This window comes from Lutjanus erythropterus, chromosome 2 (genome assembly GCF_056507025.1).
Source record: "Lutjanus erythropterus isolate fLutEry1 chromosome 2, fLutEry1.hap2, whole genome shotgun sequence".
Taxonomy (NCBI): Eukaryota; Metazoa; Chordata; class Actinopteri; order Lutjaniformes; family Lutjanidae; genus Lutjanus; species Lutjanus erythropterus.
Window position 1 is genome coordinate 37,181,820 of NC_139318.1, and position 266,974 is coordinate 37,448,793.

Sequence of the window (266,974 nt, forward strand, 5' to 3'; positions counted from 1 at the left end):
TAAATAAAAAGAGAAAAAAAGAAAATTCCTTTACTTTTATGGCCAACAGTTGTTTGGAGTTTCGGTATAGTTTAGTACACAAAACATACAAAAAAGTAATTTACCAACTTCCTGCAAAATGTAGTTAATCTGCCACTTTAATAACATGTGGTTCACTTCTCTTCAACACTATAATACCAGTGTAATACTGACAGATGCCATTCTGCTTCACAGCTTTGATACGTTAGGTACATTTAGCTGATAATATTGTACTTGTGCCTAATTAAATGAGGGTTGGAGAGCAGGACTGTGTCCGGCTCAGCTTGGCAGCTTTAACCCTGCCTCCCCCTGTGAGTCAGATGCAAAAGCGTCGCTGCTCTGTGATTGGCTGGTTGGGAGGATGGGCCTCCATCGCGGACACGTCCCACTACACGTTGCGTCAGCTATATTAGCGTAGGCTCGTGTCCTGAAAGGACTGTTTCCATAAAGCTGGACAGCAGCGGAACAACTGCAGCAGACAAACATCCGGGAAGACTTGTTTTCTTTTTTTTTAGCGCATCAAGTTGTGAAATTTAAAGCTGCTGCCGGAGCTCTGAACTGCACGCAGGAGAGAAATAACAGCGCCAAAGCTGTCGGCTTTTTACGCAGAAAGACGTCAAAAATAAGAAGAGAGACTTGGTGAAGCCTTTATCTTTATCTTTAACACCCTCGACTTAAGTTTGAAGCCATTTCAGCGGAGCAAAACACTCCCAAGATGAGTGACTTCTGAGAAAGACCACCGGGAGACCCCGAGGGAAGTTCTTCCATCGCCGTCAACTTTGACAAAAGAAGAAGAAGAAGAAGAAGACAAAGAGTGCAAGAAAGAAGAAGAAGAAGGAGAAGAAGAACATCGCAGACATGGAGTCGGGAAAGGTATTTAAATATCTGTGACTCATTTCGTTACAACCGGTCTTATTAAAGTCCTGTCAGACCGGTTCAGTTACTCGTGGATTTTTTAGCTCCGTGCTGCTGTCAGTGAGCAGGTTCAGTGAGTTCACCATTTTTTTTTTTTTTTTTATCCATGAGGAGGTTCTTCCTTCTACATGTGCTGAGATGAGAGTCACATAGCAGCGATGATGCAGATCATTTTTATTTTATCTATCGTTTATTTATTTATTTATTATTTTATTATGTATAGTTTTTCTGTAAATATACGTATAAATTATATATTTTTACCGGTAAATTATTGCTCTTTTATAATTTATTTCCGCGTTTTATTCTACGTCATAGTGAGTGGGGGGTCTAGACTGCTTTGTCACGTCTCGCGCGCGTTGTTTGCGTGTCTGCTGTGTGTTTGGCGGTATGATGATGCAGTGTTATGTCAGTGTTTGGCTGTAGTTGTGGTGGGTTTGCTCCTGTTAGAAGGCAACATGAATAAAGTTTGACAGGAGTTATTACCAATAATCTTGCACAAGAGGAGCCTTAGTTAGACCAGTGGTCAAAAACTTACTTAAATGCGTAAAAAAGTAGAAAAACAACATTCTCCATTATATGCAAAGGCTCTGTATAGGGCTTCAGTGGCCAAGTGCAATATCCAAATTGCAGAATCAAATCACAATGTTTTGAAAAAGGAAAATGTATGAGAAAGCAGCATTATAATTAAGTGTTGTTGTGCTGCATAGATGACCTGATCTGAAAATGTTGTTCTCCACACACGTTTGTTTGGTACAGACCATCAGAAATATCACATCATCACAATTTTAATAGCTTTTTTTCTCCAGTGAATGTGAAAAGTGTAATGCAAAGATTGGTGATTTCCATTATTCGAATCGCACAACAAAATTGTAATTTCAGTTAAAATAATCATAATATCATTTTACCAAATCGTGCAGCCCTAATACTCAAGAGTCTTGTACAAGACGAGCTTCTTTTAACAGTTTATTAGTTAGACCAATGGCCAAAAGCTTTACTTCTGAAAATTATAGAAATAAAACAACATACTCCATTGTAAGTAAAGGTTACGCAGTAAAATTTTATTTAAGAAAAATATACAGAATTATTAGCAAAGTCTGCTGGAAGTATCAAAAGTAAATAAATACTCTGTTACAAGTAAACATCTACTTGAGTATAAGTACAAAGGTATTGGTCCATTTCAGAATAATAATGTGATATTACTGTATCAGTGATGACAGATGCGTTAATGTGTTAATCTCTTTCATGCTGCTGCTGCTGGTTAAGGTGGAGCCAATTTCAGTTCTTTATAGACTGCTGGGTAGATTAATCTATAATAATACATAATGTTTAATTAGTTGAGTTATATTTTTTGTATTGATAATCTGAATTCCCAAAGTAAGTAGTAAAGGAAGTCATCAAATAATTTGTAGCAGATAAAAAGTGCAATATTGGCTTTGAAAATGTTGTGGAGTACAAGTATAAAGCAGCAAACAATGGAATACTTAAATAAAATAAAGTACCTCAAAGTTTTAGTAAATGTACATAGTCTTTTCCACATCTGTTTATTATCATGTTATTATTATAACTAATATAGCTAATTTTACCTACCTAATATACTATTAGCAGATTAATCAATAGCAATGCATCATATTTTTATTACTCATCATATGTTTTGTATAGAACATTGTAATCTACAAAGTACCTATAACTGTCAGGGATAGTATATATTGTAGAAAAAAGTACAATACTACCCCCCTGATGAAATTTAGTGGAGGGAACCGCACAGCTAAACTGTTCTTTCATCTCAGCACTGACTCAGACTCAGGTAAATTATTTAATTAATTATAATAACAAGTGTTAGTTTAAGCTCTATACCCAGAAACACTTAATAATTTGTCTCGAGCATCATTTTGCTCAAACTAGACATACTTGGTCAAAAGTTCCACAAACTTTATTTATATGTTTGTGATGGTTTACTGGCATCAGGGTCAGTCTTTAAGTGTGAGGTGCTCCTTCTTCACAAAGTAAACATGACTTATCTGGTGTGTGATATTGCCGTCTCCGTCCTGGTGCGGCTTGTGGTCACTGCTACATACGCAGACATTCAGCACAGTGAAGCACGTATGCCAAAAAGCCCCCTCCTCTTCCCCCTCCTACTTTCTCACTGCCGTACAACCAGTTAAACCCAGTGGAGCAGCCCAGTCTGACATGGTGGTCAGAAAATGTTTCCCTAGCTGTTCTGCCTCTCCGCACTGGTCTATCGAGGACCTTCAGCTGGACGGGTTTGCTGTGGACGTGATGGGAACGGTTCTCCCTGTTCCCAGTTTCCACTGTGACACCGACACTGCAGATTTCTACAGAAAGTGAGAGCCCACCGAGGGAATAAGCACAGTTGCCAACCCTGCAGCGTTAAAGCCTTGACCCTTTCCTTCCCAGGCTGCAGGCTTCACTCCCTCTTTTGTGTTTCATTGCTTCCGGCAGCGCTGAGCTGTTTTTGTCCGTTGTTAAACGGTAGTTTTGTCACAGGATAATAAACATCTCGTGATCAGGATTTTCAAACCTGGCTTGTACTCAGTGTTATGTGCAGATGAAGTCAGTGAGTGACTCTAGTTTACAGTAAAAGCAGCAGGAAATGGCAGGACTGCAGTTTGATTTCCAGAGAAGTACCACGTACCAGTGTGAATGCGTCAGTGTGTGTCTTAAAACCTGCCGTGGCACTTTTTGTTTCATCAAGGTGTTGTCCAGTTGATCTCATGCACTAGGCTTAGTCCATGTTAATGAACACTGCATTTTTTTTTTCGGTCAGTGTTTGGGTTGTAAATGTTAAGTTTCATCAAGATGCTATATTGATTCTTTTGACAACAATACAATATTTGCTGAGATCACAAAGTCTGCCACAATAAAATTTAAATGAAATTCAATTCTGGGGCCAGCAATTGAGAAAACTGCTGTTCAAAACCATAGTTACAAGGTGCTGTACAATGCAAACGCTGCAAAAACGATAATTGTAACTGGTTAAGTGCCTAACAGACTTTTCATATTATTTCTTTCTTCCATTGCTTAAAGTCTGTGTAAAATAAACTTGTTTCTAAACATGTTAGAAAATCATTGCTGAAAATCTGAAAAGATTAAACTGTAGCACTGAGCTGAGTAGACAGTTAAACTGTTTTTCACCATGTCTGTGTTCAGGATTTTATCAGCGGGCTTGAAATTGTGGCTTGATGTGTTGCTTCACACTATAAACCAGCGCACATTAGCATGTAGCACTAGCAATGATGCTAGTTCTTTTTCCCTGGTTTGTTTCCTTTGAGTTTACTTTTTCACTATTTTGGAATGTAGCTGGTTTTATGTACTTGGCGACAGCATAAACACTCGCAGCTGACGTTAGCGGCCAGCCAGCCACACAGTGTGGCTAACATTAGCAGTGCTAGCGGCAGCTCTGCTTGCAGGCTAATGTCCAAATTTCTGTGCTGAATGTGGTTACATGTTGCTCAAGTCGAGTGGTTATATGCCAGTTTAATCTGCCTGGCCTATATTCGTCCTTATTTTCATTTTCTTCATCAAAACACTGACAAATCCCACTGGTTTTACGAGCTGTCATCTGTCCCACTTTGCTTTGATAACAACATCCGCCCGGCCATGTGGGTGTTTGCACTGAGCGAGAGGAGCTGCTGTTTGCCGGGGCCACAGCCCTGACTAGTGGACGGTGGCTGCATGACATCTTAGAGGGCAACAGTTAACTGGTATTGTACATGACTAAAATATTGATAAATAGTTTAACCGACTAGTATTCCTGGTGCTGACAGGTGAGCCTGACAACATTTGATTGTATAGTTAACTTATCACGCACATCCCTACAAACAAATCGATTAATCAAGAAAATCATTACCAGATCAATAAAAAATAATAATTAGTTGAAGCTGTAGTTTGAATGTTTTGGAAGAATCAATACTATAAGGATCAATACTATTACTTTTCATCTATAACACTGCATCATTAATCATTGAACCGATACATCAATCCAGACTGGTGTCTCGTCACACCCCAAGCAGATGTAGAAATTGATTAATTTAGGTTTTCCTTCTTACTTTCAAGAATTTTCACAGACCCTTTAAATGTCTTTCTTTTAGTGCAGCTGTATTCTAATTATGATGCAGTTATTTACCCAGATCACCCAGCTTCCCCATCCAAACCTGCCACGTTAATAACTTCTTACTTTACATTGTTGTCTATTCAACTCTCAACAACAGGAATGCTTTGTTTGGCTCTGAAAACTCACCTCAGTCCTCTTACGTTCTCCAACAAAGAATAAAAATGGTAATTGGGGTCAAGCCTACAGTTGACCTGCTCTGTTTTGAACCAAACAGCCCCTAAACATTTTTATTCCCGACAGACTTGACAGCACAGGTATGTTGATTGGGCCTCTGGAGCCGGTAACCAGCCTCACATTGTACAGAATTAATTGCACAGGCTTAATTCCTCTCCATCCACTTCCTTTCAGTTGCCTGCCAACTCCTGCCTTCCTTAAGACAGTCCAGTAGATTTACTTTCATCTGCATGACTAGCTCCCTTCACTGCGTCTTACAGTCTAACTGTCAGCCATCTTATAATGAGCCCTAATGAGGCTTTGCTGCAGAAGTTGGGATTAGGAGATCTGGGAGGGTTTTAATTGAGGTGAACAAGCAAGCAAAGAGTGCATGTTTAATTCACTTTCTGGAGGAGCTTGGCTTTATGCACGTACTGTACTGATCCCCATGTCTGATCACTGTGGGCAGGGAGGAGGTGGCTGGATGAAATGGTTCACGCAGGACCGAGCTGTGTCTCTCTGGACCTCACGATGTAAATGAAATTAGCTCAGTTTAATAAATCACAACTGAAAAAGGGTGTGTTTGACCTCTAAACATTAGGTCTCACCTCTGACTATCAAATATTGATTTCTTGTAATTATATTTTATAGCCACTAAAAGAACACATACTATAAAAGCATGTCTCTATGAAAATAAGTATATTATGTAATAGTCCTCTTGTTTGCTTTATCCACACTAACGTTCCCAAACATGGAGCCTAACTGTAAATAAGATTTAACACGATCACACTGTTACAGGCTGGAATTTCAATGGCCCTGACAGATAAGGTGTTAAAACACTCCCAGTTGTGTTTACTAATAGTATTTTATGCAGCGCTTACAGATGAATAAGCACCTTTTAACTCCCCTCTAAGGCACTCAAAAGAAACTCCTCTGAATGTTTCTCATTGTTCTGTGATGCTTAAATAAAGTTAATAATAACCAGGAACTCACACAGTCACACGACACTTACTCAAGTCTGCGTCATACTCTGAAACATGTTTGATGTTGAAGCTTTTAGAGTCAAATATGCACATCTCTTTTTATGATATTACATTATCCGAGTTTCTGCCTACAGTTACGGTTGAGATCTGGTTTCACTTGCTTCCTCTGAGAAGAAGGCCTTAGCTGCACGTACGCACCCGGGTGAATTATACCACAAGTTAGATTTAGTTCAGCTTTAGTTTATTTACATGCAAAGGCTTTATAGACCTCTCGTGTCTCCTGTCAATAGACACACAAGAGCAACAACAATAACAGACTTAATGATACCAAAAACTCAGGGTGTGATAATACCACGATTCCACAGTAGGGTTTTAATCACAAATTATTATTGAAAAAACAAAAGTTGGAAAAAATGTCCTTTAGTAAATAACATATCTGATGTGTGCAGCATGTTTTGTTCATATAAAAGTAGTTTTTCCTTTTAACTTAAAGTGTTTCTGCTTTTCTTCTTAAATCAAGTAAAATATAAAGTTTAAAAGTCACCAGCCTTCAGTAATTAATGCTTTAAGTATGTATGTACAACTGCAAAACTAAAACAACAGAGCAGTCATTAACAGTCCTAAAATAAAATAAAAAATAATTAAATAAATAATTAACAATGCAATAGACAGAATTATCACAGTCTGGTATGGTATTGAGACATTTTTTTTATTGTGATATTTGATTTTATTGTTACATCCCTAGATGTAGACATGTTTTTATGAATCATCTGGCAACCACGGGGGAAAAATAATGAAGACTCTGGTAAAATATAAAGAATATTTATAAAGATAAAGTGTGCAAAATACAGCATGCATAAGGTATTTTATTTCTATAAGAAATGAGTCATTCTATCTGGGCTTTAATTTTAATAATAGCAGTGTTCTTCAGTCTAAACTGTGCTGGTGTAGAAAGTTACATCCATCTTTGGTTCACCAGAAACATAAAAACAAACCCTAAAACTGATCTGGAAACTGTCCCCGCAGCACAGATCGGGCGAGGCTGTAAAGCTGAACAGAGCTCCGAGTGGAGCTGAGGTGACAACGGGGCTCGTATTGGATTCCCCACAGCTGTGTAAGCTGAGACTGTGGAGGTGGTGACGTCAGGGGGGACGTGATGCGAGCAGCGTAGGCCTTCACCATTTAAACTGGTGCAGACTGGCAAAGAGGAACTGAACTGAGCCAAACTGCAGCCTGTTCTGCTTATTTTTTTTTTTTAAATAGTTAAACACACTGACCTGATTCAGAGGAAACCCTGTGTGGGTCTGTCACTGATGACTCACATACTATGCAGTGTTACAGTAAAACACTGCGAGATAACATCTGTTGCTCATAGGAAAAGAATTAAAAATAGATCAAGTTAAACAGAATTTGCTTAACCAAAAAAGGAGGAGAGGTGGATTATTTATTACTAATGAGACCACTATTATTTTAAGTAAAACAGCCTTTCTGGTCATCTGCTGACTTAAAAACTGACTTTTTGGTTTGTGAAATAAGAGAAGCAACCCAAGAGTAGTGGTCAGATATCAGAGGTGGGATGTAACTAAATACATGTACTCTAAGTGCTGTACTTAAGTACAAATTTAAGTAGTCGTACTGAAGTCAAGCATTTTCATCTTATGCAATTTAATATTTTTACTCCACTAAATTTCTTGGGAAACATTATTACTCATCTACATTTATCTGACAGCTGTTGCTTTTCAGATGAGTATTTTACCTAATGAAAAAAAAAAATACAGTTCATTGCTGTTGCAGATGCATGGTTCTGGTGAGCATTAGGAGGGGCCCGACCTGCATAACACTTGATTAAACTAGCTAAATGTATATAAAGTAGGTATGTTTCTATTGACTAATTTAGACTACGCTAAAAGTAAAAAAAATGCTCAAAGTATGACATATTAGTTTGCAGACTGTGGTTAATGTTAGCAGCGCTAGCAGCAGCAGCAGCCTGCTCTCCTTGCAGGTTAACGATGTGGTTATGCATTGCTCCAGCTGAGAGGTCACATACCTCAAGCCTCAGTATGACCTTATTTCGATTTTCTAGATAAGTTATATTATTTGTGTCCCACTTTTCACCTCGCTGACTGAAAGTAATTAAATAAAAGAAAGAAAAAAAAAAAGAGAAAAACACACCAAGACAAATCCCTGCCCTAGATGAAAGATAAAAGCTTATTTGAATGCGTTAGTAATGTCATGGTTGGACTCCCTCTTGTAATAAATGTGGGTTTTTGGAGCCTCAGTGAGTGTCTTATTTGTTCCACTCTATGCCCCATGATTTTTGTATCCATAAACTGAAGGTGGAGGGCGTTTGGCTTTAACCAGTTCAGTGTAATACATCTCATACTGCTGCTGTGGACAGAATTTGGAGTAAATACTTTTGGGACTCCTGCCCTCTATCCTGCTCATAATACTTACTGTACTTCTACTTTATTAACATTATGAATGCAGGAGAGAGTACTTGAACTTTTTTGTACTAGTTGTTTTAACCAAGTAAATTAAAATCAACAGCTCTTCCACCACTTACACTTATCTCACCCCCATTTTAGAGAAGTATTTGTGGTATCTTGTTGACGTTGTATATGTGGGTCATCTGCTTCACAAACACACTTGGGTGTGTTTGCAGCTCGTTGGATTTGCTGCTCTCTGCACTCTTTGTTGTGGCTCATTTTCTTGAAAGGTTTACCGCAACAGCTAAAGAATTTACGTCAGCCTGATTATCAAAGAGCTGAGATCAGCCTGAGATCAAGAAGCTGCTTCCTGTGTTGTACAAGCTGAAGTATTTCACTAATGAAAGAGTCACATTTAATAAATAAATGCATATTTTTAGAGTTAGCAAGAGAGATTAAGGGTGTTTTTTGACTCTCATAGATCGACTTTTTGTTTAGAGAGGTTTTAGATGAGGTTGTAGTGTAATGATAGTTTATATCAGAGGTTTTATTTGCTCACATCCTAATTTGGAGAAAACTGCTCCTCTGCTTCATTTCCTCATTACACTTCACAGTCATTACTCCAATAAAAGCATCTATTGTTTGTTTACATGACTGAGAAGTACTAAAGTAATACCATGGCAGAGTGTGAGCTGGTGAAGTCTGCACCGATCTCCATTTTCCATTGTGCTGTTTTACTTGTATCATGAGGTGCTTCGTCAATGTGCTCTCTGTCACTTCCACTGGCTGCTGTTAGTGTTCGACCCGTAAGAGCAGAGAGTCTGTGGTGCCAAGCAACCAAAGCTAAAATCAACAGTGTTGATTGTGAACTGCAGCAATGACTAGACAGAAATTTCCTCTCGGCCTGGCCACATTATGCAAAGAGGACACATTTGAATGAATGTTTATCGGCACCAGCATGCAAATAAAGCAGAGACACGGGAGGAGAGAACACAGGGATTATTACCCCTCATAGGTCCCTGGATGTCAACATACCAGGTGCAGGTGCAACAAAAACGCTGATGTTTTCCAGACCTTTTTAGTTGAGAAAATGCACCAGCAGCAACAAAACTGTGCATTGATTCGGTCGCGGAAGAAGAAAAGTTCGTTTTGAGGAGGAGGGTGGCAAATTGGCGCCAACCACAAACCAACTGCCGGTGTTGGTTTGGCAGCTGAGTTTGTCTGTATTGAAACAGCCTTTTGTCAGTTCAGTTCAGAGTCCAACTGGAAGGTAAAAAAGTGAAAATGTGAACAAAATTCAGGCTGAATTCCCTGACTTTCTCTTGCTTTATAAACCCCAAACCTTCTAAATTGTGCTCGAAAAATTACTTTACATGTTGTTCAGAAATACCCCTCTTGTTGGAAAATTTGTAACAGTTATTTTGCCTTTTTATGGTTTACATCATCCTTCAAAATATGATCCTTCTAATCAGATTCAAAGGGACATTCTGCTAGTTTTAAATGGGATTATATAAAGTATATATCGATAGTCAGTGTCTGGCAAAACATACTTTAACCACTTGAAAAAACACTATGGCAAAATCAGTCATTTCTGTTAGTTAGTTTGTGCTATTGTGTGACTTAAGCGTTTTTAAAGGTTAGTTTATATTCAGTGAAGTCACACAATAAAACAAAGATAACTAACAGATCAAGGTAGCTGTAGACCAGCAACTCCTGTGTGCTGTATAGCTTAGCTTGTATAATGGTGGTTTTCTGTCAGAGCAGGCAGTCTGATATGGCAAAGTAAAGCGGTGAAAATCCAGTGTACAGTTAAAGTGATATAGATTTTTTTTAAGTGGCTAAAATATGTTTTGCTGCCGATCCTGTCCGCAGCAGGTCATTGTTCAGCTTCTGTGTTCGTGGCCTTATACAACCCCACTCCACTGATTTACACTGTGTTGCCATGTCCTTGTGAATGGCTGGCTTAGCCATCATGTGCAAGTAAACAAGTACAAAACTTCCATTTAGAAATATAAACAAACCTGAAGGCTCCAGCTGAGTGAAACATGCGTGAGAGATAAATAGAGGTAGAGCGTGCATGAAAAGGGCCGGTAAGGGCTATGATCAAAAAATATTTGTAATGGGTGTGACACTATTGTCTCCCCTGTGAGGAAGTCGTGTATTATACTGCTGCTTCTGGTCTCAGTGTACGAGGAACAGAATCAAACTGATATCAGTGTGTGTTCAGTAAAACGTAACCAATCATGAAACAATAGAGCAGTAACACATCTGGATTTCCTTTAGATGAAAGGTTTACATCGTTATCTCATTTATAAAGATACATGGTTTCATAGAAAGTCTCAAAACATTGTGTTTACTACATCGTTGGCTTGTATGAACAGTATAAAAAAGGGTTCTCCCTGAACAGCTGAGGTTCTATCCAGAACCATGCTTCTGAAGAACCTGTTTTTGAAGAAGAGGTTTGTCAAGGGTTTTTGTAAGATGAAGGGTTTAATAAAAAAAAAACATTTTGGAAGAAAGAGTTCTTCAAAGATTTTTGAGAGCCTTGATGACTTTTTTGGTTCTATGTACCATAATATAAATAGGTTCTCATTTGGACCCCTGTGTTGGTTCTAGATAAAACCAATGGAATATAAAATGGTTCCTGGTAGAGTTCACGGGGTGGTTGTAGATAGAACTATTGGAATATAAAAGGGTTCTTGGTAGAACCCTTGAATGGGTTCTAGATAACTCTCTTGTAATATAAAAAGGTTTTCAGTAGAACCCTCTGATTAAGTTCTAGATAAACCCTTTGAATATAAAAGGGTTCCCGGTAGAACCCTTGATTGGGTTCTAGATAAAACCCTTGGGCTTTGAAAAGGTTCTCAGTAGAACCCCCTGCTTGGGTTTTAGATAAAACCCTGTGAAAATAAAAAGGTTCTCAGTAGAACCCCTGCTTGGGTTTTAGATAAAACCCTGTGAAAATAAAAAGGTTCTCAGTAGAACCCCTGCTTGGGTTTTAGATAAAACCCTTTGAAAATAAAAGGGTTCTTGGTAGAACCCCTGAATGGCTTCTAGATAAAACCCTTTAAAAGGTATAAAAAGATTCTCGGCAGAACCCCCTGCTCGAGTTCTGGTTAGCACCCTTAAATGATGGAAAAGTTCTGGGTGGAACCATTACACCATCAAAGGGTTCTGTGGAGAACCTCTCATAGGAGAATCTGGGTGAAACCTTTCACAGGTGGTTCTAGGTGTCGCCCTTTATGTTGTATTCTAGGTAGAACTTCCACGTGGAACCTTTATAAAAGTTTCTACCAGGAGCCATAAAGGGTTCTCCTACGGGGACAAACTGAAGAACCCTTATGGTTCTAGTTATCCTGTTTATTTTCTCTGTATTCAGTGAGGCAGGCTGAGGGAGGTCTGTTCGTATGTAGGTTAAAGGTAAAGATGTCGCAGAGGAGGGTTTGATTTCGCTGCCGTCTCCACGTTTGCAGCTGGATTCAAACATCCACATTTAAGGGAGTTAATAATCCCAGATATTCCCTGGAGGGGGGGATGAGATTTAAAGAACCCCCACCAGAGACGAGTTCTCCCAGAGGAGACAGACAGGATTCCTCTGTTTATATTAAACAGCAGCTGCTTGTTCACTAAGACCTCTTGCTGTTTCTTGTCCATTGCTTTGCAGCACTAGAGTTGTCGTCTTTACAGTGACATCAGTTGTGGTTGGTTGACGTGGCTCCTTTAAGAGCCCAGCCCACGAAGCTGAAAAGCGTGTGTGTTTGAATTCCGGTCTAAACAGTCCTGTCATGGACTTGATGACCCTCATAACTAAGAGTTCCTATTGGCTCGGAGACGTAGGCGGGTCTTCGACTGTCTTGCTTTAGTCATGCTGGAGTGCCTGCCTCCAAAAGACTCACAGAAGTTTCTTTTCTTGCAGCTCTCCTCCCTCTTCATCATGCAGGAGAGGAATTCTGTCGGGAAAAGTCGTCTCGTGTTGCCCAGACTACCTCTGTCACCAGGAATACTGCAATTTAAGAGTAGCCTGCAGCACTTTGGTGATATTACAGAGGAGCATGTGCAATCCTTTAAAATTGTTTCTAAGAACTGTCCTTTTAATGAAACCTGGTGGGGCCAGTGTTCATCATCTAAAAGATTAAATGAAAATTCCAGAGATTTAACCTCAAGGTTTCAATCAGTTCTGCTCTTAAGGAAGTTTGTGAAGACTCAAAGACATGAGCCACTTTTACTTTTGTAAAAATCAGTGAATACTTAAAGCTATAATATGTAACATTTCCAAATGTCAAATGTCTAAAAAATTCAAGACATGTTTTGCATGCATCTATTTTTAGGGCTGCACTTACCAATTAATCTAACAATTATTATTTTTTTTTTATTAAATTCATATAACATATAATTTACCCTAAAATATATATCAAAAGCTTGTCTCATAAAGTACATAGAATAATGATAATAGTGTCATACCTAAAAATGTGTCTAATTTTAACCCTATTGAATAATAATTCCATCATGCGCCTGATCAGCAAAATACTGGACCTCAAAAGGAGCTGTGATGCATATTAATTTAATAAAGCTGTATTTTGACTTTGACTGGTTATGACATGGAGTTATTTAGCCTTTGGAGTTATCTGCAGCCAAGATGATCACTTTCTGTGTATTTTTGCATCAGTGTCGGGCAAAAGAAATGAATTGAAATGAATTACAGACAGTCTATAATGTTAGTTTTAGCCATTTCCTACTCTTACATGGCTGATAAAGTAAACAGAACTTGGCTGAATGTGGTTGTTTAAACATGAAGATAACAAATCCCATGATCCCACGTTACCTCGCAATATAATCAAAGTATATCTAATGTTAGAGAGACGCTGAATGGGTCGCCTTGTACTCATGAAAAATACAGAAAAATAATCACACAACTCTGCAGTTCCCCTCTTCTCTGTGGAGCGCCTTGTTTTATGGCCTGGAACTTTACTGTTTTGGCTCAGGCTCCCTGCTCACAGCATTTTTTCCCAGATGCATCGGGCAGATAAATCCATGGCCCACTACCTGCCTGACACCGAACGGGAGACACACACAGCTGGGCTGTATTCAGACCAGATCAGGTGTTGTGGCAAAAAAAACTCCAACCTTCAAATCATTTGACTGCGGGTAGTGTGTTAAGGCAGTGGCAGTGGAGACGGGATGCCAGAAATAAATTTAGGAAGTGGAAACAAAAAGTTGAGACAGAGTTAAATTTCGGAGAAAGGCGTCCCAATGTCACGCTGCAGTGGCCAATTATGTAAGTGATTGAGCTATAGATTGAGACTGAGTGAAGCGAGGGAGAGTTTCTAATGAGATAATAACTAATAGGTATATTAATCATTATTGCTCATATGTCAAGATATGAGCGATAATGCTTAATATCTGTTGTGTTACTGTGCTTAATTTGGTCTTTAATACAAGTTATTGAGATCTTCCCCTTCTTTAATCAAAATAAAGGCTTAGCAGGTTGGTTCATTATTAAGTTTCAAGTTGCCAGATCTGTCAAACATCCCCCACTCTGACCTCAACAACTGTAGCTGATGTCCACAGACGAGAGTAAAGTAAAGTAACGCTAACGTAAAGTACACGCCTTTTGAAACGGTAGCTCTTTGTCAAGGTTAGCTTGGCAGCAGACATTCTCGGTTTATAACTGTAGCATCCAGTGTTCGACTAAATATTGATAACACACTTGGGTGCGGTGGGGGCAGTGAGCAAGTAGTGTAATTGATGTGTGCTTGAACACCGATAACACCTACCTACCAAGTTCACTCTGGACTCCAGTGCAACTGACAGCAAGCAGAGATCAATAAGTGTCCATCAGGATCAGTATTAGCTGTTGCAGGGCTTTTGTTTGTTTATGCAGTGATTTTATGTCTTGGAGCGTCAGAGGACTTAAACCACTCACAGCGTCCTTAGTTTGTGTCCACTGTCACTCTAGTCTGCAGGTTAAAACAACTAAAAATATGCAGAAGTCTAAATTATTTTTGTCCTGTAGATGTTTAATTTCTGCTCTTTTTGTCAACTTATGATAAAAGAGAGAGAGAGAGAGGTTTTCTTGTGAAGGTCAAGTCTTTTGTTGCCATAATATAAGGAACTTATCTGGTGTGAATCACTGTGGCAAAGGGCTGGTGTGAATCACAGGACCAAAGTCAAAACATTAATCATCCAGACACCACGACTGATGGTGAGATAAAAGATGGAAATATTAGGTAGCTCCTCTGCTGTTTGTGTTGCTCTAAATTTAATCTTGGGTACGTGTGGAAACTTGCATCGTCTCCAGTTTTTCCAGGTTGCTTTTGAAAAGTTAAAGCTACATTTGGAAGAAGAAGCAGTGGTGGCTGATTTAGCTGAACAACAATAAGTAGATTGTAGCTTGAGGTTGTTTTTTTACCTGTCTGAGACGAGGAAATAGACAGCGACATGCTCCCCTCTGGTTTATTAACTTTTTGGTATGAGGAAAATCTCCACTGATCTGCGGGGATCTACTGAGATCAATCAACATGTTGGCTCTGTAATAACAAGAACAGGGGCACAGACAATGACATGGATCTAACCTGGACATGCTCCAAGGAGCAGGTTTACTCTGGATAATTCTGCTGAGTAAAATCCCAAACATATGACCCCAGAGGTTGTCCACATTAACGTGCTTCTGGGAACAGGTTGTCTGAGTTCTGGCTGTCGTGTCCAGGAAGTACAGAATTAAAAATATATTCTTCCATCCCTTCCCTGTTCATGTTGAACTCTTCCCTGAAATGTCATAAAGCATCTTTTATGGGGCTGTTTGATTACGCTGTGTTGCAGTGTGACCAGCTACCAAGCATCTCAAAGATATTTCAGGATATTTTTAACAGTGCGTTCTTTATACTTGCCATGAATGCGCGGTGGGGGTAAAATTAGGTGCTGGCCAACATGAACATTTTGTTAAGTCAGATATATCCAGAGTGACTGAGGCACAACCGCATTTAAAAAAAAAATCTCTGATACAGCAGGATAATGAAAGCTTTGTCGCAAAAACTGGCATTGATACAATCTTCATTTTGTCAGCTGATACGTGTGGGAGTTTCAACCAAAACTTATTGTCCGAACAGGAAGATGATACACCTGTTAATTGTATTATCTGCCCTCATTCCAGCTCTTGGACAAATGAATCCATTTTTTTTCCCACTGAGTGAAATGGTGAATAACTGGTCATACTGGTCTCTTCCCTGACAGTACTTCTTCTGCTCTCTTTTGTCTTGCAGCAAATTACGTTCCCGCTGATGATGAGCGTTGGAGCAGCTGTGATTGGCTCCCTGCAGTTCGGCTACAACACCGGTGTGATCAATGCCCCCCAGACGGTGAGTTATGTGTCTGCAAACATGTCGTTCGAACAAGGGGGTGTGCCATATCATAGCATTCATGGTAATAACAGTATAATTTTTAACATGATACAAAAAATGCATACTGTGATGATGGTTAAATTCATGCCGTCAGCTCGGGAGCAACTTTAGTAGCAGGTCTAAAACTTTTTGGCTCAACATCATTTTCATGGGCCTCAACACCAGAAATGTGTTGCCTCATCAGGAAGACAGGCATTGTGTAGAAATTGACAAATAATAGTTAGCTTCTTTGATGTGAAAAATGTACCTGTACTTGGCACTTGAAGTTCCAGTGTTGTGTGCAGGGTCTTAATAAACAAGTTTTAAACATCCTTCTGTCTGATAAAAATAAATGCAAAATATGCAGAAGCTTTACTACAGGAATGCTTCCACTGACATGATGGGTATCGAATGAAGAAGAAGAAAAAAAGATATCAAATGAAGTAGTAAGTAAGTTGTAGTAGTATATAGTTCTCTACAGTGCTGGTTGTTGACTCACTTGGCTCACAGAACGAGACAGAAAGTGGAAGAGGGCGACAGGGGTCAGATAATAATAGCTGCATTCAGGCCTATCAGGTCCAAGGACATCTGTATTAACAGACTCCAAGTGATTCCTGTTTAAAGGAGTGTGTCCATGACCAAAAATGGACCTCTGCTGCCCAGCGGCAGGGCTGGGAGAAAGCTAGACAATGAAATTAAAACATTGAGGTAGACAGTCATCTATCCCCACAACAATCCAGACTAATAAAGGCTGTTTCATCATGGCCCCCCCTGGACTAAATCCACGCTAGGCTTCATTAACAGACAGGTACACCAAAGAAACAAATTTCCTGGGGAATGTCACGTGTAAAAAAGAAAAACTCCTGTCTGTCCGGTTTGCGTTGGTCCGCACACGCCCTGTGGGCACACAGCTGTCTGTCCACAGGTCGCAGGTGTGTCACCAGACAGGCCCGAGCTCCGCCTGCTCTCTTTATTTACCTTTGACATGTGCGGAGGACTGTCACGGTGATCTACAGTCACAGCTGTTTGTGGTGCTCCCTCTGTGTGCGAGGACAGACTCATTTCCATCTGAACTGCTCGTCCACTGTCATCACGCTGTCAAACCTCAGCTGGACTTTGATGTGGAGGACGCTTTGTAAACGAGAGCTGCTTTCATCAGCTGTCTCCGAAAAGTGAGGGAAGACGGGAGACATTCCTTTATTGTGTTTACTAAGAGTGAAAAAAGTTGAAATAGACATGAGGAGGGAGTCTGGGCAGTCAGGCCAAGTCAAATTTTATTTATATACAGTTGTAGCCCAGAGTCACCAATCACAATTCTTTTTATCTTTTATTAATTTTTAAATTTTATTTAATTTTGTTTATTTGCATAACATGAACTTCAATAAATATTTGATCATAAACATCAAGAATCACAGTTTGCCTCAAGGAGATTTATAAACTGTATATACAGTTTCATAAGACATTATGTCCTTAGACCCTTGATTTGCATAAAGAAAAACTTTCCAAAAAACAGACAAAAAATGCAGTAGATTATAAAACATAAATGTGAAGAAAGCGGATCCAGCAGGATGCTGGGAGCAGATATGATCTCTTTCATTTCTTCTTAAGTCATAAACAGAAGATGAAGTGGAGCCACATGTGATAAAAAAAAAGGGAATTTTATGCTTTGAGACATTTGTGCAAAAACTTGTGCAATCGTCGTGGATTGTGCAATGAAACTTGATATTAGAGAAACTTTGTGTTGTTTTGTAAACTGGGTATAGATGTAAAAGAGTGCTGTCTGTCTCGGCCTGCAACCAGCAATTATTGTAATAAATAAATGCATTTTCAAATATTTTCCTGGCTAAACACTTAATTGTCTGTAAGGCGTCTATCACAGTTGCAAAAACATTTTCTAGGATGCTCATGATAAATCAGAATCGATTAATCGCTGTTACAAATTGTATTTTCTGGATAGGGCTGCAAATAACAACTATTTTCATTATTGATTAATCTATTGACCAGTTTCTTGGTTAATTGATTAGTTGTTTGGCACATAAAGTGTCAGAAAATGGTAAAAAAATGAACGACGTAAAGTAGAGAAAAAGCAGAAAATTCTCACATTTGAGAAGCTGGGATCAGGGATTGTTTGGCTTTTTCATTTAAAAACATTTCTTACTCGATTATCAGAATGTTTTCCCCCGAAACGTAATCAAGATTTACTGGTATTTCGTAATATTTAATCCAGTGTTGTGCCTCTTTCCCTCCGCGGTGTTTAGAGCAACACAAGATTTGCAGCACCGTCGGCACGTGTTCAAGCTTCAGCTCAGGAGCCGCCGAGGGCCTTGTGAGTGGCTGTTTGAGGGGCTGCAGATTGAAGGGGGAGGCAGTGAATATGTGGTCTGTTACACACTGGGCTAGTGTGAACCTGCCCTCTTGGCTCTTTATCCCTTTCCCAATACCCTGCTGGCTAGTTCTCACACACACACACAGGTCTGAGGAACCTCACGTGCAAACAGTCCAGGAACGGGCGTGCAGAAAAACAGTTACCCAACACTTAATCCTTGATTAGCTAATGACCATTTAAGAGGCTATAATTTTAATTTATATATAGCAACAAGAGTGCAGATTATCACCAGCACCCCTTCAGGGATGCTGGTGCTGCCGGTGACGTAGGACATGCACTTGTGTTGGAGCGTCTCTGATTAGATACGCTCTTTCAAGGGCCTCGCTGCAGCTCCCGTCCTCCTCCTGCTGCACGTCTGCCTGCTCCACAAGGCAAACAGTCTCCTTATTTGGACATTTAATCAGGAGGAGTCATCTAGGTTTTGTTTATGTTAGTTTAAGTGTGGGAACTTCTCTGCTGCTAAAGGTTGGAGCTTTTGAACTTGTCTGAGAGCAAGTTAAGTTTGTTTATGACGGTTTGTCTTTCTTTGACTTATCTAAAATACTGCACATCTTTTCCGGTGTGCTAGATTATTTTTTAGGATCTTTCACTTGTTGCAATCGTTTTATTTTCACCCTGTGTGTGCACAGTGAATGCAGCGCTCACCTTGAAGACTTGGCTGTCATCCAGCTCCAGCACCATATGCTGACAGGCTGACAGCATGAATAAACAGCTTGTTTCATTGTATGGTTGCCAGCTGGTGGTTTGGACTGCATCACGGTCTATTCAGAGTAAGACTGCGGAGAGAATAATTATGTAACGTCTCGAGATCAGCCAGTTAAAGTTGGCGAAAGTGGCATTTTGGCACTGTACTCGTGGCCTGATCATAACACTGAATGACATGTAATTTCACTTCATTCATTCTCTTAATGTAGGAAGTGAAACAGATGTATTTTCATAAAAATGATGTGACAGTTATGTATGTGACAATGTGAAATATTCTTAGTGATAATCCTGGCTTTTGCGGAGCTTCGTAGCAACTTTCAGCCCGTCGTTTTGCCGTCCGTGTCGTTTTTGGCTGTAGCAGGCAGCTGTTTTCAACAATCAAGCTCCAGAAACTGACTGTGCACTGCCTGTTCACCATCAAACTGAAGACAGACAAAGTTAGTGACTAGCTAATGAACAAAGGGAGCATTGATCAGCTAAAGAGACAGATACTTCCCTTTGGAGTCGGTGGAGACCAAAAACAGAGCTAAAACAGAGCAATATTAGCAATATTTGCTAGATGGCCAGAGACACGACTCGAAATGAATGATAATGTTGCTCTTGTCGTGTAAATAAGCAGCTGTTTGTGAACAAGTTAACCATATCTACTAAAAGGTGATGACACATTATTCTATTGTTTGCAAATTGTTTCTGAGGCCCCAAAACAATCAGTAATTGCAAGTTTAAGTAAAAGTATGGAAGATTTATTTATGAATTAATATGTCAAAAGTAAAAGCACTCCAGCCCAAGTGTTCCCAAACCTTTCCATGACAAAGTCCCACAAATAGCATTAACTGATGTCCAGATCCTTCTTTTGTTTTGTGTCTTTAAAAGCCCATTGACAAAAGTATGACAAAAGTAAAAAGTTTCCTCGGAGGGAAAGTCAGGTGTCGTAGCAGCAGCAATGAGAATGAAAACACAGGTAAGAAAGAATTAAGGACTAGAAGTACAGGCAATAACCAAACCAGTAAGAATAATACAATAAAGCAGAACAGATAAGTAAGAATAAGAATATAAATAAAGATAAAATAATAAGTAATGTAATGGATCATTACTGATGTATTAACCTCTAAGCAACATTTTAATGTTGCTGCTGTTGCAGGTGGTAGTTTCAAAACTCTTTATGGTGTTGTTTAGTTTAACCCAGAAATACTCAACTTGTTTTTCCTGGCGGTCACTTTTGCAGACTAACAGGAGGCCAGTTAATAAACAAACCTGAATAAAGACATTATTTATCAGATCGAATGAATAAACATTAAAAGGCTTGTTATGCTTATCTTTCCTTGAAAGTGAAGTGACTTACTAACTTATTAACTAAATGAAGCTGGTGCATGGATTGACAGATTAATCAGATATTTTACTACATTTAATAACTGCAAGTAAATGCTTTGGTAACATTTGTTTATGCAAAATTAAACACATCTGGAACCTCTTTCATCATCCAATCACTGAAAAGTTGTAATGATTCATGAACAGGGACAGAATGAACAGGATATTAAAAATCTTTTAATGTGAAATACACAATTACGGGATCAGAATTATCTTAATTTCTGTGTAAACTTTGCACCCTTTCAGCTAATAGTCACCCTCTGATCCTGCTGCACTCTGCACAGCCTGAAAGGTCATCACAGAAAGGTCAGCCGTCTGTTACTGACGGCCTCATGTATCCCATCATGCAGCACTGACATACCTGCTTTGCAGTGTGAATCAGTTTGTTTTATTGTGAATTAGAAAGTGGTTGGAGGGATCCTATTGGAGCCCAGACTTGTCCTCCAAGAACATCACTGGCTATTATTGAGAATCATATTTTATAAGATATTTTAATCTGAAAAGTAACTAGTTAAGTATGAATATTAAGCAGCATAAAATTGAGCACTCCTCTGATTACAAATGTGAGATTTCACCACTGTTTACAAATGTTCAAACCCAGACCCAGTCGGGACAGTATACAATGACACACTTACGATATCACTGAAGAAGGTCATGTGAACGAAAGCTGATAGTGGATATGACCCAAGCCTTGTCAAGATGTCATCTTATATTTATCCCTCCACCATGGGACAGCCTTTATCACATGAGAACCTCGCCGAGTATTTTACGTGCCATCAGCTGGTACCTGAAGAGCTCTGGTACTGGGTGAACTGCCAAGTGTTTTAAATTAAATATAGAATATAGGTGATGTTACACTGTCGCAGAGGCACATGACAGAGCTGGAGGTAACATACGGTAACGACAGCGAGTGGCGGTGATGGGCGAAGTCCCAGTCCATGAGAGGTTGCAGACGGGGTGGTGACCTTTCTGAATCATATGAGAGGTGTCAGCGTGACGCACACACGCCGTCGCTTGCTCACCTGGGCGTGTTTGTCAACATAGTCGTCTGTGACCAGGGTGCAGGGATGGAGCAGGGGAGGGGAACAGAAATTTGACACTTAAACAGGGCTGGTAAACTTCCTGGTCGCCAGGAAATGGTGGCGATGATGATACAGTGCTGCCACCCGCTGGTTGCTTAGTAACAGCTCAACCATCACTGTGCATTGATCTGAGGAAAAGGAAAACATAAAGCAGAATCAGGATCAGACAGGTTTGCATTGCAGTTGCTCCCATTCGAGAATAGAAGTATATATTAGCATGTAGTGAATGGAAGCTGTCAGCGGTTCTGTCAGCTCAGAATCAGGATTTTTCCAGGTGTTTTGGTGCTTAACAATAAACACAAAAAGTAGGAAAAGAAAAAGAAAGATACAACAGGCACAGTACTGCAAGTCTAGAAGCATTAACGAAAAAAGAGACGGACAAATCTAATATGGAAATGTACGGGGGGGATTCCTGTTTGTAAAGCCTGCTCAGAATCAGAATGTCCTTTCCCCCCCCCCTGTTGTAGATCATTGAGAGCTTCATCAATGAGACGTGGTTTTCGCGCTACCAGGAGCCAATCAACGCGAGCTCGCTCACAGCCATCTGGTCCATCGCCGTCTCCATCTTCTCTGTCGGTGGCATGTTTGGCTCCTTCTCCGTCGGACTCTTTGTCAACCGCTTGGGAAGGTAAAAAAGAAAATGATAGCCACGTGTTTTCTACAAGAAGTAAACTGTGCTGGATTCATTTTCCCCGTAAAAGGAGTAAAATTGTTAGACTGACGCATTTTAGTCCAACGTGAAAGCTGTACTTAAAGCTACATTAAACATACTGATGTTTTTTTTTTTAAAGAGTAGATTTAAGAACGCATTTTTGTCACTGAATTACTTGATTTTCTGTTTCAAAATGTATGTTGTAAATCAAAATTGTAGACTAGGACTAGGATAAATTGTCAATAAAATGACTGCACATATGATTTATCAACTCAGAAAAGTTAATTTGTTGTGACTTATGCAAGTGGGACAAGTTAGCCTTCAGGGCTTTCTGCCAGAAAGGCAGGTGTTAATGTTGTGGAAGGGTCTATTTTAATTATTATTATTAATTATTATTAATGCGTTATTAATCCAAATCACATACAGTTATATCATAGACAATAATCAATTATACATGGTTTTACAGACGACAAATTTAGTTATTTAAAAATGTTGCTGCGCTTATCTTTGCTTAAAACAAGAATGTAGGTGCGCAGACACAAAATAAATATTTTCACAGTTAAGAAAAGCAATTACAAGAGATTGCTATTGGGTATAAAAACACGTGAACTGAATGTTAGCATGCAGTCTGGAAATGTCATTCTTAGAAAGCATGAATTTAATGCGTGGAATTTGCCTTCATCTTGTCCTCTCACGTCTACAGGAGGAACTCCATGCTCATCGCCAACGTGCTGGCCTTCATCGCCGCCGCTCTGATGGGCTTTTCGAAGATGGCGCGCTCCTGGGAAATGCTGATCGCTGGTCGATTCGTGGTGGGCCTTTACTCCGGCCTCTCCACAGGCTTTGTGCCCATGTATGTGGGTGAGGTTTCCCCGACAGCCCTGCGAGGAGCCCTGGGCACCCTCCACCAGCTGGGCATCGTCGTCGGCATCCTCATCGCACAGGTGGGTGGATGGTTATTAATACCAGTAGTTTTATTTTATTTAACTGTCTACTTGGTAATTACATGTTTGAAACTGGCTCATATTGGTGGCGTGTGCGTGGGTTGATTTCAGGTATTTGGATTGGAGTCCGTCATGGGCAGCGAGGACCTGTGGCCGCTCCTCTTGGGCTTCATCTTTATCCCTGCAATAATCCAGTGCATCCTGTTGCCTCTCTGCCCCAAAAGCCCCCGATTCCTGCTCATCAACAAAAATGAAGAGAACAAAGCCAAGGCTGGTGAGTTCACACACACACACACATACTCAAGAGAGCAAAGCATTTAAAGTTGCTATATGTAAGAACTGGCCACCTGTTGAATTCATACTCCTGACAAATAGGAGGTTTGCTATCTCTGCAACACAATAAGTCTTTAACATAACGGTGCAACTGTTAGAACCCCCCAACTGGTTGGTGTTGTTGTCCAAAGATAAATGAAGATGAATAAATGTAGCTGAAGTGGGGAAAAGAAAAAAACGCAGCCCTTCAAGTTAACAATCTCCTTTTTTCTTTGCTCATTTCAGTGTTGAAGAAGCTCAGAGGCACCACAGACGTGAGCGCTGACATGCAGGAGATGAAGGAGGAGAGCCGACAGATGATGAGGGAGAAGAAGGTGACCATCCCCGAGCTGTTCCGCTCGCCCATCTACCGCCAGCCCCTCCTGGTCGCCGTCGTCCTGCAGCTCTCCCAGCAGCTGTCTGGCATTAACGCTGTGAGTGTCCAGATCCAGACATTTACCCCGTCACTCCGAAGAAAATAACAAAGAAACCAAAGAGAACCTTTTCTCTGACATGATTGGTTCACATTCACACCTCCATCAGAAATAGGAGAAGATATCCAGAACATACCCAGATGTCATGTTTATAAAGAAGGGAAACTCATGTTCAATCTTTGTGGTTGTCAAATTTTTCAGGTGTTCTACTACTCCACTAAAATCTTTAAGAAAGCCGGAGTTGAGCAGCCTGTCTACGCCACCATTGGAGCCGGTGTAGTGAACACAGCTTTCACTGTGGTGTCGGTGAGTACAGTTTCAATTTTTTTTAATTCTGAAGTGAAATCACCATGCGCTACAGATTATTACAAAGCTTTCAAACGCATTGTTATAGAGATACTTTCACCCCAAAATGATCATTAATTTAAGCTGTTCTCAGGATCTTTCGTTTCGTTTGAATCCTTGAATCCTTGAATCCTTGTTTAGGAACATGTCTGCGGTGCAAAATGGTCATTTCAGAAATCACTTTACAGTCAAACTGTGAGGTTCTGTGTTGTCAGAATTTCTGTTTGTTATCCCAAAACTGTAAATGTGCCTGTGCACTGGAGTATTTTTCACTCCATTGAGTGACAAGATGTTTAGAGCAGCAAATATAAAGGCTTTGTTGAACTACGTACAGGTTGTAAATGTTGATTCCAGGGTGGTATTTGATGCTGCCTAAAATTCTGATGTCTTGACAAGTATACAAGTCTATGCACTGCAAATTTTAGCAAGTATTAGGAAGAAAAAAATGGTATCAGGCCATCTCTAGTTTATTACTTTGTAGTACTGCTTTGATGTAATTCTTGATCCTTTTTGTTTTTTTGGTGCAGCTGTTTGTGGTAGAGCGTGCAGGACGTCGGTCTCTGCACCTGCTGGGGCTGCTGGGTATGGCCGGATCTGCCATCTTGATGACTATCGCCTTGGCTCTGCTGGTAGGTTTCTCTTAAAAGTCTTGAGTCGGTGTACACATGTAGTGGTTACACTCGCAAATAGTGACTCACTGGAAGTGGTTGTCCAGATATCAGTAACTAAACTGCTCCTCGTCCTCCTTGTTCCTGCAGGACCAGCTCAAATGGATGTCATATTTGAGCATTGTGGCCATTTTTGCCTTCGTCGCGTTCTTCGAGATCGGACCGGGTCCCATCCCCTGGTTCATCGTGGCAGAGCTGTTCTCACAGGGCCCCAGGCCTTCAGCTATCGCTATTGCTGGTTTCACTAACTGGACCGCCAACTTCATTGTGGGAATGGGCTTCCCGTACGTACAGGTAAGTCAAATCCAGTATTTGTGGTTTTCTTGGGAATTTTCCTGGAAGTAAATAACTATGTAATTTAATGGTAATCGTCATTGATTTTCAGAAGAATAAAAAGAAAGAATAGCTCCATTAAAACCCAAGTAAATACTACTACTCACATTGTTCATTAACACTTGCAAACCTCCTAGATCATGCAGGAAGGAGTAGATTAAATCTTTATTTTTACTTGAGAGATCATTGAGGAGTGTCTCTTATTTAGTCAATTACAAAAGCAAATAAGATCAAAATAGACATAGTTGATATCTCCAGTATCAATCTTAAATAATAAATAATAAAAATAAAGTTAAATGATTGAATGAGAAGATGTGTCCAGACTTTTTACTGGTAATCTATATCTGTCGACTATTCTCTTGCATTTATTTAAAACATCAGAATTGCATTTGTGAACACTTACATCCCCGTCTTATATTTCCCCGTCAGATTCTTGAACCCTGTCAGGACTCCGCTAAATAATTCTCTCTCCTCTCGCCTCTCTTCACAGGAGCAGTGCGGCCCTTACGTGTTCATCATCTTCATCGTGCTGCTGCTCGTGTTCTTCATCTTCACCTACTTCAGAGTGCCGGAGACCAAGGGCCGGACGTTTGACGAAATCGCGGCCGGCTTCCGCCAGACCGCTGCCACCGGCGGAGAAAAGCACTCGCCGGAGGAGCTGAACAGCCTGGGAGCTGACTCACAGCTCTGAGTGACTGTTTGTGTTTTTGTTTTTGTTTTTGTTTTGTTTTTTAAACTTCTAACAAACTCTTTCTCAGACCGAGGAGAACGGTCTACTAACTAGAAGTAGACAGATCCATTGGTAGAATAATTTCTTCACACTGTCTGTCACCACATTTCGGGCGTCATTACCAAACACAGAAGAGCAGCCCTGTGCGATTTCTCCAACATGATGTCCTCCGCTGCCCCTCTCATGTCACAAACAGAAACAAACACTTCATGGGCACTGAGTTGCCTGGTGCGTGTGGAGAGAGAGAGGGGAGTTGAGGATAGATGGGGAAGGTTTTTAATATTTTAAGGTTATTTTAAAAGAAGGAAAAGGAGTGTCTGCATCAATCAACCAGATTTTTTAAAACTTTTTCACTGAATATTTTACTGATATGTGCTTCTCATGCTCTGTTCTTTATAGCCCGTAACAGTCAGTTTGTTTTTATGATCGGATTTGAGAGCGCTGTAGTCGTAGAGATCAGTTCACTGTGCAGAATACTTGTTTTTATCAATCATACTGTAAAGCTGTATCACTGTAGACTTTAGCACTGTAGATGCTGCGCAGCTCGACTTTGTCTCTCGCCACCAGATGGTGCACTGCCCTCAAAAAAGGCCCCAATGCTCCACTGATAAGGAATAAGTTATTTGTAGCTTTTTAAGTTACTGAGGATACAAATATGTCGGTGTATTGCTGTGAGGATTTTAAATTTTATAATGAAATTTATTAGATTAATGGTAACACATATTAACATGTTATTCATTGTTACCTGCTGGACAATATGTTACTGTTGTTATTGTTACAAAAAAAAACATTTTTTTTATAAGATTTATGGTCATGAAGACAAAACAAAATTAAATTTATTTACCATTCATGTATTTTACACAATTACTTTTTATGCAGAGTCAGGTCAGAGTCAACATGAGTGCACACAGAAGGATTCACAAATGTCTTTCAGGATTTTTTTTTTTATTTCTTCAGTGCACACAAAAATATTGATTGTTGTAAGTTTGGATGCACTTCTCGTTCAGTGTCTTTCTTAATTTCTTATAAGAAATAGTTCAGATTAGGCCGACAGTGTGCAAAACTGTCATGAAAGCAAAAGGTGGCTACTTTAAGAATCTGAAATACACTTGTAGGTCGACAGGTGTGCAGGAGAAGACCACGGGTCGACAATAAAAAGCACAAAGACTCTCGTACACTGTCTTCTGCATGTGCAATCAAAGATTTAATAACTACGATGTTATTAAATCTTTTATTAAGTCAGAACACAGTGTGCCTTTTTGTGTTTTCACATTCTTTTCTTCCTACATAATTCCATATAATTATATGTTTCATTGCTTGATGTCTCCAGTATTAGAATGTTGTAAAAAATAAAAATAAAATAAAGAAATAAAACACTGAATGAGAAGATATTTGCATCGGCGTGTGCAGCAGAAATACATTTATATATGGTAACTGTTGTTGTGTGCATTGAGGTATATGTATATAGAAAGTAGAAAGTCTCCAACTACATTTGTGACTCTGTCTGTGTGCATTCATTAATACTGAGACTGATCTGACTCCATATTTTTAGATTAAATTGATACTGACATTGATCTGTGCGAGAGGAGCGGTATCTGCACAGATCAGTACCAGAGCGCTGAACTTGGCAGTGAAGCTGAATGAATAAATCATCCTCCCATTTCTGTCTTGACATGCACTCACAATCAGCAGCTCCAAAACCAAAAAAAATCTGTCTCACAAAACCAGAACATTTGTGAGTTTTTAAGTGCCCGTCTCAAAAAATCAAGCCTCCTCTGCCTTCAGCCTCTCAGCCTTATCACATCGGAGCAGTTTCAGGCCGGATTGGCAAGAAAGCTTCTGTCAAGTGGATGATCCTGAAGTATTTTTGAGTTGAGATCACCTGTGGAGCTCCAGAACTCTGGATGTCTTCACACAGACTGGGAGCTGCGACGCTGCACGCTGTTCCTCTGAGACAACAGCGAAGCGTCTTCGGAAAAATGAAAGAAGAATAACGGGGACCAAAATGAATGTCAGCCTTTTGGAGGGTTTTCATTATAATGGAAGTGCTTGGGTCAGACTCCCAGGGTTCCTTGCCCTCCGTAACGTGTCCCAGGAGGCGGACACGTGTTGTTACGGTGTTTTGTGCCTTGTGTGTGTGCGTGCTGACTCCAGTATTGCTTGTTCTGTCTCTGTTTCGGTTGTGTACTATACAGAAGCTGGTGAAAGAAAACTCTCGCTGTCTATGACTGCTGTATCACTCGTTGAACTCTTTCTTCTCTTTACATGCCTTGTTTGAGGACAGTTTTATCTTTTTAGCAGCACTTTATTACTCACAGTGATATTTCTTTGTTACTGAAACGAACACTTTGAGGCTTTTTTTTTTTTTTTAAATTCACAGTGTGGAATCTTTGTTACTGAAGAGAGACTGAAGTACTGCTGATGGATTACTTGATGTTTCTGAAATGGAAAAGTGTGGAATTCTATCATTTATATCAAACTCAGAAAAAATATAAATGCGACGTGTGTTTTTGCTCACTTTTTTTCACAAGTTGAAGTAAAAGATCTCAGACTTCTTCTCTGCACACAAAAAGGGTTTGTTTCTCTCAAATTTGGTTCACAAATTTGTTTAACTGTGTGTTCGTGAGCACTTCTCCTTTGCCAAGATGTTCCACCTGACGCCATGTGTGCCTTGGACTAGTCACAACAAAAGGATACGCTGAGATCTGCAGTTTTTGTTTGAAAAAAGCAAAGTTGGTTTTGTTTAGGCGTGGGGAATGGTTGGTTGGGGTTAAGGTAAGAATACCAGGGCAAGCCAAACAAGGTGGGTCATGACTTTGCCCTCCTGGGAGAAAAGAAAAGTTATCTGTAGCCCAGCGTGAAATAGCCATAGTTCAGTGCCTAAAGAAGTCTGTTTTTTTTCAAGATAAAACTGCACATTTATTTGGCACTGAACTTTATCTATTTCACACGGCTACAGATAGAATTCTTTTCCCCAGGAGGGCAAAGTCATGGCCTCTGATTGGCTCGTACTTGTTGCCTTTGTTGGTTAGATTGGTTAGTGTTCAGCATTAGGAGGGACTGGTGAGTGTAAGAATATCAGGGTAAGCCAATCAGAGACAGATTAGCACATATCATCGCTAAAAAAATCCCAGAAAATAGTGAAAAGTGTCCATCAGTCCAAGGTGAGGTCTTTAAATGTTTTGTTTTGTCAGTTCAAAACCCAAAGATATTCAGTTGCCCTGTGCAAACGGTGCACAGAAGACATCTTAGACTTTTTTTTTTATTTATTTCAACTCATTAAAAAAAGAAGCAAAAACAAAACTATTTATGTTTTTGTTGAGTGTATTAACAGTCTGGTATGGAGCACATTTAGGCGTGTGCACGTACAGGCTGATTTCGAGTAAATATGGTAATATTTTGATCCAAATCCAACCCAGAAGTCAAATTCCATGTTAATCATTCCATAATTTGGTTGTTAATTATTGTAAATAGTATATCTTTATGTGTCTGTTGTCCTGGAAAGCACTGTAACTTCCACGCTCTGTGCCTTTGTGTGTCTTTCACATATCCTCACCAGCAAAATCATGTAACGGCACCAGAAGATGCACTTCCCCACACAGACCTGACGTCTACTGCAAATATCAAAACTGTACTTTATGTATATAGATGCACAATTCTTCTTGGGCATTTAATTTCTGATGCAGCCTGTAGTCTTTGAAATCTCCGTCTGGCTCAGGCTGGTGGTCTAAACAAACAACATACGATGTAAATAGAAACACACTACAGCCTCACCCACTCCAAAAAATATTTAACTTTAATAAACCTTTTTTTAAAAAAAAAATAGATAAATTAATGATTAGTACTGTAGTGATATTCATCTCTATACATTTAGTTTCCATACTTTTGTTCCCTTTTTGATTTTATATCTGAAGGTATGTTGTGGCCTAATATTACCATAATAATTCTAATTCAGATTTTACATGTAAGGATTGTGTTAATGAGACGCAGTAGTGTTTTCATGTTAGTGCACAGAGCATATTCTAATGTTTGTAATAATAAAACGTCTGTGTGTATGGTGCTGGAATGTGAACGGCTGTTGGGGAAATAATGAATTGTGATGGATGATGTCCTGAGTGGCTCTACAGTCATGTATCGTGGCTTAATGGCTGAATAAAAGAAGTCATGCATACAGAGATAAAGTCTTTTTCCAGTCCGTTTGTCAGTTTTGTCGGAATTAAACCTGCAATAACACATTGTTGGCCACTTGGAGGCAGTGCCAACTTAAACGTATAAAGTTGCTATGATTAGCATGTTAGCAATGCTGCTTCCATACTGAGACACACTTCTGAGTGCAACAGTTTTTATTTGAACATTGAAAAGTGGGCGTGTCATAACCTGACTTACCATGCAGTTGTCAGCTAAACAAAACCGAAGATTATTTGATGGGTGGATGTCTTGATAATACAGGTAGAAACTTGCAGAGATAAGAGACGACAGAGTCTGGTGATAACCATCCTTTTCAAACCTGGCTCCCCATTCACACAAAATCACTGGTTCCCAACCTGGGGGTCCTGACTCCCACTAGTGGCCGCCAAAACTTCACTGAAGGGGTGTGACAAAACTATTACAAGATACATAGTGTCGGCCTATATCTAGACTAGATTAAATTGTTATTTTTAAAGTTTAGATTATTATTTAAGCCACAATCTTAAGAAAATCTCACAGTGTAAGAGCAGAGTGAAGTCCTGAACACAAGCTGTATTCACAGACTTCAGACTCTCTGCTCTACAGCCTCGTGCTGCAGTTAGAAAGTACACAGGTCAAACAACCAAAGAACTAATAGAACAATGCCTGAGCATTGTTAAAAATTACAAAAAACAACAACAACAAAAACAAAACAATAAAGACAGAGAACTGCATGAAAAGGTCTTAAAAATATCAGAAAAACTCATCTGTGATGAAACAGAAAATTATCTGCTTCATAGCTCATTTTTCACAAACTTCCTGCAGTTTTTGCATCCACTGTGTGGTTTAACTGCACAGTTTATCAACTGTTCTGTACTGCCACTGTTATGCATTGAATATAATATGAAATATCCATAAATATGTCACTTAGTCAGGAGGTTGTCAGTTTATTCAACGATAAAAAATGCGTCGTTTAAGTAAAAAGGTTGGAAATAACACTGGGTTAAAACTGACCCAGTGTGAGTCAATGTAGCACCCAATAAAACACCCCACAGGTAAAAGAGTAGAGTTAACAAAGTATTACATCGATGCAATATTGATATCACATTGGGTTGGTTTTAACACAGTGTTATTTAGTGTGCAGTCATTTGATCTGATTCTGATTGAGAGCACACCAGTGTTAATGACACTGCATGAGATTTGAGATTGGAAGTTCATTTATTATCTTTAGAAACAGTAGGTGTAACAAAATAACCTGCACTGAAAAGTCCATTTACAAGCTTCAAAAAAAAAAAAAAAAAAAAAAACCACATCTCACAGTCTTCATTGCAGTGACAGAGATGATTCAGCAGGGGGCATCATGTGTGAAATTATAGCCGCTTATTAAGTTATCACATATGACCTGAGCCATCTTCATTAGTGGAGGAAGGCTGTGAGATGTGGATGAAAGCTTCAGAAACACAGTAAGTGGACCACTAGGGAAGAAAAATATGGATGCATGTTTTAAATTAAAAAACAAGACAAGAAAAAGTGAATATTAACTAAACTGACCTCTGAAAAAGAAGAACAGAGCAGAAAATACAGCAGAACTGTGACAAAGCTGAACAGCCAACTAAACAGAACGGACAGCAGTTTTGACGTGTGTGAACACAAGTGTTACCAGTGATACTAATTAAGATTCTGTCAGACAGAGTCGGGCTGCTGTTACTGTGCATGTTGGCTCACTGGAGAGGCTCTGCAGCATTAATGCCGGTTCTAAATCAGCTGTTGTAAGACACTTTTTAGCTGTCAGTCATTTTATTTCAGATTTGGCGATTTGGCATCATCGTGGTGGAAATGTGGATCAAATTTCACTCCAGTGTGAATACAGGTATACAGTATCTTTTACCTTAAACCACTTAAAGGAAGAACTGGATACGACCTGTTTTCTGTGACTTTTCCCAAACCGAATGTTGTCAGCACTATAATTCTGCTGTTCTGATGTGTCTGTGGTGTTTTGTCGTCAGCTTCATGTGTGTTTAATCAAGCCCTCGATCCTTGACTAGGTGCACCTGTAGAGCCACCCTTAAATGGGGCAGCTCATCATGCATATGTCATTCTGCACCAAGGAAAGTCCAACACCGACTAAAACATTTGCACGTTTGCACATTTTTCACAGTTTATTGAATCTAATATGAAATATCTAAAATCAAGATTTAAGTCTGAACTTCCTTTGTTCTCCGTGTGCACGTCCTCCTTCCCTGCATTTCTAACACCAGTGTTTACCCGACTATTTCTTATCAGTATAGTCGTGAAAAAGGTCTGTTGATCGACCTAAATGACACAGAAGCAACATACAGGCCTGCGTCTGGCCAACCTCGTTTAACAAATTACAGATATCTCTGTAAATGTCTTGTTTTGATTGAACGTGAACCTGAATGAGAGAAAAGTTAAAATGATTCCACCAAATGTTTTATCAAGAAAACAAACCAGTAATTTATTTTATTTTTTATCGATTTCTCAGCGCCTACAGGCATTTGCCAGCAAGACAAAAAAAATGTGATTTTCTTTCAGTCGCAGAGAGACCAGATGTGATTCTCTGGCTTCAAAGACGTCTTTGAAGACGGCCTCTCTCTAGAAATACAATTTCATCCCAGAATGATTGAATCTACAATTTCTATCTTATTATTATTTATGTTAGTGGTTCCCAACCTTTTTTTTCCCTTAAGGGACCCCTTTTCTATCATTGTGTAAACTGACAACCACTGACTAAGTGGCACATTTTACGGATATTTCATATTATATTCAATTAACCACAATAACAGCACAATGTTGGGCAGATTATTTCCTGTGAATGTTGCGTCAGAGATTTCTGACATTTTTAGATACTTCATCATCATGAAAGGCTTCTTTTTTGAGAAATTCAGTGTTTTATTCTCCTGTACGTTTGACTATTGTTTTATCAGCCCTTTGGTTGTTTTAACTTCATATTTTTGTAAAGCAGGACGAGGATGTTTAGCAGACTGAAGGTTTTGTGAATTCAGCATGTGTCCAGGTCTTCATCGTGTCCTTATCCTACACCTTTTAATAATAATCTAAACTTTAAAAATTACAGTTTCATTTAGTTTTCTTGCTCCCCTTAAAATCAAGAAAGCCTCACGACCCCCCCGTGAAGCTTTGGTGACCCCTAGTGGGGATCAGGACCTCCAGGTTTGGAACCAATGGCCTCAAATTTTCCTTCAACCTATTACACAACATTAATGACGCTGCATGACTGGTTTGATGTGTCAGCGAGTCTCTGAAAGGGCAAAATGTTATGTATTCAGTTTTCTTTTTACCCAGAATACTGTAGGTGCATGACTATTCCTGGATTGAAGTCAGCAAAAAATAAAATGAGTTCACATTAACCTCGATGTATGACCTCCAGATGAGGGTTATCACCGCTGGAGAGACATGCTTCACTTCACTCATGTCCTCCAGCTGTCTTTAAAGGGCGGCGGTATCACCTCACCGCGTGTCTTTTCATGGACGTGTGTTAAATCTCAGCGGCAGAATCTCTTATTTTACATTGATCCGATGCTCTCCGTCTCTCCGAGGAGCAGCAGCCGCACACCTGCACACATTAGAGTAATAATTATCCATCATCTGTGACCTTTTAAGGTTTAAATTGTCTGCGGGAAAAAGCACTTTTACAGCAGAGAGCAAACAATCAAAACACATTCTGAAGTCCTGGTCTGTTCCTGTGAATTTTAAACAATTCTCAAGGTCGCCGAGAGCAATATTCTGACTAATGAGATACAGGAGAGGCCCAGGAAAATGCAGGAATTTGAATATGTTTGATCATGCTCCGGCACATGAGTGTTTGTTGCCCAGACAGATATGAGACAGCCAGAACCTCCAGGGTGGAACAAAGCAGCGGGACCGTAGACGCAGGTTCCATATCTACCTCCTCTCTGTTATTATACATATAAAACCCGCCTCCCCTCCCTCCCTGATGGATGGGATCAACCGGTTCAAAGGCATGTTTGCTGTTAAATATAACTGTGACGTTGCTCCACGTCCTGCCGTTATTGATTTCAGCGAAGGGGAGGGCGGGAAGAGAGGGGATGAAAACCCTCAGAGGGGAAGAGATATGCTGTACACAAGGTTAGCCGACCCCTATTAAAAAGCAAATTTCCGCAATTTCCACGGATTACCTCGGATTCATGCATGTGTAATTGTTGTGACCAGTGGGGCCTCTGTGTTTGATTGTCTTCTTTGCTCCCTGATCCTACGCTTATATGCTATAAAACATATCGTCAGTTCACTGATAGAGACGGGTGTCTGGGAATCTGTCCGGACTCTTATCTCTCTTCAGAATATTCTTGTTGGGTAACATTTTCTAAAAACAGACTGCTCACAGCACTGAATAATTCTACTCATAAGCACTCACAAATATCGATACTGCTTTATAACAGTAATCAAAGCACAATATAGAACATTTTATTATGACTAAATGAAAAGAAAATATTAATGGAAGAAATCATGTTAATTTATTTTTTATATATCATTTCTAAATGTAAAGCCTATTTGACTGAACAATACCTTACCTTTTCTTTAGGAAAAAGTGTAAATGACCATAGGTAACATTTTCTATGATGCTCATGTCTTTAATGCCTTATAAACATACTTAAAATGAGTTATAATCCCCCTTTTAGCGCTGCATAACAGTTATAAGCACATACTTATTCATAGTGCTTTATAACAATAATCATTGTAAAGCATTTTATCATGACTTAAATGATCAATGAAAATGTCAGTCTGACCAGCAATTGTGAAGTTGAAGTAACTTCTTAATTACTGGTAACTGATTTTTGCTTTTTTGTTTTTCTTGCAAGGGTTATAGTTTATTAAATTATTTAATATTTTATTATAATGTGATTATAACTTAGTCTAAGTTGTCACTGGATCCCAACTGAAATAAACCTAACCCTTATAGAATGGTTAAATTAAAAAAAAGAAGAATTAAAAGGAGTATGTTTATGAAAATAATATTATTTGATTAAACAATGTTTTTTTTAGGTTTAGGGCTTTTTCATTAAGAAATTTCAGTACTTCACTAAAAGCAACTAATGACCACTTAGAGTAGGCTCTGCCCCAGCTGGTTGGGGCGGAGTTTGCATGTTCTCCCCGTGTTCACGTGGGTTCTCTCCAGGTTCTCCGGCTTCAGTCTAAAGACATGCATGCCAGGTTAACTGGCCGTAGGTATGACTGTGAGTGTGAGTGGTTGTCTGTCTATGTGTCAGCCCTGCGATGAACTGGCGACTTGTCCAGGGTGAACCCCGCCTCTCGCCCAATGTCAGCTGGGATAGGCTCCAGCAGCCAGCGACCCTTCCGGAATAGGCGGTTACAGAAAATGAATGAATGAATATTACATGCGATGTACTTTTTTTCATGTACATTTCAAATCTGTGGTTTGTTGCGTTCTTTATCTGTACTTTTATATATTCAGATGTTGATTCATGATGAATTTTTGCAAGTTTGGATCCTGCAGAGACTGAAAGTATCTGGGAAACCTTTACATAAAACATTACAAATATTGATGAGTGTTTATAAATATAATTACACAGTGCCATAAGCAGAATTCAACACTATAAGTATGTTTATAATAAACTATAGACATGGGTTTCATGGAAAGTGTTACTTGTCGCTGACACTGATGAGGTTAATCCAGGTAAAAACTATTGTAAGGTCTTAAAAACAGCTGAGATGTGGATTATGTAACGAGGCTACAAATCAATATGAAGCAGCTGCAGCTGATGTTTTATACATTAGTTTTCTGCTGTGTTGTGTGGATAAACCCACAGTATCCACACAGCCCCTCAGCTGCGAGATGAACTCAGAGATCTGGATGAGGAAGATTTAACTGATGATGAAAATGAGGCAGAGATGAGATCAATACATGAATATTGATGAGGCGAGATGTATGCGAGGAAGTATGGGTGCTGACTAAAAGTCGATGTAGCGGGAGCGTTACAGTTCAGTCTGATAAAAGATGGAGCGAAGGCTGGGGGTGTGGGTGACGTCTCTGTAGAGCAGCATGTCTAACCTCTCTGTGATCCCGCTGAGTATGAGAAGAGACAGCAGCTTCATGGGTGGGTGGTGTTGTTTTAAAGTGTGCAGAAACTCGGGCTGTGACTGAATGGGATCATTGGCAAAGCTAAAAGGCGAACAAGAACGTCTCTCTGTCTGTTTGGCTTCAGGCAGGACTTGTGACCCCTGTTTGCTCTGGGGAAGCTGCTCAGCAGCCAATACTAATAGACTGGTGGCTTCACAGGAGAGTGAACATCAAACAGGTTGATTCTGACAAGTGAATGTGTACCCAGCAAAGCTTTCCCCCGGAGAAATAAATGTCAGCGCGAGAGAGACAGAGGGACAAAGAAAGGTAAAGGAAGGAGGTGGAACAAGTGAGATAAACAGCAGCTCCGTCACAGTATCAGTAACAGCGGTACGGCTGATCAGCAGGCAGGCAGGAAGTGATGCATCAAGATGTTTCTTGACTTATCTGAAGCAGCAGAGTTAGGTCCTGCACTTAGGACAAATATTAATCTTTCATTGTTTTCTTCACCGATGTTTTTGTGCATCAACGTTTCTCTCATCTCTCACATCTACGAGGTGAGATGCCCACAGTTCTCATTTTCATGCAGACATCTTAAACCAGATATTTTCCTTTCCAGGCTTTCTGTGTTACAATGCTTGATACAAAATGCTTTATCTCATCTCTTACTCCAGGAGGTAAACTTCAGATAACAACAACAATAACAACAACAAAAGATTATTGGAATCTTTAGAACCAGATTTTTGCAGTCAGGCAGCAAAGGGGTTTCTAAATAACTGTTTTGTCTTGTCTAAAGGTTAACTTTAATCTTTAAAGACATAGTTCACCCCAGAATCGCCTAAATTTCCTCCCACCTGCAGTGCTGTTCATCCGTCTAGATTGTTTCGGTGTGAGCTGCAGAGTTTTGGAGAAACTGTGTGTCTGCCTTCTCTCCAGTATAATGGAACTAAATGGCACTCAGCTTGTGGTGCACCACAAAATAAATAAATAAATAAAAAAATACATTTGAAAAACCCAACAGCAGTGTCTCTTTCCAAAAATCATGACTCCAGCAACATCATCACCGACAGAGCGAATCTACTCACCGCTGAGAGGCTCCTGCTTGTGACAGCGTGGAGTGTAAACATCAGTGGTGGAAAGAATGGTGAAAATCTTCGCACAAGTACTGTTACATTACTAAAATATCACTCGGTTACAAGTAAAAATACTTCAGTAAAAGTACAAAGTATTATTCTAAAAAGTAGTTTAGTATTAGATACTTTTTAAGTGTCGATGTTTGATGCAAAGGGGTTTCTGTTTCTCCAAATCTGAAGTCCAAAACACTCCGGCTCCTGCCCTGTGCTGCTCAGGCTCCACAAACCCACCGCAAACCGTTTTACAGCAGTTATCATGTGTTAACAGGCCGTGTCACAGTGTTAATCTCGTGTTAAAAAGGGCTTCCTGGCCGCATCAGATACAGTAAAGGGAACTTTGTGCTTCAGTATCAGACACCAAGGGGCTGACAAATCCCTCACATGTGACAGGTTGGGATGAGAACGTGTTGCGAAACATCTGTCTGCTGCAGCATTTTGGGGTGTTTTTCATTTTATGTCCTAGTTTTCATCGTCCTGTTTGCAATCAGATAACCTACGAAAGCTACAAAATGGCAGATGAAAGGTTTGGATTGAAATTGTACTCAGTACTCAAGTAACTATTAGATTACATAGCGTAGTGAAAACTTTTTGTAAGTATTTGTATAAGTTCTTCCGCCCCTGGTAAACATGAGCTGAGCTGGCTGGTGCTGTGATGCGTTTGACAGGTGTAGTTCAGAAGAAATGAAATAGTTCCTACATGAAACTGCTCGCAGCAACATCTGTGGAATATGTTGAATAACCGGGTCATGATTTCTGGAAGCGGACAATGCTGCTGTGTTTCCTGTTGTTTGTACTGTGATATTAGGTACGTTCGAGATGAACTGCGGCCTGATCAGGCGGCCACAGCAGGAGGTGGTGACGAGAGTCTGCAGTCAAGTCGGACAGTTTTCCACAGACTTACGAGAGAATAGAGGAAGAGACACGGACATCCTGTTAGATCACCTGTAGGTTTCCTGTAGTCTGCAGATCATGTTCATAGCTGAAGAAATGAATTTAACAACATCAGTTTCAGGATGTAATTATAATTTATTTGCCATTTCCCCCCTTTTAATACACTTCACCTTTTGGACTTGGGTCCATGTCAGTGTCTGTCTTTCTGTGGGTGTTTCTGGTCCTCTTGTGGACGTTTGCAGAAGGATTGGTCTTGATCATATCAACACTAAATGAAATAATAAAATTAGTATTTTGAGTCATTTGACAGAGTGTGTAGACAAACTTGAAAGCTTGTCAAATGGAAGAATGGAAAGGAACATCTTCAATAAGAATTCTAACGATGATGATGATGCTGGTGATGATGGAGGACTCCTGGAATCCAATTAAAAAGACAATAGGGCTCAGAGTAAAAGATATAAAGAAAAAAGCTAAAACAGAAACAAAAGAAGACAAGTAGTGTCACATAGCCAGGGCCGCGTTCAGCTTTTCGGAGCTCAGATGTTCTGGCTTGTCACAAGAGTTGTGTCGTGTCTTTGCGGATCGACTATCAGGACAACATACCACCATGCTCAGTTCACACACATTCATTATGATTAAGAAATGTTTCACTGGGTGGAAAGTTCACGTTTGTTTGTCTTTAAATCAATCAATCAGTCAGTAAATTGTAAATGAAGGAACAGCTGGACAAACTAATACACTTAGAGCTGCAATGATTAACCTATAATTAGTAGACTGTCAAATTAATCTGCATCTATTTTGATAATCGATCAATTGTTTTGAGTCATTTTTTTAAGAAGATGCTCCAAATTCTCTGATTTCAGCTTCTTAAATGTGAATATTTTCTGTACGTCTCTCTGACAGTAAACTGAATGTCTCTGAGTTGTGGACAAAACAAGACATTCAGTGTTGATCGACATTTTTCACCATTTTCTGACATTTCTTGGACCAAACAACTAATTGGTCAATTTAGAAAATAATTGTTAGCTATGTCCAGCCCTCCTCTTTTATCCGGGCTTGGGACTGGCAAAGTGACCCAAAAGAGACACTTTGGCAGAGTTACTGTTTATTTAGTTTTATTCAGTTTCTAACCTTATGCTCTACAACAAATCACAGTAAAACATGAAGATGTCAGACATGTTTATGACAACGAATGTATGTTTCTGATGGTGTGGGGGAACCAGAGCACCTGGCTGACAATTCAGCTCACCTGCTCCCTGCTGCACACCTGAGACCCGTCCACCAATCGACCCTGCAGCATAAAATACCAGCGCTTCTCTCCAGTTCTTGTCAGACTGTTGTTTCAGCAGAGTGATGCTTCAGGCACTTGAATTCTGGATTAAGGTTTACCTTGTGCTCTCGTGTTTTTTTCCCTTGTAAACTTATCCTGTTCCTCCCTGTGCCTCAGGTTCACAGCCTGCCAACCCGCCCGCCCGCCTGCTCACTTCCCAGTCACACTTCTCTTCCAGCCTCACCTCGTCTCCCTGCCACCGGCTCACTCACCTCTGCCTTCGCCAGCAGGAACCTCCACATCCCTGTCTGAGTCCTGCATTTGGAATATCATTGTAAATTTTCACAGCAGCTTCCTCCATTTCCTTTGTGCAGTCGAATGTGGGAGAATAATTTCCATCATCAGCCCATTTAAATTTAATTTAATATGTATGTGCTTTGACACTTTTGCGGCGTGAACACACTTCATACTAAAAACCTGCTTAGAATTAGTTTGTAGAATGAATTTGGGAAATGCAATATTTCTGTTGATTGTTTTGTAATGTGTGTTTTTATTAAGTATGTTAAATTTTATGCCCACACTGCAAACCAGCATAACTAATCAAATAGTCAAGCAATCAATAAAATGACAGAAGAAAAATTAAAAAGGAGTATTTGTGTTGAAAAATATTGAGCAAACTAAAACAATTCCTGCCAAGTAATTAGCTTTTTCTGTCTAAGCACTCCACCTTTCTGAACTAATTTCTTTGTTTAATGTTTCAGTGCTCTTTCTCTCCAACTAGAGCATTTTTGACTCAACTCCACAAGTCCAAATCTATAATACTTTGCAGATTAATGATAATTCTCTTTTTGTATATGCAGGTTTGGAGCTGCTTCACACATCATGAAGAGGATTTACAAACTACATTAATGGTGCACCTCTAAGCTGGGCTGCTTTGCTGGCTCTTGGTTCTGCCTCGTCTCTGACTGCATGTGTGCACATTTATCCTCCTCTGGAGCCTTTTATAAAGTCACTGCAGTCATATGTTGTTTTCCCAACCTGTAATGACATCAATAATTCTCCCAGCAGTCCATGAAAAGTGTACAAGAGGGACTCACATGATGAATTAACACACTGGAGGGAACAGTGACTTTTATTTTACACTAAGAACAAACACCAAGTTTAAATTAATGTGTGTTTGAAGTCTATACAGAACTCCCTCATGTAATAGTGACTGAATATACTGGATTTACACAATATTTTCAGACTAATAAGCTAATACATAGATAGACAGACGTATTTATCTTTACTGTCCACTTGTGTATTTGGCTTCACTGACATACAAGAAGAAAATGCTAAAATAACAAATACAAATCTTAAATACAACAGCAGCAGTCACTAATATCTAATAAAAACTCATAAATGAAAAAAATCAATCATTACACTTTGTTTGTTTGTTTGTTTATATTGCTTTGGACCCCCTTGTGAGTCCAAAATAAAGTTTTAATTAAACTGACTCACATAAATAATTACATACAAATATATTAATTTAAGGTCCTTGTTTTTAATATGTTAATGACATTAAAGGTCATGGAAATAATTTACATAGATTAGTGTGTGTGTGTGTGTGTGTGTGTGTGTGTGTGTGTGTGTGTGTGTGTGTGTGTGTGTGTGTAGATACTGATTAATTGCATGGTGAAAGAAGATTTTTGTCAAATATTCAACTTAGTAATGTTGGCAATAGATGAAACTACAAGTGTGTTGAGCGACTGACTGATATGAAGCTAGTTTGCTGCCATCTGTTGGACTGAACAAACTGCAACAACACAACTCGAAGTACAGTTAAACCTGTAACACTAAAACATCCACTTAAATGACTTATGTTTATAATTTAACATGAAGGCCTATGTTATTTTCATTGTCAAAGATAAATCCTGCATGTTGTATATATTGTTTTATAGACATTTATACACGCATAAGGTATTTATGTAGCATCCTTACACTTTTGTTTTTATTTTGCAGCACTTTTTATTGAAAATTAGCTTCCAAGCAAACTCCAACACATTTGCATTAAAGTGTAAACTAAAATGTTGATTAATATTCACTTTCCCTGGTAAATAAATAAATAAATAAATAAATAAATAAATAAATAAATAAATAAATAAATATGCATGAAGATTTGCAAAAAGATAATAATATAAAATAAAGACTGTCTTGAGCACACAGCAAAAGAAGATGATTTATGAGAAATGAGAAAATATGGAGACAGCTTATCACAACAACCAAACACCAGTTTGATTTTATAGTCCCTGGAATTCACTTAAAAAACATGATTTAAGAAAAAATAAATACAATTGTTTTTTGTAGATGAACACTGCATTTGTTGTACATAGCCACCTACTTCATGTAGCCCTAAAAGAATTCATTACATTAATCACTCAGTATTTATTCTGCTGCACTATTTACATTTGTTTAAAATGTACAGAAACGCTCGATCACGTGTGTGTGTGTGTGTGTGTGTGTGTGTGTGTGTGTGTGTGTGTGTGTGTGTGACCTGCAACTTGTCTGCAGCTAATCTTGAATCCTACTGGACCGATCAGCCAATTTTTTTTGTGCCTATTCATGACAGTATGCTGAAGGACCTCTGTGATTCAAAATTAAAAAAAAAAAAAAAACCTTGAAAACCCGCCTTTACACCTCCACGGCGGCGACAGCTGTGGCCACAGGCATTACGTTTTTGGGTCATCTCATTTTTCTGAACACAATATCTCAAGAACACTTTGAGGTACTTTCTTCAAACTTCACACAAATGACCACCTGGACTCAAGACTGACTCAAGAACGGATTAGATTTTGGTTTGTGAAATCACAAAACATGTTTTTAGCCATAACTCAAGAATTCACATGTTAAATATGACAAAATTAATCCAAATATTCTTTCAGGATTGCCTGGCAGAGACCTGCGCTCTGTTGACTGCGCTCTTGTTGCTCTGTCTGTAAGTCAGACAGAGTCAGTTTCCTTGTATGCGAACACATACTCAGCCAATAAGGCTGATTCTGAATTTGGTAAATTTGCTCATTAATGTTAATGTCATTGATGCTTGATGCTTTACAGATATAAAAAAAAAAAAGAGGGTCAATTAAGTGACTAAATTGGTCGGGGATAACAATTGTACGAAAAAGGAGGAATAAGTAAAACATCATCAGCATACAGAGAGATAAAAGGCTGTGTAGTTCTGTATGTTCAAATAATTGGTGTTACGGTGGATAATTCTATGGTTGAGCGAGCGGCTCTGTGGACGTAAGTAAATGAGAGAATAGAGGGCAGCTCTTCCTCCGTTTGCCTCGTGTTATTCTAATGGGACTTTATAGTCGACTGCTTATTAACGCAACAATAGAGGAACTGAAGCAGAGAGCGTTAACGCACATAATGTTTGATCACAAATGTAAAACAAAAGAGAAGTCCAGCAACACTGCGCTGTTGTGCAGGAAATACAAGAGAAAATAAACAGGCCTACAGTATAGAAACCTGATACTGCATGAAGGACAAAAAGACAGATGTACAGTAGGTCTCCTCTTCCCTACTGCTCAGAGTTGTGGAGCTGAGCTCTCCTGTTGTTATTGTTATTGTTGCTCCTGTGGAGTGTTCATTACCCCGCTGCCCCTGGTGATTACGCCGTCTCTGAGTGTTCTCTCGCCCGTCTCCCTGTTCTCCCCGGCCTCAGGCGCTGTCTTCTCTCTGGCGCTCTGCCACCGTCACCGTAACCTGGGGAATTTTTAAACCGATACCCTGTGACTGCAAGATAAGTTTAGATGGATGGGACGATGTGGGTCAAGGTGGTAAAGACACAGAATTTACTGGTAAAACGCTGAGATACTGCAGATAAAAGAGGCGATATCAAGGTAAAGTACAAACACCGTGAGATGACAGAAATGTTGGTGTTAAATGAAGTAATGATCAGAGACGGCGATTTGTATTCAGTCCAGCAGCGAGGAACAGCGGGTCAAAATGAGGATGTCTTTAAAAATCAAGGCTGTGTGTTCTCAACGTGGTGCATAATTTTAATTTAATTTATCAAATACCTCTTTTTTTTCTGCCTGCACCTAATTTGCAGCAAATGTCATTGTAAGTCAAAACTTCATTTATTATGCATAACAGTGTGTGTCTTTGAAATTCCTTTTTTTAATCTTCAAGATTACTCTGCTGAAATCAGAACTTTATACCCTCATGAGGACCTTTTCATAAAGTAAATTGTGATGGAGCAGATTGCTCTCTGTTTGGGAAACGTGGCAAGAAACAATTATGGATTAAAAAGATTTAAAATTATTTAAAATAAAAACAGTAGGGCTGCTCCCTGGACGTTGAAGATTTGAATAATCAGTTGAAGTCCCTCCAGGTCGTCCACTTGATGAAGATGTCTGTAAAGTGTACAGACAGCTGCGTACATAGACCCAATTTTAGTCTGAAGGGCTGAAAATACTCGTTTTAAGTTTAAAGTTAACCATTTGTGTCCGAACCAAACGTGGTGCAGCCAATCAGCATCCTAGGTCGGACTACAGATGGCAATGGGCATGGTTTTTGGGTTAAAATAAGTATGTTAATCCAGGAAGTTATTCTAGGTTGTGTTGTGTGTTGTGTAGTCTGTCAGGCTGCAGACAAACCCCTCATAATATGTCTGTAATAGTCCTTCAATACAAAGGAAAACTGAGTCCACATAACCACGGTACAATATTGTTATAGTGGATAAGAATGGTGGGCAAAACAATGAAAATAAGACCCAAGAATTATAATAAGCTTTAAAATTATATAAATGCTATAAACCCAGAATCATATTTTAATAAAATGACAAATTTAGCAAAAACAAGTGAATAAATACCTAAATAAAGACTGGAGCATGACTTTACATCAACAGACAGCTCTCGGTGCAAATGTCAGCTGTAGTTACTGTCCTGCTGTTTTATAATTGAAAAATCTGCAAGTTCATTTTTGAGTCATCACTTTTTTCAAGCTGTGCACAGTCGGTCCACACAGTGTCGAACTTCATAACAGTGTGTACAGGAGGCAGTGTTTGTTTTAGCAGCAGTCGGAGAAGGGTGGAGGGCAGGACTGAGGGCACTGCTGCACGATTTCAGTTTGTCCCTTCATACATACAGCAAAATCCCCCTTCCCTGATAGCAACTGCAATCACTGTGCGCGATGAAGACTTTGTTATGCAAATTGAGTTGAGGTCCTTGATCCCTCAGGGTCATTACAGCCCCATGCTCCAGTGGCTTCAGTCAAGACGAAGCCGCGCGTTGGATGTCATCCTCTCTGCTGTAACCACAAGCCAACAAACAGAAATGACTGAAAATGAAAGGTAGACTACTGAGTTGGAAAAAAAAAAAGAAAAAGAGCATGAAATCCCAGTGGGTTTGTATGTGAAATTACCCGAGAGAGAGAAGGGACAAATTTATCAAACAGCAATATTTATAAAGAAATAGAAAAAACTGAAACACTGATACTGTATATTATGAAAGAACAGATGGTTTTCTACCAGACACCTGATTTGAGGTGTTAATCAAATACAAAAATTAAGATAAAATACTGAAACGAATACTTTTGGGAAATGCACAGTCTCATGTCCATCTATTAGATGAATCTATGTCAAGGAGACAGATAGATTAGCTTAGCATAAACACTGATAACAGGCGAAACTCCACGTCTGACTATATATTTTTAAAGATTTAAGATATAGCCAGAATGTTAATTTAAATCATTCAGAAATGAACATTATCAACATAATGTGAAGATGTAACAGTGATGACATTATTTAAGAGAAATCTATTGTCATTTATTATGTTGCAGAAATATCTACTGAAGTTAGCATGCTAATCAGCTAGCCTGTCCTACAATAATACCACAGTGGTAGTCCTCTCAGATGAGAACAATGCATCCAGGTACTTTGCTCCTGCGTCATGAAAACATTTTTTGGGTGAAAACGTCCACTCTAGTTTTGTTAGGCGGTCAATACAAATTCCAAAGTCTTTCCCAGTTTAAATGCATAAAATAAGAAATGAGCTGTTGAGCTATAAGGAATCCAAATACTCTGACTGGTCAGGTGAACAATCATGCTACATCTTTGCCAATCAACGATTGGTGTCCATCACATAGAAAAAAATGACAGGAATAGGTCTTGATGAACGTCTGCCTCCATCAAAGAGGAAGAATGACTCCACCTAGTGGCTGGAGGTGGTATATCCTGACATAAACAAGTGCATTATTGAATCTCCAGGTGAATTACTGTTTTAGTAGTCTATCCAATGTGACATTACAGTAAACTAACTGCATATTAATTACACTAGTCTTTCTATTTGGCGCTAGCACTTTAACAGCGCTTGTTTTCACCCAAAATGTGACGTGGTCGAGGGAAGTGACATGTAGCTGCTCTGACACATGCATGTGCTACATTCACAAGCTCTCTTAGCTTTTTTAGTCTTAGAAATAAAACAAAATAATATCACAAAATGCCAAGAAAGGACACATTCTTACACCTATCCTCAATAAACCGTACACCTTCTGACTTCAGGTTTCTCTGGCACACTTGAAACTCATCAGGTACGAAATAAAATCACCAGTCGTCTCTCTTTGGCTTTACACTCTTCAACAATCACCGACTCTGTTTTGGTAGGAAATAAATCCTTAATCCAGTGAAAATATTCTGGCTCCCTGCTGCCCCTCTGGTGACTGACCTCCCTGTTGTTCCCGAGCTTCGCGCCTCTCCTGAACCTGCCTGCTGCACTCATCATCTCTGGCTCCTGGTTGGAGCCACTGGAAATTCACAACAGTCCTCCATCTGTCTTGGAGAGAAGGATCCAGCTGCAGTCTTGCAGAACCACTACACTACTTGCAGAAACTTAACTGTACTACAAGACACACCCACCTAATATCTTTCCTAACCAGTGAGTCTGCAGGTAGACCTACTTGGTCTTGGAGGCTGTAAGTCCTGGTCACTAGCTACAGAGCTAACTGAGATAACGATTGCTGCTAGCCAAGCAACAGCTAAAGATACAGTATAGTGAGTTACCTTCAACAGGTAGCCATCTTTTACACCCCCGCCCCCCCCCTTTTTTAAATCCCCCTATTAGCACCTCTAATACTCATTAATTATCACTTTGTATAACTTTGTTTTCACCTGTTTGTCCAGAGCCAGGCTGGCTGTTTGCCTCTGTTTCCAGTCTTTGTGCTACGGCCTGGTTCAAAATGTTTAGCTTCCTGCTAAGTTTTATCAATCTCATCTAACTCTTGTCTAGACGGCAAATTCCCAAAATGTCAACTCTGTCATATTTCTATACAAAAGCCAGACAAGTTCTGGTTTTATGGGGCTTTATGTGCCCGACTAGTAATTCTCTGGGCTCAATGACTAAAATCACAATTTACTGTTTTTTTTACGATTCTGTTTTGGTATAAACTAAACAAAGGAAATGCATTATATTTATCAGTGAACTTTAAAGTTGCTGGTAGGCAGATTTACCTTTGAATCAGAGTCAGACTTCTTCTTAAAATGTAGAAATACTGCTGTAAGCATCAGTAAAAACAACAAACCGTAAATCCCCAAATCCTAATAAAACATTAAAACAAAAACTAAAACAACAAAACTCTTTTTACTGTCTTCTGCACAACTCAGTGTACCTTATTGACCCCCCGCTCTGGAAGACGAGGACAGAGACAGAGGGAGTACGACATGGCCCCAGAACATGCTGCTACTCATTTTGTGTCTTGAGTAATTATTTCTGACACTGCACATCAACCGTGACAAACTGTGACAGCTTGAGACATTCAGGACTGACACAATGTGAGCAACAAGATGGAGAAATGAACCTTGAGATAAAGACACAGGCAGAGACGGAGAGAGTAAAGGGCGGCAAAGCCGTCAGAAGCAAACGGCCAAACAGCAGCAGGGCATTAGTCGGTGAACTAGAGGAGGTGAAGTGGACATAAAAGGAGGAGGAGGAGGCTGCTGTTGTTTGAGGGAGGGAACCAGCTGTATGGACATGATGTGTTCATGTACAGGGTGCAGGGAGGAAATTATGATGCACTGAAATCACAGCAGGAGGTGCAGCCCACCTGCATTGCTTTGTACTTTTCATTTCACATCTTGGGCTGGACAGAGAAACATGAAAGAAGCCTGTGGTGATTGTGTCAGACTACAAACTGAAAGCTTGCAAGTGGAATTCCTCATTTTACCTGTGTGACATTACTGTTACGCAGATTATGTTTCTCCATTTGCTTGTTTATTGTTGTTGTAATTTAAGGCTCATTTATGCAAAACGGTGGGTCGTGGGTGCAGAATAGCAGTGTAACCAATAGCTCAAGCGAGACACAACCACAGGCCACTTTGTAAGGTGCACCCTTTCAACTGTTTGTTAACACAAATATGTAATCAGCCAATCACATGGCAGCAACCACATGGCGGCCTGTAGACATGGTCAAGACGGCCTGGTGAAGTTCAAACCGAGCGTCAGAATGGAGAAGAAAGGTGACTTTGAATGTGGCATGGTTGTTGGTGCCAGACAGGCTTGAGTATTTCAGAAACTGCTGATCTGCTGAGATTTTCACGCACAACCATCTCTAGGGTTTACAGAGAACGGTGCGAAAAAGAGACAATATCCGGTGAGCGGCAGCTCTCTGGGCAAAAAGCCTTGTCAATGCTAGATGTCAGAGGAGAATGGCCAGACTGGTTGGAGATGATGGAAAGGCAACAGTAACTCAAATAACCACTCGTTACAACCAAGGTATGCAGAAGACCATCTCTGAACGCACAACAAGTCAAACCTTGAAGCAGGTACAGCAGCAGAAGACCACACCGGGACGCTGTCTACAACACTACCTCTGCTTTTGACTCTTTCTCAAGAGGTACCTCCTCCTGTGTCACCATGTTTGTTATTGTTGACTCTTCATCTTCCTTCCATCTTCTCTTTCCTACTTTAATCTGCCCGCCTCACTTCTGTTCTCTTCTCCCAACACCTGCACACACACAGGGCTCACCACGCCTTTGTTGCTCTCTCCCTGTACAGACTGTGTCTAATCTGTTGACTTTATTCATCAGCAGAATGTTTTATTAAGTTGCCCCCAAAAAATACAGCTTGGGTTTTGGATTTTTTTCACCTGCAATTCTGTTTTCACACCAGCAGCTGAGCCTCATGTGGTGGAAGCTCGATCTCAATAAGGTCGCTAATTAAAATGATTGAAACCACTGTGCAACCTAATCACATCAGCACCAACCAGGTGTCCTTACAAAACAACCGCAAAAGTAAACATATACATTAAATAGGAGACCTTTTCTCTGCGTTTCTCTGCAGAGTGTAAACGTCAGACTCCTGAACAGGTGAGGGAGGAGATTGTCCTCTAAGGTTTCACTCTTTTGGGCGCATAAAAAAAACCACTGCAACCTCATGCTGCTAAAAGACAGGTCCTCTGCCGTGAGTTTGTTTGAGGGAGACAAAGAGAGAGTTGTGGGGAGAAGGGAACCCCAGACCTGTGAAAGACTGCAAGAGTGATCATTTTAAAAGAAACAATGAGTACAAATCATGCATGCAAAATATGCATTGATGGATACACCATGGAAAAATCTTTTCTATGTGTTACTGTCCAATCCATTTAGGCTGAAATCGGTCTTAAAGTTGTAAAGATAGCATATGATGCAAAAAGGATGCATTAAAAATGCATTTAAACCAAAGTAACAAGCTTGGTTTGAAAAAGTAAGTAGTATAAAGTACAGAAATAAAAGATAAAATAAAAAGTGAGACTCTCCCACCATTATGATCACAGGAGATAAAGATATTTCCAGCAATAAGACTTTTCCAGCCATGACTGTCTGGTCCACGCCATACGAACGCACGTTCCAGTCTCCAGTTTACAGTGGGGGCAGAGAGGGGATGAATCAGATTTAAAGCAGCTCAGTCTCTCAGGCGGAGGATATGCTGCATGTATAAATTTGTAATTGCAGAGCTTACACCTGGTATTAATGCAAAGTCTCTGTGATTCCTCATTAATCTCACTCCAGTGTTCATCTGTGATATGAATCTCAACATCCCTTTCCCGTTTCTCTTTTAGCGTTTTAATATTTAGATAGTAAACTTTATATTTGTGATACATGTTTGTTTAGATTGTCCTCGACCAATAAAGACTCCAGTGGGGAGTTCTCTGATCTATCCAGGGAGCATCCCTGCTTGGACTGTTTGAAAAATGAGAAGAAGTACGTGGCTGGAATTTGATAGCCATCCCTCACGTCCCGCAAACACATCTGTGTGTCCCGCTGGTATAGATCCTCTATCTTTTCAATACTCCTCCATGACAGCCTCCTCTTAAAGCTTGTGGTAAAGTGCCTCTGAGCGTGATGGGTGTCTTGGGGGAGAGGGAAATTGGTTGTCTTGTATATTTATGAGCTTCCTCCCAAGACTTCACTGAGTGAGAATGAGGCGTGGGATGTCTTGTACGACCACATGATTAAGGCTCACGAATGAACCTTAATCACAGAATCACAGTCATAGTTAAAAACAACAACACTGACTTGTCGGATGGAAACATCCGCCCATCCGTCCATCCATCCATCCATCCATCCACACCAACATTAATCAGCTTTCAATGGCACCTGTCAAGGGGTGGGATATTTCAGAAAACACTCAGTTCTTCAGTTTGATGAGTTGTAATCAGGAAAAACGACTGGATCAGAACATCTCCATCTATTCTGTGGTTAGCACCTACTAAAAGCGGTCCAAGGAAAGAAACCAGTGAACCGGTGACAGGGTCATGGACACTGATGTGCCTGTGGAGCGAAGGCTACCCTGTTTGGTCTGATCTATAGATATATTATAAGGAACTAGATAGTGAATGCAAAGATGGCCCCCATTCAGTCTAATGAGAGTTGCTCGCCTAGTGCACAAGCCAAAAAAGTTTTGTAGCTTCCAGGTTTAATTCCTGGTTGTACAGCGCACTAAATACTTGCATCAGTGTTTCCCCACTCAGCAAAGCTCCGTGATACAGGTGAATGAATACAACTGAAGGCGAACTCAGAAGTAACCAAGTGAGTTGACAAACTCCTGGGTTAGACTCTTTTCTCTTTATTATAATTCCGTTTTATAGCGACTTTTTCTGCAGTAGTTTCCGTCACTGATTCAGGGTCGCACCGAAGGACGGTGCACACGCAGCTGCATTAGTAGGAGGCTTCCACCAGGTCCTGAAAGACCAGTGATTGGTTTAAGTCTACCGTCACAAGGCAGATTAAATGCTAAATGCTGAAAACAGAGCCATAGAGGAGGTGCAGAAGTGTAGTTCCCTCTCAGAACACCTGATTTACAATATGCTGAAAGGTTTTTATGAAATTATTTCTCAAATATACAATGTTGCCTACTGGACCTTTAAGCAAGCTTGGTACCCCATAGAACCATTTTTCTTTCCCTGGTATGTATTAGGTTTGTCTGCGTTGAAGTCACATCTTAAGTTAGCAAATGTTAGCAAAACTCTACCTAACTAGGAAGCTAACTGTTCCAAAGAGCTAACTGATGTAGATTAGTTCACTTTTTGCTAACATTAGCTATCACATGTAACTAGCTAGCTAACAGTTTATGCAGATAAGCTGACTAGCTATATGATGTTTTGCTAACATTGGCTATCAGTAGGGCTGAGTATCGTCACTCGATACCTTCAAGGTTTAAATCAAAATAACCCAGTACCAAGTAGTACTGAAACTTTGATTTAACATGACGTTGGCCAGTGTCATGCAACATATTTTAACAAGTTGCAAAATTTGTTTTTGACATAGACAAGCCTTGCATATATCTATGTACAAGAAAATTGAAAAAACTCTATCTGTTTATCTATCTATCTATCACCTGTGGGAAACCTCAGCATGAGAAACTGTGGCCTGCGGCTTTCCTTGCTGGGCCGCTGGTGAATACTAATGAAGAGCAAAGCTAATTGTCATTAGCCGGCCTAATACTGAGCTGGTGAAGATGTACAGTGGAAGCTTTGTGTCTGCGAGGTGAGAAGCAAGTTTGACATTTTGAAGGAGGCTGATGTGAAGGAACAAGTACAAGCGTTCCCTCAAGCAGAACCATTTTCTCCACAGTATCCGAGGTCAGACAAATTTAGAGCCCCCTATTTATACAAAGCGTGGCTCGGCTGCTGTTTAACACCACCTCTCAGCAAAGATGTGGTGTGTGTGTGTCTGGTGTGTGTGTGTGTGTGTGTGTGTGTGTGTGGGTGTGTGTGTGTGTACTGGTTTGACTGCACATGAACTTGTGCATGTGTGAGTGACAGACGTGTGCAGTATGTGTGTGTTCCTACACTCTTAGAAATAAGGGTTCCAAAAGGGTTCTTCTTGAGGGGCTGAGTTTCTACCCAGAACAATGTGCCCTTTTTACCTAAAGAACCCTTTTTGGAGGAAAGTTCTTCAAGGATTTCAAAGAACTCTTTTATCAAGAGTTCTTTGTAGCATAATATAAAAATATTCTTGGTAGAACCCCAAACTGTGTTCTAGATAAAACCCTTGGAATATACAAAGGTTCTCTGTAGAACCCCCTGGGTTTCTTCTAGATAAAACCCTTGAAATATAAAAAGGTTCTCAGTAAATCCCCCTTAAGCAGGCTCTACATAAAATGCTTGGAATATAAAAGGGTTCTTGGTAGAATCCAACCAAATATAAAATGGTTCTATGTATAATCTACTGTGTGTGTTCTTGATGAAACCCTTGGAATCTAAAAAGGTTCTCTTTAGAACATCCAGAGTGTGTTCAAGTTCAAGAAAACTCTAAGAATTTAAAAGGTTCTCAGTAGAAGCCCTTGTGGAACCCTTGGAATACAAAAAGGTATGTGGGAGAACCCCCTGAGTGAGTTCTAGATAAAAACTCATGCAATTTCTTAGTAGAACCTCCCGGGTGGGTTCTAGATAAAATCCTTGGTATATAAAAAGGTCCTCTGTAGAACCTCTCACGGGGGGTTCTGAATGAAACCTTTCACAGATTTATATTGGGTCTTTCTCTGAAAGGGTACCAAATGAAACCTTTCTACCAGGAACCAACATAGGGATCTCCTATGGGGACAAGCTGAAGAACCCTTTATGGTTCTTGTTAGCACCTTCATTTCTAAGAGTGTTTTCAGTGGTGATGTTTTTATCTTTCCTTTAAAAGCTTTTAATGAACAGACAGTTGTTCTACTCTCATAATCAGGAGGGTAAAACACCTTAGAACCGTACTTTGTGCTAAAGTTTAGTATAATTTTAGTCTAATTTCAGCACCTGTAATATTTGTGGATATCGTCATGGCTGCATCTTCCATACAAACTGCTGCAGAAGCCAACAAAGAGCAGCCCATTTAAGATTTAGTGAAGGGGAGAGACGCAGATCGTTCATTCACACTGTTATGAGGTCTCTGTGGATGCACTGCAGAGAGGATGGAGGCAGGCAGGGTGGGGGGGGACATGAATAATTCAGCTGATCCGCCACAGTGAGCCCCGGATTCCCATCCTCCACCCCACCAGCCTCGATCCCAGAGGACCCGCAGAGGGCTGGTAGCAGAGCTCAGCCAGCGCCGCATATTCACCGGTGCTGCGCTCCACAGCGGGAAAAAGACCACACGGGATCTTCAGGTCCTGAGCTGATCGTGTCCCCACAGTCACCTGGATGCAGAGGCAGCCACTTTCTGCCAAACTAGCCGTATTTAACCCCTGAACTTTAGTAAAGTGTAATTAACATGCGCCACATTAATGAGAGGAGCAGTGTATGGAGAAGTTCATAAAATATATTCTGCTGGTTCCCTCACTGTAAGCTGCTTCGGATGAGAACATCAGCGAAATGCAAATATGATGCAAAATGAAATGTGAGCTAAACAAAGTCACTGAAAACTCAAAAATGTTGAGACAGCTAAGACAAACAGACAGATAGCATGTAGGCAGGCCATAGTAATGATGACAGGGGAAGTATAAAGAGCAACAAAGGAGGTGAGGTGGATGTGTGGCTCAAACAAACACAAATTCAACCATAACGCCTCCTGAAGTTGGATTTCCAGCTTGGAAAGTCAGAGGTTCTTCATGCATCAGCAGTTGTGCAAGCTGGTTATAAGCACTTGAGTGTGGACATATGTTGATATGTATAAAATACCTCAGAATGTGTTACTATCAAGTACAAAAAAATAGTTTTTTTCTGACTTGTTAAACCGTAAATGGTCACCTCAGGTGGGATGTCATTCCCAGCTCTGACTTCCTGCTTCCAAGGTAAATGGAACACACCATTTCACCCAGGAAAGCATAGTTTGAGTCTTGTGTGAAACAAAAAAAGTGTTTCACCGGAAAACTGCACTGCAGAATCTCTCATACAGTGTAATTCGATTGTGACCAGTTTTCAATGGAGGCATTTCATGTTTTTGTTCTGCTGTGTTTTCAACAGCAGGATGATCAAGAATGTGCTTTATTTCTTCTACTGTGAACGTGGTCTGTAAACTATAGGTATCCTTCGGAAGATCTAACAGGATCTGTCTCTTCCTGGATATTGTCTGAAGGCTGTACTGTCCAAAATCGTCCGACTTAACTGCAGCTTTTTGTTGCGGCCTTCTGTTGTGGCTGCTTGCTCTCATCTACTCTCCTCATGAGGGTGATCGACCTCTTCCTTTGTATAGGTATGAGGATGTGTTGCATATATAAGAACCTACAGTGGCTGCAAATCTCTGAAAAACACAAAAACCTCTCTCTAGAGCCGGTGTTTGGTTTGTCTGTTCTCAGACTACTGTAGAAACATTATAGTTAAACATTGCAGCCTCAGTGGAAGAGGAGCTGTGACCTCTGTAGATAGAAAGGTCAAAAACACAACGATTCTGATTTTCATGTGATTATAAACATACTTATCATCAATATTGCGTTCAATCTCTGCCATATTTTGCCAATAAATTCCAGTAAATCTCACACACTGGACCTCTAAGCGCTCAGACTAAACTTGTATTGAATATGGTGAAGTAGAGCTACACATTAAACTGTCTGGCTACATAATAAAACCCCAAATCACAGTCACACACACAAGCACCAATGTTATTTGCATCTCATTTTAAAAAACAGGAACCTAGAAACAAAGCTGTAATTAACCAAAGTCTCTTTTGCAAACTAATTACCAATATCCACTAAATCAGCTGCACTGCAAAGTACAATCCCGTCTTATTTGAAAAGATGTGTGCAAAGTGTCTCGTGCACAGTGTACACACACTCACACAAACAAGCGCGTGCTGACGGTTAAAATATGCAAAGTGAATTAGAGGGAGGATAAAGAGACATGTTTAAATATGGGTGAATCCTCTTCAGTGTTTCTTTGTGGCTCCTTTGGGACAGAAGCTGCACTAAATCATCATTACTGTTTGCTACTGTTTATTATATATGTGTGTATCAGACTCAGTCCAAAACGAGCACAAATTTACAGATTTACAGATTACATTGTTGCTTATGTGGCTGGAGGATATCCCAGGATGCTTTGGGTGAAATGCAGGGAAAAGTCCACAGACAGAGCTTTTGGCTGTGGCGAGAAATTAGGGCAGCAGAAGGGCAGCCATGCAAAGAGAAAACGAGAACGAGGTGATCCACTGTTCTGTCTTCACCTTGAATGAATGATCAAGAGAAACACAAAACTAAGCTGAAAGCTGAAGGCCTAATCTTTTTAAATGTGCCAGAAAAACATCAGCCAGTCAGAGATGCTTATGCCAAGGATTTGATCATTTATAGTAAATGGTTACACAGGTAAAAGGGTGAGAAGTGTCAAGTAAGAATGGTCTCGCTGTGCACCTGTATGAATGAGGATGTTACACTCAGCAGGTAGCAGCTGGTGAAGCGTGCATGCAGCAGCTGATGCCGGTGAGATAATACAAGTGAGGCTTTAAGGCTCTGCCTGAAAAAACACAAGGCTCCTTGTGTGGTGGAACAACTAAAATGGTGAAATAACACTGACTGCAGACATTCTCTGTGCGCTCATGTTATGTAAATCTTGTTGCACAAGTCAATCTATCTGGTTGACTATACCAGTGGCATCTAACTTCAAAATTCTTCAGTTCTTCAAATTTCTTCAATTACATTTAGCAACAATACAAGCAACAATTTGCATCTTTAAAGCCCTTGTCTGAAAGGGGATTTAAGTCTGAAATCTTGAATATTTTAATTTTTAATGGCATATTTTTGTATAATTTCATATTAATTTTTTGAGACTTTTAAAAAGCCTAATATGCTAATCCGCTCCATTTATTCATTTATTTGCACAATAAAATACAGCAGCGGAAACACAACAAGAAATAGAAGAAGTAAACTGTACAAGGGAGATTTAAAAAACACTCCAGAGGCTTATGGAAGGAATCTCATCTCACCCAGCAAAAAGCAAACAAAGGAAGCAACACAAGCAAAATCATAAATAAAACAGAATAGTGAGTGTGTGTGTGTGTTCGTGCATGTGCGAGTGTGTGCATGCATGTACAACTGATCTTTCACTAAGCCCCTCCTGTGAACAGCAACTGTCCAATCATAGAGTGGCAACCGTAACTAGGGAGTCGCAGGCCTATCAAGCTTTGCATTTGTCTACACATTGAAGTTCTGTTCGTGGGGCTCTACGAAGAGTTAGTCGGGACCGTGGCCTCGCTTCTGTAGTCTTTTAAAAATGTGAAACACGAGCGCACACGTCTGGGGAACGGATTAAACTTCATTAGACTTCCTCCACGGAGGAGTCGACAAAAGCGGCTTCTCATTTCTAGCTGACGGGTTTCATATGTGGAACTAGCTAATGTAAGCTAATGCTAATGCTCAAAGTACTTGAGTAAGCTAAGTCGATCTAAGTCGACGTTTCCATCTGACACATTGTAAAACAAGAGCCCTGTGTCAGGCTCTGAAATATGATATCGTACCTAACAGCTGTGTACGTGATATAACATTATTGCTAGCAGGTAGCTAGCCAGACATGTAAGCTAACGTTTGCAGCTAACATTAGAGCAGACAAAGACAAAGCTGCCATGGTTTGGGGTTTTTATTGGTCATTTCCTCTTTTGTTTTGTAGTTCTTTCTTTCGCTCTTGATTCTGTTGTCTTCACTTCCTGCCTTTGTTCTTTTTCCCTCCTTTGTCGATCACTGATTGTTTTCACCTGCTCCTGATTTTCCTCACCTGTGTCTTGTTATCCTTCCCCTCCCTGGTGTAATAAGTGTTGAGTCTTTCTGTCTTTAGTTGCCAGTTCATCTTTGTTTCACGCCGAGCTTCTCTGTGTTTCTGTCAGTGTTTTGTTTGAATGTAGCCCTCGTTGTTGGACTCTGTTTTGTTCTGTTTACTGGGGACTTTCGCATCAGTTTCCAATCTCAGTTAAACATCTTTGTTTATTGACTCTTTTTTATATTAAATCATTTGTAACCATACCAGTCCAGCCTTCTCTGCATTTTTGGGTCCCTCATCTTGTGTCTGTCTCTCAGATGGTGACAAAAGTTGAATCCATTCCTCACATGTTTGCTTTTGTGTTTTAGATTTTTGGAAGTCTACAAAAAAAAGATGCCAACCTTAGAGGCCAGTGTACAACGTGTAGAGAAATGCAAAGCTTGACGGGCCAGTTATGGTTTCTAATCTATGATTGGACAGTTGCTGTTTATAACTTCCATGACTGAGCTCTTAATAATATCTTAATAAAAATTTTATATCTCCATCAGGACTATGTGGCTCTGGTGTGATCACCACAAATTACAGTTAAATCTCCAGGATTTTGATTCAAATGTCATCACATTTCTCAAACAGACTGTTCTAACTCTGGCTGAGAAAGAAGAGTTTATATAAGAATCCACTGCTCATTACTGATATGATTGGGAAATGAAATTTTCTATCCTGAAAAATGTGCGGGACAGTGCAGGTTTACAGTTTATTTTTTATTTCACACACAATAACGTCAGAGGTAGAAATAAAATCATCATGCCTTCACACCACTTGACCGCAGGTTCCCGCCGCCTCCACTCACCCGTGGAAAGAAAAACCGTGTTTTGCCTGACCCGTGTTGGCTCACCAGATCAATAACCCCCGTGGTACATGTGTGATGGATGACCCCCACGCGCAAATAATCCAACTTGATAGATGAACCTATTGACTCGTCACACGTACATATTCTTCTGTGGGGGCCAGCAGAAACAGGATGGCGGGGGACAAAGACGCGGTGCCGCAGCCTGAAGGAAGCTGTGAAACAAACTGCAGATTAAAAGAAGCCACACACGCAGTAGAAGAAGAAATATTTTCTCCGTCTCTTGGTGAAAAGCATCAGGGACGACCTGCAGGTGACTTACAGGCTCCTCAGCGGGCGGTTAGTAAATTAAATTCAGTGTTGAAATTGGAATCGTCTGAGTGTCAACAACTGTAATCAATTGCTAGATTAGGCTGAGTTATGGTTCCTTACGTAGTTCCACTGTCTTCACTCCATCTGACTTAACGGTCAACAAACAGCCTCTTAGAGAGAAGGGTTCTTAAAAGGGTTCCTCCTGCAGGGCTGAGGTTATACCCACAACCGTTTGCTTCTGAAGAACACGTTTTTGAGGAAAGAGGTCTTCAAAAATTGTTGAAATCCTTGAAGAACTACAGCTTCTGAACCTCCTAGGTAGGTTCTACATAAATCTCTTGGAATATAAATAGGTTCTTTGTATAAATTTCTGAGTGAGATCTAGATAAAACCCTTGGAATATAAATAGGTTATTTGTATAAATTTCTGAGTTGTAGAATTTCTGAGTTTCTGACTCCTAGATAACATCCTCAGAATATAAAAAGGTTCTCTGTAGAACTTTCTGAGTGTGTCCTAGACAAAAACCCTTGGAATATAAAAGGTTCTCTGTAGAACCCCCAAGGTAGGTTCTCAGTGGAACTTTCTGAGTGTATTCTAGACAAAAACCCCTTGGAGTATTAAAGTGTTCTCTCTAGAACCCACTCAGTATGTTCTAAATAAAACCCTTGGAATATAAAAAGCTTCTCAGTGGAACTTTCTGAGGGTATTTTAGACAAACACTCTTGGAATATAATAATGTTCTCTGTAGAACCCACTGCATGTGTTCTAAATAAAACCCTTGGAATATAAACAGGTTCTCCATAGAACTCCCTAGATAGGTTCTCAATGGAACTTGGAGTGTGTAGTAGACAAAAACCCTTGGATTACAAAAATATTCTCTCTAGAAGCCACTGAGTGTGTTCTAGATAAAACCCTTGGAATATAAAAAAGGTTCTCAGTAGAAACCCTGGGCTGGGTACTTGTTAGCACAGGTGAAAAGATTCTGGATAGAACCCCCCAGAGAGGGTTCTTGGTAGAACCATTACATTATAGAATGGTTCTTTTTACAACATGTTTATAGGTTTGGTATTGGTTCCATGTGAAACCTTAATGGTTCTAGTTGGTATTTTTATTTCTATGAGTGTACTCACACCTGAACTTATTATCCCCACAAACGATGCACATGCACACCTTCCTATACACGCTCACGCTCACACACACACACACACACACACACACACACACACACACACACACACACACACACAGTCCCTCCTCCCACCTGTTCTCCTTCTCCACAGATCAGGTTTTCAATCACTGAGGGGGGGTGTTGTGTGCAGCGGGAGGTGGAAGCTCTTTTCTCAGAGGCACCCAGCAGTAATGCTCTGGCTTATTACACCAGCGCTGAGATTAAACTGGGTTATATCGATCCCAGGCTCAATGGAGCTTGCGGCACGGACCAGCAGCCACGGATCACCCAGCCGTGTCGCCACCCCCCCCCCGGAGAAAAGGATAAGGGTGCTGCATCTGAGGCGCTGCACACACGTGGAGATAACATATCTGAGAAAAACCTGAGAAATCTACTGAAATCATCAAGCAGGAGACTGTAGCAGCAGATGTTTTGTAACCGCACTCCTGTTGGATGAACATATCTTCCAGCACTGATTAAAATTTCACCTGAGAATCCTGAACAGCTCCCAAATCAGAGGAGGCAGCGGCGCAGATAACCTTCCTCTTTGTTATTTCTGTCTGCAGATAAGGAGCCGTGTAGTTTGCCAGGAGCACGTTATTGATGGGCGCAATCATGTTCGAACGCACATTCCTCCTGCATGAATTCTCAGCCTGTATTGTTGTCCGCCATCTATCCAAAGGAGCATCACCCACGAGTCAGGATCATGCAGAGCTTAAATTAAAACGTCTTCAAAGACAAATCAATTTGCATGTGCAGCTCAGCGGCAGCAAATCACCTTTACTGAGAACATACAGCATCATGTACAAAAAAAAGACAGAGACTCTGCAAAAAGCCTGAGTAGCACCATTGATGAGCTTAGAAAGAAAACAGAGAACATGTATTTCATCTCAACCACATCGACATATTCATGGCTGCAAATTGGCAATTTCTTCATTTCACAGCAGAGTAAGAACAGTTATTCCTCAGGAATACCAACACTGAAGCTGAGCAATGTGCTGCTTTGAACATTTAGCCACCTGAAACAGTGAAAAACAGTCAGTTTAAGTGTACACTATATTTAGAATATTTTCCACTCTCTCCTTTGCAATAAGACAGCCCTTTCAGATAAAGCCGTGATTTATGGTCTTTTTAAAGCCACCAGACTCCTTTGACAAAAACAGTAATGTTATCTTACAGAGTTATGGAGTTGCTGGTCAACTGCTGCCTCAGTCGGTTAGGTTGTTTGTGTTATTACCAGTCCCTCCAGGATTTCGCGGCCTGTCTTTGGGATTGTTGCAGCCTAAAATGTCTGATTTCAGAGCAGCTTTTCTAAATACTACAATGCATGTTGTGATGTTTTTAGGCTTTTTTTGCAATTAAGATGCAGTAGATAGTGAAATTTTTTTTTTGCAGAATTTGTTAAAAGTTGGAAGTAACTTTACCAAAAGGGCTCACGATTACAAAAACTAACAAAGCATGCTTTCTTTGCAGATGAATAAATGCACCTGGGGCATATTCCACAAAAAGGCAAAATCTTTTTGAAGCTCAAGTTCAGTTAAAACAACAAACACACAATTATAAAAGTGAATGGAGCATTGATAAATATCAGTAACAGTGACAAACCTTGTGTTCTTTTCAGTAAAATATTATGGGTAGAATTCAGGGGAAGCAAAGGTAATTAGTTAGTAATTTGTTTCAACATGTTAGATCAGATCCAAATTACTGTTACTTGTGTTTTTACAGGCAGTTTCCTCCTACATGTTTTCTCTGCCTCTATTATCATCTGGCCTCAGTCCTAAAGAGCATCAGCCACACGTGATCCTACAGTCCCATGAATCTCAGCTGTGGCAAATCAATTTTACTCACAAATCACCTGAGCTGATGCATTTCATCCCAACAACATCAGCATAATTAGGGCAGCAAATTGTCCATTTCCTTCATTCAGATATGTACCATCATTACACGTTGTTATTATTAGATTATTAGATTTAGTTTTTGATTAATCATCACATAAGAGCTGGTAATGTAAGGTACTGAAATCTGAATGTAAGGCCGTTTGGATTTGGACTAAATAGGGTTGAGCTGTATAAATGACAGTGTCATCTGCATATAGTTGAACAAATTAAAATGAGATCATAAAACATATAAAGAATAGAGGTGGACCTAGCACCTCTTTATTGAACAAATAAACCAGATCTATTCCCTTGAAGGATGACAGTTTTCTATTATGTAAATAAGAACCACAATAATACATTATGAGGCAGACCAACTGCATGACATTTATCAAGGATTAGACAGTGATCAACTATAACAAAAACTTACTTTAGATAAATAAACACAGCCCCTGTGAGATTAACAAAACCAGATGCTGAAGACACACAAGTAAGGAATTTTAGGAGGGCAGAATTTCCTGAATGATTTGCTCTAAATCCAGATTGAAATGGCGCTAGGATATTATTAGTCTTCAGGTAACTGATGCACAACATGGAAAAGGGGATTCAGATCTGAATATCAAATACAGCAGAGTAAAAACACTCACTCTGTTTGTCTTCTTTGTGCAAAAAGCAGATAAACATCTAATACACCAGAGGGTAAAACTGACTGCTTATGACCACAGAATTAGAGCACATCTCCAAGCCAGACTCAGTCACACATGTAAGAATATATTGCAAAGCAGCATTCTGTACATAGTTTATCACAAAAGCAATATACTGGAAATTGTATCAAGAAATATTTACATGTTTTTCAGTAATTTTGTGTTTGTGTTTTAATGTAATAGCTGCAAATGCCATGTAAAAAGGCAATAAACAAGAGAAAGGGGACTCAAATCTAATACACAGAGCAGAGTGAAAACTGTTCTGAAAATGACTTTTTTGGTCTTCTTTGTGAGAAAAATAGACAAACATCTAATGCACCATAAAGTAAAACCAAATACTTTTTCTTGCAAAACTGCAAAAGAAAAAAAAAGAGGCTTCTCTTAGAGATACAGTAGACGTCTGAAGTGCTTTTTCCACACAGCAGCTTGCACATAAAGTGATGGAAGCACATGCAGAGAGACAGTGTTATTGCACCAGCCAGTGCTTATTGAAAAGCGGGCACACATAACATTTTGTCATCAGTCCTCCTCCAGTGGTGTGCAGTCTCCCACTCTTGTATGTGAATAAATTGTGACTCATGTGGAGAGGAAAGTCAATGGCACTACACATGCTGGCACGAATAATAGGAAGAATGAGTAATTACCTTTGATTTATGAAATGAAAAGGCTTTTTAAAAAGGATGTTTTCTAGTGAGAGCATGCGCTTATTCTCGCTGGCAATGAAACATCCATCATCAAACTTGTCATTTCAGACACGATGGCTCTGAAATGGGCCGACATAAACCAATGAGAGCGCACGCAGAGAGGCAGTCATGCTGCTCTCTGCGACTATTGAAAAGCCAGTGCGTAACTACCACAACCAGTATTGCGATGTTCACCATCCTCCGGGGTCATGCTGTCTCTCATTCTGAAATGCAAGTGCATCCTGACTCATGTAGAGAGTCTATTTATACTGAAGCTACCAGTGCAGAGTGGGACATGATGTTCTCTGGTCCGAGTTATGGAGAATCATGACGCTGGCTCGCATTTACCTCGATAAAAGGATTTGTCCTCATTAGATGAAGCTCGAGAACAGCGCAACCCTGAATTAGGTCACTGAAATGAATCGATTATGGTTCTCTGGTGTGGGACATCTTTAAATGGACACTTCATCCCAACATCAAAAATCCATGTTTTACTCCTGCTCTGTGGTGCTGTAAATCCATGTAGATTTTTTTGGTGTGAGTTGCAGAGTTTTGGAGATATCGGCTGTAAAGAGTTCTGTCTTCTCTCCTCGTTGTGAGCAAGTCTCCTGCTAATCAAAATACTTTTTTTTTTTAAGTTACGGGTTTTTTGCCTTTTTATTAGATAGCAGAAGAGCAGACGGGAAAGGGGTGGAGAGGATGACATGCAGCTAAAAGCCACAGGTGGGAGTCGAACCAACAGCCGCTGCAGAGGACTAACAGGTGGACGCTTTACCAAATGAGCTACAGGGCCCCCCCAAAATACAATTTTTTTCAACTATAATTCTTACTTTCCTTTTATTTAGAGGGACTAGAGGGAAGTTGGTATGTTATGGCTGAAACAATAATAGCAATATTATTTAATGAATTTTGTCAAAAAATAGAAAGTTTACAAGTGCATGAGCAATATTCCTGCCTTTTATGAAACAAGGAAGAGAGACAGGGGTCCTTAGGGTGTAGCTAAACCCTGATTTATGCCTGATTATGCCTGGGACACAACTTTAATGGACCAACATTTCCATTAAAGATGTATTTTTAGAAATAGATGATTGTAATAACATTTATTTACACCTGTGTTATCAGTAGGCATTGCTAGGTTTAGATTTTGAAAGCTCTGAACACATTTTGAAATTGTTTGAATTTGTGAATGTGTGGATTTAAAAGATGAAAGCGAACCAAGCATTTTATAAATGTTTACAAATCATTAAAGAATTTAAGGATTCCATTTTTCACCAAGAAAACTGGAATCAAAGTGTTATTAGTAAGACTTTTAAGTCTTTTTGGTAGGACCAGTTTTCAAAAATAGGATAAATATTATACTGTAGCACATGAATGCCAACCTGGGTTTTGCACTGGGGGAGCAGAACATGTACGTAATGTTAGATGACGTCATGTGTTGTGGAGACTCTCTGCATGCTCCACCTGAGTTTAGGCTGTTTTTGGTAGTTATTGCTATAATAGCCTCAGGAACTCAGGTTAAGCGATCAGCAAACGGTGATTGCTGATGAAATTGTCCCATCATCAGCAAAATGATGGTAACCTTAGTATCTTTTTTTTCCTCTTCTGTGGCAGTGAAGACAATGCAGTCTTTCAGTTATTATTATGCTGCAAACTGATCTTATCTACCCATGTTCTGGCTGACTACAGCAACTTTACCACCTCAATCTGATGCCCTCCCATTTTCTTCGCTCCTTTGCCTCACAGTAGTAACCTGCCTGCTTCAGCAGCTACCTCGTCTGCACACTGAAGTCACGACAGGAAAAAATAGAGTAATTTTCTTTCACTGAAAAGCATAGTCTCCTCGAGACAGGAAACAAATGTGCACGGGGAAAGCATCTGCTGCCGAAGCCGCAGGACAGGATAGTTTCAAAGTTTCCTGGTTTGAGGGTTAACATGAAATTTGAAGACATCATGTCATCTCAACCTGTCATGGGCATGTTTTCATTTCTTCTTCTTCTTCTTCTTCTTCTTCTTCTGACATTTTATAGACCAAGATGATCTTGACTTATTGAGGACATTAATTGCACATCTTACACTTTATTTTTGTACAGATTAAACTCCACACCATCTAAATTATTTTTAGAGGTGCTGGTAAGTGGGTTTTTTGTCACCTTTGGACTGTTTTTTCCACTGTTTCAAATGTTGGCTGGCTCTGCCTTCAGATTTAAAAGACAGATGTGGCAGTGGTATTGTTCTTCTCATCTTACTCTTGGCAAGAAAGAAAAACCGAGTGTTACAAAAATGTCAGACTATTTCTTATCTTACAGTTTTTCGTCAAGCACCATACACACAAAAAGTGGAACTACGCAACACACGTCTAAAAACTCAAAGCTCGTGTATCAACAAGATTCCAAGGTCGCTAGAACTCTCAAATAGAAAGTTTAAATCACATTTTTGCAAAAGTCTAAGCACAAATCAAAACATTTAGCACACTTTGTTTACCTGGAAAACACTGGCCTTCAAAATCCCACACTCTATTACCGGTTGGTCTCACCCACTTCTCACCTCAATTGCCAGAACACTCTGATTACCTGTCAGAGAGGAAAAGAAGCCTCAGGTGACCTTGTTTTGGGGAAAAACGGAGCAGACTGGAGATCAGAAAGGAAGTGGAAGAGAACAGGAGAAGGAGGAGGAGAGGAAGGTGGGCCTGTATTTATAATAAAAGCTGAAGATTTGGTTGACAATGTACTCATGAACATCATGGCCTCATGATGACCGAAGCTCGAGCATTATACCCACAGAGAGACGGTCACAGTCAATTTTGTGAAATTAGGAAATATCTGTGTCTCAGAACGATACAGTATCACCTGTAAGTTTGCAGTATGACAATGGTGGAGCTTATTGGACATGCACAAATGTGGTGTGTGTAATATACTGATATGTTTGTGTCATTGCAACATTTACAGTATATGATATACTCATGGTATGTACTGTATACCACAGTGCAATGCAACTGTCTTTATACCGCATACAGCATAAAGTTGCAACCTATTTTGGGACTGAATAACACCCGAAACTTTAAAAAGAAGAAAAAAGAAACACTTTCTACACAACTTTCTACATCCTGTACGAGCATGTGATGTAATGCTTCATCAAGCCAAAACAAATAGAAACCGGATTTTGATGGTAGTGATTTTAAATCTGTCACTCCGATATATAAATTGAGGCTGTGTGAGATATTCTGATGTTAGCTGTGTGTTTTTATTTTGGTGGAATGAATCCATTTTGAGAAGAGAGAACTTGGTGTAGAGTGCAGTGCTTCATTTCTCAGGAGATTTGTGGAGATTTGACAAAATCTTTTGCTCTTTTCATTTGTGTTTTAAGTGTTTTGAGAAATTGAGCTTTTGTTTCAGGTAACTTCAGTAACTTTCAGTGTTAGGAAGAGTACTGAAACTGTACTCAAGTACAAATACTGTTACATTGCTAAAATATTACTCAATTACAAGTGAAAGCACTGGTGTCAGAAATATACTTAGGTAAAAGTACAAAGTATTTGTTGCATAAAGTACTCAGAGTATTAGTTACTTTTAACCAGTGATGTCACAGTCACCTCGCCAAACTAGGGTTGCAAATTTTGTGTGTTTTCCTGAACCAATATTTGAAAACACTAATGACTGATTACTCATCAATAATAGATATAAAACATTTCCTATTTTCTTTTTTTGTTTGTTTTTCTTTTGGTCAATTTATTGTTATTTTTAATTTTCTGTATTCAACAAATGTCTCCGCCAGGCAAAACAGTGTCAAACGAAGTGCAGTTACTGCCATGACTATTGATTAAATATCCATTAATACATTTTTAATTGATTAATTCTTAATGGCATATAATTGATTAATGATCAATCATTAACACCCTTACTCCAAATGTGAGCTGCTGCAGTATTTTATTTTGGTTTTCAGTTGTACGTTATTATTATCATCATCCCATTTGTGATCAGATCACCTGATTGGTTATCAAAATGCAGCCGAAAGGTTTGGATATTAAATTAAGTTGTACTCTACGATTTTAAAAGTAACTAAGTAGATTACATCTTGTAATGCATACCTACATATGAGTAAAAGTACAGACTTAAAAATCCACTCATAAAAGTACAAGTACCCAAAAAGTCTACTTAATTACAATAATTTAAGTATTTGTAATCAGGTACTTCCACCCCTGGTAACTTTTTTTGGAGCAGCAATATGTGAATTGACTGATTTATATGTGACAGAGGGATAAAAAAGTTATCTGATATGTAAAACACGATACTCAGTGTAAAAGTTGTGTTTTCTTGATCAGATTGCAAACCTGTGTGAAACACGGCTCGTTCTACACGACACCAAACCAAAAAAAAAACCATCCCTTTCATTGGTCCTATCTCTAAAATGAAATGACAGCGCCGGCTCGCTGCAGGCACATGATGTTGACATTTCACTGCAAAAATTTTCTGTGCAGCGTGGAGCCGAGGTCTGAATAATGAATACAGATCTATTAGGCAGCCTTGATGCCCTTCTCCCGACAGGCAGGCTGTGTCCTCGCTCGGCCCGCTCCAAAGCAGATTGTTCACTGATTTCGATGCTCGACTGTGACTACAGTCGTCACGCAGAAAAACACTGCACAGCAAGTCATTCCTGTTTCACATAAAGATGGAAAATGATGATTATAGAGATGATTATTGAACTGGCTCTGAGTCAACTGGAACAAATAACCTTAATACCATTATATAACGAGGAAACTGTAATGATAATTGTCTTTTGGCGTTAAATAGAGTTTCTCAGTGTTATAACTTGAGGTGATAAATACACAAATTATCATCAAATTACACCCATTTCCTTAAATTATACAAGATTACGTCTAATAATAAAAAAAAACATCAGAAAGGTCGAACTTAACGTCATGTTTAAAACATCTGTTCAAGTTGTAAATGCAGTTAAACTCCAAACTAACTGGATCATTATTGTGACGGAGTGTCTGTCTCCGCAGGCGACTTTCACCCAAATGGCATTCATCCATAACCACGGCCAGCGCTCTGAATGTCGCGCTATGATTTCTGAAATTGAATTTTCCCAGCCCACAGAAATCTAATATCCTCCCAGCTAATGACAATTGAGTCATAAGAGATGACTGAATGGATTTCAATAGGCTTTAGGTGTTCCAAAAAAGTCAATACCAATCTGCTGATTATTTGAGCTCAAACCAACAGGACTTCATACAATCTGGACATTATTTTAAGATTGACCTTTCTCCTGCACGTGTCCGACACTGTCTACAGTAGAGCTGAAGAATGTGAACTTCACATTGATAATATCGTTGTGGGGATGTTGAACTGGATTATATTCTGTTCTTGTTATTTTGTGCATCTAGTACAAGTTCAGTTCAGTTCAGATCTTTTTTTTGCCTCACTAGAGGAGACTGTTTTTGCAGCAAAGCAGCACAGAAAACATAAAAATACCAACAAAGCATAACACAATAAAACTGAAGACACTAAAAGTACTGGCACTGTTGCTCTGATAAAAGGAAAAAAAAATGAGAATAACAACAGAGATACAAGCTTCAAGATGTTTTCATGTGATGTTAAATATTTTAAAACATGTACTTCTACTGTAAGTGAACTTCTAGAAGTTTTAAATAAAAATTAATATACTTAACTAAAATACAGTTGCAATTCTTTTTTTCTCCCAGTTTTCATGAGTTGTTCTGTGCACACGAAAGGCTTATTTCTATCGAAGTTTGTTCACAAGTTTGTTAAAAGTCTGTGTTAGTAAGCTCCTCTCTTTTGCTAAGATGGTCCATCCACCTGACGGATGTGGCATGTAGAGATGATGATTAAACAGCAGTGCACTGTCTGTTTGCTTTAAAGAAATTACTGAATAGTAGATAGATTTTGCATTGATTTACCAATTGCCAAATGATTGCACCTCTACAAGTAATAATACTACTACTAATACTACTACAGGTCTATAAGGACTTAACTCAGTACTGATGCTGCTTTGGTTGTTCAGTTTTCTGTTGCTCAAGTGAGGCAAATATTTGCACCAGCTTCTTCCAGCCCAGCAGAAATGTTAAACAGATGACCTGGGAGGAAGTCAAGGTTAAAAGGTAACAATGTGGGAGGAGGGGGAAATATATGTATATATGCACCTCTACTCAGTAGTCCCTGCTTTCAGAACATATAGAGAAGATTGCAGTGTCCTTGCTCTGTAGTCAAGAAAAACATTTGTTATGCCAGTGGAGCTGAATAAATAAAATTCCTAAAGGTATTTGCAAAACTCCTGAAGGAGAGAGAGACGAGGCAGCAGTGATCTGCTGCTGAAACATAGATCTTGATATGTGGATGTGCATTGATTTTGCTGTGAATGACGAGCAGTGGTAAACCTCAAAGGAAAAAAAAAACTGAGGGAGCTGGATGCCAAAAAGAAAATAAAGACAGAAACAAGAATAGAGGAGACAATCACAAGTGGGAGTGTAGAGATATGAACAGCAAGCAGCAGAAATACTAAGAAATATTCCTGCTTGCACACAAATACATATCTCAGAGTCGTTAAATGGTCCAGATATTTCTGCAGCCACTAAACACTAAGGATCTCTTGTTACTTTCACAAATAGCAGCGCAATAAATGGGACTGTCTGGAAATCCGGATGCAGCCTAAAAGCATGCAATCTATACGGTGAGCAGCGAGACAATCCCCACCCAGAGACTGTCTCAGGAGTTTCCAGAGAAGGCCTGCAGGTCTCATCTAGCAGCAGAAGCGGGACCACAAACAGCGAGGTGTGGGGGGGCTCTTCATTAAAATGCACCAAAATAATGCAGTTACACAAGAGATGCTCCGCTGCTGCAGGCTGTTTGGCATGTATTATAGAAGAGACTGTCACCAGAGGATTTCCCTCGCTACTCTTTCTGGATTTTAATTCATCTTTAAAAAAAAAAATAGACACGAGCTGCTGGTGTCACCGTACGGGACAAAGTGTCTCCACTACAGGTTCAAGAAAAGTAAGAGTTTGTTGCAGGTACTAACAAAGTTGTACGAGCGATGCAGAGATGTAGATGTTTACCACAAGAAACAAGAACTGATAAGTCTCCTCTCATGTAATGTTTCGACCAAAGAAGAGCGTTTAGTACTTTAGTTTCAGCATCATTGTGCGTTAGCTGACACGGCCTTCAGGATGGTGCGGTCAGCCTGTTTGTCTGACCAGTACTCGTCCAGAACATATTTCAACAAGAACTAGTCACATTGTAGTGAAATGTACTGTAGATTGTCATCATTCAAGAGGATGACTGCTGATGATTTAGGTGATTCACTGGTCTTTGGTCTATTGCTACCATATGACAAAAGTTTTTACTTAAACTTAAGTAGTAATATAACAAATTCTACCATCAAATAGAAATGCAACAGTTCAACTTTATCTCTCGTCTTATACTAATTACAATTTCTGAACTCAGAGGATCAACTGGTACAGAGTACAGATCTGACATCGGTCCTTCTTTTACCCAAATCTGTAATTGGCACGGTGGTGCGGTGGTTAGCACTGTTGCCTCACAGCAAGTAGATTCTGAGTTTGAATCCCTCAGTCGGCTCGGGGGGAGCTGGGGTGTTTTGCAGCTGGGGCAGGACCTTCCTGTGCACAGTTTGCATGTTCTCCTTGTGTCCACGTGGGTTCTCTCCAGGTACTCCGGCTTCCTCCCAGAGTCCAGAGACATGCAGCATAATAGATTAATTGATAATTCTAAATTGCCCGTAGGTGTGAATGTAAGTGTGAGTGGTTGTCTGTCTCTATGTGTCAGCCCTGCGATGAACTGGTGACTTGTCCAGGGTGTCCCCCGCCTCAGCTGGTATAGGCTCCTGCCCCCCATGACCCATCAAGAAAAAGAAATTATGCACAATGGATGGATAGTCCCATCATGTCAACATATTTATTCTCCCCAGCAGATGAACCCTTTCCATTTTAAATACTGTTTGATCCTTGCTGTAGTGCCTCCTACTGGCCAAAATGTGCTTTGTAGACACGAAATGTCATATTCAGACTACAATTAAAGGTCCAGTGTGTAAGATTCAAAGGGATTTATTGTAAGAAAAGTGAGAAGAATTGAAAATAAACATAATACAAAGTTTTCATGAGTGTATAATCTCCTGAAAATAAGAATCGTGTTTTTGTTTCCTTAGAATGATTGACTTTTGCAGCCACCGTAGGTTTTCTTTAACAAGCTGAATCACCCAAGTTTTGGGCCAATATTTGTCATTTTACTTTGCTAATGAAATGGTCTGCCAGACCATGAACCATGAACTTGATGAGGAGTGAGAGGAAAACAGCCTGCGAAGTTAGAGACTCTTTACACTCTTCTCATGCAGTGAATTAAGGATTTAATTTGAGCAAACCAGAGCTGGTGATTGTTGCGAGTGGACAAAGACAGTTCTGGTGAGTTTTACATGTTCTTCTGTCGAGTTTGAATGAAGTGTGTTTTACAAGGAGTTAACAAGCCAGTTAAGCTCGTCTTAGTTCAGTAAAGGAGAAAAACTTGAATTCAGAAGGTGCACGGTTGTTTTTCTCTGTTTAAAAAGGAAAACAGGTGTGAGAATATTTAATTTCTTGACACTTGAATGAATGAATTTATTTTGTTTGTTGGGTGTAATGAATTCACACAGCGTAGTGAATTTGCCACTTGCACACATCTCCCAACTTAGACTCCAGAGGATGGGAGGAGGTGTGATGAATATATCGCCAATCTCAGGTTGATGGGCTGACAATGGCCATTTGGAAAATTTTAAGATATCTCCCAATCCTACGGTGGGTACTAGACACCACTAAATGCTACACACTGGTCCTTAATTAATTAGACAAATTCATGTTCAAGGGGGGATAAGTATCCGTTTGTTGTTGGTGTTTATCCAACACTTTCCTATTGTGCGTGAATGAACAATTCATGCCACTGGGGCTTTGCTGCCTCTCTTACTTAGAGTCAGGATGATGACATCACTGTTACAGAGTTTGGGCAGAGTCGAGGCAAACAGGAGTCCAGACAGCGACTGGACACATCTGTACAGGTGGAGACGCAGCAGGACAGTACTGACCTGAACCATCTCTGACTCTAAAACACAGACCAAGAGTCTACAGCCATGTTAGACACATCAGTACTTTGAGCTAAATGCTCACAATGCTAATGCTAACATGATGTTTTGGCATGTTTACCATAAATACCATAAATGCAATTAGTTTTGCAGGTATTTGGTCATAAATGAAAATACTGGACAGATTAAAGTTTATGCTGGATTCAATCAGCCCAGCACCTGTTGAAGAGTTTTTGGATCACCTTTTCTATAAAATGAAAGATTTGAAACTTCCTATGACACACAAGCACAATTTCATGGCTCCTTCTCCAAGCATAATCTTTTTTTGTCTAAATCTAACTTTCTGCTTTGGTGGGCCAGTAAAAGTGCTTTCTTTCTTTCTTTTTTTTTTTTAGCCATTACCCTGGTGGAAGCTGTAGTTTCACGGTCTAGTTTCATGCGGTTTAACACAGCCGAAGACATCAAATCCCTCACATCAGCAGAGCCGGAGGCAAAATACAGCCAAACACAAATCGCTGATGGACACAGAATGACACGAAAGATGGATGAGGCTTTAAAAAAGGGCATGGTGTGTGAAAGGCATGCAGGCGGGTTACATCAAGCAGATGGAGGGTAAAAATGTGTAACTGTGTAAAAATTCTGAATTTCAATGTATTAGATTTTCAGTTTTTTGTGGTTCTTCCTTTTCTTAGCCAAATCCTGCAGCCCACTCAGCTGTTTTAAGTGAATGTCTTATGCTTTCCAGCATGTACAACAGCAGTTTAATACACCAACCACTTCATTTTTTCTTTTACTTGCAGATTTGATCTTCTCTGTGTGCTTATAGAACCCCCCGAGGACAAGGACAAGAGCAGCCATTGTTTCCATTACACACTATACATTCAAGTGTGGGTATCCGAGGTCTGGTGTTGCATGCTGGTAAAGGCAACTCTGAAACCAGTGCCACTAATGGAAAAAAAAAGATTTATTATTAAATTGCATCGGCATTAACTGGATCAGGTCCAATGTATTGATTTCTTCAAGGAACCCAAATCAAATATGTTACGTTATAATTTTGTTTTGAGGACATACACTTCACAAATTATTTCAGATGAAAGCAAGACAATCTTCTAATCGCACGTTTTGCTTTCAGGAAGTTCCTGGCACTTTTTTGCACGTGGTACAGGGATGTTGGTTTTATCGTTGAACAATGATTCTTGAACAATGAAAATTTACACTCCAGCAGTGACGAGCACAGCTGTCGGGTCTAACAGCAGCCAATAAAGGTTTGCGCTACGTTAGCAGGTCCTGCATTCTCTGCAGATACAACAGCGGTTTGTTACTTTTATGGATGTTCTTTACCTGGAATCTGTTGCAAGGTCATGGTGCAAAACTGCCGCTGAAGTTTTTCAAAGTTGACCAGAAGTTGTCAGTTGAAGTCATTAGTCAACTAGTGGGGGGATTTCGGGGCACAAAGAGAGCTGCCTGTTAAATGCCGGCAGCAAAAATGGTAACGACCCTGAACGTGTTGGAACAACCAGTGAAAAGGCTGAATATTTTGTTAATTTAACACAGTGTATCCTCACACAAATCTAGTTGTTCAAAACATGGAAATAAATAACTTCTAACTTCAGAAAAACAAATGCTTGCAGACTTGATGTAGACTTAACTTGCCACAAACCAATTTACAGCTATAATATGTAAAATTTCTGCATTAAACTGTCTAAAAATGCTAGACATATGTCATATATTTTTACTATATACTATTACTCATATTATCCCAAATGTTTCATCAATGGACAAACAGAGAAATCCATAATTTATCAAGTTAACAGTGCATATCCTGCTTGATAGTTGCTCGTTCCTGTAACTTCCACGAAAGCACAGGATGTGGCAAATATGTCAGAGAGTGAGGAGAGACGTCAGCGAATGTGACTGAACATAATGTGAATAAAACTTTAATATTACTTCTTCATGAACATTATTTCTGCCCGAGTCATGTCAGGTGGTTGTTGCATGGTGGTTGTTTAAAAGTGAAGAAAACAACTCCCATGAAAATGTGAAAGAAACCCCGAGCTGCAGAATTTACATATTGTGCGTTCAAATGTGCATAATTACAGCTATTTATCTAAATGAGTGTTACACCTGACAGGTGACTAGCTTAACAAAGGACAATCGAGGAGGTTAAGTATTGGAGGGTACTTATTACAGAAGCTTAACTTTACAAATCGTGTTCTCCCAGTTTAGGTTCCCAGCTATAATAACAAGACAGGGGCTGAGTTCCACTACACACCGGTGCACCGTGATCCTCTCTCTTCAGCTCTTAAAAAGGAGTTTACTGTGAATATTTTCACTGCACACTGTTTAACAACTCACACTTGAAGCTTGCCTTGACTGGGATTTGACCGAGTCTGGTTAGTGAGGGAAGTAAGCACACAAAAAGACAAAACAAAGCAAACAAACATTAACTGAGAAAACTAGTCCACCCCAAGGACCCGCTACCAGCTCACCTGCCAGGGCGGACTAGACAATGGAAAAAGAAAAAAAGAAGAAGAAGAAAAAATAACAAACAAACTGCTTCACAACAAGAGCAGCTGACGGACCACTGATCTGATCTGCAAATATTAACAACTGAAAAGACATTTATTACAGAAAGATATTAAAATACACACAGTATGACTGAACTTATGATCGACTTCCCTACTGACCACCAGCCACCTTCAACTGAGAGCATGGAAGCAAGTCTGAAAAACATGAAAACGATAAATGTAGCACACGTTCAAACCCAACATCACAAAACAGCACACGCTCCACCGGCCTGAACCAACAGTGCTCCTCCTCCTGCCGGTAACTCTATATCTGCAAGTCCTCACTGTTACACCTCCCCTTTTACCAGGTACCACCTGCCACATGAGCAGATAATAAAGGAAACTCTGAAATTACTTTAATATTGTGACACTTGGTTACTGACATTAGAAATTGTGTTGGAATACATTTTTAAGTAACCCTCCCAACTCTGATTATCGGTCATGACAAGACTTTCTGACTGATATGAGACAGGGGTGTAATATGAATCATGTTAAAATGAGCAGATGTCCTAAAAATCCCTTTTCATTTATTCCAAACACGTTTTTGCTTGCACTGCACTCACAGAAACCACTTATATGCAAAGTATGTAGGGCGAACGTGCATGTTTTTTTTTCAGCTGTTAAAAGCTGCATAGTAAGCTGCAGCATTATTTGGTTTGTGTGTGTGTGTGTGTGTGTGTCTGTGTGTGTGGATGGAGCAGTAGTAGGCAGCGCATTGGACGGTGGGGAATGGTCACATGACAGTGACAGCATGTTCGATTTAAAAGAAAGGAAAAAAGAGACTTGAGCATCAGATGCGGCTGATACGTGCGCAGGATTTGGCTGAAGCATCACCACCACCACCATCATCATCATCAGCAGCAGCAGCTCTCCTCTTTCTCTCCTCCTCCTCCTCCTCCTCCTCCTCCTCCTCAGCTGCTTCCTCCTCCAGCAGGCTGCTGCTACTGAGCAGGGAATCCGCTTCTTTCCTCCACCGATGCGACAATAATAATTTCCTCCTCCAGCTTCTGCAAATTTTAAAGCGCTGACCTACCTTCTGAAGCGCTCATCATCATCACAGCAGCGGCGAGGAAGCGCGTCCGAACACATCACCCCTCATAAATCTGCAAAAAGGTAAGAGAAAATAACTTTTTAAAGCCATCGTTTTAATTGCTATCGCTCCGGGAGTGTAATCTCGCGTTGTTCCGCGTGGCCCCGACCCAATTAACACCTGCATTCACACAATATTAGTTCATTTTTCTGGCAAAATGTTCAAGAAATCTCATGCATGCTGTGGTTGAACACGTGTACCTGACAAAGGAGGGGGTAGTCAGAGAAAACTGCGTCAATATAGTGTAACAGTAAATTAAAAGGTACTCATTTTAATGACTTTAGGGTATAGGATTACTTACAGCAGCCTAATTAAACATTTGACGTGTAATTAATTCAGCCTTTGTCAGTAAATCCCCCTTTCCAATTAGTGATCCACAAATAGCCTGCTAAAAATAGGTAAATGCATTTAATTTAAATGCTTTATCATGCAGAGAAAATCCTGATTAAACTACTTAATCATTTTGTTCTATTTTTAATTTGCTGTATTATTGCAGAAGATATATTTTTTTAATATTTTGTTTGAAACTCAAGACAACTCAGCTGCCTGCAGAGGGGCTTTGCAGTAAATATTACAGATCCTTCTTCTGTTATTTTCCCTTTTTTTTTGTCACTGTCCATTTGTCAGATATCACGACTGTTTATCAGAGCAAAGGGACAGCCTGCTGGTTGCAGAAATGAGCTTTTGTTTTGAAGTCTGCTGTGGAAAATATTTGCAGGGACACTTTGTCATCATATTGTAGTGCCTCGGGGCAAGGCATTCAACAGCTGGTGGAGAGCTGTGGGAGTGCTTGGCACCTCCGCTGTCAATGTGTTTAAAGGCATTATGTGCAACATTGTCCTAAAAAAAAAACCCACAACAATTCATAGACTCATATCAGCATAATACCTTTCTATTAGGGCTGCAGCTAACGATTATTTTCACTGTTGATTAATCTGTAGCCAATTTGTTTTATTGAAGAAAATGGAGAAAAATGTTGATCAGTGTTTCCCAAAACGCAACACGACGTTCTGAAATGTCTGGTTTTGTCCACAATCCAAAGATATTCAGTTTAGTGTCATAAGAAGCTGGAATCTGTTATTATTGTGACTTTTCTTTCGTAAAAAGTTACTCAAACAGATTTAGTGATTAATTTAATAGTTAACATCTACTCGATTAATTGTTTGAGCTCTACTTTTAATCAGCACTTCTGACACACTAGGAGTGTGTGGCGGTGGCTTGTAGCATCAGAGACTGTGCCTTTTTCCTGTAATTTCTCATTAATTTTTATTATTTTGATGCTATGACAACTCAAAAAGTAAGTATTTTTCATCCTGTTACCATCAATCAACTATCTTTCTGGTGTATTTACAAAGCACTGGAACACATTTTACTGATTCTACTTTTAAGTGAATGTGTTTTTGTTTTTTTTAAAGTAGGCTGTTTGATTATTGACAAAAAAAAAATTAAACTATTGAGGAGAGACACATGAGTTCATTTTTTTTTGTTAGCTTATTAGTTTATTGAACAGTAACCATGCACATCACTGGGCAGGAAGATGTTAAAAAATACCACTGTAGAAAAAAAATTCAAACCATACACTTTACAGAACAGTACATCACATATAAAGCAAAATTATACAAAATAAACACAGTTTCTGTGATAAAAAAAATATTGATTGATATTCTTTATTGATATATAAATAATCCAAAATGCCATCAGGGCACCGAAACAGTAAACTGTCACTGGTATTTTTAATAATTATTAGTGGAAACATTTCACAGTGATCACATCTGTCCAGGTCAAATCGATCACTATTAGCGGATGATTATTATAATGGAATTGTTTTGTTTTTCGTCATTTGTTATGCAGATTACCATCGAATTGACATTTATTACATGAACACTGGGTCTTGAAATGGACGGCTTTGCTATTTACTAATTTTAATGACTGTTTCAAAATGCAGTACAGCTGTTTCAAATTACTGTGCAAATTAAATCACTCTGCTGTGTATGTTTGAAATACACTGTAATACAGCACAGCGCTGTATATAAAACATAACTTATGCGGTTTCACGGCTGTATCTTTGTTGGCTCGTTTTCGGCAGTTTGTCACGAGCTTCAAGGAGGAAACTGAGAGGAAACTACTTTCTTTTTCCCGCCATGATTTCAAGGTGCAGCAGCGGCTTCAGGTAGCCACCTGGAAGCAAACAGGTTGCCACAAGGCAAAGTATCATGGGAGTAAAGGAAAAAAAAAAAAAAAAAAGGAAAAAAAAGGATTACTGTAGTTGTTTTCCATAGGTAGTGATGTATGAAAAGACTTCAAATAAACAATAAACAGTGTAGGTGGACGGCTTAATTACTGAGCAAATAATTTCAACAGTATTTGTAGAGGAATGATTCTGTTCCAAACTAATAAAAGCAACCTTCATTATGTCGTGAAAAAAAATATCAGATCACATACACGCCGGTAGATCGATATGATCATGATAATATTGTCTGACTGATAAAATGATGTAAGTCTTGTTCCACACAGAGGATTCGATCAGTGATCACAGAATTTATTTAATGTTTTACAGTCATTGAAGCTTGTGTATTGTGTTTTATGGGTGGGAGTTTCACTTACCTGCTGCTGCTGACTGAAAATGCTGATGTTCTAAAAGCAGTTTTCCTAAATTTAGCAGAGAGTCACCTCTAAATGATGCACCGGCGTTGTCCCTGCAGAATGACTAAGTGGGGGGTGGTCATCTCATCAGCAGCCTCCACTCCTACAGCAGCAGACTACAGCTGTGTTTTTAGTAGTTTTCTGGGTGGTGGTTTGCATCACAAAATAAATAAGAGGGAGCGGTTGATTCAGAACTAATGTAATTAGCTTCGATGGTCCATTTAGAGAAGATGTGTCTGTCTGCATCCTAATGACGACCTCCACAGTCTGAGATGCAACCCTTGTCCTCCGTGTCCTGGACACCCAGCAAAACTGTGTTTTATCTTCAAACTCCTGATGACCCCCTAAAGGGATAGTAAAAAAAAAATCTACAACAGCTTAAGTGCACGCCATATTTAGCATATTTTCACCACTCTACCAGCCCTTTCCGACTGGAAACCGCTGTTACATAAGCCGTCGTAGCCTTCTCTCCAAGCAACCAAGCTCCTTTGCCAAAAACAGTAATTTTACCTCTCAGAATAAACGAGCTGCTAGTCCACCGCTACCTTTATTGATTTGCTTGTTTGTGTGTCTTTGGTGATTCCCTGAAGTCAAACAAACTACAGAATCTGGTTACTTTGGAGAGAACAGTATTCCAACAATATTATACCAGCGGTTTTGTTAGTAAGGGCAGTTTGACAGCTGGGTTAAGCAGTGAAAATGTTTGAAATACAGTGTGCACTTAATCTGATATTGAGCCTTTTTTAAGTAGCTAAAATATATTTTGCTGCTGACCCTGTTCACAGCAGCACATTACTTATCATCCTACACAAGTACCCCCTAGGGCTGGGTGATTGAACGAATATATCGTCTAGCAGCGATGGGCTGAATCCATCGCCGTTCGCTTTTTTGGGGCAATATTTGTCATTTATTATGGTCTGCAGAGAGACAGCTGCTGCTCTCATCCAGTGGCACGGTTCACACCCGCTCACCCGACCATGAGTTTGCTGAGCTGGGTGAGGAGTGAGAGGAAAGCAGCCTGCAAAATTAGACTCCTTTCACTCTTTTCACATGGATTTAATTCAACCAAACCAGAGTTGGTGGTTGCTGGAAGAGTGGACAGCCTAACAAAGATGTAACACTCAACACGTTTTTCTGTCGAGTGTGAATGAGGTGAAGTTCTCAGAGGATTTCACGAGCCGATTAAGCTCGTCTTAGTTGGGTAAAAGAAAGAAACTTGAATTTAGAAGGTGGTGCTGGTAATACACTCACTATAGATAAGCACTTCATACAACCACAGTGCAAAGAACATAACTATGTCCAGAAATAGGGAATAAACCTTCTTCTGTGTGATAGATTAGAGCTGTTGGGCAGAACCTGCAGGTATAAGATAACCTTGATATTTTTTGCTGTAAAACAAACAGCTGTCCTGGCGGCTGTAGCTCAGGAGGTAGACAGGGTTTTCCATTAATCACATCAGGTTTGGCAGATCAATCTTCATCTCACCTGTCTAAGTGCCCTTGGGCAAGACGCTGAACGCTAAGCTGCTCCCAGTGCTTCGGTCAGCACCTTCATGGCAGGTCGCTTCCATCACTGTGTGACTGGATGAATGAGAGGCAAATTGTGCAATGCCATATCAGTAAAGGTAGTCATTTACCTTTAAGCTCTCTCCTTAATTGTAGGTTCTGACTTTAAAGCTCTTGTTTTTATGAGGTGAAGAAGAGTCGGGGGGATACTACAGTTTATGACATACAGAATCACATAGAAATGCTCAAGTTCCATCTCCAGAAAATCCAGAGATACCCAGGTGATCTTCAGACATAAAACAAAAAACACACAAAACAGTGAATAACGAGATCAAACATGAAGATGAGATATAATCAGATAGATTTATTGATCCCACACCACTTAAATTTACTTGTCACAGCAGCTCAGGAGGAATAAGTAGAGACAGAAAAGTGTAACTGAGTGATACATGAAAATAAAAAGCCATTTCAGCTGTATACACTTTTCACTTATACAAATATATTGATTAATTTTGCACACATGGTGAGTAGCATTAAAGAAAAATATTAAAAAATATTGCCTTGTAAATTGGATAATTGCACAGAGATTGGATTAAGCTGGATATTGGATGGTTGCACAGTATAATTAAATAAATAAACATAATTGCATCATCTGTTTATGATAGAGTTTAATAGTCCTCTGGCTAATTAAAACATTTTCCTCCCTTGAGCATATTTATTTAGGGACATCTTTTGCCACATTCAGACTTCTTTTAGTTGTGGTAGCACGGGACAGTCCTCTCAAAATGTTTCTAAATTACATATTTGAAGGTTAAATTAATGTTCAGAACTGAAAACACACTCAGAGAACAGCATTTCACCCCCTGATGGGGATATTTAAAATAGTAACATGGATATCAAACAGCAGAAAATATGTATATATGAATTAAGAGGCCTGAAATTGAGACCTGAATAGCAAATTGCTTCATGCTTCATGTTTGGAATCTACTGTTTCTAATAAACAAAAGCCAATTAAAATGACCACAAACCCAGATGGTGAAGTTTCCACCTGAAAGTAACTACCAGTAATTGTCAAGCTGATGCCAGTATCAGTGAACTGTGCTCACACAGGGACAAATGCAATTAGCAATGGTTTAGAGGGAAATGTGGGACAATCAAAGCTATTTCAGACTTTATTGTCCCAGAGGGAAATTTGTTTTTACAGCCAGTTTAACAAGAAGACACGCAGATAAAACACAGCAACATACGGGTGAAGACGACGCGCAGGCTGTGCAGTGTTAGATGATGTGGTGTGGTGAGGAGTAGGGATTAATATTTTTCCTGGAAATTTGCCTTTTTCTCTCCTGGGTATTGAAGCTCACTATCCTGTGAAATGCGCTTGTTTTTCAGGTACACTTTCAGCTATACCATCAAAACACATTGGTCATAGCCTGGTGCAGGAAAATATTTACCAAGGAGAATTGTGGGTTCAAATCCTGACCCTTTTAGTCTATTATCTGGTGGCATTAATAATTATTGAGGCAGAAGAACGCCATGTCAACATTAATCAACATTATAACAAACATAATATTAACTGGGCAGGCTGGATGTGACCCGACTTTCACCGCAGCTGCAAGGATGAAATGCCAAGTTTGTTGTCTCTGATCTGTTACTGTCTGACCAAACAGCCTCATGAAAGCTATATTTTACCATTCTTCATATTATAAACAAACCAATTTCTTTAAAACAAGTTATTTGGTGTTTTAAAAGTCTTTCTATCGAGCTGAGACAGATTTCATATTCTGTTTGCGTTAGAGGCTGCTGCTGCGACTCCAGCTGAGTCAGAAAAGCAAAACTCTTAAAAAACTCTCACTCATTTGGTGTGAGATTTTGGGGGGGTTCTCCAGGAACTTTTCACCGTCTTTCTGCAGTGAGGGGCGCATTTAGGCACAACAAAATTCATCATACGCTGCATCTCTGACAGTCTGAATCCGGCGTTGAAGCTTTTGGCTTTCACTGGGAATTTTATCTGATATTCCAAATGTCGCAGCAAACCTCAGTTCAGTGCATTTTATCCCTCTTTGGAGCGCAGAGCTGGTGACAGACACCATGTTGTGTGTCTAATTTAGATGCTAGAGCCACAAGTTCCTGCACTAAGTGAATTAAAGGTCAGAAGAGTTTGAATTCATGGCACTTTATGCTTGTTAAGTAATTAATTAAAGCGCTCGGGGTGCTTGGCCAGTAGCACACACGCCTCACACTATGCCTCATCATGGCAATTAAAAATGAATAATACAGCATATGCTATTACTTTATTAGTGCTCCTTTCGAACGCCAGTAAAATTTATAAAGTCTATGGCACTTTTTACAGCTGCTTTTTCCTGCTTTGCCTCAGGATTTTGGGGTCGTTGAACCCAGTGCCCCCCAAATAGATTGCAACTACGTGTACATTAATACATCTCAGAGTGATCTGGTGGCTCAGTTGGTAGAGCGTGTGGCTCATGTGCAGAGGCTGCCAGTCCTCAGGGTTCATTTCCCACTTCTAGCCCTTTGCTGTGTGTCTCTAACCCACTTTTTCCTGTCTGTTGAATGCTGTCCTGTCGATAAAGACTGAAAAGCCACAAAAAATAATCTAAAAAAAAACACTCATACATCCCACCGCGCGACATAGGTGTCAGGTCCTGCACTCTGTCTCCATCCAGATGGCAGTAATGTGAAGCGATGCCTGATCGGTGTCATTTGCCATAGTGAGTGCTAGGTGTGTGACGGATCTGTCATTCAGGTCTGAGAGTTTGGGTGTTGATGATGTTAGAGGCAGTGTGTGTGATGCTGGCAACTTTGTTTTTGTTGGAGATGGTCTTTTATGAAGCTACAACAGGAGGTGTGTGTGTGTGGAGGGGCAGACGGTGCTCTGAGTTTACTGATAACAGATTGTTGGCTCGGATCCTTTATGAATAGAAATGATGTGTGAAACAAAACAATCATTTTTGACCTGTTCTACTGTCTTGCCGTGGATAGAAGGGGTTCAGACCAGTGTGGGGTGTGTTTGATGGCTAATAACCAATGACATTCTTTTGTCTTGTCCAAGTTCAGCTGCAGGTAGTTATCTGTCACCACTGTGCAAAGTGAGAAGTGTAGTTTTGATCGGCTGTAACAGAGTGATCGTCATTGAGAAGTCTGTGAGTGGCGGTGTCATCGGAGTATTTGATCTCTGTGGTGACGCAGAGGAAAGTGTAAAGGAAGGGACCAAGGACCCAGCCCTCAGGGACTCTGGTTTTGGTGATGATGATACTGTACCTGTTCTAACAGCTGGTGATTCCAGATGTTGGAAGAGAGAGTGGAGGAGGGATGCCACAGCACCCTTTGTCCCTTATGTGGCCCTGTAGCGACATTTTCTCACTACAAACTCGTCAAATACAGCAGCTTGATCAGGGGCAGTGGAGTCAATAAGAAAATACTCAACATACAGGTAGACCTGGTTACGTTTAGGCAATATAAATTTCTTACCTTTATTATGGGATATGGATAAGAGCCATAAAATGTGACTTTTGGTTTCACACAGAACAAAAACGCCAGTCTCCAAGGTCAAAGTCCTGTGTTTGTTTGACCCCACCTTCTCCATATAACATCTCCAGAAGTTATGCTCGAGGGATACCTACAGTGTCACAGGTTGAGGCATCGGGGTACTGACCAAACTGCTGTATTTTTGGCGCCTTTGGTAGTAAGAATGGGGTGGGAGGCAAACTGGTGGGGGTTCAGCTGTGGTCTGATGGCTGGCAGGATGGTGTGTAGGATCAGTTTTCCAGGCATTTCATGGTTATTGAAGTGAGTGCGACTGGTAGGAAGAGGCTGGGTTCTGAAGGGTGGGGTCTTTTCTGTTTATTACTTTGGTCAGCTCATGGTGTTTTAAATATGCTGTAGAAATAAATCTGAATTGAATTAGACGTATTCGGCCTTTCAACCAAAATAATATATAGCATTTAATTCATTTCAGTGAACGCCATTTCTCTGCCCAGTTGCTCCAGTAGCTTAAAATGGACTGCGCTAACTGCCAACTCTGCACTCAGATCAATTAACACGGAAGTAATTCATTAATCTTCACTCTCATTCTGTGGCACTTGGCGAGTAAACAGGAAAATGCACAAATTCAGAGCAAAGCTTTTTCCGCTGTGAAAGCAAATGGATTGGTTTATAAAGAACAAACCTTTTTGCTTGAATAGAAGCTTAAATATCTCCTGCTCTCTGCAGCCTCTCTTCCTGTTAATACTGCAGCAGATATGCAGCTGTTGCTCCTGTATTGACATGTTTTTTTCACTTAAGTGGCTCTGATAATGTGTTTCCAGTCATCCTTGAAGCTGTCACTTTCTCATGCACGGGCAGTGTTCCCGATTAACTTTAACCTTGTGGACTTTTTATACGCCTCTACACATTTGTACTGTAAACAAACCGACTCCTGCCTCAAATTAAGCATTTTTGCACAACAATAGCATTCTTTGAATTAACCACAGCCAAGCTTACACTTACTTACACACTTTATTACCTGTAAAAGAAATGCCAGTAACTCTCAGTGGCTGTAAGAAATAATATTTAATCATGAAAGGGACACTTAAAATAATCAGAGCACTGTAGCTGTAAAAGATTACAAATATTCCACAATGTCATGTACGTAAGTGCTCCTCTGTGAGCATTTGAACATTCAAGGACACTTCTCTGTCAAAGCTTTTTGCCTCTGAAAGCAGTCGAAAAACATCACGCCGTCACTGGGCTCTGACATTTAAAAATTATGCAGATTGGCAGGTTAAGGATGCAATTAATAAAGATCAAAATTTAAGACTCTCAGAGGCTGACTGATACACTGCTGGCCTGATTTTGATGAATCGGTTGGGAAGGCTGCCTGTTGTTAATGACTGGCTGGAGGCTTTCCTGCATTATTCATGAGCGATGCCAATTTTTTTTTGTTGCCTTTTGTCTCTCATCTTATATTCTTCTTTATGATGGCACAATAAACTGAGAACAGGACCAGAAGAGTCTGTCTGGGAATTATTATCGCCACATTTAAGTTAATTACCCAATCAAACAGATATTCCTGCTCTGCAGCAATGAACATCCAAAATCTCATGCTCAGTGTAGGTTTTTAAAAATAGATCCAAAGACTGCCCTGCACTGCTTCTTGACATACAGACAAATTAAAAAAGGTTAGAAATGAAGCAAGTGCACAGAACTCCAAAGAAATTCAACCAGAGCAAATGTTTTTTCAAACTAGCCTGTTTGCTGATGCACAGACCCCTTTATTGGGAAAAATGGAAACAATCTGATGTTTGCTTGTTTGCATTCTGTTTGCATTCAAAAAGAAATAAAGCTTTAGAAAACACTGGATTAGATTGTTCTTTTTGTGCGAGTACAGTTGAACGAAAAGTGTTTGTACACCATGAATGCATTTACACGTTTGGTGACTGGATGAAAAGGTAGTGACTGGATGTAAGAGCAGGACCACTTTCTCCCTTATTATACACCAACACAAAAACCCTCGAAGCAAAAATGTATAGGGGTTATTAAGCTAATAATTAGGTTGGACTTTGCCTGTCAGATGTCGTAGACGTCTCTAGATATTAGTGTTTTCATGACCAACAAGTGACCCCTCTCCGATCACACGTCCTCATGCTACACACACACACACACACACACACACACACTCATGCAGCTTTCTGCACATACACATACACAAGTGACATTTTTAAATCTCAAGTTGACTCATCCTACACCGAATCAAACAGATCTCACAGTTCTAATTCTGTCATCTGACACTGATTCCTACAAAGGATGAAAAGATGAAAGCGAAATTTCTGCTTCACATACAAGCCTAAAAAAGAGACAAGTGAAATGAAGGAAAAACTGCATCGCTGGGCTTGTGAAGCCGCTGTAAATGTAAATAGGAAATGTTGTTTTTCATGTCATGTCATGTTTGCATACATGTACCCCTCCCCCCTTTCTCTGTGGAGGATACAAGCCATGAACCGTTCTGTTTTTGGTCAGCTGAGGCCATCATCTGTGTTTGCCTTTGCCTGAAGATAAATAAAATAGTGAACAATAGCAAGACAGATCTCTGTTTACCTTACAGTAATGATTAATGAGTACCCCCATTGATTCCCATGAAAGAACTTCCCTCTGCTGTACTCAAGCAGGATCAATGCCACTTTTTCCCAGCAGGAAATCCATTGCCACTCCGCTGAAGAAATGTTGAACAGGCCAATTTATAGCTTTCAAGCCCCACGTACGTTGTAAGGTACAGCAAAATGGCCCGCTTCCTCCAGAAAAAGCCATCTCACTTCTGTGCAAGGACAAAAGCTACTGACACAGACTGTACACTGTAGTGTGCAGACATTTCTTCCCTTCACTGACCGACAGTTCTGAACAATCAACATGCAGTTATTTTCTCACCAAATGTTATGCAGTTTAAAAAAAAGAAAAAGAAAAAGCACTGTTTGCTGTTTTGAGGGTGTTGATGGAGATTTTGCACCTTCATCTTGTACTCTTCTCTGCACAAATGTCCTCAAATCACCTTTGATATCTCATTTTGTCTCTACAGTTGACAACAGTTGATGAAAATAAACACTTCGTAGTTAGATATGAACTGTAGATGGTTAACTGTGTGTACTGTGATTGTTAAATGTTCTGTGTTGTTTGTCTTCTGTCTTATTTTTTGTGATTGTAATGTCATGTTGAATGTATGTGTTTTGTTTCTTGTCCTGATGTTTGCTGTCTATGATGTTGCAAATGGAGCTGCTGTGATACGAGTCAATTTTCAGGCTTGTTCTGATAATAAAAGTATCAATAAATCAGTCAATCGATCAATAAAATTGATTAATATCTCTCCATGCTATGCACCTCCTTCTACATCCCGACCAGGTTGACACATCCACAATCCCACACATCTTTAAAAAAACACAAGCAACATAGTCTACTTATAGCCGTCGCCATGGTGAAGGTGGTGCATTCAGATGTTGTTAAAGATACTGCAACAATTTGTATTAAACTGCAGTAAACTTTGACATGATCTTCCATGTAAAGAACAGAGAATTACACGTGCATAGACTCAGAAACAGATAGTTGGTTCTTTCTAACATTGGAAGACAAACAGAACGAGATGCGAGACTAGTCCCAGTAGTAACAATAAGAATAATGCGAAAATTACATATTACATGACATTTGTCCTCTTGTGCAGCTGGTGGACCCCACTTTTGGAAACCATGTTAATGTTAATATTGTGCTAATGAGTCGGTTTATTATGGTGAATAAATGAAAATTAACAAGGTTTCTTCTCCTCATCAGTACAAAGTCAGATGCAGCCACCATACCTCTTTTTGTGTTGTCTGCCTGTTCTTCTGTTGCCTGTTGTCGCAAAGTTTCAGAGCAACAGAGAATCAGTGTCCCTATAAACATAGTAAAAGCTGTCAGTCTTCTAGTCAGAGGGGAGAGGGAGTGAAGCTGTGCTGCTGCCAGAGGAGTGCTGACTAAGATTGCAGCAAGCATGGGAATAAATTGCAAAATAATACATTTGTATTATTTGAGGGGGGAATGCAGTCTTACAAAACTTAAAAGTGCATTATTTTGCATTTATGATTAGCACGTTCTTTTTTTTTTACAATACTGAATCTCACTAGCTAACACTGACTTAATCTGAGTCACAGGATGCACACTGCTGGTAAAAGTCACTAATGGTACAAACGTAAACAAGCTAACAGCTGTTACCAGTGATGTAGTCATTTTAATGCTAGATCTCGCCACCTGACATGCAAATGTTCCACCAAAACATTTTCCCCTTCGAAATTATTTTGCAGCAGCACCATTGCTGCATCCTGAACTTAACTCCACCCAAGACGTTTGCGATTGGCTTAAATAAATGCAAAGAAGGCGGGGTGTTTTTTCTCTATAGTAGAATATGTATGTGTGGAGCCAGACCTTTCTCCAGTCTACCATTGACTCTGACAGACAACAGTGGTTATATTTTACTCTTTTGATCAAAATTAATGCTCGGGACAGTTCACTAGTCCATGGTGTAACATCAATGTCAGCAACTATAATATGATTTTTTTCAGTCCCTTGCTCACTTGCACATTATGCAGAGGGTGGTTTTAAGGTAATGGTATGTTTATCTGAAGGTTTTGGACAGAATGATACAACATGATGCAAACCTTCACATTTATTCAACTTATCACCTTCACAACAGGGGAAGGACCCAGGTGCAGGCAGCAGGATAATTTCAGTGGTTTAATGATACTTCAAGGCTTACAGGAAGACGCAAATAGGTATGGAGGTCCAAGTCACAAAAGCACGTAACAAGAAACCAACACAGCAATTAGGACGAGTACGAGTGGGAACGGGCCGGATGAGTATCTGCAGGGCTGACGAGGAAATGAGATGCAGGTGGGCAGGTAGGCTGGGAAGGCCAGGCCACTGCAGAGCTGATGAGGGAAGAGGGAACAGGTGTATAGATGGCTGGTGATGTGGAAAGCAGGGAATGTCCAAGGGCATCTGGTGAACGGATGGAGGGACAGAAAGACGTGTGACACAGCCAGATAACTAGAAAACTGGACGCCTGTGGGGAATGAATGCAGAAGGGCACAAGAGAAAAGCCTGGTAAGACGGAAAAACACCATCACTCACAAAGATAAATCTGAGTGTTCGGGCACTGAGTTTGTCTTTGACACCTGCTTGATTGAGGGAAGTTTTAGAGTTATGATAAGAGAATATTGACTTGGGGAGTGGAAGCAGCATTTGTCTGTCTTAAAACTGTTGCCTGTGAGTCTCCACAATCACAGACACCTACACTTAACTGACCCTAATTAGGTGCCTGAGCATGACTCTGTTATATTAGCCAGCTGTGCAGCTCTGTCACTCTCCTAAAGACGCAGGTTCAGTGCCATCACAAATCACTGGTTTTAAGCCTGCAATTGTAAGACCACAGATAACAGCTCATCTAAAGCTAATAGCTTTATTTGTTCACATTTTCACACAGATATCTAGGAATGCATTTCATGTAGGAAATGCAATAATAAAAAAGACTCCTAAATGTCAGCTCTTCCTTTCCTTATCTGATTTATGCTATTGTTGCTTTTCTTTTTAAACCTACAAATGTTTTTTTTGCTTTTTTCTTCCACTGCTTAGTTTAGTGGTTACCAAACCTTTTCTGGCATGCTCCTCTTTCAAAGCAGCTAAAATTCATGCCCACCCCACAGTTATTAGTAATCATTAACAAATGGGGAAGCAGCCGAAAAATGGATGCAAACTCTTGTTTGTTCATTTCACCTACATAAATTATATTTCAGTCAGACAGCTCACGTTTTACAATGTTTATTTCAGCAGCAAAAGATAGTTAGAGTTTGGCGTCTAGGCTCTGACTTCATCGCTCCGCACATATTATGTTTAGATAGAGATATAGGGGAGAGATGAGCAAAATCTTGAACCCCCGCTGATGCCTGCAGGTGGATGCTGGGGCTAAAAGATCAGGCAGCATGGGAGGTTTTAGCAGTTTAAAAAGACAAATTGGAAGGGTGTGTTTGGTATGTACCACAGAGAGTGAGGCATCGCCACATTAATTTAACTTTGTTTCACTCTGTACTTCTCCTGCTGTCATCCCCCTGCAGTGTTGGGACCACTGGCTTAGTTAATCTTTTATTACGTCTCCACGTTGGTGACAGTTGTTATTGCGCTAATTAAAATTTGAAGGCAGTATTATTGCAGTATTGTGAAATTGATCAGCCTTTCGTTTGTTGTGCATTAGAATGTTAAACACTAATGAATGAAATTGTTTAATAATTATTTGAATATTTGTTTATCAATATTTGAACATCTGTATAGCGTCAGTTGAGTGAGTACTCTTTTTCAATTTCAGCAAAATTATACTGAGAATATTGGCATGTTCATGAGTAGATAATCTGCAGACGAAGTGAAACGCTTGGATTGTTGAATCTCAACTACTAAGCTGCTGAAATGTTAAAAAATGCTCTGTAAACTGCTACCAAGATGCTGTAATGAGATACAGTGCAGAATAATCAAGTGATGAAGTAAAAAAAAAAGGAAACGGCGCTTAAAAGTGCATTTAATATCAGGAACATTTCTGTATTTTAATCTTCATAAACAACCAGGAGAGTTTGTTCTGCAGTGTTTTATCCTGCTGCTACATTTTCACACACATTATCAAAATGAATAACTGCAAAAGAAAGTCTCACCTTAAAAGATAAATATGTATAAAAAAAAAAAGGCCACCACAGGCAGTAAACAAAAATTTGTCACAGAATACTTTCCTATAATCTCCTCTTTTTATCTTGTGTTGAACTGTTCCTCTGTAATTCATTCAGTGCTGTTATAAAGCTGAGAAATCGAGGCATGCTGAGCTGTTATAAACAGGAGACTTGTTTGGTATTCTGTTGCTCTACCAAGATCCCATTTCATGTCACTGCTTTATTGCCCCACAGAAGCACTTGACCGGTCTGATCATTTCCCCTCCTCCAATAATAGTGAGGCTGTTCCTGTCTGCATGTGTAATGAACGCCCACCGGCCAACTTTGCGCTCTCCCAAACACAGGTCCGAGATAAGCGTTTTCGGAAGGACGCTGTTTGTTTTTTCCTCGTGCCACTGATTTGTTCTTTGATAGCTTTGCCACTGTGGTTCGTAGCCACATGGAATCCATTATCCTTCAGGCATCAGCAGCCTGGCAGAGACAGAGCACGTTATCAAAAATCCCTCCGCCTTCATTACATTCTTGTTTGCCGGGACGAGAGGCATTATACAGCACATTATCACACTTTCACATTTTTTTTTCTGACTCTCAACAAAATCCCTCCATCTTCAGTCTCAGCTGCAGAATGGCTGGATGTGAGGTTTCATCCTGAATCACAGGCGGCCGACTCTCGGCCTCCTCCTCCTGTCCTCCTGAGGAGCATCGGCCCCAGACAAGCAGCCGGATTTCAATTTATATGGAGAGACATTTCGTGGAGAGGTTTAGAGGAGCAGGGTTTCCGTGAAACAGCAGCAGCAGCAGCAGCAGCAATTCATTACCGTAATAGCTAAGACCTGGAACCATGAGTGGAGCAATGTTAATCTGCAGACAGTGATGGTACACAAGGTTCAGTCTGGGACACCAACACAATGACAGCACTCTCTTAGCATTCTCTCTCTTCTCAGTACTGTTGCCTGTTTGTTCATAAGTAGTTTAAAGGTGAAATATTTACTCTAATTTATCATAAAATGACCATGACATGCCATCAGAAATTAAGGAAACATGCTAAGTTGAAATATTCACTTTTCTGACGGCAGTGCTGCAGCTGCGGTGGTTAAGTTTGCCCGTTTCACATTAATTAGAGTTCAAATTAGTGCTGAATGTTTGTCAAATGAGCGTCTGGCTCTGAGTTATTACAAATCGTTCATTATCTTGCAGTGGAAGTGAATGTTTTTAACGGTTAAATTGAATAATATGTGTAATATGTGACAGGCAGCCACTGAACTCAAACTCCAGAGTGTGTATTTTCAGAGCAGTGGGCTTTTGTTTGCAGTATAAGGGACTTAACTTTACAGTGACAGTTATAAACGTACAAACTTACTGTGTAGAGCTTGTTGTCAGTTGTTATCAATTTATGATGTTAGGGAAACAACTTGCTTCAACCATAGAGTGGAGAATAAAGAGGGATTCAGCCTATTTCATTTGCTGTTGATGGCTCCAACTCACTATTTTTGGACATGCAGTTGTTAAATATTGCTCCTTTAGAGCCCTGCTTGCAAAAGACTAGTGGCTCTTTTCCGTACACAGAGCTAGCCTGGCTGCAGGGGTCTGCATTTCCATTACATTAAGGCGACCCACTTGAAGGTGTGTCTTTTAACTGAGGACAAGCTTGAAGTCCTGTGTTGTTTCATCACTTAAATGCGTTTATTATGAATCAGCATAGGAATTGTTTTGGATGGTTTCATCTGCAGTAACTTAAAACAACTCTGACACATCTAAAAATGAATCTGAAACAGTAAAATAAGTAAATATTGCAAATACCTGAAAGTACAAACAGCGACAGAGGAGAGAAACTACTTTTCAAAACTGTTAGAAGCTACAAAAGTACTGAGACACTTTTAGAAACGTTGCACACATGATAGCTCAGTATCACAACACTCGCTTCCTCAAGGGGGAGAAAAAGAGGGCCGTCACTGGCCGCAGCCGGCGAGATGTCACTGCAACCTGCTTGGAGGAGGGTCGGGCGTAGGGCACAGCCAAAATCGCCGGTGGAAAAGGCCCATAGTACTACCTAATACTTACTAAGACCTACTTGACTACCTGAGACCTTGTAATAATTATGGAGGTCCTCTGTAAAATTAATCCTGCCATATCCACAATTTGTAAGGTAAAAATTCCACTGCAAATTACCTACCACATTTCATCAAATAAGGTATAATTTGGATTTATTTGTCAGTATACAACACAAGGTTGTACAGCAAGATTAAGATGTAGTTCTCTTTTTGCTACTCACAAAAAACTCACAAATGTCTATGCAGCATAACACAGAGGCAATGTGATAATATCAGTCCTGTGCAAATCGGTATCTCAGTGATTTGGGGCAAAAAGCATCTTTTACTTGATCTACATGAGCTGCAAATGTGAATGTATGCTTTTAACACTGCAGCAAGTTGGCAAAACACTTCTTAACTACATTTTTATATGGCTGATAGCATCATATCAGGGGGGATAAAGTCAGTAAATTCAAGTAAAATGCAGACTGTATTATTCTGTGCAAATGCGTCACACAAAACACAGATATGGAGGCGTAATTTCCCCTGCCACGACGAGTCCCATGAGAATACGGCTTCATTTGTATCGGAAGAATTAGAACATTTTAAAAAGCCCTCACATCTGAGAACATCCCAGCTTACAGTTAATGAAATCCTGTAGTATGTGTAAATACTCTTATCATAGGGCTTATTGTCTTTATATTAAACGAGGGGCCTTTATTTATGGTCTGTATATTATTAAGATATAATTCTGCCAAACATAGTGATAAACTTGGACATTTTATTTCTAAATAGAATCAAGTAAAGTTCTACAACGCAATAAACTGGTGTATAAAGAACAGTTGATATAGTTTGAGAGTTATGGTAATAATGATAATATGATATCTGACTGACATCAGCTGCACTGTAGCTACTTAAGCTAATGTTAGCCTGACAGACTGACTGACAGGATGAGCTGAACCAGACAAACAGCCAGAAGTCTTTTATGTTTCAGAACCTCATTTAATTAATGCAAGAAACTTTCATTTTGTGTTGATTTGGGGATGAACAAAAGCTGGAGCGTATCCACCACTATAATTAGGGAGTGAGCTACAGCTCGTCTCCTCTTAATAAGACACAAGCTCCCCTGACGACATGTTTTATGAAATTTTGTGTAATGTTGACAATATGCTCTTTTTACCCAAACATTTATATTTCTCTGTATCTTCATCATCATAGATCATGCATAGAATTAGGCTATTATTGATGTAGATTCATGCACGATGGGGTGGTAAACTCTCGGTACTGAACGATTCGACTGCGCCTAGGAGGGCTATGATACAATGATAAAGTGATTAAAACTTTACAGCCACGCTGTGCCAGTCAGATCCATCTGCAGCTGCTCGCCATCTGCACCAAAACTCAAGAAGCAGCCCAGTTTAGAACGTAAACATGATGCACATGTTACATTTAGGGTTGGGACTGTTTTGATTCTTGATTAATGAATAGAAAAGGAGGCACAATTTTCAGACTCCTGCTTTCGTTCCACTGAAATACAAAATGAAACAGAACTGGTAATGAAATGGTGTGCAGCCTTTTTTATTTAAAAACAAAAACTTAACTGCCTTTATTAATGAATTAATCAATTTGAAAGTATCTCACAGTCCCCTGCTTGTACGATAGTAACAAAATGAGGTGGAGGCTGAGTCTTTCGCTGTGTTGTCATCAACATTACATCTCCAGCAGTGAAGAGCAGACTGCTGCTGCACTGTTGGCTCCAGAGAAAGCCATCACTGTCCGGGACGCAGAGCGGACACAGAGAGTTTGCGTCTGCACTGTGATGCATCTTAGAATCAAGTTTCCCCCACTCCTAATGCCTCAGGGTGATATTTATGTCTTTATAAGCTGTTTTTCTATTTGCGCTGATTAACTCTTTAGACTCGCTCTTGAATGTAGCTCACTGATACCTGTGTGGAGGTTTGATGTGGTCAGTCAGTTGTAATGTAACATGTAATTGAAATTACTTGTGGCTTTTGCTATTTGAAATTTGCTCTCTTTAAAAACAATTTTCTGTACATAAGACCGGGAATACATCATCCAGCCAAAGTCGGGAAGGCCACGCCCCCTTCTCCACCAGTGTGGCTGGTTGTAAAATCTCTAAAAGTTAATATCCATCATAACCTCTGGTTCTCTATCCTTCCCGGCAAAGAATGGATCCCAAAAGGAGAGCAGTAAGAGTTTATGAGCCTTCAGAGAACAGTAACTGTTACTGGAGAGCTAACATCAGCTTGAGTCTGAGGCTGCTGGAGTTCATGCACAAAAATCTCCAGCTAGTTCACATCATCACTTCTCTTTTGACAGGTTTTGTTATTTACAGACAACATTAAGCCTAATGATACCTGATAATCCAATATTAGCAGAGTCTGGCCACTGTGTTGGCTCCTTGATCCACTGGGAACATAGAAGACTGGCTTTTAATATATTAAGTTATCATGAATGCTCCAGTCCAGGCAAGTTCACAGAATAATTATTACACATGTCTATAAAACAAAGCTTTGTTTAACTCGACATGAATTCATACAAACTGTGATCCACAAACATTTCCAGTTTTCTGTCCCCTGAAAGGGGGCGTGGCCTGACAACCGTATGTGCCAGTCTGATGTATATAAGGAAGTCTTATCTCTTGGCATTTCTTTTCATCATGCATGGATAGATATGATGATGTAAAGAGTGTGAAAAAATGTTTTGACCACTTGTGAGTCAATTTGAGATACTTTTCTCTGTGTGATAGCTTTTCTAACACTGTTGGTATTTTACTTATATGGTAAACTCTCTTCTGAGCTGAATCAAAAGTTCCTATCTGACCTCTGTGGTTCTGCTTTCCATCACTGGTTTATCTCGGATGGTTTGCGTTTTCTGTTTAGATCGTATCTTTCTTCAGGGTGTTTGAACGGAGAAATGTTTTTCATCTTCTGGATGGTGTCCTCCTTGCGCAGAGTTATTTAAATATACACAGATCTGAGAGGTTTTACGAAGTACACCAAATGTAGCTACTCCATGCAGCAATAAATCCAGCCTTTATGAAGCTTATCACACTCTTGTTATATAATTGTCACTTTTCATTGAGATTATATGAGAGGTGTTCATTCGTTATGGTCAAATCTATGGAAATTTTGTGGGCTGTAGGTTTGAAACATATCGGATTAGATGGCAGCCAGTTTAGGTGGCGTTACAATTGTAGGGCTGCTGCTGTATACACTTTCCATTCTATACAGTGTGGAGGTGTGTGGAAATGCTCCTCCGATCTCGCAGCTTTTCACCATTTACAGGCGGAAGTACGTTCTCAGAATCTCAAATGATTTTTCCGTGAAGATAAGACTCCAGTGAGGTACAAAATTACACGGCACAAAAGATTTGTGAGCTTCAGGGAAGAGTAGCCGGGCTGTTATTACATAAAAAAAAATATATATATACAGCCTAAATCAGTGTGTTCTTCAGGAACACTGGGCTGCTGCAGAATACAAAATGACAAATGTGTTTGAAATTATGATAATGGCTGCTCATTTATCTCTCATACATATCCCACAGTAATCATGTTTATCATGATTTAGAAAGTGCACAATGATTAGCAAATCTAAATTGGTTATGAGACACAGGGTCACAGTGGGAGCCTTTAAATAACACCGACATCAGCAGCCTGGAGTTCTGTGCAGACGGTGACACATTTCTTATGGTCTGTGTTTGTAAAAACTGTTAGATCCACTTGCACGCTGTACCTAAGCAGTGCACCAGGGGAACATTTTTTTTAGCTGTGAGATGCAATAGATTTTCAAAGAATTTGTAGTTTAAAGGGCAGGTCCATTGTCTGTTGTTTTTTAGAGGCTTTTATATCATTCTGCAGCTTCCCAGTCATCTTCCTTATGTGTCCAAATCTGAACATTCAAATTTTGGTTGATGTACATTTAGCATCAAAATACTAAATGCGAATGAAGTTGCCCTTACCTCTAATCAAACTATCAACTTCACTGTACTCAGGGATTTATCCTGCATGCAACCTTATTTTCATTTTCTACATCAATATACTAACAAACTGCATTAGTTTCACCAGCTGTCACCTGTCCCACTTTGCTGATAACAACACCTGGGCCTTTGGGGCATTCACGCTGGGTGACAGGCTAGAAGCAGGCGGCTGTGTAACAGCTTAAATAGTTTAACGGACCAGTATTTCTGGTGCCAACTATGTTGAAACTTTTTAGAGTCATGTCTCAGGCCACCTGGCAAATTAACTTTTCTTGTAGCTCTGTTTTGCTTTCCACCAACTCCTGAGGGAAATATCTGGCTCTTTAGCTGCTAAATGTGTTAAGGCAGTGGTTTAAGACCCAAAAGCCAGACCCACACAGGTAAAGGGGATTTATTGGGACAACCGAGGGTGAGGTGCAGGGGACAAAGGCAGGGGACAGGCAGGGAGATGAGCTGGATGAGTGGGTGGAGGAACGAGCAGGAGCGGCGTTTGTAGACGGCTGGATCTGGAGATGTTGGCGCTGGAATTCACATAGCTGGCTGAATAATCTGGCGCTGAATGGCTGGAGAGCTGGCTTCTTGAGCAGAGCGTACAGGAGGCGATTTTATGCAGGTGTGGAGGTCCACCAGATGACTGATGAGGCTGCTGCACCCACAGTACACCCACACAGGCGGAGAAGATGCAGGGTAAACAGGAAGCGCTCAGGAAAACACAAAGAAAACAACTGGAGTCCCAGCCTGAGCCGTGACAAAATGCTCTATTATGTTCACCAGCTTACTGTCTGTCTGGTGCTGAGCAGGTAGAATACAGTGAGCTTTTCGCTGAATACAGTTGACTCTGCTGCTGAAGGAGAAACTGATGAGACTGATCCTAATCAATAAGGTTTTGGGCTGTAAAGCCAGAACATTGAGCTGAAAGTTGCTGAAATAGAGCTGACAAGTCTTCTCTGTGGGTTTCTCACTCCGTGCAAGTTATATTTCAGCTAAACTTTACTCTGGTATGTCACTTGTTCAAAGGACACAAAGGCGAGAGGAGTTAGACACTCCTGATTTATTACTAAATCGATCGACTCCTGCGTGCTGAGAGCTGTAAGTGTTCATTGATTAGACTTGAGAACTTAAGTGAAATCCTTTGCAGCTTCGCTGGATGTTACCCATCATGCAAACAAAGAGGAGACTCCCGTGCTGCGCCTCTGTTGATGGGGACAGTGGGTAATGGACGACTCTGGATCTGTCGAAAAGGTCAGGAGGCAGGGATGAGTTCACTGATGAGAGGCATCATGAGCTCTGGGGCTGATGGGTAATGTTGGCTGCACAATCCCATCCATTACTCATGCGGCATGAGGACTTTGTCACCTCTGTAATTAAGTAGTGTAATGACAGCCACCTCCACACACACACACACAGAAAGAGAGAGACAAAAAGACAGCATGTCCTTGCTGAGGTGTGCGAGCACTGACCTGCTTGCAGCCACTGTCACCATTATTATTCATTCATACATAATTGATTTATACATTTATTTCAGTCATAATGCAGGCAACCAAATGTAAATATTAACCTCCCTGAATTCATGGCAGGTTAACAAAAATGAAAAGTATACACAGGCAGTATGAGCGCTGGCGCCAGACAATTCAGTAAGGGGGCACAGAATTTTCACAGGTGCCCACTCCTTTTTACATGGTTGCATGCATGTCCTGTGAAGTCTGTGTGTCATCTTCTCAGACAAAGCTGGAACACAGCGTCTGCGGGTGAAATAAATGGCATATTAGAGACTTCTTACTGCATTGTCTCCTCTAGCACTGCAAAAGTCATCTCTGACGATTCCAGTTCTGAAAGAAAAATAACTTGGAGGGCAGGAGAGTTAGACATATTCACCTGTCAAGACAAACAGCGCAATGAATTCACCTGCATCTCAACAACACAGGATTTACAGTGCAGGTACGCTCAATTAAAGGCAAGGTCTTATTAACAAAAGACACCGCTCTCAACCACAAATAAGAGTACAATTTAAACCAACTCTAACCCCAAAAAATATATGGGCGGCACAAAAGCTCATACGAACAAGAATTGCCCCTCGTCGCCCCACTGTGATGTTGGTACCAGAATGACAGACGCTCTATCATTTTGATAATGAAAAGTACAAAGCAGAAAGTTCTGCACTGACAAAAATCAACAGAGAAAAGCTGTAAAAATCAACCAGCTATTGTCCAAGCTATGTTTTTGTCTTTTGCTAAAAGCTGTTGAGAAATTGGACACTTAAAAAGACCTGCAATCAGCAGCTCAGTGTTGTCGTACACGTGCCAAAAGTAGTGCTTTGAAGCAACAATCATTGACAAGAAATCACTGATTTCTGATTGGCTGTTGATGACTGTTGACATTTGAGGTATGGCCAGCTTGTCTTGGGGGAAAAAAGCCTTTTCATAGATGGGGCTCAAGAGTAAGATTTGCTCGCCTGCTTGGGCCAAATAAAACGCCACATCAGACTGGTAAAACCCAGAAACTCACTTGAATTGAACACATCGTTTTTGCACACCGTCCCTGACCAGCTGATGGTGGCTGAGGTGATCCTCGTGCTCCCGCTGTCTGCCGCTGCCTGTGAGTGTGGCTTCTGTGCCACGAAGCGTATTAAAACAAAATTGCGGAGCAACCAAGCTGTGGAAACTGCATGCATACGTACCGACATTAGCAGTGGGGGGCCAGCAGTCGCCAATTTGATGCTGAGCGTGTCGTACAAAGATGGGTGTCAGCAGGGCAGAGAGCACACTGTGTGTAATTCACATTTGTATTTGTATGGTTTCTTTAGGTGTTTTTTTTAGGTGCAAAGCTTCGGCTACAGCCCGTTCTTTCACTCACACACAATTAATGAGTTCATATCTGGGGAGATGGAGGGCTGTCAGACCATTTTCAATGTGCAAGAATATCTGTTGCTTGACACACTGTGTCCTTGTTCTGAGTCCTTTACTTAAATACAGATGAAACTAGAGTTGCAACTATTAGTATGCCAATCGATTAGTCGATTGCTAACTGTTTTGATTATTGATTAATTGCTAAGGTAATTTATCATGTAAAAAATGTCTGTTTTCAGCCTCTCAGACATGATGATTTGCTGCTTTTCTCTATTTATCGTATTAAATTGAATATCTGGGACTGACAAACATTTAAAAACATCAACCTGGATGCTGAGAATCAGGGACTTTTTTACTATTTTCTGACAGTTTATAAACTTAGACTAATTGATAATGACAATAATTGTTAGAGACATAGACTACCCAAAACAATTAACTTTAGTTTCTTTTGTTTTTTGAATGAATGGATGACGTTATTTCAAACCAAAAATTTGAATAAATAAATAAATAAATAAATAAATAAATAAATAAATAAATAAAAAACTAAGACAATGATAACAGCAGCTGAAAAGGAGCAGGTAAAAGTAAAACTTATATCCCTACCCCCTTCTTACTTTTCTTCTTTTAACTCATATGTTATTTCAACAAAATCCCAAATTTAATGACAACTAACATACAACAATCCCCAGTTTATTTACAATTCAAATATCCAAAATAAATATGTACTCCACCTGCCCAAAATATCTTTTTTGTATATATATTTAAAAAAAAAAAAAAAAATTATATTTGTGCTTTGTTTCAACTCACAAGTATAAATGTGATAACTGCTAATAAATAAAACATTTTAGATAGGGGTAACTATAAATTGGTTTTTGGCAGATAGGTTTTTCTTCTCGCCTGACTGGACAAGTGAAAAACAAAATATTAACTTTGAACCCTGCAGACAAAACAAAAAGTAGCTTTGACTTAAATTCAGTCAGATTTTTATTTTCTGACAGCGTTTTCTCGTTCATACTGATGGATTTCTAACAGCCTTTTACCCTCTCTTAGCTTAAATAGAGAAGCACCAATGTTAGAGGATTTTTTGTGCAGCGGCACAACATGACACAGCAAAGGCCATGTATTTAATCCGTGAGTCAACCGTCTGGGGTCTGCAGTCCCACCGGTGGAATAAAGGCATGGAGGTTAAAGTAGAGGGCACCACTCAGGAGTCAAAAGTTTGACAACAACAAACATGATGACACTGGAGGAGGCATTTAGCATAAAAAAAAAAAAAAAAGACTTAAAACAGAAAGTTTGCCAAACTGCTTCAAAAACTCTGCAAGTTAGTTTGATGTTTCTCTGACAACAAAGTTAAAAGTTAGTAGAACCTAATGAGGGGAATAAAAAGAACAGCGTGCACATGTCAGTGTGAGTCAGACCGCAGCTCTTGATGGCTCACCCATTTGCAAACAGAGCTATTCATATGATAATGAGATGGTAATTCGGCAATCATCATTAGACGTTTGTTATAAGGCAAGAAAATGTGTGACTCCTATAAACAAGAGGTATGTGAGAAGAGGTGATGTTAATAATCTTGTTTACAGATGATTTAAACAAAAAAAGAAGACTCATGACATTCTCAGTGCTCTCAGATTGTTTGTGCTGAATATAAACATACGCAGCACTTTGAAATAAATGCTTTTAGAAAGGTGAAATAAATCAAAACGCCAGGGCACGTCAGACGAGCTCAAACGTGACTGACAGGCCTCAGACTTCGTCATCCAGTAGAGACACTGATAAGAGGATGAGATGTGTCAGGATGTGTCTGATTCAGCTTAGCAGGTGATTGACGGGTTGATAAAAATTAAGGATCACTTGGTATTAGTCAGAGCAGCACGACAAAATATTGGAGGAAAAAGGAAAATCTTTAAGTTATGAGGTCAAAAAGACTTACAGCTGAGCCGCAGGTAAAACACAGATGCTTGATAATCACCAGTTTGACACGTTTCACCCAGCAGAGTTTGCATCAATTTGAGGTTAAGCTGCATGTTTTAAGAATCCTCTGGAACAGGGGTGTCAGTCTCATTTTAGTTCATGAACTACACACAGCAATCTGATCTCAAGTGGGCCAGACCAGTAAAACCATTGTGTAATAAGTTGTAAGAACAACACCTTCAAAATTTCTGTCCTTTAATATTAAAAATAAACTTTCATGCAAGAAATGCAGCCCAAAGAACAACAAAGAAATTATTTGCACCAAGTCCTTCACATGAAGGCATTAAATGAACATAAAACAGGTATAAAATGCTATAATTAAAGTAAAATAAGATGAAAAATAAACTGAGATTAGAATAAAATACATAGAATGTATCTTCACATGAGTAAAATGCACCTGATAATACTAACAGAAAAAAAGTTATTTCAAATTATCATTTAGAGTAAAGAGGTTGATTTCTCTGCAGTGACTAAAAACAGTCTGTAGTTCCCTCAGATCTGCCAGCAGCTCGTTTATCTTCTCTGTTCTCACTTGTCCAGTTCTTGATGTTTTCTTCATGAGGAGTCTGATAGTGGCACCGAAGATTATATTCCTTGAGCACTGAAAGGTGCTGTGAGCGCACCAGGCACACTGGCTTCCCATTTACCTCTGTGAAGAAATAGGACCTGGTCCATTTTTCTTGAAAAACCAGACACTCTGTGTCCACTTCTATCCTTCTTGACAAAGACATTTTCCACCGGATGCTCCTGCATGAACAGTGGCCTACGCTTGACATGCAGCCTGTATATAAGCACGTGGAATCAGTCCCTCCAGGATCCTGCAGGCTTTTTGGGGGGATTGGTGTGGCCTAAAATGCCTGATTTCATGCCAGCTTTTCTAAAAATTTGTAAGCAAGTGAAAATTGCAAAAGAAGAAGTTGCACTTTTATAATTCATTACAAATCAAAGAACTTGTTCTGTGGAGAATAAAACTGCACTCTGTTCTGAGTGTTTATGTAATCTTACCAAAAGGCTCAGCAAACACAAAAATATAAAATATAGAAGAGCACAGAGAAAGTGTCAATAATCATGTGCTCTTTTTAGTAGTTGTAACAAAATGCAAAAATAATAAAACATTGAGTTGGTTCATTGAGACGTACATGTATGACATTTACACTGGGGGCTGCTGTGATTGGTCAAATTACTGGAGCACTTGTGGTGATTGGGCAAAATTGCAAGGTCGTCCAGAATGCGTGGGGATTGGTTGAAGTTGTGTTAGTTAATCGCAACATCACAACTTCCAGGAGGGACTGATAATCGTAAGGTCTGCTACTCTCATTAAAACAGCACAACCCCCAGTGGACAAATCAGGAATAGCGGTGTGTTTTATTAATTAATTGGAATGAATGACCTCTGTAATTTTCACACTGTGCAAACTTATCCAGTCGGTTGGATAGGAACCTCTGGTGGGTCATTGTTCTGTTTCAGGACACTGAAATTCTTATATCCTTGGCACAAAAGCAAAGGCAAGAGACAGCAGCACTTGAAACGAGAGAAATTATCTCTCCAGCCTTTCTTTTCTGTTGTAGGAAAAGATCTCAAACCTGGATGTGAGGCCGAATCACTCCAGACAGCTGGGTGCGTCGAGAAGCTGTGCCAAAGCCTCAGTAGTGCAGTGATTTACGGACAGCGTTGAAAAGAAGCCAGTGTTGTAAATCTAAGCCCTGTTTTTTATGTAAAATTCAGCCTGTCAGATGTAATAAAATGATGGAATTGATGCTACATGCAGTCCAGGGCCAGACAGTGTAGTGATGCAGTGTTATGATGACGTAATGAGAGAGAGGAATGTGAGGTTGGGAGAGCCTGGACCTCACTGCATCGCTTACAAGCCTGCAGGACACATGAGTCACATCTCATGACGATGATGACCTGTCTCGTCTTCGTCTTGCTGCATCCCCAAAAACGTCTCCATCTTCTCAGTTTCTCTCCTGTTGGGTTTTCTCTGCCACAGTATTGCAGATAATCGACTCAAGTTACTGTTGACATAGCGGCAATAAATCATGGAGGTGATGTGTAGTTTGTTCAGTCTGTTCTTATCTAAAAAGGCATTAAATCATAGGCAAGACAGTGACAAAGTAGGCACACGGGCTTTCCCTTTTTGTGGAACAGATGTGCACAGTACCTGTTAGTGGCTGAAAGAGAAACACTTGACCTTTGACATAGTATAAAGACAGATCATTGACATCATTAACCACGTCTGAAAGATTGTCTCGATGGTACCTTGTGCGTCTGTAGGAGAAACTGAGTGGGCTTGAGAAAACATTGGTATTTGACGAGTAGGTATGACGAGAGGTTTGCCTGACACATGATGGACCAAAACAGCAAAATAAAACATACACACTTCCAGTCTGTGCGTGGGCAGTAGAAAAGCACTCACAAAGTGATCTGTTGGGGTATTATTACTGCAAAAGAACAAACAGCGAGAACAACGTGCAGATTCAGTCTGTGGACCTTTTAAAGGCTTGTTGCTGATGCTAAGACTTTGTCCTCGCCCAAGAGCAGCTATGGGACAGATTGCTTTCTGTGAGGCTCCTACTTTTCTCCACTCTGGACGGGTTATAGGTCAGTTTGTTTGAGTTCTGCGTCGGGCTCTGAGGAGGCGGGATTGCACACCGGCTCGTCCTTGAGTGGACTGTCTTTGGCAGGGGTGAAGCGAAACTCCTCCGGCCCTGTTGGTGCCTGAAACAGGCGGAGCTGTTTGATGAGTGGATCCCTCTTGCTCTATTTAGGTTTAGGAAAGGGAAATGTTAAGGCTTAAATTAGTACGTTAGTTGTGTAAGTTCACATACATAACATAAAGTCACAAAGTCTCTTCAGTGAAAGTTCTGTGTGTGTTTGATCCATCCATCCACCCCACCTCCTTGATATGTGGACTTTCTTGTTCTTTATACTACATCGCCTGACTTCAGCACTATATCAAAATATAACACCGCCAGAAATGATTCCTCAGGGGGACAGTGTCAGAGTTTGAAGCATAAAGGCTCTGATCAACTGTCATATTTGTCACGTTGGGAGTGAGAACGGGCTCTAATGACTTACTGGTTAAAGCAAAGTCGCTCATGACCGGAAGATTTCTACTTTAAAAATACATAATGCATTCATACAGGGCCACAGGCGTCTCTATCCGCGATGTTAACAGCCCAGGTGGGAAATCTGGTTTAACAAGACAGGCAACAAGCTTGCAATCAAAAATAGGATTGTAGGAAATCTTATTAACATTCAGTATACACAAGCCAACAGGGATATTTAAATTGTAATTTGTTTGTCAATGCGCTGCTTGCTTGTCATGCCGTTATTTACATATATATTCTCTTGCAGAGTGCTCCGAAATCACAGCTTTTCAGTTTTTGTCGCTAAAACAACAGTCGTACCTCACCTATAGCACACATACACTAACTTATTCTTATGCTGACACACACACAGCCATGCAGAGAGCATGCTGTGGTGAAATGTCAGTGAGATAAGCAACATTGCCTTCCTGCTCCCCAGAGAGCAAAGAGGGGAGGAAAACACAATAATGCAGTAATGAGGAGTTAGAGCTGTCTGCACTGTGAAGGGACGGCATTTACATGAGGAAGGTGCCAGCAGAGGGGCCTGAGTTATAGCGCAACAGTTTATTTTTATATTTTTCCAGTCTCCTGGCTGTGATTGATTCCTCCGGGAAGACTGTCATTTGACTAAAACATGACAATCATGACAAATATATACTGTGTGCATCAGAGTGATGGGACACGTCTCTCGAGTTATGAGTTCACGGCGAGTGATTGTTCCAGAACCTCAGTGTTCAGCGATCACACTCTCCTTAGTGTTCAGCCTTTCTCTTTTTCAAAACAAGTTGAACGCATCGATTTCACAAACAACAAACGATCAAATTCAAACAATGTAATTACCCCAGAGATATACTGTATGTTTTGCAGTAATTACAGTGGAACCTATAGGCTAAATTTAACAACAGCACAAACACCTTTCATAACTGTACTGTAATAATATAACATTTTAGAAGGCCTGCACAATATTTTTACAGCTATTGCAACTGCAGCATGATTCAGGACTGGTGGGAAAGATCAGTTTGATTCACAATTTTAATTTTACTGAACAAAAACTATTAAAATCCTGATGAGGTAACATTTATGTGGATCTGTACCAAACAAACTTATTATTCGGTATGAAGAACAGGATGACAAAACATGAATATGTTACTGAGAATTACGCTAAATGTAATTAACCTGCAATGCAAAGATCCTTGTGTGCCCAGCTGAAATCTTTTTTTTTGAAGTTGAACATGAACTGTTCAATAATCTGTTTAGTAATATTATGTAACCATGTGGGCCAGAAGTTTGACAGAAATAAAAACTATGTAACAACCTAATGAACTAACAAACTAATCAAACAAACTAAGAAGCTAGCGAACAAACAAACTAACAACCTAACAAAATAACTAACGAAAAGAACTAACGAACAAACTTACAAACTAACAAACAAACTATTAAACAAACAAACCAACACACTAATGAGCTAACAAACAAACTAATGAACTGACTAACTGTGCAAGTATATTATTGCATAACTCACATTATACTTATGTTTATGTGAGACATACATTATTTAAATCCAAAATATGCAAATACAAACAGATGAAATTAAAAAAAGCTTCTATAATGTTAATAAATAATTTTTATATTTATTTATTTATTTATTTATTACACTTTGTGTGTCTCTACTGGCAGAGATTTTATCATGATTACGTTCCAGTGGTGTCTGTAGTGTGATTTTGTCTTTTTATGTGGTAAAAATTAATTGTCTCGTATTGTTGTAGCCTGTATTTCCAGCAGTGTGGATCACTTATTGCAACATTTAACCTGATATTCATGTACTGCAGGACAAACAGCTGACAAACAGCTCTGTATTTTTAGCTCTATATTGTTCTACAGCCCAGTATCGAGGCAAACACAGCAGAAGTCAAAACATTCTGCTTTTGTACTTACTATAAAAGCATGTCTCCTGCCAATTGTGATTGTACTGCGGGGTCAGTACAGTACGTTGTTTATGCAGTTATGACACACAAGATAGAAATGAAACCCCAGCTGTAAACTCCTCCACAACAGCAACAACAATAACACCTATACTGACGCACAAAGCTCTATAGAAAACACTGTTCACAGTCCAGCTTAGCACAAAGCTCCTCTCATCCCGCTCACACACAAACGTCTCCGCGGATCGAAGCGGGACGGAGGCTGGGGATCAGAAGAGCATCCCAAACACTCCGACTTCTGCCAAACTGCACGGTAAACACAACACAGTCTCCCTGACACAAGTAAACCAAAAGCTCTGACACGAAATGGAAACAATACACAAAGCTAACAAGCTGCAATCTGTCAATAAATTCCGGATTACTGAAAATGCGCCGCAGTTAAGACAGTGGAATTGCTTAATTTGAATAAAAAAGACCATCAAGTGATGTTTTTATTTGATTTTTGATAGCGCGCCTTGTCTAATGTCCCCTAAGGACCGACAAAATATAACAATAAAGGAAATAAAAACACGTTGGAGCTGTGGCTGGCGAGGGCAGATGTCTGTGAGAGCTGTAGGCGTGGAAACATTTGGAGGATGAGAAGGAGGAACAATGAGTAGCCAGGAGGTAGAAAATGAAAACATGGAACATGTTGAAGTAAACAAAGTCGTTACAATTAAGTGTTCATATTCGCAGAGTCGAGGACCCGAGGCTCTCTGCACTGTGGAGCAATGACTCAGAGAAAGTGAAATTTGAAAACCGATACTGCTCTGCTGTTTAGGTATTGAATAAAAAAGGGTTATACCAGGTTATGTTTTTGTTTAGATTCTGTTGCTCAAGATAACTTTTTAATCACCGAGTCCAGCAGAACAAGTAAAACGAGCAGATCCTCGTCTTGTCCCGTACGTCTTCACTTCCCCACGCTGATCTTTGCCTGACCGACAGGTGTCGACATCATGATGGATGGCCGGTGTTTAACGTGAAGCAGGCACAGGAGATATTCACCACATGATGTCTTGGGATTAAAAGCTTTTAAATACAAGCAGTCCACTCCTATAATAGATTATCTAGTTACCCGTATCACAGTTTGAATGAATTGTCCTAAACTTGCTGACATAATCAAAGAAATTACCATGTGGAGGAAAGTTTTTGTAGTTAGGATAAGACCATCCACTTCATCACCCAGCCTCCACACAGGCAAGCAATAAAGTTTCAGTCAGACAACTCACGTTTCTGAATATTTATTGCAGCACCAGAACACAGTTAGAGCTCGGCGTCTCGGCTCCGACCTCGTCGCTCCTCGCAGGTTATGTTTACACAGAGATACAGAGGAGTGATGAACACAGGTCTTGGACCCCCTGCAGCTGGATGCTGGGGCTGAATGAGCAGGCAGTTACGCTGTTGGAGGGCAGTAATGACGTCTACAGGCAGAGGGAGAGATGGGAGATTTTAGCAGTTTAAATAGTCCGCCAGATTGGAAGGGTGCGTTTGGTTTGTACTACAGAGTGTGAGGCGTGTTACTTGTGACTGCGGTGCAGCTCGAGTTGACTGCCTGAACTAGCTCGCAGGCGCCGCTACATTTGTAGTCAATAATTTCATGACTTTTATTACATACACTCTGGAAAAAGTCTGTGACCTCAGTGGTCGATAGGGCCATGCCTCAATAATAATGATAATAATAATTATTATTATTATAATAAACCACACCCATGTAAGCCCCCTCAATGAAACATTAGAAACATTAGAGCACAAAATCAAGTAGCCCCCATCCTGTACACACTGCAAAATAAAAGAAATAAGGTCATTTATCAATAAGCAAAATTTGGGCGATAGAAATAAGTTCATCAAAATCATGAAATGTAAGTAAAGGAGGTAACCACATGCAGCATATATACAGATAAATTATAAGGCAGGTAGAACATTAATAAAAGAACATTTCACATTGACAAAACACTAAAAACTAAAACCATAAAATAAAACTATACAATTAAAATATTTAAAGACAATAAAGGTAAAATAAAACATAATGAAGTAGTAATATAAAGACAAACTATGAAACTGGTCTGATAATGGAAGTTAAAACATCGTTCAGAGTCGGCCATCTTGTAAAAATGAGTTTAAAGAGGCGTTTAAAAGCTGCAGTCTGCTCTCTTGATCATAACTGACAGGTTTAGAAGTTGCTATTGTGTTGACCTCTGTGCGTTTTCAATTTTCCCATGTTGGAGCCGAGGGTGAAATCCAATACGACGAAGCTATTTTAACAGCCTGTGGAGTTATGCAGAGATGTAGGTAGAAAAATCAATATTTTTGTTTATATTGATCAGTCCTCCCCGGCTGCAGCCGCACGGCAGGGAGCGTGTTTGTCTCCTGCAAGCTGCTTCATACCAGGAGTGTGAACAAAATTCAAACAAGCTGAGGTTTGACTGACTTCTTTTATTGAGATCGAGGCTGCCTCCGTAATAGCCTCAGTCATCTGGGTTCACTTTGCCATTATTACTCAATTTGTTTCCCGCTTTATTTTCAGACAATTCATATTTAAATCATTTATTGGTCTCTTCCTCCACCTGAAAGCCACCGTATCAGATTATTCCATTCCTCTCATCGAGACGGTGTGATTACAGCTGTGATTCGCTCAATTATGTTCATCGCTCCTCCATTTTCTCCTGAGGAGAATAGGTACATTAAGATAACTGGACCAGCTGATTAGCTCCACCTCCTGCTGTTAATTAGGATTACTGCGCTCATCAGATATGTCATTGATGGTGGTGATAATGGTAATGGCTCAGGAATCAGGCCGAGCGTGTGAGGTATTGTTGAATGAGAGAAATACAGCAGTTAATAATTTAATGTAAACCTTGACATGCATTATGGAAATGTTTTCGATCCTGGAGGTAAAACGTAGGTTCATCTGTTAACATTTAAACCTATAGGAACACTGGGACTAATACTGAATATGTTACATATAAAATATGTTCAATATAATATCTAATTTTCAGTGCTGTTGTTATTACTGTTAGTTTAGATTTTTTATACATAATGTGTTGAATTGTGTGGGTACATGAGACCTTATAAATATTGCAATCACTTGTGAAGGAAACTGTCAATCTGTGTTGGGTAGCACTTTAGTTAAAGGAGTGTGCATAAGACTGTCATTACACTGTTATAACATGTAATATAAAAGAATGTTTATGACTGTTGTCATTAAGTGTCATTCAGTCAGTTATATCACTTTAAATGCAAAGCTGACATGGTGTGAGATGTTTTTGTTATGACATCTTGACATTAGTCAAGTTGATAATGTCTTTGTTATTACAACTTGACTTTAACCAAAACAACATAACCAGTCAATGTCTTTGTTATGACAGCTTAACATTATCAAACTTAAATAAACTATTTAGCTTCATGTCTTAACATGACATTAAACTGTTATATGTGGTTCATTTCGACATAGGGTGTCATGTGACCATTAAAAGTAATTAATATTTTTATTGACCCAAATATAGTGGTACAGTTTGAAATTGTCATAAAATGTTATAAAGCCAGTAGTAATGTGAAAACATGAAACTAAACATTTTCTTTTAAGTTTGATAATGTCATGTTGTTATGATAAAGACAGGTTATGTTCTGTTGGTTAATGTCAAGTTGTCATACAAACATTATTGGCTTGATTAGTGTCAAGTTGTCATAACAAAGACATTTCAAACAATGTCAAGTTTGCATTAAAAATGATATTTGACCAAATGATACTTGATGACAACACCCATAAAGACATGGTTGACAGTGTCTACAACAAGCCTATCTAAAACAACCTAAAACAATTTGAAACAAAAATAATAATAACAGTACTTAAAATAATACTTACTAAAGTTTCACTCTATGTTGAAATGAAAAAAATCACAAAAATTTCCAAGTCTGTCTCTTTTAGGCTGTTTAAAATGCCTTTATTTGTCATGGCGTATTCATGTTAGACCAATAAAAAGAAACCTGCTCAGACACATTTCAGCATCAAACCTTCATCAGGAAGTCAGACAGATCAAATAGAACGAAATGCCCTTTTATAGTCGTCCAATAATGATCTTCCACAGATGGAAGATTTGGCTGCAGACCACGCTGTGACAATAAAGTCATTTCAACTGTTCTGAAAATAGTGCCTTGGAGGCTTTGATGATTTTTGCGTACGCGTGTGTCATTACCCAAACAGAAACTCAAACTTACTCAATTTGTTTTCCGGAAGCACCTTGATTTCCACAAGCTATGCTGAAATATTTTTTTTTATTGTAAAAGGGTATATGAGAAATAATTTTTAAAAAGTCAGTAATGCTCACATTGACGTAAAAGGCTTCATTTCTGCTGCAGGATTCTATTCTGAAAAATGTCCAGCAGCGCCGGACAGTTTTAAAGCAGACCATTCAGTAAACTGAAATCACAGAGCTTATTTCATCACCTCTCTGGGTTTAGGTAATGATGTGGCTTACCACTGCATAAAACTTTCATACTGTGGCTTTGCCAGGTAAGATGAAAGCTGCTAAAATGGGCCGGTAATTGCTGGGAGATAAAGGAAGAAAAAAAAAAAAACTTGCCCATTTCTGAGTTTTTTGTGAAAGAATGAACCTGGTGTTGTTCTACAGTTTTCATGGTGGCAAAAAATACCATAGAAAAACCAAAACCAACATGTTTCAGTTGTCTTGCAGTACATCCCAGCTTCCCCGTGGCACTTCTTATTGAAGCCATAAATCTTTAAACAGGTTAGAAATAGTTGACGTTTAAGTAATTTCCTAAAACAGCCCGCCACTGTAGTTTTTAGCAAGCATTATTCACTCAAACAGGAGTAGTTTGTATTTGTTAGGGACAAAGGGCTATTTTGAGCTGCTAGTTGTTAATTTAAATTATGCAAGTTGAATTAGTTATTAAAGATTCAGTTTAATTCATATGTTTTTCAATAGCACTATATCATTCAAAAGCAGTTCAGAGTGCTTTACATAAAACAAAAGAAAACAGCAAAATGTGCAAATAAACGGACAATGATGCACAGATACACAGAAAAATCCATATACATACACACACAAACACAGGCAAGCAAACCAAAATACTCTAATGAAAAAGAAAGTCTTTAGTTTTTAAAGAAACCAGTGTTGGAGCAAGTCTGACATCAGCAGACAAACTGTTTTAAATTGACAACATGTCTGAAGTGTATCGTGTGGCTTGACCAGCAAGCGCTTTGTAGACCAGAAGCGAGATTTTATATTTTATTCTAACCGCAGCAGGTAACCAGCGGAGACTGCGAAAGGCTGGGGTTACAGGATCTGATCTTTTTTCCTGGTTAAGACCTGAGCAGCTGTATTCTGGATGAGTTGTACTCTATGGATTGTTTTATTTGGAAGACCTGTAAACAGAGAGCTGCGCTAGTCCGGCCTGCTCATAACAAACACATACACGAGTTTCAGACTGGGAAAGAAGGCCTCTGATTCTGGAAGTGTTTCTCTGCTGGAAAAAGGCAAAACTGATACGATCAATGAAACTGAGTTTACTGTCTCTGCTCACTGCTCGGGATTTAATCTGGTCATGTCTTCCCCCCCCCGTTTAATTGGAAGAAATTTGTTGCCGTCCAGCCTTTAATTTCTTCCAGGCAGATGACCAGGGAACTTATGGGTCGTCACTGGAAAGTGAGATATGACACTGGGTGTCATCGGATTAGTTATGGTAACTGGTGTTGTGTAGGCTGATAATGGGCGCGTATACATGTTGAATAAAAGAGGACCGAAGATGGAGCCCTGTGGGACCCCACACACAATAATTCATGACTGTCAGAGCAGAAGTCCCCAAGTATGACAATGACAACATGGGTGATTTCTACCCTTCACCGTTTGTGTAAGACACTGTGCTAAGTGCATCCTTTAATGACATTTTGCCTTGATATTGCTTATGCTTTTGTCATTGAATGAAGGCTACACCCAGTTCAACTGCTATAATTGTGACATGCCGTTTACAAGTGCAGCTACTCGTGAAATTATTATATTAACAAAAACATTCTCTTGCATTCAGCACTAATTTGCTGTGTTCAATGGTGACATAATTGGCTATTTTGTAGTTGGCAAACGGTGAGCTCTAATGAAACAATGGCGAGATGATGCAGCTGTGCCACAGTTAATATCGACAGCTCCGAAGCGAGCATGTCTCATTTTGTTAAATTCCCGTTGCCTCGACTCCTCTCTCAAGTTGGGAGGGAAGCAAGGGGAGGTGACAAGGAAAGGAAATCAAAGATGCACAAACTGAGAAATGAGAGGAGGCGTTAGAATGACGCTAGCTGCTAATCACTGTCAATAATTACTATAATAATAACTACAGATGTTTCACGATTGAAATCATCGAGAGTGAAGGGGAGTACACTTGTTGAACACCTGGATGTGTTTCAGTGTGACACAGATGGAGGAAGTGTTGAGATTGTATCCGGAAACAAACAACAGCTAATTAACATGGCAATCAGGAGTGGATCAACACAGGGTGTATTTATAAAATATGATCAAATATACTGATCAAACAGGGTAATTTCAAAATAAAGCTACTACTATAGCATGTATAGTTCTGTTGCTCCAGTTCAGGTTCATGCCTCCAAGACTCTTTTTGTTAATTAAATATACATCGATCAGGCATAACATTATGACCACCGCCTAATATTGTGTCGGTCCCCCTTTTGCTACCAAAACAGCCCTGACCCGTCGCAGCATGGACTCCACTAGACCCCTGAAGGTGTGCTGTGGTCTCTGGCACCAAGATGTTAGCAGCAGATCCTTTAAGTCCTGTAAGTTGCGAGGTGGGGCCTCCGTGGACCGGACTTGTTTGTCCAGCACATCCCACAGACGCTCAATTGGATTGTGATATGGGGAATTTGGAGGCCAAGTCAAACCATTCCTGAACCATTTTTGCTTTGTGACGTGGAGCATTATCTTGCTGAAAGAGGCCACAGCCATCAGGGAATACTGTTTACATGAAAGGGTGTACATGGTCTGCAACGATGCTTAGGTAGGTGGTATGTGTCCGAGTAACATTCACATGGATGGCAGGATCCAAGGTTTCCCAGCGGAACATTGCACAAGGCATCACACTGCCTCCACCAGCTTGCCTTCTTCCCATAGTGCATCCTGGTACCATGTGTTCCCCAGGTAAGTGACGCACATTCACCCCGCCATCCATGTGATGTAAAAGAAAACGTGATTCATCAGACCAGGCCGCCTTCTTCCATTGCTCCGTGGTCCAGTTCTGATGCTCATGTGCCAATTGTTGGCGCTTTCGGTGGTACACAGGGGTCAGCATGGGCGCCCTGACTGGTCTGCAGCTATGCAGCCCCACACGTGACAAACTACGATGCACTATGTATTCTGACACCTTTTTATCAGAACCAGCATTAACTTCTTCAACAATCTGAGCAACAGTAGCTCGTGCATCAATGAGCCTTGGCCGTCCATGACCCTGTCGCCGGTTCACCACTGTTCCTTCCTTGGACCACTTTTGATAGATACTGACCACTGCAGAACATGAACACCCCACAAGAGCTGCAGTTTTGGAGATGCTCTGATCCAGGCGTCTAGCCATCACAGTTTGGCCCTTGTCAAACTTGCTCAAATCCTTACGTTCACTTGCTGTTCGCTTGCTGCCTAATATATCCCACCCACTAACAGGTGCCACGATGAAGAGATGATCAGTGTTCCTCACTTCACCTGTCAGTGGTCATAATGTTATGCCTGATCGGTGTATATTATGGCCATAACATTATCTATATTCAGTTAAGAGAGACTCTACCTGAAGGTAGTCATGTAATGTACTTATGGACGTTTGAGATATGATTTGAATATAAAAAGCTTTTTCAAATGATTGATGTCAAATTTAGAAGCAGAACTCCTCCAGCATAAATGCAATGTTTTGGGAAAAAATAATTTGTTATGCTTTCCTTATTTGCTTGCTTTTTCTCTTTTTTAAATAAATCCAATGTTTCATGCATATTTCCAACCAATCATGTGGGCCCACACACATTTTCAATTTATTATTCAAGCTCAAGGACAGAATTGTCATGGTGGCTTAGTACTGGCATTAACCCTACAGTTAAAGCGGCTGTCTGAGTTTCCATTAACCTACACAATAGAGCCGCCCTGCTAATTTTCACAGCTCCACTTTAGTAATAATTGATATTCATGATGTGTGTTCCTGCAGCTGCCAGTTAAATTCAGTGTACACAGACTCGGGGCCGGTGGGTGGTTTAATCTGCTCGGGGATGTGTGTCATATTTAAGTCAACAAATCAGTCAAACCCAAGCCAAATGAAAACTATAGTGATGTTTTCAATAGGGAGCATAATATGTGATTCACTGTATATCATACTGACAAAATAATGTGCTATTAATTGTTATAAAACAGGTGGTTTCAGCCAAGCAATCTGCTCAGTGATGGATGAGTGTATTCAGTGGCTAAAGCTTGGCAATCTGCGCTTTTTGTGGCAAATGGAACGTGTTACTTTTTTTTGGTTCTCTTGGTGTTTTTTCTGCTTCTGTCAGAGAAAATTGAGAAATATATCTGCAGAGTTTTTCATAATTAATACAATACTAACACTAATAAGATGTAGCAAGCCATACTTCACATCAAATTAGACAAAAAGTAGAAATAATGTTCTCTATTAGACCACCCATCCATCCACGAGTACACTCATTACACTAGAAATAATATGTTCTTTAATAGACCCTTTATTTGACCGAGGGGAATTGGAAATGTACTGTTAACCAAAGGGCACTGTTTCCCACAGTGAGACCCTTATGAGACTTCATTAGAGGGCAATTAGGGACACATTACAACAGAACTGAACTGTTAACCAAAGTGCATTCTTTCCCACTGTTGAACACTTATTAGATTTCTTGTAGGGCAATTTAGGACAAATTACAACCGAATTGTAAAGTAAACCAAAGTGCATTGTTTCCTACAGTGAGACCCTTATGAGACTTCATTGGAGGCTAATCTGGGACACATTACGACAGAACTGAACTGTAAAATAAAGTGTATTATTTCCCACTGTTAGGCCCTTATTAGACTTTCTTAGAAAGTAATAATGGACACATTACACAAAACTGTATCGTAAACTAAAGTGAAATCATATATCTGCTCCTTCCCCCACTTTACAACAGAACTGTACATCTAGTTCATATGTTTTTTTAAGGTGTCCCTAATTACCCACTAAGTATGTCTGTAGTGTCTAATACTGTCTAATAAAGAAAATATTATTTCTAGTTTTTGTCTAATTTGATACAACTGTGGGTTGTTACATTTCATTAGTGTACTATTAGGTTTATGGTGTCTAATAAGGGTGTAGTTGTTTTCGTCGACTGCCTAATAAAAAACATTATTTCTACTTTTTGTCTAATTTAATACAAAGTACAGCTTGTTATGTCTCATTAGTGACCTGGAAAATATAGCGCAACAATTAAATTAGATATGTCTTTCCTCTTTTTCCACAGGAACAGCTGACAAGAGGAACATACATCTTGGCAGCTTGCAGGTAGGTTGACATCATTTACGCATATCTTTACCCTGAGACCACTACAACATCTTACTGACAGCAGAAGTGAAAATAGAATTAAGGCTTATATATTGTCACCTACCCTGTGGTAATAAAAACACTGAGGTGAAGAGAAAAAAGAAAACACACAGTGTTTTATTGCCACTCTGCGTATGGCACGCTGCCATGCGGTGGGAGCGCTCCAGGTCACTTCCTGTGGTGTTTGAGATGGCTGTGACCGGTATTTGTTGAGATTATTGCCTCTGCATGGAGGCAGCGACAGAGGCAGCCAGCAGCATGCAGCCCTTTAAATCCTACTGTCTTCATACGGACTCTGTGCTTCAGTCCTGAAATTACCTTGACAGAGATGTGAGGTTTCAGAGGTTTAAGTGCACTGCCTTTTAATTATAGCCCTGTTCGGTGGTTAATTAGGGAGGAAATACGGTCAAACCCTGAACGCGCTGCATTTGTTAGAGAACAGAGGTCTTTCTTTACCTTTTACCACATACACTGTCTCATTACTTTCTGAATTGGATTTTGTATTAGAGCCAAAAGTTTAAACACACTGAACCACATTTTTTGCCAAGATGTTTATAAAGGAGTCAGTGAAGTGCGTTGAAAGCACCAAGTGTTTCTTCATCGAGTGGCAGTAATTATTTACAATGCAGCCAAACTCCTGTGGTAACCCTGACTACATCTTATATCGCTCTTCTTCTGCTTCTCTTTGTATCTTTGTTTGGTTATTTTCAATTTCCAGTAGAAGAATGAATCTATTTTTCTGCTGTGTTGTAGCTATGGTTGATCTTTCATGAAATAACAAAACAAAATATTTTGAGTGGAGAAGAAAAATGAAACAGAAGGCAAAATCGTTTTTTCTTTTGAGATGAGACTGTAGTGTGATTTATATCTATTGTGTTGGAAAATATTTGGGCTGCAGTTAACAAAAGAAAATCTTGGCCAACTGAAATTCTACCTGTTCTTCATGGGTATGGTATTGGGGGAAAAAACATGCAAGTTATCTCTAGACTCTAACTAAATTAGCCACAGTGCACTGAGTACATTCTGTCTGGGAGTCCAAATGGGTGCCAATCAAAGTTAAACAGCATTGCCAAGCAAATGGATTCCTGCAGTTTTCTTTTTCACACATAGCTGTATCCTCACCTTCAGGGCATGTCTATCAAGTAAATTTACATACAGCAGCAACACATATACACAACATGACAAGAATCACAGACCAGAACCAGCCTGCTTATATCAACAAAGCTAACGGTAGCTGTGCTAATGTAGTGCTGCACTATTAACTTTCCCTAAAAGCTACCTGATAAAACTGTTGACGCCATCCAACTTGCTAGTCTTTCCTCTTTTCAACACAGCGGTGTGGTAAAGTGAACGCAACACTGCTCTCACTGCTCTGATTCTCTCACAGTCCACTGTCCCCTCACTCGAGAACAAGACCCCAACATACTTTGAACTCCCTCACTTGGGGTAAGGACTCATTCCCTACTCAGAGTAGACAATCCACCGGTTTTCTGCTGAGAACCAGGGCCTCAGACTGATCCTCATCGCAGCCACTTTGCTATCGGACGCGAACCGATTTCGTGAGTGCTGGAGGATGGATTGGCGATGCCATCAGAACCACGTCATCTATAAGAAGCAGTTTTGCAATCCTCAGGCTGCCGAACTGCAGACCCTCCCCCCCATGACTATGTTTCAAGATCCTGTCCATGAATATCACAAACACGGTGATAAGGCGCAGCCCTGATGGAGCGGTGTGATGAAAATAGAGCTTAGCTGGAAGGCAAAGCTCTCGATCTACCAGTCAGTCTTTGTTCCTACTCTGAACTATGGTCATGAAGGGTGGGTCGTGACCAAAAGAACGAGATTGCGGATACAAGCGGGTTTTCCCAGGATGGTGGGTGGCATCTTCCTTCGGGACAGAGTGAGAAGCTCAGTCATCCGTGAGGAACTCAGGGTAGAGCTGCTGCTTCTTTGTGTACAAAGGAGCCAGATGAGGTGGTTCAGGCATCTTGTAAGGTTGCCTCCCTATAGGGAGGTGTTCTAGGCACGTCCAGCTGGGAGGAGGCCATGAGGCAGACCGAGGACAAGGTGGAGGTATTATATCTCCGTCCTGGCCTGGGAACACCTCTGGATCCCCCAGTCAGAGCTGGTTAACATAGCCGGGAAAAGGGATGTCTGGGGTCCCTTGCTAGCACTGTTAAGATAAGTGGTTGAAGATGGATGGATGGATGGAATTTGCTAGTCTTGCTATTTAGTCGGCCTCAAATGAGGCTTAATGATCACACAGTTTATCTTGACTGTCCCTCACCATTACAAAATTAGTCCAGTCTGTGGGAATAGCTTCATTAGCCATGCAATATGCTAATGCAGAGTTCAACAGGATAACCTATAGAATAAATGCTAAAATGTCATAAAACATGGCAGAACTTACAGCTTCCTAGTTTTAAGTCAGGGCATCGTTGAAAACGAACCATTAACAGTTAAATATACTTTTTTTTTTTTTTTATCCCCTCAGGTTCTCTGTCCTCTGAGGTTGGGGTCTGATGTAGTGGTTTGTGCTGTTTCTCTGTATGGGCTCAATTAGTTTGGAGCAGAGTAAATGTTCAGCAAATAGCCTGTCACTCTGCAGTCTGAGCCTTTTTTTTGGCAAATTTAATTATAACAGAGTGCAATTTTAATTTTATTCTGGAGCAAGTTGCCAATCTTAAAAAAAACAAAAAAACAACAACAACAAATAAATCACTTTTTTGTGGAAATGTCACTTGCAAAAACCACCTAAAAGGATCACAACATGCACCACAATTCTTTAGAAATGCTGTTGTGAAATCAGACGATTTAGTTTGCAATAATTCCAAAAAAGGCCTGCAAAATCCTGGAGGGACTGAATTATATTAACTTTTTATATGCTGTTGCCTCCATTATTATTATTTTCATGAGTTTATGTATTTTGTGTCATTCAAGCTGTGAGAAAACAGTGGCCATGTAAACCACTTATTAATATGTATGACAGATGGGTAAAGACAGTAATCATTGTCATATAAACTGTCATTCTCCTGATCTTTCTTTTATTCCACCCTGTGCTGCAGCCGCGTGCCGCGTGCAGAGCTTTGACAACATTCCAAGTTCCACATTATTTCCAATACTACAGCTGAGTGCCTCTATCCTGGTCTTATCGACAGCCAGGGTAGTGAAAGCCACTTCAGTAAACAAGAAAGCAATCTGTATTGGCTGCCTGTGTACTTCTGGTTGAATAATTCATGACTTGGGCTGACCTACTGTCAGCTCGGGTCTCAGAGTGCGGAAACTGTACCCTGTGCAGAAAGCCGAGGCTGTGTTACATCAAAAAATTTGGGGGGTCTCTTTCTTAGAACTGTCATGCTTAACAAGGTGGATGATACCTTAAGTTGAATGTAGGATCTGCCTTTCTGCTGCTGGCCTCACAGCCTCACCAGCCAGAACCAAGTGATGCAGCTCAACACAGCTAAATATTTTTAATTCTAAAAGAATCAGCAATCATTAAAACATGAATATAGTTGTTTTAGGACCAGTCAGTAAACTGATTATGATGATGATTATCTTTGTTTTTTCAGAGTCAAAATTAGAAATAGTTTATTGATCCACAATTGGATCACGTCACAGTTGCGCTTATTCAAGTATAGAAATATATGTAAGCATAGAATTTTTTTTTTTTTCCTGTTAAAAGTCATGTTATGTGGGGAGTTTTTCTTTATCTGTATCAAGGGTCTGGTTGTCGTATGCTGTACAGATCATAAAGCCCCTTGAGGCAAATTGGGATGTGTGATATTCTGTGATATAACTGAAATCGACTTGGGTGTTATAAAGTTATTATTAAATCAATGTCAGTGTCAAAACCGATGTGGCAGTTTGTCAAGTTATAGATTCAAGGTGGTATCATCCAGCCCTTCCTTGCAAACAAAGCATCTTTACGTGTTTTGAACAGACATTGTGCCATTTTATCATATAAAGAAATTAAAATATCTTGCAGACATGACATGTTCTCAGTTGGTTTGCAATATGTTCTGCTTTTCTGAAAAGCCCTTTCAGAAGTGACAGATGTGGCCTGAATGCCAAAAAACACTTTTATTGACCCATTCTCCAATATTGATTAAGGTATACATTGAGAGCTGCTCTGCAGAGAAAGCAGCTATTTCACACGCGGTCGTGTCCGCTGAGAGCTTTTATGTGCAGGGTTATAAAAATACAGTACATCCAACACTTTGTTTTTATGTTCTATTTGCTGGTTGTTCTTTGTATTCCTCCTCCTCAGTGCCCACTCTTGCCAGTGGTATGTTGGCTCTGACCCCAGCTGTGAGAAAGTCAAGTTTTCTGAACTTTTGATCTAGGAATAATGCACTAAGCAGTGGGTAGCAGACGGTCCTGAAATGACAGATGAGCCTGTCAAAGATGGGAGTGTTTCATGTTCTGGCCTACATTTGTCACAGCAGGGTCACCTTTGTTGCATGTATTTTTCAGGTTCTCTGGAATCCCAGTTATGACAGACAACACACAACTAAATGTGGCACCACTGTCTGAGTGAACAAGCACACAAGGCAATTTGAAGAGCTTTAACCGTGCAATATGGAAGAATTTTAGTTTAAAACATTCAAAAATTAACTGAAATTATCAACAAAATGTGAAAGAATAATGGTTTTGATGTTATGTCAAAGGCTATGTATTGTGTTGCATAGATATCTACTGAAGTTAGCATGCTAACCAGCTTGCTTCAGCCTGCCCTGTCTAATATTAGGCCATAGTGAGTCACTGTAGCATCCAGTCTGCCCTCAGTCCAACAACACTGAGCTGGGCGCTGCTGCTAATTGATACCCAGTGTTCTTCGCGCTCCTGAATCCACTAAGCTAACTGGCTAACAACGATGTTAGTGGTTATTCTGATGATATTCTGCCCCCTCCTTGGCACACGTCAACCTGACCAAGTTGGCAAGGTTACGCCCCCTTTTGGGGAAAACTCACAGTTTTGATTAGAGAAATAGGAAAATACTGAAAAGCTGCTGTGTAGCAGGTTATAAAACAAATAAACATACACATTCATCACAATCTCTAGTTCCCCATCCTTCATGGAAAGGAAAGAATCCCAAAAGGAGGGCAGTAAGAATTTAACACAGCAGCTGTACTAGCTAGCTAACAATTGATGCAGAATAGCTAGGTAGTTAGCCAACATTTTGCTAACATTGTCTGTCAGATGAAAGAGACACTAGCTAACTAGCTACCAAACATTAGCTAACTGTGACTATATATATATATATATATATATATATATATATATATATATATATATATATAGATAGATAGATAGATAGATAGTATAGTCACAGTTAGCTAATGTTTGGTAATTATATTATTATATATAATTGTTGATTTTGCAGGTTCACCATCGTTAAATTTTAAAGAATTTTGATTCTTTCTTTCCAACATCGGCCAGCCTAGCACTTAGCATATGTAAATAGCCTACAGGAAATAAGAAAGGAGAACGCTGACTGAAGATCCACAAGGGAGCAGGACTGAGGAAGGGTAAATTCAACACATGGCCTATTCTTACATATATTGCACCTTTAAAAAAAACCTAACCTAAATGTGATTTTATCGCCCCACCTGGGTTTGACATTGTGAACACTTGTCATTACAGCTCAGTGCAGCCACTCATCCATATTCTGCTGAGTGGGTACATCGTGGACACTGTTTCTCAGTTGAAACTGTAGTTGCCAGTTCACTTTTTGTAAATGTCTCTCAGAAAGACTTGTTGCTCAATGTGTGTGTCCTCAAAGCAAACACACCTCCCCGTTACATTTTAGCTGCGCCATCATGAGCGCATGTTTTCAAACTTAAATCATCTTCATCAATCTCTGTATTAATTTCTTTCTCCAGGCAATTAGCTTTGTGGTTTTCTAGTAGCTGCTCTGTTGCCTTTAAAAGGATTTACTCTTTCTAGTCAGGTTTTGCCTTGTGGCATGTAAATGAAAGATATGCTTCCTGGTGTAGGCTTGTGCCTTCTGTCAGTTTCTCTCCAAGCTTCCTTCGCCACATGGTTTCATTCATCATTTTCAACACTTTATTTCTACATAGCAGCTGGTAGCCTTGGGTAATGGTTGGGATCACTTTATTGGATGACTCTCTCTTGACAGTATTAATTTGTAAACCATTCACGTACTTAAGCAACCGCAAATTTGTCTGTGATGCATTATGTTGTGAGTTATGTGTGCTCAACAATGGTGTTGGTTTCTCATTGATCCAATAACAATGTGGAAGTACGATAGTAAACAGTTAATTAAGAGTAATCACTGTGGAGTTGCATATAATCATTCTATAAAGTTGTAGGTGTGATTATTGATATCTGGATATTTCTGGATCTGGATATAAATCACCTCCTTCTCCTCAGTTCATGGGTTTGTCTTCCTAACAGATGCACTTCAGGCCAAACACCACAACCGAGTATTTCTGTCTCCCACTGTTCTTAGACTTTAAAGTTCCCACGAAACAGCCAGTGGAGTGCTTTTAGAGAGACGCCCCCTCCGGTGTCCCCCATGGGACCTAACGTCTGAAAAAATATGAACAGTATTCTATGAAGAGAAACTTTTTTGATCCTGTTCTGACACGAGTTCCACAAGAGTCAAGTGCTTTGCAATTTATGGTAGGTTAGGTATGGTAGTTTAGTTTTGTGTGAAGACACTTAGTGAACTTCTTGTCTGATCTCGCACAATGTACATAATCAACACCAACATCTTGTCATAGACATTGATTAATATATGCAGTAGCCAGTAGCGCTGTGTGTTAGAGCTCCCAGTGACCGACCAGAACCAACGCAGCCAGTTTGACGACCTGTGTTGGGCAGAAACATATTACTCAGTAACCTATTATTGCTATAGTATTACTTTTCCCAGTAATGTAGTTTAAGCAATTATGAAGGCTAACAAGCTAACGGCAGTTAACAGTTGGCTAACTTAATTTAGCAACAAGTAATGCTATCTTTCCATCAGGAAACTCTGCAAACAATCTTGATATTGTCTTCCTTATCAGTCATAGAGGCTGTGTTTGTCAGGGTGACCTGTTGTTTGCTCTGCTGGCTGCTAACGGCTACAGTTAGCCACTTTAGCAACAAGTAGGCTAAAGCTATCCGTCCATCAGGAAAGCTCTTTAATTAAATCAGTTGAAGCTGAGCAGCTGGAGGCCATCAAATGGGAAACCAGAAAATGTTTTTTTCATGAAAACATGATCCAGTTCCACCCAAATCACAAAAAAAAAGTTGTATTTGTACAGTGAGGCTCTCAGAAACACTCCAGTCTGCTCCTGTGAACAGATTATTCTCCTTCCATGGCTTGCTGTGTCAAAGCCTTTCATTGGATGCAAATTTAGTAACGCCCCCGCGTGCAGGATGAGTCATCAACGTTTTTGAATAACTTTCCAGAAAAAGACAAACCCTGAAACCATTAAAAATACCCAAGAATACCTAGAAAACATATTTGATGGCTAAATTTTTGATAAGAACACATTGATTTTGAATTCATGAGAGCTGGTGATCAAGGCACATAAGCTTATTCTATTGTCTAGGTCAGTTTATGTTTGAGAAAGGCAGCTGTTACAAGGACAACAGGGCCTATACAACAGAAAGAAACCACTGTATTTGATAATCAGCCAGCAGACAATATGAATCTGTATCATCAGAGTACAGTGTGAGTGCAATAGTGCCAAGCAAAGAAGTAAATTTTGCAGTAAAACTCTTTGACAAAGCTTTTACCCTGATGTAGGGAAATCATTTGCTCCTGTAAGTAGCTTGTTGGATCACTCTCTTCAGTGCATACAATGAACAAGTCATTATTTTTCCCATCCAGGCTCCGGTGTTCTCTGTATGATAACTAATGTGGCTGTTTACTTAACTTATCTGCTGCGAGCACTGAAATAGCTGCAGGGCGTGTTTGTCTGAAGTGCAGCCTGGTTGTTACAAATCTTGGTTGTGCTATGACTCAGCAAAAGCTGATTAGAAATGTTCAAACAAGATGAAATGTCTGTGTTTCACTTTTATGTTAGCATTAATATTGATTAATTCACACAGACATCTTCTCTTCAAAGACTTTCTCATCCACAAACATCGCCACTCTGTACCTGGCTGCTCTAAATAAAACATCAATATTCAGCTTTTTCTTCAAAATGATAAGCAGTAGTCTCTATAATAATAATTCACCCCCAAATCAAATATATATATTTTTCCTCTTACTTTAGTGCCATTTATCCATCTAGATTTCTTTGGTGTGGACTGCAGAGTTTGGGAGATATCAGCCATAGAGATGTCTGCCTTCTCTCAAATAGTATAATGGGACTAGATGTCACTCAGCTTGTGGTGCTCAAAGCAACAAAAAGTACATTTGAACAATTCAAAACCAGTGTCTCTTTCAAAAACTCATGACCCGATTACTGAAGATAATGTAGGACTTTTTTTCTGCGCTAGAATCGTCCGGAGCTACTTTCTTTTCTACCAGAAACTGCTCACAACAAGGTCTGTGGATTATCCTCAGTAACCAGGTCATGGATATTGGAAAGAGCTGCTAAGGCAGACATCTCTACTGCTGATATCTTCAAAACTCTGGCCAGCGGAAAATGTGTATTTCTGATTTTGGGATGAACTGTCCCTTTAACCACATGTTTGTGTAGTCAGCCGGCTGTGTTATGACAGAATTGTTTGACCCTTTGCACTTTGCATTGCAGCCATGAGTTAAAAAATTCTGGTTTTGCATGATGTAAATATTACGCTTGGTGACACTCGAGGAGGTTATTATTTTGTTAATTCTGAGGTCACAGCAGAAAAAGCAACTGTGGCACCATCATCGAGGATATGTAAGACCCCTAAATCAAGCATGCTCTCATCCATAGACCCAATATTAAATAGCGGTTGGAGCTTCTGGGCCAGAAAAGTGAAGTCAATGCAAGTTGCCTTAAAACTGCATTCTTGTAACGGCCAGAAGGGGCCGCCATTATTTCCTGGATGAACTAAAACCAAGCACCACCCAAATAACAGTACATTTCTCACCAGTTACATGCTCTCACTGGTTTTGTGCATGCTCTGGTTGCAAAAAATCAAGTTGGCCAACCAAGATAATGCCATACTGCCCCTACACTCCCCCATGCGTTCATGTACGCACTCTATCTTGACGTATAGCTGTAATTTTTGTCGTCCTGTACAACCAACGGTCCAAACAGATGCAGGATATGCAAGGCAGCTGTCATGCACTGGAGTTGTCTGTCATTTGATAATTACACCGTGGCAGTCAAATAATTGTCAGATCAGACTTTTCAGTCTTTCAGTAAAAGCTAATTAAGGAAAATCCCTCATGGAAATTCTTCATTCAGACATTAGCGATCTTATTTTAACCAAAATTTGTCCATTGTGCCCGTGACAATAAAACTGCACTTCTCCCAGACAATGTTTAATAAAAACCTGTATCACTCTGATAATTTGGCAGTATTGCCTGGCAGCCCACAGGGCCTATCCGTGAGCTCTGAGTTAAACTCATTACAGGCTCCACTTTGCAATGTTATGGCTTCTTTGAGGAATATTGCCCTCTCCAAAATTACCCACTTATTTTTTGTCTCATGGATTATATCTCAGTGCTTTTCTTGATAGGCAGGTTGCAGAAACTTGCATCATCGCGAGCCACACTACAAGCAAACAGAAAGAAATGAAAAATCAGAGGGAAATAGATGTAGTTCTGCTAATACTGAGGAAAGTAATAGTTATCATTTGAAGACTGAAATTCTCCGGCGTCCTTGAAGGATTGGAATCAGAAGATTTAATAAATAAAGTGACCCGGAGCAGGGATGAGTCCCTCCACTGGACATATCCCTCCTGCTGAAGTGTCCTTGAACAAGACACTGCATCTGTTTAACGAGTCACCTACAGACTGTACTTGACTTTCCCTGGTGATATGTAGCGTCAGACTTTACATTACACAAGTGGCCAATTACGCAGCGCCAAGGCTTCAGTCCAAACGTAGAGTGGAACATTTTCAATGAAGCCTGCAGCCTTTAAGCAAGCAAATAATATAAATCTCCCCTATTTACTTTTGCAAATTGCGTTTTCTCCCACTGTGGGTCGTAAATCTCAAATAATCATAATGTATTCCGGGCAAGATAGGAGTCTCCAGATTGTTGACCTGCGTTTTCTCACTCAAGGAGTCTCTATCTCCCAGTATTAACTCGAGTTGCCTGAATAATGTATTAGAATTGAAATGGCAGTATGGATTCCCTCGGAGGCTAAGTGCAAAGGTGAATTTGATGAGGGCAAGTTAAAACAAATAATGAGGCAAGGTTGCTGAATCACAGACATGTACAGTGAGACTCCGACCTCTCTGGAGAGGGCAAAAGGAAGGAGGAGTTCTCTGTGGGGAGGATGAAGTCATCATTATTATTCAAGCTTTGCTACATGTATTATGTAGGCCTAAGTGAGAACATTAATGCAAGATCTCATAGTGACAAAGGAAAAGAAAGCAATTACAGAAAGAGAAGGTAATAACAACATAAAAAAACCACATTTAAACAACATCGTTATTCATTTAAAAGGCTGTAAATACAGAACGAGGTACGATTCAGTCACAGGAGAAGGAAAATAAGCAGGTTTTCAGTCTCTGTGATGTTTTCCCAAAGTATTTCACAGCAGTGGAGAACGTTAAGAAAAAGCTGTTCCAGTGTGTGTCGAGCGTTTGATTTCTTATTAATCTTTGGAGTAATGAGATAGCCTGCACGCTGTGATCTGAATGCACGCAGGGGAATTTAAAGGGTTAGGTGTTCTGCCAACTAAGGAGGTGTTAATCCATGAGGAATTTTGTAGGTGAGAAGTAACAGCTTGTTGTCTGACCTAGTTGAAATGTAGAAGTGAGGACAGAATCATTATTATGTGTTATTTTGGAGGGTTTTAGCTGAAGAGTTCTCGCAACTACAGTGTTGAAAAGTTGGAAGAGCAGGTTACGATAGATAAATAAGGAATAAATATGGAATTTCTGATCCGACTGATTTAGAAATGAGCAGTTTCCAAAAGTGCACAAACTTTTCAGGTGGGGCTTGCAGCACTGAACATTTCTGATTGGTCAAGTACTCAAAGCATTTTATTTCAGCCACTATTTAAGCAAATCTGCAGCTGCAAACCAGTTTGCAATAGGTAGACTGTTGCTTTCGATGGTGTCATTGTTGAATAGATGCATGTTAAGATAAAAAAAAAAAAAAAATGCTGTTCCTTTTTCATATATCAGAGCGCAGTTTGCCAAATCTTTGCAGGTGGAAATGCAAACATCAACAGGCTGAAGGAACCCTTTAGTTTGTTAAAAAGTAGTTCCTGTGATTAAAAGTTCCAGCTACTTTGAGTTGAAATGCTGCTAATTCTGTGGTTTAATTTCGAGGGCTTGTTGTTCCAGGCAGGATAGGAATATAAATCTGGTTGTTAGTGGCTCAAAAATCGAAATTTACAACGACTTGATGCAGAGAGTTATAAAAGAAGGAGCATGTACAATGAAAAAAGCCGCAGTCCTAAAATAGTTCCTTGGGGTACCCCACAGGAAAGGATGTCACCATCAGAGAAAGAGTTGGTGTAAAAAACAGGATCTGTCCTAACAAGTATGAATGGAACACATTCCAATATTCTTACAGCTTAATAGCCAGCATTGGGTAACTTCACATGTATCTAATTACTTTTCCTCCTGTCTAACCTATAGGCAATAAAAGTGTGTCTTAGGAGTAGGAATGCTAGTCATCGCTGGCCTCCAGTGGTTGGAGTATTAGTAACATCTAGCAGTGATAATAGGTACAACGATAGATAAAAAATGTCACATGAAAATAACATAGCTACACTAAAATAATACGGATTTATTGCATTATGCAATACCCAGTTACATTTAAATGCATTATACAGGTACTTTTGAGAACCAGTAACTGCAACTAATTATTAAATTTCAGTAACATGCACAACACTGTCTATAGCAAACTGCCACAAATATTAATGGCAGCTCACTTGTGTATTGATTTTCTGAGGGATATGCCAACTAAAATTGTCCATTTGCTGCTTTAGCATTTATCTTTAGCATTTGCTGCTTTAGCATTTATCTCTTTATCTTGCATGTACTTTTCTAACATGGAGACGTATTCCAGACTCAAGGAATTACGTCCATGCATGGAGCTTCTTTGGTCAAATTTGTGCACTGTTATGACAACCACATGCTCCTCTAAATGCATCTCTTTTATTCAGGGACCGAGTCACCAAGGACACGTTGAATTGAATTTAATCCTGCACTTCTCCTCCCCTCGCCTTTGATGTGACCTTGTGCCGCCCGTCATCCATCATTCCAAAACACAGACATCCTGAAAAGGCTTTGGTTATGGTCTGAAAGGTGGGACTGAGAGGAGGGGCTTTCATTCCTGACTTGAATACTGTTTATGAGAAATGGAAAAATGATCCAGACCTCTGGCTCTCCTCTTCCTCTCTCTCTCTCTGTATACACTATCAGTACTGCAGAGTATAGGTGCTATTCCAGAAGAGAAAGTGATGAAGCACCTTAGAGGATAGGATTGGACTTGAGGAATGTTAAGGGCTAGAATATTGTAAATTGCTGTGTCCTACATGGTCCAGATGGACATCTGTGTTTCTGGGTTATTTCTAACAGCTTGGATTGTGCTGACATAAGATGTTTATGAGCAATGAAACCTGTTGTGAATGTTGAAATGTGATAAGGATGATTTTTCCCACGGTGAATCATCCTTGTCCAATAGAGTAGATTTCATGTTTAAAAATTGTACAAATTTCTTCTATAACAAATAGGGTTATGTCTTGCTCAGTACTTTTCCCTTCCCAAACAGGAAGTAGATTTTAAACTTTATTATATTTCTAAACCTGACGGATGATAATATTTTAGTTGCACTATTTTACAATACACTTGTAAGATGTAACAAAATGTACTTTGTATTAAATTAAGACACATTACAAGGGAACTGTACTGTAAACTAAAGTGTATATTTCCCTCTGTCAACCATAGACATTATATTCCTCTACCTCTGTAATTCTGTCCCTTAACTTGGTAGATCTGGTTCACATATTGTTTTTTAAAAAGGGAAGTTGCAGATATGTGATTTCATTTTAGTTTATAGTACAGTTCTGTTGTAATGTGTCCATAATTTCCCTCTAATAAAGTCTAATAGGGGTCTAATACTGCCAAATAAACGGTGGTGGAAGAGTACTGAAAATCTGTATTCAAGTACAAGTACTGTTACATTACTAAATTGGAAGTAAAAGTACCAGTGTCATCTCAAAAACTACTCAGAGTATTAGTTACCAAGTTATGTATTTGACATTTCTCAGAAATTATTATAATTTACATAAATATTGATTTACTTGACTATTTACCTTGAAATTATGGGACTTGGAAATGTAAGTGTTATCGTACTTTGAAGACTTTTTTTTTCTCATTTTAAGTTCTGTCAGACAAAATGATGTTGAATGAGGTGCAATTACTGCCATTTCTACACTATGGATTAAATATTGATTAGTTTTTTTATCCATACTTCCTGTTTTTCATTGACCCATTTGCAATCAGATCACCTGATTGGCTATAAAAATGCAGATTCAAATTGTACTCAGTGCTCAATTATGATTTTTAAAGTAGCTAAGTAGACTACTTGGTGTAATAAATACTTAAGTATAAGTAAAAGTACAGACTTGAAAGTACAAGTACCTCAATAAACTACTTAATTACATTAACCTGAGTATTTGTAATTAGTTACTTCCACCCCTACAAATAAAGAACACACTACTTCTAGTTTTTGTCTCATATGATAATGAGTAAGGCTTGTTACATCTTATAAATCTTATTTGTGTACTGTAAAATAAAATGTGACCAATTTTTCTGTAGCTGTTGTTGTTCTAACACTCAGATGTCCTCTGGAAATGTATTTAGGGACGTGCAGTATGTTCAGAGCAGTCCTGTGATGCTTGTGTTGTTTACAAACCTCTGGTTGATAAATGTTGTCCCAGAGAGTGTGTCACAGCAAGGTGTCTTCCCACAGGGGCGAGCTTAGTGACTCCCAGCTGGAGTCTGGGGGCCCTCAAAGGGTCAGGGCCGCAGCAGGGATTGGACAGTGCCTGCGCCGTCAGATTTGGTGAAATGCCACGGTGGGAACAAAGGCAAATGAAAGAGCTTTTTTTGCCCTTTGATGCTGCGACTAAAGTCGAGGGTTATTGCCAAGAGCTGTGGAGCAGCGAGGAACAGTGAGATCACACTGCACACTGAGACTAAAAATCACATTCCCCCACTTTTAGCAGCTGTTTAACTCAGAAATATCTCATGGTTTCAATTTGTGTAAATGCTGCCGTGTGGAAAAAGCCACTTATTGTTATAGCATTATTATTATTATTTTGTAAAAACAAACAAGCACAGATAACTATCACTCAGTTCCTCTCAGCTCTACAGAGATTTATGGTGTGTTTCAGCTCATTGTTTTAGTTGTACAGGCTACACAGTTTAATGATGACGAACACAGTGGAGCGTTACGCTGCTAAAGAGACAGATATTTCCCTCAGGGGTTACTGAGACTAAAACCTGAGCTAAATGGAGAGTGAATATTGAGTTTTTTATTTTTTAATCATTCATTTAGATGAAAATTATTATACATTTACAATAGGTTGCAACAAAAACAATCAGTACAAACCTAAAAATAAAAAAGACTAATAAAACGTAAACATAATATTGATAATCTACACTGAGAAAGAGAATTGTTGGTCCAACTTTCAAAAATTATTTAATTATGAGACAACTTATATGAATACAGTTGCTCAACAATAATGATTATCAGATTGCTTTCAAATAAAACGTTTGTATTATGCAACGGAAATTAAAATAAAAAAACTTGAAAGTTTCCAACTCAATTATTTGCTTTACCCAAAAGTAAATTTACTTTGACAACCTAATAGTATGTTTTCAGGAAAAGTAGTTTTTTATAGTAGCCTTAGTGTGTTATTTCAGTTTGTTAAATACCATGAATACAACTGCTAATGTTTGCATGAGTCAATATTAGCTTCACTTAATGAACTAGAGGTTAGAAAGAAGACTCATTCAAAATATTATATTACTTCAACTGTAACTGAAGTACACTCTTTACAGTTTAACAACACACTTGATCTAACCAGAATCTTAACTAATAAACAATCATAGCCCTGTTCTCTATTCTGTTTTCTTCTCTACTTAAATAAACTAACTAACTAAGGTTACCATGTCAAATGAAAAGCTGATAATATGTTAATGTTGTGTTTACAGCTTTTCGAAGTGGAACAAAAACAGATATTGTGGTTACTGTTTAAGAGATTTAGTAAATTTGTGTTTTAAATGGGCTTTTGGAGAGGTTAAAGTTTCTATCCATGCTTCCGAGAATTGACCTTAATTGGCTTCAGGACAGAGAATATGAAACAACCCGGGCCTGGAAAAAATCCACCGAGCTCAAGTTTATCTAATGTGAATTAAATGAGCCGATATTGTCTTGCCTGCAAGGAAATAGTTCTCAAACTCTTTCAATAAATTCCCTTCTAACTAAATTTCCATAATTGTCAGAACAAAATGGAGCCATCATCTCTTCTTGAGTTGCAGTGAAGTAAATCAAAAACGCTAAATAATCTGGACTGGACTTACTATAATTTCCTGTGGTTTTGGAATTACATAGAATGAAAACTTTTTTTAGTGTTTTGTGCTTCATTTCACTTCATTTTGTAGATATTTTCCTGTAATTTATCATGACACATATTGCATCCAGAAAATTGTGGATTCTGACTAGGTGTTTTACAGTGCTGCTCCCTGCAGTGCACGTTTGCAGTGATAGATTCACCTCTCATGGTCAGCAGGATTAGTCAGAACTTTCTGCTGCCGCTGTCCGTGGTGCTGAAAGCTTTCAGCTCGCAGCTTTCAGCACTTCAGACCTCTGATGCACAGTGCAGTTCATTGTCTTACTGTATGAATCTGTGTTGCTGGGAGACAGCGGCACCGTCCTGCTTTCAGCAGCTGTGTGTGAGAGCAGGCTGGACACAGTCAACATCGTCCTGAAATGCAGATGCTGCTGTTTTTTTTTTTTTGTTTGTTTTTTTTTTAATTGTTCACAGTGAGTTCTGCATCCTCTGAGCACAGCAAAGACAAACACGAACAACAAATACCATCCTATTGTTGCCCAGCGACTGACACAGCACTTATATTTATTTAACTTTCATTAGGATGAAGCCAACAAAACAAACAAACAAATAAAAGTATTAACAAAAGTAAAGGTAAGCATGAATAGGCTCAGGTATGCTCAAGCACTCAGTGAGCAATATGTTTAAAGAGTAATTGGTTGCCTCACTTTTATTCCTCTTCTCCGCACCGGCACCAAAGTGATGTCGTTCCCTTAAGTGACTCCAACAGAAGAGACGGGGAACAACTTCTACAGTCCTCGTTCTGTGCAAAAATTCAATCTAAAGCTAATATCAGTCCTCTGTAAGCTGAGGTTAGTCGTATCAAGTGAGTATCTTCCACAGTTACAGTCTTTTTAGTTTCTCTCATTAGAAAATTCACTTAGTGGCCAGTACAAAGAAGAGGAATGATAAACTTAAAACAATCTTTCAAAGCACAGATTCTCTATTAAAGGACCAGAGTGTGAAATTTACAAGGATTTATTGACAGACTATGGCAGAACTGGAGTCCAGTATACCTAAAAATATTGTCATTAGTGTATAATCTGAAACCTGACAACTTGTAAGAAAGAACTGTTGTATTACAGAAGGAGCAGGTCTTCTTCCATGGGTTTGTAGATATTAGCATTAACAATTTAAAAAAATCTCACTCCATCCCTTAATAGGGCTTAAATATGGTGATTCCTTTTTTGTACAAGTCATGAATCAGTTTTATATATGTAAAAATATCTAGGGCTTAGTCTGTCTGTAGCTGGATGCTAACACATAATGGCAATTCCCATTGACGTGCTAATAGCTGCTAACCTCACAGTGCTAACTCAGTTTACACCATGGCCTGGGTGAATGCTCTATCTAACGCACACATACTTTGACTCACCGTTCGAAATTCATCCGCTACCCAGCCTGTAACCATAGCAACATTAAGAAACGCAGCTGTCAAAGCTCATACCACTTCCTATTTGGAAGCAGTTCAAAAAAAGCGAGCGAGCGAACAGCTGATTGCTTCAGGTTTCCTTGCTGTGGATGTCCTGATGTGCTCTGAGAGGCTGAGCGTTCACGTGGCTTTCTTAAGAAATCGCCCGCCCTGCTCTATTTCAGCAAAGTTTTATGCACCTCCAACTTATTTTATCTGGTTAAAATCAATGTGACATCCTTGACGTTTATGTTTCCCCTCATCAAAGTGGACAACAGGGAGGACAGGAGACTAATTAACTGATTATGATCCACAGCAGCATTTTTATAGGAATATCCTAGGAAAAGGGGAACTTTTAGGAGTTAAAAGTCAGTAAATTTTACTCCAACCATATAGAAACAGCTGATTTAAGAAAAGTACGTAACTCAGACTACCAATTCACTCATCTACATCTGCAATATCACTCATATATGTGGACAGTTGTTTGCTTGCATTGTGTAGTCGCAGTGTAACTTCTGTAAATTTGGTTGTAAAAGGGACTAAAATTATTCCTTGTCATGACAACAGTAAACTCTGACTTCATAACTTTAGATTTTGAGTTCAAAACTTTCACCCAAAAATTTTTGGAAATACAAATCATGACATATGTTCTCTAGAAGTGTGTGATTGAACTTTTTCCCACGGTCTGGTGTTAAAAAAAAAGGCAATCATAAATCGCAAAAAGTATTGTGATAGCATCTTAATCCTTTTTTGTTTCCACTTTCTTTACTTAATTTTAAAAGTTTAGCAGGGAACTTTGAGATAATATGATTGCATAACGTGACATTCTCTGTCACTGTCTGAGCTTCTTAAGAGTCTTTATACTCCAAAGTGACAGGCCATTTGCATAGTACCAGTCCCCAATTAAGAGTTACATCCACAGATGCCAAGAAGAGAGGAAACAAACACAAACCTCTGACGGACAGCTTCGCATTAACACTCCCCTGTTTATATTCACTGCCACGTCTTGTTGAACTGTGAGCACAAGTTTGGTGAAGTGTAAGAACTTCTAATCTGATGGCAGACGCCGAAAAACGCCGCTCCGCACCAGCAGGCGCAGGTCAGATCGAGGTTGTTGACAGTGAACAGGCCCCGAGGTCCGAATGAATGATTATTTTGATGAGGCTGCATGATTAGAAGTCTCTCCCTGCCTCTTCCTCCTCCACCTCCTCCTCTCGGTCCCTGTCTTGCCTTCTCATGTGGGTAAATCAAAGTCAGCCCCTAACTGCAACTAACTGAGTCTCTGCTGCTCCTCTGTCTGCAAAGTCATTAATCCAAGGATGTGGCCCACGGGGTTTCTTTCCTCCTGCTTCACTCAGTAGTTGTTACATGAAAAATAAGCTTGGTTTCTCCCCGTCCTCGCCTCCTCTCCTCCACATCTCTCCTCTTTTATTTGTTCTAATGGGCTTCTGCTCCCGTTTTTTTGCCCCAGAGGGTGAGTTACGTGTCCTGCTGGGGGTTTTTCAGTGGGATTGTGTGTGCGTGTAGCGGTGCTGTAAATTGCTACGCTGTGCCCTCGCTCTACATCGCTCCCGGGGCACATTCACAGATTCTCTCAGTCCATTGGTGTGATTTGTGTCCTCATATTTCTTCTTTGTCTGCTCTCCAACATGCTTCTCGTGACTGTAAATGGGTTGTATTGAGACAGATAAAATTGAAACAAAGGCAACTGGGTGCTGTCACGCCTAATCATATCCACACCCTGTCGCCCGTCTCAGACACACGCCGTCTTTCTGTTCCTCTCCGTCTCTCCATCTCCTCAATTTTTTTTTCCCTGCAACGCGCCCACCTCCCTTCTCCTCCTCCTCCTCCTCCTCCTCCTCCTCCTCTTCCTCCTCTGTTATCATGGCCTGGAGAGGAGTTGCGAAATTCATGACATTCAGATCTACGCTCTCAGAAATAAGGGTTCCAAAAGAGTTCTTCCTTAAGGGCTTAAGTTCTACACAGAACCTGAAGAAGCCTTTATTGAAGAAAGGCATCGTCAAGAGTTCCTTGTAAGACTAAGGGTCCTATTAAGAACCATTTAACCCAAGCAATCTTTTTTGGAGAAAAGAGTTCTTCATGAATCATTAAAACCCTGAAGGAACTCTTTCATCAAGGGTTCTTTGTGCCAAAATATCTTTTTTTTAGACCCCCCTGAGTGGGTTCTAGACGAAACCTTGGAATATACAAAGGTTCTCAGTAGAGCCTTTGTGTGTTTTAGTATAGATAAAACACTTGAAGTATCAAAAGGTTCTTTTTAGAATCTCTGTGTTGGGTTCTAGATAAAACCCTTGGAATATAAAAAGGTTGTTGTTAGACCTCCCTCGGTGTGTTCCACATAAAACCCTTTACATATAAAAGTGTTCTTGGTAGAGTCCATTCGGTGGCATCATAGATAAAACCCTTGAAGTATAAAAAGTTCTCTGTAGAACCCCCTGGTGGGTTCCAGATGAAACTCTTGAATTTTTAAAAGATTCTCAGTAGAACCTCCTTGGTGGGTTCTAGGTAAAACCCTTGGAATATTACAAGGTTCTCGATAGAACCCCCTAGGCAGGGTGTTGATGAAACCCTTGGAATATAAAAAGGTACTCTGTAGGACCCCTTTAGTGTGTTCTAGATAAAAACCCTTGAATATGACATGGTTCTTGGTGGAATTCCTGTGGTGGGTTCTGGATAAAACCCTTGAAATAAAAAATGTTTTCGATAGAACCCCCTGAGTTTGTTTTAGTATAGGTAAAACCCTAGAAATATCAAAAGGTGCTTTTTAGAACCTCTGTGATGGGTTCCAGATAAAACCCTCCGAATATAAAAGTGTTCTTGGTAGAATCCCTTTGGTGGGTTCTAGCTAAAGCCCTTGAAATATAAAATGTTCTCTGTAGAACCCCCTGGTGGGTTTTAGATAAAACCCCTGAAAAAAGTTCTTGGTAGAACACCCTTGTGGGTTCTAGATAAAACCCTTGCAGTATACAAGGTCCTCAGTAGAACACCATGAATGTGTTCTAGATAAAATCACCAGGAACAGTTTTATATTCAAAGGGTTATTGGTGGAATTCCTAGCTGGGTTCTAGAAAAATCCTTGAAATATAGAATGCTTCTGGGTAGAACCCCCTGAGTGTGTTCTGGATAGAACCACTGGAACATAAAAAGGTTCTTGGTAGAACCCCCTGCATGGGTTCATGTTAGTACCCTTAGAAGGTGGAAAGGTTTTGGAGAGAACCCACAGGGAGGATTCTCATTGGAGCCATTACACCATCAAAGGGTTCTCTGTAGAACCTGTCATAGGTAGTTCTGGGTGAGACCTTTCACAGATGGTTCTAAGTATAACCCTTGTTTGTTGATTTCTAGGTAGAACTCTCTGAAAGAATTCCAAGTCGAGAAACCAAAAAGGTTCTCCTGTAGAGACGACCTGAAGAACCCTTTATGGTTCTAATTAGGATCCTTCTTTGTCAGAGTGTGGACTGTGGGGTGATGGAGGACAGGAATAGTCTCTGGAGTTCCTGCTGGAATCTGTCGGTCTTTGATGAGCGAGTTATACAATGTCAGCACAGACGATAATCTCACTCTCGTAATTTGCGGCACAGAGAGAGAATCTCATTTGTTGCATTTGGTTACGGAACAGCGGGTTCCTCTGCGGAGCCTGTTTCTGCTCCATAACCTCGTAACTGTACTGACCAGCAGCGTGTGCTCACAACCTGGAATGGAATAATGGACAGAGTCATGAAGATAAGAGGAGATAAAATCTTAATGCTCTGTTCGTGGCCTCGTGCGTCTCTCCCACTCTCTGTTCTCTCTGCTGTGAAACTCATCACAGGCGGAACGCTCCGAAGCACGAAAAGGCGGCCGAGTCTGCCTGCTTAAAATTCAAAGTTGTCTGTGTCACACAGAGCTCTCAAACGGCCCCTGAGACACTCAGCAGCTCGAGTGGCTGAAAAGTAGTTCCTCTGGCTGACAGCGAGGGGTAGTGTTGCTCCAAGACAACGTCATTATTCTTCTGCCTTCCTTTTCATTTGGCTTCCTCTTTCCTGTTTGCCGTTCTTACATAAAACCCTGAATACAGCGAGCGCGTTGATTATTCAGCTTCTTAGGAAGTGATGAATACTTGCCGCTGTTTCTGCATTGGGAATGTGAATGAATGCTCTTAAACGGCCTTCAAAATACAATTAATGAGCCGTTGCTTTAATATTTTATTTCATGCTGACGATCCTGTGATGCTGTTAGCTTAGCACTTCAAAAGACGGCACACTTTAGAAAAGACTGTTTAAAGCGAAGCAGAAAGTTCATTTTATCCAGCAGAAAGTTCGACGAAAAGGACATGAAAGCATGATTGTGGGCATTTGAGGCCACGGAGGCAGGGCCTGTTGTCCTTGCGATGTTGTCAGGGGTGAGGTTCTGCACACAGCTGGTAAATATTTTATGTGTCTGTGTCCCGCTTTGCTGTTCCCACAGGGAAGGGACTGTACTGTAACGATGTAATAGCTCTTTAACCCTTAAGACCCACATGAGAAGAGATGCTGCTGCAGTGGAAGGCTGACTATTCTCTATTCTGGAGAGAGAGGGAGTGTGGGTGTTTGGACAGCTGCTGTGAAGAAGAGTGTATTTGTGCTCCTCTTGCAGTATATCAGCTACTGTACGCCTGCCTAGAAATGCATGTCCCCAGAACACTCTGAGAACGTCTTCACCGGTGCAAAGGACGTCACCTTGCAACGTTCCCAGACCTTAAGTGTCAGGGACGTTATTTGACGGGCTTTCCTGGAACATTCAGGACGTTCTGGGAATGTTTAGTGGACAGTGGACGAGCTGGAAATAATACAGAACTTCTCCAGTTTAATCCTGCATTTGACCCCTTTGAACCCAGATCTAAAAGAAATAGGATGGTTTTACTTGCAGCCAATCACCGCAAGAATTCTTTGATTTAATGCCGTACAAGTCATACACTCTTAGAAACAAGGGTTTCAAGAAGTTCCACCCTCAACAATTTGCTACTGAAGAACCCTGTTTTGATGTAAGGGTTAGTTAAGGGTTCTTTGTAAGAGACTAAGAGCTTCTCGCATCTAAATAACCTTTTTGGGGGAAAAAAAAAAAGTTTTCAGGGATTGTTAAAATCCTTGAAGAACTCACCAAACCCTTAGAATATAAAAGGGTTCTTAGTAGAACCCCCTGAGTGTGTTATAGATAAAACCTTTGCAGTATAAACCTTAGATAAAACTGTTGGAATATTAAAAGGATCTCGGTAGAATCCCTTAGGGGGGTTTTTGTTATCAACCTTGGAGGGTGGGTAGAACCCTCAGAGAAGACTACTTTGCAAAATACAACTGATTTTGGTGAAACTGGATTTTATTTCATGGAAGGAAACATTTTCTGGTCTTCCCTCCGATGTCCTCTGGCTGCTCTGCCTTTGGTGATTTATGCCACAGAACTGTCTGATCGCCAGACAAGTTTTACATGCTGCTAGCTGCTACTTTAGCCCCTGGCGATTTAGCTTCAGAGATCAGTGTGGCCGTGTGAGACCGCAGCATCCCGAGTGCCTCCGAGCACCGTCTGAGCACGGATAGAAAGTGATAGGAAACACTGAATGTACCATTTGTCAGACCACAGGTGATACAAGGATTCAGCTGGAGCAGAATGCTTCTGGGAACAGATGATTGTACACAAGTGCACAACTTTATAACTTTATTCATTGAATTTGGTGAAACTGGATCCTATATTATGGATTAAATATTTTCTGTTTTTCTCTCTGATGTCCTCGGCTTGTCTTTCTCAACCGAGTTTCCTTGAGCATTTAGCTCACGGGGATTACTTCTGCATACTTTTACCTCATTATTTGACTCGTTAGCCATGTTTAATATGAACATTTTACAGTTATATCTATGTTAGACAATGAAGAAAAGCATAATTTGCTCTCATTTATGTCAGGTTTTCATAACAAAGAGACTCTAAACAACTGCTGTCTCAATTTGCCTACGTCTATACTTAAACTGCCTGTTCTGAGTGCATAAGCGTGTTCACATTGACATTTACCTCAAAACAAAATGCACTGCTAGTACCCAGATGTTGTACTGAAAACAGCCAGAGAGTTGAATGTGGGATGCCGGACACTTCCCACCCCCAACGGTCGCCATCTTGTCTGCGTAGCGGAAGAGGCGGGGCTACCAAACGTGTGAACATGGTGGCCCAGGAAGCAGCTGCGGTGACTACAGTGACCTCTACGAACACTGAATTATACAGATATTGGTCTTGCATGCATTTTTATCAGTAAGTACCACGATACTGTGGTCAGATTGAAGACACTAATACATGTATTTGGTTATGTTTGTAAAGATTTGTTGCCGCAAATCAAATGAAAATCCTCCCAAGAAACAGGAGGCAAATAAAACTAAAAGGACATCCATGTTGAATGAAGTGAGATTGAGCACAAATGAATAAACAAGCTGGTAGATATTTTTAAAAGTCCACCTGGCTTCATTTCGCTCACAAAGAAGAAGAAGCTGCACTCCGCATTTTCGGTAGGGGCACAACGGCCATCCTTGATTTGAGAAAACACTACCCTGTCGAAATCTGCTCATTGTGTGCTAAGTGTGCAACATGACTGGGTACTAATGGAAGAATCCAAATTGAGACACAAAAAAATTATATTGTTGACCAAATAGCTCTTAATGACCGCAGTCATAAACACTCATAAAGACACCCACATGTTCATGACAGGTATCACGTCTCAGTCGATGGAGTCACCTCAGTCATACACACACCCCTTAAAGTTTTAGCTGAACTTCTCCACTGTGTGCAGTAACTGTCTCTTACTGTGGAGGTGATTTGTTAGTAAAGTATTTATCTACCACGGTGACAGCAGTGTTTCAGGCTGGACTGAACCCATCTCATCGAGGGCAGCGTCCCATTACTGTCTCCCTCCTCCACCCACTGCCAGTCAGGTCTTCAAAGTCAGGGGTGACCTGCTTTAGAAGAGCTCTTCAGCCGGCCTGCCAGCGCCACGTCTCCCGAAAGAAACCTGCGGACGTAGACTAATTACACCAAACTGTCCTTTCTCTTTCACCTGCCTCACACAAATCACTCTGGGTAAATAGCTTTTTTTTCTCTCTCTCTCTCTCTGCTTCCCACATCCTCGCGAAGGACATCCTTTGAGGGACACAAGAGAAAAGCTACGGTGAAAAGGGCTTTTGAAACCACATTACTGTAGCAACAATAACAAGTTTGTCAGCAGAAGTCTGGCTCTGGAGAATCAGTCTGTTTCGAGACATTTTAGTGTCACTATATGCCGAGGAACGGGGGGAAGGCTGACTGGAAAGGAGGAGCTGCCATTTGTGTCCACTTCTCTCTAAATAAAAAACAGATCTGACTGGAGGAGGATTAGTATTTTTTCCTGTGGACTATACCGTTGAAGTGCACTCGAATACTTTTCCGATAGAATATATCTGCATAAAAAGTGTCAGATAAAATGACCGTCAAACGTATATAAAAGACATAGGGATTCTTATAACCGTTCTCAAGCTCCAGCTTCAAAAACAACCACATAAGAGGCTGAAACACCTCTGCTGAGAGGAGATTCTCAGCGGCTGCTGCGTTCAGGCTCAAATAGATTTGACGTTAGCCCTGAGGTCATGACCCAAATATATCAGATATTGCAATATTCTGCTATCGTATGTTGCTTTTGTTCTTCAATGCTGTCATTCATTCTTAAAACAATATTTCTGGTCCCCAAAAGAGCTTTTTGGGTCCTTTTTCACAATAGATATAGTCTGGTAACAGTCAACTCTGTCTCCCAGAAATTACGTTTGTGTATTACTAAATATGTGTTACGTGAAGTATAATTCAAACAAAGGACGAAGATCGTTATGTGCACAGTTATGTTAAGGAACCACTGGCTTTAGAGACCGGCAGGTTTAATGTCAGGTTTGTTGCGGGAGCTTCATAAAATTGAGAATGAGGTTTGTTTTTGGTTTTGCTGTATGAGGACTTAAGGGCTGCACTGTTTACTAAAATGTTCTCTATTTTTGCCGATTTGTTTTGGCTAGTTGAGTATGAGAAACTTGAGCTGTGCTTTAGAAAGAGAACCTTTTTTTGTATCAGATTTTATTCGTCAAGCTCGGGAGAGAAGGCAGAGTATTCTGTTTAAGACTGAGCTATGAAATAAACTGTGATTTTGTATTGAAAGGGGGTTGGCCATTAGGGTTGGCCACTTTTTGTGCATGACATGAAAATAAAAGTAGAGTGATCAATCAATCAACTAAATCATTTAAATTTTAGTGAAACATTATCACTGTCTGGATTATGTTCAGAGACTACTGAATGAAACACTACATTTATGTACCATGCTGGAGTCACGAGGTGGTCCGGGTGGATGGCGAGCATAGTAAGTGTGGGAAAGTGACAACAGAATCCAGTGTTTGCATCCAGACCCCTCGCTTACTTGCTGTTTTTTTTTTTTTTTGGAGTGCATATTAAAAGGTTAGAGGGTCCGCACAGCAAGCATGTGCAGCGCTGCTCATATGCTGCAGTCACGCTTCATCTAGAGATTTGGAGGCTCGCCTGTTCTTTACGCATGATGTGCACAGTTCTCTGCAAAAATGAACATTAAAAATGATCTGCTGACAGTCATATCGACATTATATTAGCAGCTCAACACATCTCACTACAGTTTTATTGTCTACATCTGCGCAGTTTGTCACAGACAGGAAAAAAATTGAGTGCAGGACATTGTTTTTTTTTTCTTTCTCGCTTTTCTCATCTCACTATAAAATCACTGACTGCCTTCAGAAAACAGCTATTTTCTTCTCTTCAAACTCTTCTGCAAACTCTGTGTAGAAAGACAGTCTGAGCAGCCGCCTCGCAGCAGAAACGCAGCCTGTGTGAACATCGCAGTGTGTGCGAGCTGCAGCAGTTCAGCGACGGTGCCGTCACGCGCCGCTCAAGCGTGTAGTGTGAACAAGCTGTTATGCAACAGAAGTACTTAACTAAAAGTTATGTAGTTATGGAAATCTTACTGTGTGTCAACGCTGTACAAAAACAATCACTTCATAACTTTAAACACGAGAGTCTTTTGACTGGATATGATGAGTCGAATGAATGTATAATACAGAGTTCAGTCAAATCAGTAAATTAAGTTTTTAAAGAAACATAATCATCATATTAGCAGAACTCCCAGCATGCATTGTTTGAGAGTTAAAATTCCCCCGAGACCCTCCTTTTTCATCATTTCAATAAAACATATATGATGAAAACATGCTGAGTATCTCTAATGCATTTTAAGATAACTGGTTTCACTATAGTTTTAGTTTTAAGTCAAACTCATATATTTTGAAATAAACTAAAACAAGTTTTGTTGACCTTATACTTTTTTGTTGAGATAATTTACTTTTTGTAAATTTACTTTTTTTTTTAATTTAACATTCTGTGGGCTGTTAACCAGAATTATTTTTATTTGAAAACTGAAAATTAAATGGTTGCTTTTGAACACGTTAAATTATCAACCATTATTTACTTCCTCTTGAATAAGTTTATCAAACGGTTTTTTAAATTCAAAATTTTTGTTTCTAAAACTAAAAGATTCACATTTTTCTAAGAAGAAAAGTAAGTTATCTCAACAAAAGATTATAGGTCGGCAAAATGTTTTCTTTCAAAACTTAAGACTTTGAGTTTGATTCAAAAGTTTAGTAAAGACAGATGCCTTACGAGTTTTCTCAACTTCTTGTATTTTGCAGTCAGGAAAGATGTGATTTTGGTTAATGTAAAAAAAATGTAAAAAAAAAAAAAAAAACTTATACAAGAACCAATATTAGTGAAATGAGCTAATCTTTCCTCATCGATTTGACATGAACAAGTTTCACTTATTCAAGTTACTTAAACTTAAACCTTGTAGTATTTATTGTCAGAACACTTCATACCTAATAAAGACAAGTTCTTCTAACTTGAAGTCTTTTGTCTTGAAATGATGAGTTAAATGAATGTACTGTAGAGAGATCAATCAACTCATTGAATTAAGTTTCTAAAGAAACATAATCAACATGTTGGCAGACTTCTCAGCATGCAGCAAGTATCCTGAGACACTTCTTTTTATAGTTTGAAGAAAATGTAAATTATGAAAACTTGCTGTTGAGTGAGATAAGTCATGGCTGTTTGGTTTCCCCTATAATGAAAACACTGAACTATGAAGGTTATTATTGTATTCAGCCACTACCTTAAAATTTTTCTCTTATATGTGTTCTTAAACAAAGCATTAACAGGAAATTATTGTGAAACAAGCACTGACGGCCAAGTCTGAGTGTTTTGATGAATCACGTTTGGTTTCGACTTGGATGTGTGTGTGTGCCAGGAAATCCAACCTTAATACCAGTTAAACAGGGGATTTGGTTTTGTCAGACCTATTACCAGTCTCTCTTTGGAAGGCCGGAAAAGTGAGTACTAGCAGATGAGATGGATTAGATCATTTTGTCTCTGATCTAAGTCGAGGCTCCAGAGCGACACGCGGGTTTTGAAGAATCTGTCTCGGTAACCTCATCATCTTTAAGTGTAAATATTTAAAATTGTTAAATGAGTAAATAGTTGTATAACATTTTCCTTCTGTGTTTTCACAAATTACTTTTTCCTCATGGCATTTCACAGCACAAATCAGAAGTTGGCTTTTGCACATATTAGCTTACATGTGGTCAGAGGCGCTCTTAAATTTTGATTTTACCCAAGAACAAAGTACGAAAGTATTTGTGGACGCCACGACAGTTCTTAAATGAACACACAATGTAAGATCAGATCTGTGCATACGAATGATTCATGCAGGCCCATTGTCTTTGTGCCAATGTTGGAGCAAAGTAGCTCCAACAGGAGCAGAAATGAAGAACTGACTTTTCAAAATATGAAATAAAATCAAATTTGCTTGTAATTTTGTCTTAACTTAACATCTTAAGCTTACTGAACATATTTTCTCAAGTACAACTGAATTATTATCGAGTTTATCTGTTTTGAATTGTTACAAAATTACCTCAATTTGTCCTTGCAAACTTAAATTAAAATTAAAACCAAGAGCTAAGAGCGACAGGCCTTATTTTTACAGTGAAGTCAGGTACAGGACTGAAATAGCAAGTGTCGATTGAGGACAATCGGTATCAATAGCAGTCAATAAAGGAGCTGAAGGACATTGGTGAGGACACTGAACGACACATTCCCGTGTCCTTTCCTCTAATCTTCTGATTTGATTTATAGCACATGTCTGGCCTGAGTCCAGTCAGACCTAATAGGATCACTAAAGGTCGAATGGGAGCCGTCAGGGCAGCCAGACATCAGCAGTGACGCGTAGGGGGACATGAGGACAATCAATGCACTTGAACCGGACAGGACAGGAGAGGATATAGCGTCTCAACATAGCTGGAAAAAAATATAATTTACTCAGATAAACAGTATATAAGACAGGCAGGGGAGGAGGCAGCCAGAGGCAGACGGAGGACATGAAAGGAGAAAAGAGCAGAGGGGAGGACGGCGAGAGAGAGAGGTGAAATGAAAAGGAAAGAAAATGAGAAGAGACAAGAAGGTGGAGACATCAGAGGACACGTAAGATTGTCCTCTCTTGTTTGACTATAAGCAGACATGTGCTCTGCCAGCAGATCAACAGAGATATCACTTTCCACACACCCTGATGTAGGTGTCACTTTGACAAGCGTCCCCATTTGATTTACCGCGGAGGTTCAGGAGACGTGCGATCACAGCGAAGTGTTCGAGCGTCCGCCGGAGAGGCGGAAGTGCCGGGTTGAAATGGGTCAAGTAACATGAGAGATGTGCGTACATCAGATAATTTGGCTCGACCTCTTTTCAGCCCAAATCCACTTCAGCGGGAGCCGTCATCCAGGATGTGACCCAGGTAATTTGATAGCAAAGCAAGATACTGTCAGAAGAAATTAGAGAGCAGCCAATAATATCAGAGTTATTTGGTTCTCTCAGGTGGTGACACTCAAATACACTCTTAGAAATAAAGGTGCTAACTACAACCATGAAGGGTTCTTTGGCTTGTCCCCATAGGAGAACCCATTTTAGTTCCTGTTAGATCATTTTTAAGGTTCCACTTGGAACCCTTTCAGAGAGTTCTACCTATATCCAAACATAATCATTTATACCTGGAACAATCTGTGAATGTTTTTTCCATGAAACTCCCGTGAGAAGTTCTAAAGGAGAAACATTCTATGCAGAATCTTTCCACCTTTTTTGGTTTCCAAGGATTTTATCAAGAACCAACCCAGGGGGTTCTACCGTGAACTTTTTTTTTTATATTCCAGTGATTTTATCTGGAACCCAGCAAGAGGATTCTACCATGAACCCTTTTATAGTCCAAGGTTTTTACCTAGAACCCACCCAGGGGGTTCTGCTGGGAAGATTTTTATATTCCAAGAGTTTTATCTTAAACCAAACCTGGGGGTTCCACTGAGAACCCTTCTATATTTAAAGGTTTTTATTTAGAACCCACCTTAGGGGGGTTCTACTGTGAACCCTTTTATCTACAACCCACCCAGGGGGTTCTACATGGAACCCTTTTATATTTCAAGGTTTTTATATAGAACCCATAGAGATGGTTCTACTGAGAGCCCTTTTATATTTAAAGGTTTTTATCTAGAACCCACCCAGGGGTTTCTACTGAGGACCATTTTAAATTAGAACCAAAGCAGGGGGTCCTACCAAAAACCATTTTATATAAGTTTTTTATCTACAAAGCGACCCTGGGGGTTCTACTAAGGTTCTTTTTATATCTCAATGGTTTGTTCTTGAACCCACCTACAGAGTTCTACTGAGAACCTTTTTATATTCCAAGCTTTTGATCTAGAACCCACCCAGGGGGTTCTACTGAGAACCTTTTTATATTATGATACAAATAACCCTCAATGAAAGAGATTTCTTTCTTCCAAAAGAAAGGATGGAACCCTGAGTCTTACTAAGAACCCCTGATGAACCCATTCTTCAAAAAAGGGTTCTCCAGGGTGAAATGGATCTTGGATAGAATCTCAGCCCTTCAGGAAGAACCCTTTTTGTAAGTCGTCCAAAAGTAGTTTCAAATCATCAGGTCAAACAGGGACTCCAACAACAGTCTCTTTAAACTCAAAAAGGAGGTTTGCCAGATGAGTGTCTGACTCGAGCTGGCATGGCACCTTGGCATCTCAATTCCAGCGCAACACAAACTCTCTGCCAGATTACTGAACCCTCCCAAAGGGTAGAGGAAGAAATATAAATCAGTCCTGAACATGGGCAGCATTCCACTTCATTTCCACAGAGGTTTAAAAAGTTGTTTAATGATGAAGATGTCACATTATAACTTAAGTTTAGTGACTGCTGACGCTGCTGTCATGCCAGTGTCTCTGCATCAGAGGTTCTCAAAGTTTTGATGACTGAGTTCCAATTATGGGAACCAGCATGACTGATGATGATTTAGAGCCACACAGGAAAACCCATGAAACTGTCGTAGGGTTTGTGAACGGTCTTCAATTAGCACAAAATTCACCTGTTTGCAGATAAAGCTGATCAATTTATCTGTCTCCCGAGGTCTGATGAAGTAAAACTTGGTCCATTTTTCCTGAGACGTCCTTTTCTCCTCAACCATTTAGTGTTTTATCATTGTTCTGTGGTTTACACTGCAGACTGGAGTCTCCGTTGACAAACAGCTACATCAATGTGATTTGCATCTGCACATCTGTCTCTCCCTGTGGAAGCACATTTCTGCCAAAGTGATGAAAAATTCTGTAAGTCATTATAATGAGACTTAGTACCTCAAAATACAGACAGACATGCTCAAAATAGTGCATTAGATAATTGGTTAAGTCATTATTTTAAAATACTAGCTCATAATTTCTGAGATAGTATATAAAAATGAATGGACTTAAAATTGTTGATTTATTTGATGATCTTGCTGCTCTCAAAAAATTAAAAACCCCAAAGGTATAGAGGCCTGTCCGCTTAAATGACGCTCTTCACACTCTAAGTTGACCTTGCTCGCTTTCATTACTCAAGTGTGTAGCCATGGTAACGCAGGTTAGCAAACAAGCAAATAGCAGGAAATCGAGCTTTTCCAAATGAAAATGTTTGAGCTAAAATTAATAATGTGTTCATTACTTTCGCTTCTTATTGTGGCTATGTTTAGTTTAATTTATTCAAAATCAAAACACGACTTAGGTAACATAGCTAACAAGCTCATGTCCCAGGGCCAAATCCGAGGACTGGCCCTGATTCTAATGCTTGCATTAATGATGTGTTTAGGAGCCACACAAAATATGGGCAGCCATTGGCCCGCGGGCTGACCTCTAAAATCCCCTGCTCTACATGAACTAGAACTAGAAACAGCTTAAGTTAGTTGTTTTAGTCAGTGGTCAAAACAATATTTATTTTATTATTTGACATAAAAAAACATACAATCATAGAATAAAATGTGCAATCATAAAATGAAATATACAATAAAATAGATTATTGTGTAAGTACACATAAATATAGAACATAAATATACATGTGGACTCTGTTTGTGCTGCTTATTATATTTTTGTTCATTTCACACCTTTTATTTTACTGATGTGTATTGTCTATTGCACAGTCTACAGTGTTTTGCCCTTTTTTTTACTTACACTTTTTATACTTTACTCTGTACTTTACCATGCTTATTGACATACCTGTTCTCACACTCTCACACCTGTTATTATCTTTATTCTTTTTTTTTTATCATACATGTTACTGTGTAGTCTAGTTTTTCCCCCACTTTACTATCCTTTCTTTTTCTATCCTTCCACATGTCTGCTGCTGTGAGACTGAAATTTCCCCACGGGGATAAATAAAGAGCTACATACCTACCTGCATAAATATAAAAAGCAGTAAACAGTTTGCAGAATAATGCACAGAAGTTGTATTGCACCGGCGTGTGTGTGTGTTGTTTGTACTTAAGGTTGCATTAAGTTATGTGTAAAAATGCCAGTTTCTTAAATGTCTGAATTTTATATTGGTCATTTATAACAGTGAGGCAAATGTCCTTGAGGTTTAGACTGCTGGTCAAATAAAAGACGCTGTTTGAATAAATCACCTTGGTTTGTGGGAAATGATAATATTTTTCAGTATTTATTTTTAGTCAATAACAGGATAGCTGGAGAAAACACTTGGCAAATTAATCAACAATGAAAATACAGCTGTCAGCAAACCGTGTTGTCAGGTCTGAATGTCTACATCTGTTTCCCACAAGACTCATCCTTGAGCTTTTGTGATTCACATCATGAGAATCGCTTGTCAGAGTTGAGCGGCAGCGGGAAGTCGCCTTCATCGGACCAATGAGAAAAGGCTCAGTCAGATAGGAGGCTGCGAAACAGTCCTGTTTGTTTCCAGGACAACGGGACAGCCGGACGCACCTTGCTCTTAATCTGGCAGAGATAGGAGCTACTTAGTCAGAGAGCACAGAGGAGACACTGGGAAAAAGGAGAGGGAGGGCCAAGATGTGTACACACATAAAATACTCTCAGACAGAAACACACACACACACACAGACACACACTCCTGATGAGGGCTGAGACAAGGAGAGGGGAGGAGAAAGAGTAAGACGTGTAGATACAGAGGAGACACGGACAGAGATAGGAAAAAGGAGGAAGATATGGCTGTGATTCTTTAGCCTCGTGTTGTGAGCTGCTCTGATATCCCGCACTCACCTGGGAAGCTTCATCAGCACTGCAGCAGGATGCCTCAGAGGAAGAGGAGCTTCACATTTGGAGCTTATGGAGGGTAAGATAATGGAGGATTAGCCTCTCTGAGTGTGCAGTGATTCTGGAGTTTGTGTGTGTGGCAGCGTGTTAGTGCACAGAACCTGTTGCACCTTGTTACCAGCCCATCTGAAGAGCAGCGAGAGGGAGGTGTGACGACTACTACACACCTGACAACCCGACTCTGACAAGGTCATAGACTGTCAACACTGTGGGCTCCTAATTCACAGCTTTAACCATTAACAGTGAAGCTGCTGAGACGCTGAATAATGAGATCGGTTTAATAGCGTGTGAACCACACAGGGAGAGTTAAAGAGGTTGCTCGTCAGAGGTTGTTTGTCTCGGTCACGGCGACCCGTTCCAGCATGTTGTTTGTTTTTTTGTACAGACTTTTCAGAAGTTGCTGGTCAGACAGTGCAGAAAGCTCAACAAAAATAACCTACATTTATCGCAGTGAACAGGGGAGAGTCGGTACAATTGTGTGAGATTTCTTTACCTGCATGTGTCTCCAGCACTTGTTGAAAATTACCGATTTTGTCTCCATCAATAATTTGTTCAAAATATTCGTGCCCAGTGATGATGATGATATGTTGAAGCATGTTTTTTTCACCAGAGCACTTAAGTCTCAGGACTTGACCCGCACCTGTGATTAAACACACACACACTCTGAAGTCACTTACTTGTCACTTGTCACTCGCTTGTCTTCTCAATTGGTGCAGCACTTGTTCTCGTGGAGGTGTTAACATGTGTCCTCAGTTTGTTCCTACCAAAAGCTGGTTCTTCTTGGCAATTTTTTTGTGCAAGCCACAAAGATAACAAAATGTTATGCTCACAGTCTCTGATCAAACCAAATGTCACCTAAACACCTGCCTGCAATTAGTTCATTTTTAGCGATGCCCTGAATTTATATAAATATATTTTTTACCAGTTACACAACCATTTTGCGGGTTACCAAGCAGAGACCTGCAGGACAGTACCAGTTGGCGCATTTGTGTCCTTCCTTGTTGGCAAATACAGTTATTTCACCTATAAAGTTGGTGAATTTGATTGATGGAAGTTGTAAAATTACAAAACAACCATAATCTGATTTAGAATATAATTGAAGTATATATATGTATAATTGAGTTTTGGCCAATACGAGTCCTGGTACCACTGGTGGCTTGAGGGAATTAGTCCATTAAAGTTATCTTATAAATGATCAAAACATGAGGGGACTTTCTCATTACTTCTGCAGTGCTAATACCTTTTGGGGAAAACAAACACATTAAAAACAAAGCACTGGTCGTCCATCATCAACAGACGCGGTGTGTCATTCTTAGAAAACAATTAAATGTCGCCAATATTGAGTTATTTGGAAGATAACAGATTAAATTAAAGGCTTATTTAGGTGGTGCATTTCACTGTGAGGACAGTGAAAGTGAGCTGTAAGCTGTGTCGTCTCTCCGATGGCAGTGAATATGTTAAACATCTCATCAGCACGATTAAAAGGACGGAGCGACGACTTTGCATAGTCACAGTCTTGTCAAAATCATCACTCACATACATCTGAGGATTTTGCGGCCGTCAGAACGTGGATCTTTGAGATATGAAAACACTTTGTTTTTGTGAGCAGTGAGCCGCTCAGCCACACGGTGCAGTAGAAGTCATGAGGCAAGGAAATTAACTTTTACTATTGTGTTTTGGTGCTCGTGGGCTCTGCCAAGTCTGCATAGAAAACACTCGCGAGGCTCAGTTTGACATTTCTGTGGTAGGAGTCAGGTTGAAAGCAGGAGTGCACAGGCAGATGCTGCACACCAATAGTAAGTAAGTCAGTCAGTGTTATGTAGGGCATGAAAAACAATATTTTTGGAACAGCAACAAAGACCTTTGTTTTTTAACCACGGTGTGCAATGAGACTATTTTGAAAAATCAACACCCCACACTGTGTTTAGAGCCAAGCTGGATCAATGTTGAACAAAGCAACAGTCTGATAAATTAGGCAGCCATAGGTCTTTTGTTTATACGTGCATAAATTAATGTGAGGTGTTTGCTTCTCATGAAAAAATCAGTCACACATCACTGATATATCTGTGAGCTTGAAACTGAGTTGCAAAAACAAGAGCCACTGAAGCTGCATTAAATGCATCACTTTCGTGACTGCGGGGGGAAAAAGTCTCACGCAACAAAGCTGTCTGGTTGTTTAGGTGCTTGGACTTTCTTATTGTTTGTTTGGCAATTCAGTTTAAAAGGACAGTTACATGGTTATAACACCAATATATATGCACAATAAAAAGAGCATCAAGGACAAGAAAGTGACAGGACTGTTATAGTCAGATGTCATGGTGGTGTGTCTGCATGTGGAGATAGTGGAGTCCTGCATTAGCAGCATAAAAACAGGACAAAAAATATCAGTATACAGAAAATATTCACATTGAGCATTAACAGGCATTATTCTGACAACACGCTACATTTCCTCTGATTCTTAAATTGGTCCATTAAATGATCTACATACAGTCGTGCCCACACAGCTCTCTTCACAGGTGTATGTTACCTAAAAGCCAGCAACTACTGCACGTTTACATGCACGCTCATTTTTCACTTTCTGTCAGAATATGACAATATTCAGTTTGTGACACACAGCCTCTTGTCTGTTTACAGTTTCGCTCTTTGCTTTTGTAAACAAACCCGGTAGCCAACAGTTTGTAAGGGATGCGTGCACAAAAGAAAAGCCCACATTTCTGGTCGGAAGGAGAAACACACCTGCCTTCAAGTATTATGAAAGACTTGGATAGCAGCAGGTTTTTGGATGTACACTGATTTCATTTGCTGTGATAACAGCTTACTGGGAATATTGTCTTTTTTTTCAGAAAAAGAATAATAAAACTATTGTGCACAGTCATTGTTTGCTATTGCCTTCAATGTGACAATGTTATGGTTTGTTTTTTTAGGTTAATTCCTGTTTTATTTTGCAGTCCTGGCCCTCATTCATGTGTCGTGACTTTAATTCTTGTCTGAGTAGCTCCACCTGTGTCTGATTAGTTGCTTGGTGATTTCGTTCTTGTGTTTCTTTGTCAGTTAGTCAGCCTTGTCTGTGTTGGACCTTATTTTGGATTTTGCCAGCTCTGCTTTTGTGTTTTGGACTACTCCATCATCCATGTAAGCCTGTTCCTCAGTTACTTTTTGTTGCATAGCTTCAGTCTGACTTTTTGGGTCCATCCTTTGTTTTACCAGTTTGCTTGACTCACGTAACAGACAGGTTTGTAGTTTGTTTGATACTGTCATTCCTATTCCAATCCTGGGGATCCAACTTATATAGGAATATATTTATAAATTAAAACATAGTGCAGATGTTTTTTTTCCCACCCACAGTTATTTTCTGGGATGGATTATGGCTGTTGCATACACTGTGGATTTTAGGTCTTTGGAGGCTGATTCATAATCATAACTCATAATGTCTTCTTCTAAAGTTACCACCCCCTCCAACCCCGACAGCAGCCCCTGCTGTACTTACTGTGTGAAGCAATAATTTTACTCTAACTATTTTATACCTAGGCAGTGCACATCAGTACAAAAAGCTTTTGCTTGTTCTCAAATTCTGTATAAAATTGCAACATTTTCAGTGAACCTCATCAGTGAACCTGCATCTTTTTTCTGTCCTGTTTCCAATTTGGTGTTGATCATTTCTTCACAGAGCAACGCTGTGACTCTGAGGAAACGCAAAAGCAATCTGGTGCTGTGTCAAAGTGTGTCAGGTAGTGTTGTCTGCAGTGGGGCTCTCTGAGGTTAATATGTAGGTTATGGTTAGGTGTAGCAGGATAAGGTAGGAGGGGCACATCAAAACAGATTTTGGCACAACTCTTGTTGTCTTTGCCACAGCGGCGCAACAGTAATAAAACTTGGAAACACTAGTCGGCTGAAAAGTTGCCTCTTTCCACTTTAAAGTGGTGACCAAAGAAAAGTTGTGTAGATGCTGTCAGACCCTGAGCTCGCCGTGTATCGGCTGTGACGTGACCCGTCAACATTAAATACGGTTTGTAAAATTCAGCAGGCTGTGGACTTTTTTTGTGTTTTTGTGCCGCAGCAACCTACGGCCTCCTGCTACCTTACGTAAAATAATAATGATTCTGGGCAGCTCAGTGGCTCAGCAGTCCTGGGTTCGAATCCCGGCTGGGGCTGGACCTTCCTGTGTGGAGTTTGCATGTTCTCCTCATGTTCATATTGGTCTACTCTGGATGCTCTGGTTTCCTCTTGTGATCAAAAAAGGGGCGTCATGATACACCAGTATTGGAGATAATCCTGATATTTAAAATATTTGTTTTGTCTCATATTTTGAGTGTAATTCATTTGCCAGTTTGCCAGTTTCTATATCTTTCGGCCACAGTTACTGAGTAGTGAAAAACATGTAAGTTACTGACTTTGAACAATGTAGTGCTAAGGATGCTTTAAATGCAGGGCACGACTTTCCCTGCGGATAACTTAACTAACTTAAGTTCAGTTAATTGACTGAGTGAGGAGAAGAAAGGTTGGATCGGTGCATCAGTATTTTCCATGCGAACCACTAAAAGAACAATAATCATTAAAGTTCTCATGGGGATGCTTTGAATCACTAATAATTTTCATCGGTTTTTAAATGAGACTAGTTACAATGAGCGGATGATGGTTTGCATGTAAATAACACGGCTGAGAGCAACTTGTCCTTTGCTCACACAGCCAACAAATTGTCCCCAGCGCAGCCCTGCTGGAACACTTTGATAGTTTAGTGTCTGGTCTGTTGAGGGTCTGTGCTCCATATTCATTTACTTCGGCCTAAATTTTCCCTCCATCTCTGATCAGACCTGATAACCTTCTAGTCACAGACTTCCTCCTCTAATCTCGGAACTACCACAGCCTCGGGATTCTTTGAAAGCACGCAGCTGTCTGACATGAATTAGAAAAGAAATCAGCCTTTTACTGCTTCACTTTAATGTGTCTAACATATTTAGTTTGCTCGCAGATGTCAATAAAATGTGTCCCCGTTGTTAAAAGCCTTGTTGTTGAAAAGGGGTCTCTCCGGGGAAATTAACGCCTAATGAACATCAGGGAAAGGATTCTCAAGCAGAAGTGGATGAAGCCCGGAGTTGGACCATCAAATTACCGGTCTCTACATTTGTTCCAGGATTCGTCCTTGAAGAAGCTGTTTTGTTGCAGCATAATTTCCGCGTGCAATTTAATGGAAATTGCCGTCAGCGGATGATAACGCGGCTGTTTGTACAAAGCTGCAAACAAAAACCGATGAGTTTAAAAAGAAAAAAAAAAAAAAAAAAAACAAGTGGAAATTGTGTCCCATTTGCAATTTTACTGTCTCCTGTGCCAGTTTTCTTTTTTGATTTGACTTTTCTTTTTGTATTATGTAAATTCAGAGTGGGTAATTATAGGAAGTAGACAAAATCCTTTAAAAGCAATAGATGTCTGACTGTGTGGGAGAACAGCTATTATAAACAATGGGCCTCATGCAGCAACATTCTCTTAAATTGCGTCTTATATTTCCTCTTAAATTTCTTTTAAGAGGAAAAGCATGAGAAGTCGACTCCAGATCCACCGAACTTTTTTAACCATCGAAATCTGCTCTTACCCAGATGTGATGAACGATGAATCCCACTTGATCATAAAGTGCGGGGGCCGTTTGTTTATTATTAGCACAGGCAACGCCCCCTAAACACTTTGTAAGGGCAGATGTTGTGCCGTGTGCAAACGCTTTGGCACCAAGAACTGAAGATGCCGAGAAAAAAGACTGTAACTGGACATATTGTGAGGTTATAAATGTCGTGTCAGCAGAGAGAGGCAGGCGAGTGAAGGAGAATAAGACTTGGAATTAAATAAATTTAGTTTTATTATTATTATTTCATCAAATGTTTGTTAGTAAAGGAAAATAAATTAAAAACAGATCACCAACAGATTGGTTAAAGGAATGGTATGCAACATTTTCAACGTATAAACTCATATAAATATGTTCCCATTAATCATCATTTTTGACCTACGAGAAGTTCAGGACCAACCCAAAACATTGACATTTGACATCCTGTAATCTTCCTGGTGCGTTTACCAACAGCTCTGACAGATCCTACTGATTCTACCTTGAAAGGAAAAGCTTTATATTTGTGTTTACACTTGTATTTAAAAGATTTAACAATCAATGTTATTTATTAAATTCTACATTTAATTATATTTTTGACTTTTCTGATAACTTTTATTGCATCACGTCAGTGCACAGGCTCCATAGACATCTGCAAACTATTGAACATGAGATAATATATTTTTTATATGTACTTATAAAAATTTAAAAAGTTTTTAAACTTGTGCTGGGCATTTGTGGACTGTCAGGGGTTTTTCCAGGCTTTTTTTTGACTGGGGTGAGGCATGAAGTACAGATACACATGCACTCAATAATGCAACATTTCTTATATCATCTATCTGTTACTAACATTATAGTACATTACAGTTTCATCCATTCATTAGTGCACAATCACAGCACAACAGAGTGGCTCCACACAAATCTACTGTAAAGCTTCCATACTTTATTCTTTAAGTCCTCAAAAAGAAATTGTATCTCTGTTGTTCCTCTTTCTTCGGGCTGTGAGACTCCAAAGTTCATCCTCCACACCCTGTAGTGAAATATACTTGAATTTTTATGATTTACTAGTTTCATTTTTCCAAACTGGTCTCACCTCACACTGGACACATAACCAATCACGCTTGAGGATAATGGCCGCCCCAAACACCACCTCACAGCCGCTCGTAACGTTTTCTCTAACCTAAGAGAAAAGGAAAAATAAGAAAACATGAAAACTATGGGCCGCATACAAGAACCAACAGATTTGTTCTTAAGTGTTTTGTAAGAGTGATTTAAGAGAACTTGCCGCATTCACCAGTTTTCTTGTTGTTGTTTTTTTTTTCATTTTCTTTCAGATACAAACACAATTTACAACTGGTCCAGACCTGTCGTAGTCTGCTTTTATCCAGACTGACGTTTTTCAGTGACGACTCTGGGTTTGAAAATTACACTTCATGATAATGTTGACATCATCCTCTTTGACTTTGATCATAATTTGATTCTAAACGTGTCCATACAGCCAAACAACATCATCATTAATTTAAACTGGCGATTTCCTGATGTCAGGTCGCATCTCCACATGCAGGTTCACACGAGTTGCTGTCCAGGGCAATGTCCTCCATTGCGACATCATCTATAATTATCATGGCATGTATTTTTCATCCGTGTCTGTGAATGAGACTTCGCCTTGACCCCCTCCTCCCACTGCAGTCATAGATTGTCTTGCTGTGACGATGACGTACGTACCACAGATTAACAGCACTCGTTGTTCCTCCCGTTCCTCAGCTTTAGCAGGTGCCTTAATTCCACTACTGACGCTATTAAAATAAAAAAAAACGTTCCTTTATGGATCTTTGAAAGCAGGACTTTGAACTCCAGACTTTTTCTTCTTACTCTTTGATGCCATTTTTGTGAATGAACACTTCCTGAGATAAGGAGCAGGAAGCGTAGCCTTATATGGTATTATTGGGGAAAACTTGCGCAGATTTACAAGTCTCGTGTAGGTGAACTCAGATATGCACAGGTGGATGTTGTACACAGTTATATAACGGTACAAATGTTTGTTGAATCTGACTTGGTATTGTTGTACGGGCTCTTGGTGCAAGAATGTTCTTGCATGAGACCCATTGAGTTCTAACAAAGAAAATTTGTTCATAAATGGCTTCTTGCATGAGTCCCATCGTTTGTTAGGTGGATTTTCAGTAATCTTTTCCTTTAAAGCTTTTCCTTTAAATCCATCAACAACAGGAAACAAGCAGGCGAGGTCAGTGCCCCCTCATAAACACCCCTACACCATCTTAAAGGCCTTGTTTGATGTGACATGCCTATTTTAAGATTGGAGGTTGTGATGGTAAACTGCAGATTTGGAGGAAGCTGGTCGGTGATGCCGGTGGTTTCATGGGCTTAACATTACAGCTGGCTGCTTCCCTGCTGGTGAATAAAGTCGGCTTAAAGCCCGAAGACAACTGGCAACTGTTCAGCCAAGTGAAGGATTATGGGATTGTGTGCATAACCCGCCGCTCACTTTCCCTCAAAGGTATTTTATACCTACCTGATGGTGGTTTTGAGGAGGAGGATGGAGTGATTCTTCACCCAGTGCTCCTTTACTGTTGGGCATTTTAGCTGCTCAGCTGTAGGTAGTTTGTTTTTCATGGCTCTGATCCATCTGCATCAGAGTTTCAATGATTAGTCAAGCAGAAAATTAATGAACGACTCTTCTGATAATTGATTAATAAGTCATTACATAGTTCCAGCATCTCAGATTTGAGGGAATGCTGGTTTTCTCTGTTTTCTATCATAGTAAACTGAATATCTTTGGGTTTTGGACTGTTGGTCAGACAAAATCACTTGGCTCTATTGCGATTTTGATAATATTTTGATTAATTTTTCAGCTCTAGTTCAGATATATTTAATGAGAGATGGTATCTTATTACTCAAAGACCCTGACACTTAAAAGTATTTCTCTAGAACATTAAATATTCATCACTAAATAAGCTTCATCAAAGTTGAAAAAACACTTTTGGTATTATTAATTGAGAGTTTCACACTTAAAAAATACAGCTAATTTATTTTTTCCAGACTGTCTGGGTGTGGGTTCATGAGATTTCTTTGACGGTGACTTAAAAACTCACCAACAGTCAACAGATTTGTATTTAAAGTTTGCTAAATCCTGATTGGTGCATTACAATCAAGTATTTGACATCACATTTTTTCCAGCTGAGCCCTGCCAAATTCAACTCAGTGAGAAAAGCACAGAAAAAAAACAAACATAGCAAGTTTTTCATGGGAAATAACCAAAGCTTGACCTCTGTTCTTTTGTTTGCGCCATTTCAAGAACGCTTGGAGGGAATTTCTTCAAACTTGGCAAAAAACGTCCACTTAGACTCGAGGATGAGTTGATTAGAATTTGTTGGTCAAAGGTCAATGTGTTCTCACAAAACACATGAATTCCAGCATTAATTATGACAAAATGTCACACAATTGTCTAACAGGATACCAGCTGTGCTAGAGATTGGTTGTCCTTGCCTTTTTTGAGCATGTTTTTTTTCCATTTAAATTTTAATACCAAGCAATAAAGAACTTCACATTCATAGCGTGCCATAAAATTTCACATAAAATTTCTGCTTTAACATAAATCAAAAAAAGAAAGCAGAGCAGCAACTAAACATTACTTTCTTTGTCCCTCAATCGTGTCGATCATTTTCTCCATCAAACACTCAGATTCAAGGAGCTGAAATCGGAGAACTTCAACCAAAACGGTTGCTTCAGTTCAATAGCTGGAAACCAATCAAGTAATCATTACAACTCGAAAATGATATTTACAAAAGATTGGAAACTGTGGAAAAATTTTAATCATCTGTTAAATCTAAATCCTTAACAAGATTAATGTTCTCTAATATGTGCTGTTTAGCCTTTAATATGTATGATATCCTTTCTAATGAAAGACTTAATAGCATCTGTTTTATCCACTGAACACTGACTGGTCTGTGAATATTTTTCCATTTCTGACACAAGGCTGCACAGTTTTTGTAGGTCAAAGGCCTTTTTTTTTTTTTTTTTTTTTTTTTGTCAATTCGGGTACGCTTTTTCCTTTTTCACCCTTTACAGATTTGTTTTCTTCATCGTTCTTGAATTGGCTTCATGCGCTTCAGAGTGATTCCAAGCATAGCAATGAATCCACGCAAGAAATTTAACTTTGGAAGGTTGTTTTTAGTCCAAAATCTGCATCAAAACAGACTCTTAAACCTGCTGTCTTGTCAGTCGGGTCCCTTTATTATGATGACTGAAGGCCTGTGGCTTTTTGGGGATTAGGTGAGAGCACAAGACAAATCAACACACATTTTACAACTTGAAAAACACTAATGAAGGCAAAAGGCTTCCAATGGGTTGTCAGCAGTCTAAAAAGAAAACAAACTGAAATAAAAAATAAAGAACATAGATTTTTGTAACTTAAAGGCAGCTTTCTTTCTATGAACTTTCAGTCCAGATATCTTATTGATGACTTATTCTGTTGACGCATTTTGTTCAGCTCTTCATATGATTTTTACTATTTGAATTATCAGGACGCTGCCAAGCTGCATCTTTTCCCAGCAACCAGCCAAACGCCGCCTTTTCCCCCTTAAGGGTTTGCTTGTCACTTCCACTAAAGCTGCATTCAGTTTAGTCCAATTATGCTAAAAAGTTTTTATCGCTGCTCGAAAATTAAATTAGCTGGTGAAAATTCTGGTTCACTGCCATTTCTGTAGATCCACATGCTGCATAAACTGGGAGTGGACTGCATGGGGAAACAGGCGTTTGATACCACTGTACATGTTTAAAGCCCACGGTCTGAACAGAACGGATCACAACAGTCCTCGTTTGTCACGTCTAGCAGAGTGTGAGTGCTGATGGTGGATAATTACTGGAGTGCTCTTGACCGTCTTGTTCTGAATGCTCGCGCTTCCTCGTCCTTCCACTCAAAGAAAGCTGATGAACACATTAAGCCGCATCTCGTATTGATTTCTCACATTTAACGTAATTCATAGAGCTTTCTGTCTGAATGGCTCAATTCTCCATTATCTCTCTGTTCCTGTTAGAGAGAGAGGCCTGCTGTGGTTTAAGTGAGTGTTTAAGTCTCAGTGAAATCCATGTGATGCTCAGTCAAAAGATTTGTGACTGCAATGCATGAAATAATCAATAGCGGTATCCACTGCAACGAGGTTATTTCAGTTCATTTAAAATCAAACAGTCTCAGACGCTGGGAGATAATTATCTTCTTGTGAGGACGTTTGGAATCCCCTGTTATATTGATGAATGTATAAATGTATTTTCACCTCCACCTAGGAGGTTATGTGGTGACTGTTTGTTTGTCTGTAGGTTTATCGAAAAGCTACGAGACCAGTTTTCATGAAACTTTGACCAAATACATTATCGGTATTTATTGTTATTGCCATAATATTGTAGGGATGACTATTTGTGCTTCAACAAAATATTAATACAACAAGATTTATGATCAGTAATCATCAGTAATGTGAAGTAACAACCTATTGCATTTTGGAGCAGATCCAAATCGCCTGTGGACACATTGTGAGATTGGGCAAAAATAAAAAGCAAAAATAATTAAGTAATTAAAACTTAAATTTTGTTGATGTCCCCACAGTGTTGTTACCATTTTTCTTCCAAATACCCTTCGATTTTGAATTTGTTTTCCAGTCCAGAAAAGCAAAGACCTAAAATTATTATTGAGCCACAAACAGTGTTTGCAGTGAGCTTTAAATATTAGGCTGTTGGATCTCATTTTCCTCCAGGCCCTCTGCTGTTTACTCAGCGGTTAGACTGAATACAGAGGTTTAAACTGTGATTCTTCGGTCCATAGTTTTTTCAGCTAACATCTCTAAGTTGCAGCCCTTTTGGAACCTTGGTCAACTTTCACCTTTCCCGTTTCCTGTACTCAGACATGTTATGTGCTCGGCTTATCTAAGTTAAAAAGAAAACTAAATTTTAAACATGGTTAAAAAAAAAGAACTTAAAAAGTGACATATCACATCTTATTGTTAGTAAAATTCTAGCTAACTAATTTGCTAATTTTCATCAACCGCTCGCTGGCTAGTTAACCAATTAGCCAGTCTTTTGCTCTGTAGCAAGATGCTAGCTAACTAGCTGGCTAATCAACACCAATTGATATATGTGTAATAAAACCTAGACTAAGCATTGCCACTCAGCCTTGCTTCCAGTTTTTCCCATTGGCCTAAAAGAGATGTCTGCAGTTCAAAGTGCTGTGTTTTTTTATTATGAATTTTCGATGCATGAAGTTTTATATTTGCAAAAGTTTCCAAGAGTCGAGAAAAGAGATTTAAAAATCAGTGCATATTCAGTGGCCCGTGAAATATTGTGAAACCAGGATGATAGGAAAAAAAAAATGCCTTATGTGCCAGGTGAGCAGTTCTCACTGGACTGAATGCAAGCTATCTTTGTGTCTGGTGTCAAGCTCATATAACACATCTACACATGAATTATTAGCTAGCTAGTTCTATCTGATAGCTATGTTAGCACAAGCTAACTAGCTATCTAATCAACATCAGTTGTTAGCTAGCTTATGTATTGCTAACTTTAGTGGCAGGTCCTAGGAAGAGTCACTTGCAGAAAATGCTAAACCTTTACCAAACCTCCATTTTTATTTTGTAGTTTCAAGATAAGCTATGCAAACACAACACATCTGGTAACTCCAGCTTGTTAGAGGAATTATTGTGCACTTGACACTGTTTCAGGAACCTGTTCCTATTTAAATCTGCACAGATTTTAATGCTAAGATTCCAATTTCTTTTACCAGTGACTGGTGGTTTATTTAACTGTTTATTTAACTGATCAGAAGGATCTCTTTCTGCTATTTCAATTGTCAGCGTGATTGAGACCTTTCATACAAATTGGTATCTATTTGTAAAGAGGATTACCTACAACCTAAAAGCATGAAAGACCATTGAAGATATAGAGAAGGCCTCTCTGAATGAAGCTTTTGTGTCAGTCAATACCAAACTTTTCAGCAGTCGTTGTATGTAAAAGCTCAGTGATAAAACAGGTTTATATTGTCATAATAGCCAGGCCCATTTTGTTACCTTCTACCTATTTATATGTGTGTGTACGCCTCCACAGTAGATGGAGGTGCAGTTGTTTATGTGTCAGTCTGTTTCTCACTCCTGACTGTTAACACCAAAACAGTGTGTTGCCTGTGTCAGCAGGGGGGTAATCACCAAGCGTATCGCTGACTGGAAAACTAATATTTCCATTCTCAACACTGGGCAACAAACACGAGCAAAACAGCCGAGCCCCCTTACCAGCAACATGCAGAATGCCACTGTTTGCACGCCAAATACATTTTACAGACATGTACAAAAGGTGAGTTTCACCTAATGACAGAAGCAAGTGCAAAGAGTGTGCAGCAGGTTTATGAAATAACATGTTTGATGTCGGACACACTGCAGCGATACTGTTTCAATTACTTACATCATCCCGTCCTCTCTCACCCAATATTTTTTACAACAGACAAACTACTGAGACAGGAGACGGGGGGGAGGAGAGACAGCGGCGAGGAGAGACGGGGGGGAGAGGAGAGACAGAGGGGCTGGAGATAGAGACGGGCCGGAGAGCCAACAGAGCAGCAGAAACAGAGTGATAACAGTGTGAGGACACAGGCATGCACAGATACACAGATAACACATGTTATCAGCTATGATTTCACCACTTATCTATCCTGCCACCAAGTGGTGTGGACATGCAATTGAATATTGACCCGCTGCTTTATTAAATTAAAGAGGTATTCAAAACTCTACTCTTGCACGTGTTGTTTGGGGACTTAAAGAGGTAAAACTTGAAGCATGAGAGGCTGAGATATATTGAATTTTAATCTTTCATGAGACCCTCCTCTGCCTCCTGTATGGAGGAGGGCGTCTTCACTGGGCTCAGGATTTAATCTGATTCTGATTCACCTGTCAGCGATTCAGACATATCTTGGTGCATCAGTGTATCTCATCCACAGTTTTCTTACTGCAAATTGCTACTTTTTCATCAATTATTATCCCTACAAGCAGATGTCAGCTCAGGGTCAAAAGGGCGGCGTGTTCAGCTAAAATAAGGTCTGAAATTGTTCTGAAGAAGGGAAAGCATACAATATCATTTTGTTCACTCTGTTCATATACATCCCAAACTCTCCCGAGTATAAACATATTATTATCCCATTCACTGAATATTTTTTGGATGTTGGTAATACTGTCGATGTGCAGTACGTGTCGCCTTTAAATGCATCCCTGACCCCAAACTTTCCTCGAGTACATCTTAAATGGTCTGTGACATGAATGCGGTTCCTCTAATTTATTGCATTACTGCAACTAAAGTGTTTTAATTTTTGTTTGGCAGATTTTACACACACCATGTAGCTTGTCCAGTTAGTGCCTCCCAGGAAGTTAATAATCTGAAATGAACCCAGACGTCCACTTTCAAAATACTGGGTGTGTTTTCGTTGCTCGCTGCTGATCTCTGCCTCACTCCATCATATCTTCCAGCATATAAAAGTAGCTTCATGTTCCTCCACGATTCAGTGAAAGAGAGCAACATTGCAGCATAACAACATACCTTTACAATTTTATTGTCCAGCTGAGGCAGGAAAGAAAACAATAAACATTAGTGTACTACAATTTTGTGCGTAGGCTGCAAACTCCTGACTGTTTTATGTCACTGTGTCGATGCAGAATCTTCCACATCACTAAGCCTCTTAGGATTGAGACATTTCCACACCTCTACTCTCAAAGTTGTTTTGTTATTTGATCTAACCCTGTTTAAATATGATGTGTTCATAAAAGCGTAGGAGTTACCAGCTGTAACTTCAGCCCACACCTTGCAGAGAAAGTTCTGTGAAATTACTTTATTGTGATGTTTTTGACTGCGTTATTTGAGCGTCTGTCATTTTTGTAAGAGGCTAGGCGTTTATTTATATGAAACAGACTGGTGCTCAATGTGACAAGTGAACTGAAGTTCATGTATAAGATAAATGGAATGGCCCCTTTAAATCTGAATCCACTTTTTTGAGTTAATGAATTGAAAGCACAGTGATTAGTCAGTTGACTGTTATGATAATTATGATTAATCCTTCCAGACATTTACCATCAGAAATACAAAACACTGACTGGTTCCATCTGCCCAGATGTGAGGATAATAAATGTAATAGTAACGTAACTGAATATGTTTAATGTCACCTTATAGGCTCTGGGAAAAGGGGATGGTCATTTAATGACAGATTGGGAAAATCATAGACTAACTGACATTGTAGAAGCAGAGCAGGGGTCTCTGGTACAGCCTCACCTACTTCCAAGGTGCACTGAGAAGGAAAAATATATTCTAAAGAGATCAAAACTGCAGCAGCACATGTAGTAAATAGAACAAGTTTATTGTTATTGTTGTTGTCCAGCACATTTCAGCTTGTGGCCTTCATCGGGGTCATCCGAGTTCTGACCTCAGTCTAATTAATTTAGAAAATAATCATTCCAGCTGATGCCAGTCTACAGCGTTAATTGGAACTAGTTATTTCCCATTCGAGCGAAAAGATCGAAAACAATCAGCGAAAAATCTGTGAGGCTGATGAGGTGAAGATGTGTGTCTGAGGCTGAATAAATCTGTTGAGGATGTGAAGGGCAGATGTTCAGGCACTCTTTTCTTACACATCCCAAACGCTCCTGAGCATAAATAAATAATTTCAAAACAGGATAAGATACGGTTCTATGAATATTTTATGAAGATGATGGTGGTGTAAATCACATGTGATGTGCAGTGAGCGTTGCCTGTGAATGCATCCCTGACTCCAGGCTCTCCTTGAGTGAATCTTAAATGGTTTGTGACATTGCTGGAAATCTCATTTATCACTTTAAAAGGTTTTTGAATGAGATCGAGAGAGGAAAAGGAATAATCAATACTTTCTGTCAATGTCAACAGATATAAAATGTTGGATTTATAGCATTAGACTTGCCAAAGTCACACAGGTTGCCATTACACTTTGGAGTGAGTTTTGTTTCTTGAGAAATCTCGCAAAGGATGAGACTGGAGATGTTTCTTTTAGGAAGACAATTGACTCAGATGACCCAGCAGTAACCCCACATAAAGCTGAAATAGAGTCTCCCTGACACATTAATATTGCACACTATAATTTAAAGCAAACTTCAGTTCTGTCTTTGAAGGAGTCTGTCTGCAGAGTGGCTTCAATTTCCTTTACGTCGTTTCTGTTTTGTTGTTTTGCTGACGAATGGAGCGAGCGCCTGCGACTGTGTCGGCATCCAATGACAATGGTAATTATTTGATTGGCTTCGCCCCGGGGAGGAAGGGATAAGCGGTGATTATCAGCAGATTGATTGTCCGCGACTGGTGGCGTCCACTTTGGTCCCGCTTCAAAGATTGATCCAGGTGGAAGAATTTGCCCTGAGTCATTTGTATGCAGAGTAAATGGAACGAGAGCATCAGCCACAAAAAAACTCCACTAACACGCTGTAAATATAATGCATCAAGAGAAGAAAAGAGACAAACCACTTTATTCTGTCTCGCTGTATTTTATCTCCTATTTGTATTCTCGCTTTTTCTGTTCCTGGCAGTTAATTTTACTTATAAGCGCACATGCTTTCTCTTTCTCTCTCCGACATTAATCATTATTCCCATCGCTCCATGTAACAGCACAAGTCCTGCAATTAATTTCTTATATCTTCTGCATGCTTTTGTCGTAAGCCGCAGGAGCACCGGTGTAGGAAGCAAAGCGATGTGCTGCTCTGGCCAGGGTCAGCAACAAAATTCACCTACCACACCCAAAAAAAAAAACTCAACACCAGTTTAAACGAGACTTCTAGACTAAGGAAACTTATGTGTGACTTATATAACAGTGGTTCCCTGTTGGAAAAGGGGAAAAGGCTGTCTGATGGCAAAGAAAAGTGATGCAAAGTTATTTTTTTTTTTTTTTAATTGGCTAAAATATATTTTGCTGCTGGCCTGGTCTACAGCAGTACTCCTGCTTCTTTTCCAAGCTAGGGGCGACAACCATCAGCTGTTGATATGTACCTCATACAACCCTACTTCAAAAAAATCCAAACTATCCCTTTAATTTTCCCCTCTTATCATGTGTGATATTTGACTCTTCCTTCTCTGAAACCTGCTTTATTTGGCCACCACCTCATCCAGATATTTCCAGACATTTCTGCTTGCCTGCATGGCAGCACATCTGCCAGCTGCCCCTTCCCATCTCTGAGACAATCCCACTCTGGATGTACTTAGCAAGTGGCTGGCAGGCAGAGGAGTAGATAAAGGAAGAGGAGGGAAGAAAAGGGAGCGGCGGAGGGAGGCGATGTGGATCATACTCATCTGGCTTCATGGAGGCACGCTGTTCAAAACATCCATGCTGCACTAGCCAATATTCTTTCATTATGGATCAAATCACCGTGTGTATTATTGAGAATTATTACCCAACTCTGCAGTTCCTCTGAGCTCTGTGGAGTATTTTACGATTTTTCTGGTCATTGTCTTGCTTTTATAGCCCACAACTTGATGAAGTCTCATCAGTGTCCTCGGCTCCTGCCCTTCAATAAACTGTCGCCAAAAAAAAGAGCCAGCAACTAGTTGGTGAACATTTAAGCAGATAAGGATGTTTCCTTTTGGAGTTGATGAAGAGCGTACATCAAATCTGTAGTGGGTAGAAAGCCTGAAAACGGTTGATTTTTGAATCTCAGCTGAGTTAGGTTTCGTTTTCTGTGTCCTGAGCCCCTCCCACTGGACGTTTACTGAGGCTATCGTGAGCGAGCACAGACCGACAGACAACAGCTGTGTGTAATAAAACAAACACCAGACAGTAAAAATCACAGACGGAGGAGAGAAACTACATTTAAAAACATAACGATTCAGTGTGAAGATAGAGAAGTACTGACAGCTGAACATAAAGAGACTACTAAAAACATCTTTCTCTCTGCTCTCCTGCAAACATGAGCTCAGTATCACAACACTCGCTTGTTGGAGGGAAACAGAAAGGAGGCTCGCCAACTTTGGGCTGCGGTGCGATGTGACTGTAGCCCGCTTGGAGGCGAGTTGGGCTCACGGTTCATGTTGGGTCCGGCCGGCCGCGATATAAGCGGTCATGAAATGCAACTCAGCGGCAACACATTTTGACTTTTTTTCAAACTTGACAGAAAAACAAAATAAAACTCAACTAAATCATTTTGGTAAGTCCTTCCACTGTTCCCACAATCACCAACTCTGGTTTGGTTGAACTAAACCCTTTAGTCACCAAGTTAGATGTGAAAATATTCTAGTTGTACGTGTTGTTTCTCCTGCTGCTTCTATGATGTCTGATCCCTCTCACTCCTCCACCAGGTGATATTTTCACCACTAACTCTGTAAATAAAGGGTTGGTGATTGTTGAAAAAGTGGAAAGATGAACTAAGAGACAGAATAAAAGTCACAAAAAATCTCTATCAAGTTTAAATCAAGTGTATTTTACAATATAAATGGAGTCTTGTGGCTTTGGCGAGAACAATAAATCTGCTGTTTGTGGTTAACAAAAAGGATATAAGTCTTTTGAAAAAAAGGTGTGTTGCTGTAGCCATCATTTCCCCAATGTTGTCACATTCTTAGAACAATAATTTGAGTCATTCAGTGGAAAAAGAAGCATTTTTAGTGGACATCCTTTGACAGGTGCAATTACCCATAACATACATTGCTGCCTGTTTCAAGGCTGAAGTGGTCGATCAATACTGGGCTTGTTGTCCCCATTAGTCGCGGGCGAACAGGGCCCAGGTGGAAAAATACTGAAGTTACTCTTCAAAGAGAGTATATATTTATATAACTCCTGACAGTTAGGCCCATAAAAATTGTTTCTTATATTCATCCAAAAACCAAATTAGTATGTTTAGAAATTCTCTAACATCTAGTCTTTGTCTTAATGCAAATTACAAGAGGTGGACAAAGTACACAACTCCATTACTTGAGTCAAAATGTGGACACAAGTACCACTACAATAAAATGAAAGTTGTACTTACTAATTCTAGGAGTCCATAGCATAGCACAACTTCATATTCATAAAATGTTTATCAAGTGTGTGCACTGTAAACAGAGGAGAGGACATGAACTCCAGATAAGGCTATGGGTGCTCTGGTGAGGAATCGTTTTTTTTTTTATCTATGGTAGCCAACATTTCAGCCAAGTTCAAACTGAACTGGTCAAAAAATTGTTTCTACAGTAGCCTAGAACAGACAAACCAAATACTGTCTCTAGATGGGACCTTTCGTGTTGTTTAGATGCGAGGAAATTGGGGGTTAATTATGGTGTTTGCAAGATGGTGTCGCTAAATGCCACACTTGCTGTTGCTAGTCGCTAGTGTAAATTAAGAAAATTATAATTCTTAATCTACTCCAGTTATGGAAATATTCATTACTGTTCCACCAAGTCTGCACTTCACAACGTCTTACCCTGTTTCACTTCATGTTTTTTTTTTTTAAATTCAGAATTAAGTAATGCATGTGATGTGAACTGAGATTAATGTTCTGTCTCTTTGTTTCTCTCTAGAGTTGACAAGAGCTTCTCCAGGACCAGAACCTTATGGTGAGTCCTCTCCTTATTGAAAAACATTATGCGTCAGCAAACTTTGTTTCATGCTCGGCTGCTCACGACGCCCTCTGCTCAAATATTACTTTTTTTTTTTTTTTTGAGATGGAAGGCAGTTTTCCTATTCCACATGAAGGAACCACAATTTAGATTAGATATCTAACTTCAATCATAAAGAAACTAGAACGTGGTGGACGAGCTCGTTTCTGTATTTTGTATCAGGAGGTGTAAGATTGCGCTTTATGTCAGCGTTCATACTGTCTCTCTGTTCCACCCGTGTTCTCTGTCAGCACGGCTCTCGGTTGTATTCTGCAGCGATAAACAAGGTCTTTTCCATACTTTAACGGCCAGTTGACTCAGCATGAGGAGCACAGGAACAGACTTTGATTTCCGTCAGTTTAATGCTTAGTCAAGCACTTGCAGGCTTCTTCATTTTTATATTCTCAAAAATGTGCTCTTTTTTTTTTTTTTTTTTTTTTTTTTTTGGCGACAATATGATGACCTCAGTAAAGATATAGTTTAAAAAAAGGTGGTAAGACCTCTATTTTTAGAGCAGTAAAACCATGAGCGGACCTGCGCTCCTCTTTATCTCGAGTGTGGCTTTTTCCTGGCTCGTAATAAGATTTTCAATTGCGCATAAAATTATTTTCTCCCTCGGAAAACCTGTCCCCTCTTACGGCTCTGGACATCTGCATATGATCGGAGCGGAGATAGCGGAGCCTGTAATGTTCCTTACTTGGCAGGTAGTCTCACAGCATGGAGAAGTGAACGTGTGGCCGTAAATAGTGGAGTGAGAGCAGATGGAGGGAGACAGGGAGCACGAGTATGTGTGTAATACCAGCTGCCCGTGTCCTGGCCTCTGAGATCTCCACCATCCAGGGCTGCAGAGAGATTGATAGAACCACTTTAACACCGAGAAAGATTAGCAATATTTCATTTATACTGTAGTGCAATAATGCACTGGTTTGTTTGTTGTGCTGTGTTACATAACTTTATATTCAATCCCATGTAGGTTTTTTTTATATTTTATTGATATGATTATGTCAGAGCAATACTTTTTAAAAAGGAAACACAATAAGGATTAGCATTTTTCATTGCTGAGGTTTGAATTTGAAATTGAGCTTCATATGAACCGTTAACAGTTTAAAGTACACTTAAATATAAACATATAAATAGACACTAAATACTGAACAAATTTACAAGATAAAGAAAACCTAACCCAACTACAATAAATTATCACCACAGTTACAGCACTAATAAAAGCAAAACAAAAAACAAAAAAGCAAAATTTAAAAAAAAGCAAATAAAAGCTAAAAAACCCACGTCCCATACATTTTTTCAAGAACACACCTTGAAACAATGCGCTCCCCCCATCTTTGTCAGTAGTAGGAACACAACTTCTGCATGTCACCGCCCCAATGTGGAGGACCACCCCGAAGACTTTGATAATGATTTGATGTGTTGTTTAATCTATAAAACGTCAGAAAAATGGTAAAAAAAAAAAAAAAATGTTGATCACGATGATGATGTTCTCAATTGTCTTGTTTTGTCCACAACGGACTGAAGAAACCAAACAATAATCACATTTGAGAAGCTGGAATCAGAGAATTTTTAGGCTTCATCTTTAAAAACTGATGAATGATGCTGACGACTTAAAACAATTCATCAATTATTAAAATAGTTGGTAATGAATTTAATAGTTTAATAATTGGTTATTTGATTAATTGCCGCAGCTCTAGCTTTTTAAAAACTCACTAATTGTTTCCACCCAGTTTTAGCGATGAAAGCTGGGATACTGTCCTGAGTCTCTACTGAGTGAAGCATTTAGAAATTGATTTGTGAGTCTAAATGTCATCATGCTGTAATTAACACCTAACATCGGTATTTAGCAGGATTTTGCATAGACTGAAACTGGGCACAGTCCATTCTTGAGCTGAAGTAGAGACAGAAATGAAAAGAGAACAGAGAGACAGACAATTAAAATATTAACATGTTGTTGAGTGTTTGTGTGTATGTCATACCAGCCTGTCCTCTTTCTTAAGTTGTCAAATTCTGGTGCTTTTTTATGCCCCTTGTCGTACAGATGCACAAGGGAGCATCCCTTTAGCATCTGCATCAGTGGGTCAAAGAAACACAGGACTTTCCGCCCAAGAGATCAGGGTTTAAAACCAAAAATGAATGTTATCAAAAGTTTTAAGTTATGTCACAGGACTTCGCTTATACCACATCACATGTAGTAGTTGTGTAGTGTTAGCAGGTATAGTTCTTTTTCCTAAACCTAACCAAGCTGCAGCTGTTTTACAGCATTAACCAGGTGTTAAAAAGACTTTCTGGCAGCGTCTCATACAGATGCTAAAGCAGGGTCCTCAAACTCAAATTGGCTTGGGGCCGCCTCTAGTATTACCATTCTCACAGGAGTGCCACTTCAACGTTCAAGTACTGCAAGAAAGCACAATATTACTGAAAATGTAGTTTTATTTCTATTACTGACATATTTTCACCCTGATGAAAACTTTCATCAAACACAGAATTGTATTTTTATTTCAAGTGTATGTGAAGAGGTGGTTAAATTGGTATGGAACATTTTGCAGGCCGGATTATATTACATTTTGGACATCACGTTGCAGGCTGGAAACACAGTTTTCAAGTCCTGTTCTAAAGGGTAGCTTTTGATGTCGTTAGCAAAACGACCAAAATGCCCCCTTGTTAACCTGCCATTCCTCCTCTGCATCCTTGAGTAGCTCAGGGATAAAGGGGTTGTTTTGTTGAATATGTTAGTCCAGTCTGCCTGACTCACTGATCCTTTATCTGACTGGGGTTCATGCAAATCAGAATCCATGGCCCTGACCATGGCTCTGAAATATCAGTAGTTTAACCGTGTGTTACTAAATCCATGGTGCCGTCTTTGGTGCTGAAGTAGCAGACAGATTTGTCATTGTGCCTTTTTCTTTAAGTCCTAGCCTTCGGTCAGTTTCGCTTTGTATCTATAATATTCTCTGCACTGTATAGCTTCAGGGGAGAAACAAAAAGTTGTTCATGAGTTGATTTCCAAGTGGTGGGTTAACAAGAAGAGCCAGGTTACTTAAAAAAAACTGTCATGGCATCACAATGGTGCTCCCATTGGACCGTCCCCTCTGTTAAAACTTAACTGATGCAGAGGGGTGTGACAAAAACTTTGATATTTACCAACTACAGGGGAGAATGGGTTTATCATACGCAGTAAAACAATGCAGTGTATCCATCTGTGTTTCTTCATCATCATACATCAAATGGGCTTTAGTCCTGAGTCATAACGAGTCTGGAGAGGCCAATAGGGTGGTGCAGTGGCAAAGGAAAATTGGAGGTGTAAGGATGATTCAGGCTCATCAGAAGGGGATACACCCTCGCACACCCGCTGAATTTCATTATGAGGATTCAGGCTTGTCTCTGTTGCGAACAGGTCTGTTGTGAACGCTAATGGCACCTCAGGGCTGGGCTGTGCATTAACCAGCTCTCCTGAGCACGGCTCTCTGATTATAATCACTGAGTCATTACGTCAATTGTGTATTCCATCAGTCTCAGGCAGCACTTAAAAAACCCAAATATCAATAACGTACTTAGTATTTAATAATGCCTTTCTTTTAGTGATTTCTTGAGTGGTTTGTTTTTCTCCAAATTTAATGTTTTTTTTCCAATATCATGCATGGTTGGATCACTGGTTTATGACTAAAGGGATAGTTTGGATTATTTGAAGTGTCGTTGTATGAGGAATTTATCCATAGTCAGTGTATTACCTGTAGTAGATGGCGGTGAGCATGCCACCATTTTTTGTCGTGGCAGCAGAGTGCTGGTGTAACAGCAAAGCAATGTACCGTCCTAAAACAATACAACATCAGTATATATTTATATAGTATTTTCACTGGTTAAAGCTACTGCAAGGAACTGCCATATTCTGTTGATTTTAGAGGCCCCTGCAGACAAAACGCGTCAGTTTTCCACCATAATAACCGCAAAATAAAGCATCAAAAGTAAAATTATCTACCAGAAAAGCTCATCCTGCTTTATTTTAAAAGGCTAACTTATTACTCACTGTAACATTGTCTCTGAAAATGTAAACACAGGCTCGTTTCATCTGATATCAAGGAGAATGTGACTCAGCGGCTGGCATTAAAAATAACTATACAGAAATAGTCTTAACTTACGTAAGGGAATAAGTAATAAACTGAGTCTGTTTCATAACCAAAAATAAAAAAAACTCCTTTTTGTAGCTTTACACAGCCTTTTACGACAGAAAACTGAAGTTTGAACAAACCACATATCACCTTCTCCAAAACCACCAGACTCCTTTGGAAATATCAGTAATTTTGCCTCACAGAACACAGGAGTTGCTGGTTTACGGCTGCCTCAACTGGGTAGTTTGTTTGTGTTATTGTGTGACTTAAGTGAATTCTGAAGTGAAATTTTAAAATACAGAAGTCACGCAAAAATACAAACAAACTACGTGAAAGAGGCAACAGTAGATGAGCTCCCTACTGTGACCTGCAAGGTAAAATTACTGTTTTTGCTAAAGGAGACTGGTTGGTCTGGAGAGAGCGATATTTGGCTTATATGACGGTGGTTTCCTGTCAGAAAAGGTTGTCTGATGCCAAGGTAAAGCTGTGAAAATATTCTAAATATGGTAAACACTTAAACCACAATTAATCCTTTTAAAGTGGGTCCTTTTTCAAATAGCTAAAATATGTTTTTCTGCTGATCCTGTCCACTGCAGTGCATTGCTCAGTTTCCTACATCAGTACTCCTGCTGCTTCTCCAAAGAGTGTCTCCACCTACACAGGAAACACACTGACTATGGATAAGCAGCTCACTGAACCCCACTTGAAAAAGTCTTAACAATCCCTTTAATTAAGATGTGTGTCAGTTTTGTGATATCTTGTGTGTGGCTCTCAATCTCTTTTACGTAGCCTCTAAAGCTCCAAAGCTACTGTGTTAGTAACGGCACCATGTCGGTGAGATTTGCGGCGGCGGCGGCTTCAAACCGCACTGTCTGTCATTAAAAACTCTCTTTCCTGGATCCCCTGCCATGTGCCACTGCCTCAAATCCATCACAGTATTATCCTCAACCAGCCAGGTGTAAGACTCCGACTGTGTGTGTGTGTGTGTGTGTGTGTGTGTGTGTGTGTGTGTGTGTGTGTGGAGGGGAGGACAGACACATACAGTGCCTACACTTCACTGTGAGTCTCGCCACGCAGAACCGTCTCCATCATCTCACCCTGGCACACAAACACGTTCTGTTCACGCTGATGTCACTCGAGTATCCCTGAATCATTTGGACAAAGGGGGAGTGCTCTTCATGAAAGGTGGGAACACACTTATTTTACTGTGCTAAACAGCTCACAGCGCAGTGTTCCCAATTAAACACTCATTAACTTGATTGCTCTCGATAATGGTGGTGCTTATCTGCCTCAGTCTAAAGCTCCTGCTGTGCTGCAGTAAGGAGGCCAGAATAAATGCCACGACATTTCTGCAAGAATTGTCATTCTGGATGTGGGAATTTCTGTCCCCAACAAGTCTACTCTGCTCAAATGGGGGGAAAACATCTGAATGACATGTCTACACTCTTTGAAATAAAGACGCTAACTAGAACCATAAGGGTTCTTCAGCTTGCCCCCTTGGGAGAAACTTTTTTTTTAATAAAGGAACCCTTTGAGGACCGTTTTCACCGCATGGAACCAGCCCCGTGCCGGTTTCAGCACCTAATTTTGAACCATTCTGAGTGTTTCTGCCAGAAAGAAACCAGATTCAAACCTGAATTATTGGTGCTCGACTGGAACGAAAAAATGTTTTTCTTTGGGAACCAAAAGGTTGTTGTGCATTGTGCAGTGTGCTGTTGATGACATCCTTGATTACAATGGTTCCACTCAAAACTGGTGGAAATGTGGACTGGTTCATCAGATAGCACCTAAAGGAGGACCCTTCTATGGTGTAATGGTTCCACATAGAACCCTCTCTGGGAGTTGCTATCCAGAATCTTTCTACCTTCTGAGTGTGCTAACAAGAACCCACCCATTGTCATCTGCCACATACCCTTTTATTAAGGTATTAGGGTTTTATTTAGATCCCATACTGGGAGTTCTACTGCAAACCCTTTTATGTTCCAAGGGTTTTATCTAGAACCCACCCAGGGGGTTCTACCTTGATGGAAGGATGGAAGAGTTCATCAAGGATTTCAACAATCCTTGAAGAACTCTTTCTTCTAAAAAGGTTCATTGGATGGAAAGGGATCTTTATGGAACCCAAAAGAACTCTTGACGAGCCCCTTCTTTGAAAAACGATTCTTCAAACGCAAATGATTTTGGGTAGAACCTCAGCCCTTCTGGAAGAACCCTTTTGGAAACCTTATTTCTAAGAGTGTAGTGATGCAGCAAATTAAGAGGAAGAACTTGATCACTATTTCTAGTCTAACCATAAATTGAAATCACATATTAATTAATTTGTTTGATTGGCAACACCCCTCCAGAGGTTCCTCTTTAAGATAATGTGATGTATTATGTATGTGCACAGCTGGAGGTGTGTCTGTTGCCTTGCAGCCATTTACTGTGAGCAGCTCCAGGGCCAAGAGTCTGAACAACCTTTTGAGTGACACGAGGAGCTGGATTGTAATGAAGTGGTCCTCACTGTTGAGCGGTGAAAAAGAGTGGGGCTAAGAGGTCTCTAATTGGGCATCTGTGCCTCTTCAGATTGTGGTTAATGGCCGCTCTCCCTCCTAATATATGAGTCAGTGTCATGAGGAGAAAGCAAACAGGAAAAGAAAGTAGCCAACTTGAACTCAATCGGCAGATGAAGGCCTGTATACTGAGCCAGGGCACGGCTCGACTGTCACGGGGGCAAACAAGCTGTTTCCATTTACCATATCAAACATTCTTGATGGAAAATAGATGCAAAATGTGAACAAAACATTAGAAGAGCCTTCCTTAATACTGCATTGTAACCAGTGTTGGGTCGTGTTGCATTACAAGAGTACTGCTATTAAAAAGCAATTTGTTATGTTACAGCCTTACCTAGTGAGAAAAGTAATTTGTTGGAGCATTTTTGCGTTACCAAAATTTCAAAACTGCTTTGTGATTCCTTGCACCTGTTGCTTATATTGTACTGACGATCTGACAGTGAGCTGTGCAGCAGGATATTACACAGCTGCCTCTATGAAAACAATAAAACACAGGCTTGAACATTAAACTAAAGAGCCAGTCAGCTTCTCAAAACACATGCCTATAAAAGTGCACAAGCTTTTCAAATTCCACACTCACCAAACCCGACCAGTGTTCTCCGTAGTTTACACTCTTATAATGCTTTTCAAAACATGTCAGATAGTCAGCTCCTCTGTTCAGGAACTTGTGAATCTAAAAACCTCTCCATGGGCACACTGGATGATGTTGAGGTACTGGCTCAAAGAAACATTTGGTCATACCAACACTGGCCATTTTGCTTCCCACACCAGCCCAGTCTCATTTCCAGCACATCACGTACTGATGATTTGTCACTGCTCGGTGGCTTATGCAGATGCACACGGTACCTGTTAGCAGCTGGAAGAGACACACCGGGATTTTAAAGTGACTTCACTGTAAACGCATCTGCAGCTGTTTAAGATATCCTGGGCTTTCCATGTAGTATAAAGAATGAGAAAGTCTGCATATAGAGGCAGTGGGGTGGATGGATGCTGCATGACCCTTTGCTAAGGCTTCAACCTTTGGCCTTTTGGGGTGGGCTCTAAGCTCGGACGATGCATTGGTGGGATCCCTCCAGTGCTGTCTCTCCGGTTGTCTCGCTCCTGGCACACGTTGGCATGCTTCTGGTGGGGCAGAACATATGTAACACAAGAATACAGCTACTGCAGCTGACTGTGTTATGAAACGTCTCTGGTTCATTTCGACGACATGTGATTTTTCTCATGTGACTTTTCTCTTTTGTCATTTTGTGATACACATAACGTAACTTAGTTATTGTAACCCCAAACATGGTCTTATCCTAAATATACTGAAGTAGTTTTTGTGCCTAAACCTAACCAAACTGTGATTGTTTCATAACATGAACGAGGCTTTCTGGGCATGTCACATACAGCCACTAAAAGGTACCTTCTGCTTCAGTATCAGGCACCAAGGGGCTTTGACAAATCGTTGGTATGTGACGAGGTGGGATGAGAACAGGTTACCCACAGTTTGTTCACTGAACCATTCCTGGACAGGCTTAGCCTGGTAGTACAGGGTATGGTGCCAGGATATCCTGGGGCTTCAGTTGTAGCAACAGGCACAAGTCTGCAATGAAAACACACTCACCAACTTTTACCATCTTCCTGCCGTGTTGATGCAGAGCATACAGGGTGCATGAGGTCATTTTCTTTGTGTTTTCCTCGCATCACTGAAAATGATTCCTTTATCCACAACTCATCGTCAAACAAAAGTTCACTTCCTTAATGGAGCTGTGTGATTGGATACCATACCCATTCTTATTAGGGTTCAACAAGTTTATGTTCTGGGACGTCTCCCGGTCTTTCAGACCAAGCTGTCATTTGGCTGTACCATCTGTTGCTCTGCACAGTTCATTTCAGCCTCCTCTGATCTCGTCTTTCCCTTCATCTGTACTGATTGAAGTGGATTCTACTGATGATATCAATTAAGAAGCATCGCCGTCGCCTTCATCCCTCTGTCACCACCCCAACATTACTTATTGTTTCTCTCACATCACAAAGTGTCAGTTCAACCCGTGAATTAGATATATTTATCACAGCTCGCTCTGAGACTGAGTGATCACATTTGCATGTAGTTATCATGCCCATCAGTTCTGACGACGTTTTCATTTTAGAGAGTTTAGACGTCTGTAGACACAGAGATGGCTCCTATAAGATCACAGAACATGAGCCTCAGGCAGGTTCAAATTAAGCTGTCTCTCTACAAAATAACACAAATCCAAACATTAAAAGGCATGAAAGGCACTTCCATTGATTGCCTTGCAGAGCTACGTCCAGAGGGAATAGATAATTGTTCTTATTGTATATAGAGTAGTTGCACACAGTATTGCTTACAGCATACAAGGCTCATTTATTGATCACTCACACAGAGATGATGATCCAAAAATCAATGTCAAACCAACAAATACAAATGCTATGCTAGACTGTGCAACAACAGCAATCATAGGGGTTTTTAACAAACTGCTGTTATAGAAACAAAATCTACATAAAGCATTTTTTATTGCACACATGCTTCATTCCAGCACCCAAAATGCGATGTGAACACAAGATCTACTGGCTTGCTCACACGCTTGAGCAGCACGTGACGGCACCGTCACTGAACTACTGTGGCTCGCACACGCTGCGGTGTCCAAACAGGCTGCATTTCTGCTGCAGGGCAGCTGCTGAAAACCCTGTCTTTCTACAATGAGTTTGCAGAAGAGCTTAGAAAAGAAGAAAAGAGTTGTTTTCTGAAGGGAGAAGAGAAAAGAGAGAAAGAAACAAAACACCCCCCTGCACCCATTTTTTTCAAGTCTGTAACATAGTGCACAGATGTAGACAATGACAGACAGTAAGAGGCGTCCTGTTGCTTATATAATGTTGATATGACTGTCAACAGATCATTTATAATGCGTATTTTACCAAGAACTGTGTGCATCATGTGGAAAAAATAGGTAAGCCTCCGTGCACGTGTGAGCAGCACTGCACACGCGGGCTGTGTGGACGCTCTAGCCTGTTAATACGGGCACTGACATAGAAACTGGCAGGTAACACCATGCACACTGCAGACTAGAGCCCAACTGATACAGGATGTTTTGGGGCTAATATTAGAGAGTAAAAAATACAAAATAATAGCAACAGAGTAACGTTTACCTGGTACTTTTAATAATTATAAATACCACTTACCTATATACATAAAATGTCTGTGAAACAACTACTGAGATAGATTTATATAGATGTGATGTGCCAGTATCAGCCCAACCACTATATCTGTCTGACTCCACTTTAAACATCATATATAGAGTGGTTTGTAGCTCACATACATCTAATTTACAGTACACACACACAATAGATATGGATTTACATAACAGTCAAGTTGTTGTCATGACAATATTTCACTTTAACGTGAGCCCTAGGTGCTCAAAACTTTAGAGGTCAGCAGAACTCATTAAACTCATGCCGTGTCTCTGGGAATGTTTGACAGAACCAGAGAAGCTGAGCTTTGGGTAAAAAGCGCTGCGGCTTTGGCTTTTTTTAGTTGATGCACAGGCTGTGTGCTATTTTGGCTGCATCAAAAACTAGGCAGGAAGGAGACCCCTGCTGCGTCCCAGACGGGTGTGTCCAGTTCTCACGAGTTCACGGAGGAAAAACGCTATGACCCAATGCAGCTGCAATGTAGTCTGCTTATGCAGGTTGTGTGGAGGGCACAGTCGGAGAGGGGCACAGTGATGTTGGAGGTTATTTCAGCAGATGGGGTTCGCCTGTGCACCTGGTCAGTTCAATGCAGGCAAGACTGCAGCTACAGTGGCACATGAGAAATGAACCATGAATGTGAGGATCTTTTTGAAGCACTATCCACCTTTTGCTAAGTTTTAAATGGTGTCTTTTAGCATGTTAGCAGTCTCTAAATGTATGCACAGATTATTAAAACACTGATTATTATAATAATTTAGCACACTCACACAAAAGCACCTATATTTCTCCCAGTTGTGCTTCATTAACCTCCCCACTTAGTAAAGACGTATTCAGCTAATTAAATGAATGGCTCTGACTTATTGAGGGGGTAATGTTGCTTGCAATTGTAGCCATTAAACATTACCAGGAGGTCGACTCTGTGTAATCAAGCTCTATTACATCTCAGGAGACTCTTCAATAAGGCACCGCACATACCTCACTGAGTCGGATGATGGAGAGTGAACGAGAATAATGATGGAGGAAATGATGCGTTCCCCAGGTCGCTCATACAGCTCAGTACAATTGTTTCAATATTGTTAATATCAATATTTACATTAGTGCAATGACGTATATACAGTCAGTGTCGTCACGTATAAGTGTTTCACTCAGGCATGTACGGTTTATGAGTGTTGTTCCTAATAAAAGAGCTTTGAAATCGTTCAGGTTTGCACAGTGACATAAAGTATACACAGTCAATGTTGTCAAGTCACTTTCTTTTGTCTTGAAAATGCTGAAGGCGATGTAATGTTTGGTGATAAGATTTCCAAAAACAGACAGAAGGATCATTCCATCACTAACCAGGATGCTAATGTTCTGCTTTGCACTTCGGTGGTGTCAGGTCTATTGAAGCATATGTGAAATGGAAGATGAGGAAGGACTCTAAAAACCCAACATATCTATGTCATGTGACCTTTCATGAAGAAAAGCCTCTAACAAATGAAAAAACACCCTTTAGAGAATAGCTTACTGACTTACAGTATGTGCATTCTTTAATTTGCTGTTTGTCTCCAAATAGAATGATTGACATGAATAATCTTCAATTAAAACTGGCACCAAAGTCTAAAGCATAGAATGTGTTATGTAAGGGATAATGTACAGTAAGCAGGTCATTATTGTGAATTATTACATGGCTTTGTTAAATACTTGATTCTGGTTGGTCAGTTATAGCATTCTGAGGTCTGTTATTTCTGTATAGCAGACCGTTGCTATGAATAACAGGCCGTTGCTATGAAGAACAGACCGTTGCTATGGGTGCAGTTCTGATCATAGACTCTGGTGGAGCAACACAATAATTTTTAGGTTGATTAAATTGTTTTCAAATATATATTTTGAGTCTATGATTGAAACTGCATCCATAGCAACGGTTTGTTCATCATAGCAACGGTCTGTTATGCAGAAATAAGACCTCAGAAGAGAGACAGAGACTTTGTACTTAGATATGCTATGTGCCAGGCTTGTCTATGTGGAAGACAAAACCATACTTTGAAAATGATTTAACAGTGTTGCAAGGGTACTTGTAAGAGCGATTTATAGCCTAGTCACGTCTTAAGTTGTAATGTTAGCAAAACACCAACTAGCTAGCTAATCAGTTGTTACCTATCTAGTTAGTGAGTGTTTTGCTTTGTAGCAAAACACTAGCCAAGTAGCTAATCTACATCAGTCATTTGCTAGCTTGTTAAATCTGATAGCTAATGTTAGCAAAACACTAACCAACTAGCTAGCAAAGCAGCTAGCTAGATTCTGTTGGCAAGGGTCTGTCATCAAGGCAACAAGTACTAGCCAATCACAGCACAGTAGTACTAGCCAATCACAGCACAGTAGTACTAGCCAACCCCAGCACAGTAGTACTAGCCAATCACAGCACAGTAGTAGTAGCAGCCAATAATAGCACAGTAGAGGAGGACTAGGCAGAGCAGTCTTGGGGAAAAAATAACTCCATCTCCATCAATCATTAGCTAGCCAGTAAGCTAGCATTTTGCTAACACTGGCTAACATAAGATATGACTGTATATAGTCACTTTTATGTCTCCAACATTTTTAGCCAGTTTTCTTTTCAAAATAAATGAGCCAAGCACATAGTGTGTACAGGAAATAGGGAAGGAGAAAGCTGACTGAGGTTCTTTCAGGTGAACTTGCTCAACTGTTATTTGAGAGCAAAGCAAAACAAGGGCGGGACTTAAGAAGGGTCTACTGTATGGCTCATTAACACTGTTATTGTCAGCACCGGAAAATGGTTTCGGTTTTTGTTGTTTTTTTTTTCCTTCAAAGGCATGAACGCACTTCACTGAGTCAAGGCTGTAAACGAGGAAACTTTTAATCATATAGTGTGAATGCCTGGTTTTGTGCGTCAGCATTACCATATTCCAACATTTCTTACTCAGCTTTCATTCCTCATTAGCATCTCAGTGTCTTATCGGTCTCTGCTTCAGTCTCAGCTTGAGGTCGCCTGTGTTGTTGTTTTTTCTCCGTTTTTTTTGCACCTCACTCAGCGGCTGCCGTGCCCACCTGGAGCAGCTGCTGACAGCCTGGCATGTTCACATAATGACTCTAATCAGCCTATTAGTCACTGGGGCACTGAGGAACACTGCAGAGTGGGGCGAGGCTCAATCCACTCGCCATTCAATCAATTCAGGATTGGACAGTGCTGTCGGATTTTATTCTGAAAATGTCACGTTTGGGAAGGTTTGTCTTAATTTACCCGCTGAGAAATAACTTAATAACTCAATCAAATGCATCTGATGGTAGTTGTTTCTGGGTGTTGTCAAACGGACTGAATATTTAAGTGTAGTTTGGTTTCCTAGGAGCCAATATTGTTCACAAGAAGTTTGTTCTTAGTTTGTCCTCCTCTTAAGTTCCTGCCAGCAGGCTAACCGCAGCTCCCGATCGATATTTTCTGGCCCTCAAATTCGGTCAGAATGATTCCAGGTTATTATTTTTGATAGTTGTTTGTGCAATTTGTGCTGTGCTTCAGAAAGTGATTTTTACAGAAACATATTTTCTAAGACATTTTAACTGACAGCCACCCGCCGACAATTGAGAGTTCCCAAAGCCAGGCCCACAGATGTGAATGTGTTCATGTTTGTCTGAATGTACAAGCCTGTGTGCTTGGTGACCTGTCCAGGGTGTACCTTGCCCAGTGCATGCTGGGATTGCGTCAAGGCCATGCAGGGATTATCTAGTAACACATTTTTTCAGCTACTTTTACTCAAATTTATTAATTACATTCAATTTTAATATAAATATGAGTTTTATTTCGTGGATCCTCATACATTAGATACAAATAGGTGCACAATACAACACCTGAGTGCAGGCTGACATTGAATCTGGGAATTGTTGTGTTGGTGAACTGTGATGAGCTACATCCAGTCTTCCATATGCTACCTGCCCAACTCTGGGTCCCGTGGTTTCGCACTCAGTTTGGGTCCAGGTTTATCACTGCCAAAATCAATAGAGAGGGCCACCCAAACACAAGGTAATTATCAGAGCCAGCAGGGTTCTGGGAGCGCTGACAACACTGCTGTTGTGTGGAAGAACTGCTTCCTTTCCCTCGTTTCAAGCCGTGAGGAGAATGAGGGCCACGGCCAAGTCCCGCAACGTTAATTACATTTTTTTTTTTATAGAAACTCGTCTTGTTCCTCTCTTCTTGCAGTCCTTTAAAGGAGCTCAGTTTTCGTGTAAACCATACAAAGTAGCATGTGATCATGGGAGGTGTTATCTTCATTATTAAACTACCACCAGTGCTAATGAAAATCTGCCTGACATGACATGTTCACAGGTGTGTCACCTTCTCTCCTTACTCTGACATATGCAACGTGACCTGTGTTTTCACAGAAGTTATAGCAGTTAGCAGGAAACGTACCACTGTCTTGAATAAATGCACAACTCAACAAAATATATTATATATGTCTAGCGTTTTGGACATTTCAATGCAGAAATGTTACTGCATTTCAATGCAGAAATGTTACGTAAGGTGCCATTCACATGATCAGCAGTAAATCCACTGTGAAGGCAGCTTTACTCACCAAAATGCATTGCATGTATTGTGTTAAGTGCAATCCCCTCCTCATAACACAGAAGGTTTTTCTAAAACATATTTAAAGTTCTGTTAGTTTACATCCATTTTCTTTGCCAACAGTCTTCTTTCTTCCATCAAGGCATCAGGGGAGTTTATATATCATTATACAACACAGGGTTTCAAAGTAGAATGACAGTCGTGGTCCCTTCATGCTACACAAACACATAACATATATACAGATAATTAAAGTGAAACAATATATGCACTTATCTGTATGCATATACACATAACCAGGAAATAATTAGCAAAATGCTGTAGTGCACTTTTTTGAATTTGCGTCAGGCTAAATGTATAAAACAGCATCAAGATAGTGATGATAATAAGGTTGACATCTTCAGATAAAAAGGTCAACATCTGGGAACCAATCGTCATCGATGTAAACGCAGAGTCTGCTTTCGATCGTCCTGCTGGAGTCTTGCAAGAGCACTGTGTCGGCTCAGAACACAGTCCGCCTGTCATGTGCTTGACCCGTGGTGTTGTGGTGGAGCAGGTCTTTCTGTGTGGGTTGCCGTTTCTTGGACAGAGTCCCATTCCATCCGGCTCTTATTTCCTGCCCGGACATCATCCAGGAGCAGCTTTAAGTCCCACATGGGTTAGCATGGCTCTTATCCCCACTTATCTCACTATGGTCACTATGGATGTTCCTGGCAACTACTTTCCCTGTCGATTAAACGCAAAATTTAATTTAAACTAGTCGACTAGTCTAACATTAAAAAACTGTGCAATACAAACCTTACACATTAACGTACAAAAACATGACAACAACTGACTAAATGCTTCACCTTTTCAGTCCGAAGAGGATCACAGTGTCTGCAGTTAAATGACCTGGAGCTGCCAGCCTGACACACAGTGTGGCTAATGTTAGCAGTGCTAGCAGCCGCAGCAGCTGCTCTGCTTGCAGGTTAATGTCCGTGTCTGTCTTAATGTGGTCACATGTTGCTCCAGTCAAGTGAATATATATCAGTTTATTTTGTCACAGTCTACATTCAACATTATTTCCATTTTTTAGATGAAAACATTGCCAAACTGCGCTGGTTTTATGAGCTGTCATCTGTCCAACTTTGCTGATAGAAAGATCCAGGGTTGCCTAGGTGATCGGGGCACTTACGGTGTACTGTGAGAGGGGCTGCCGTCTGTCGGGGCTGCAGCCCCAACTAGTGGCTGGCGGCTGCATAACATCTTGGAGGCAGCAGTTAACTGGCATTGTGCATGAATGAAATATTCATATATAGTTTAATGACTAGTATTTCTGGTGCTGACCGGCGAGGGTGATGACGCTTAATCGTATAGTCGACTAATCGCACACATCCCTAGTGGTCACACATCCCCACACTTAATTTTCCAGTGCCTATTAGGGGTGGGAATCTCTTGGTACCTCACAATTCGATTCAGATTCAGAGGGCTGAGATGTGATGATAAAATGATTCAGTGATGCACTTTTATGCATTTTGATGCATCAAAATCTTTCTAGCTTTTAAGTTACAGAGCGCTCGGTCAAATTATATCCATCTGCAGCTGCTTCACGCTTAGCCATCCTGACTCTTTTTTTTTTTTTACAGCCGATTGCTGCTCCGCTCTGTTAACTTCCTAACATTAGTCTCTAGGTGATGGCATAGAAAGTATTCACAAAACATTACAAGTATTCGCAAACACAATTATTCAGACTAGTGTTTCCCAAACTTTTCTTCTGGGGACCCACTTTTTAAAAATGACAAATCATCGCGATACAAACGAAACCCTGATTGTTGCACCGTAGCACTAATGGTCAAAAGCTCAAACTACTGCTTTCTGCAGCTCTGGTTGTTTTTGTGTTCAGTACTGGCCTGCTTAAGTCCCCATGGCTCTCAGAGACACACAGAATAATTGATACACATATAATATATGAAATGGAATCGGTTCTTATATCAGCCTGAACACACTTTCTTTCAAGCCAACCACAGTGGGAAAGCTGTTGAATTGGTAAGGCTGTTTCTTTCTCTGATTCTTTTTTTCTTGTACTGACCCTTGAAAGGCGAACCGGGACAGTGAACAAAAGTCAAAAACACTCCCACACAGTTTGTAATTGTGCCTCCACCTGCTGACACTCAAGGTTAGAAATGTTGACCGCAGAAGGAGTCAAAATCCTTCATCTGATTCCTCTGTCTGTCACTAAGGTGTGGATTTTTCTGCAATAATACCACATGTATTTTTTCCTTTTTGGCCCCCTTGAATTTTTCATCCACCCACAGAGCTGCAGGGCAGAGGAGCATTTACATTTTTAAAGGACTACTGACAACAGTTTTGACCACTGAACGAAGTTTACTTAGAGGAACCGCAAATGCCGGGGCATTTTACAAAATTTGAGCTTCTAGTGCCCTTGGTGTCAGTACAGTTCAAATAAATGAATGGAACTGAAGACTGCAGACTTTTTGTGATAGAGATGGAGACATGAAAGCTCTGCATGAGACCAGTGAGACTCCAGCTACTCTACATTTTTAAAGGAAGAGGACTTAAGCATGTTTTGTTGTGGGTGTCACAAGGACAAGATTCTTGTAAATTTAAGTGTTACTGATGCTTTTTCTAAGCGTATTCTCTGCAGTTTGGTGGTGTGTAAACGTTAAATTTAGTCTGAGCTGCCTCAGGAGAGGACTGTGAGCAGAGTGGGAAGCAGACAGTCACTCTGAGAGACAGAGACAGAGAGAAAGGGGGATGAAACTAATGAAATGAGAAACGGGAGGAAAAAAGAGTCAGAAGAGTCTCAGCATGACCCACATACAATTCCTCTTGCAAATTGCGCACCGTATGATTAACTTGACAACTCTGAATTCCTACGTACTCACTTGGAATAAAACACTAATAGTGTGTTTAATCAGCCTCCTCCTGACCTGGTTTGACACCCATTTGTTCTGCCCCGTGTAAGCAAAGATCCTCTTTCATCTTCAGCTCCAGCCGGCTGGCAGCGCAGAGGCTTGAAACAGGCAGAAAGGTGTTGGTTGCACTTAACCTGCATGCTTCATGCTCCTTCTCTGCCTATTGGAGCTCAGCTGTGTTCCTGCCCTCCCTGAGGAAACACTATCCTCCCCGGGTGAGTGGTGGGGCAGCTTACCTGGGACCTCTACTGGAAAACCACAATGTGGGTTATCCTTTGTAACCCCGAACCTGCAGAGTTGTAAAAGAAAAGAAAACAGGCTTTGTGTTCACTTGTGTGTGTGTGTGTGTGTGTGTGTGTGTGTTTAAGCTATAGCTCTGGGCTACCTGTAACATTATACACACATGTGGGTGTGGACAACATGCCGCCATAAGGCTTGGCTCACATCCTCTTATGGGTTTGTTTCAGGGCCTGCAGGCTGGCGTATCGATTGGCACGACTTCCATTACATTTTCTACAGATCGGTACTCTTAGCAGAACTATAAGTATAACCCCAGCAAGCAGCTGAATCTGTTTTCAGAGGCGATGCTTCAAAGCAAAGACACAGGAGGAGGAAGGATGCGATTCTGGAGACTGAGCTTCTCTGACGCTGTTTTCCGAAAGGTGGAGCACATTTGGTAATGTGATGGGTTGTTTATAGATCTTGATTTGCTTTTGTTGTCACCTGCATGGAGTACTAGCCTATACTTGTGCTTGAAAATTGAAAACATTTACCTTCGCGTGAGTTTCAGGATAAAATTTCTGTACAGTTTGAGACATGCAACAAGTCTATGCCTCCTGGGTAAACCAGTACTATCCAACTTTGAGCATTAATCAAATGGGCTCTGAGTTCATCTGAATAAAAACTAAAAGCTGTAGTTATGAACTTTACTGGACTGTGGAAAATCTTAAGAGATAATAAAAGTAGATATTATAAGAAGTTGCACAAAGTGTGCACACACTGTCTCTTTTACTGGGGAGTTGCATCCTATTTCCCACCTGAAATCTCTACATTTCTGTATAGGCTATATTACCTTTTAAATGATGTGAACCAGTGCAAACTTTCCAGGTGATTTCTTTATCATGTGTTGTATTGATGTATGAGTGTTTTTCTTGAACGATTGATTAGAGATGCTGCTCTCAGTTTCAGTAGCAAAACTGAAAACTGTTTTTATAAACTTGACGGGACAGAGGAAACTCTCCTGAGGAAACAGAAGTGAATGAATCAGAATCAATAAAGATGTGATGCTGTGCCTCATGCATAAATGTTCACATAGCGTTTGGCACAGCTTTTTCCCAGCTGCAACAAATCTGCCATTAATCAGAAGGTAAATTATTATGATCTGCGGATAAACCACAGCACCTGCTGTTGCAACTGCAGTCCACACATCACTAGTGTGCATCTATACCATCTATTCACCTCCTTACCATAAAAATATATCGTGTATCTCTTACCAACTCATCCTTTCCTCACATTTTCATCTTGTTTTTCTTTTTCAACAAAGCGTCAATGATTTCATCATAGTTTTCGCCATCGTAAATTACTTTTTATTTAGTTATTGTCCCATTTTTGTCAGTGAAAAAGTGTTGTTGATGAAAACGACATGACAAAAATTATTAGCGGTGTAGCAAAGACATTTATGTGTTGCCTTCTGAATCATTTTGATACTAAAATCCTGTTGTGGACACAGAAGGAGTACGGCTGTCTGTTAGCTGCTCCCATATATACTCCTCCTTGGACTCATTTTGGATGATAAAGTGATTTAAAATTCAAACACTTATTTGTGTACATTGCTCTATGTTTGGTGCAGAGAGGTGGACATCCAGTGAATGCCTTCTATGCAAGATTACTTTGCTGTGAGTGCGCGTAATGTGTGGTGATGTCTTATACTGTCATGTGCAAGAGGATTAGGAAAAATGTGATTACTACACTGGACAACACTGACCTGTGCTTATTCCTCTGTGGGCTGAGCAAGTGGATTTTCTCCATTATGTGAGAGCAGTGCTCCAAAATCTGCAGTGTTTGAGAGCTTTTCAGCTAACTGCCTGCCACTAATGTGTCAAATGGACAATGGGATGGTTAGGCTAATTTCTGCAGGAGGGGTTTTATGATGTTGGAACAAGCTGTCAGAGCGAGGCAGATAATGGGACGGGGAGATTTGATGTCGCCTCTCAGATGAGGTAATGTCCCCCTTTTTTTGAAAACTTTGCTTTCAAGCCAACATCCGGCCATTGAATGAGCAGAATCTGTTATTAACAAGCCGACTCGCTGAGGCTAAGCAAAGCAACACCCACAGCTCGGACGGACAGCTCTCTGTCAGATAGACAGATCAAGAGAAAAGAAGGGAGGTGGAGATGGAAACAAAGGGGAGGCATCAGTAGGAGATGGAGAGAAGAGAGCATTTGTGCAGTTAAACTCACGCATGTGTGCGAGGAAGAGGAGGAGAGGGACAAACAGGGAGGGTCGGACTGAAAGGGAGGATAGAGGGAGGGCTGCTCTCAGCATCATCTGACGGGAGAGAGGCTGATCTCCGACAGCAGGTGTTGGAGGATACAGAGACTGAGTCAGACACACGGAGGGAGCGATACGTAGAGGAGTTGTTGAGAGGAGAAGAGCTGCAAGTGAGGCAGCGCTAAGGACAGGTAAGCTCGGACAGAGACAGACAACGGAGGGAGGAACTATTTAAAGATAGATAAACTGAGGAAGAAGGAAGTCAATACAAGACAGACAGATAAGGGGGAGAAATGGACGATATGAGCAGCCAAAGCAGAGAGTGCCTGTTGTTGATCTGCCCTGATCTCTTCATCCTTTGACACCCTGAACTTTCTCTCCGTCTCCCTCTGTCTTCCTCTCCTCTTTCTCTCTTGTGCACCCAGGAAGCAGCCGACTGGCATCTCGAGTAAATGAGTGTGCTTTCATTGTGCATTAGCTGCTGTACTTGATTAGATTAGTTGCTCTCTACTAAGTGGACCTGCAAAGCTTAGGGGTTCATGTGTACTTGTCTCTCTCGGACTGTGTGTGTGTGTGTGTGTCTTTCTGGGAAAGATGCAGTCAGCCAAGCAAGACATTACTCTTAAAGCAAAAAAAAAAAAAAATATGATTCAAATTTTGTTTTTGTTCAGTATGTATGAGTCTTAGGAACTCAAGCCCAGAGCAGGAATTTAATTTATAATACCATTGAAAGGCAGAACCTGGAGCTGCTCCAGTCAAGATGAACTGGAAAATAACATTCTTGTCTCATAGATTGCTCTGAGCTTTCACATTCAGCTGAGCTTCATTTGAATGTAACGTCAGTTATCGAGGCTGCAAAGTTTCCAGTCTCCAGTCTTACTGGAGTAACAGGATTTGGCTTTTGGTGACATAAAGAGAGGAAGTGACTGATGATTATGACGATGGTGATGATATTAGGAAAACACAGTTACAGCTTTACAGCCAGCAAATTGGATGTGAGCAAAGCAAGAAAAATAAGAGTCCCAGAGTGGGCAGAGCTCCAGTCACAAAGGACCAATCATTTCTTCTTTTCAGCTGAGTCTTTTGAACAGCCGTTGGAGCCAACAGGCTGCAATTAACCTTGACAGAAAAGTATTGTTGCTGACTGACTGGTGGTTTGAAGTCACAGACTGATTTACCAGGTGATAAGACCGCTGCACTGGAGTAGCTGTTTTCTTATGCAATTTTTGTTGTTTGCAAAATGAGGGGGAGTATTATTGAAGTGTCTTATCTATATGTCTCTGTTTCAATGAAAATACTCTCCCACATGTCTTTGTGCCTGTAATGACAGAATCATTAGCGAATTCATGACTTACTGGTATTAGTTGGGGTTAAGAGAATTGGGTAGCTGGATCAATACGGTGCACTATTACCCATTACATGTGTTTTAAAGGGATTGTATAGATTATTTGAAGAGGGTTTGCATGAGGTACTTGTCCATAATCAGTGTATTGCTAAATGCAAGTCGGCATGTCCTCAGTTTGATGAAGCAGAGAGGGGTAGCAGCACATAAGCTGAACATATTTACCAATCCTGAGACCTCAAAAATAGGGAGGGTTTTAAAAAACAAAGTGTGGGTCTGGGAATTAAAGAATGAAAATAACAAAATAATACACATTTGCAAACACATGCCTGCAGATGACCTATAATTATGGACATTTCTTCCTTGTTATAATTTGCATTCCTCTCTCTGTCCCTCACTCACTGAGGAGGACGAGGATCAGCATTATTTTGGGGTTGTCCGGGTGGAAATAGTAGATTTTTAGAGCCAAAGGGCTTATACACACCGCAACAGAAACAGACTGTGACAAAGAAAAGAGGGAAAGAAACATGGAGATTTGTCGTAAATTGGCAGAAATTCAGGAGAATTGTGACCACAGGAGGGAACCGTGAGAGGGCAATGAAAAACATGAGTCTCCCGGGGAAATCTGGAGGGTTGGCAAGTCTGTACAGCTATGGACAAAAACTTAAAAAACTTAAAAAAGGTTCATGTAAAAAACAAAAATCAATATTAGCTCATGTGTACGCTAAATTTAGAATATTTTCGCCACTTTACCCTGCCATCAGACAGCTTTTTCTGACTGGAAACCACTGTTAGATAAACCAAATTTCGCTCCCTCTCACTCAACCAGACCCCACTGGCAAAATCACTAATTTTGCCCTGCAGAACACGGAGTTGCTAGCCTACCATTGATCAGTTAGTTAGTTGGTGATATTGTGCAAATTCTGTGTTTCAGAGGGTTAGTTTGGGTTAACTGAAGCAGCATGCACACATGCATCACGTGCTCCAAAACTGCTCTACCTGCTTCATTAATAAACTCTGCAGGGATGCTCAGTTTTAAAGCTAAAATGAAGATGCTGGTATTATATTAAAGTAGAAGACCCAAGGAATCTGTTTGCATTGCTATGACATACTGGATAGGGATCTAAATAACACCACAAAGACAATCTAAAGTTTGGCGAAGCAATCTGAGGGTTCCCATGTGTTAGTTAGATGTTTGTCCCCATTTTACCCATTTTGGTGCTGTAAGACCATTTTTTCAAACTTGACCTCTCTGTATAAATGACTTGTTGTGACCTTTAAGAAGGTCACAGTCTGATGAAACTTCACAGCTACAAACCCGACACCTGAAAGATGTCTTGCTTTCATACAGAAATCTCCAAACTTTTAACACCAAAACACAGCATGAATTTTTCTATGGCATTCCTCAAGGTGTTGTTGTCTTAAAGTAGTATCTTGAAGGGACTCTTGACCATTTTTTGGTCAGTTCCCGAGGGTGAAAAATGGTTAATTTTGTACCAAATCTTTTAGAAGAGTGACATTTGTCTTATAATGTGTGTTTCCCCTGTGTTTTGCTGCTGACCCTGTCCACAACAGTACATTGCTTAGCTTCTTATACCAGTACACCCGCTGCTTCTACGAACTGTAACAGTAATAATCTGACCGTGGATAAGTGCTTCATATAAACCCACTTCAACAATCGCAGCCATGCCTTTAAGTTTGTTTTGCCTCTTGGTCTATACAGAAATCATTACATTTGAAATATAGTTACAAAGCAATGGATGGCATTTCTGATCTCTTTAATAATGCATGAAGCCCCAAGGTCTTCTTGCTGCGGAGGACTTGTGCACTGAAGCCCATTTGGTTGTTGCAAAGGAGTTTGCTGTACCATTAATAGACAAGGTTACTGCACAATAGCAGCACTCAATCCGGTGATATCTGACTCTTGCGGCAGTGCCTGTGGCCATCTTTTGTTTGCCAATGCATCTGTTGAGCTGGCACGCATGCAATCATGTTCAGCCAGTTTGTAGCCTGGGGTCAACAGTATTTACTATAATCACTGTAGATTTCTGCTGATGAGCCTCAGAGATTAGATTAACCTCATAATTATTTGTTCATTATTGTATATGCCTTTTTTCCTTTTTTACCATTTCAGTCATTTGGTTTTGAAATATCTTTTTGTTTTGTTTTTTCTGCTGCAGTGATGAGTATCATACTGAAACATACTGGTAGGCCTGATTTTCCAGTGTAGCCAGTGTGGTTAGACTTTGTGGAGCAAACCACAACAAATTGTCTGTGTAGTAACCTCTGTGGTGCAAAGCCAAACAATTATTAGCCATCTAAGACAATTAAGTGTGCATTATAATGAGCACAACTTTAAATATATAACCACTTATCAAACATTACAACCAACACATTAATATTACAGTGTATTGGACGGTGCAAATACAGCCTGGCTTTTGCAAATCATGAGCTTGGCAGATTCATCTGGTTCCCAGGCTACAGTATACCCTCCTCTTAAAGGTACAAGATTTTTAGTTTAAAACAATCAAAAATGAGCCAGAATTATCAACAGAATGTAGTTAAGTCTTGATGCTACATCAGAGACTCTCTGTACTGAATTGCAGAGATATCTACTTAAGTTGGAAGAATTAACAAATTAATAAACACACAAAATATCACCTGTTTTCTTTATTAAATGAAAATACAACCATGCACCTTCTGAATTCAAGTTTCTCTCTTTTACCAAAGTAAGATGAGCTTAGTTTCCTTGTTAACTCATCGTAAAACACACTTAATTCAAACTCTACAAAAACATCTTAGTTCATCCTTCCAGTGTTCCAACGATCACCAGCTCTGGTTTGGTCAAAATAAGATCTTAATCAGCTCCCTCTTGCTGCTCTCCTGCTTGACACCTCTCCTGTCCCCACATACTTTATCATCCCGGGAGTCAGAGTCCCGTAAATCACCTCGGTGCTGTATTCCCCGTCGTCAAACTGGCCCCTGTCAGTTCAGTCCCGGTCCGGCCATGCTCACGGGGAAACCGCTGAGCCTGGTTCTGGTTCTGTTGCCCACTTGCCTAGCTCTGGTTCTGATGCATATTCAAGCGCCTCTCCCCATGAGCATTCTCTGCTGGTTCCACCCGCCCCAGGCTTGAAAACCTCCTTTTTTTCCCAGCAGTCAAAAGGTCCTGTGCTAGAGGTGTAAACAACAGCACTCCCCTGGTGGGCCAAGCTCCCTGTCCTGCTAGCTAACAGCAGCTACAGTTAGCAGCAGTTAGCAGTTACTCTGGTGTATGAATATGACACATGGACAGTTCTTACATATTGCATCTTCAAAATAATACTTTATCTAATCTGTAATGACTAAGCATGAATCATCCGTGTGACAGAACACATCTGTTGCTGTTTTGTTTTTTCCCTCAAAGACTAAATATTATTTTACTTCACTTTTTTTATTACTTTTTCAAGCCTAGTCAGCAAACCAGATCTTCAGTTCAAACGTTACAACACCCACCTCCAGAGAAAACACATTTTATTGGACAGCAGTTTATACTTTGACCCTCAACATGTAAAAAGTAATGGTCCAGCTATTTTGCTGTATCTGGCTGACCTTGACCCTCTCCACTCTGTGACTGCAGCAACTCAGTCCAGACCCGTCCCGCTCAAATGCGTGCTTGAAATTCAGTTTGCAGAGCATCCGGCGTTGCCCAGCTCATTTGTATTTGCAGGTGCTGCTCAGCCTGAACCGTCATTGGACTACAGAAAGCTGGAAGTCTTATCAGAGCTCATGACCCGGCAGTCTGTGGAGGCAGCTGCTGGCAACACACTGGATTAATTGCCGGATTTAGTTTCAGAATCCTTTGTGTCTATTTTAGAAACTTTCTTCTGCCAGAAATAAACATCAATACATGATTATATCATGAAGAGCGTTGTAATCCAGTAAGAAAAGGGCCTGGGAGTTTTGCTCACTGGTCTACCAACATAAATTAGAACCAGATAAAGAAAATAAAACCATTTGTCCACTGTACATTGCTTTGGTGCTTCATGGTTGAAAGCTTTTTTGAGTAACTATTGGTGATTAGTAGCATGATGTGAACCAGTAATGCCAAAAAAAAGTACATTTTGCAAAACAGAAGATTAATACTTTTTTCAAGTTGACACTTTATAGTCAATTATAGTTTCATCAGTGTTATCTACGGTGCATGAATTATTCAGCAAAGGATAAAATAATATGATTTGACACTTGGAGGTCATCATTTAAAAAATAATCTCCTGAAAGCTGCATTTTCCTTTAAATGACCCAGGAGTTTAGTAACAGTACCTGGATTTTTGCCGACATTCATTCTGTATTGTAGGTTTAGGGTTTGTTTTTTCATCTTTCACTGATTTGGGGGATAAGTAATGTTGCTAGGTGACACACACATTTATACAACTGCAGTTAGAAATCCACCACAATAAGGAGAGAAAATAGGAAGGAGCTGTGTGCACAGTGTGTCTACCTGCAAGATGAATGTATAATCAGAAAGAAATAAGCCACAGATGTAGTAGCAGACGATCAAGGATTTTCTTTTAATTAACATTGGCTTGAGCAAAGGAGAGAAAAAGTGACAGACACACCTCTTTTCTCTTTTGCCCCGCTGCACCCAAAAGATTGCAGGTAATTTTAATCAGATGTGACTGAAGAATGAGTCTTTCACCTGGCATCATGTGTGGGCAGCTTGGCAACAGCCAAACTTATTGTTTAAGCTGGCTAGATAAGCGTTGCTGGGGATGTGCCTTCGTCGTGCCAATCATCCTGTGACACAGTGACCCTGCCACCTGGCTGCCGCTGTGCACGATTGACCTGTGCCAGTCAGCAGGTCCAAAGCTCATTAGGTGCATTTAAAGTGGCAATCTCGATTTTCAGTCCTGGTAAATTTGGTGAAAGCTGTGGTTACCGCTGGTAACAACAAATGCAGTTTGATACTACAGGTCACAAAATTACAGGGGGCAGCAAAACAAACTATTGTCATTTTAATAAAGAAATCAGGCCATAATTTACTTTTCCCTTTGTTCAAAATTATTTTTTTTGTTCACTGGCCAGATGGCTAGTGAATATTCAAATTTTGCAACTACTTAATAGTTTTCCATTGTTTTTGTTTTTTGTTGTGTTTTTAGCGGGTGAGTGAAGCAAATCTCCCAACATTTGCATGTTTCACCAGCATTTGGCTGGTGGATGGTGCTGAATTTGGTCCCTTGTCTCTGCTCCAGTAACAGCTGAGCAGCAGAGCCTCTGTAAAACTTTCTCCTGTCTTGTACGTGGCTGTGAGCTAGGCTCATTGAAAAATTATGTTGGAAAGAAAATTAAATTTTGATGATAAAAGGGGGGCCAACCTGTAAAAGCAACATATAATGAGGCCCTCTTAAGTTAAGCAATGTTAGCAAAATGCTACCTAACTAGCTAATGATTTATGTAGAATAACTAGTCAGTTAGCTAGCATTTTGCTAACCTTAGCTAACTATAACTTTAGGCTTTTATATGTCACTTTTACAAAACAGTGTAGAAAAAGCTATTAATTAAGAAGGATTAATGAGTCTTTTTCCGTGATTCTGTGAGTAACCATGATAAGATTTTATGCTGCACGTGACATGAGTCTGTGAACAGCAGGAAACAGTGAAAGGAGTTGGTTATCTCGCTAAGAACCTGGAGGCGTGCAGCCTGTTGCCCACAGCTCTTCCTCCAACAGCTCACTGTGGCTCAATCCAGCTTGTGTTTTGTCAAGTAAATGCTTTTAATGTGAAGCTGCAGTAGTAGCAAGAGAACAGACAGCTTTGCTATTTACTGTTTATTGACTGTTAGAAAATACAGTACAGCTGTTTCAGATACTTTTCAAATTAAAGTACAAATTAAAGTACTACACAATAATAATAATAATAATAATAATAATAATAATAATAATAATAACTCAAATACACTATCATACAGTACAGTTCTGTATATAAATATAGCTTACCATGGTTTTGTATCTTTAAGTATATTAAAATAGCATTTGTGTAAGAATGACTCTCTCCCAAGGTGTTTTGATCCATGTGTTTCCACTGTGTATTAAATATTATATGTGTGTAAAAATAACTCTGCAAACATGTAAAGATTGCAATATCTTCATCAGTAGACCATAGACTCATCACCATTGTCTCATTTGGCGATAGTGACTGAACAGACATTTTTTACTCACAAGAAAATCTCTGAAATTGCCACTTTAAGCTCAATGAAACAGTTCATTATTTATTCAAGTCTAGTTCACTGGATGTTAGGAATGAAAGTAAAGATGTGAAAGAATGTGAAACATACGCTTTTAATATTATTTATAAACAAATAAGATTCCAAAACGCAATAGGCCTTTCTAATTGCAGACAATTGCTAATTGCTCGCCCAGTGCATATTAATGTAAGTGATCCATTAAAATTAATAATGGCTGATTTCTAATTAGGATTGCCCTCAGGCCACAGTTCAATGGGAACGTCTGATTACAAAATGACAGAACAATGGGGAAAATTCAGATAAATCAAAAAACTTTATGACACTTGTCACCCTGTTTAACTTTAAAGAAGATTCTTCATCACTGCTGTGGAAGGGACACATTGAAAAATACAACAGGATTCTGTCAGGCAGGATTCATGCACTCACAGTATGACTACTTTTAATCACACTTTATAGAATGACAGATTTCCACCCAGTAAACTGAGAGATAACCCTCAGTTACGACATTAGTCCAGGCTGGACAGTACAGTTCAGATTTTCTTCACGCTCTTTGCATGCGAGTAATGAATCTAGTGCGTCAGTGCCTTCGCAGCAGATGATTAATTACTGAATGTTCCTCTTTGATTTCAGACTCAGTAAATCCATATCATACAGTACCACCATGTCGTATGTCAGGATGGTGGTATTTGATAACGTGTGCTCGCTGTGATCGTCAGAATATGCCAGCCTGAAATCTGCATGAGTCAAACTTAGCATTTAAGCCCTGCACCAGATATTTTTGTTATCTGCCTTGTAAATTAATGCAGTGACGGTATAAACAGGCACACACACACACACACACACACACACAGCACAAAAAAATATATTCATCATCTGTGATGAGATCCACTAAGCATGGCATCGGTAGTGAAAGTGTCAGGCTGTCAGGCAGCCTCCGTCTTTCTGTCTGTGGAGTCTGTCTGAATCAAGATTGATTTGCACCTTTGTGCTTTGCCTTTCATTATGGATGTGGTTCGTCCCACGTGGGAGGTTCGGGTTAACAGTCTGCGAGCTGAAGCAGCGGGCAGGTGACTTACATCTACTGTGAAAAGCGTAAAACGTGATTAAAGCCAATTTGGTCGCACTTTATTTTGCAGTACACTAAACAAGATGTACTTTGTGTCATATTAGACAAAAACTAAAAATAATATGTTCTTTATTTGTCAGTGAACAAACAACACAACTGTAAACTAATAAGACGTGACACGCCGTAGCCTGTATCCAATCAGACAAAAACTGGAAATAATATATTCTTTATCAGACAATATAAGACACTTTAATAGACCCTTTTTATACTTTAGCAAGGGCTTTTCATACTTATTGTATATTCTTAGCCCAGGGCTAACCCTGGGATAACTCTTCACACACATATTGTTAACCCAGGGTTAAGCTAAGCCCACAGCTTTATGACTCACACTGTTCTTCCTCCAGCTCTGGGTTAAAGACACTATAGACCCACACAGGTGTTTTCTGTTACCCTGGCTGATTATCTTGTTCTTTTAATCTTTTAGCCCTGTTTCACACTGGCTGCTTTTAGCCCTGGGTTTAGTTGATTTTCAGTGGATAACCCCACAACCTCGAGGCTAACCCTGCTCCGGACCAGGACCAGCCAGCACTAGGCTAAAGTCAGGGTTAGCCCTCTTTGGGACGTGCCAGGATTGTGCCAGTGTGAAAGCTCTTTTAGCCCCAGGCTAACAGCTCCATTAGCTTAGGGCTAACTGTTCTCTTAACCTGGCGCTAAACGCAGTGTGAAAAGCTCTTTTGTGGGTGATAAGGAACAACAGGACTGTAAACTGAAGTATATTTTTCAAACTGTTGGGCACTTTTTGATCTTTCTTAGGCTGGCTTACATCAGCAAGAACTAATCAAGGTTTATCTTTATGTTGCACTTAATTTTTAAACTAGCTTAAAGTGAGGGAAGATTAAATTTAAACTTCTCTTTTAAATCAGAGTTTAGTTTTTCCTCTAAGCCTACATTAAAATGAACTCTGTTGCACCAAACTCCAATTTTAAAATGTGATATCTACCTTTCTGAGCGAAACAGTTCTCTGCTAACCATCTTTTTAGCTAGCTATGTTTTTTTAAGCTAGCTAGTAAGCAATAACATTTTACATTGTTAGCTAGTAAGTAATATGTACATGTATATTTTACTTTTTAGCTTGCAAACATTTTGTTTTGCTAGCTTGCAGACAATATAATGTTTTTTAGACAGCTAATGTCTAACGTTTTGTTACAGAGTGGACAAACATTAATAGTTTCTCCACTCTTTTGTAGTTACTAGGTCCTGGCAGCAGTCAAATTTTTTATTTATTACTTTATTTATTTATTTACCTGCCGCAGAAGGTGTGTCTCAAGTAGCAGAGATGTGACTTCACTAATACTGTCTAATAAAGAATATACTGTTTCTAGTTTTTGTCTAATTTGATTTCTTTTTAAGTATGGCTTGTTACGTCTTCTTATGAGGTGTATGATGTCTAATGAGGGCATAGCTGTGTTTGTTTCCTGACTAATGAAGAGCATATTATTTCTAATTTTACAGCTTGTTATGTCTTATTAGTGTTCTGTAAAATGAGTTGCGACTGAACAGATTTGGTATGTGACCTTGCTATCCTAACTATTCCCATGGGACAGTTAGACAAGGTGTCACATCAGTCTACGAGAGACAGATTTGTGACTGAACAAACCCAGTAAGACTGGTCTTTGTAGGCAGATTTTAATGCATCATTGTTAGCTGGAAGCAGCATTTGACATCCTATTTTCATTGCGTTCCGGCTGCATTATATGAAAGACGTAACAAAGTTCACTCTCTGGAGGAATGTCAGTTCTGAGGAGCTGAGGATGCTGCAGGAGAGATCTGACAGCCTCATTCAGTCATTTCCCGGGATTCGGCAGAGATCAGAGGCAACAAAGAACAGCGTTCCTGCTATGTTACAAATAGATTTCCTAACCTCGACTCCAGGTCAGCAGTCTGTTGTCAAAAGTGCAGCCCTGTTTACTCAGACTTATAGATTCTACCCAGTGTTACAGGCAAGGCATTTTCAGATAGGGTGAGCTGCATTATCTTGTAATGGACTGTCTGCAAAAGACAGCGCCACCTTTAACACCAGAACAGCCACACCTGTCATTTTGACCAAGAAAATGCGGTCATTTTTACCCATTTCAGCCATACAAGGTTACATTGTTGCTTTTGTTGCACAGTTGGAGATGCATCTTGGTCGCTTAGCAACCATAATTAAAGAAATTTTGTAAGTGGTCTCAAATTCCATTGATTTACCAACATAAAAAAACAAATAACTAGACTAAATTGTCCTAATCGGTAGAATAGCCAAATAATTTGAGAAACATAAAGTAGCTTCTCTCAGCACTTGTAACTTTCTGCTTTTTGTGTTAGAGCTCTCAAATTCTGGAACAACTTTTGTTCTTTTTATGTTTTTTTTTTAATTAAAATTTTTAAAAATATACAAAATGACAAACATGACAAATTGCAGCAGAGGCAACCACCACAGCTGCAGACACCAGAAAGGAGACAGTGCCAGCTTCAGAGAAGATGAAGGCAGAACAAAACCCACTGACACCTGCTGGAGATAATTATGTTATTATATTATTATACAGATTACATGATGCTGTATACTTCTGTACGTGTTTAAATTTTAGATCAGCTTATTTCTAGCCTTTTCCTATGAGGCTGATGATTTACTATAATGGTTCTAGGACAGGTAAAATAAAATGTTTTAGGATTGGATGGAAACTAAGCACTGTACTGCTGTGGACAGGATCACAAATCAAAGCTACTTAAAAAAGGTTAATTTATATTTAAAAAAAAATCTATATCAGTTTAAGTGTCTCCTAGATTTAGAATATTTTCACTTTTACTTTGGTGTCAGACAGCCTTTTCTGACAAGAAACCACTATTATATAAGCTAAATATCACGAATCCAAACCAACGAGACTCCATTGGTGAAATTAGTAATTTTACCTTGCAGTCTTCTGCTGGTCAGTCAGTTTGTTTGTTTGTTTTATTGTGTGACTTTTGTGAATTCAAACTAACCTTTTAATAACCTTTTAAAACACTGAAGTTACTCCCCTCTGCTTTTCCTAAATGGGAGCATGTCGACCACCATCCACTGTAAATAATATAAGAACCTCATACAACCCCACATCAAATAATCCAAACTATCCCTTTAAGCCACAGTGGTGTTTGTGTGTGCAGACACGGCAGACTGGAGGAAATATGTGAGTGATCAATTCTCCACCAATTCTCACTCTTTTGTCACCAAGAAATCAGATTGTGCTATTGTTCTGCGTGTCTTTTGCTCCGATAAGCAGCACCGCTTGCACATGGCCTCTGCTGCAGGTTTGTGAACAGGTTGCCTGCACAGACGGGCTGCCAGTTCTAGCAGCTGACTGTTGTGTGAGACAAAGTGTGAAGTAATATGGTGTGACCAGGATCCTGTAATTCACTCCAATCACAGAGGAGAGGAGAGGAGAGGAGAGGAGAGGAGAGGAGAGGAGAGGAGAGGAGAGGGGGCCGGGAGGAACAGAGGACACAGAGGCGAGGGCTGCAGGTTAAGAGATGAAAGCTGAGGGTCCTTTCTTCTTTTGCTTCTATCAGTTTTCACTTTGTTCTCCCTCGGTTCTACACTTCCCCGCTTCCTCCGTGCAGTTCTCCTGATCGCTACGCTCTTAGAAATAAAGGTTCAAAAAGCGTTCTTCCTGAGGGGCCGACGTTCTACCCAGAAGAACTTTTTTTTGAAGGAAGGTTTTGTCAATGCATCTTTGCGAGACTAAGGGTTCCATTAAGAACCCTCGTCATCCAAAGAACCCTTATTTAGGAGAAAGAGTTCTTCAAGGATTTTTGAAATCCTTAGAGGGGTAAAAGGAATACCCTTGGAAAACCTTGGAATATAAGAATATAAAAAGGTTCTCCGTACAACCCCCTGGATATGTTCTAAATAAAACCCTTGGAATATGAAAAGGTTCTCAACAGAACCTCCTGGGCATGTTCTTGATAAAATCAATGTAGTATAAAAAGGTTCTCCGCAGAGCCTCCCAAATGTGTTCTAGATAAAACCTGTGGAATATAAAAAGGTTTTTGGTAGAACCCCCTGGATGTGTTCTAGATAACAACCTTGGAATATAAAAAGCTTCCTAGTAGAACCCCTTGGATGGGTCCTGGATAAAATCCTTGGAATATAAAAGGCTTCTTGGTAGAACCCCCTGGGGTGGTTCTAGATAAAACACCTGAAATTTGAAAACATTCTTGGTAGAACCTCCTGGGTGTGTTCTTCATGAAACCTTTGTAATATTAAAAGGTTCTCAGTAGAACCCCCTGGGTGTGTTCTTCATAAAACCCTTGGAATACTAAAAAGTTCTCAGTAGAACTCCCTTGATGTGTTCTTGTTGGCACCCTTAGAGGGTCGAAAGGTTCTGGATAGAACCTCCAGAGAGGGCTCTGGGTGATACCTTCACAGATGGTTCTACTCCCTGAAAGGTTTCCAAATGGTATAAAGAGGTTCTATCAGGAACCAAAAAGGGTTCTCTTATGGGGACAAGCTGAAGAACCCATTATGGTTCTAGTTATCACCTCTATTTCTAAGCGCGTACTGTTTCACCGTCCTCTGATGCTGTGAGTTCTAAATCTGAAGGAAACCTCAGAACACATGAAGAAACACTACGAGGACGGTGGCGTAACAATAGAACCCTGTTCAGTGTAGTAAGAGTGGAACGATCCTTTCATGGGAGATGACTGTGTTTCCTGTGGTCGTATTGCATAAATGAGAAAAACTCAGATCAATGCTCGTCATAACCTCTGTTTGTCTCTCTGTCTTCCTCTCTGTCTGTCTCTCTGTCTGTCTCTGCCTCCTCCCACCCCTCCATCCTCTGTCTTCCTCTCTGTCTCTCTCTCTGTCTGTCTCTCTCTCTGTCTGTCCCCCTCTCTCTCTCTCTCTGTCTCTCTCTCTGGCTGTCTCTCTGTCTGTCTCACTGTCTCTCTCTGTCTTCCTCTCTGTCTCTCTCTCTCTGTCTCTCTCTCTGTCTCTCTCTCTCTCTGTCTTCCTCTCTGTCTGTCTCACTGTCTCTCTCTCTCTCTCTGTCTCTCTCTGTCTTCCTCTCTGTCTGTCTCACTGTCTCTCTCTCTCTCTCTCTGTCTCTCTCTGTCTTCCTCTCTGTCTCTCTCTCTCTGTCTCTCTCTCTCTCTGTCTTCCTCTCTGTCTGTCTCACTGTCTTTCTCTCTCTCTCTGTCTCTCTCTGTCTCTTTCTCTGTCTCTCTCTGTCTCTGTCTGTCTCTGCCTCCTCCCACCCCTCCATCCTCTCTGACTCACAGGAAACAAGATGGAAGGATTCCTCGTATCTCTGATGAAGTAGAGCCCTCGCTCGCACACTCCCACCCTCCGTTTCCTCCTCCCTCACTTTCAAAGGTAACACAAGACTTCGACCCGCTGCTGTTCTTCTTATCTATTCCTGGTTTGAATTTGGCACAGATTGTAAAATCAGATACTGAGACGGTGCCAAGAATCTGATGAATGTGAAACTGAGCACTGCCTAAAATCAAAGAATGATCTTTGGATTCTTTGTTTTGTTTCGTTTTTTAACAGCAGACATTTTGACACGTCCTGACACTAACCACCAGAACATGTCAAAGATAAGACGTTAGTGATGATGCTCAATGTCAAGGATAGTCTGGTTTAGCCAAGTTGCCAAGTTACCTTCATGGTGATGTATAAAGCAACAGAATACTCACTTTTAGGTCTACACGCTCCAAACAAGTGTTAGGTGAAGCTTGGGGTCCTTATAATTTCCCTTCTGAGAAAAGTTTCACTCTGTACAACCATACAAAGTTATCAAGCAACATCACGTCAGGCTGTTATTACCCTACCCTATATTATTTAGTTTTTATTGTGTGTTTTATTTATTCGCACAATAACAGTAGAAATACATCAGTGAGAGAACAAAAAGAAACATTAAAAAGACATGCCATCCAGAAAAGTGAGTTCAGGGTTGGAACCTTTAATGTGGGAAAATAAGGGACACCTTGTCAGCAGCCCAGGGACGGACAGTTTACCACAAGCAACAGAAAATACTGAAAGGCAAACTGCATTGTACTCTTTTCCATGCACAGGACTGATCCACTCATGGTCCGTTTGATCTTTATTTTAATGGGTGGACTTGAGCTAGAGGTACGATGACGTTGAGTGAAAGAAAGATGTCATTCTACTTCTAAAACACCTTTACTTTTATTATTTCTCATGTCATTTGAAGCATGTGAAAAAAAAATGCAAATGCATTGAGCAGGGTGCAGACGAAAATAAGAGACAAAGTGGATCCCACATTAATTCAGTAGCGGACAGCGCATTTTATTTTTCAGTAAGGCGCAATTCCTTAGTATATGCAGTGGAAAGACTGCTGAAAATCTTTGCTAAAGTACAAGTACATTACTAAAATATTATTCAAATATTACTCAATTAAGTAAAAGTACAACGTATTTTTCTGAACTAAACTACTCAGAGTATTAGTTATTTTTTACCATTGATGTTATGAACAAAACAACAGCAGCATTCAATCAAAAGTTGTTTCTGTTTCTCCAAATTAGCAAAATAAAATGACAAATATCCAAATATACCAAAAATCAGCCCAAAAAAGCGTCCGATGCTGGATTCAGCCCGTCGTCAATAGATGGTATATTCCTCCAACCCAATCCTACATGCAAGCACACTGCAACACCTTTTTCATACTGCAGTGTTTATGTACACGTCGCTGCTGATCAGGTAACACCTCAGAGTACAGACTTGAGTATTTGTAATTAGTTATTTCTACCCCTGATTATATGGCATGGGTGGCAACACTAGTTACTTTGAAATCTGACTCCTGCTTCTCTGTGCTAAGCCTCTGCTGCTGCTGCTGCTGCACAGAGCAGACACTTTACATTTCCAATTGTAGCATCTGTTGTCAGACTAAGTATAAATAACATGTTGAGACGGTGGGCAGATAATGTTGTCGGTGTATACCTGAACAGCGTGTAACACGTGCAAAAATACATTCTAAGGTTAAAGTCAATCTGAGGTAAACAAGCAAAATTGCAGCAAGCAAAATCACCAGCACGGCTCCCTGATCCACATTAATGTAGAGCAATTTTTGCGTAATTAGTTACGCCTGTGCATTTCATGTTATGACAAGTCAGAGTGTCTGCTGTGAAAAAAGATCTGTCAAGGACATTATATTTGACCAGATGGGTGACAAATTAAAGGAAGAAATGAGTGGAGAAACTGAGAAAGACTGAAGATGCTCTCACTCAGGTACGCTGCATGGTACAATTAATGTAAGCGATTAACAACCAGTCATGTTCTGTGGCGTGTTTAAAAATGTTGAACAGGCAACGGGTGGTTCTAATTTTGCATCAAGATGGCAGGAGGAAAAGATCTGAGTGACTCTGAAAGGGGGTTCATTGTCGGCTTCAGCCACAAAGTCGGCTCAACAGACAGACGATTCAATAGGGACGGTGACTGAAGTCATATCTGCCTGTAGATCTGAGGGAAAGACATCAATAATAGGACAGAAACTGCGGTCAACAGCACACATTTGAGGACAAAGATGCTCGTGTATTGACTAAAAGAAACTGAAAATTTAGTCAGTTAAAGTCAAAGTTTTCTAAGACAGTTGCATAATACCGTATTGGATGTTGCTGAAGAATATTTCTCCTGGCTAGAAAAATGTCCTCTGAGATGTAAGCAAACCTTGAACCGTGTTTAGTCATCTGGGCTGAGACTGTTACTCACACATTCTTTCATATCGCATAAAAATGAATGCATGAGTGAAAACAGATGCATCATTATGGTTTTCAGTGTCGGGTTTCACTGAGTGCCACTCAGTTTTAATAAATTAGCTGCAAAAATCTGTAGGCTGCTCGTTAAGGCAGACGAACGTCATCTAGGAAACATGGAACCAAAATGAATACTGAATAATATGAAATGTTGGCCAAATGAGTTAGTGTCTGGTAATGAGTCATAAAAAATCACAAATTATCTTTTAGAAGGAATCGATTTTGACTGTGAGCTTCTCCACACTTTTTATACTAACATTATATTTAGTCCTAGAAGGGAATTAACATGCATGTTATGTAATTAATCAACTTAGATAACAAAAAGCTGCAAATGGTGCATTTTCAGGTGTCTTTTCAAATTTGTTGTGTTTTTCCTGCACATGTTTAATTCACAAAGAGTTCTGAGATGATACACTCAGTCATTCTGATGGTGTGAATATAAGAGACAAGTTGTCTCTCTTCTTTCTTTCCTTTTGTTTTCTTTTCTTTCTTCTCTTCCCGTCTGACAGACTGCTGGTTAAGATGAGTCACGAACTTTGCGAGAAATATAAGTGCTTTGTGGAGGCTAATTACTGTGACGTAACTCATGTCGTCCACCTGAACAGAGACAGCTGTTTCTCCTCGTCTTTACTCGTCAAAGTATAATGAACAGACATTTTTTTTGTAATTTTTGTTGTCGGTATCTTTTCATTTATGCCATTGTCACAATTTAGTCATGAAATTAAAAAATGTCAGCGAATACTTAGTGTCAAAACCGGCACATTGGTGTTGTGTAATGTAAGGTGAGGTGTTAAACAGGAGAGCAACTCTTCCTCGGCAAGAACAGTCCCTCAACAATTACATTAATTTAGGAGGACTGCAGTGCATAAACCTCTCGTTACAGAGATGAATGCACACTTGAGAGTTCAGTGACACTGGTCTGCGGAGATGTTGGACGAAGTGATATGGCCAGATGAGTCATCCCTCACCATATTCTCGACAAGTGGGCGAGTGCATGCGTGACGTAGACGGAGAACGGAACAGTCCTGCATGTTTGACCCCTGCAGTGTGGGCATCCGGTGGCTCTGTCACGCTGTGGGGGGGGCAGTTTGCCGGCGTGGTTTGGGTCCACTTGTCCTATTAGAGGGAACCGTCACTGCAAATCAAAACAAAGTTGCCCCGAGTGATCACCTTTATCCTGCGATGGAACATTTCTATCCCAAAGGAGGTGTTTTGGTTTTTTTTATCAGTATTTGGCATTAGTCCAGCTCACTGTCATCTGTCTGTGGTTTTTAATTCTCTGCTTCTCTGGTTTCCTCCCACTCTTCCACTCATCATATCCTTTCGCTGCTTCATGCAGGTGAAAGGTGCCTCTGATGCCCCTCACCCCTGGTGGCAGTTGGCAGGCTGTTGTCTCTTCTGACAGAGGAGTGTGTGCCCTCTGCCACAGGCTGCTGAGACAAATATAGATCTGCAGCAGTTGTTCCTCTCTAATACAGTACATACCACTGATATTATTTTTATCACACATGCAGTGGAAATACAATTAGCAAGGGATTGATAATATGCAGTTATACATGGAGCTGCACAGACAGACTTGCAGGGATATGTTTGCTTTTGTTTTGTTGTTTCCATGTCTTCAAGTGTTCTCATTTACATATTTTGGTATGTCAAATCGTAGACCTAATCAGTCTGTGCAGAAAGTTCTGCATGATCTTGCATTTTTTCTAATTGCCCAACAACTTTTCTGCAAATCTGGCAAGTCATCCTAGCTTCCTGCACACAAAACTCATACATTCATTGAACAGATTCAGGGTTGTATAATCTGCTTTTTTATATTTTTATTTTCTGAATTTCATCATAAAATCTGAAAAGAACACCAGGTTTGTTGTTGTCATTGACACGTATTGATACTTATCACACTTTTTTATTATTTTTTTTATTTTGTGCTTGCTGTTTTGACTGAGTTTGAGCTCCAAAAAGATTTTGCCTGCGTGTGGAATACCCCGCGGGTACTCTTCTTCATTTACAAATACAGCATACCTTATTAGAACTGTTGTATTCCTGAGGCTTTTTGCTAAGGTTACTTAGAACACTCACAACAGACTGCAGTTTTCTTCTCCCTGGAAGAAGTCGCCTTTGATTTTTAATGAATTATACCAAAAGGAAAAAACTTTTTTTTTTTTTTGTAAGTTTCACTTGCTTCTGCAATTACATGGCAAAAAATACCTAAAAACACTGCAACAAGCATCACAATTTTTTAGAAAAGCTGCTGTGAAATCAGGCACTTTAGGCTGCAACAACCCCCCAAAAAGCCTTTGAAATCCTGGAGGGACTGAATAATAAATTTATGATGTTACAAGTTATGAAAACAAGTGAGATTTCTATCAAGCTTTATGTCATAAGCACTAAAATGCATCATGTGTTTGTAGTGGGTGGAATTCATCATTTCTACCGTGCATACAGTATATAAGGTTAGAGGTTGCACACAACAGGGTTGTTAAAGTCAAGAGCTTCAGTAAGGCAGCAACACTTCACAGGTTTATTGCTGGAGGAATTGCCAGTGGTTGAAGTTAAAAGCTCTTAAAGTAATGCAGGGAAGTGTTTATGAAAAGAACAGAGCTGATGAAGGGATTGAAGACAAAGTCACAGATCAGAGCAGTTTGGACCAGAGAATGCAGAGAATTCCTGACATACTGAATGATGCTGCGATGCTCTTTTCATTAGACACATAACTGCACTAAATAATTCACTACATAGCTACACATCAGAGGAGGACAGAAAACTGAACATCCTATAGATATCAATTGATTTTGCCGTGTGTTTGGATTACAGTACAATTTAATCTGCATTGTCATTAAAAAAGAATTTACACTGCTGCCATCGTAAGGACTTCCCCGTTTCTTGAGGTCCATAAATTCTTACTGCTCTCCTTTTGGGATTCTTTTCCTTTCTAGGGACTGGAGAGTGGGACAGATCTGTATGTTTACATGTTTTACAACCTGCTACATGACAACAATTCAGCATTTTTGCAAGATGAATTTCCAGAAGGGCTAAGACGTATATCTATAGCTATCTTTCCTCCCAAAAGAGAGCATAGCCTCGGCGACTGGCGCTTGGAGATGTGATGCTGGTCTGATGTACAGAGATGCTATCTGTGCTTCAAATCTTCTTAGTGTGAAACTATAAAGCTTTTCGTGGCACCTCTGCAAGTCAGAGACCTCGCTTCAGTGTGATATAATAAAGCAATCAGAGCTGATGGCCTGAAGGCTTTTATGTTGTGATCTCTACATCTGACCAAAAGCCTTCCATTTCAAACAAAGCTACTGATTCATCCACACATACTCATGAGGATCCCCAGGTGTGCTTCATGTCTGATTATTCCCACTCTCCAGTTGGTTTTAAAGGGGAACTCCGCCAATTTTACACATCAAATTCTTGGAGAGTGCTGCTGCACAGGATAAAGCCTCGTGGCTCCAGAGGGAGCTGCACACAGTTTGATAAACTGCCTCAGGTGATGTCACTTGGCTGAGGACTGCATGTGAAAATGAAATAAATCTGGGGGGAAAAGTGAGCTTACAAGACATCTGCAGCCTGCTTCTCATCTCTGCTTGAGGCTAGTACCATAGTTCGAACTGCTGTTGCCTTGTGGGTAATATAAGTACCAAGTTTTGACAAGGAAGAAGAATGCTTAGAATAAAAAAGGCAATATCACTGGATCTGTTGCATCGACACTCATCTGTCTAACAATGTCATACTGTTGTACAGTGAGGCTGTATTACTTTCTGTATTACGTTGCACAACACAAGCTTTCCAGGTGATTTCTGTGTTGTGTGTTGTAATCATGTACTTCTTTAATGATTTGCTTTAATGATTAGAAAAGCTGCTTTCAGTTTTGTTTCCACATGTGCAGTAATGTCACTGCTGCAAATACTGTGGGACGTTTAAGCAGCTAATTTAAAAACTGTAGTTATAAACTTCACAGGACAGAGGAAACAGAATTAAATGACAGAAGAAGTTGCTGCTGTGCCTCATGCGTGAATCTGCGCCTGTTTCCCATCCACAACCCATCTGCTATTAATCAGAAGTGCTGGTGCATTGCTACTGTAGTAAAACATCCACCCACCACCTATCCAAATTTATTATTTTCTCCGATTTAGAGACCCACACCTCTACAGATCCCTGTCACTTATTTTACCTTCAAATGATGTCGAGCAGTGCCAGCTCTCTTTTTTTTGTGTGTGTTGTATTTATGACTGTGTCATTTATGAATGATCAGACAGGCTGCTTTCAGTTTCATTTCCATGCGTGCAGTAATGTCACCGCAGCACTAGATATTTAGGCAGGAAAACTACAAACTGCAGTAACTTTAAGCTATTCAAACCTGACAGAGGAAACTCTCCAGTAGAAACAGAAGTAAATAATCACTGTGCCTCGTGCATGAATGCACACACAGCACAGAACATCTCTCTTACTGTAGAGAGGCACCGTATTTTCCACCTGCAACCCATCCACTGTTAATCAGAATGTATATTTTAAACAACCAAGATGCTCGCAGTTGTAACTGCAGCTGTGCATCGCTAAAACAACAGGAAGAAGACTCACTGTGAAAACTGAGTTCTGTCTGAGGGCCATGCAGTTTTGTGATGGTTTGATATTCAAATGCATGCATAAATGGATTATGTGAATTTTTTCACTTGGAGAAAAAAAAACACTGTACGCATGAGCCCTACCAGTAACATTATATACTGCAATGCTAAATTGGTGGAGTTCTCTTTTGATGATGTCATTAACATGCTCACTTTGTACAGTTCAGCAGTAATATATGGGTACTAATGGATTCGCAGGGTTTATGTTGAAAGTTCAAGGTTTTTACTTGTAAAAAGTAGTGGTTAGTGATAATAATGCATCGCACATACAAATTCCCAGAAGGTGTTGATCAAAATGCAAGAGCTGTTCTATGTATAGGGAGGGTTACAGTGCTTCTTTGTCTTAAGTGATCACTGTTTTTGCCAGAGTGAAGGCAGTTGGAGATCTCCATCAGCATACAGAAAACTCTGCAGCCTTCTGTAGACCTTAACCTCTGTGGCAATCAACCAGCTCATCTGAGGCATTGATGGGGTGGAGGGGGCCATCTGTGTGAACTCCATTTGTGTCCCCCAGGCCCCAGTGGCCACAGCAAGGTCAGGCTTAGTCACTGGAGCCAGACCTGATGAATGGATCCCGATGGATTTTCCCTGGCTGAAATGATAGGCTTCTGTGCCCATTGATTGACTCCCTTTGAAGTTTAGTTTTCCATTTTACTGTATTGCCTTTGAGGATGCAGCTAACCCGCAGAGCATAAATGAAGGAGGACGGAGAGTGAGTAGGCGTGGGGATATTGCTTCGGATGCAAATCATTGACAATTTGTCTGTGGAAATTCAAATAGAGCTCTGGTTGTGATGAGTCGATGAAGTACTGGAATCAGAGCTTCACTGCTCTGTGTGCAGACTGAGGAGAAAGAAAGGTCTGGACTGTATGGTTCATGGATATTAATGCCCCTCATATGTATTCACACACATACCATGTTTTGACTCGCTTAGCCATTCAGCCAAGTCAGTCAGTCGATCGATGAATCAGTTGATCAGTCAGCCATTTACCGTCTCACTCCCAGCTCCTCTCTTCGGCAAACACACACTCTTGCAATTGGTTGTAATCACGACAGAAAAAAAAACGAGATGTGTAGTCTGAGCCCCTCGGGCATTCGAACAGTTATAGTGTATTCACTGCAGAGGCTCCATATTGTCTCTGAGGGCAGCAGATGAAACGTGAGCAGCTTAAAAGACTGTAGGACGTGAAGTCTGAAAGTCCACAGAAGACATTTCCAAGCGTGTGCTTAATTGCATCTCGCTGTACTCAGTATACTTTCTTCATACCTCACTGGTTTAATCTCTTATTATGATAAAAGCCCTTCAAGGGATGGATATTGCAATTTAGAATCAGTTATGAACACTGATGCTGCATCAGATAGCAGTTTTCAGGTTGTCTATGTATACCTGTGTTGTAAGAAGTCATGAGGAAGAGCAGTACTGTGGCATGTCGTGTTTATGTCAGAGCTGACATTAGTTTCACTGTATACTGAAATTTAGGGACTAATACTTTTGTGTTAAAAACTGGTTCTGTATCAGAAGTTTTCATTGTTCGGTTATTGTGGGTCAATATTGATGTGTTCACAGAGAAAATGAAGCGAAATTTTGCCTCACGTGGGCACTGATGGTGTATGTTTGTGTTCAGTTCAGTCTGTTACTGAACTGCGCACTCAAGAGACCCCAGGTCTTTCTGTCATTTCCCTCCAGTCTCTCTTCCTTAAGCTGTGGCTCTGCCCCCGTCTCTCAGCCGTCTGTCAGCTGTTTCTCCACACAACAGTCTCTGAAGCCCCGCAATACATGCTAAGTTTTTGCCGAAGTTAAATATTTTCAAATCACACTTTCAACTTGTGCTGTAGCAACATTTAGTTATTTAGGGGACTCATTTTGCTGCTTTTGAAAGTGGCCAAATAGCATAGGGCTATTAGCACTAGTTAGAGCTCTGCACGGGCCAAAACTCCAGCCTGAGCCCAGCCCATGCCCGAATTTTTAATTTACTGTATCAGTACTTTGTACACACTAATTTTCCAATACAGACACAAATTGTATACGCTAAAAAAATTCTTCACCTTCTGTCAAAGTGAATTCTAGTTTTCAATGTTGGTGCAGTTGTCACTTACTAAGTGTGACACTTTAAAGGCCCTGATTGTTTGATGCCTTATTTTTTCTTTTCCCACCTGCACTCTGGGAACTTTGGCAAGTATTGGTTTCCACTGTTGGTTAGGCTGATAAAAGAGGCATTTTTGTATGAATGCATGGTGTGCCTTGTGCACAAAGCATTGAAAACCCCTGCAGTAGAACCATCCAACTAGTATCAATTTAGTCTGAAGAATCAAGCATCACGATACTATATTTGCTGTTGGTATCAAAGTCAAAATTTTGGTATCATCGCTAGTAGCGACATAGCTTAATGTGGCCTGGCTCGTCGTTGTTTGTCACAAGCATGAACATAATTTAGCCACCTATGCTAGTGTCACATACACTTAGCTTACCTTTCTTCATACTTGCTTTGTTAGTTCTGATAAAAGTTTGATGTGGTCCCAGCTGACTCAGTAGTGTTGCACTGCAGACTTTAAATCCTTGTGTGTGTTTTCTTTTGGAGGATGTTTTGCAAAAGAAATCTTTGTAGTTTAGGCAGCCAAATTTTATTAGAGAGGATCTAGCTGGCTTGTGCTGTGTTTGGTTGGAGGGCGGTGGGGAGGTGTGACAGCTGGTAACGGTAATAAATATTTTTTAAATTAGAAATGACTACAGTTATTGGTTGCATTTGAAGCAGAAAGTTTTACAGCCAATCACAATAATTATATTGTCAGATAAATCAAACAATGCGCAGGCAATTTAGTGATATCCCAGCAGTTATAGTCTTGTATGGTCTTGAAATAAAATTCCGAGCTCTTTTAGTCTAAAAAAGAGACAAGACTGAGCAAAATTGTGGTCAATTCTGAGATGAAACTAGACCCTCATAAAGTGACCAAGACTAATAATGCATGCATTAATGTATAATTTATCTGACCCTATAAAATAAACCATAAATAAGTAATAAATCTGTTATTTCTTGCACTCGTCTCTTGTTGATCTTGGTCTTCTTCAGTACATATTGTTCCATTAGATCACAGCACATACTGTCTCCAACACCAAGCAGGATTCGACAACAGCAGGTTGACTTTCCAAACAGCTTGAGCTGAAATGTCGCACTCACCAACGCAGCTTCGCAATCAGTATGCTTTATAACCGAAATAATGTCAGCTCTCACAGTGTGAATCTGAATAGTAATTAATACCTCCCTCACATTTTACCATCATGCAACAATTACACACGATTATCAGGCAAGTGTGTGATTAGTATTCAGCTGTCCTCTGTGAATGTTCTCAAATCCCAGTTTGGCATTCAGCTAAATCCAGTCTAGACCTGAGTAAACACATCACCGGGAACGTAACGTCAGGATGAGACGGCAGGCCAGTTCAGGTACAGCGTAACTTACCTCTCTCCATATAAAATCCATATTTTGGGCCTTTTTTTTAATTCAAACTATGTAACTTGTCTGTCTTGTGTGTACTTCCCATTGATTTTCCTCTAGGGGAATCAATATGGGCAGTTAGGTGATCGTGTTTATCTTTTATTGCTAAATGAAAAACACTTAACAAATATGGGAAGAATCTATTCTCTTGAAAGCTTTCAGCAGTGTTTGTTTTTTTTAAGAAGTAGGTCGGTGTTTGTTGATATCTGATGCTGGTCTCATGGAGAAAACTGCACAGAAAAGACCTTCAGGCTTTCAAAGAACAACAGCTCTCGTTTCATCCCACAATACTTATCTTGTCTTTTTATCTCTACTTTCCACCTCTGTCTTCCACTCATGCTCTCATGTCATACGAGTGTTTAACTAAGCGCAGATGATTTCGGAGATAATGAGGTTGGTCCTGCGTCAGGCTGCAGCATCCACACATGCAGGGAACTGGGGTGCTTGCCTGTCTCACACATCTCTCCCCTGGTGGCAGTGATAGCACTTGGAGCTTGTTGCTTTCTTACCAAGATCACGACGCAGTGAACAAAGTGCCTGATGCATTCACATGTCCTCAGAGTGCACCACCCATTTATTAACTTTTTACATTCATTTATGATGGTTATTCTATATTATGAAGCATTGATTTTAAACATCACAGCAAGAAAAGGGGTTGAAAATCTGTCTGATGGCCTGTGCAGACTTTTCTGTTAGCAAACATTATGATGTTTTTTTTGTGGGCGCAGCTGAGGTGCAGGCAGAATAACTCCCTAAACACTCGCTGGCAAGATGGGCTCTCACTTCTGGTGTCAAGCGCATGGCACTGCCTGGCATAACCTGCCCCGGGGACGGTGGCAGGTGGGAAGTGTGACTGGGGCGGTACACCTTTCAAATGGAAATGCGGGTGTTAAGGTAAGCTCAGGGAGGACGGAAACCTCCGGTGGAGGAGAAGGGCAAAAACAAAAACTCTCTTGATCTCGATCTTTCAGTATGAAAACTGACTGGGAAAGTGGGGCCTGATGATCCTGACTTTTCGGTTTAAGCAGGAGCGGTCAGAAAACTTACCGCAGGGATAACTGGCTTGTGGCGCTGACGTCGCTTTTTGATCCTTCACTGTCAGCTCCTTGTGTCATTATGGAGCAGAATTCATCAAGTGTTGGATTGTTTACCCACTAATAGACTGCTGTGAGGTGGTCAATCATTCTCCAGGACCACAAGTGTTACGTGACCATTCTTTCACTCATGATAACGAGAAAATTATTAAGTAAAAAGTCATTTATGATGACAAAAATCTGACAAAATCTACTGACACTTCTCTTGTGAGATTCAATCTCCAGGGCAGCACTGAGGCTGTGTGTCTGTATTCATTTCAGTTTCTGTCTGATCTGCGCACTCAGACTTATTTACTCAGAGGTCATTTCCCACCATGGTCATGACAAACAGTAAATGGTATTGTAGTCAAAAGACCATTACTAAAACTGAAACTGAATTAATATTTACTGTCAAAATTAACGCTGTACTTGAAGAAGTTACAATAACCAGTTGGACCAGATTGTAACATCCACTCAATGAGCCTAAAATCTTTCTACAAATGCAATTTGCACCAATGCAATACTTGAACAGTTTCCTTGACATTTTGTCTTTGGTTATACAGCTAAATAACAAGGTTAGCTAATGTGCTAAAAGAGTTAGCATTACAAGAAAAATCACCTATTCCTCCTCGTGCCCTTATTTCTGATGATGACAAACCTTTACAGACTTAATGTTTTCCACTTACACCTATAACCTGTACCTATAACACACAATACTTTATTTAACATTATCTGCTGTGAAGTGTGCGCATTTTTAGCCATCGCCTTCCTTCCTTGTCTTATCGCATTTTAGCTTATTTTGATTGGCAGTCACAGCTGGTATGTAACAAAATGTACATTTGAAGTCTGTGTCACCCAACAACACAGCAAGATCAAATTATTGGCAGGTTATGTGACCTGCTTTCTGAGGTGATCCGTGTTTGCCTCCAGTTCTTCGTTTGTTTTACTTCCAGCTAACACCATGATGTAATCCTGACATCGGAACTGGACGGGCTTATCAAATGCTGCAGAAATGAGTCCTAAAAATGGGAAATGAGTTAGCATTTTAGCACTTCTGGTTCCCTCGTCTCTCAGTTTTTTTTTTAATTTATTTATTTTTCTGAATGGGTTTTTGGTTACATGCCTGAAATAAGGTCTGTGGTTAACACGAACTGAAGAGATTTTCACATGATGTTCTACGATATAAAATATGCCAGTAAATACCTCACTCTTGAGTTTTGAATTTTACGCATCTTAAAAAAGCCAGTTGCAAACCAACGCAAAATTAGACAACAGAGGTTGTTGGGGACATAAAACGCCGTCATGCTGAGGTCTCTTAGTGGGTGGGAATTTGTTTTTAGTCTAATCTTAACTTTTTACTTCTTGCGATCACATGCTTCAAAAATCATGAAAGTTAATTTGTGAAAATGATCTTGATGAACAAAACGTGGAAGTATCATAAAGTTTTGTTCAGCACAGAACTTATTTAAGGTACTTATCCAAAATTCAATGGAAAGCCCCACTGGCTTTTTGTGGAAGGAACCAGAGCCTATAAATACGTCCCTGCAGCACTCTATAGAAACACATCAATAAACAACTCACAATCAGCAATCTAAATGAGCACTGAAGGTATAATTAACCTACTTCTCAGTATACGCTGTAAAATGCAAGGAAGCACAAACTGGAAAATGTATAAAAATTTATGTTTGTCCTTTGAAGTAAAAGAAGTGTCAACGCTGACCCGTTTTCATGTTTATGTCTGCCCGTCTGCATGGAGCAGAGGAGTTTCTGAGAAGGAGGCTTGAGAAATACAAGATGAAAGAAAAGAGGAAGAGAATAGTCTCGTATTGTGATACCAAAAAAGAGAACTGTGCAATCTTTTGTGTGTCCACACGCATGTGTGTGTGTGTTTCTGCATTAAAAAGAGAAGATAGTTGCGCGCAGGGAGGGGAGAAACATTGTTCCTCCCTTCCTCTGACTTCCTACTGAACAGCTGTGTGTGTGTCTGTGCATATGGGAGGGTGGAGGGCATGAAAAAAAGGGAAGGAAGGGAATTCATATTCTCACATATCAGCACATGCTTCCACCCCACACACTCTGATGTATGGATTCTGATGGACAGCTATCAAGTTTTCTCTCCTAGTTTACTGCCCATGCGACAGTGAGTGTGAAGTGTCTGTGTCAATCTCGCCTTTCTCCTCACGGCTGACAGTGACATCAACACCCTCGCTCCTGTCAGCTTGCCGGCTCTCGTACTTGTGGAATGATGACTGAGCTCAGGATAGCTAAGAATGCCTTATCGGATGGACTGTTCAACAGTCCCCCCAGTAAGCCTTTTCTCAAGAGACGATGCCTCAGCGATGTGAGTATTCTTCACTTGCTGGAAGTGAGGGATTCTTCTCGCTCTAGTTACTGTTGTTGCTTGTTTAATTCTTAAGGTAGCTTAGAGACAGATATCCATGTTTAAGCTGCAGAACAGCAGATTTGGTACATTGTACAGATAGACACATGCTCAACTGCCTGTTTCTGAGCCCCATGGAGTTTGTAATTGGAGAGAAACTGCCTATAGTGCATACTTTTTTCTGTTTTAGTCTTATAATAACATACAAATTGCAATTCACAAGGTAGCTTATGGAGAGATATCTATGTTTGGTGCTGCAGAACAGCAGATTTTGTACATTGTGCAGATAGAGTCATGCTCCACTGCCTGTTTTCTAACCCCATACAGTTTGTGTTTGGGAGAAACTGCCTATAATACAATACTTTTTCAGTTTTAACCTCATTATACAAGCAAAATAATCCCAAACACAAACTGTATGGGGCTAAAAACTGGGCAGTGGAGCACAAATCTGTCTGTACCATGTACAAAATCTATTGTTCTACAGCTTAAATATAGATATATGTATATAAGTTATATTAAGAATTGGATTTTGCATGTTATTTTAAGGTTAAAACAGAAAAAAGGTATGTACTATAGGCAGTTTCTCCCCAAACACAAACTATATGGGGCTAAAGAACCAGCAGTGGAGCATGAATCTGTCAGTACAATGAACAAAATCTACTGTTCAACAGGTGGTTAAACACAGATATCTGTCTATTTTGCACGTTATTATGAGGTTAAAACGGCAATAATAAATAATTAAATTAATTTTAAAAAGTGCTATTAACCACGCTGCCAACTGTTTGTGATCATAATTGCAAAGTACATAAAATTAGGCTTCAAACTCTTGAAAAAATAACCAGTTTTCTCTGCTCTGAACTGCTGGAGGTGCGTCCTCTGGCCGGGAGTTGTTCATGAGTCGGGTCACTACTGCTGGGTTAACAAAATAATAATAATAGTAATAACTTTATTTATATAAAAAAAATTAAGTTATTTAAAAGGGCTTTCTTCTCGCCACTGGCTAAAAATGATTTTGTCTGTTTTAACCCTGTAATATCATGCAAAATTCAACAGTTTGTTTTAATGGAAAAACTGTCAATCATACAGAGTTTTTCTGTTTTCTAATAATAAAATATCTACCTCGCTATGGTTCACGTTCTGCTGCACTAAAGCTCCTCAATCCAGGAGCGCATTGCTTCCTTTCCTGCTCAGGAGAGATTCAGTCTGTGTGGTTCACTGATAATCTGGTCAGCATAAGACAATGTTTGTTGATGTTTGTTTTGCAGTCATGAGAGCAGCATCTCCCTGAATATCATATGGCACTGTTTATTTTCACATGTAACAATAGACTCAGGCGGCACCCTTGGCTTTAGGGTCAGGTGTGTGTGTGTTTGTGTGTGTGTGTGTGTGTGTGTGTGTGTGTGTGTGCTTTTGTGGGTGTGATATGTTTTACAAGTATGTTTTATGTGTTTATATGCATGCACGTGTACGCTTTCCTGTGGTTTGTGTGTGTGTGTTTTGCGAGCCCTGCAGTGCCCCTCAGTAAATCTAAGCTGTCATGTGGAAACATCAGCTTGGCACTTCAGTCCACTTGTGTTACATGGTGAACAGAGGGCTCACCCCACAACAAGCAGCGCCGTCAGGGCTGCTGCGATCCTCTTCATCTCAGGTTGGAGATGCTTAAAATCCATAACATGGCCACTGCAGATGAGAAATGAGAAATGCACGCCAGAGGGTGTTTTCCTCTACTTTAACCTGTACCAGTGCCTCTGCTAATTGGACAACCAACTGCATTACGTGGTAATGCATGGTTTGCTGAGCCCATACTGCAGCAACGTTCTAACTCGCAGATCCTATTTTAACTGTTTGGTAACCCTGGTAACTTCGGTTAGGCCTGGTTTAGAAAAAATCCTGTTACAGTTGAACAGTTGCTAAGTCAGTGTTCCTCTCCTAACTTAAGACAGGAAAAGTGTATTACACAAGAATCCTTACTTCCCAAAATCTTAAATAAACTCTCCTAACTTTAGGATGGCTGTTAAGTTGTCCTAATGTTCACTTTTTTACCTGTTGTAGCAGCTAACTTACTAACTAGCTAGCAACTGTCCAATAAAAGTAGCTTGTGTTGTTCAATGGCGGCGTGTTTACCGATGAATCCACATGAGCGCACCTTTTTTGTCGGTTTCACATAATCATGAACTGGAAGTTTTCTGAAAGACCCAAGTTCTGATGTTGTGTACGCAACTTTCCTATGTCATAATTACAAGTTCACAAGTTCCATTAGAGTGCAGCAACGGTAGTGTTTGTTAACAGAAGCTAAAAGTAGTGTATGCCAACAGTAGCTGACGGTATAATGTTCCATTACAGTAGCTAAAGTTAGTGTTCACTAACAGTAGCTAACAGTAGTGTTTGTGAACACTAGCTAACAGTAGCATTTACGAAGAGTGGCTAACAGTAATGTTCCATAACAGTAGCTAATATAAGTGTTCAATATCAATCGTGTTCATGAATGCTGGCTCCACACTACAGTAGTTTTTGGCTGATTTTCCTCAGATTCTCCCGTCCTGAAAATCAGAGAAGAGAAATCTGGGCCAGACCAGGGTCCTATCTTCAGCCTGTATTATACGGTAGTGTGAGGGGTTTACAGATCCAATTTTCACCCCACCTGATTTGCTGTTACAATCACTGCAAATCATCATTTGACTAATATTATAACCGTTTGCTATCTCACTCTTCTTGCATTGTTGGAACTTTCTCAAAACCAAGAACTTTGTTTGATTTCCTAACCTGAGATAAGATGAAGTAAGAATAAGATAAAGTTATTAAGGATTTTGCTTCAGTCTTACTAAATTGTATAAAATCCTGTTCATGCATTGATGACAAAACATCAAGATTATATTATATATGACAAGAAACCCAGCTGCTGGACCATCCATATCAATTTATTTTTATTTCCTTTGCCTCTTACACTCCCTATCTTTTTGCGACTGGTTAAGTGAGTCTCATTCACGCATTAATGCGACTGCATGCTCCACACACCAACAGTGTCTTCCAGCTAATTTGGCCGTTGCACGCAGTCCAATGAGCTGTTGGCTGTAGCTACCGTGAGAAGCACTGTGGAGCTTTGAGGCTCATTTTTCCCCTAAGAGTTACTTGTTTACAGTGTGTTTGTCTTCAAGCGTGGAGGAACGATTCTCCTGGAGCTGAATAGAGCCTCAGTGCGACTGGTGTCAAGAGGGTTGGGGGATGCACTTGGGATCGCTGCCATAGTGAAATAAAGAATTAAAGGCTGTCGGGGATTCCAGCAGGAGGTCTTGTGTCTTGAGAGTGCGCAGCCAGTTTTCTGAATGAGCTGAGATGAAGGATGAGTGAAAACAGCAGGGAAAGTATATCAATACAACTCAAACCCATGTCCCTTTCTGGATCTGTGTCAACTCTTCTCCCCAGACCTCGGACCTGTTTGCCATGATCGAGAGGATGCAGGTACTGTAAGTGGTCTCAAGGCTCTGTCTCACGCTCGCCGCCAAGCTCGTCTGTTCTTCCTCGCAGGCTTTAATCAAAGGGCATCCTCAGAATTCCACTCACTTCAGACATAAAACTTCCATTTGCTGCTATTTTGAGACTCCTGTTTCTCTCCTTTTCCTGCTATTTTTATATTTCAGATCGCAACCCTGCTACTGCAACACTTGTGTGTCCATGTATCCCTCTCTTTCCCATTAATGTGTTTTGCGGTATTTGTAGCAGTGACAGCCCCAGGGTGCCTTTAGAAACCTGATGCTTCTGAATGTGCTGAACAGAGCCTTTGTGTTTTCTCTTCACAGCTGTGTATAACTTGTTTATGCGTCACCAGATGTGTGAAATGTTGTTTTTCAAAATGCTGAAGTGGATTCTTAAGAATGTGGTTTGTAGCCGGTGAAGTTCAACTTGTTACACGACCCAGACGCACAAACAGTAGATTCTTAATCTACCGTTGGAAAAATCACAACACAGTTCATACATATACTTTAATCACAGTGTCTACTATAGACATCCACTAGTTTTTCCTTTTAGCTAAATCATAGCTTTCTTTTTCTTCCTTTCAGTTTGAAAGTTTTTATACTTATTTATTCTATATACTGTATTTATTATAGTATTGTTAAGTGGTTGAAGGCCTTATGACATTGACCTTTTGACATTGCTGTGTCAGAATCAACTTCACATGGTCCTGAACACCAGAAACACTAATTTAATCTGAATAGTAGGGTTGGGTAGAGATACTTGATACCTTTAAGGTATCAACCAAAATAACCCAGTAACAAGTGGAAACTTTTCCAGTCAAATGACGCTTGCATTTGATCCTTTTTGTACCCAGACCTAAAAAAAAAAAGGCTACTTTTGAGGATTTTACAAGCAGCTGATGTGTGATTTGCACATTACCGCAGCAGCTACAACCACGGTGAAGAACAGTGTATTTGCCACGATGCTACCAAAACATTCAAAAGTATTGCTCAACTACATGCTTGTGGCGTCTGATAAAATGAATGCTTAAAATGCAGAAAGATTGTTTCAGGAATGTTTCCATTCAAATGATGAGTACTGAATGAAGTAAATTGAAGTACTTTTGGTATAGGTATTACTCTGAAGTTACGGTTTGGTTCCACAGGGCACGGCTGTGTCACATTATGGCACTGGAGCTGATAGTAGCTGTTCTAGACAAGTGCGGCGCTCTCCACTCCGCTTCAAATATGTGCAAGTCTATTTTTGACAGATGCTGCGTCAAGCTGCACAGAGCAGATCGAGCGGGCAGGAGGTCCGACACGGAAACAGCAAAGAGAATGCCATCAGTTTTTTAAATAAAACACCATGTGCAGACTCATGATGCAATTTAAACAGATATTTAAAATTAACTATTCAACGTTGTAGCATACTTACATATGGTAGAGGCACAAAAGTAAGGAAAAATGACCAAATCAACAAATCGGAGTAAATCATCCTAGTCAGGTGGGCAAAATGCTCCACTTCTGAAGCGCTGCTGTGAAGTATGAAGCCGTGTGGAAGACTGACCAAAAGCTGTAGTGCAGACACGACGTGCCCAGTGGAATCAGTGGGTTAGATTATGTAGCCTTGCAAACATACCATTCAAAGTTGGTTCTTCCTCTGCAGCTCAATGAACAAGAGAGCGGGAGTGAGACATAGAGAAAGAATTAAGAAAGCGGGTGGTGTTAGCAAGAGCCATGAATCAGAGAAAATGTTATTTTCTGATTGTTTTGAAAGCGGTTGCATTCTAAAGCACAAATAAACACGCCCACACCTCCGCACAACGCTATTTGTGTGAACAACAGAATCGACCCTCTGTCTGCTCTGCCTGGGTGTGTGTGTTTGTGTGTGCAACTCTTCCTGCAGCTCTCACAGACCGAGAGAAAAGGGAAGAGAGAATTTAATCTAACTGTTGGCCGCTGTGTTTTCAGTCACAAACTCTCATCCTGGTCACACACCACTGCCAAACAGACTGAAGCCAAGAGACATCCCAAACACCAAAATATGAGAAAAATCAGAAAAAGCAGGCAGGGTCTGTGCAGATACAGACACATCAGCACATATTTCTAGTGAGTCATAAGTGATGATTTAGAGGGATTATGCTGTATTATGATTATTACTTTGTTTTCTTTCTTTGGGAAAATGCAGCATAGTGTGCCTTTAAGGATACTGTTGTTTTTTAAATAATACCCATTAGGTGGAATCCTAAAGTGTTGCTCAAAAACACTATTTAAGTTTAGAATATGCAAAACACTGTAGAGGCTAAAACAACAACAACTTTACAAAGTTATTCTGCTGGAACCAAGAAGCATCACATGTGTAAAAGGCATGCTTGCTAAGCGTGAAGATACAAATTAGTAATGCATTAATTATAACAGTTAAGTCTTTCTGAGCTACTTGGGGATTTTGGGGAGGATTCAAACCATATTTCCTTTGTTCAGTTTTAGTTGTTAAGCACCTGAATGGCGCAGGAGCTGCATATTTAATTATTAGCAATGATTATTCTCCAATAGAAAGTAATGGGGATGGGGGAGGGAAAAGAGAAACTGAAGCAGTGGACTAGTCTTTAATGAAAAAAATTCCATTTGACTCATCTTCCTCAGTCCTAAAAAATCGAATTTGGTACATTTCAAATCACGCTGCAGGGTGTTTCACACTAACAGGCCTCTGATCAGGAATACTTCGTTATTCATCTCTCAGTCTGTGCTTTGGGAACTGTCAGTAAAGTCAGCAGAATAAGAATAGATAGAGTAGATGGGAAGCCCTATTTTGGCACTTTCAGGCCCTTAAGTAGAATCATGGTTAATGATATCTGCAGAGACACCTTCCCCGTTCTCGTGGCCGTCTGCTTATCTTTTTCCTCTGCTGAGATAGCCCTCCTCTCCACTTCCTCTTTCTGTGGCCCATCTGGTGATCGAGCCTGTGTTATGTAAACGTGAATTATTGTCACACAGAATTATCTCACACTCTGCCGCTGCTGCACAAGAGATTTAATGGAACTTGACAATCAAAACTGTTCCGCGTATGTGTCTCTTTGTCTTTATATTTGCACATGTGTGAGATGTTTCACCTGTTCCCCCAGTATCATTTTTCTCTCTCTCTCTCTTTCTCTCCACAGGGTTGCAGAATGGATGAACAGAGATGCCCCCTCCCTCCCCCCCTCAAAGTGAGTCAAAAAAAATCCTCACATCTCCTCATAGGCCAGAGTCTGGTAAAGCATCCGTAATGGTAGACTTTTAAACCTTCCCTTATCTGCTGTCAGACAGGCTTTAGGATGCTCACCGACTGAGTTAGGAACTCGACGGGGACTAGGTCTGCAAAATCCTGAGCTGTCCTATTACCTGGACAGCCTAATGCAGTCGGCACTGAAGGCTCTCAGCTGGAGCTGTGAGGTGAAGTCACAAAGGGCACGCAATAGATGGTAATCAGCCGAAAGAAGGACATCAAACCATTTATCGCCGTGATAACAATCAGGCACCTTGGTGAGGGTTTGGCGACCCTGTAATAAGCTTAATGTGGTTTCGGTGTTTGAAAAAAAGCCTTACAGAGAAGCTAAGAGAAAGCTCTGCAGTCCTATTGTCCAAATTAGTCATCAATACTGCACTCGTTTCCTGTGGATAACTGCTTAAATGTTGACAGTGTAATGGAGCTCCAGTGGAGTGGAGCTTTTTCACTAACCTTAAACACCAATATGACCACCAGGCTTTGGTATCGACCCGTTTCAGAGTGTAACAAAGAGCAACAGCTTCTGTCTAGACTCAGAATTTTTTAGCCACAGTCGCGGCTTTATGGAGGGAAATGACAATCTGATAGCTGGTGAAATATCTTAACAGCTGTTGAATTAATTGCCGTGAAATGGATTATGATGTAACCTGACTTTGCCGATCCCCTAACTTTGAGGTTACTGTTTTTAAGTGAAGTGTCTCGAATAATTAGTGGAAAGATTGCCATAATGTTTTAGTCCAGAGCTCTTTACTTTGATGATCCTCTGATGTTTCCTCTAGTTCCATCTACGTGGCGGCTGCAATCGCCAATAATGCAAGGACGTAAGAAAGATTATGTAAGGCACTTTTACTTTCATTTAGCTGAAAAGAAAAGGCTGCTTGCTCTCGCAGTTGCTTCGGCCGCGTATTGCCTCTAACTTGTAATGGAACAAGTCCAGGCATGTTCTGCTGGGGTTGTTGAAAGGAAATGGAAAAAGTCATCGTCTGACATTGAGGTAAAGTGGTTCTGCCAAAGAAGTAAATGGCAGCTTGATGTCACAGAATGTTTTCAAGAGTGCAACAAACATCACAGATAAATACTGCAGTAACTGAATACAAATATCAGACCACGTCCAGCGACAGCTGTGGACTCAGGCTGTCTGAAGGGCAGAGATGAAAAAATACAAAATAAAAAGGGCAGCAGCTTTGTGCAGTGGGGCACCAGTGTATAGGAAGGGAAGGAAAGGGCACCCTAGAGGGCACCTCACCATGTTTTGTCCACTGAAAAGTAATCGAAAGTGACTTATTCATGCTTTGTCCACTAGACTAGCATCCTTGAGGGCACTTTACCACATTTTTCCACTGGTAGGGGTGACTCTTAAAGGCACTTTATCATGCCTTTTTGGGCCACACTGAAGGGTACTTCATCACATTTTGTCCACTGGAAGTGTATTCTGGAGGGCACTTCATCGTGTTTTGTCCACTGTAAGGGCGTTTAGGACATTTTATTACATTTTCTCCACTGGAAAGCCACCATAGAGGGCACTTCAACATTTTCTGTCCACTGGAAGGGTACCTAAGAAGGTGATTTATTGTGTTCTGCCCACTGGAAAGGCATCCTTAACAGCCTAATTACATTTTGTCAACTGGAAGGACACCCTACAGGACACACATTTTATCTACTGGAAGGGAAGGGACTCTGAAGGACACTTTATCATGTTTCATCCACTAGAAGGGCACTCTAGAGGGCACTTCATCTTGTTCTTTTGGATACTGGGGCACTGTAGGGGGCTTTTATCATGTTTTCTCTACTGCAGAGTAATACAAGAGGGCACTTCTGCTGTGTTGTTTGGAACATGGGGGCATCATGAGTCCATCAGTGTCAGGTGATGCGTGTTAGTACCACATAAGTGAGCTTCTCTCGCACCAACACATGCATACCCAGCCAGGTCACTTTCTTTTGTGGAGAAAGTGAAAGGTTGTCGTCTTTTTTTAATGTAGGTTTTAGCTCCCCGTCTTTGGAGGTTATAAAATATTTCACCTTTTAGCGAACGACTTGCTAATAAAAATGTGCTACGTATTCACTCAAGAGGAATATAATACATCTGTCAAAGAGGCTGCTAACGTGGCCGCTGTCCTCTTTGCAGGATAACAAAAAGTAACCCTGAAAAATGTAGAACTGCATGATACTGTAGTTAATATTCTGTCACAGTGGTTATGCTCATTGTTATTTTCCTCAAAGAACCAAAACTGAATGTATGACTACGAGCGGCTGTTTGTCAGTTTGACTCATATTCGTTTCCTTCCCCGCAGACAGAAGAGGACTACATCCCTTATCCCAGCGTTCACGAGGTACATATGTACTCTCCGCACAAATAACTCACACTACATATTTTATAAATGTCAAAAACTGTAAAGATGAAGGTTTCAGTAGGTAAAACAAAGCACAAAGTTTCTGTAGCAATGAATGCAGTTCTTGATGCAGCTCACTGGCTGATACTTTTTTCGACATTATTCTTCTCTGTGGCCGTCAGGTTCTGGGTCGCACCAGCCCCTTTCCACTCATCCTGCTGCCCCAGTTTGGAGGCTACTGGATCGAGGGGACCAATCATGAGCCTAAAGACCCACCAGAGGCTGAGCAGCCCCCCTGTCCTACCTCCCACATCAAACTGGAGACAAACAGCACCGCAAAGATCTACAGGAAGCATTTCATGGGCAAGGTGAGGATAGGGAAAAGGAATCTGGTTTTATGCATTATAAAACAGCAAAAAAAAGTGTTGTCCCTTAAAATAAACAGATATCAAGGTAATTTATTATCGTTATAACACATGGTTACAAGGGTTGTATTGGGTTTGAGAAAGGTCGCTTGTTTCCAGAATTTGCCCCACAAATGTATCATACAAGAAAAACTACATTCGGAAGATTTGGTATTAATCGATCAGGGTTCTGAAATTGAAACATTAGAAATAATTGGGACTGGATATCAGACTCATGTGGAACATCTATCAAGCAAACAGTAGGTCAAAATTGTGTTTTGTATATAAACAAATTGTTTCTCTCGTGCTTGTTGAAAGCTCATTGTACAGTCAGTTCTCTCTGAGCTTGTTTATGGTGATATGGACGCTTCTCCCTCCTCCTCTGGAGCTTTTTGATATATCACAGCATGCTGCACTTAATCACAGATGATAACTGTACATTCCTCATTCACCGTTTATGAGTCTTCCTGCAGAAGGGAGAAGCGTTGTTTGTTGTTTATTTATAAGGCTCTAGTGCGTTGCAGCTCTTAGCTGTACATCTTGTTCACACTGATCTTGGCAAAGTGGGTTCAAACACTTCGCTGCATACAAATGAAATGACCTGAAAAAAAAGTTTTGTTCTCTTTTTTACATCTGAACGTTTTGAAGGCTGTACCTGTGTGCTTGCAATCACACTTGTAAATACTTTTCTTAACTCTGAAAATGTTTGATGTTTGTCTGTGTGTCTATCTGTGCTTAACCTGTTCATCTTCCTGCTGCAGGAATGAGTCCTAAAACTCAGAAAAGAGTTAGCCTGTTAGCACTTCTGGTTGACTCGTCACAAAGTCAATGAATTGTTTGACTGGGTTTTTTTGTTATTTGCCTGAAATAAGGTCTGTGGTTAATACAGGCTTAATAGATTTTCATATTTTGTTCTACGACACAACATATTGTCTGTAAATACCCTGCTCGTGAATTTTGAAGCATTTACATTTCTTAAAAAAGAGCATTGCCAACAAGTGGCTGAATGAGACCACTGGGTGTGACGCTGAGTCACACAACCATGGTGTAGTTCATTTACAGCCTAACATTAGGTTTTTACTTCTTTCTTAAATTACTTTTTCAGCTTTTTGCCTTTATTTGATAGGAATAGCAATGAGTACACAGGAAAGGGAGTAAAGAGAAAGAGGATGACATGCAGCATGCAGGAATCAAACCTGTGGCTGCTGCATAGGACTTCAAGAGCTTTTCATTTCTGATGATTGCATTTATGCTTCAAAATTCATAAAAATGGTGTTCATCTGTGAAGATTATCTTGCTGAACAAACATAAGCATCATAAACTGTTGTTCAGAATCCAATGGAAAGATTGCGTTGGCTTTTTGTGGAGTAAACAAGAGTGATGCCACCTTCCAGGTTTGCCTACAAAAGTATATCATCCCTACAGCACTCTATGAGAAAACCTGTTTTGTTTTTTTTCCAGAGAAAGGTAGTTGATTTTTTTAAGTCTCATTTCCAGGTCTTTAAATACCGACACTTAGCTGCTGGTGGCTCAAACTCACCTGGGAATGAGACCCAACAATCAATATCTGTCTCCAAAATCACTTTCTCCAGCTTTAAATAGAGTGTTAAGTACAGGATATCCAGTTGCACACACTAAAAAACACTCTCATCTTAACCACTCCTCTGTTCGGTGTTTTTCTACCCGTTGTTATTGGGTAAAATTAAACCACTGTTGTGTTGGTGCTGTATTGATTCTACACTGTGACCATTTTAACCCAGGACTTTATAGTTTGCAGAAGTGAGCTCCTTTATCTTAACAAAAATAGGAGTTTGAGATTTTGTCAAGTGTGAATGAAGGCAAAGAAAAAAGTTGTACAGTCACCTGTACAACCACTGAAAACACGTGGGAGTTGCAAAGAGACTGCTGCCGCTGTTTGCTTGTGAGATTAAAATCAAAGTCGGCGTTTGCCCTTGAAAACCTTTATTTAAATCAATGCTGCTACACTTTTCGGATTCTCTACCAAAGTTTTAAGTGCATGTTCAAGTACAAACATCACAAAAAGAGAGAACACTCAGTGTCGCTTTATTGTGATATATGATTCGAAACTGTGAAACAAGCTGCCTTATTGTATATAGAGTGCGTCTGCTACATGCCGAAGCTCCAGTGTGTTCAGAATAAGATTTGTCGACACGTTGTACCTTGTTTCACATCTTTTCCTCAAGGACAGTTAAATGACTGTTCTAATTTATCATAGCTTTTTCTTTTTTATTATTATTATTATTATGTCACTCGCTGTCAGTTGCTGGAGGAGTGTATTCTTTCTTGCATTAAAGTTTCTTCTGCTTATCTGCCCCCAGGAACACTTTAATTATTACACCATGGATGCTGCCCTGGGCCACTTGGTCTTTTCTATGAAGTATGATGTCATTGGGGATCAAGAGCATCTGCGCTTGATGCTTCGGTACAGTTTCCTATTATCTTCATATCTGACCTGTTTTCTCTCCCATTTGTGCTTTCTCTCTCCCCTTACTACTTTCTTTAATTATAGTCCTCATCTTTGCGATATCTCTTGCAGTTGTTCTTTGCCTTTACTGCAAATTCTCTTTTTTCTTTCTCTTTCAGAGTCTCAGTATCTCTAAATATTCTGATCTATATGTGGATCTTTCTGTGTCTCTCTGTGGCCCTTTTCTCAAAACAGAACTGCAACTGTTCTGCTTCAAGTATCCATGAAATGCCGGGGTCTGTGACATCTATACATTTAGACATATACTCTTAGAAATAAAGGTTCCAAAAGGGTTGTTTTTTGAAGGGCTGAGGTTCTACCCAGATCCATTTGCTTCTGAAGAACCCCTTTTTAAAGAAAGAACCCTTTTTATCCAAAGAACCCTTTTTTGAAAGACGCTGGGTTGAATTCTTTCATGGAGGGTTCTTTGAGCCATAATTTAAAGGAGTCCTCAGGAGAACCCCCCAAGGTGAGTTCTAGATAAACCCAACGGAATATGAAAAAAGGTTCTCAGTAGAACTCCCTGACTGTGTTCTAGATAAAACCTTTGGAATGCAAATAGCTTTTCAAGAGAACCCCTTGGTTGGGCTCTGGATTAAACCCTTGCAATCTAAAAAGGTTCTCTGTAGAACACTTGGGGTGGGTTCTAGAGAAAACCCCTGCTATTTAAAATATAGTTCTCAATAGAACCCCCTGAGTGTATTCTAGAAAAAACCATTGCAATATAAGAAGATTCTTGGGAGAACCCTCTGGGTAGGTTCCAGATAAAACCCTTGGGATATAAAAATGTTCTGGGTAGAACACCCTGTTAGGCTCTAGATAAAACCTTTGGAATATAACAAGGTTCTTGGTCGAGCTCCTTTGTTGGGTTCTTGTAAGCCCGCTTAGAAGGCAGATAGATCTGACTGTCCGCGATAGATCGAGTGGCCTTGAGCTAAAAGTGCTAAAATGACGCAGAAGAAGAAGAGCATCTCACGTCTCACTGGTTGCCGTGGTGATGAATTTTAAAAAGTTAAACATTTTCCAGCTGAATTGCGGACAATAGGCAGCGCTGAGCGAAGGTTTGTCCCCGCTGTCAGGGGGAACCCACTACATTTTCTCGTCAATTTCATCTTCAATTAAATATGACTTCAGACATCTGCTGCCTATTTTACTCAGTCAGACTGAGTCCAACTCGCTGTTGTAACTTTTATGAATGAACTTACTTCTCTTCTACAAGATGACTTCGGCTCATTCACGGTATTTTGTTCCTGAAATGTCTTTTTTTAAAACCGATTTTGTCTAAGGAATGGCTTCATAACATCTGCTTTGTGGGATATTCATTTCATCAAGCCCCGTTAGTCTGTTTTTTAAGTCACAGGGAGGTGAAAGCGCACAATTTTTCACACTTTTAATACTGCTCCTCATAACATGCAGCTGTCTAACAATAAATACCTCAGAAACAGCTTTATTCCTGTCATATATTTATTAAAAGTCAATAACTACGATTATCAAAAAACCTAATTGTAATTTTTTCATGATAAAAAAAATTATATAGTGATAATGGTAATATTAAGACTTTGGTGAAACCCAAACAGACCCCTGCATACTTATTGATAATTATTTTAGTTGTTTTACTTTGTTTTGTTTTGTTTGCTTTGTTGTTGTTTAATGCTTTCTTACTTCTGTGTTGTCAGTATTGTCTGTGTTTATTTAGTAACTGGTGAATAACAGGGGAAAAGAAAGAGAAAAAAAAGAAAGTGAAAGTAATACTGATACCGGCTTCACGGTGGAGGAGTTATTTACAAAAAGTGAAGTGGCCTCAGGAGTGTGGAAGTGGTTTGGTTACAAAAGATCAGACGTACCACAAAACCACAGTAACATGTAAGAAGTGAAAGAAAGTTAACACGGCAATAAAACAAACTAATTTCATCACCTCAAGCGGAAGCAAGAGAGCTCAGCGCAGCTATTGTAAACCAAAAATATCTTTCTGTATTTTTCATATTAAAAAATATCATTAACGCAGAAATATTTTATTATCACCAGTCAATAATGACTTAGACATACAAAGGATGACAATAAACATAAGCCACGTTTCCACCTACAGCACCTAGAACTAGACCCAGGAACTAAAAGGATCCTTAACTGTGTTATTGTCTTTCTTTTCATCACCGTCTAAGACCCGCAAAGATTAGGCATATTAGTATATTAGTTTTTAACATGGTGGTTGAAATAAAGTGCTGTGAATATTTGACCAATCAGAAATGTTCAGCGCTGCCTGCCCCTCCACTCCAAAGTGCTTTTGGAAAGTACTAACCCCTGGGCAGGGACTTTTTGGTGGGTAAAACAATGTCCCCAGAACTTAATTTAGACCCCGGTCCCTGCAGTGGAAACGCACTTTGAATTCCTCCAAAGGTTCCTTGTCCTTAGGGAAAGTTCCTGCGGTGGAAACACTGTAATAGGAAGAAGAAAAATTAAAGAGAGAAAAAAAAGTGTTTGCCATCCTTCAGAAATACATACATACAGTACATTTTTATAAGTAGAATTGTGTTTTTATTTTAATTGTATTCAAGTGAGGGGTTTAAATTGGTATGAAACAACTAAAATAAGAAATTAAATGAGAAATAATTCTGCAGGCCAGGTCATATTATAGATTTGACATCACGTTGCAGGCTGGAGGGAGGAGGAGCCAGTTTGAGACGAGAATTAAACACACACCAGGGACAAACAGAGATTTGTGTGAGTCATTTATGTTCTGGGAGTTGTATAATAATGTGAGTGTAGATAAAAGTTTTCAAATGTTTTGTGCGTTACAGCATAAACACTGAGGATTCTCTGCACAAATGTTGAATCAGAAAACTGTGCCACAGAGTAGGCCTACTCAACAATCAGCACACTATTCATCTCTGTAGTGCGATGCCTCCCACCCACCGTCACCCGAACTCGCGCTCGCTCGCTGAAGTCCTCCACTGCTTCACATTCTGCTAAAGACAGACGAGGGGGAGGGAGGCAAAACTCCACGCACGACATAACCTGTGAATTAATTTTAGCTCCAGAGAGACTCCACTCCAGATTTTTATAGCTGCCTTCCCTCTTTGTTAATGGAGCTGTGGAGCGGATGAGTATGGCGAGAGGTAACAATCGCTCAGCCCACAACATTTTTCACACGGTGATGTTTTCCACTGGGTGGGCGCCACCCACGGTCACCCCGTCACCCCAGTCAAACTCACTCACCTCAGCTCGTGTAGTCGCAGCCGCTGACTCACAGTGTTGTGTTTATTTAAAGCATCTGTAAGAGAGCTACATGATGAATCAGAATCGCTTTTTTTATTTTACTGTTAATCCCCCGTACACTGTAAATCTTTTTTTTTTTAACCTAGTCAACATGTTCGTGTGTGTTACAAGAGTTATCAGGAGCAAAATAAGCGGCTGAGCATGTCTGAGAAACTGCAGTGAGCGAAGGCGGTCTCAAAGATACGGACAGAAAGGAGGTCATAAAGTGTCAGGAAGGAGAAAGGTCCAGCTGCAGACCCACTTCAAGTAGTTTTGGTGCCTAAAATAACCTCTTTGAGGGGTGCATCATGTTGTATGTAGCATGTCCTGAAGCTAAAGCCAGTTTGCAGGCAGACCTTGACAGAAAGAACTACACATGTCAAAGCCTATGACAGAACATGATAAACATCTGTGTAAATGCTGAAAACAAGTATAAAATATGATTTTAATTATGGTCAAAACTGGGACGGTATGGTAGTGGGATATTTGTTGGGATTCGGGACACCCATCTTGAAACCAGGACAGTAACTGGGACATCTGGTCACTGTATTTTGGATTGACTGTTAATGTTTTCAGCTGACTCAGCATTTCATTCAAAAAAAAAAAAAAAAAAAAGGTCTTGAAGATGCATTTGATGGCTGCATTATATTGCACTAAAAGACTCTGAAAAGGCCAGCTGCATGTCCCAGGCAAAAAGTCAGCCTTTTCTCCATCTTATGGTCCTTGAAGACAGCTGAGATAAACGGCATCGTGAATATAGTTAGACCTAGAATTACAAGTATGACAAGGAAATACAACAAAAAGTCTATACCTAATCTATAACCTATAACCACACAAACTAGTACCACTTAGTTTGATAATTTGTCCTGGAAGTAACACCTGCGTCCTACAGTAACAGTCACAGTAAGTTTGTGCCGGAGATGCTAAATATTGCTGCTTCCATTAGAGCAGATAAGCACACATTTCAAACCACCCCTTACTCTTTTGCTCTCATCCTGTTGGTTTTGAAGAGTCTAAAAAAAGACGCCACCCTCCAAACTCTTTAAACGCCGAGTGTCTCTCCAGCTGCAGCTCCATGCACACACTGCTTCAGCACGTGGAGAAGCTTTACACGCCTGCCGTACCATAGTTATGGTTGCTAAGCTACCAAATGGACAATCACAGTTCAGAGGAGAGTCAGTTATCGGCATTTTGTGGTTTTTGTTTGATGCCTTGAAATTCTGAGTTTTCTCCGGACAGTTGTGGGTATAGTGTTGTGATGCTTTATGTGCAACGAGGAAGTGATCAGTTTAGTGCAATCCTGCGTAGGTCGATAAACTTTAATAACTGCTGCTTCAGAAATGTTCCACAGTTATAAGTGTTTCCAGGGATGATTCACATCCAGCGCTAACACTGGGGAGTGATTTGACATGCACCTGCCCGTCCGCCATGTTGGTTAGGTCAAAATCTGCTTATAAATAATATAACATGCATTGAGAGATGCATTGCACCACAAAATCAACTCTAACTCACTCAATTCCGAACTGATTTTCACGAAATTAAACACGAGAGTGGTTACTTGTTAAAATTAAACTCGGTTACTGAATAATTTCCGAATACTCTGAATAATTTACACTTGATGTTGCCTATTCATACGTCAGAGCCAGCAAATCCCAGTGGAAGCTGTGACTGTTCAGAAGGTTAATGTTTGAAATGGAGCTGATTAGATCGCCCCCATTCACTGAATTTAATTCAAACAAGTAACCAGTGTGCAGTGGGAAAATTACATGTTGAACTTTAGTTGCTTCTCATCAAATCTTGTCTGGCAGGGACTAATTGGTTACCCGTCCTTGAACACACAGTTCTTCTTTTGGGAGGCCAATGTCTGTTAACACCAAGTATATAATGACTCTTCTGACAACCACATAAAGTATATCTTCACTCAACCTCCTCCTCCTCTTCTATACCCTATAAAACAGATGCACATTCTTGACTTATCAGCTGCTTTTACACGCTCTCAGTGTGTGGCTTTACTGATCCTCTGCAAAGTCTTATTAAAACACCACCACAAAGACCAGTTTGGTCATTGTGTCTGTCTTTATTTTCAGATTTTCCACCACAAGTGTCATGTTCAATTTCCCCACTTTTATAACTTTTATAGATTTAATGAAAATCAGTTTACGATGCATCTCTCAATGCACATTGTATTACATACTAACGGATCTTGACCTCCCCAGCACGGCGGCCGTGCGGACGCATCACCTGGCCAATGAGATGTCTATATCTCTGTATCTATCTATCTAATCTATTTTGAGTTATAAAGTAATTATAACTTAACTGGACTCAACCTTTGATACACACATGCAGTCCAAAGTGCAGGCAGGAAACAAATGAAAACCAAAAATAATTTGCAAGAATGAAATTACAATGATTAAAAAACAATAAATAAAAGTCAGTAGTGAAGTAAAAGAAACACCAAGGATAAAGCAATGTAAAAAACAGTGACTGAAGCTTGAAAGACCAAGGTTAGAACATTACTCCCAGTTAAAAATCGAAGTATCCCCGTAAGTATCTCACCAATTTTCTTGACATGAAACACTTTTTATCTCTCAGTGGGTGTGCAGTGTTTATGTTATTGTTGTTTATTGTAACTTTCGGGAAGAGCAATCATTCCTTAAAAAGTAATGATGGGCACTGGACCCTCTTCTATAGGCAATCTCAGCTCAGACACATCAAGCGTGAAGACCATTGTGCTCCACACGGCACCTGCAGGAAAAGGTCCCCTTTGAACTGCAGCTCACTTGCATGAACGCCGAGCATCAAAGAAAGAAATCATTAAAGCGGGAGGATTGCTTTGGATTAGAAACTGAGGAGTGAGCTGTTTGACTTTTCAAACTGTTTGCCTTTCAGCACAAAGCTAAAAACCTACCATGACGTGATTCCCATTTCCTGCCTTACCGAGTTCCCCAACGTGGTTCAGATGGCCAAGGTATCGTACAGAATATAAAGTCGAAAAAAAAAAGTGTATTTCAGTTTGTGTTTATAATGAGAGAAACTGAATGTACTTTTTTCCACTTACAGCTTGTTTGTGAAGAAGTAAACGTGGATAGGTTTTATCCTGTCCTCTACCCAAAGGTAAGCATTAGATTTCCAAATATGACCTTATCCACCAAAACCACATCCCATCCAAAAAAAACTGACTGGAAACTTCCTCCTCTCTCGTCCGCAGGCGTCAAGGCTCATTGTCACCTTTGATGAGCATGTGATCAGCAACAACTTCAAGTTTGGGGTTATTTATCAAAAGTTTGGCCAGGTGAGTGTGCGCTTCAGAGATACCGGCTGCTAATCTTTGCTTTTGAAGTCGTGTGTCACTCCTCCTCCTGAAAAATGTCCTTTGCTTCCTCCACGCAGACATCAGAAGAGGAGCTGTTTGGGAACATGGAAGAAAGTCCCGCCTTTGTCGAGTTCTTGGAGTTTCTGGGCCACAAGATTGAGCTTCATGACTTTAAAGGGTTCGGACGTTTTCTGTTCGATTTATTTTGGTTTTCTCAGCAGCTGATTTAGCTCTTAAATGGTGAAATGAATTAAATATTATGGAAAATTGATCAATTGCTGTTTTCTAATGCATCCGGGCTAAAACTTGCTAATTTACACGTGGTATCTCCCAAGACTCAATGCTCATTTAAGGTATAAATATAACATTTTCCTTTTTTTTTAAAATGATTCATGTGCCACCTTTTAAAGGGACAGTTCACCCAAAAATCAAAAATACATATTTTTCTCCGGGCTTTTTTGTGCTATTTATACATCTAGATTTTTTCCAGTGTGAGTTGCTTAGTTTTGGAGATTGTGGCTGTAGAGATGTCTGCCTTCTCTCCAGTATAATGGGACTAGATGGCACTCAGCTTGTGGTGCTCGAAACACATCACCTCGTTTCAAAATTCATGAGATAATCCAGAGATCACGTTGTAAGCAGTTTCATGCAGGACCTACTTTCTTTCTGCAGTGGAATTTACTAGAATAAGAACAGGAACATGAAACTGCTCAGAATAAGGTCTGCTGATCATCTTGAGTTGCTGGTTCGTGACTTTTTTTTTTTGGTGCTTTGAGCAGCTCAAGCTGAGTGTCATTTAGTCCCATTACATTGGAGAGAGGGCAGACATTTCTCTGTCTGATGTCTGATATCTCCAAAACTCTGCAACTCACACCAAAATAGTATAGATGGATAAATAGCACCACAGGCCAGGGGGAAAATATGTATTTTTGATTTTTGGGCTGAACTGTCCCTTTAAGGGTTAAGCACTTTCAGTTAATTCAGAATATAACACTCAGCGGTATATCTGTCAAAAGCAGGCCATCATTCACTTCGCTATTGATCAGGCTTGGCTTTAAATGAATCCCAGAAAAAGCGATTTAGAGCGTCCTGGTATTTGTAGTGTTACTGACATTGTGATTGAGTAGGCAGAAGAAGTGCCCTTGGCATTCCCTCAATGATGGATGAGCGCGCACGGACCGGTGTGCTCCGAGAGCACGCTCTTATGTTCCACTCTGAACACCGCTTTGTTCCTCTCTCCTCTGTCTTCCTCTCGGCTGTTCACCTCAGCTTCACTTTCTTTTTTCTTCTACTTTTCTTCTTTTTTTAAACTCTGTCTCGCCTCTGCCCTTAAATCATCTCTTTCTTCTGCAGGTTTCGGGGTGGGCTGGACGTCACTCACGGACAGACGGGGACAGAATCCGTCTACACAAATTTCCATAATAAGGAGATTATGTTCCATGTGTCCACCAAGCTGCCTTACACAGAGGGAGACTCACAGCAGGTAGAATGACATTCCAATGATTTATTATCAGGGTAGCTAATCTGTGTTTCCAGGGAAGTTTTCATTGTCCTTCACTAATTGATTTGTGAAGGCCTCTGCTTGTGACTCGCCCACGTGTCGCACTTCTGCAGCAGGGCTGTAAAATCCAAGTTAAGGTCTTCTAAGTTGCCGCTGGGGTTGGTAACAGTGGAGAAACCAGAAAGAGTATGATAGATTATGAAAGTATCCGACTGAAAAATCCTTTCGGGCCTTCCACCAAAGCCACTCCCCCAAAACACATGACCGCACTCTGCCTGACTGCTGCTGGAGGACGAGTCACTAACTGTGTCCAACTGTCTCATGACTCATTCTGATAAAAGAAAACATCAGACATTATCAGAGTGAACATTAACTATGAACATGGCTGTTGTTAAGCACTAACAACTGTCAAGTGAGCATATTTTTTTGTTGGATTTTGTTACCATGCTACAATTTATTTCACTAAAATTAAGCTTGGCTCATTCTTTCAATCAGTTGATTACCCAATTATTGTTAATGTTGGGTGTTGGTTAATTGTTGGGTGGAGGGGTGCAAACTTTTTACGGCTCCTGACGGGGGGTCAGAAGAAGTTTGGGCACCGCTGAGCTAAGCTAAGCTACCTGGGTGCTGAGGATACCTTCATATTTACTGTACTGACATGAAAATGGTATTAACTTGTTTATCTTGGCAGGAAAGCATATAACGGTATTTCCCAAAATACTGAGAATGTCGACATTTGTTTAGTTTTGCAGGTTTGCTGTCCTCACTGTCCCTGCTGTCCAAGACAAACATCAGTGTTTGAGGCTCCGCTGGCATTGAAGTTTCTTTGTTGTTGGTTTGTGATTCTCTGTTGTTTGAGACTTTCATGTCTTCGATGCCGTGTTGCAGTGAGCTGCATTAGTCCTCAGCTGATCTTCACTGCCTCTCAGAGCGGTTTGAACTTTGTTACCACAGTAACCCTGCTCAGACTGTCCATATTGCTGAGGCATGAGGAGAAACAGAGGACATAAATGACACCCACATGGGATGATTCATCAGGGAAGGTGCAACTGTAATAACAGCATTATTTCAGGAGGGAGAAATCACAGAATTAATATAGCCAGATCTGACTGAATGTGATTTGATTTGAGCGGATGTACGTTATTAGCAGGTTTCACGTGTCTCAATCCAGCCCTACACTTGCTTTTCAAGTGTCTAACTGTCTGTGATGATGGTTGAGTTAGGCAGTCCGTCTGCACAGACAGAGCGGGATGATTTTTTTTCAGCTATCTGGGTTCAGAAAGCCCCCGTGTGAGTAAATATTAAAGCTGACAGCTCATAAGCTCAGGGATGATGCAGTTGTAACCTGGCTGCCCTGCATCTGCAGCCGCATGGATCCTGTTTCACTATCAGCCCTCACTACTGTCTTCACAGTACATCTTAAAGAGACAGTTCAGATTATTTGACGTAGGGTTGTACGAGTTACTTATCAATAATCAGTGTGTTACCTGCTCATTTAAATCTACCAAACTGTGACCTCAGTTTTCTCTAAAGCTGTGTTATTTTGCTCTTAAACTTGTGTTTAGAAGTGCAGCAATCAGATATCAAGCAATTACAAGGGAAATTAAGAACATTTTGAATGAAGGATAAAGATTTGAGTCGTTTGCTTAATTTGCTAAATGAAGTTTGGTGTGTTAGATATTTAGACGTTGAATTATATAAAGCATTTTCCAATTTTTGTAATATTTGTTGCTGCTATGACTTCGGCAAATACTGAAAACTTGCCAGGGCCTGAAACAGATGGTGGATTGTTCTCTTGTGAACAAACAGACTGTCTCAAACAGACAGAGGCTGTAAAGTAATTGCACTGCTAACTAGAGAAGAATCGTCTATAAATCCCAGAGCAAACATTTACTGTGCAAACAATTTATCAACTCTTGAGACATTTTACTGCATCACTACAGCCGGTATGCAGTTAATATCAACAGGTGTGAAGCGGCTTTGTGAAAAGTCTGTACTTGAGTGTTAAACATCCTGATGATGACTGACAGAAGGTAATCAACATATGTTCTCATATCATGATGCTGAGGAGGAATATGGGAGCTGGGTCTATTTTTTCCAATGATTTTCTGCATGTTTGTTTATCACCAACCTGTTTGCCAAGCCCGATATATCTGCTTCCACCTACATGCTGTGGAATGATCTGGGTTACAGTCTCCTAATGATAAGAATCTATTTCCATTTTGGAGCGCTGCACAGAATATATTTTGACATCCTGATATCCGCTACCATTTTACTGTTTGATTGCAGAAATAAACATTTCAGAGGTTTTATCAAGTCTCTAGTCTGACTCACCAAATGCACACTGCTGATATAATTGGTCGCTTGCTTCAAGTGGTGCTTCATCCGCTATATACTTTTTGAAAGTCCCTGGGAAGAACAACCTCCTAGTTGCAACCTACATGCTGAAAACTGTCAATTAGCACCTGAGATGCAAATGGTATGAGCATAAACCAGCTAGGAGCTGCTGCCTTTTCTTTTGCAGGGATAGAGTCATTTTAATACCAGAGCTCACCACAACAAGTTCCCCCTAGATGCTATTTTGCAGCAGCACCATCGCTGCATCCTGGGATTAGGACCGCTCAAGACGTTTGTCCAGTTCTGTGGAGAGAGGTCTAGCTACGCAAGACTATCAAGTCTCAAAAGGATATTTGCCCCAACCACTGTCAAGCTCTAGCCTCAGAGCCAGACTAATCTGCTTCGGCCCGTTGCTGTGATATGTTAACATCAGAGCAGTGAAGACTGGCCTGTCAACAAACACATGTAAACCAGGGAACTGTCGGTTTCTAGATAAAAAGGCCTGCGATTTACATTTCCCAGCAGATTTAAATGAGTCATGTTATTCAAGTGTTTATGATCTACATGGTGTAGGAAAAATACTTTTTTTTCTAACTTACTCTGTGAAGGTCATGAACCCTTGAATATAAAGACAACGCATTGAAATCAGTTGAGAAATGTAAACGTTATTTTTATCCAGAAAAATGGCAGCTCCCCTGTTTAGCATTTGTTCACAGGCCAGTCTTGGCAGGTCCAATATGGCAGTGACATTGACGTACAATCGAAAGGCCAACGCAGCATCATCGAGCCAGTCACAACCATTTATTTATTTATTATGGGGTGGGTTTATACGATGAATGACAAAGGAGCCTCACGGGTCCAGATTTGAAAGTCACACGTTTCAAGAGCCAGGCTCACAAAACTGAGATGAAACTGTCAAACTCAGCAGTGCTGATCAAGTAGGAATCATGATTTGGTTACTGCATTGCCTACTTCCTGCCTAAAATGTTTTCAGAAACTGATTTTACTGAACTGTTTAGCTGTAGTTTGAGGAAGTTTGAGAGTAGGCTGATGTTTTTATCCTGCTTGAAAAGAGACCAAACATCGCCCCAATTTGCATGTGTCACTCAGCGCTACATCACATTTTCTTGCTTTGATTGGTATTTGGTCTGTCCAACTGGCAGAAGTTCTTTGGTCTGCACTCGTTGATAACATCCCTTGGAAATAAAAAAAAAACAACCTGAGAAAGATGCCAGGCTAGCAAAGTCCTCATTACACATATTTTGTTATATTTTTCACTTGATGAATTTTCAAGAGAAGGGGAAAAAGTCTCTTCTTCTTTAATATTTATAGAACCTCACAAGCTGTCTAAATTAGAGCTCCCAGCAAAAGGCGAGGAGGTGACAACACAGATTCATATTTCAGCAGAGGAAGAAGGTGTCCCTAAACCTTGGCAACACCAAGGTTTTTAAAAGATATTGCTTTGATAAAAATTTTAATACTTGGGCACAGTCACTTTGTCCTCCAAGTGCCTGAGTGTCCTCCTGGCAACTTTGAAGCTTTTTGGCAACGGGGAAAATGCAGCTACTCAGCAGCAATGATGTGGGTTCCTGAAAGTCAGCCATCTGCAAAATCATAAACCATTTTCGTTTGACTTTTTGGTGCCTCCGCTGGTATTTAGATGGACAAATTTCCATACCATCAACAACCACTGAAAGCCTTGGCCTTAATGATTCCAGCCTCATCATAGCTACACTGAAAAAGCATATAAAGTGGATTTATGTGCGGTCTGCAGGTCAGTACAGCGTTGTAGTCAAGACCACTTAAACCAAAACCAAGTCATGACCAAGACCAGAGTGTATCAAGACCGAAACGAGACCAAGGCTTTGAGGGGTTGAGACCAAGTCAAGACCACAGCCAAGAAAGGGTGAGGCTGAGTCAAGACCAAAGGTTGTCACATCTCTAAATTTGTCACCTAAGTGGTAGAGCGGTACTGCCGTCTGGTGTATTTATTGGCAGTGCTGTCATAAGCTAACAGTGATGGAACTTTATCTAGTCAATAAAACTTGTCCACCCTCACTAGCTGCCATGGAAATACTAGTCAGTTAAACTATTTATCAATATTTTATTAACGTGTAACACTGGTAAACTGTTGCCGCCCACCACTAGCTGGAGCTGCATCCTCAACAGAGAGCAACCCCCCCTCTCCCCTCACTAATGCCCAAGTGGCCCGGATGTTGTAATCAGCAAAGTGGGACAGATGACATCATGTAAATAGTTCAGTTCGGCAGTATTGTGGTCTAGAAAATGAAAATAAGGTTGTATGTATGCTATGCATATGTAAACACTCGACTGGAACAATGTGTAACCACAGTCAGTTGCTTGGAAAGCAGGCTGCAGCTGCTAGCACTGCTAATGTTAGCCACACTGGCGATGTTGTTTATCCAAGTGAGTTGTTGTCATGTTTGTAGGATAATTTGTAATGTTATTAATGCACGGCACAAAGTGTCTCATATTTCAGTGCTTTTAAAGTACGATTTTACGATTAATGGCTTCAAGGCAGTATTTTTTCAGACATGATTACATTATCGAGTTAATGAACAAAAAATCGAACTGTGCTCAACTTTAACTCCTTTCTGAGTGTTTTCTTACTTTAGAGATAAAATTTCCATTTTAGGGAAATTAGTCACCGGGAACAAACTGCACGGCTTTATGTGGCTTGTCTCATGTTTGTTTACCTCCAGCAAAAAAACATAAATGCAACAAATTGTCACTGCCCTGTGTTAACACTGCATTAGCTAACATTACATCCCACAATATATGTCAGCTAAAATTATATAGCTTGCACAACTCACTGGTGGTAAATATCTTGCAAACAACTGAAACTAATGTCCTGAATCATACTGTATATGCATAGTTGGCTAATATGTATAGCTAATTTACTAAATCTCTTTGGGTGAGGGCTTTGAAAAAAGAATTTTGATACAGAAGCAGATTGTTCACATTAGCTAGCTAGCTTTGCTAGTGTCATTCATTTAGCTTACCTTTCCTTGTGCCTTTCTAAGTGCTGATTAAAGTGTGAAATGTGGCCAATCAGATATTTCTTCAGTTATGGTCTTGACCGGTCTTGAAACAAAATTTGTAGTCCTTTTTGTCTGAGACTGAGCAAGGCCTTTAAAAACTGATTGATCTCGATCTGGAGTACTACAACACTCGGTCATATGTTCATACATGTTATGCAGACCTGTTACCTATGAATCCTTAGCAAAAGGTTCAAGAGAGATAAAATACATGAGAATTTCTCTTTTTGAGGGGCTTGTAAAACCAGGGTGTCGTACATCAAAGGGAAGAGGTTGAACTCCTTGATCAGAGTCGTGTCTACCTCTCTGCTGGGACTATATTTATCCCCAGTCAATCTCTCGGTGCGAGTCCTGGAAGTGGTTCTGTGACTGGCCTGTGTTTTTGATTCTCTAAGTGCTTATTTGAGATGTTTCCGCTCTTGTTAGCTCTGTTTTTTCTTTTTTCTTTTTTTTTCTGTGCCCTCCAGCTGCAGAGGAAGAGGCACATAGGCAATGACATTGTAGCCATCGTGTTCCAGGAGGAGAACACGCCCTTTGTGCCAGACATGATCCAGTCCAACTTCCTGCATGCGTATGTGGTGGTGCAGGTGGAGAACGCGTGTACGGACAATGTCACCTACAAGGTTAGTTTCAAGGACAGTCGATATATCAAGAATGTGTGACAGAGACTGACCTGTAAAACCCGTTTTAGATTCACTCATTCATTATTCAGGAGCCTTTATTCAACTCTGCAGCCTTAAAAAGTGGCATGTGTATCATTAATCAGTGTATCACAGACTGTGGCGACCTGCTTTCTCCTCCAGGTGTCTGTGACGGCGCGGGATGATGTACCTTTCTTTGGGCCTGCTCTGCCTGACCCCGCCATCTTCAAAAAGGTCAGCAGCCACACAAATTCATAAACTCAATTCCCGTTTACAAGCAGACATCATAAACCTTCACCTTGCCTGCCTTTCCGTCTTTGCATCTGCCTTCCTCAGGGCCTCGAGTTCCACGAGTTCCTCTTTACCAAGCTCATCAATGCAGAGTACGCCTGCTACAAGGCTGAGAAGTTTGCCAAACTCGAGGTGAGAAGAGTGCTGCAATGCAAACTGTGCCATAAAAGTGTGAATGCCTGTAGTGTGTGTTCATGTGTGCACATTTGAGCGTGTCAGTTTGAATAGGTGTGCATCCTGCTGAGTGTATTCTTGATAGGAGGTGATTTCGTGTGACAACATATTATCATCTAACCCGTCTCAAACATCATCACAATGCAAATGAGCTCCAGTGCTGATGTCTGTCATCCTGATGTGCTGCTGTCATGCACAGTGTTTGGAAGATTACTTCTGAAATGTAATTGGTTACAGATTACTAGTTATCCTGTTAAAATGTAATGTAACTATTTTAATCAAGTCATCTAAGTAATCTCTATATATCATTTCATGACTCTGTTTTAAACTGGGCAACAAAGTCCAAAAAGGCCTTAAATCAACCATAATATGCAAAATTTAACTGACTCATTATATGTCACTTTATTGTTGTTGCTTGTTTTTAACATAAAGCTGTTTAACATTAAACACAAGGTAATAAAATAACATCCGTAAGCATCACAAGAAACTTGTGGTAGGAGATTAAATTAAGATTGTAAGGTAACACTTCATTGGAAGGGGTGTGCATAAAACAGTCATAACCATGTCATGACAGCTGTCATAAACATGACAGAGTCTTTATGATATTTATGAATGTGATCATAAAGTGTAATTTGGTCAGTTATGTCATATTTGATGCAAAGTTGACATTGCTTGAAATATCTTTGTCATGTCATGACAAACTGGCTTTAATCAAACCAATAATGTCTCTGTTATAACAACTTGACATTAACCGAGACAAAAAAGTGTTTGTTATAACAACCTGAGATTATCAGATTTAAAGAAATGGTTTAGCTTTATGTTTTTACATGACATTAAACTGTCATATGTGGTTGTTTTTGACAAAGTGTGTCATTAATATTTTCCTTAACCTCACATTTTGGACATGTCATAAAGATATCATGAATAATTTCATGGACTTGAACATAAGTGGATGTCATTAAATGTTATAAAGTCAGTTTGACAGCAGAGTACAGTACGGAGGTGATTTAGCTTACAGAGTTAGCTAATGGATACATAGTGGTTACTAGCTTGCTTGTTGCTAAAGTAGGCTAACTGCTCTCTGCTGATATCTGAACCTGGTGTTAACTAGCTAGCTCAGTTAGCCATGCAGCGAGCTGTCTGACTAGCTAAGTCAGTCCCAGGGTCCCAGACAGCAACAGAACTACTACTACGACTGGTACTGTATTCCCTGCTGTCAAACTGGCCACTGTCAGTCTCACAGTTTAGTGAACATGACGAAACATAATGTGCATGAAACTTTAAAACATCACCTCATCAGTGAACCTGAGCTCTGTCTGATTCACGTCAGATACATTTTCATCAGTTATGGTGTTTTTTTAAGGATGAAGAAAAAACAGAACTTAAATATTGTGTGTTTAATTCCATTTTTTTTTTCGGTAACTGTAACCGATTACATTTACATTTATTTTGCAATTTAATTATGTAAATCTCTTACATGTAACTGGTTACTACCTAACACTGGGGTCATGTTAGGTTCATGTTTGATAAACTAACTTGAATTTTAGATTTCAAGGTCAATGTTTGTACCTGTGTACCCAAACTGACTGTGTTTTTGTTGTCAGGAGCGCACGCGTTCGGCCTTGCTGGAGACTCTGTACGAGGAGCTGCACATAAACAGCCAGTCCATGATGGGTCTGGGTGGAGACGAAGATAAGCTGGAGAACGGGGGCGGAGGAGGCGGAGGAGGAGGAGGCTTCTTTGAATCCTTTAAGGTACGGCCCTCATCCCTCATTTGACGAGGCGCGCCGTTAATCTGCAACTTCGCATGCATGAGAGAGAATGGTTATGACTGGAGAAACTTTCAGGATGCTTTTTTTTCTCTCCTCCGCTGTCTCTTGGCTGGGATTCTGGGTATTCACACATGAGAAAACAAAGCATAGAAAATTTGCGGTATCTCAAAGGACCAGTCCTGTGGCATTTGATTTCCTCACTTGGCTGCAACTGCTGAACTCGGTGTGTTTTTCACATGATGGTGTGGTTTTGAGGCTTGGGGAGTGTCCTGTTGTGTGTGAAAGGCACTTCTCCGCTCTGACTGAGACTGAGAGTGCTCCATCAATGACCATTAGGGTGGTGGAGCGTAGCCCAGCCGCTGAGGCACGGCGGTGGGAGCTGTGATTGTGTGTGCCTGATGAACGATTTAATGACCCCTCATTAGGGAGCCGATGATGCAGTTTGCATGTCTCCCCATGGGCAGCATTCCCCTCGCTGTTTTTCTCCCCCTCTGTCCGTGTCGCCGACTAGTTCTCGGCCATGTTTTCTGTATTTCCTGCAAATTCAGAGAAATATGTCCACCTCTCTCTCAATCTGTTTTGTCTCTTTAGATGAATTTCTTCTCTATGGTGGCCTTCAACAATTCAGAAAAAAAACAACACATTCTCAAAACACAACAACATCTGAGAAAACACTTGGGCTGTGACGAGTCATGATGAGTCATGTGATGCCTAGAGCTCACAAATTTTATTTTGAAGGGTCAAACTCATGATGAAATCAGTGCATTGATCTATTGCATACACAAACATGCTTCAATGCAATATTAACAGTACATCATATATTCACAGTCTTGTATTAAGTTACAATACAGCAGCTGTCAGTATACTGAATATAATGTAAAATTGCAACGTGAAAATGGCTTAAAAAATGAAGCCAAAACAAATATAAAAAGTATTTTGATAGTAGTGTTTAAAATGTATCACATCAGTGTTTAAATTGATGCTGTGTGAGCTAACTGTGGGAGAATAATCAGTTTTGAAAGGAGAGATCTTGGTTTTGAGTGCAGTGTTTAATTTTGCAAGAGATCTGTGGAGTTTTGACAAAATACTCGAGTCTTTTTTAGTTTTGTGGTCGAGTTTTAAGAAACTGAGCTTTAGTTTCAGGAAACAATTCAGAAAAAAACTGAAAATCAAAGGCTCAGAGCTGTCGCACACAATTCAGGAACACAGTCTATGATTGGTCAACAGGGGCATCTTGGGATTGTGTGTATCATCTAATGTATCACCATGGATTTATTTTACAGTGCTTGTAAAAAGACGCTGCATTTGAAGGCTGGATTACAAAGCTTTTGAAAGGGATACGACAGCACTCAGACACTGTTAAAGTAGAACGACAGTGTGAGCATGAGCTTCATGTTAGGCTTTCTGGCTCAGCTTACTTCAGGGCTAACAACTTCCCTTTTCCAGCAGCTGGGAAACAACAGACAAGACTTTTCTTGTGTAGAGAAGTTGTGGAGTTAACTGACATACTGTAACCTGAGCTGTACATTTACTGCCACAGTGACAACTCACTGCTAAGTTGAAGTTTCTGGTCTGCTATTAGCAGTACCGGCAATCGGACACTTACTGTCCTTCACTTGCACGTCACACACGCTTATGCACTTCCCTATTCCTTAAAGGAGCTACGCTAAACTTATGACAGTATGATTCAATAAAGTCCAATGAAATCACGGTAAACCGCCATCCAGTAGGAATATGATGCTTTGCCACCGTAGTAAGAAAAAGATCCACACTGTCACAGCCCTAGAAAACACAGCAACATAAGAAATGACAAAACAAATGACCTTTCACAAAACAGAGGGCTGTATGAAAACTTAAAACCCTGATTAGAGCCCTGATTAGAGTTACGATGGTCATTACCAACTTCGTTTTTAACCAGGCTTTCTTCTTCAGGCTCTGTGCACATTCAAGCCATCCACATCAGTCGAGTTGAGCCAGTCATTATAATGGACAGCTGTGGAGAATATAAAAAATATATCACGGCTTAATTGTTAATGCTGGCAGAACATTATTGATCGACTTAATGAGCTCTGAATGCCTGCCGTTTATTTCTAACATGACAATCGCATGTTAAACTTTAAACTTGATGCAGCAGATTTAAACACACTGTCGGTCTGACGCTGTCCCAGAATGGAGACATGCAAGTCACTTTAGTTTTTTTCCAAATCAGAATAAGATGAATGTTACTGATTGACAGTTACCCGTGATAAAAAAGGACAGACTTATCAGTTTTCTAATCGGTGTTCAGAGCTGCAGTATCAGCAGTTCAGATCAGTCTTGGCAGCAAATCAGGATGAAGCTTAAATACATCAGTCAAAGTGTCTGTACCCGCCTCATCAATCTTTTTACTGTGTGTGATATGAAATGAAGCAAACTGGGGGAAAAAATTACTTTCTGCATCACCAAACTGTGGTTCCCATGGCAACATGATGCACACAGTTCGTGCTGCTGTAACGACACGGTTCAGTGACATTAATGTACTTTGCATACATAACGTCTCCTCTCGGCTGAGAATCTATACGGCTCATGAAGAATATCGTCAGGAAAAGAGCTAGTTAAAAAGTGATCTGAAACTCCGAAGAGTTCAGCATCAGTTGTTACCATGGTGATCTAGTCAGGTTAAAAGAAAGCCACCCTCATGACACTGAAAACTCTTGCTGTAGACTCAGAATACCTCGCTAACCCATTAATCTCACTTCATAGTACAGCCTTCAGAGTGACATTTCACAAAACAAAACTACATTTCACATAAATTCCTACCTTTTCCATAATCTGAACTGTTGTTGTTTTTTTCTGAATTGTTGTGTTTCTGAATTGTTATTGTGTTTCTGCGTTATGTTGTCTCCATAATGCATCTGTATTTGTACTTTTTCCTGTAAATCCCGTCTTCCTACCTGTCGAGAGCCATCGCGCTGCCTCTCTTCCTCTCCCTCACACCTCCACAAATTACATCTGCTCAGATTTCCCGCCCGGTGTTTCTCTCCCTGCCTCTGTCTGGCTGTGCAGACTCTGCTGTCTCTCCTACTTTCTCTCACCGCCTTCCCTCCTCGCTCATCGTGTCTCATCGTCCCCTCCCATGACACGCAAACCCCCACTATATATGTTTTCCTGTTACATGACGACTGTGGAGAGAAGAGATGCAGCTCCATCCTCCTCCGCCGCAAAGCCTACACTCTCCTCGACCTTCTGTGAACCTACATCTCTTTCACGCAGCCTCTTCCTGCTGCCTGTTGACCTGCACTGCCCCTAAGTGTTCAAAAATAGTCCTGCACACAAACATGCACACACACATGTGAGCACAAACCACTGCAAGTTCATGTGCACTCTCACATACACACACGGCCGTATACACACATCTGTGCAAAATTAATCACAAATTTATTCTCAAAATTATTCTAATGTATTCACCCACATTAGCACTGCAAAATGTAGATATATTATGTGACATATTGACCTTTTCTTATAAAATAATGGGCCAGTTGGAGAACATTAACTTACTAGTCAAGTGTCAGTAAACTGTGAAAGTGAGCCAGCGTGGATTGTACCAGGACCCTGAAAACTGGAGCAGCTAAATGGAATTCAGCCATAGTTAATTGTATTATTTACACCTGTGCTATTAATATAGTGACATGTTTTCTGTGAAAAAGGCCATTAACACTTTATAATAAAATAACATCATTGATAAATGACAAATTGATAGTTAATTAAACTTTGGTTTATAGTTATTTTACTGTTAACAAACCTTCATACGATGTTTATATATACTTAAGGTTTATAAACATAATTTTTAACGTCATAATGGTAATCCAAATAATGTTTAAAATGCACTACACAGTGTTTATTAACCACTTACAAAATATTATAAGCATCATTTGCAACTTTTCAATGACCGTCCAGATAATACCAGAGACAAAGATGGTGCCTGTCCAGTTCAGTGAGAATTCTTCGCCCAGCACATACGGCAAAAAACATAAGAAATATGACACTCTAGGAATCCATCGACATCAGCATCACACATGCACGGCTCTGCGGCGAAGTTAGCAATAACAAATATGCAACGTCCTGGTAATCTTTGAAAATACAGCTACAAAAACTACTTGGGTAGGTTTAGGAAACAGTCACACTTAAGGTTAAAATGAGTTTGTTACTTATGTAAATTCATCAAACTAATGTAACATAAAACAATGTGTGAAGGTTACATACCTAAGTACGTAAAGTATTTAAATCCTCATTTGCAACTTTGTAATAGCCAATCAAATGATGATCATAGATTGTTTACAAACTAATTGTTAATTATAAACAAAGTGTCACAAATATCTGGCCCATTTTTTCTATGTAATGATTTCTTAAAGGTTTATAAATCATTTGGTAATCATTTGCAAATACTTAATATTGTTTATGAAGTGGTAAAATGTGTGCAATTTAATTTAGATTTTATTTAATTCATAATTTTGTTTATTCATTTATGGTATTTAGATATTTCTTATAATACAGTTTAGGATTTATAAACAAATTATTTTATATCATACAAGCTGCTGAATAATAGCATTACAAAAAACTAATAGATTCAATTCTAATTTCATTGTTTGTTAACAGCGAATTAACTATTATCAAGTTTAATTACTTAAATAACTATAATTACATGGCTTTGTTAAATACTCAAGTCTGGTTGGTTAATTACTGTGATCTGTTATTTCTGAATAGCAGACGGTTGCTATGAAGAACAGACTGTTGCTATGAAGAACAGACTGTTGCTATGAAGAACAGACTGTTGCTATGGACGCAGTTCTGATCACAGACTCTGGAGGAGCAATGATTTTTCATTAAGTAGCCGTATAATAAGTGTTATAATGTACAGCGAGCAGATGATTATTGCAAAATACTTTCAAGACCTGCATCACCCTGTTTGGGTTTATTTTGCAATAATGACCTCCTCACTGTACGTTATACCTGAGTTAACGATGGTTAAACTCTGTGTACATAATACACAGAGCCAATCTGTGTATTAGCAAAGAGTTCACTAATATATACATATTGGTCAACTTTTGAAATTTTTAGTTTGAGTTAGTTTGAGTGCAGAGTCACATATATGTGTCTATTTCTATAATGTTCTGTAAAATCGGTCAGTGTGTTACGTTTCCACATAAAACCAAAGTGGATCCACTGACGGTATCTCCTCGTTTCTCTCTGTAGCGGGTCATCCGCAGCAGAAGCCAGTCTATGGACGCCATGGGCCATAACAAGAAGTCAAACACAGTCTCCACTAGTCACAGTGGCAGCTTTACCCACAATCCCGCAGAGAGCCCCAAAACCCCAGGGATTGTAAGTAGCCCATTTTGGTTCACATGATGCCCACCTGACACACACACTGAGGATACAGTTTATATTTTCACCACTCACAGCACAGTCGGTATACAGTGAACACACTTCTTTAACCCCTGTTCTTACTTATGAGCAGCACTTTAGCAAATTACTGCTCTTGGCACATTGAAGTACTTTACTTTCATCAGTACGTTTACAGCAAAACACTCGCTTTCATTCCTGATGTTTTGTTCTAAAACCACTTTTGAATTTTTTTCCATTACGCTCCTAGCGTTCCTTCTAATGACTATTTTTCTTGCTTAGACAATATACAGCACAACTCATTGTCTGCATTTCATTCATTCTCATCTGTTGAGAGAGTCCTCGTCATCTCATAGAGTCACAGTTAGATATGTAGGATGATGTTAAAAATAGAGTCTCTATTGTGGAATGAATCCGATGATTTCCTCCTCAGTGCAGGATGACTCTGATTGCTTGCGAGCCCCGGTGTGCTGTGGTCTCTATCCCGAGTGTTGAAGTGAGCTCAGTGGAGCAGCTGTATGACTACCCAGACTCCCTCCCTACCTTACTCTGCTTTTGCCATGACTGTTTTCCTCCTGTAAATGTTATAACCTCTCTACACAGCCTTGTAAATGTGCATGTGTGGCTGCAGAGTGTGCATGGCGCGAGCCATAAATGCAAAGACAGCACACTGGACGCTCTCCTGTTTGTGTCCCTTTCAAAGATGGAGTTAATTATGTTTCAACTCATGGCGACTCATCATTGCAGTCTGGCATTCGGTTACTGTGGAAACCCATTTCCTCCAATGTCATGGGATAAAAGAAGGTCCTGTAAGTCATAATGAGAAACTCTTTCAAATAATGAGAATTTTTCTCTGAATAAAGACTTAGTATCTCAAAATATGGAGAATCTTTCTCAAAATAATGACTTACAATGTGTTGAATCAACAAGAATTATTTTTTTAAACTTATTAAATCATGTTTAACTTTAAATTATGTTGCACCAAACTATAGCTTAAAATGAAGGAAGATTAAATTAAAACAAACAAACAAACAAAACTCAGTTAAACCTTTTACTCTAAACCCTGATTTAACTGAATTCTGTTGCACCAACATTTTAAATGCAAATTTTACAATGTGATCTACTCTAAACTTACACTTGAACCGGTTTAACTTGGTTACCTGTTTGAGATAGACTGAGAAAAATAATCCTGTTTCATTAATTCGACAAACAAGTTTTTCTCAAAGGAGGAGAAATTTGAGCTCCTCTGCCAAGTCATCATGACTCAGCTAATTAGACTAAAAACTAATTAAGCTACCTCAAAAATAATGTGACATGTTCACTTTTTATCTACCATAAGATGACAAACAATGTAACATTTTATTAAATTTTTAGCTAATGTTGGTGAGCAAACAATCTAATGTTTTGTTCACTTTTTAGCCAGCTAGCAAACAATGTAATGTTTTGTTTATTACAATTTTGGGTAAGCAAGCATCTCCACATAGATTTAACTCTATTTAATTGTGCTTTAATACAATAAACTAGGGTTTACAAAAGAAAAAGATTAGTTTTTAGTTGTGCAATAGAGCTCTGTTTAGTTTTAAATCTGGATTTAATCTGTTTTGCTAAACTCTGATTAGAACTCATCTTAGATTAAATAAATCTTTATTGGTGCAGCACAGTTCAGGTATCCAGTTTTTACCCAGTTTTAGTATCCTGACTTCTCAGAATAACAACTTATTATCTCAAAATAATGAATTAATGTCACAAAATAATGAGAAACCTGCTCAGAATAATCCATTACCTCAAAATAATGACTTGTTTTTTTGAGATTCTCGTTCATTATTTTGAGAAAGTTTCTAGTTCATAATGACTTTTAATCTCATTGGCAGAAATAAGCTTCCATAAGTTACTGACAGTATTTTGACTTGGAACTAAATCGACCCCACTTTTGAAAGAACTGAGTTTTCTACAAGCTTCCCCCTCTGGACTTTGTCAGCCCTCTTTGCCCTTTTCTCTCCTTCTGAATGCATCACTAAACAGACCTGTATCCCTCAGGGCAGGAACTGCCGGCATGCCTGCTCACCTCAGTGGCACTTCATCTCCTGCCGCGCCCCGCTATGTTGGACCCCAGCCTGCTTCTGCTCTAAAAAGCTTCTAACTTAACTCCTCAGTACCGTGTCTGTCTCTTAATTCATGCTGCGAGCTCCTTTTCAAGCTCTTTTTGCACCTTGCTGTTTAAATTCTTTGTGCTGTGCGCATGAGATCTTATGATGTGTTCTTTTCTTTTCCTTCCCCCTCTTGCTTTTTCAACCTATCATCTCCTCTCTCTCTCTCTCTGTGCTCCCCTCGCTCTGTCTCGTGTGGCTCAGTCGTTGCTTGTTCCAGGGAAAAGTCCCAGTAAATATGGACGCCGAGGCAGTGCCATAGGGATAGGAACAATAGAAGAGGTTCATGTATACTTATCCCTTCTTGTTTACTAATTTTTGTCTCTGGTCTTTACTTTGCTGTTGTCCTTTCATAATGTCAGTGTGCAGTGAGTTTCAAATGTCTTTTAGTTTCTCGTGGCTGTGGGAGGTTTTCAGATACGTAGGTTTAATAAGTTCTAATGACATTTTGTATCGTTATGGTTTCAGTTATAATTTAATTCATTCCATTCATTCATATAGTACACTCTTAGAAATAAGGGTTCCGAAAGAGTTCTTCCTCAAAGGCTGAGGTTCTACCCAGAACTGTTTGCTTCTGAATTACTCTTTCTTATAGACAGGGGTTGTCAAGATTTCTTTGTAAGACTAAGGGTTCCATTAAGAACCCTTTTTTGGGGAAAAATAGGTCTTCAAGGATGTTTGAAATCTTTGAAGAACTATTTCTTGTGCTAAAATATAAAAGAATGTTCTGTAGAACCTCCTGGGTGGCTTCTAGATAAACTCTTGAAATATACAACGGATCAGTAGAACCCCCCCTAGACAAAACTGTTCTAGACAAAACTCTTGGGATATAAAAGGGTTCTAGGTTTAACCACCTGGCTGGCTTCTCGATAAAACCCTTAGAATATAGACGGTTCTTTGTAGAACCCCATGAATGTGTTCCAGATAAAACCATGAATATAGAAATGCTCTTTGTAGAGCCTCCTGGCTGGGTTCTAGATAAAAACCCTTGGGATATAAATGGTTCTCTGTAGAGCCCCCAGTTGTGTTCTAGATAATACTCCTGGAATATAAATGGTTCAAGGTAGAACCTGTTGGGTGCGTTCTAGCTGAGCCCTTGGAATGTAAGCAGGTTCTCAGTAGATCCTCCAGGGTGTGTTCTACATAAAACCCTACATAGAACCCCTTTGCTGGGTTCTAGATAAAGTCCTTGGGGTATAAATGGTTCTCTGTAGAAACCCCTGATTGTGTTCCAGATAAAACCCCTGGAATATTATCAAGGTTCTTTGTAGAACTGGAGATTGTGTTCTACATAAAACCCTTGGAATTTTAAAAAGTTACCTGTAGAACTCCCGATTGTGGTCTAGATAAAATAAAAAAAGCACCCTTAGAAGGTGGAGGGGTTCTTGATAGAACCCCCAGAGAGGATTTTTGGTGGAACCATTGCATCATAGAAGGATTTTTATAGAACCTCTCATAGGGGGTACCAGGTGATACCTGTTACAGACAGTTCTAGGTATAACCATTTATGTTGGGTTCTAAGTAGAACTCTCTTAAACTTCCAAGTGGAACCTTTATAAAAGGTTTCGTCAGGAACCAAAGTGTGTTCTCCTATGGGCAGAAGAACCCTGTAAGGTTCTAGTTGGTACCTTTATTCCTCAGAGCGTAGCTGGTGTTGAGAGAATTGATCATTTATCTTCCCTGTAATGTTTCTCTCAGTTTTCACAGGTAGATGAGTTCAGGTGCATTTTCTCGATTTATATTTTTCGTTCCGTCGCAGCAGACCTCTGAGCTTCATGCACTTCATGTTACCTGAACATTTGCTCTCATACACTGTGAGAGAAAAGTACGAAAATCAGAGAGGAAAATTGTAAACAGACTCCCACTCATGTTCTCATAATCAGCCACTCATTGATGAATCATACCGCATCTTAAATTAGAAGTGTTTACCAGACATCTTGAAATCTGAAAAAGTCAACTCCGCCGTCTGGCCTCAGCGCTTAAAATAAAATCCACCGAAAGAAAACTTCTAAGTCAGAAAAATGATTTAAAAAACTTTTTTTTCAAAATAAGAGAATCTATTCCTGCCTGAAGCCATTTTTGTGAAACGTGTTTCCAAAAGTGTCATCACATTACCTCAGGATTTATCAGCTCATTATTCCCTCGCTGCATATTTCTACATGTAGATATCTGTCACTTCAGTATCCCACTGTGTCATGTACTGTATATAATCCATGCTGTGGTTGTGAGATGGTGAAACTTTCCCGGCTGTGTGTGTCTGACTGTCCTCTCCCTGCCCGCTGTCAGTCGTTGATCATTCCTGGGAAAAGCCCGACCAGGAAAAAGTCCGGTCCGTTCAGCTCCCGCCGCAGCAGCGCCATCGGCATCGAGAACATCCAGGAAGTCCAAGAGAGGAGGTGAGAGGAGCGAGCAGAGCCGATCATCAGGGAGTGGGTAGTGAGGACAGAGTGGTGTTACAACAGATGGAAGCAGGGACATTAAAATGAGGAAATCAGCCAGCAGAAGAAACACTGTTTGAGATACAAGCTCTTGTTGGATGGCAGGTTTGATTCGGGGGTGGGTTATCAACGCCTCACTTGATTTATCTTGTGCTTTGAATAACAAAACCAAGATTTTACACAAATTCTAGGTTGTAACAACTCAACAGAAGATTCACACCAGCCTCATGCTTATGTATGCTTGAATATTAATTGAATTGTTAATGCGTGTGAGGCTTCGGGCCCCATTTTCATGGCAGCGCCGTGACAGCTTGATATTTTCCTGACCTTGAAATTTACTTTGCCCATCTGCGTGACATTTTGGTGGCCTGTGCGGAGCGCGCGGTGCACAGGTGGGAGGGAAAGGAACAAAAATTTTGTGAGGTTCATTCAAATGAGGCGGCACAAAGCACTTGGTATTTTGGAAACTGGGTCTTACACTTCCGCTATGAATACACATCTCAGAGCCACATGTGTCTCTGGCTCGACGTTCACTGCCAGTCTGGTGACTTCCTGAAAAAGTGTTGTAACACTGCATTATGTAACATTATGTAATAACTTGACAAAGTGTGAGAAATTTTCACTTCATGATCTAATAACACTGGTATTTTGTAATTGTGCTGCATCATGTGCTGAATTTCCCCACATTTTGTATTAAATTCTTAGAAATTGCAGTGGTTATTACAAAATGTGGGACTTTTTATGATGAAAATGTAACAACCGTGCATCGTATAATAACCAAAACAGATGCTTTCATTCACAAATATTCTTATGTTTTGGAACAGACTCCCAGTCAATCTTAAAAGTAGCCTGCTTAACTCTTAAAACCTTTAAATCAGGACTCTAAACCACATGTTCATGGAAGTTTTTAGTCAAGTTGAGTTGAGCTCTGTCGAGATATATGAGACCTTCATGTTTGAAAATAAGTACTGCAGTCCAAATACTCATTTGGAGTCAAAAACAGTATATTAAATAGGTTGAATCCCTATTTAATTTGCAACCTGTTCTTGAAGTGACTTGTTTCCCTTCACCCTGTCCTCCCTGTAGCTCAGGCTGGCTGCCTCCAGGGACACTGAACAGGAGCGCGACACGGCCGCAACGTTATATTTTGACAATGACAAACAACAAAGAGTCCTACACTTATCCTGACCTTATCCTGTCCTGAAAATACACACTCTGGAGTTTGAGTTCAGGTACTGCCTGCCAGACTATGTCTGTTCCTTCTAAAAGATTATTAATGATTTCTTATGACGCATAAACAGATATTAACTCAGTCTGGAGACATTTTGCATTAATTATAACTCTCATAAACATGAAATGGGCAAATAAAAATGGACGCTCTAGAAGGTAATGGCTGCAGCGTTGTTGTCGGAGAAGGCAACATTTCAACTTAACATGATTCCTTAATCTCTTATGACACATCATGGTCATTTAATTATTAAATACAGTAAAGATATTACAGATTTCTCCTTTAAACTTAACAAAATGAAATAAATAATGTTATAACAATTTTTCATATCATTCAAATCATTATATTATCTTGAAAAAAGTGCAACATGTAATAATTTGTTACATAATTTGAGGATATTTATTATATGTAGAATTCAGGTTGTTTATTATAAAATGCAGCAGATTACAAAATTAAGGTGAAAAGTGAAAACTTGTTATATTTTGTCAAGCTGTGACATCATGCGTTGAGCTGTTGTTGTCACGCCTCTCTGTGATTGGCACAGCTGTTTCAGAGCTATGAGACCAGTGATGTGACTCGCTGAGGGTGTATTTATCAATCACCACGACCTCTGATTTATATTCCACTTCAGCCAGTGGAATATAAATCAGCAGCCACAAAATAGCAGGTGCGCTCTGAGACGCCCACGCAGGGCGGCGTGCGTCCAGGACCCACCGCTCTACACCTGTCACTGCCGCTGCACGACTAAACTGGGGCTGTTTATTTCATGCAATATTTGAGATGCAGCAGTTGATCAGTTTGTTACTCCAGTTAGAAAAAAAACAGTTAAAGAGCAGGTTGTGGTTTGTTGCAGTTAAAGGGACAGTTCACCCCAAAATTGTCCCGTTTAATGTCCATTTCCATTTCTAACAACACATGTTCGGATGATATTAATGGAGGTGCAACATGCATCAAGAGTTTGTGCTTACTATATGAAATAAGTGAACTTACAGTATTGTCGTGTGTCGATCTCCATCCATCTGTCCTGAAGCCGGGAGGTGTCTCCCAGCACCCAGAGGACACCAGACAGCGCCCACTTCTCACAGGAAAACAAATCAGACAACTCGTCCAATCACAGTTCTCCAGAATTTGCTGCTACCAAGAACAGGTGACTGTTATTTTAAATCAATAGTAATCTATGTATATCATGTTTACCCACACCGAGACATTATTTGTGATGATTGATCCCTCGGATGGGTGTATAGTTACTGCATTTGTGTACTTTAGATTGGAGCCGCAACACTATTACATGGACAATTTCCCTCATAAGCGCAGTCGTAAGCTTCTCTAGCAAGCAAATACATTGTCCTTTTTACAACATCCGTGTTTAGTTATTGTTGGTGCAACAACATGGCGTGTGAATGAACACTGAATGAAGGAGGTACCTGTATGCAGGTGTGTAGTTCGGACAAAAGACAACACTGTGTATGCAATATTGATATCTTCGTGACCTTAATGAGGTAGAACACATTTAAATTTGAGAAGTTTTATCATGCATGTACTAAAACTAGATAAGAGAGTAAATTTCTTCTGGAATTTGTATTATAGTATTGACACTTTAAGTCTTGGTACATATTAGGGTTGCAAATTGTAAGCACTTTCCTTAATCGATCATTGAAAACATTAATGACCAATTAATCAAAAAAAAAAAAAAACTAAAGATTTGCTCATACAAAACAATACTAAATGCATTTTTTCCTCCTCAATGAAAGCTATTTTTTTCCAACAACAACATATTGCATATTCTCTGACAGTATTACAAACAAACACATATAAAAATGTAAAGGTCTGCATATTGAACACATACTGAATATTGGTTAACGTGGAGCGTGCTCATAAAAAATAATTAAAATTAAAATAATATTTTTTTGATTAGACCAAATTCTTAACAACCAATTAATCGATCATTGGCCCCAATTTAGATGGCTGCATTAACTCCAAAAGAGACTGAAAGATTATCTGTTTAAATGGAACAGAAGCAAACACACAGCTGGCACTTTACCTGAAAATGCTCCGTTGGGTGCTGTGACATGAGGATAATGAATTTCTTAGACATTTGGAGGGAAAAGCAGTAAATAGAAAAATAGAAACAATCGTTTTTAATTGTGCTGTCCAAATGAATTCAGCGTACGGAAGTCACAGGTGTCTGAGCGGTCAGAGTGACCCAGGTGTGTAGTTTGGCGATGTGTTGCAGGGCGCCGTCCATCCCAGAGGCTCAGGACCTTTCCCGCTCCTCGTCCAACGCCAGCAGCTTCGCCAGCGTGGTGGAGGAGCACGAGAACGAGCACGGGACGGAGGAGGAGTACGACACCGGACTGGTGGGTGGAGACAGGCGACACATAATGAAAGTGCATGCATTTAATTCACTTCTCCAAAACCAGAACAGACAGCGTCTCCCAGCTGATGACACATTTGTGGTTCCATTAACATTTGTCTCACTTTTTTTCTGGGGAAAAATAACCTTGTTTTTTTATCTGCTGTCACCTAAACAATTGAAACAAAGGATGTGAGATGGTTTGATGGATTTGGTATATACCAGTAATGACAGGTCAGGAAATGTATTGCACAGTAATACATATTAATGTGTTTATTCGTTTCTTTCACTTGCACCATTTTGCATCTGAAGAGACAGAAAATGTAAATACAATCACGGAGCAGAGCTGTGTTTATGATTAGGCTGTTTGTCTTGTCCTTGATATACAAACCAATTCCAAGAAAGTTGGGACGCCGCCTAGAACATAAATGAAAACAGAATGTGACAATTTGTAAATTGTTTTCGACTCAATTTACTACAGTACATAGACAAGATATTTAATGTTCAAATGATAAAATTTATTGTTTTTTGTAAATACACACTCATTCTGAATTGGATGCCTGCAAATTTGTCACTGTATCCACAAATGGAAGTTGAGATTCTATCATGCAAAGCAAAAGTTGTATATCAACAACATCCAGAAACATTGCAGACTCACTTCTGTTCTCAACTGACACGGCGCCTGTGCTCCTGTAGCTGTCAGTGTGTTTCCATAGTGACAAGCCTAGCTTGCGGCTATCAAAATAGTTTTTTACAAGCTGCACACTGATGTTATTTTCACAATCATTGAGCACACCTCCTTTCAAACCCCCGACTTAGCTTTCAACAATGTATGGTCCATGATTTGATATTCTCAGTGGGACAATTTTGCCTTTATGTCATCAGTGTTAGCCAGCAGCTAGCCTGCATCTATATGTCTGCCCCTACATTGCAGATTAGACAGTGACGTCACATTGTTTGGCAGGATGTGGAGTCAAAGGTTGCGTTGCATGCTTCAAAAATAAGAACTGCAAGCTGATTAGACTTGATATTACTGTATTAGCAAATATAAATGTTAAAAATACTGTGCAGTCATTTTAATTTCTGATTTCTCGAGTTGATGAGTGCACATTTCAAACTGTTTTTGGAAATCATGGACATCATGACCTCCAGATTGTTATCAATGAAAAGTTCAAAAACCAGCATCTATGATGGTGTGAAGGTGTCTTATTTCCTGTTGTCTCATGGGTCCATCCAGTCTCTGTTTTAGAGACATCCCTGCTTTTTCCAGCGAGACAATGTCAAGGACACATTCTGCATGTGTACAAAAGAGTTGTAAAAGAGTTCTGGTACAAGACCGACTTGCCTGCAGTCCAGACCCGTCTCCCATTGACAATGTGTTGAGCATTATGAGGCACAAAATACAACAACAGAGATCCAGACTGTTGGGCAGCTGAAGACGTATGTCAAGAAAAAATGGCAATGAATTTTACTTTCCAGACTTCAACAATTAGAATTAGTGTGAAAATGTGATGTATCACAATAGTGAATGTGTCCCCATACCATGCAATGTGTTGCAGGCATCAAATTCAGAATGAGCATATTTACGAAAAACAATAAAGTTAATCAGTTTGAACAAGAAATATCTTGTCTGTATTTTATACAAAAGAAAAGGTTGAAAAGTCTTTGCAAATCTTTGCATTCTTTTCTTCACTTACATTTTATACAGCAGCTCAACTGTTTTTTGGAATTGGCGTTTGTACAAAAAAAAAAAAAAAAAACGTTGTTGATATTTCTAACTTCCTTTACCCGCCTCCTGCAGGAAAGTGCGTCTTGTGTTACGCCACTCAAGAAGGAGTCGTTTGTGTACGGCTCTGCGGTGGAGGACAGCGCATGCAGTACCAGCCAGGCAAGTTTTCCAGGTGAGTTCAGGAGAAAGAGGCTCATGTTACTGGGTCGGTGACAGCCTGAAGGTGTGAGAAGTGGGCAAGTTACCAAAGGTCAACCGTTTCATATATCCAGAGTATCGGGGGGAAAAATCTAGTTGGGCCAGATGTAAGAATAACACTCTCTGCTTCCTGAGCAATTAATATCAAAGTACCTCTGAGTGATTCACCTCAGATGCACCAGTGGAGCTCACAGCCAGCAACAGGAGGCCCAGTCTGTGTAAATTAGCAAACTCTTTTTAAATTAATGAAGTTAACTATGCACACTGTAATACAGCATTGCAAACTTATCTATGATTCCCACACAGCTTCTGTTTTGCTGCACGTTCTGTTGTTTCTTTTCTATCACTAATGATTCATTCTGAACCATTAATCTTTTGCATGCTTATCCTTTTTCGGCTAGAACAGCTGGCAGCATTATATGCTTGAGTTTATTAACCATGACAGTCACACATCTGTCGCCTCCCTCCCCGCAGCTTCTCATCTTCAGCAGCACGCGGACGGAGTGAAGACATCAGAGCCAAAAGGGACAGACAGCCAGCCCAAGACAGAGCGCCCCTCGCAGGAGCACAAGTCCTCCTCGGTGAGACAAACTGCTTGGCATCAGTCACGAGGTGACACTCTGATGGCTTTACAAAGTCAAAGGAAAGAATGTTCCCTCTGATTAATTGTCCAAAAGTCCAGCTTAAATGGCTTTTGAAAATGTCACCTTGAATTGTGGGAAATTGTGATGGGCCATTTGTTTTTCTTTTTATGGACTAAACAGTACATCAACAAGTGTCCACAGTCCTGCTAGCTGCTTTGTGAGGCTGTACTTTGGCACAGCAGTGCTTTGAGCTAAATGCTAACGTCCACATCGACACAATGACAATGCAAATCAATGCTAACATGCTGATGTTTAGCGGTTATAATGTTCATCATCTTAGTTCAGTGTGTCAGCTTGCTAATGTATAGTAATTAGCACAAAATGCAAAGCACATCTGAGGCTGATAGGAATATAGTTTTGCAGGTATTTCGCCATAAGGACAAGTATTGGACAAATTAAATGTTTGGTCATGTGATGGCGCTAGATCAGTTGTTTCCAGCCTTTCTTACCTTTCTTTTAATGCTTAACTTTAACCAGACAGAACATCTGATAAACTCTACAATTATCTCAGTGGTGCAATAACTGCAGGACATTTGTGCAAACCAAGCGATTTTGATTATTATTTGCTGTGAATATTGTATCAGAGAGTTTTCCTGATATTATTAGGATCTTTTTTCTATTATTCCCTGTCTGGATAGTGTTTTTTTCTTATTTTACTTTAACAAGGATACATACTAAATAGGCATCTTTTTGACAAGTGTCAGTGTTTTCTTTTGTTCTCTTAGCTCTTTGGTTGTTTTGACTGCAGACTTTCTGAATGCAGAATTGTGAATATATGAGCCTGTGGCAGAACAGAAACATTAATCAATAATGGAAATGCTAATTAGCTGCAACCTTACTCTGATGTTTTGAGTTGTTATATTTGCTGATATTAACTGTGCCATCGTCTCTCCATGTCTGTTTGCAGAACTGTTAGCCACACTCTCATGATCACAACACTGATGTCCATTTTCAGGTTAGACATAATGTTGACATAACTTTGGGGATACTTAAAGATCCAGTGTGTAAGATTTATGGGGATTGGGGTTACTGACTAGTCAAAATGCACACACGATGCTAAATGTTAAACTTTTGACGGAACAAACCATTACGGAAAGAGAGGGTAAGAAAAATTCAAAGATAAGCTTTTATGTGAAATGCTATGTAGATTTTTTTTTCCTAAAATAAGTATTTTGACAAATTATTCCAGCAGATTATTTAAAGGTTAGAGGGTACATTTGGGCCCAACTTTTAACCAGGGCCCGGCACAAGTGACCCAGTGTTCCCCCCGTGTTTCGTAAATATATTTTCGTTAGTGTTTAATCACCTGGGAATAATAATAGCTGTGTTGTTGTCACAGTGAGTTGTCTATATGGGTCCTCTTCCATGCCATGTTTCTACAGTAGCCCTGAACAGACAAACCTTTACTGTAGATTCTCCAACACGAATGGAAAGGGAGAGTGAGATGAGGTGTCTGCAATCAGCAGTTTCACTGCTAGCTGCCTCTACACACTGGTTCTTTAATGACTTTAAAGATACTTTACCTTTCACAATTTGTTTTCTGCTTTCCTCTCACGTTTCATTCGTCGTCTTCTCCTTTAAGTCAATCCCTTTTCTTCTCCGTTCGCTCAGCATTCCCCATAAGAGGCATCTTTTGCCAAAAGCCGAGGGCATGAACTCCACCCCTGATGCAGAAGAGGAGCAGAGTTAGGAGCCAGATAGAGAGACTGACAGATCTTCCTCTGTATGTGTGGCATGGATCTGCTGCCTGTCATGACAGACACCCAGCTCCATGGACACGTACCTACCTATCGCCCTCATTCCAGCTTCATGTGGAACCCTCCTTGAACGCTCCAGGCAAAGGAAACGAGTCCTCCACAACCATGCAGCATCGACGCTGACTGTCATCTGTCAGCTGGCTCAGCAGAATACGTCTGGCTGCCTGCTCATCCTTCAGGCCAGTAAGCTCTGAGACCTGATTCTTACTGTAAACACTCAAATGTTGTGTGTCCTCTTTCAAAGATCAGGATTGGGACGGGGTTTTAATCTTGCGACTACTTATAACGGTGAAAGAAGTGGAGACTGATCAAACGACTGGTGTTTGCTTAGCTTGTAAAACAGTGGGTCTTTAGAGAGCAGAGTTGCACTAGAGAGGAAAATTATTTTATTTTTGTCAACCTCACATCCCACTGTGATATTGTACATGGGTTAAACTTTGATGTACCGGGTGTGTGTGCGTGTGTGGCTGTCTCTCAGGCCACATTTTGTGTTTTATTGACGATCTATTCTTCTTCTTCTGAGTATTCTGCAGTGGATATTTGTCGTGTTTTACGACGGCTTTGTTAAATCTGTCCTATGTTTTTGATGGAGGGTACTTCTGTGACGCTTTTGTTGGTGGCTGTAATAGTACGAGTCACCTTCCCCTCAGGTGGGCGAAAGGTGAAATATACCACAGAAAATGCATCTGCAATTTTTAAATTAAAACTCTAATTGTAAATCTGTAGAAAAAAGAAATATTTTAGCATAACTGTATACTCTATTGATAGTATATTATTGACCCTTCTTAAGTCCAGCCCCCTTTTCACTCTGTGCTCCAACAGTCTCTCCTTTCTGGTGCTTAGACATGCTATATGCTAGGCTCATCTATACTGAATAGAAAACTGAATTCTGTGGGTCTTGCAAAAAAAGTGACATATAGATAGTAACACCTTAAGTTAACTAATATTAGCAAAATGCTAGCTAGTTAATTACTGATGTAGATGAGCTAGCTGGTTAGGTAGCATTTTGCCAACATTATCAAATGTTAGCCATCTAGCTAACAATTGATATAGCTAGCTAGCTAGTTAACTAGCATTTTGCAAACATTAGCCTCAATGTGCTGTGATTAGCTACTACTACTGTAGTAGTGATTACCAGAAAGGCTACCAGACCTAAGTAATTTCTGTTACTAAACTTATTAGAGTAGTTTTTGTTTCTTAACCAACCCAAGTAGTTTTTGTTCCTAAACCTGAGCAGTTTTTGTTCCTAAACCTACCCAAGTACTTTTTGTTCCTAAACCTACCCAATTACATAGTTTTTGTTCCTAAACCTGAGCAGTTTTTGTTCCTGAACCTACCCAAGTAGTTTTGTTCCTAAACCTACCTGAGTACTTTTTGTTCCTAAACCTACCCAGGTAGTTTTTGTTCCATAACCACCCAAATAGTTTTCTTGCCTAAACCTACCCAACCCACGTTGTTTTTGTGCCTAAACCTATGACTGAAAACTAAAAATATATTTTAAAAAATAACTGAAAATAATAAGTCATTTAAGTCTTCAAAAAAAAGTGTTGTTGAGTGCTGCTGTGGAGAATTAAGTGTGCAAGAGTTTCACAAATCTAGGTTTCCCTTCTAGACTCGACTCTACATACACGTTGCTTCACAGATCCTCCAGCAACATCTTTTAACTATTGTAACATTGACAAGCCGAGCACATAGCATGTCTAAGAACAGAAAACAGAAAAGGAGAAAGTTGACCAAAGGAAGTGGGACTTAGGGAGGGTGAACTAAAAAGCATAAATACTGTAGTGCCCGAACTGGCAACATGCATCCTCAATTCAAGGTACTGCTGTTTAGACCTTTGTCTCTGTCACACACACCACTTGTTGATTTGATGTCTGTGTACAGGTGTGTGTGTGTGTGTGTATACAACGGTACTGTGCATGGTGTAAATCTGCTTGCCAAAAACCTCTCCTCTGTACACTGGTGCCATGCTTGACATAGAGGTGTTGTCCCTGTGATTTGTGTTTTATTGAAAAAAAAAAACCAGCCGACGTCTCCAGATGCAGTGCACATCGCTGATAAGAGAGCCAAATGCCACTTTCCTACTTTATTTGTAAAGTGTAATATATGTATGTGACCCAAGCACTACATTTTCAGAGTTCTTTCGAAATGCTGACCTTTTGAAAAAACCTGATTTGTTGCTGAATAAGAATTACACTGTGACTCGTCTTGAAGTTGCCTTTCTAATGATTGTGTCGCGTGAGCTGCTTTGAAGGAGGGTCATGTTTAAAGGCACTGTGTTGGCAGCTGGCAACTGAATGTAAAACCAGGCAGGTATGTATTTATTTGTACATATCTGCTCCACTGAATGGTGATACTGTGTCGACTCCTGACCACAGTAAACTTGAGTCTGAAACAGCTCACCTCTACGGAAGCCCTGAGAGACAAAAAAGGAAAATGATCCATTTTATCTAAACTGTTTTCTCTCCTGTGTTTATGACTTCATAACAAAAAGGGAGGGATTCATCTTTCAAAGTTCCTTAATTTCTTGTTGTTCTATGTTGCTTTTCTTTTTACGATACCAGGTGAAAAACAGTTGAAAAGAAAAGTATTGGCAAGATCATTTTTCCTCCAGTTCCACTTATTGACAGATTGATTGCAGTGTTGAATACCTCTGAATGAGCAGGAACATACATTAATGCAGCAGCAAATTAATCCAGAAATGTCAGATACAGTAGTAAAACACTGACAGGGATCATTTTACTTCACAATCAGTACATACTGTTACCTTAGTTAAGATGAGAAAGCAGAACTTTTACTTGTAGTGGAGTATTTTCACTGTGGAGTATTAGTACTTTTGCTTAAAGTAACGGAGGTCTGGAGGGATTTGTGATTTGAGAAAGTGAGCTAGCTAGTTAGCTGCTACAAGTAAGGCTAAAGACAATTAAAATACTTAAAATAGCTGTAGGTAGAGTCGCAAACATGATCCAATGATCAATCACATTTTGTCATGTTATTTTTTTTCCGCTACAGAAAAAAGAATCACAATTACTCATAGCTGCTAACTAGCTAGGTTAGCTTTTCACAGACTAGCTCTGCTGTGAAGAGTTGGCTACAGCAAGATGCTGTAGTAATGTTACGTAAACACTTTTTATTTCTTATCTGTGGTAGCAAACATAACACAGCCTTTCAGTAACTGTTGTACTACAAGCTGAGCTGATCTACACTCTTTGTGGCTGGCTTAAGTAAACTAACTGCCCCTCAGTATTTGAGTTTTCAGTCAAAACACTGAAAACTCAAATATGATGGTATGTTCATCTGCTATAACACACATTAATTCATACTCGAATATATTACAAATATAATCAATATATCAACCAGCTCTTGTAAAAAGGTGGTTTGCTTGTGGGTTTTGACTCCACAGGGTTGAGCTAACTTAGCTGCATGGCTAACCAAGCAAATAGTGGTAGCAGTTAGCTACTTTAGCAACAAGTAAAGCTGTATTTCCATCAGAAAACTCCGTAAACAACCTTTCTACTGTATTCCCTGTTGGTCTCAGACGCTGTGTTCAGTCCCACTCCGGTTGTTTTAACAGGAAGGCTGCTGAGCCCTGTTACCTGCTAATTGTAGCTAAAGCTGAGCTGAGCAGCCAGAGAACATCAGAGGGAAAAACAGAAAGCATTTTCTCTATAAAATATGATCCAGTTTCACACAAAAGTTGTGCTTTTTTACAGAAATTTTAATCAGCAAGGCTCGGCCCCCAGTCCACAGCGGGCTCCTTGTAGCTAACTGCTAGCTAGCTGCTAAAGCAGTCCACTGTAAAATACCTCGAGCATAATCTGCTGTCACAGATACCATTTCCCCCAAAGTGAATAACAGAAACAGAAGATTTGAGGTGGGAGACACACTGATACATGAATCTTAGCTTTAGCTCTGCAAAAAAAAAAGTTTAAGATTGATTGAAAGGTGGATGTCATGATATGATTTGTTTTAAATTGGTTGGTTCTAGCTTCATATTCATATGAGTCATATTTTGTTTTACAGGCAAAAACATGATTGGATTTTCCATGATTGTGAAATAAAATAGAAAGAAAGAAGAGATTGATATTTTAAGATAGTTTTTTGTAATTTTTTGGCATATATTGTAAAATAGGTGGCAACACGTGACTGGGCGTGTGATCTAAAAGGGTTAAAAAGGCATTTTTCATCCCATCTCTACTTTTAGTGTTTGTTGTTGTAATACTCTTTATGGCCACAAGAGGCTGAAGTGCACCTCTACCCTATGTTCTACACAGGGCTAAGAGCGACCATGTTTTACTTTCTCCATGAACACAAAGTTCAAATATTGTGTGTTTTAAAAGTTATGTTACATGGCTGTAATGTCCATGGAGAAATTAAAACAATAAAATGTCCGACTTAGAAAATGGATCACCTGATTTTTTTTTTTTGTCCCTTGTCCCTCAGGATTTCCGTACACCTCCCCTGAACAGAGAAGTTTTTTCCTGTCTTCAGTTTGTTATGAAAGAAAGAATACAGATACAGATTGAGCTGAGTTGTTTTATTTATTCAGTGATATATGACTGAAGTGGACGTGAGGTTTATTGTCTGTAGTGGGTTACTGACCGCAGTTGTAGTTTGTGAAAGTACAAAAGGTTTAAGACACTGGACCAAATGCAAAACAGCCTCTACACTGTATTCATCAAGCTACAAATCACTGAACAAAGTAACATTTTTGCATTTGACTCTGCAGAAAAATAGCATAGAAAAAAAATAGAAAGAGAGATTTTCTTTGTGGGTTTGTGTATTTACAGCCTTTTAAACTGATTTATGATTTGAAATGATTTTCCTCTGGACTTTGGGAATGCTTGAGTAGATGAAGTGTGCCCTCTTGTGGCTCTGTATTATTATAGCACATCACTATGTGGTACCATTCATCTAACTGTGCTTGAACTGTATGCCAACAGCTGGTCCGAAACCACAACGAGATTGGGAGCGAATCCTCTATGTGCTCGATTCAAATGATTGTATTTCTCGTATTTCTGTTCTCGTCAACAGTCTGCTTAAGCCCTTGTTCAAAAGAACTGTTTGTAAATATTGCTTTTCATCCTTTTTTGTAAATAAAGCCAACAAAAATGTTTAATAAAGATGAAGATGCATACGATAGATCAAACCCCTGCTGTAATGATTCGTGCATAAATGTTTATGGTTACTGTGCGCATTGAAATTATTTGATAAAACCCACACCCATTCTTGAGAATTAGGACAAGTCATGTCCTACAAAAAAAACTTACAAAGTTATTAATACCGCCACTCTAATTCACATTTTTTGGGTTGAAATGTATTATTTAAGGATACATATTTATGAAATGTATGGCTCATTTATTAAATGTTTTTGGTTTGCTTCAATGTTTTTTTTTTTATTTCTAAACTTGCTCATGTCAGAAAACACCCTTGTCCCAGACAAGAATTCATAAATTCAGCCTATTAAAAATGTGTTAAAAGCCTTCGAAATCTAAAATTATCAATACCTACTGAAAACAAATGAAAACGATAACGAATGAAAATGTTGGCGCTTTTAAGGTTGTGTCCCAGATTTCTGTAAACTGAACAACAACAAAAACATGATTTAATCAGGCATAAAAAGGTTTAGCTACACCCTCAGGACCCCTGTATCACTTCCTCATCTAAAAAAGAGGCAGGGATACCGCTCATGCCTGACAAATTCATTAAATATTATTGCTATCAGTTGTGTCTTATCCATAACATGTCGACGCTGTAGCCATTCTAAATCAAAACTAAATAAGAATTATGGTTTTAAAATGTGTATTTTGATTAGCATTAAGAGACCTCTTCACAACTTTAAAAAATAAAATGGCTACTCACTACAACTGTGCTGTAACATTAAAATATGTAACACTTTTGTCAACTCAGTAAGACGAAGGAGAGGACATCTTAATTTAAAGAAAAATTAAATCCCTGGTTTTCATAGCCAAGAGTTTGAGCTTTTCTCAGCATAATTGAAAAGTAAAAATCAAAACCCCCTTTTGTCCCAATTCTCAAGAATGAGTGTCTAATCAGAAAATAAAGTGGTTCGTGATTTTAAGACATAGAAAATAAAGTAAGGCTTTAACAAGAAAATATCTCCTCCAACATAAAAGCTAACAAGATGTTTTCTTAAACACAATAAGCACATTGCCCGGTTGCATAAACCA

The 266,974-nt window shown here is 39.9% G+C and overlaps 2 protein-coding genes and 1 long non-coding RNA gene across 3 annotated transcripts; all 3 read left to right on the forward strand.

Moving 5' to 3' along the window:
* The first annotated feature begins 444 nt into the window (after positions 1–444).
* On the forward strand, positions 445–27,359 carry slc2a1b (solute carrier family 2 member 1b). The gene is made up of 10 exons (XM_084738872.1): positions 445–891; positions 15,887–15,982; positions 22,012–22,172; positions 22,900–23,140; positions 23,252–23,414; positions 23,699–23,886; positions 24,088–24,192; positions 24,759–24,860; positions 24,990–25,193; positions 25,723–27,359. The coding sequence occupies exons 1-10, from the start codon at positions 877–879 to the stop codon at positions 25,921–25,923; spliced, it is 1,476 nt and encodes a 491-aa protein (XP_084594998.1). The 5' UTR covers positions 445–876; the 3' UTR covers positions 25,924–27,359.
* A 47,348-nt stretch (positions 27,360–74,707) lies between these two features.
* Positions 74,708–200,622, forward strand: LOC146332073 (uncharacterized). Its single transcript, XR_014772031.1, has 4 exons — positions 74,708–74,963; positions 114,707–114,747; positions 166,751–166,786; positions 200,564–200,622. It is a non-coding gene; the product is annotated as an uncharacterized LOC146332073 (long non-coding RNA).
* Positions 200,623–221,241: 20,619 nt separating this feature from the next.
* rap1gapb (RAP1 GTPase activating protein b) lies at positions 221,242–261,669 on the forward strand. The gene is made up of 21 exons (XM_084738882.1): positions 221,242–221,289; positions 223,640–223,678; positions 223,861–224,046; positions 226,422–226,525; positions 232,709–232,787; positions 232,880–232,933; positions 233,028–233,111; positions 233,210–233,310; positions 234,486–234,615; positions 240,497–240,652; positions 240,833–240,904; positions 241,007–241,093; positions 242,740–242,889; positions 248,140–248,268; positions 250,641–250,718; positions 252,723–252,832; positions 255,133–255,249; positions 256,318–256,459; positions 258,257–258,356; positions 258,857–258,968; positions 260,644–261,669. Exons 1-21 carry the CDS (start codon positions 221,251–221,253, stop codon positions 260,714–260,716), a joined length of 2,142 nt encoding a protein of 713 aa, XP_084595008.1. The 5' UTR covers positions 221,242–221,250; the 3' UTR covers positions 260,717–261,669.
* Positions 261,670–266,974: the final 5,305 nt, after the last annotated feature.

Bases quoted from the DNA above. Each gene is read 5' to 3' on its own strand.
- rap1gapb (XM_084738882.1), top strand. From the start codon at position 221,251: ATGGATGAACAGAGATGCCCCCTCCCTCCCCCCCTCAAA. The intron at 233,311-234,485 runs GTTCGGACGTTT...TTTCTTCTGCAG, and splicing joins GAGCTTCATGACTTTAAAGG to GTTTCGGGGTGGGCTGGACG. The intron at 240,905-241,006 runs GTCAGCAGCCAC...TGCCTTCCTCAG, and splicing joins ACCCCGCCATCTTCAAAAAG to GGCCTCGAGTTCCACGAGTT.
- slc2a1b (XM_084738872.1), top strand. The intron at 15,983-22,011 runs GTGAGTTATGTG...CCCCTGTTGTAG, and splicing joins TGATCAATGCCCCCCAGACG to ATCATTGAGAGCTTCATCAA. The intron at 24,193-24,758 runs GTGAGTACAGTT...TTTTTGGTGCAG, and splicing joins CAGCTTTCACTGTGGTGTCG to CTGTTTGTGGTAGAGCGTGC.